The 288358-nt window shown below is 37.0% G+C and overlaps 1 protein-coding gene across 1 annotated transcript; it reads left to right on the top strand.

The window, feature by feature from the left end:
• Window positions 1-68179: 68179 nt before the first annotated feature.
• Window positions 68180-190903, top strand: MDFIC2 (MyoD family inhibitor domain containing 2). The gene is made up of 4 exons (XM_019711724.2): window positions 68180-68316; window positions 68890-68977; window positions 179629-179850; window positions 188258-190903. The coding sequence occupies exons 2-4, from the start codon at window positions 68890-68892 to the stop codon at window positions 188515-188517; spliced, it is 570 nt and encodes a 189-aa protein (XP_019567283.2). The 5' UTR covers window positions 68180-68316; the 3' UTR covers window positions 188518-190903.
• Window positions 190904-288358: the final 97455 nt, after the last annotated feature.

The following is a 288358-nucleotide window of genomic DNA, read 5'->3' as shown; positions in this document are numbered from 1 at the left end:
AAAATCCCAATGTGTTTTATTAAAATTTTTCATCATGCATATTACACTCCAATTTCTATTTTTTAACTGAAAAAGATTGATTAAATCAGCAGGTAGCAACTGAATCGTGTTTAAGACTCAGTGTGACTGGAGCAGATTATTTTTTCCTAATTTTTAAAAAATATCCCTTGGTAAGGCTTGCTTTCTGCTCCTTTCTTTAGTGGTACTCAAATGGTGTAGCTTTAACCACGGGTTTTGTTTGTCATTTCACTCCACACCAAGGACATCTAGGGTAAAAAAAAATTCAGCATGCCTCAAATTACTTTGCTTAATACAAATCGACAGGTAGTGTTGGTGCAGGAGAAACACCTTGTTGGAGGGAGAGAAGTGACTGCACAGGACGTGCCTCCCTGCAATATCGTTGGGCAGATTTTACAGGCTCGCTGAGCCTTGCAGCAAAGTGAAAATAGTAATGCTATAGTAGGAATCATACCTTACACACCTAGAGTGCTTTTCATCTACAGTTAGCCTCAGGTGTTTCACATTCTCTATATAGATACTGCTTCAACCTCCATTGAAATCCAGCTACCTTTGGGGTGGGACCAAACATCCTTTCTTTGCCAGCAACATTACACAACAGTTTTCAGGAGGGAAAGTGAAGACTAATTTCTCCTTTGGAACTCCAGGAGAAATTCCTAAGTGGGAAGAATGTAATTTCTAAGTTAGAGTTGGCACTGACCCTTGGATTTAACACCCTAATTCATAAGGAAAGGGGGTGTGGAAACTTCAAAGAACATGTGGGATCACCACCATAGTTTTATTTCTCAAATGATGAATTATAGCATTTATGAAAATGAAAGCTATTTCCCAGTATGACTTCTTGCTTAAGAGGACCATAAGGGCTTTTTGTTTTTGTTGTTATTGTTTGCTTTTTAAGGGAAATCAATGATAAAAATACCCCTATGCTTTTAACCATGCAGAATGGTCAACAAATGTAAGAAATGTATATTAGGTCCTGCTAGCACTGGGAGAGATGTATTGTTTTACGTATAATTAATTATTTTGTAAATTTATGATTTTTCAGAGGAGTATAAAAACTAAATGTAGAAAAGGCAAATAAAAACTATTTAAAAACATAGCAGAGACAAATGCTTTGGGATTTCCCAAGTCTAATCTCCTGTAGAAAAATTTATCAAGGGAAGTTGCCTCTTAGAGAATAAGCATTGAAAACAGGGCAAGGGTTCAATTGAATATGAAAAGGCAGGAAGAAAAATTTTCATCTTTCTCAGAAGTAAAAAACAAACAACAAAAACAACCCTCATCTTCTAAACTGGAGAATGACTGGAATACTCTTTTCTCTCAAATTAATTTTCTCCCAAATTAATTCTTTTCAAGGCTTGCAAAGGAAAGAACTCCAAAATCTATATAATTTAAATGAAGAACTGTGTATTTGAACTGTACTTGAATACCTATTAACCAATCGCTAAAAAAAAACTTACCGGAAATTTCACCTTAATACAGATATTTCTTCTCTCTTTCCTTTTACTTTGGTATATTATCTTTTAATTGTTAGTTTTCTCACTTGCAATACGCTTTTATAATTCTGATCAAACATCTATCTTCTTCCGAACTCAAAGAAATTGATCTCTTAAACATTCTTGGTTTATATCAGTGGCTCTCAACTGGGACTATTTTTGCCTCTCAGGGGATGTATGGCAATATCTGGAGATAGTTGTGGTTGTCACAACTGACGAGTGCAGTTGGCTCAACTACAAATTAAGAATAAAAACTAAATAAAACTTTAAAGCTAAAAATCCCAGCATTTCAATTTTGACCTGTGGTATATTCTTTACGCACAAAATCTTCAGACTCTTAAACTCTCATTTTAAGATAAATTTCTGTACAAATATACATGTACTAACACACAAAATTGCCACCTTGAAAAAGACGTTCTGATAAAATTTTGTAGTCATCAAATAATAGCCACGATCTATTAAAAATTTCCAGGTTCACTGTACCAGATTATTCTGGCTTTCATTTATTCAGCAATTTATTAATTAATTCAATAAATACTCACTAAATGCCAATAGCACCCTCCAGTTGTGACAACCACAACTCTCTCCAGATATTGCCAAATGTGCCCTGAGAGGCAAAAATGGTCCCAGTTGACAACCACTGATATAAACCAAGCGTGTTCAAGAGATCAATTTCTTTGAGTTAGGAAGAAGATATATGTTTGACTAGAATTATAAAGCATCACAAGTAAAAAAACTAACAATTAAGAGATGATATACCAAAGTAAAAGGAAAGAGAGAAGAAATATCTGTATTGAAATAAAATTTCAGTTTTCTTTTTTACATTTTATTGTTTAAGTTCTCAGACACATACAAAAATTGAGAAAATAAGAAAATGAACTTTTATATACCCATCATTGAAACTGACAATTATTTACATCTTCTATGTTTCATCCATCATTTAAAAAAAACAAAAAAACAAATCCTAAGCATCATGATATTTTATATTATATATATTAATTGTATATATTCAACATATACATATATATACATATATGTGTATATATATATTCATTGTATATATTCACAGTGTAAGTATGTGCCCTGCAATATTTGGGATATACTTATACTTATCCTAAAGAATATAACATTCACTTAACAAGATAGTCTACAGATTACTCTGTATTTGTATATATACTCTTCATTTCTTTTTGCTGCTTACTATGAGAGTCTACTGGTTATTTGGGTAATTTAAAATTTTTGTCATTACATACAATGTCACAATGAATAACCATATGCATGTATCATTTCATAATTGTACCAATGCATTTTGGGGCACATTCTTAGAAATGGGATTGCCAGATTAAAAGTAAATGCACATGTAATTTTGTTAGATATTGGCAATTCCCCTTGATCAGGATTGTACCAGTATGGTATGATGGGAAACATACAAACCAAAATATTAGTAATGCTTTTTCTGGAAAGAAAGTTATTGATTAGTCTTACTATAGCTTGTCTTATTTTAATTTTTTCAATATGTTGCATATTTAAAATTACTACAGTTGTTTTTAAGTGTGTATGCACTATAGCTTGGATTTTAAAAGTGAGAAACTTTCAAAAAAATAATAAAAGAAATAGCATGATCAAGTCAGAAACTAATAGAGTAGAAGCAGACAAAAGTTGGAAGTATTATTCTTTTAAAATTTCAATAGTATGGCAGGAATAATTTCTAAAAAGCATTTGGCAACAGATATTAGGAACTTTCAAGATATTTGTATATTTTTGTCGTATACCTATACTTTTGAAAGCTTTTCTAAGAAAATATTCTGAAATGTGGATGATGTATATACAAAGTTGTTCATAGCCCAAATTTTTGGCACTTGAGCAAAATACTGTGCGGTTTTAAGAATGAATGTTGTTTTTAAATAATTTAATTCAAGCCTGCTATCAAAGTAACAATGACAACTCAAAAGAAAATGTCTCAAAGGAATTTCATCACCAATTCATGTTTTCATTTATCCTCAGAACTCTTCAGTACTTCTGCATGTATATGCAAGTTGTGCAAAAATATAATAAAATAGAACTTGATAGTCTACATTTTATAGAACATACCATCAATATGTTTCCATTTTACTACTGCCTTGGTATTTCTTACCTCATTATCACCCCGCTAAGATTAGCCTATTTACAGGTGCTTTGTGTCCTTCCTCACCTTTCTCCATGCCCATGTAAGTTATGTGCATATAAATTTGAGGACATTGTGGTCATTGCTTATTTTTATATAAATACAATCATTCTATAGACATTTCACAATTAGCTGCCTTTTCTCACTCAACAACATGCACATCACTGTGGGTCACCAGATATAGTTCTAAATTATTCTTTTTTATTAACTTGATATCTCCTAATATGGGTAAAATATACTCTATTTTAACTATTCTATTTATTGGCATTCAGGATAGTCACAGTTTTGGGGGGTTTGTTTTGCCACTCTATGCTAAATCATCCCTGTACATCTTACTACATATGAGTGCTTTTATTTTGATAGGAAATATTCCCAGTAGTGGGGTTGCTAGGTCAAAGGGGATGTACTTTTTAATTTGAAATGCATATTTCCATGTTACTTTGTTAAAGTCTATACCAATAAACATCCCCACCAGCAATGTATGAGAGTGCCGTCCCACCATGTGCTCACAGCACTTTATTAATTTGTCCATCTCATGGGTGAAAAGTAGTATCTCACTGTTACTAATGAAATAAAGTATGTTTATTAGTCTTTGAATTTCTTCTTCTGTCAATTGCTATTCATATTCTATAAACGTTTTACTGTTGGGCACTTGCCTTTTGCTCATGTTAATTTATGTGTTTTATAATATTATGGCTAATATTCTTTTTCTGTACGTAGTGCAACATTTTCTCCACCTTACCATTTATCTTTGGTTTTTGGTATACTTTAACATACAAAACTATCTTTATGAATTTAAATGCCTTTTTGCTTTTATGGCTCTAACGTTTCTCTCTTATTTAAATTGCTTTTATTCACCCTAAAGTTATAAAAATATTCTCCTAAATTTTCTTATCAGGTTTTTTGTTGTGTAAGAAAAACATTTAGCCTTTTTATCCTTCTGGAATTTATTTTGTTTATTATGTGATATAGTAGTTCAGGATTGCTGCTTATTCACATTGATAGCCAGTTGTGAAAGCACATTTATTAATAGTAAATTAACCTTTTTTTTTCTACTGAATCCAAGTACCATCTTCATTATATTTTAATTTGCTAAGTATATACAGATATATTTCTTGCACAGATATATTTGTCTGTTCCTATGCTCATACCTTAATATTTTGATTATCAAATTATCTACTATTAAAATTAATCTAGAATTTTATTTAATCTAGAATTTATTTTAATCTAGAAATTAATCACCTCATGCAATTTTTTAAATATAATTTTTAGATATTTTGAACATTTATTCTTCTGCCTGGATACTCAGATCATTTCACTTTTTTCCTTCTACTGTTTGCAAAAATTGTTTAAAAGAACTTTTGGACTTCTAATCAAGAGTGTGTTTTACTTATATATTAATATATTATTTTTTGGATGATTGGCATTTTTATGATACATCTTGGTATCCAAGAATGGTATGCCTGTGCTTTCTTGTGGTTTACTTTCATGTACTTTAACAAGATTGAATAAGGAAATTCAATGATGAGAATGATATTTGTGAAGATTTTTAATGACATTGAATAACATTTAATATTAAAACGAATAAAAGCAAATAAATAAAATTAGACAGCATGATGCCAATTAAGTTAAAATGTACAGAAAAAGATGGACAGGAAATATTTAAAAACATTAATAATGTGACATGTCTGAGTGGAAAATTTGTAGATGATCTGTGCCATGTATATCTTTTCTATAATTTTCCAATTTTTAATAGTGGGCTGGACCCAGAGCATGGCTGTGGATGAGGAAAGCATATAAACTCTCCTATTTTGCCTACTGGAAGAGGTAGTGAAGTCGGAATCCTAGAATCAATATTGAAAAATAAGTGGCACCTATTGCTGTGTGCCAAAGTCCCATTTTGTTACAGCAAGACCTATAAAAAACCTCCTATGACAAGTTATCTGATGGATTCAGTCAAATTACATAGCACTACTATATGTGTGGAATGTTTCTTTCCTTATAAAACAGAACCTCTAAAATAAGCATACAAGTTCAGCCTTCCAACATAGGCATTATGTTGTAGTTCATGTGAAGTAATAGCAATTAGTCTATAGGGCATTTATAACTTCATTCTAACATATAATAAATGCTTCACACAGAAATTTTGAAAGCACTTTACCTGAAATCACCAACTAGTCAAAGAATGAACTGGAAACAATGCTTAGTTAACTCAAAGGAAATTTCTGTGACTTCTCTAGAAACTATTTTGATGAAGGCTAAATTGCCAATTGAAAATTGCTACCCCTGAACAAAACCCTATAAACATGTCCTTTGTTGTCTCATCTTCCAATATATGTTTTCTTTTGATTCTTTTGAAATACGAAAATAAAAGATTGAAACATTAGGCACTCAATAAATGCAGGTTAAAAATATCCACTATAAAAATGTCTTCTTAAGTCAGCATTTTTTCACCTTTTCCTCTTTGAAATCATACAACAGCAACAAGAAGATAGGGGGGAAAAGTCTGCAAACTCCATTTACAATGAATATAAGGTATAGATATAACCCAGGGAAATGTATATGATCTGCCAAAACCAGCTTAGATTGGGAAAAAGGGAGGTTGGCTTCAGAAAACAGCAAAGCACCACCCAACTAGACTCACAAGTGGCACACACAAAGGGCATTCTTAACAGGCACCAGAGCCCAGTGGAGCAAATCCCACTCAGTGGGATAAGCCTTCCACACAACAGTCTATAAGTTGTGGATGTGGCCAAACCCCACAGCCAATAAGCATGAGGGTTAATACCACCCACTGATGTGATAATATCAACCAAGGCTCAACTATAATAGAGGGTACATACAACCCGAATAAAGGACACTCCTGGAGCACCCAGTGTAGGTGACCAGGGAGACTGTGCTAGGCACCTACTGCATAAGGACATAACAGACCTACCTAATACATAGCAAATAGCAAAAGAAAAGAGAGAGAGAGAGAGAGAGAGAGAGAGAGAGAGAGAGAGCCAGCCAAAATAAGGAAACAAAGATATATTCCAAATGAAAAAAAACAGGAGAAAATTCCAGAAAAAGAACTAAACAAAATGGAGGCAAGCAACCTACCAGATATAGTGTTCAAAAGAATGGTTATAAGGATGCTCATCGAATGTAGTGAGAACTTCAACAAAGAGATAGCAAGCATACAAAAGGACATAGAAACCATAAAAAGAACCAGTCAGAAGTGAAGAATACAATAACTGAAATGAAGAATGAACTAGAAGGAATCACCAACAGACTAGATGAAGCAGAGGATCAAATCAATGATTTGGAAGAAAAGATAACAGAAACACCCAATTGGAATAGCAAAAAGAAAAAAGAATCCAAAGAATGAGGATAGTTTAACAGACCTCTGAGACAACATCAAGTATACCAGCATTCACATCATAGGGATACCAGAAGGAGAAGAGAGAAACAATGGGATTGAGAACCTATTTGAAGAAATAATGACTGAAAACTTTTCTAATCTGGTGAAGGAAATAGACATACAAGTCCAGGAAGCACAAAGAGTCCCAAACAAGATGAACCCAAACAGGCCTACACCAAAACACATTATAATTAGAATGGCAAAGTTTAAACACAAAGAGAGAATCTTAAAGGCAGCAAGAGAAGGGCAACTATTTACTTATAAGGGAGCTCCCATAAGGTTGTCAGCTGATTTCTCAACAGAAACTTTACAGGCCAGAGGGATTAGCACAAAATATTCAATTTGATAAAAAACAAGGATCTACAACCAAGATTACACTACGCAGCAAGGCTATCATTTAGAATAATCAAAAAACAGATAAAGAGCTTCCCAGACAAGAAAAAGCTAAAGGAGTTCATCACCACCAAACCAATTTTACAAGGAAGGTTAGAGGAACATCTTAAGATGGGGGGAAAAAAAAAAGCTATATCAAAATTATGAATAATTAAAGGGCAATAGCTACATATCTATCAACAGTTACTTTCAATGTAATGGATAAGAAAACAACACCCTTACATATCCTGCCTACATATTGAACGATACACAGAGACAGAAAGTAAAGGGATGGAAAAAGATATGAAAGTGGACATAAGAAAATAAGAAAGCTGGGGTAGCATCTTATACCAGACAAACAGACTTTAAAACAAAGGCTATAAAAAATACAAAGAAAAATACCCAGTAAGCCTATTTCAGGGTATTTATCAGAAGAAACCCAAATGCTACTTGGAGGAGACGTGTGCATCCATATGTTCGTTGCAGCATTGCTTACAATGGCCAAGATGTGGAGGCAGCCTGGGTGCCCATCGATGAATGAATGGATAAAGAGGAGGTGGTACATATATACAATGGAATATTGCTCGGCCATGGAAGGGAATGGGTTCTTGCCCTCTGTGGTGGCATGGATAGATCTGGAGGGTATTGTGTTGAGTGGAGCATGTCAGACAGAGAAAGACAGATCAATGTGATTTTGCTTATATGTGGAATCTAAAGAACAAAGAAACAAGCAAAACAGAAACTCATAGGTACAGAAAACATTTTGATGGTTGCCAGATGGGATGGGTGTTGGGGATGAGTGATAAAGGGGAAGGGATGAAGAAGTACAAATTTGTTGTTACACAGTAATCGTGTAGATGTAGGATGTAGCATAAGGAATATAGTCAATAATATTGAAATAACTATGTATGGTGTCGTATTAGTACTAGATTTGTTGGGGTGATAGATGGGACAGGGTTGGGCGCAGGGTGTAAAAAGTGAAGGGAATAAGAAGTACAAGCTGTTACAAAATAGTAATGGGGATGTAAAGTAAACATAGGGAATATAGTTTATAATATAATAATAACTGTGTGTAGTGTCAGGTGATTACTAGACTCATCGGGGGAATCATTTCTTAAATTATACAAATGTCTAATCACTATGCTGTACACCTGATATTAATATAACATAATATTGAATGTCAACTGTAATTGAAAAATTTAAAAGTGGGGGAGAAGGTGAAGGGGAATAAGAGGTTCAAATCTCCAGGTATAAAACAAATAAGTCATGGGGACATAATGTACAGCATAGGGGACTATAGTCAATAATATTGTGATAGCATCGTGTGGTGTGAGATGGTTGCTGGACTTACTATGGTGATCACTTCTTTAGGTATATAAATGTTTAATAACTGTGGTGTACACCTGAAATTAATATAACCTTGTATGTTAGCTATGTTTTAATAAAAATCCTTAAAAATAGAAATAAATAATAGATAACAGGAAAATCTCAAAACACTTTGAAATTAAAAACACACCCATTGACAAAATCCAACACCAACGCATGACAAAAACTCTCAGCAAACTAGCAATAAGGGTGAACTTCCTCAACTTAATAAAGAACATCTACAAAAACCCTACAGCTAATCTAATACGTAATGATGAGAGCCTGGACTCTTTCTCTCTAAATAGAGAAGAGGGCAAAAATAACTTCTCTCCACACCTCTACTCAACATTATATTGTAAATCCCAGATAGTGTAATGTGACAAGAAAAAGAAATATAGAGTATACAGATTGGGAAGGAAGAAATAAAAAAGTTTGCTGGCAGGTGAAATGATTATCTGTAAAATCCCAATGAATCATTATATCAATAAAAATCCCCTCTTGGAACTAATAAACATGAATAGTAAGTTTGCAGGATACAAATTTAATATGCAAAAGACAATGGTTTTTCTATACACTACAAATGAATAACTGGAATGCATATTTTACAACAACACAAAGGCACAAAATATTAAAAGACTTAGGTATAAATCAAACAAAACTCATACAAGATCTTTATGTGGAAAATCACAAAACTGTGATGAAAGAAATACAAGAAGTTAAATAAAAGTAGAGACATTTTGTGTTCATGGATTGTAAGACTCAAAATTGTTAAGATGTCATTCTTCCCAACTTGATTTACAGATTCAACACAACTACAGTCAAAATTCCAGTAATACGTTTTGTGGATATTGACAAACAGATTCTAAAATTTATATGAAAAGACAAAACAACAACAACAACAACAAGGCCCTAGAATCTGGTCATCAAAATGGCGGCGTGAGGTGAGCCTCTGGAAATCTCCCCTGGAATTTACAACAAATTAAAAAGCTATCACTCCACAAAGGACTCCCTGCACAGCAGACAGGCAAGACGAAGAGGCCCACTCCTGCATTCACCTAAAGGTGGGCAAATTGCGTGAGCAGAGGAGGAGGGAAGGGAGACATGTGGAGATGGCGCCGAGGGGGCGCCGGACGCAGACCTAGCTCAGTGCTCTGAGCTCGCTGCATCCCGGAACTACCGCAGCTGTGGGAAAGGGAAGAACTTGGACTGCTAGGGCTCTGTTTATGGCCCACAGGGCTGAAAGAACAGCATATAACACAGCAGAACCCAATGCTCATGGCAGAGACCTCGGAGCAAAGACTGAGGGAAGAAGGCTGAAAACGGAGGTTTAAGCCCTCACTGCCACAGAGAACGGATGCCTTAGGCACTGAGACTAGCCACCCCTCCCTACCCTCCCAGAGCTTGCCCCGCCCCCACCTGCCCAGTGCAAGAAGCGGAACAGTAATAGTGTTAGATCAAAAGAACTGAATATTTGCAGTTCTGAGAACTGTGGTCCGCAGGCAGATTCACCTCCCAACTAGTTCCAGCAAAGGGGAGGGAGCCATGGAAGCAGGACTGGCTGCAGTGATGGTCGATGCCATTGCTCTGGGCCACCTCTCACAACTCACCGCGCCCCTGTCCCCACCTATCTGGGCAGATCCCTGCAGGAGTAAACAGAACTGCTGAAACACATGGGCTCTGAATCTGGTGCAGGAAGAGCTTTGGAACTTCAAACGCTCTCCGCATCCCCACAGGGATGCGGCACCCTATAACCCAGGCGAACTGTTAACAGAGAAGTCCGCCTTCCAGGAAATCCCCCCATTGTGTGAGAAGCTGGAATAATGCAGAGAAAACATAACACTACAGTGTGAGAGAGAAAAGAGCTGCAGTCAGAGAGAAACTAAAACATTCTACCAACACATAATGGAAAACAAAAGAAAGACATCTTCCTATCAACCTGTTGCAGAAGCCACTCCTGTAGATGTCGAGGAAGAGGAATAATAAATCATTAATTGCCATGAATAACCAAGGCAACAAGACAGCTCAGAAAGAAAGTGAAAAGTCTCCAAAAAAGGAACTTAAAGATATGGAAATATGTGACTTAAATGACAGAGAATTCAAGATTGCAGTTCTGAAAAAAACTCAACAAGATGCAAGAAAATACAGAAAGGCAGTTTAGTGAACTCAGAAACACAATCAAAGAACAACATGAGCATTTTACCAAAGAGATTCAAATTTAATAAAAAACCAAATAGAATTTGTGGAGATTAAGAACTCAATAGAAGAAATTAAGAATGAAATAGCCAGCTTAGGAAGTAGAGTTGACCAGATGGAGGAAAGAATCAGTGACATCGAAGACAGAAACCTGGAAATGACATGGATGTAAGAAGAAAGAGACTTGAGACTTAAAAGAAATGAAAGAACTCTACAAGAACTTTCTGACTCCATCAGAAAGAGCAATATAAGAATAATGGGCATACCAGAAGGAGAAGAAAGAGAGAAGGGAACAGAGAGTATATTCAATCAAATAGTTGATGAGAACTTTCCAAACTTGTGGAAAGAACTGGATCCTCGAATCCAAGAAGCAAATAGAACACCTAATTACCTCAACCCCAACAGGCCTTCTCCAAGGCACATTGTATTGAAGCTGTCTAAAATCAACAACAAAGAAAGAATCCTCAAGGCAGCCAGGGAAAAGAAAACGGTAACCTACAAAGGAAAGCCCATTAGATTATCATCAGATTTCTCAGCAGAAACTCTACAAACCAGGAAGGAGTGGAACCAAATATTCAAACTATTGAAAGAGAGAAATCATGAGCCAAGAATAACATACCCAGCAAAGATATCCTTTAGATATGAAGGAGAAATAAAGACCTTTCCAGATATACAAAAGCTGAGGGAATTTTCTAATGTACAACCTGCACTACAAGAAAAACTAAAGGAGGCTATTCAACCATCTTCAACAGGGACAATTTGTGGCAACCAAAACATAAAAAGGGGGAGAGTAAAAGCCTGAATTAGAATATGGGAATGGAGAAAGTAAGCATGCTGAAGAAAATGGAATACTCTAAATATCAAAATTTCTTTTACATAAACTTAAGGATAACCACTCAAAAAAAATCCAGAACTGAAATACATACTGTAATAAAAGAAGAAACAGAGGGAAACATCATAGAATACCACCACAGAGAAATAATAGACAACAACATAAAGGCAAAAAACCATGGAGACACAATCTTACCAGAAAACTAAAGATAGAATGATAGGAAATCCTCACATATCAATAATCACCCTAAATGTAAAAGGACTGAACTCACCAAGAAAAAGGCACAGAGTAACAGATTGCATCAAAAAACTAAACCCAACCACATGCTGTCTCCAAGAGACACATCTCAGCTACAAGGACAAACATAGACTCAAAGTGAAAGGGTGGAAATTGACACTCCAAGGAAATGGCATCCAGAGAAAATCAGGTGTAGCCATAATGATATCAGGTGAAACAGACTTCAGGATGAAAAAGATAACAAGAGACAAAGATGGACATTTCATAATGGTAAAGGGGACTGTACAACAAGAAGACATAACAGTCCTCAATATTTATGGCCCCAATCAGGGAGCACCAAAATATACCAAGCAACTACTAACAGAACTAAAGGGAGAAATTGACCAAAATACAATTATACTATGGGACCTAAATACATCAATGACAGCTATGGATAGATCATCCAAACAGAAAATAAATAAAGAAATAGCAGCCCTAAATGACCCATTAGATGAAATGGATATAATTGACATTTATAGAGCACTTCATCCTAGAACATCAGACTATACATTTTTTTCTAGTGTACATGGAACATTCTCAAGGATAGACCATATATTGGGACATGAAACTAGCCTCAGCAAATTTAAGAAGATTGAAATCATACCAAGCATATGCTCTGATTACAAGGCTTTGAAATTGGATATCAATTGAAAAAAAAAAATGCAGGAAAAAACACAAATATGTGAAGATTAAACAACATACTTTTAAAGAACGACCAGGTCAAAGAAGAAATTAGAGGAGAGATCAAAAGATACATAGAAACAAGTGAGAATGAAAATACATCCTACCAAAATTTTTGGGATGCAGCGAAAGCAGTTTTAAGAGGGAAATTTATATCATTACAGGCCTATCTCGAGAAACAAGAAAAATCTCAAATAAATAACCTCACATTACACCTTAAAGAACTAGAAAAAGAAGACAAATGAAACCCAACCAAGGTCAGCAGCAGAAAGGAGATAATAAAAATCAGAGCAGAATAACTGAAATAGAGAACATAGCCTCTTCAATAAATGGTGCTGGGAGAATTGGAGAGCCACATGCAAAGGAATGAAACTGGACTGCTATCTGTCACCATGTACCAAAATTAATTCAAAATGGATCAAAGACCTAAACATAAGACCTGAAACAATAAATTACATAGAAGAAAACATAGATACTAAACTTATGGACCTTGGGTTCAAAGAGCATTTCATGAATTTGACTCCAAAGGCAAGGGAAGTAAAAGCAAAAATAAATGAATGGGACTATATAAAATTTAAAAGCTTCTGCACAGCAAAAGAAACCATCGACAAAATAAAGAGGCAACCAACTGAAAGGGTGAACATTTTTGCAAAGAGCACCCCCTATAAGGGGCTAATATCCAAAATATTCAAGGAACTCATACAGCTAAACAACAAAAAAAAACCAAACAACCCAAGTGAAAAATGGGCAGAGGACCTAAAGAGACATTTCTCCAAAGAGGATATACAAATGGCAAATAGATATATGAAAAAATGCTCAACATCACTAATCATCAGAGAAATGCAAATAAAAACCGCAATGAGACATCACCTCACCCCAGTTAGAATGGCTATCATCAACAAGACCAATAGTAACAAGTGTTGGAGAGGTTGTGGAGAAAAAAGAACCCTCATATGTTGTTGATGGGAATGCAGACTGGTGCAGCTGCTATGGAAGGCAGTGTGGAGCTTCCTCAAAAAATTACGAATAGAATTATCATATGACCCAGCAATCCCTCTCCTGGGTAGCCACCCAAAAAATCTGAAAACATTTATCCATAAAGACACGTGTGCTCCAATGTTCACTGCAGCTTTGTTTACAGTGGCCAAGACATAGAAACAACTAAAATGTCCTTCAATAGATGAATGGATAAAGATTTGTGGTATATATACACAATGGAATACTATTCGGTGGTAAGAAAAGATGAAATAGTACCATTCGTGACAACATGGCTGGATCTTGAGATTATAACGCTAAGTGAAATAAATCAGACAGAAAAAGTAGAGAACTGTATGATTTCACTGATATGTGGTATATAAAACTGAAACAACAAATGAACAAGACAAACAAATGAGAAACAAAAACTCATAGACATAGACAATAGTTTAGTGGTTATGAGAGGGTAAAGGGGGAGTGGGGCTCTAGAAGAGGGTAAACGGGGTATAATACATGGTGACGGGAAGAGAACTGACTCTGTGTGGTGAACCCACAATGTGAGATATAGATAATGTATTAGAGAATTGTACAACTGAAATCTATGTAATTTTACTAACAATTGTCACCCCAATAAACTTTAATTTAAAAAAATGCTATGATTTATTGAATACTACCTGTGTGCCATTCACTCCACTGAGTTTTACTAAATGTTTTCATCCTCATACCTGTATGGTACTATAGGAAGTAGTGTAAAAAAAGGTACATAATACAGAAATGCTTATGAAATAATGTAAGAGACAAAGCAGGAATATATCAACATATACAGATATATCTCTGATTGTTAGATGAAAACACCTAACAAAGGACCATGTAGTAATAAAACTCTGGAATATTTACCAAAAACTTTGCAGTTTTGTTTATAAAACTTCAGTAATGTCATTTAAAGATAGGGAAGTAAGAACAGGGTGGGGAGGGGGAGGGAAGAGAGAGAGAGAGCGAGAGAGAGAGGAACACAGCTTGACTAAATTTTTGTAATTTGGATAAACATACCTAAGGACCTTTATAGGTTTCTTCTAAGTATTGTTCTACATTTCACTACGTGGCATTCTTTTGTTGGTTCTGCAGATAACATACGCTCTCCATTTCTCTTTTTTTACTTTTTTTCCTTTTAATTTATTATCTTATTCTTTCAATTCCCTTTGTCTCCACTGTGGTCTATCCTTTAGTCCATATATCTGGTAGCCCACTTCATGAGAATTTCCTGGAGTGCAGAGGCATCCACAGAGACACCTGGGCTCTACCCCAGACCGATTGGTATTAATATCATTGGAGATGGTCCAGGAATAACATCTATATATTTCCTAGATAATTATTGGTCACATTATACTGTGAGAACTACTATTGAAACCAAACCATAACACTTGCTACTGAAGTAGTCACTGGAAGAAAGAGATTAAGGACAGAAAAAACAGATCTTTCCTGAGTCTCCAAATTTCTTCCACAGAACAAGGTAAGCATATTGAGTTAGAGTCCTTTAGATACCATGGGTGAGTGAAAAATAATTAAAGCAATTTAGGGACTCAGAGAAATCACACACACACACACACACACACACACACACACACACACACACTTTACCAAGTCTAGGGATTTTCCAAACAGTACCAAGTAAGTGATCTTCTTTCCTCATCCCTCACTGCAACCAGACTAGCTTCTGCCTTTTTCTGTTTCACAGTTAGTATTCCATGAAATATTTCATTTAATAAAATGTTATGCTTCTCAAGAAAAAGGTTTACAAACTATTGGTACATTTCTACCATGAACCTCCTAAACGGATTTGCCATATCCACAGTACACAGAAATGTGAAGTCAAAGAAAGACGTGTTAAGGGTTCTGAAGGCACAGCATCTGTCTACTTTCAGTTTTCTGAAATGTAAGATTGATCCTTCCTGAGAAATCCAAAATCTTGGACTTTGTGTGTTAGATTAATTAATTTCTTATATCTGATCTTGGACTTGATCTCTTAGGTCAACTGATTTCTACTTTTCTAATGTTTGATACAAAAGAAAATCCAAACTTCTACTTCTCCTCCAAGAGTCAATCCATATATTATATTCCCAAATGAAGATCCTCTGACTTCTTTAAAGAACCTTTCCCTTTTTGTTACCATACATAACATATTCACAGGCATTTAACACAGAATCAAAAATAATGGTTTACAATATCTTCATCTGCTCTAGGCAACCGCCAAGGTGTAAACATTCATCTTGGGAAATCTTGGCATAACAGGGACATTAAAATGATTGCATGAACTAATTATAGAGCGAAATATTCACTCCTCAGCTTTAGACAATTGTATAGTCTCCTCAGAACATATTAGGAAAGTGTTACCCATTCTAAATTTGTCTTCTATTTTTGGACTTATTTTCTTGCTTTGATCTTCATTTGTGGTGAAAATGTTAGAAGAATGATATTGCCTGCTGCTGAGTTCGTGGTGAAAAAGATGCTATATTGAGGTGCAGTTTGAAACCGCATAGGCAAATACATTGGTGATGCTAAAAATACATGGATAAATACTGCATGACATCCACAGAGTATGCACAACTTTGTGTTTATGTAGTACCTACATGCAGACATTAGGATTCTATTTAGGCATTTGCCAAAAAAGGGAAAAGTGTCTACATGAGTCCGGTAAATACGGATCTGGGCTCATGTCCAGTGCAGATGCTGCAGAGCCACCAGAGGACGATGGGGTGCACTGCCCTGGGAGCAGGCTGTCTGTCAGATCATCTCCCAGAACAGGTTTTTGGAAACATGGACAAAGATAATGGCCCGTAGGCAACGGAAACTTATCCAAAGGGAATGGAAATTCTTTTCCATAGTGTTTCAGTCTGATGTATTATTTCTTATGATTCTTTGAAAACTGATAATCTAGAAATGTCATAAATAGTTGCTTTGAGTTAAAAGAACCCAAGCGCCCTCATTTCCCAAGTATGTGAAGACCTGGGAATTCTGCTTCTTCCTTGTCTGTAATCAGTATAGTGACTCTTGAGGAAATTGGCAAAATCCGCTGCAAATTAGGGCTGTTGGGCCACCAGGGTTTTCAAAGAAGAACGATGATATTGCTGATGCATTATGTGTTTAAGCTTTGTCCTTAAAGTCAGAAAAACCAGAATTAGAGCCCTATTTCTGCACTTAGTGTCTGCGACCTTGGGCCTATGAGCCCGAGTTTTCTTATCTGTAATATGGGAGTGATTAAATACTCCCCTCAGTGGAGTTTTTGTAAACTAAATGATATAATGCTGATAAAATGTTCAGCGTAGCGACACAACGTTTTACAATGCAATGCATTGTACCCAGTCACTATGTGTATGCTCTACTAATATTTCTCATTTGAATAAAATAGGGTTTATTTCTTCATTTAGAGTACAATTAGACTAAATAATATTTTCATACTCACTCTGAAATATGAATGTATATTCCAAAAAGCTTAGCACATATAAACTTTCCCCAAAACCTGGATTTTCCCCCCATTTATATTATGAAGTTTTATCATATCTTGCTCTAAGAAGTCCCAAATTGTTTTAGCCCATTCAAAGCTTCAATGATTAAGAGTTCATCTGACGACACTCAAAAGCTAAATTCCATGGCTGCCATCCTACTCTGCCTTCATATTTTCCTTTCAAATTAGTATCGGAAATGTGCTCGATGTGTGATTGCTGGTGTGGGGCGGTGGAATCGACTCCATACAGTCTGGTGAAATAAAGAAGTTTCTATCATCTCCTTACTTCCCTCTGCTACCTCAGTTTAAAGCACATAACTGTCGTTTTCTTACATTAGGAAAAAGGACTCTCTTGTATAGTTATCAGCTTTTACTACAAAAGAATTCGCCTCCATGTCCACCTGATTAGCATTGTTTCCAAGAAAGATCCTGTCCTTGTGATATGTCTAAGTCGTAACGGTCAATGATGCAGATTCCATCTGTTGAATTTGAAAAACTTGGCTTTTTACAAGCTTAACTTTACAGAATCTAATCCAGATGAGGGACAAGAATGACCCAAAAATGGGGTGGGGAGACAAAAGATATTTTGCTCTTCTCCTTTCTATTAATCCTTTGACTTTTCATCATCCTCTGTTCTCTCTCCGTTTATCTCTAGTCTCCTTGTTCATTTCCTATATTGATGACAAAAAAGGAATATGATGAAGGAAATAAAGGCTGAGACTGAACAGCAAATGCACCCATAGAAGTCTATTCTGTTTACTAGCTCATGTTCCTCAGATGAAGGAGATGATCTTTACAGTAAAAATATTCCATAGTAATAACCTCCAAATGTGAGTTCCACAGTGGTAGTTCACCACCAACTCATTTGACAGTTGATCTCTATTCTTCTAACCTTGGAGAGCCTTACAATATAGAGATAAGTGTATGCTAAACTAGTACATTATAAAGTCTGATATGCACAATCATTATTTTCTCTAAATATCCTAAGAAATATATTCTTATTAAGTACACAAAAGCAATATATTTGTATACAAATTAATAATAAATGAGAAACCTAAATATCTTAAATAAGTAAATGAATATTCTTAAATGTGGTGATTTCATTTACAGAACTGAAAAAGGGCTCGCTATAGTTTTAAATAATAGCAATATAATTTTAATAAGGTTGCATTTTTTTATTAGGTACATTTAAACACTCCTGGTATCTCATATCATACTCAGCAGTTAAGCAGCTTTATTTGTGGAGCTTTTGTAACCACCTCATTTAACATTAGGTATATCTTTTAGTTTAATTAAAGCCATGCTCTCTTTCAGTAATAGTCAATTGTTTTCAGTACACCCATTATGTATAATTGTTTTCCTTGATCCATTCAAAACTTGGCTATTTTTCATGGCTAATTAAATCAACAATTGACCACTGAATTTAATGCTTAACTCAAGTTTTATTTCTAATCTTGCATACCTGGGCTTCAGCACAAAATATGCCTTGAAAAGATTGCACACATTATTAAGTTACATACCGCCTACAACTTGTAGTAGAGGAAAGTGTATATTTTAGGAATTCCAGCAGAGGGCAGTCAAGCAAGAATAATCACTTCGGCAAGAGGAGAAATTGATGATGATGTTTCCTGATATTTTTTCAAATCAAATTAACATCAGAGTATGTGTGTGTGAGTGTATATGTGTGTTGGGGGCTGAGGGTGGGTGGAACAAATGTATCCTTGGCGAGCCAACTCATTTCTCACTTAACCTCTTTCTCAGCTGAATAAGAGCCACTGTGTGCACAAGATAAGAGACAAGATATTTTCAAAACACTCCTAGTATTAAAACCAAAGCCATAAATTCTGTTACGACAACTGACATTTTTATCACTCTACTTTGGCTTCTTTTACATTTTATGGATTTTAAGAATAAGTTCACATCATTGAAAAAAGTAATCAAACTTTTGAAGAATACTATTCCTTCCAAAGAAATTGCTGAAATAAACACATTTTAATTAAAAAAATGATAGAGAGCAAAGTAAGTTGGCTTCAGTTTTAACAAGAAAAAAAAATTAGAAGATGTGTTCTCTATTCCTATTTAGAAGCCAGGAGATGGAATTTCTCATCCACAAAATGCTCAGTTATAACATGATTAACAAACAACTCTTACCTGTCATCCCTGGCCAATGCTATCTCAGTCACTTCCCGTCTATACCGTTTCAAGAAGGCCTTCCACTGCCAACTACAAGCGTTACCCAGGAATCAGTTGGCCAGACATATGGAAGTTCAGTTGCTTTTACTCATACCCAGTGGTGTGCTGGTAAATGTTTAACAGCCACTTCTCCACGAGGAAAAAGTCCTAATTTTCAGCAGCTTTTGCCAATTTCCATGGTATAAATATTCCCACCTGGTTGATTTTGAACTACCAACATGGAGTCATTGGATGTGGAGCTGGGATGAGATCCATAGTAGCACACAATTAGATCATATTTCCAAACCAGAGGAACAGTAGATGTAAATAACCTCAAGAGCAAAGAAAATAATAAAATGTAGTGAAATAATTGAGAAGTAATGAGTTTTGCATGTATGTATTACCTTTGTTTTTAATATGATTTATTTAATTGTAAGTTTGTATAATGTAATTTTTACTTATGGCTATGTTTAACAACTAGCTCAAAAAATTACTGAAAATGTAACAACCAGCTCTTGGGAGATGGTATGAACCGACTCCAGCATACCATAAATACCCCAGACCTTCTGGTTCTTAAAGAAGAATGACAAGGAATCAAGAGTGAGAATCAGTGTCCTTCTCATTTAGATTATTTCATCATCCCTTACACATTCATTCTCTAGGCATGGAAAATTCCTATCCCCTTGTGGATTATACCCTAATTTTAAAAATTAGTTTTTCTCATACTAGACACATATTCTCATATTTAATAATTTATATATACCAACTCCAGGTTTTTTCTACCATATCTGTGAACATCAGTTATTATTTAACTCTCAAATAATCAACTCAACTTTTAAAATTTAAATAATTTTATTTAAAAAAACACACATCATATCCATAAAGGGACAGTTATGATCATTTTTATAAATAAACATTAACCCTACAAATAAAGGGTGAAAGCAAATTGTTAGCAAAGTCTAGCTAGACTCTACTACTTACTGAAAGCCTTTTACCTGATGCTTGCTCTCTTTTTTGTCAAAAAGATACTCTAGCAAGTTTTAATAAGGTGTTAAAATCATATTAGAAATCATTGAGACTTTCTCCTTGACATAATCAAAAACATTAAAGCTGAATTAAGCTCACTACATGATTCAATGTTGTTTATTTTCATGTTCATGTCCTTGTACATAATATCCTTTAGAGTGTACCCTAAAATCACCTCACCTTCCACTAGGAGTGCATAGTGCTAGTTTTCAACAGCACAATCATTCTACCCATTCAGTTAGTTATTATAAAGATTAAAAGCACTTGTCACAGTAATTGCCTAGGATGAAGTTAAGTGATCAAAAAGTGATAGCTATACTTACTACTCTGGCTGGAGCTGTGATTATTAATAAGCTTAGCTTATTAATTAATGTGGTTTCCCAGGCCACAGCAAATTAAATGCATTAAATTAAAAACAGACACACACTACTCAGTATTAACTTTTAGCGAAAAAATAAATATCAGTTAATTGGTGGTCATTCATAAAGAAACAGCCCATAAAAAACAGAATCATGAAAAGGTGTTTTAAAAGTAAGCGGAGTGAGGAACTATGGAGTGCAAGAGCAAGGAGCTGCCATCTCTCAATAGACCTTGAGAATGTCATTAAACAACAATCAGGATTCGGAGTTACTAAGGAGAGCTTACAATATGTTCAATTATTTGTTTATTTATTTGTAATAAATTTTTATTGACATGTAGCAAAAGTGCCGAAAAGTACACAGATCACAAGTATTCAACTCAATGGGTTATCAAAAGATAAACGCCCCCTGTTACGAACCCACATGGCAAGAAACGGAATCTAATCATCGCTCCAGGGACCAGGTTTCTCATTTTATTTGCTATTTTTTTCCCTTCGACCCAAAGGTTACTACTAGTCTGACACCATAGATTACTTTAGCTTGTTTATAAGCTGCGTATGAATGGAATAATACAATAACTGTTTTGGCTTCTTCCATCCAAATTTTAAATTGTGTGCAGCAACAGTTTGGTCTTTTTCATATCTGTGTAATGACAGATTACATATGACAGCATAATTAAGCATTCTACTGTAAAAGGACTAGTGTGTTGTGTCTAATTCTTGACTATCACAAGTAATACGTACTATCACGAACATTCTCAAACGCCTTTTGCATCTCAAAAGCAGATATCTGAATTTCTGATGAAGAGGTTTTCTGGGTCAAGAGGATCCCCGTGTTGAAATTTAGTAGATAAATAGTTCATATTTTATACAAATTTGCATTAATTACAGCAATGTTGATAGGTTTCTTTGCTCTATATCCTTTTTTACACTTGATATGGTCACATTTCATACTTTTATCCATTCTTTTAAGTACATAGTAGTAACTAAATGTGAAAATAATTTAGAAATCCTACATTACTAAATGAAGGTGGAAACTTTCCCATATTTTGTGAACGATGTTGGTGTTCTCTTTTGTAAAGTTTTTTTAACTGAAATATCTGTCTTTTATTTATTGATTTGTAGGAATCTATGTCTGTCATCTATTAAATGTAAACCCTTTGTCAGTTTAATTATCTGTTTATTTAGCAGGTTAGCATACAGCATATTTTGGAAATCTTGGTAACATGTTTAAATTTCTTAAAGTTCATATATATAAAATTTGATGATTTTGTTTTGTAGGCACAGAAAAAAGATTGGAAAGATATATATAAAAATTTTAATATTTGTTATTTCTGGATTTGGGATTACAGGTGCTGTTTATGTTGTTTTGTGTGATAATTTCTAAATTTTCTAAAAAGAACGTGGTATTTTGTGTTCCATAAAAAATGTGTATTGTAAAAAATTTTTTTTTAAAGAGAACAACTTCACTTCAGAAACTTTTGTTTGAATTATATATGCTTCCATTAATGTTACTGATAAAGTTGTCATTGTTATATCTTCAATCAAGAGTTAGTAATTCAGATTCATATCAAAATAAAGAACACATCATTTCAGAACTATTCCCATCAATGAATGTTGAATTAAACTTTTTTTTAATGATCATGACAAATTTCTATCTTTTTTTGGTCATTCTTGGTTTGCTGAATACTTTTCTGTTGGTTTTCTTAGAACATGTGAAGAACTGTAAATCAAATGTAATAAGAAAAACTGGGTTATGTAACTCAAAAGATTGTTGAAGGATTAGATGAAATCATGGCTGTGGACTAAGAAACACCAGCTAGTATTAGTATTATCATATATTTGGCTTAGTTCCTAAAATCTCCAGTTTTAATTTTTGGTTTTGTGTGTTCTGAATAGAAGATATTGTCAGATAAATCTCCTTAAATAAGTGAAGTCTTAATAGTGTTTTCTAGAGCTTTTGTAATGTCCAAAAAAACCCCAAATTATATAATTGAACTAAAAAGTTAAAGTAAATACCGTGTTTCCCCGAAAATAAAACCTAGCTGGACAATCAGCTCTAATGTGTCTTTTTTGAGCAAAAATTAATATAAAACCTGGTATTATATTATATTATGATTAGATTAGATTAGATTAGATTAGATTAGATTAGATTAGATCCAGTCTTATAGTAAAAAAAGACCGGGTCATATTAATTTTTGCTCCAAAAGAAGCATTAGAGCTGATTGTCCAGCTAGGTCTTATTTTTGAGGAAACACAGTGATGTAAACTGTAGATGTATATAATTTGAGGAGTATTTAAGTTTCCTCTCTGTGGTTCTTCACTTTATCTATTTGTCTATGTTTATCTATCTATCTATCTATCTATCTATCTATCTATCTATCTATCAATCATCTATCTGCTTATCTATTATCTATTCATCCATGCATCTATCCATGAATCCATTCATCCTTCTATCTATTCCTTTATATCATGGACCCATCAGGGAAGCTTATGAGATTTCTGATTCTCACTAATATAAGGCACATTTAAACAAAACCGTATGAAACATGTCAAATGGTTCACAATCTATGCATCCAAAGAATTCCTGTTCTATGTCCTATAGTTTTCCATTTTTATCATTATCTCCTGCTGAGATATTTTAAGCATTAATAAAATCATATTGATTCTACTATTTCATATGAAATATTTTAAGATAGTCTGTTACTGGTTTACTGGAATTTCACAACAAAATGGGTGGTGTTTATCCCTCCTTTCCCCCACTTTTCCATATGTTGAGCACTCAGTGGACAATTTTAATTTCTAGAGTGTCTACAAGTTCTGGAAAATTATATTGTATTATTTATTTAATCATTTCTCATTCTCTTTTTTCTCTCTTCTCTCTTTTAAAGATAGTTTTAGATCAAGCCTAATTTTTTTTTCTCTCATTTTTCTATTTCCTTCCTTCTTTTGTTCTACTTTTTGGAAAACATCCCTGACTTCATCTTCCAATTTTAAAATTGATTTCTTTGCAATAACATTTCTTTTATTTCCCAAGAGCTCTCTTTTAATCTCTGGTTTTTATTTAAAAAAAAAAATAGCATCCTGTTTTATGGAAATAATGTCGTGTACATCTTTGAGGATTCTAATTTTCTTCTTTATTTTTTTCTCCTGTTCCTACTTTATTCATATGCGCTCCAGTTGGATCTTTTCATTTATTCATTTCAACATCTTTCTTCCTTGTTGGAGATTTTCCCCAACAGCTGGTGATCCTTGGCCCATTTGTATGTAAGAATGAGATATGAGAAAACGTAGTAGGGCTTGTTGACAGGTTGGCATGGAATTCCACATTCCCAACCAGGCTTCCAATGTCAGTATGCAGAGAGCTTTTCTTCACAGATGTTCAGGTGATCAAGAAAATAACCTAAAGTCTTCTGCCTAAAGAATTATCATCTGGTTTCTGGCCTGCCTTCCTTCCTTCCTTCCTTCCTCCCTCCCTCCCTCCCTCCCTCCCTCCCTCCCTCCCCCCTCTCTCTCTTAGTTTCAGGTGTACAAAACAACATGGTAATTAGACATTTACACATGCCACAAAGTGATAACCCCAACAAGTCTACTACCCCATGACAGTGTACATAGCTATTACACCACCATTGATTATCTTACCTATGCTGTACTTTACATCCCATGACTACATATTTTTAAAATTATAGTTAACAATTCAACATTATTTTATATTAGTTTCAGGTGTACAGCATAGTGTTTAGGCATTTATACAATTTTTGAAGTGATCCCCCTGACTAGTCTAGTACCCATCTGAGACTATACATTGTTTTTACAACATTATTGATTATATTCCCCACACTGTATTTCACATTCCGTGACTATTTTTAACTATCAATTTGTACTTTCTAATCCCTTTACCTTTCTGACCAAACCCCCCAACACCCCTCTGTTCTTGGTTGCTGGCATAATTTACATTAGCCAGGGGTGGGTGACTGATTTCTAACTATAAAAATTTAATTTATCAATTGATTTTAGTCTCTGTCTTTAATGTACCTTTACTGAGCTTTTTACTGTGCCTCAGCCCTTTACTACCTAGGCCCTCAAGTCTTGGTAGATCATTGTGTTAGCTCAGGTCCTCCAAGTAGAAGCCAAGATGTGGTTAAAAGTCCAAGGATTTTATAAAGGAAAACACCCATGTGAGAGAAAATGGAGAGGGAGCCAGAGCGCAAGGCAAGGCTGACCCCTAGTGAAGGGGAAGGAAAAGAGGTTGGTGGTCCACTCAGCAGCTGAGGCTCTTGGCCAATTATGCTTCCTGCAGCTGGACAGGTGCATTCCCATGGCCACCAGCATTTTCATCATGATTCTCCACATTCCTGGTCACCTAATGAAGTGGTGTTTCTGTTGATAATTTTAGTAATTCTATGAGTACCTTTCATTGTCTTTAAACTAATTCCAATCTTTCTGACATTCTTCACACAGTTTCCAATTTTATTTTCATTTGATCTCATCTTTAATCATTTTTCCCCTAAAAGGTCTGTTCCCCCCACTCAATTTTTAGTATAAAGCCAATACCCTAAATTTTTCTTCTGTGAATTTTTAAATCAAACTTTTTCTTTCGACATAATTGTAGAGTAACTAGCGGTTGTAAGATGTAATACAGAAAGGTGCGCCCTTGACTCTGGTCCCTCTAGTGTTAGCATCTTGCAAAACTATAGTATAGTATCCCAGTCAGGAAAGTGTATTGATACAGTCCAGATACAGAACGTTTCCATCACCATGAGGACCCTTCATCTTGCTCATTTATGGCCACATTTACCTATCTCCTACTCCCAGTCTCTCCCTAAACCTAGCAATCACGAGTCTGTCCTCCATTTCTCCAATTTTGTCATTTGCAGAATGTCATGTAAATGGAGTCATATAGTATATAACATTGGTATATTGGCTTTATCTCTTTGATGATATCTCTGAAGTTTCGTTCAGATTATTCCTTTAAGTTTATTCCACGGTATAGATGTACCACAGTTTGTTTAACCATTCACCCATTGAAGGACCTGTGGGTTGCATTCATTTTTTTATTATAATGAATAAAGCTGCTATAAATATTTGTGTACAGGTATTTGTGTGAACATGTTTCATTTCTCTTTGATAAATGCCCAAGAATGTAATTCCTGGAACATACTGCCATCGCATATTTAGGTTTTTAACAAACTACTAAACTGTTATTGAGAGTGACTGTACCATTTTACATTCCATCAGCAATGTGTGGCTGATCCAGTTTTCTAGATCTTCTACAACAATTAGTGTTGCCACTACTTTTTATTTTACTCATTCTGACAGATGTGTAGTATAGACTGGTCTTATTGTGGACTGGTATTTTCATAATGACATATGGACACTTTTATATGTGATTATTTGCCATTTGTATATCCTCTGCAGTGAAATGTCTGTTCATATCTTTTGCATGTTTTCAACTGGATTGTTTATTTAATGCTGAATTTTGTGAGATTTTTATATATTCTAGATATTAGTGCTTTGTCAGATATGTGATTTGCAAATACTTTCTCCCTGTGTCTAGCTTGATATTTCTCTTTTTTTTCAGTGCCTTTCACAGAGAAAAGTTTTCTGTTTCGATGAAGTCCAATGTATCAATTTTTGCTTTTATGGATCATACTTTTTTTCTTATCTAAGAACTCTTTGTCTAGTCTTAAATGTATGTCATACATTTAAGTTCATGATCCATTTTTAGATACTTTTAGTGTAATGTGTGAAACTTAAGTAGTGGTTCTTTTTATTTTTTTAGCCTATGGACATTCAATAGCTCTAGTACCATTTGTTGAAAAGACTATCTTTCCTCCATTGAATTGCTTTTGTATCTTTGTCAAAAATCAGTTGAGTATTTTTGTGGGGGTCTATTTCTATGTTGTCTATTCTGTTTCATTGCTCTGTGTATCTATTCCTCCACAAATATCACACTTTTTTTTAATGTCTATTCCTATTAAATAGGTCTTAAAATGAGGTAGAGTCATTCTTTTTCAAAATTGTTTCAGCTCTATTCCTTTTTTAAATTTTGAAAAGAATTTAAAAATACTATTTTCTATATCTACAAAATAGTGTTTATAACTTTTATAATGTAATATAATAAATATTTCTTCCACATACATTTATAATCATACCAGCTAGTTAGATTTTTGCTCAATGACAAGGCATACTTTTAAAAATTTAAGAAGCAATTTTTACCCATCCTTTTGTTTGCTGTATTCTTCCTTCTTGTGTTCCAAGGTTGCTTTGTTCATTGCTTAGAGACTGCCCCCCACCCTTAGCCATTTTATAGTTAGTCTGCTTGGGACAAAATCTTTTAGTTTTCCTTTATCTGAGGATGCCTTGATTTCTCATTCATTCCTGTAGGATATTTTTGCTGGATATAGAATTCTAGGTTGACAGGTCTTTTCTTTCAGCTACTCTTTCTCTTTGTCATGGTTTCTCCAGAGAAATGTGCAGTCATTTGATTTACATCCCCCAGTAGGTAAAGTGTCATTTCTCTCAATGCTTTCAGAATTGTTTTCTTTAATCTTCAGAAGTTTGGCTATGATGGTTTTTGGCCTGCATTTATTTTGGTTTCTTGTTCGAGATTTCTCAGTTTCTTGAATCTGTAGGTTCTTGAATCTGTAGGTTCATGTATTTGCAAATTGGGAAGCTGGGTCATTATTTCTTTGACTACTTTTTAATCTCCACCATCTTTCCCCTCTCCTTCCAGGACTCCAAAGACATAAATATTAGACATTTTGTTATAGTCACAAGGATCCTTGAGACTCTGTTAAATTTGTTTAGTCTATTTTCTGTCTGTTGTTCAGATGAGATAATGTCTGTTGTTCTATAATCCAGCTAGGGAGTCTTGTTACAGCTTGGTGAGTGAGGAAGTCTAGACTCCTTGCTGGGCCTTTGTTGGCATGTTGGGGAGATGGAGTCACAGTGTGTCTGTAGTGTCCGTCTGGGTAGAGTGGCTATTATCTAATTTTTTGTCTCTTCCTATTATTCCCCTTTCTTGGCCATTTGGTTAGAGAAAGGAGGCTTTAGTTGGGGTATGTGTGTGTCTGTGTGTATGTGTCTATTAGCATTTCTCAGTGGCCAACTTCTTCAGCTTCAAGTCTATGTTATATAAGGTAGAAAAAAACCCTGAAACTCACCACCATGTTGTTCCTCAGCTCCCAGGATCTCTAGCTAATCTTCCTGCTTTCCCCCCACCTTTTTTCTTAAGATTTTGAAAATATATAATATCCGGGGTGTTAGTTGCACTTAGCAGAACAAATAGAGAAAAATACACCTACTCTATTTTCCTGGAAATGGAAGAAGTATTTCTGTTAATTTAAAAACTTTTTTGAAACATATTTTCATTTTCTGCCTAACACCACATTCTGTATCTTGTCTGCTACATAACCTTGAAAAAAATCCATATATTATTTTTCTTGATTATTTATCATTAAAGAAGGCAAGCTCTAGCCAGGTATTTTTTCATAAAAGTTTTGGTGGTTTCTCTTTCACCCTCTCAGTGTGAACTTACTTTTTCTTAAAAGCCTACTTTTTGTTTTTGAATTAAGAAGTGGTTGATATAAACTATACCTACCAATTTTTCCATGTTTTCCAGTTTTATGTAGGGAATATTTATTTATCTATGAAATTCAAAGCTGTCCCCAGGGTATGACTTTATAATCACAAATTATTTACAATACCTGAAATAGGATATATTTTAGGTATACATTATTATTACATTGACATTGTTACTCAAGTCTTCTTTCTGACCCTTCAGCACACCAAACTCTTTCCAACTTTAGGGGCTGTCTTGACTGTTCCCTTTGTCTGAAGTGCTCTTTACCTACATTTTTTCAAGACTGTCTCTGTCTCATCATTTAGGTTTCAAATCAATGTAACCTTGGAAACACTATTCCTGACCACTCAGCCTGAATTAGATCATTCATGGCATAGTAGTCTTGATTTTATTATGCTACATTATCTTCTTCATAGCATGTCTCAATATTTGAAATTATCTTCTTAATTTATTTACATATTTTACATTTATTTTGTCTTGTCTCCATGAAACATAAGTTTCATGAAAAAGGAACTTTTAATTTGAATGAATGAATGAATGAATAACTAGCATGAGATATATTACAAAATAGTTTTATATTTATAATTACTTTTGAAATTTTGAATTCAGATGAGAAAATAATATGTATGGGGCGGTCTTTCATAAATAGTTCTTAGCTCACTGCACCATAATGAGTTCATGATATTTCCAATATGATAATCTAGCTAAACACACATTAAGAAAAAATTAGATCCTAGAAACCAATATAATTCTTTAAAAAGGAGAAAAAGAGGGAAATCCTTGTACAATTTTGGCAGCAAATCCTGAGATAGAAACTTTTGTTCAAAATAGAAGGGCCAAAAGGATAATTATTGTTTAGAATTTCAATGTACCTACATGAAAGATTTGTTTTTTGTTTTTGTTTTTGTTTTTTTAGAAAAAGAAAGAAAAGAAGGAAGAAAGAGAAAAAAGAAGCATTTGTACAGAATCTTTGGGAGGTCAAAAAAAGTTAGAACAAGTAAACAGAACTATATTTTGTAATAATAACTTTGGGAAAAAATTTTAACATTCTGGAAATTTTAATTACCCAGAGGATTCCCCTTTGTCTTAAAATAGGTAATTTTGTTTTAATTGCCTCTGGTGTTTTTGTTTGTTTGTCTGTTTTGGAATTTGGACCATAGTTCATTACCAGTACTAGTGCTCAAGTTTAAATATCCAACGGGAAGAAGTTTAAATGGAAATTTTTCCATTTCTTTAATCAATGAGTCTCTAGACTTTCTAATAGAAGAGTGCTGTGTAACAGCTCAATGTAACAATTATGTTCATAAAAATAATGTGTTTCACATTGACATTTGTTCTTAATACCATTTCCTTTTAGTGTTTGTTGGGGTGCATAAGTGAAAGGAGGATGCGTTTGCTAAGGCAATTACCCATTGTTATTGAGCAGCTTAGCAGTCTCCTGAGTAAACTCACGCATAATTTGTTTGTGCATAATACACTGTCTACGGTACTTTACCTACCTCTGTTTGGGGAAGAAAACATATGGGGCTTCTTGCTTATATTGTTTCTTCTGTTTTAAATGACCTCTTCTCCCACCCCTACCTCTACCACCTTCTCCATATGGTCAGATCTAAGTTGTCTTTCAAGCTCAAGTGACTTAATGACCCAACATGCCCTCAGACGTTACCAATACCCTTCCTATTACAGTTAGCTATAACATGGGCAAGAAAATATTTGTGAACACATTATATTATTTTAGATTGTAACTGTCAAGAGGTGAACAAATAATGGACTTCCAGTCTCCTTATACTCTTTCTCCAACTGCATCCTACTTTCTGAAAACTTCTCTGCCATTGCATTCCCCCATCTCTCAGGCACACGATTCCTGAGGGAACAAATATGCTCCAGCCATTAGTCACACCTATGAAGCCACAGCTCCTGGGGAAGGGGTGACGGGCCTGGAGTGGGCATGGGGCCGCTCCCCTCCATAACACAGACTCACAAAAAGGAGTGTGTATGAGGGGGGAAGGGCAGGCATGGGGGAGATTGCTTTCACTAATCTGTCTCCACATTGCTCAGACAGTAAGACCTAACCTTAAAAGTGGATCATATTACTTATCTCCTCCGAACCTTCTGACTCTCATTTTCTACAGGGGAGGGGAACAGTCTTTATAAACAGCCCGTGAAGTTCTATGTAATCTAGCCCTGGTACCTCCCTGCTTTCATCTCTTCATCCTAGTGTTCTCCCTGGCACACTGGCTGCCATGCTGGGCCATGACACCCTTGGCACGCTCTCTCTTAGGACCTTTGCCTGATCATTCCCTCTGCCCATGACTCTTCCCCCAGACACTTGCACTGTCCAATCTCATACTTCTTCCAGCCATTCCGCAAATGCCCTCCTATCAATAAGGCCTTTTGTGTCTAAAATTGCAACCTCCCTCCTCTATTCCCAGCACACTCAGTCCCCCTCTGTCTTTTCTAATTAGTTTTGCCTTTAGCACTTTCCACTTTCTAACATTTCCATTTTATCTCATTTTTAATGTTTGTTGTTTACTGTCTGTCTGGTGTATACTTGGGTATAAGCTGGATGGGGCAGGTGTTTTTGTGACTTCTCATTGCTGTCTGTATTCTAGAGCGATGCTTGAAATGATGAGCACTCAATATATATTTGGTGGATGAGTAAATGGGCAACTAGTTTCTAGTATATGGGCAGGGGAACAGAAAAGGCAGATCTGAAGCTAAAGAGAAGCATAAAATACACATACAAGAAGAGAGTCATTGATAATCAGCAGAGGAAGGCAATGTGCAGTGTCCTTATTGTCTAGTTCATGACTCCACAGTCTTCCTGAGGGTCTTCTCCATGTTGTATAATAAACTTATTTCTCTATTTATGTCAGTTCCAAAAAAAATCACTATGGCCTGACCTAAGAGTCTAATTAATACATTTAAGAAGGCAAAAGCCTAGTGCATTTATTTCTATCTTTTAACCACTCTCCCTTGTTTTGTCACAATGCCTTGCATATAATGCACATGTTTATGTTAAATGAATAAAGGTAATTTTGCTTAAATGAAATCTAACTTGCTCAGCTATTTGTGCCACAGTAAGAAATTATTGTATTGCCATGGCTTACAGTCAGAAGTTCAGACTGATGATGCATTTACTTGCCTGTGTTATCTTATTCTGGTTTACTACCAAATTAATTTCTGTACATTGCAGGTCATTGTTTGTGGATCGTATTTTAGCCTGCTGCAAACCACGTAGGGGCCCAATTCATGTTTTAGGTGGTGATCTCCATTTCTCTTCTGCTTAGATCTGTAATCAATATATCATCAGTGTGTAATCAGCACATGTTCTTGTGTAATGGTTATGAATCAATTTCATTGCAAGATCTACTTGTACATTCCTGAAAGAAGTTGGCAACTCAATGCTAAAGCATGACATATCAGAGGTTATAACTTTGCACTTGAAAAAGGGATGTTATACAAAATACTAGCAGTACATTTATAAAATCCAATTTGCGGGAAACAAAGACTATAGTACATATTTTGTAAGAATTTTAGAATTAAAAATTCTATCATAAAAAGACAGTTGTTACTTAGTCTATCAAAGAAAAGAACTTGAAATATTGAACCTAACTGGAGAGTTATGATATCTCCCCTAAACTTTCATTTTCTCCCTAGAAATTCCTGCTTGAGAAATTTTCCTCCTTAAATAAATATATAAGGCAATCTTTACTCTTTTTGCAGTGTATCTAGTGCAGAGGAAAACTTGAATGTAGCTGTGCTGATGCTTTTTGAACGAAAAGACTCCAGAGGAAACATAAGAGAGAATTTATAAAAGATCTTTTGTGTTTTCCAGTTATATTCCAGGACTTCTTGATTTTTCTGATATTAAAAAAGTCATAAAGGAAAGAAATAAAACCCTTTATTCATACATGACATGATTGTCTATCTAGAATACCCCAAAAATTCTACCAAAACTTCTGGAATGAGTAAGTGAGTATAGCAAGGTTGTAGGATACATGATTAATATACAAAAATCAATTGCCTTCTTACATATAAGCAATGGCTTTCAAAAATAGGAATTAGAAATTATTAAAACAATATAATTTATATTTATATTAGCACCAAAAATTAAAATACTGATGTATAAATGAAGCAATATGTACAAGACTTCTATATGTGGAAAATTACAATGAAAGAAATCAAAGAGCTAAATAAATTAAAATACTGAGGTTCCGTGTATTCCATGTCATTGATTAGAAGATGCAGCGTCAATTCTTCCCAACTTGATGTGTAGATTCAACATAATACCAATCAAAATCACAGCAAGATATTTTGTAGTTATTGACCCTAATTCTCAATTTTATATGGAAAGGAGAAAGAGCTAAAAGAGCCAGTACAATATTGAAAAAAAAGAACAAAATTGGAGGACTCACACTCTACAATTTTCAGGATTTAGTGTAAAACTGCAATAATCAAGACATGGTTGTCTTGGTGAGAGAACAGACACATAGACCAATGGGCAGAATAGAGAACCCAGAAATAGACTCACACAATTATAGTCAATTGACACTGACAAAGGAGCAAAGGCAAGTCAATGGAGAAAAAACAGTCTTCTCAGCAAATGGTGTTGGAACAACTGGACATCCATATGCAATAAATAAATCTAGACACAGACCTCAATCATAATTAGCTCAAAATGTATCAGGCACATTAATGTAAAATGCAAAACTATAAAACTTCTAGAAGAGAACATAAGAGAAAATCTATGTGACCCTGGGTTTGATGATGAGTTTTTAAATATAATTCCAAAAGCAAAAAAACCCTATTTAAAAAATGGACAAATTATTTGAAGAGATACCTTACAACAGAAGATATACATATTGAAAATAAGCACATGAAAATATGCACATCATTTTTATTATGGGTATACAAATCAAAACAACGGTAAGAAACCTCACACCTATTAGAATGGTAAAATCTAAAAATCTAAAAAACTAATCTCAATGGGTAAGGATGCCGAGCAACAGGAATTCACTTCATTATTGGGAGGAATGCAAAAATGATACAACCACTCTGTCTCAATGACAGTTAGGCAGTTTATTAAAAAGCTAAACAAAGTTTTATCACATGAACCAGTAATTATGCTCCTTGGTGTTTATCTGATTTGAAACTTATGTCCACATAAACTTTCAAAACAAAACATGAAATATTTATGGCAGCTTTATTCATAATCACCAAAACCAAGATGCCCCTCAATTGGTGAATGGATAATCAAACTGTGGTCCATCCAAATAACAGAAAACCAGTTGTTATAAAAAGCAATGAGCTATCAAGCCATGCAAAGATGTGGTTCAATAGTAAACGCTATTGCTAAGTGAAAGAAGCCAGTCTGAAAAGGCTACATCCTGCATGATTCCAACTATATGACATTGTGAAATAACAAAAACAATTGATGTTTTAGGATGAAGTGCTCTATAAATGTCAATTATGTCCATTTCATCTAATGTGTCATTTAGGGCTACTATTTCGTTATTTATTTTCTGTTTGGATGATCTATCCATAGCTGTCAATGATGTATTTAAGTCCCCTAGTATAATTGTGTTTTGGTCAATTTCTCCCTTTAGTTCTGTTAGTAGTTGCTTGGTGTATTTCGGTGCTCCCTGATTGGGGGCATAAATATTGATGACTGTTATGTCTTCTTGTTGTACAGTCCCCTTCACCATTATGAAATGTCCATCTTTGTCTCTTGTTATCTTTTTCACCTTGAAGTCTGTTTCATCTGATATCATTATGGCTACACCTGATTTTCTCTGGGTACCATTTGCTTGGAGTGTCAATTTCCACCCTTTCACTTTGAGTCTATGCTTGTCCTTGTAGCTGAGATGTGTCTCTTGGAGACAGCATATGGTTGGGTTTAGTTTTTTGATCCAATCTGCTACTCTGTGCCTTTTTATTGGTGAGTTCAGTCCATTTACATTTAGGGTGATTATTGATATGTGAGGATTTCCTGTCATTCTATCCTTAGTTTTCTGGTAAGGTTGTGTCTCCATTGTTTCTTTGCCTTTTTGTTGTTGTCTATTATTTCTGTGTGGTGGTATTCTATGATGTTCTCCTCTGTTTCTTTTTTTATTTCAGTATATATTTCAATTCTGGATTTATTTTGAGTGGTTACCCTTAAGTTTATGTAAAAGAAAGTTTGATATTTAGAGTATTCCATTTTCTTCAGCACGCTTACTTTCTCCATTCCCATATTCCGGTTCAGGCCTTTACTCTCCCCCTTTTTGAGTTTTGGTTGCCACAAATTGTCCCTGTTGATGGTGGTCGAATAGCCTCCTTTAGTATTTCTTGTAGTGCAGGTCGTGTATTAGAAAATTCCCTCAGCTTCTGTATGTCTGGAAAGGTCTTTATTCCTCCTTCATATCTAAAGGATATCTTTGCTGGATATATTATTCTTGGCTCATGGTTTCTCTCTTTCAATAGTTTGAATATTTGGTTCCACTCCTCCTGGCTTGTAGAGTTTCTGCTGAAAAATCTGATGATAATCTAATGGGCTTTCCTTTGTAAGTTACCGTCTTCTTTTCCCTGGCTGCCTTGAGGATTCTTTCTTTGTCGTTGATTTTAGACAGCTTCAATACAATGTGCCTTGGAGAAGGTCTGTTGGGATTGAGGTAACTAGGTGTTCTATTTGCTTCTTGGATTCGAGGGTCCAGTTCTGTCCACAAATTTGGGAAGTTCTCATCGACAATTTGTTTGAATATATTCTCTGTTCCCTCTCTCTTTCTTCTCCTTCTGGTATGCCCATTATTCTTATATTGCTCTTTCTGATGGAGTCAGAAAGTTCTTGTAGAGTTCTTTCATTTCTTTTAAGTCTCAAGTCTCTTTCTTCTTCAATTTGTGTCATTTCCAGGTTTCTATCTTCGATGTCACTGATTCTTTGCTCCATCTGGTCAACTCTACTACCTAAGCTGGTTATTTCATTCTTAATTTCTTCTATTGAGTTCTTAATCTCCAGAAATTCTATTTGGTACTTTTTTAAGATTTCAATCTCTTTCGTAAAATGTTCATGCTGTTCTTTGATTGAGTTTCTGAGTTCCTTTAACTGCCTATCTGTGTTTTCTTGTATCTCGTTGAGTGTTTTCAGAACTGCAATCTTGAATTCTCTGTCATTTAAGTCACATATTTCTGTATCTTTAAGTGCCTTCTCTGGAGATTTTTCACTTTCTTTCTGAGCTATCTTGTTGCCTTGGTTATTCATGGCGATTACTGGTTTACTATTTCTCTTCCTAGACATCTACAGGAGTGACTTCTGCAACAGGTTGATAGGAAGCGGTCTTTCTTTTGTTTGCCAGTATTTGTTGGTAGAATGTTTTATTATTTCTCCAACTGCAACTTATTTTTCTTCTCCCACACAGTAGTGCTATGTTTTCTCTGCACTATTCCAACTTCTCACGCAATGGGGGAATTCCCTGGGAGACGGGCTTCTCCTCTGTTAATAGTTCGTCTAGGTCACAGGGCGCAGTGTCCCGGTGGGTATGCGGAGAGCTTTTGATGTTCCAAAGCTCTTCCAGCTGCTGATTCAGAGCCCGTATATTTCAGCAGTTCTGTTTACTCCTGCAGGGATCCGCCCAGATAGGTGGAGTCAGGGGCAGGGTGAGTTGTGAGAGGTGGCCCAGAGCAATGGCGGCGACCACCACCACAGCCGGTCCTGCTTCCACAGCTCTCCCCTTTGCTGGAACTAGTTAGGCTGTGAATTTGTGTTTGCGGTCCACAGATCTCAAAACAGCAAATTTTCTGTTGTTTTGATCTGACACTGCTACTGTTTCGCTTCTAGCACCGGGCAGGTGGGGGCGGGGCGAGCTCTGGGAGGGGAGGGAGGGGGCAGCTAGTCTCAGTGCCTACGGCTCCGTTCTCTGCTCGGCAGTGCGGGCTTAAACCACTGTTTTCAGCCTTTTTCCCTCAGTCTTTTCTCCGAGGTCTCTGCCGTGAGCGTTGGGTTCAGCCGTGTTATATGCTGTCCCCTCAGCCCTGTGGAGCCCTGGCGGAGCCCTAGCAGTCCGAGTTCTTCCCTCTCCCGCAGCTGCGGTAGTTCCGGGAAGCAGCGAGCTCGGCGCACTGAGCGAGGTCTGCGTCCTGCGCCCGCATGGCTCTGTCTCCGCACTTCTCCCTTCCCTCCTCCCCCACTCGCGCGAATCTCCCACCTGTAGGTGATTTCAGTCGGTAGTGGGCCTCTTCGTCTTGCCTGTCTGCTGTGCAGGGAGTCCTTTGTGGAGTTTTTGTTGTTCGATTCTTTGTAAATTCCAGGGGAGCTTTACAGAGGCTCACCTCACTCCGCCATTTTTTCTCTTCATTTCAACAAAAACAATTGAAATGGTGAACTGACCAGTGGTTGCTAGCGGTTCTGAAAGGATGGGAGGGAGGTTTAAATAGGTAAAGCGCAGAGGATTTTTAAAGCAGTGAAACTATTCTGTATGATACTCTAATGGTGGATACATGACACAAAGCATTTGTCAAAAATCCATAGAAATTTATAGTACAAAGAGTAAACTTGAAGGTATGCAAATTAAAAAATAATTTAGGAGGCTGAGGAATCAAAGGATGAAATGCAAAATGTAACAAAACTATCTGACTGTACTACAGATGTATGAGACAACTTCACTGACAGGGGACTACGAGAAAGTTAGCGACCTAAGTAACAGCAGAAATAACTGGAGTCAGTAAGACTGCACACAATAATAAGTGTGCATCAGCACCAAACGACACTTGCTAAAGTTGTTTCCTTTGGGAATATGGGTTATCACTTCTGAAACTACTATACATGTACAGTACTCTGCAAATAAACAACTAAGTAAAAATGCTGGGAGCCAGATTCCTCATAGTTGGAATGGAAGTTTACAGATAGGTAAGGGGGGGAGGAAGTTAATATGACCCATGTGATAATGGATTAGAGTTGGAGACAACAGTAGGAACTCAAGTTTAATTTAATAGAGATATAGGTGGTTATATGTAGAAATATTTATAGATATAGGTAGATATAAGAGTTAGTATACACACATATATTTGCTTGCTCTGTCAGCAGAGAAGGCCTAGAAGCAAAGACACCACAGTAACAAGCATACCTAGCCCCCAGATCTTGGTTTCTGATATAATTCTCTAATAAAAGGAACCAGAGATCCTTGAAAAAATGGCTCATTCTAGGACTGGGGCAGCAAATATTACAGAAGAGTCCATAGCACTTTGTGCCAGGAAGTAAGGAAGTGCTCAAAACACCCACAGCCATGGAGGTCTGTCCAGGGAACACAGGAGCCAGCTGAAAATGCTCCTCATGGTCACCGATGGGACAATTTGAGCAACAAAATAAATAAAGTAGTACTGGTTTATAATTATAGTACTAAATAAATATCCATAGGTGAAAAAAAGAGAGGAAGGAAGGAAGGAAGGAAGGAAGGAAGGAAGGAAAGAAGGAAGGAAGGAGGAGACAGACAAATTACATGTGAAGGAGCATTTCAAATAATTTATGTAGATGCTCCACCCTCCTGGAGGTGGAGTATAACTCTGCACTCTTTACATGTGTAGTACAGTAAGTACAATAAGAAAAGGGATAGGAAAAGAGTAATTTTATAGTGGAAACTTGACAAACTTTACTTCATTCAGGTATTCAAGGTTAACAAACCATGATAAGCCTATTGGGGAGTGTATACCCTTGATGTGATGTATGAGAATCATACTTTTCCTTTGTGGTCTTCTTCCCCAAAACCTATAACCTCAGTCTACTTGTGAGAAAATCCACTTGAGAGAAATCCCCATTGAGGGATATTCTACAGTATATCAAAGTGCTCCTTAAACTTCTCACGGTCATCAAAAGCAAAGAAAGTGACAGATAGTCCCAGCCAAGAGGAGCCTAAGGAGACATGACTACTAAATGGAATGTGGTGTTCTGGATGAGATTCTAGGACATAAAAATGATAAAAACTAAGAAATCTGAATAATGTAGGAATTTTAGTTAATAATAAATAATGTACCAATATTGGTCCATTAATTGTGACAATAATGAATGCCACCAATACAAGATAGTATGAGTAGAGGAAACTAGTATGGGATATTTGGGAACTCTGTGCTATCTTCCCATTTTTCAATTTTTTTTTTTTTTTTTTTTTTTTGTAAACCTAACACTATTCTAAAATAAAAAAAATAAAAAAAGCTTATTTTTTTAAATGAAAGTTTATTGGGGTGACAACTGCTAGTAAAGTTACATAGATTTCAGGTGTACAATTCTGTAACACGTCATCTATATATCACATTGTGTGTTCACCACCCAGAGTCAGTTCTCCTTCCATCACCATATATTTGATCCCTTTTACCCTCATCTACCACCCCCTCCCCCTTTACCCTCTGGTAACCACTAAACTATTACCTGTGTCTATGAGTTTTTGTTTCTTTATTTGTTTTTGTTCCTTTGTTTTTTTTCAGTTTTATATCCCACATGTCAGTGAAATCATATGGTTCTCGATTTTTTTCTGACTTATTTCGCTTAGCATAATAATCTCAAGATTCATCCATGTTGTCACAAAAAGCTTATTTTTAAAAAAGTAATGAGGAATTGGCTTAAAGTACAAAATTATTTTGTTTAAAACAATATCATCTCTGCTTGACCACTGCACTGTATACCTGAAGTTGAAGCTGAATAATAATGAATATCAACTATAATTTTATATCTATCTATCTATATCTATAGATAGATAGATAGATAGATAGATAGATAGATAGATAGATAGATAGTCACAGGATATGGAGTACAGCATAGGGAATAAAGTCAATGGAATTGTAATAGATATATATGATGTCAGCGGGGAAATAGATTGGGGGAGGGAGGTTATCACTCTGTGAGTGGTGAAATGTGTAATTATTACATTGTTTTGTACACCTGAAACTGATACCTAATAATAATAATAATAATAATAAAAGAATATCATCTCCAGTTCCGTCTTGCTTGGTACTTGTAGCTTTTCATTTTATACACACTGCTAACTTTCAGTATCTACTACTCATGTTTGCCAAATGTTGAATAGCTTGAACTACAATTAACAGGAATTAGCCACTTCTTTACTCCAAACTGCCACGATACACAAACATTGGCCAAAGAAAAAGGGAAAGAGAGAAGAATTTGAAGAGGAAAGAGACATAGAGAAATAGAAACCCAAGCACATTTATGTTGGAAGTGCAAGAGTCACCATTAGTGACCTCGTGTAATGCTAACTGGCCCTCAGCCATTGGTCGTATACCTCTGCCTAAAGATGACATTTCTGGAAAGGCTGTACCTCTCATAAACTCCCTGTTATATTCTTCATCAGAGTTCATAAAAGACCAGAGGACACTTGGGATTCCTGTGGAAAATGTAGCTTACACATATCCATTAATCAATCAGCTTAGTGAAAGTCAAGTGGCATCTGGTTTTTTTGAGGCTAATCAGACACAAGATGAATGCTCTGGAAAGAGGATAAAACAAAGCCAACTACGCCTAGTGTGTACCACAGATACATCTCAACTCAAAATTGTCATCAATTATTCACGATCTAAGCTAGCTAAGCAGTTATGCTAAGATATAGATATTTAAATTTTTTTCCACTTATTAACAAGCAATGCTTTAATACGACAGCAAGTGTTTACTGTAGCTACTGAAGATGTGAGATTGAAGTGAGGCACCTAAAGTTTTTATTATAGACCCAAAGTGATATTCTCCCCAGTTTTTGTAAAGAAAAAAAAGTACTTTCTGTCATATCTATTTCTGCTTCAAACAAACTGAACTGACCCCAAGCACCTAATGGTAATAGTATTTTATAAACAGAATAAAGCATTTCTATTAAAGGCTGTATTTCAGAATATATGTTGTTACCTTTATTACTATTGCTCTAAAAGTGTTTGTTTTCCTTGTAGTAATCCAACAAGACATCTGTTTTGAGATTTAGAACAAGGTCAGTTTCACAGTAAGGTTCCAATCACCATATATGCAAATGTTTTCTTTAGATTTGACACTTTTATTGATTTACAGGGATATCTACTATTAACAAGCTTTATACATTACTGATATAAATATTGTATGTATCCTATGTCAGTAAAGCTATATTTAAAAAGTTTCTTTTGTTGGAGTGCCTATCACGTGTTGGGCACTGAGTCGCAGTAAGGAGCCATTCTGGTGCTGAAAGCAGAAGGACTTCTGTGTGGACACCCTTGCTTCATTGGCTTACATCCTCATGGACACAAAACGGCACTGTTCTGCCAGTTGTCACATTCATGCTCTTGGCAGGAAAGAGTCAAGTGAAAAAAGGCTTTTGTCTCATGAGGCTTTCTGTTCTTCTGTAGACGGGGAAATACCTCCTAGCAGTCTTACTCTTCCATCTCATATATAAAAACATAGTCACCTGCTTATTCTTAGACCAATCAGTGGTCAGGGGGAATGAGACTATTTCATCATGATCTGTTTTGACTAACCAGGATTCATGTTCTGGGCTGGGGTAGGAACCTACCTTCACTGAGACTAAACAGTCTTTCTCTCCCCATTAAAAAAAAAAAAAAAATCAGGGTTCTGGTAAGTGGAAATGAGGATGGTGTTGACTGCCTGTTAAGCAGGCAAAAAGCCAGTTCTACCACACTGTTCTAGATGCTTCTGAAAGAGAGCTGGTCGCAGTATGTGGAAGCCCTTTTACCTCTATGTGATCTCTTATGGATTCATTATAGAACCATATCAGAGCCAAGCTGAGAAAGGGGAGGGACTTGGATGCCTTTCCCCTTGTCTCATACGGCATCAAGAAAGTGTATCCCAAAGCATCAGAAAGAGATCTAACATAAAGGGCATGATGACGACGACGACGATGACAATAGGAATGGCAACAACTCACATATGTATGACACTTTGCAGAAATATACAATCACATTCTAACTTCACAGCCATCCCGAAAGTGACATATCAGCATCGTATACATTTGACAGAAGATGGAACAGACTCAGAGAACTTTGTTAGCTTGTTCAAGATCACTGTCAGGGTCCCCAGGTAACCATAGGTTCAACGCTTTGGTAGGAGGACTCACAGGACTCCGCATATAGTCATACCCCCAGCTATGACTTTTACAGTGAAGTGCTACAAAGCAAAATCAGCAAAAGAAAATGCACATAAGTGAGACATGGAGGAAACCAGGTGCAAGCTTCTCAGCCTCATCTCCCAGTGAAATCACACAGTATGTGTCTAATTCCTCCAACGAGTTATAACAACACATATGAGCTGTTGTCTTCTGGAAGTTCATTAGAGACAGTGCTCAGGGTTTTCGCTGGGGCCTGGGTACACAGGCACCGCCCGCCTGGCACACACCAAAAACTCCAGATCCCCTGAAGGAAGGCAGGTGTTCCACAGAAGTGACATTGTTGATGCAAGCAGTCTAGGCACAGCCAGATATTCTCATCAGTAAGGGTGGTGGGAAGTCTCCCAAAATCCAAGTTGAGGCCAACATTTCAGGCAGGACTTTCTAAGGGCAGCAGCCTCAGGCCAGCAGTGAGCCCTTTTCTGCACAATCACACAGCTGGAATGACTGGACTCAAACTTGGACTCAAACCTGATTCCATGTCTTCTGGTTCCATGTCCTATCACCCTAACTTTTGCTTTTTTAATATAATGAAGGGAATTTATAACATTAAAAAGAAAAGGAGTAGATTTGGGATTCCTGTATCTAATTACGACTATGAGAAAGTAGGGGATAAAAGACTTCATATATCTTGCCCAAGAACAAAAGCAGCCTTTGGAGGGAGCTACAGACCCAGAACTCTAACACAGGCTGGTCCAAATGCTAAAGTCGAATTTTCCCCCATTAAAACACACTGCTTTATAAAATTGACCATATGATAAATCATATGATAAATATATTTGAAATAAATTATAAATTTTGATCATATGATAAATATATTTGAAATATATTATAAATTTTGATCAATAAGTAATAAAAATACATGACGATAGTCTTTGCATATTGGGAAGAATACAGTCAAAAGAGTTCATATTTGTAATTTTTGGTATCTACAAATTAATGCATTTCAAAGGACCTAGAGAAATAAGATGAAATTAAATTTTAAATAAAAACAAGTCAAAGAGATTCATTTAAAGCTATAGTACGAATGTGATCTATGGAGAAAAAACATAAACACAAATGTGATCACCAAATAAAAAATAATGTGGTAAATGTTACTGTTTTGAATTTTTTAAAGTAAATTTACATTGAGTATATGACTAGTGGAATTCCATTTAGAGAATCATATTTTTAAGATCAGTTTATGAACTGCACAATCATTATTTAAGTTAGCATGCAAACCCATATCCTAGCAGGGATAGAGGTACCTTCCATATCAGTTACAGCTTATGGTGATGCCAAGTCTTCCTCAATAAAGCTTGCAAAATGTCCATCATCATTGCAAGAAATTATAATAAACTTTGGACATGCGAGATGTTGAGCACTTATTTATTCATATTCTTTGCTTGCTGCTTTTTCCTTGGGGAGAACTAACAGCTGAGATGTGGCCAGAGTGCAGAATATACAACAGGGAAAACAAGCACTTTACAGGGTAGCTGCCTTCCAACTCTGCGGGCCATGCTTAGAGCAGGAAGCTGACTCAAAGAGGAGGCAGTGCTCTCTACGGATCTAAAGCCTGGAACACCAGTGCAATTATTTTTAAATTAAATACCTAAGAACATGAGACATAACACTCCCTATTAAGTTTAGATATTATTATTAAGTCATTATAATTTTCTGTAACATGAGGAAGAATATCACCAGTGGTAGTCAGGGAATAGTTAGCAATAGATGAACTATTATCTCTTGGTAAGGACTTTATTCTTCAGTGAATTCTCTCTCTCTCCACACAACAACAACAACAACAACATGAACAACAAAACTGTCCATCATGTTTAACTCCTGCAAGGAAACATTCCAAAGGAGAGATGTTGATTCTCTCGAAGGAAAGGATTTGTTAGGTATAGACATGGAAGAAAATGAAATGTTGCTAGTAAACTCAGCTCCTGAATTCATCTACCAAGTCCCATATCAGGCTGTGGTTTGTTTATGTGTTACAACACTAATGAAGAGCAAAAGCTGTTCATACGTAAGAGATGCCTGTACCAGTCAAAAGAATCTGACAATGTTAGTTTTCTGAAGCTTAACTTTTTCTGACTCCCTCAAGTTTGTCCCACAGACATGCCTGTGAATGAGAAAGCTCTGTACAACATGGAAAAACTCCAAAAAGGAAGTAAATTCTTGCTTAACTTTAGACATACCCACCACTACCCTGATTACTTCTGTCTTACAATTGCCGGGACAAAAGAGTACTTGTGAAGCACCCATGTTCCAAAGAAACTACAACAAAACTGTAGAAAGTCATCAAATTGGTCTTTGCTTTCAAAAACTCAGGCTCTACTTACTTTTTTCTTTCATATAACTTACCATGCATTTCTTAAATATTCAAAGTTGATCACAATTTTCAAGTTAAAGGCACAGTATACATCTACATATATAACTGAATCAAATTGCAAAATTGGAAGATGTCCAACCTCCCAGGTTTTGGGGTGCTATTTTGTACAGTGATTCTTTTATATATAAAATAAGTTGATTGGGGTTCTATTATTTTCAAATCTGTGACTCCCTTCTTAGGATGAGTTTTCGCTCTTACTGGTGATGTCAGTTCCTAACTTCAGCCTGAATCTGCTATTATTCTAGAAAATGCCTAGACTGCAGTACCCTCCAGCCATTGAATTATCTTTTGTTTTCCAAGAGGGAGTTCCCTGTTTTGATACAACTAAAATAACATAGCAGGAAAGATCAATTTGAGACATACCGCATTTTTAAAATCTATTATTTGAGGAGTTTGAAGACTGAGATCCCTATTTTTAAGAAATCAGAATAAGCCCCTTTACTCTTTGTTGATGCTGTAATAAAATAGTTTTCTTGTTGGCAAAGTGAACTTAACCTCTGTATTTCACAAGTATGGCAGAAGCGTAGCTTATTCACTAAAAGTTAGCCAGGTGAGAGTGGGCACAAGTTCAATATACCTACAGTATGTGGAAGTCACTCCCTGTTATAGCCCAGGACAGTCCCACAAGGCTAAGTAAATAGACTGTCCTTATGTCAAAGCAGCTACTTCAGTTACTCAACCTCAAAATGGTCCATTCTAATTGAGCTCTGTCTCTCAGAAGTACTGTGTGGCATCAAGAAAAAAATACTTCGATAAAAGTTTGATGAAAACCTTAACAAATACAGTCATCGGCTGGTCAAAGGGACAAAAGCTGAGCGTACATATTTTGTTCTGTTTCACAACCAACTCCAAATAAAACAAGACAATGTTTGGAGACGTGAGGAATCCAAGAGCCAGTAACAGTCTTTCACTAAGTATATGCTTAGTTTTATTTAGTTAGTTGTGTTGGTTTAGTTGTTGTCACTCTCAGTGGGACATAGGATTTGGGATAAGATAAAGAGATGGCTTAAAGTATTAGACAGTTTAAAGAAAGTATTTTGGACTTACATGAAACCTGGATCCCAGTTCTTTAACTTATTAGCAGGGTAGCTCTGCAAAACTTTTTCAAATCTCAGTTTCTTCATCTGTAAAAATGAGAGAGCAATATTTAGTTTACAAGGTTGTTTACAAGGATTACGAAATCAAATAAATGCTGTCATGCATAGGGCTTAGCGCAGTGCTAGGCATACAATTAAGCATTCAATGAATGGGAGCACTTATTTATAATCATTTTGTAATATTGAAGAAGGAAGCAAGATTTAACTAAGTAGCAAAAGGAAAACACTGTCCTGTAGTTTACAGGGGTCAAATTTATTTTGATTGAAATCTGTACTATTAAAACACAATCTTGACCTTCTATTCCCAATGTACATATTTTTATGTATTGTATCCATATACTTCTATCATGGGCTAAGATCTCAAGGCATCAGTCCCGAAGAGGTAGTGCCATCATTAATAATAGTGAACATTAATCCATATTTTCAATTGTATTCTTGATAATTCTGAATTTGTTGTGCTGACTCACATTGAATATAATTATTAGATGATTGGTGTGTGCGTCCAGTGAGGCTGACAGCACTTATGTCCTGAACAGCAGAAGAATGCTGGCATAACTAAACAATCTTCAAGTACTGTGGCTTAACGGAAATCTCTGTAAGTCAACTTTTAGAGTTAGTTTAAAAAAATTAATTCTTATAATCTGTAAGTCTGCTTAACCAAACTTGGGTAACCTTCAATATATCCAAATATTCTGAAAGCAATTGAACCACTGAGGGTGCCTTGCCATAGGTCCCCAGTATAGAATTGCCACATGTGTGATATGTGACCATCCGATAAATGAGCCTTGTCCTTGTCAATGAACATCCGATAAATGAGAAAGTCCTTGTCAATGAACATGGGAAATACCAGAGAAGTTTAATTTCTCTCATTTATATGTAATTTCTAACAGGTTCTTCATGTGCTACCCTGGATTATCCTGCCAACCCCACACCATTTGGAGATGATTACTGTGGAAACCAAAAGCTATTAAAGGTATTTAATCAGAACTGAGACATAATAAAAAGGGGGTCGGAAGAGTACTGTTTAGCAGCAATGTGTAGGGTAGTTTGGAGAAATGGAAGAATAAACAAGCAAACCAGTTATAAGACCAACTTAGGCTCTAGGTTCTACATAAGTTTGAAAGGAATAAAATAAAATCAAGACCCAGGTGGCTTCCCTCTATCTCCTCCAGTCATTCTATATAAAGGTGATGTTTTCTTGCATAGTAACAGCATGCCTGTAGCAGTTTCAGGGTGACATGTGATGCTGATGTGACAACTTCCAGTGAAGAAAACAATGGAAATTTCCATGCATGTCTTTTAAAGATAGGTTTCTACCTACATCTTGTTTATATAGTTTTTCATTAGATAAGTATTTTATATTGTTTTATTATTATTATTATTTTACATTTATTTTTGAAAGAAAACGATAGCTTTCCTAGAAGTCTCCCTCACGTCTGATTGGAGGATTGGGTCACATGACTCTGTTAGGTGCAAAGGAGGATAGGAATATGAATATATGGCATTTCAGTCTCCAAAGTGGGAAACAGGCTCTATTAGCAAGGAAGAAGGAATGGAGACTGGCGATTGGTTAGGCAGAATTTGAACAAGAGGCAATAGTGTGATAGTCACAGTGACACGAGAAACAAAAATCCCCAAAGATAAAACATAGAGGAATTTGTAACCAGGTAGGACAGCCTGAGTGAGGATGACAAAGGAATGACAAGGACTTTATTTTTCATGCTGAGTGGTCACGGAAAGATAATCACATGGGTACAGCAGAGAATGCAGGAGGACCACTAGGTCTAAGAATATCATTACTCATAATGGCACCACTAACAGATATTAAGAAATTTTCAGTGCCAGTCACTGTGCTAAGACCCTCATTCTTGCTCTAATCCTTTTGACAATATATTTTAAGTAACTTCTTCCCAGATAAGGTAATGAGCCTATTTTGGGGGGACATGAGGTCTTAGATGACACCTGGACATCCACGAGGATAGAGAAGACAGGAACAGTGGCTGTAGCCAGGGCGAGGATGAGAGGGAGGTGCCTAGGGGTCATTCAGAAGGGGTGTGACCCAGTTATTGCCTAGTAGCCTGAGGGCCAAGGAGGGAAACAGTCATTTCAACATAATGGATAAATTCTACAAGAGTCAGCCTGTTTATGGGAAGGTTTCAGTGAAGAGAAAACAACACGTGAATCTGACAGGAGCTTCTGGTGATAGTACTTGTATCCCCAAACACCTCTTTTTTCTTTTGGACTCTGTATTTTGAATTACAGAAAGCCACCCAAAACGTCTGCTTCGTTGACTTACATTGCCATTGCTGTGCCCTTCCCTGAGGATTTGTGCAGTGGAAGAGAAAGCAACACTCGGAAAAGACTCACATTTATCTAAACAATGGTGCTTTTCATTTCTAGATCATTCATAAGATCTATCAGTATTGAATTCACCACACTTGCCTTTGTCTGCACATACAGTAGTGACATAGTAATTTAAGTTACTGTACCAAATCTCACGAGGCTTTCCCCAAATCTTACACTAATACCATTTTGTTCCATTAACTTTTATAATCTCCTGGCACTTGATAATTCTGAATTGTGCCATTATCTGAATATGACAGTCTTCAGTGAATAGAAGCAAATAGAACTTTATTCCTCTAATACTTCAATAATAGTACAGATAAAGGGCAGGGATACAAATTACCTGACAATTTTTAGAAATAAAAACAACTATGCTTTATTCTATTATTTATATAAACAAGATGCTTAGAAAAGTTTACTAAGTGAATTCTCTATTTTAAAATGATTAAATGTACTTCTCTGGCAGGATTTGTGTGTGCAGACTTTGTTGTTTTATTTTCACCAACAGCGCCTTCAATTTTCCACCTTATCTATCATAAAGTACAGTGAGGTGTGGAGGGCTTTATAGGATGCTTAAGTCTCAAATAGATTGGATAAATTGGATTTTGGGGGGAGGTAACATCTAGGGTCTGATATCAGGTGGCTCCAAGTCTTATTCTGATAAGAAAACAGAAAACACACATTTCTCGCCCTGGAGTCCCACAATGTGATAAGCTGTGCATAAGCTTTAGTCATCTACAATATTAGATCATTCAACAGTGCCAATTACTTCATGGGACAAAGTTTCGATTGCGCCAAGTAGAAGGGTTGACAGTAGCTGGAAATCATGCATTGGCGAAAAAAAAATTCTCAAGAGCAATGGAAATAAGCATAATGCTATAGAAGTTATTCCTGACAAGTAGGATGAGGTTCGCTGGACACATTTAAACAATCTTAAGAGCTCGTGCTTTGAAGTATCTGTGCTTTGTTTAAGAGGAGAAACTTCAATTTCTGAATCTTAATTTTCCCGTTTCGTATCACCATACAAGAGTCATGCATATTTTTATCAACAGAAATAAAGATATAAATTAAGATACATAAAATTGTAACTCATCCTAACTTAAAAGTAATTGTGCTTTGTTTTTACTCATAAGTGTATAAGTCATTAATAATGAATTGCCTGTAATTCATTTTCAATCACTCCAATAATACAAATTCTGTACAAGTGTATTTTTTTAGTATTTTCTATACAAATTTAAACACTTTGTTTTGATTCTATTTAGAATGGTTTATTGAGATGCAAGGAAGTTATAGGATTAAATAACTACTCACTATAACTTACTATTATTTCTATGTTTAATTAAAAACCCAAAACATTTTCCTTCTCACAATTGACCTAGTTTTAAACAAGCATCACTGATTCAAATAGTATAATGTTATAGGACATAATTACCAGGTACAGCACATAAACAGCTATTTTAACTGGTATAAAAACATATATAAATAAAAGAATAATTGATTGGATAAATAAGCAAATGCTGTAATACAGAAAAACAATGGATATTGGTTTTTTTTCCCTCCTTTGATTATTTTCAGGTACTCTTTCTTACCTACAGAAGACCTCAGGAAACCTAAATGCTGTATTTAATGGTATTACATAAAGACATACAGATATATCACAAAGATAGAGATAGCTTGTCTGAATACATCATTTAATGTTAATTGTTCTTTCCTCTTTTCATTTATATCAGATTACTAATATGTTCTCAAAGTTCAATAACTAATTACCGAGAAAGGTATGTCAGTTTTGAATGATTTAGATCAACTGTCAGTTCATCATTGAGATTTTAAAATGATCTGATTTTTTTAAATGTAAAAACACATTAATACATATTAAAATTATTAATTATTCCTTTTATCAATTTGGAAGTTTCTCTTAAACTTTTTATATTCTTTCTCAATTATGATCAGTTAATATTGATGAGGGGATTTATATACTTATTTATAGATTATTCATTCTCTTTTTCAAGACAGAGTTAGCAGTCCTTTTTCTCTTTGGAATCAAGTGTTATAGCTGTCTTTTTGTGTAGACTTAGATTATGTTCCTTCTTGAATTTTAAAAATGTAAATATTTATTTACTTTTTATTGTATGTAAAATTATTTCAGGTTCAACGAATACCTGACTGGTGTATGGAATTATATAGGTGTTGTTGATAATCTGCAAAATATAAAGATGAAAGTCTATACTCAAAATATTTGTTATTATTCAATTAAATATTTTATTTCAATGAAGTTTTGAGAAAATTCAAGTAAGTAAACCATGAGACAAAATGGGCTTATTTGTTCTTTCAAAATTCCAAATGTAGTAAAATCTTTAAAATCCTTTAATCATATGATTTGCCTTTAATCCCAGATAATGTGTCTACAAATGAGTGTTATAAGACATGCTTAATTTCCTATCATCATTTTCCTTTCATAGGCAATGTTCTATAGTTCCTCTAGAATATCAGAATCACTTAAATGTTTTTTATTAAAACAAAAAACGTTTTGTGTGGAAGTTACAATTTCAATGATATAAGCCCATGGATTTTTCTCTATGATGCAATACTTTAACAATAATTTTGTACAAATTTTTACTGAAGTTCAGTATGTAGGATCAAATTACTACTAATTGATTAATGCAACTGGACATAAATTGAGTTACAAACTTCTCTTACAGTACTCCCAATTCAATAGTGTTTAGAAAAATTGAGTAAAATAACAAACAGCTTAACCATACCTTGTTCATGGATAGCATTTTTAGAGATTTTTTTAATGAAAAAATAAAGGCAAACGTAAATAGAGCTTTTAAAATCTAATAATTTATCTAAGATATAAGTTTAATCCTTTACTTTCATTCAGTTTCTAGATTCACTTAAGGAGTTTTATGAGTTTTTTTTCTTTAATTCTAAATGCTTCAGAAAGTTTACTTCTGTTATTATTTTAATAAGATGAATGACCATGAAGAATCAATTACATGAAGTAATTGATTGTCTAAAATTTTGTAGTGTATGACCTAAAATTTTCACTGTATTTTTACTATCTAAAATACAACTAAGAAAGTCATTAAATATGATTTTGTAACAAAGGTCATTACTCTTTAAAATAATGATAACATTAATAGCTTAATGTCAAAACATTTGTTGGACACTTGATTTCAATTGTCATGGCCCACCGTGCCAAACGCCAAAACACTATTCCTTGCTTATAAGTTAGGTTTTAGACTAGTGAAACAAATATAAAGATACTAGGCTTTAAAAAGAAATTTAAGGTAATGTTTTAGAACAGTTTTAGTACAGAAAAATTGAGGAGAAGGTACAGAGATTTCCCATGTACCCCCTGCCCCACACATGCACAGCCTCCATTACCAACATCCCAATATCAGCCTGGTACTTTTGTTACAACTGATGAACCTACATCAACACATCATAATCATCCAAAGTCCAGAATTAGCGTAGGGTTCACTCTTGAGGCTGTACATCCGTGGGTTTGGGCAAATGTATCAGAGCACATATCTATCATTATGGTATCATGCAGGGTATTTTCACTGCCCTGAAAATTCTCAATTCTTTTCTCACTTATTGATCTTCCCACCATAGCTGCTGGTAATCACTGATCTTTCTACTGTCTCTATAGTTTTTCCTTTTCCAGAATGTTGTGTAGTTGAAATCATAGAATATGCCGCCTTTCAAATTGGCTTGACATCTACAAGTGTAAGCTCTGTAGTCTGGCTACACCATGCTGTGTTTCTTTGAGATCTCACAACCTTAATTCCCTATGCCATAAAGTAAGGATGCCAACAGAATGTACCTATAAGGTTTGGGAAAGAATTAGATGAAGAAAAGCACATAAAATGCTTAGCGTACTGCTGTATTGATGTTTGTAATATTGGTCTGCTGGAGATAAATTCTCTTAGCTTTTGTATGTCTGAAAAAGTCTTTATTTCACCTTCATTTTTGAGAAAAAGTTTTGCTAGGTATAGAATTTGAAGTTGATTTTCCCCCCTCAATATTTAAAATAGTTGCACCACTGTCTTTGAGCTTCCGTTATTTCTGAGGGGATGTCTGCTGTGTTCTGTCGTTTATCTATTTTACTCTGTTTGTAATGTGTCCTTTTCTCCTAGATACTGTTAAGTTTGTGTCTTAACACTAGTTTTAAGTAATTTGATTAGCTTTGGTGTAGTTTTCTGTTTCTTGTGCTTGAGATTCATTGAGCTTCTTCAACCTGAGTTTATAATCTTCATCAAATTTGGAAATTTGATCTCCAAAAAATTGGATTTCTAGCCATGTTTCTTTGAAATATATTTTTTTAAATAATTCTTTTCTTTTCTTTTTTTTAAAAATTTTATTGGAGAATATTGGGGGACAGTGTGTTTCTCCAGGGCCCATCAGCTCCAAGTTGTTGTCCTTCAATCTAGTTGTGGAGGGCACAGCTCAGCTCCGAGTCCAGTGCTGTTTTCAAAACAGGGGGCACAGCCCACCATCCCATGTGGGAATTGAACCAGCAACCTTATTGTTAAGAGCTCATGCTCTAAGCAACGGAGCCATGCGGCAGCCCCTCTGGAAGCTCAGTGGCATCTAGTTGTCTTCAACATAGTTGTGGAGAATGCAGCTCACTGGCCCATGTGGAAATCGAACCAGTAACCCTGCTGTTCAGAGCTTGCGCTCCAATCAGCTGAGCCATCTCACTTCTCCATCCTTTATTGAGACTCAATAATGTATATATTATGCTCATTAAGTTTTTCAAGGGCTCATTGATGCCATGTTCTTTTTTTCCTAGTCAATTTTTTCTCTTTGTGTTTTATTTTGGATAATTTCTATTGCTATATTTTCAGGGTCACTAGTCTTTACTTTTTTTTCAATCTTAATGTGTTTTTAATCCCATTCAGTGTAATTTTTTTCATCTCTAGAAGTTCAAATGGTTCTTTTTTAGGTCTTCCATGTCTCTCTTCAAGCATATGCTTTCCTCTGTTTTTTTGGAACACATGAAGTATATAGTTCTAATACCTGTGTTGGAGTTATTGTCTACTAATTCTATCATCTGTGGCATTTCTGGGTCTATTTTTAATAATTGATTTTTTCCTATTTATTACAAATTGTGTTTTCTTGCTTATTTGTGTGCCCATTAACTTTTGATTAGATCCCACACATTGTCTTTTACATCGTTGAGAGATGGAGGATTCTTTATTCCTTTAAATATTTTTCATCTTTGTTCTGGAACATAACTAATTTATTTGGAAATCATTTGAGTCTTTTGTGGCTTGCTTCTATACTTTGTTAGGCTGAAGACTTATGTGATGACCAGTGTGTTAAGTCTTTTCACTCTGGCTGGTAGGAACATAAACTCTTCCTGTCCCTGTGTGAGCTCCAGGTATTGATCGTTCTACTTGTTCCTTTTTTATAGTCTTTCCTAAACTCTGGTAGTTTTCTCACATGTAGGCACTGAGGCATATTTAACTGAAGACTTGAGATAAGTAATTTTTCTGTGTGTAGCTCTCTCCTACCCAGTACTCTGCCATGTGAATTCTATCTGTTTTGGCTTCCTTGATACTTAAACTCTGTCTCCTCGACTCTAGAAGACCCCCAAGATCTGTATAGGTTTCTCCACCCTGCACTGAACCTGTAAAATTCTTCTAGGAAGCAAGTGGGGACAACCATAGCAATCATGTTGTTTGTTATTTCATCTCTCAAGGATCACTGTCCTACACTGCCCATAGTCGAGTGTCTGATTATTGGTGTTTATGTTCATCTAGGGTTGCTTTTTTTTCCCCCAGTTGTTTAAGTTGGGAGGATGAGTATGTTTTTTCTTATTCCATTATGTCTGGCAGCAGAATTTCTTTATAATACACTTGATAGATGTTAATACTAGTAGTATTTTTAATTATCATCAAAAATGTATGATGTCTAAAAATAATAAAACAATTTTCATCCATGATTGTCCTGTCATCATTACATAAATTATATGTCCGCAAAATATACATTTATGGGATAATTGAATAATGAGAATAAAGGAAAGCCATTTTTATGAGACAAGGGGAAAATGTTCAGAATTTGATGAAATGGAGAGAAAAAAAGCATGAAAGGATAAAAATCTTTAGTATAACTCTTTAGCTGTCCTAAGTGTCTCCTCAGAACATAAGAGAACCAGTGCTCTGAACTTCACATCCAACCACCATGGTTTTCTGTACTGTCAAGTCAAAAGGAAAGTTTGTTGTCCCAAAGAGAGGAAGAAAAGATTGCATAACAATAATCACTATGTTCTAGTGATGGTGGCATGCCCTTAACATTTACTAATTGTTTAATCCTACAATGAAACTCTGAGATGAGTACTATTATTAATCTCCATTTGATAGATGAGGAAAGTGCAGCACAGAGTGGCTGAGAAGTTGCCTAAAGTCAGATAACAAATAAGTGGCATCACTGGGATAGCAAACTCATTCATTTGGGTGCTATATTAAGAACCTCCACTAATTTGAAAATGTTACACTCTGAGGGTAAACAATAAAAACAAATAATGACAGGAAGAACAACAAAAAAGAACAGAAGGAAGGAAGGACAGAACAAAGATTTAAAAAAAAAAAAAAGATGGAAAAGAAGGTAGAAGGGAGGTAGAGAGGAAAAAAGGAGAGATTAATAATGAGATTAGAAATTCATAGAATTCAGAAATGTTCTGCAATTGTGCTGATCCCAAGGAGACCAGGGTGTGGCTGAAATCAACTCAGTTTTGTAGAATTTGTAGAATGGTACTAGGAAAGCAAGAATGAAGAGGTGATATACAAAAAATAAAAATAAAAAGTTGTACCAATCAACTGGATTGTAAATATGTGAGAGAAAACAGTTCTATGAAAGGAAAGATGGCTATTTAGGTCTAGAAGAAAGTAAATCAAAGTGATTTATCCAATATTTTAGGTCTATCTAGGCCATGCAATGTGGCAATGGTAGCCTGGTCTGTTTCTGGATACAGGAGCTGAAGGCTAGCATAGATGGCTATATGCCCTGAATGGACCTTCCGTTATTTTTGCTAATGTTATGTGCCCACCATTCATCTCTTTATTCACCCTCTCCTCTCCACCCTCTCCTCTACAGTCTTGTTACTTAAAGTATTAGCTGTGGAGCAGCAGCACGGTCATTACCTGGGAGCGGGTTAGAAGTTCAGAGTATCCCAGAACTCCCGAATCAGACATTGCATTTTAACAAGATGATTGAGTAGGCATATACATGTTAGAGCCTAGGGAGGAAGGGGTCACAAGACAGATAAGGTCCTTTTCCACCCTCTTTGCCATTGTATTCCCAGGGCCTAGGCCAGGGCTACACATAATCAATGCTCAACACACTTTTTCTTTTAATGAATATATTGTGGCTATTATTAGTCAAATCCGAAAAGCAGCCTTGGTTTCTTTCTTGACTACCTCAACTCATAGCTCTTCCCTGATAGAATTCCATGTTTCATTGGCTATCTTCCATGTGCATGTGCCATTGTATGTATGACATCTCTCCAACTAGAACAAAACACCCCTGATGGTAGGATTATTTATACTACCCTTAAAGTAGCCCATGAAATAGCTGGTTATATTCACAGCGATCTAGAACATGCACACTCATTCCAAACAGCCTATAAGCAAACTAAAAAGACTGCAGGATATAGTAATAAAGTATGAGCTTAGAAGCTAAGTTGGCCTGGGGTCAATTCTGACTTCCACCATTTTTTAGTGTTAAATGCATTAGATATTGAAGCCTTCTGAGCCTCCGGTTTCTATCTTTAGGATGAAGAGAATAGTACATTTTAGAGTGTATATCTTCCATATGTATATACATAAAGCAGCTAGTGTTACAACTCAGCAGCAACTCCTATTATTCTACCTTTGGAGCTTTTAGTCCAAGATATGAAATAATAATGCAGAAGGGGATTATTATACCATAAACCAGAAAAAAACATTAAACAGTTTTGTTTTGGTCATGTGGAGACAAGAAAGAAAGACAGGGGGCTGCCGTTTTGTCTGATCACCTATTTTCCATAGAGCTTAAGTTTAAGGTCAGACAATTAAGTTCGTGAACTTTCCATTGCATAAGTGTACAGTGGGAAGTTCGCAAACTTAATTATCTGACTAGTATTTCAGACAAGACTACTTTAACAGAGACATGATTTACAATCCGATGTACCTACCGGTTCTGTTCAAGTGCTGGCCCTTTATTTTTATAAACATGCATTTTCAAAGGTTAAACGTTGATGCTGTGCAGGTACACATATTTGATTCCTTGGAAAGGTGTTATTGTGAGTAGAGGGGTAGAGAAGGAGATAGAATTTGAAATGAGCAAATTGCATAGGAAGGACATGTCTCAAAATTTCTCTCCAAACAAGAGAACTACATTACTATTCTAATAAAATATTTTAATATATTTTTCCCTCTCAGAGCATAAATTAGTTAGAGGCTCTTTGGAGTTTATTATTTCCTCTTTTGAAATGTAAATGAACACTTGAAAGTTGAACCTATTCAATCTTTCTGCAATAACTTTTATAAGCTAATCAGGTCCACACTTAGTTGAGATATACACAGCCCACATTGTGAGATGATAGGAATTGAAAAGGAAATATGTGGAACCAGATGAAGTACTTTCAGTGTGTCTCAGCAGCAAGGCAACTCATTTTGGGTAGGTCATTTCTTGATTGTTCAGGATCGTCCTTGCATAACAGGATATTTAGTTCCTAGGCTCCTGTCCTCCATATGCCACTGATGTTTCCTGGTCATTATGGCAACCCAAAGGCCTCCTTTGGAGAACCACTGCTTGCTTCACCAAGAGAAAACTAGTGCATCAAAAATTAATCTTGTTTATTATTATTATGACAATTTTGTCTGGTCAGTCCTGCAGCAACTAGTGTGCCTCTGAAATACATACATGTGAACACCTGAGTTAAGATACAGATGAAGTGTGTGGACTGCTCTGAGCCTGATTTCTTCCATTTCACTCAAGGCTGACCTGCTTCCAGCCTTCCAACATCCAATGCTTTTTCTTCCTGATTGCATTCCCTTTTTTGCTACTCACATGTTCACCTTCTAACTTCTAACTAAGAGGAAACAAGAATAGGAGACAGGAGCAGAACATTTCCTCTCCCACCTCTTGTATTGTCATGCTGCTGTACACTGTTCTTTCCTATGCCATGATGCATTTTCTGCTACCAGCCTTTCTCTTGCAGTTCAAGATCTTCTGAAAAATGCTGGAAGGATTTACTCTGCACGTCAGCAAGCATTTTTCTTCTTTATAATCTTATTATGACACCCCTGGTTGCATATAACTTACAGTGCCTAAATGGGTTTTTAAGTTACATTAACTTTGGACTTAGATAGCACTTAGAGATGATGAGTCAAATATTAAATGACGAGTTTATCAGAATATATTCCAGTGTTTCTCCAAGTGTGTTTTGTAAACCACTAGTTCCAGGGCTATGTTAACAGGCACTACCTAGAAAATGATTCCATAGTCAAACAAGTTTGGAGATGGCTGGACTGAACAAATTATTATTTTTCAGTGCATAGCTTTACGGGGCCTTTACTGTATGAATGCAATAGGATCTCAATGCAGGGATAAGGAATGAATTCAGCATTTCCTAAATGTATTTGACCATGGAGTCATTGTTCCCACCAATTACTGCAATAATCAAGAAACAAATGATTCTAGCCTTCATGCCACTTATGTGTTATGAGTCATCAAGTTGGCCCTGGCTCCTGGTGACCCTATGAATGAGTGATGTCCACACTGTCCTGTCCTCAACAGCCCTGCTCAGCTCCTGGAGACTCAGCCTATGGCTTCTTTCACGGAATTCGTTTGTCTCATATTTGGTCTTCCTCTTTTCCTGCTGCCTTCTATTTCCCCATCATTATTTTCTTCTCCAAAGAACCCTCTCTTTCTTGTGATGTACCCAAAGTAGGACAGATGCAGTTTTGTCATTTTTCCCTCCTGTGAGGCTTCAGATTTAATTTGCTCTAGAACCCACTTGTTCATCTTCCTCGTGGTCCAGCATCTCCGTTGAGCTCTCGTCCAATACCATATTTCAAACGAACCAATGTTTTTCCTCTCAGCCTTCTTCACTGTCCAACTGTCACATCCATACATAGTAATTGGGAAGACGAGGGTGTGGATGAATTTAGTCTTGGTCTCAAATGACATATTTTTGCTCTTGGTGATCTTTTGTAATTCTTCCATTGCTGCCCTTCAGAGTGTCAACCTTCTCTTGATTTCTTGATCTTATACCACTAAAGCTCTGGGAATACAGCCTTTCAGGTCTGCTATTTGGCCCCCAGGCGCTGCACTGTACGATTATAGAGGGTGGTGCCATTTATGTGGTACTAGATGAATGGTGCACTTTGTGAATCAAAAGTCAGTCAGAGAAGCAGAACCACTAGGAGGTTTAAATATTAAGGGATGTGTTAAAGGGATTTAACCTTGCACAATTTTAGTAGATGGTTAGTATCTGTAAAGCTGTTGTTTTTGCTTCTCATACTGGAGTTACAAGTTGGCAGAGCAGGTCATCAGGGAGGCAAGATGCATATAAACTGGAAGATGACAAGGATAAGCTGAAATCCACAAGCTTGATCTGGAACCCATGAGTTTGGATTGGAACCTGCAGTTCTCACTCTTGCCAACCCTGATACAGTGGGTGTCCTGTAGGAGAAGCTGGCGCCATTCATCATGGAGCTAAACCCAAAACCAGACCAGGAGATAGAGAAGATGAAGAAGGTGGCAGGAGAAGATGGACAGTTGTGGACTGGCTTCTGCCCACACCAAGAAAGTAAGCCAGCTGATAAAGAACATTGTGCAGGCATTAAGCAAGTGGCCACCCCAACCTGCCTAGTGTAGAAAACAAGAGAGCTGCTGCTATCCTTACATCTGTCAAGTCTCCCACAAAAATATTTTGTGTGGCCTGCCCTAATTGGAAATGTACAAGACAAGGAATTCTGGAGAATGTAGTTTATGAGCCACCTCATGACCCCTGGATCTCTGAGGCATCCAGCTTCGACAGCCACCTGTGCCAGCTGAGCACAGGAACCAAGCAACTATGGTGACATTTTACTGTGATGAGAGCTGTGAAGAAGAAGACATAGTGATGTCAGAGACTGTTACAGTGACAGCTTGCATGGAAATTCCACTCCTGCCACATATTAGTATGAAACACACATTCATAATAATTTTGCTTCTTTCCAGCGTTCTCGATAACAGTCTTGGGGTTATCTTACTTTTCCCTTAACTTCAAACAAGATTTCCGAGAGAAAGGACAGCTTTTCTTTTCCTTCTTCTCATTTCTTGTGCATCTTAGAGGAGATTTACAATTCAAGAAAAAGAATCTGGTACTTATAATTTATCAAAATGACAAAGAAAATGACATTTTCAGTCTTAATTTGTGGAAGGGGAATTTCACATTTTTTCACCTTCGTCGTATCCCTTTTCCATATTCAAGAATTGTTTTCTAATCTCTGCACTAGAACATTCTCATCTCTTTCCCCAGAAACCCCATTTTCCCCTTAGAATTTGTACAACATTAACAATTCTGTGCTCTTATATCACTGTGGCATTACCTGTGTGGAAACTGTGTGATTTTAACTTTATTAATTTCATAATTTAGGGATATACTGATATTCTTTTCCAATTAGTCTCTATGGCTATTCAAAGAATAATTTTTCTCAGATAACATCAAATAAAACAGCTTACAATTTTTTATTTGCTTTATAGTTCTTTAAAGAATACAAAGACATCATTTGTAAATAGCTGATCAAATGTTAGAATTTCTCTTTGTACCTAAAAAGCCTATTGAACTGAAATTGTATTTGAAGTTCAATCTATTTAAATGTTCTGCTTTAGACTGACCTATGAGAGATGGTCTAGAGAAAAAACTGATCAAGATAAAGTTGTTGTTTTTTTTTTGTTTCTCTCCTGGGTTAAAAACAAAACACTATTCTTCATTGATGTCAGTGGAAGACCAAGCACTGTATGAAAGAAATTAAGATCATCTGTCCTACATGGCAGAAGAGATCTTGGACCTCAAAAAGAAAAGGCCCAGCCAAAAAGATGACGAAGAACTTGACAATTAGGAGACAAAAACAGGAGGAAAATAACTACGTATAGTCAAGAAATGCCTCCCCTCCAAAAAGAGAGACATTTCCAGATGTTAATATTTAGGGTAAATTTTACTGACATATTGTATTGATTAAAGAGGACTTTGTTTTAAGCATGATGATATCTCCATCAATAATATCTATTAGTTTACATGATTATTTTAAATAATGATTAAGAATTTAGAAAAAGGTAAGAATTCAATAAATCAATACCTTCTTCTTAATAAATAATTTAAAGTGATTTCTAATACAAACTCAGTCAACAACATTCTATATTGCTATAGTCAATATCATCCAAATATTTCACAATATCTAGGCTTTGAGTGAGAAAACAAGGCTACTATTTCTATAATTTATTTTTAAAATAAAATAAAATGTACTTGCAAATGCACTAAAAGTTTAATATCCTTTTAAAATATAGTCCAGATTTACAGCAGACAGTATACCTCTTCATCTTTATAATCCAGATTTGAGACGTTAAGGGGTAGTATTTGGTCCTATTGTTTTCAATTTTATCGGCCATCTTTTTCCTCTTCATGGGGCAGGTTTTAGTTAAGCAAAGACTTCATAGTAGTCAAATATAAAAACGAAACTATTGTAAACTCTCCTTGGATGTCAACTAGTCCTTTAAAGGTAAAGTTATAAATTCTAGGATAAAATGAACTTTGCAAGCAAATGACACTATTTTTAAAACTGTGTTTCCTAATCACAGTTTTGTTTATTTTAAGGTTTTGCTCTTTTTTCCCTTAATTTAAAAAAAATTTGATAAATATTGAAACCACAAAAAAGTAAAACCACAGACCTTGTACACAAGTGTTCATAACAGCTTTATTTGTGATAGCCATAATGGGAAACTGCTCAAATATCTATCAACAGGTGAATGGATAAACAAATTGTGGTATTGTTAACCTAAAAACAAATGCCTTTTAAAGTGAGAGGTAACAGGCCTTGGTTTTAGATCAAAGAATAGCTATTGCGGAAACTGATCCTTGCAGAAATCCAAATAATGTTCTGATTAGGAGACAAAGGCAAGGGGTGCTTATGAGAAGGGAAGGGGAACAATTGCATCAATAGAAGGAAGGCATTTCTATTGGTGCAGATAACATGACATAGTGACGATAATTTTAAACAATGTTTATAATTTTCAGTCCAGTAGTCACCAGTCCAATAGTCATAATATCTGTTTTGTTGTTATCTTTGTAAACAGTTCTTAGGGACACAGTGTTGCTTTAGGCCCAGTCCAAAGGTTATTTTGCCCTATTTTAATATTCCAAAGGTTTGAGCCTAAGGCATGCAAGGCAGTTCCTCTGGGATGGCAGCTCTGGCTCCATTTTAAAATGACTCAGTTCATACATTATTTTATAGTATGCACACACAGTGGCATGCAAAAACACAGCTATGTGAACTATTGACACAACAATATGGATGAATCTCAACATCATTGTGCTAAATACAAGAATCTGGCAAAAAGAATACATACCGTATGATTCCATTTATATGTAATTGCAGAAAATGCAAACTAATCTATAGGGAAAGACAAAAAGAAGATCAGTGTTTGTCTGGGAATGTGGTGGAGGGAGGTTTGGATTATGAAGGGATGAGGAGTCTTTTGGGGTTATGGAGGTGTTTGGTATCTTGATTATAGTGTTAGTTTTATGGATGTACACATACGACAAACTGATCAAATCTCATGCTTTAAATATGTGTCATTTGTTGTACTTCAACTATACCCCAATAAAGTTGAAGATAAATCATTCATAAAACAAAAACAAAAACATAATTGTTAAGTCTTTACTGAGTATTTACTATATGCTCAGGCTCTTTACAATAATTAACATTTAACATCCCCCCCAACCCCGACTCCACAGTAGACATCATTACTATTATCTTTACTTTGCAGATGTGGAAACTAGAACAAATAAGCTGCCCACTTTGCTCTCCTCTATCTTCCCAAATTCTCTACTTTCCCACAACCCAAACAGGCCACCCTAGTTGACTTAGACAACCCTAGCTGACTTAAGCTGTTGAATCCTAATGGTTGGATCCCAATTCAAAAGTTTTGGAGAGAGGGCATTGAATTGACCAGCTTAAATAATCGATTTTTGTTACAATCTGTATGGCCAAGGAACAGGGTCACCTGGTGGTGCTAGACCCATCCCTGTGAGTTATGACGGTCGTTATCTAAGAAAGAAGCAATTCTAAACAGAACTCCTGAAGGGTTGACTACATTGTGAATTCATTTTATAGGCCCCAGGAGAGGAGAGGGAATGGAAGTATAGAGCAAGGCCACGTGTTGAGATCAACAGAACATAAAATTTTCATAACTGACATTAACTTAGTATTTGAGCCCACCCATCTGTTATGATGGAAAACAAATTTACGAATTCAAGTTAATCTCTTCTAGTTTAATCTCTTCTACCTCTATTTCCCCAGGGTAGAAAATCTAGCACATGATAATCTTCTGTCAATGCTGGTCTTCAGTTAGGGAGAACACTTTCTGCTATCCTTTGAAGATCATCTCTCTTCCCACTGTTTCTTCTCCCAAAGTCAATAATCCCTCCATGCGTCTAGCTTGTATTGTCTATGCAGCTTCCACTAACGACACCTCTTTTTGTGACCAAGAATGTCGTTCTTGTTTGCTGGCCCTCAGTACTTCTATCAAACTTAAAGAAAGTTTGTGATTCTCCCCAGGTATCCTCCTAGTACGTTGTATTATGAAAATACTCAAGTCTTTCCACTTAGTCTTTCCATTTGCTATTGATACTTAGATGTTATGTTGGATGCAGAGATTATCTCTAAGTCTTGAAAAACCAGTAATGTACTTATAGGAAACTGGGTAAAAGTCTGTTATTCTCTAGTATTCCCCAGATTACCTGGGCATACTATTCTCCCAATCTTTCTATGATTATAAAACAATAATGCACCAAGTTTTTTTTTAAATGAACATCCAGCATCTAAACCATTGTCAAATATCCCCTTCAAATTCCCTTCTTACTCACTTGTCAAAATTTAATTTGGTTGGGTAATTAGTTCAAATACGACTTTCAAACAATGTTGTATTCTTAACTAATATAAGATTTATGGTTTAAATGTGATCTCAACTCTTTGGTACTTGTTAAAAAGTACCAAAACTAGTGATTCTTCTGTGAACTTAAAGCGAAATTTGAATCTCAGTGATGAGCCACCCTTTGTTCTAGGCTCATTTGCCCTGCTCTCTCTGATGTCTGATTGATTGGAAGGATGGAGGTAAAGGAGTTTTTTAAATTCTTTCTGCTTTTGGTCACAATGGAATATGTGGTACTGGACTTGTGTCTCTTTATACATAGTTATAAAATCAGGCAAAACAAATTAAGAAACTATTTTCCAGCGTTGCACAGCAGGCAGAACAGTACTGTAATTCTTGAGAGTAGGGAAACACAAAAGATGAGCTACATATTCGCTCCAGCTCTTGCCATGTCCGCCCTTTCCCTACCACAGTGCTGGCAGGTGGAACCCAAACAGAGTAGCAAACTGTTGAGTGGAAGAGACAGAGATGAGTTTGGGTTGTTAGAGTGGCTAGAATTTTCAGTGCAGGGTTCTGGAAAAGAGGGAGCTGCACAAAGTAGGGAAGGGCAGCATCCACCCCAAGTATTCTGTGCATGCATAGGATGAGACTTGAAATACCTTGCAAAAATGTAGTTTCTGTGGGCCTGAGCACTGAATGCAGGTACCCCAGTTAACATAGCTCTAGAAGACACTCTGGTCTAACCACAGTGGAGATATCTCACTGAGCACCTTGGGCATGTTGTTGAGACCTAAGAAAGGATATATGCCTTGGCCATAATAACCAGATCCTTTAGCACAAGGTACATTGAAAGACTAAGAGAAAAAACTAAAATTGACCCACCCCAACAAAACATAAACCAAGAATGACAGGATCCAAAGGATGTACCAGTAATTAAACTGTTTGCTAGAAAGAAGAAGAAAAAAAAAAAACAACCCTGTAAAAGAATACAGCATAGTCCAGACTCTCTACAATGTATCATCCAAAATGTCCAATAGACAATGAAATTTATTAAATATTTGAAGAACAAAGAAAATGTAACCCAACCAAGAAAGCAAGCAGTCAATAGAAGATCCAGATGTTGGATAATAATTTTAAACTAGTTATAATAAATATGATCAAGAAATTAAAGCAAAAGATGGTGACGTTAAATGAGAGATGGGTATTGCCGTGTTTCCCTGAAAATAAGACCTAGCCAGGCAACAGCTCTACTGCGTCTTTTGGAGCAAAAATTAATGTAAGACCTGGTATTATATTATATTATATTATATTATATTATATTATATTATATTACACCTGGTCTTATATTATAGTAAAATAAGACCGGGTCTTATATTGACTTTTGCTCCAAAAGATGCATTAGAGGTGATTGTCTGGCTAGGTCTTATTTTCAGGGAAACACAATATAAGCAAAGAAGTAAGGAAGTATTAGGAAGAACCAAATGTAATGTAAAAACCTGGAACTGTAATGTAAAATTAAAAAATACACAAAATTGCCTTAATAATAGATTGGAGATTATAGAAGAAAGAATTAGTGACCTTGAAAGCAAATCTACAGAAATTATTCAATCTGAAGAATAGAAAGAAGAGGCTGGGAAAAAATAGGCAGAGCCTCTGTGACCTATGTGATAATATTAAGTGGTCTCACATATGTGTAATTGGAATGTTAAAGTGAGAGAAGAGAGAAAAGGAGCAGAACAAATATTTGAAGAATTAATGGCCCCAAATGTCCTGAATTTGGTGAAAAACATCAACTTGCAGAGCCTATAATCTCATCAAAACCAAAGCAGAAAAAAGTACAAAGAAAACTACACCTAAACACAATATAGTTAAGCTGTTGAAAACAGAAGGGGGAAAAAATTAAAGTGACTGGAGAGGGGAAAAAAATCATGTTAGATATAGTGGGAAAATTACAGGAATTATGTCAAAATAAAAAGGAAGAAAGGAAGGCAGGAAGGCAGGAAGGCAGGAAGGCAGGAAGGCAGGAAGGCAGGAAGGAAGGAAGGAAGGAAGGAAGGAAGGAAGGAAGGAAGGAAGGAAGGAAACTGGCAATCAATAATTCTATATACAGCATATGAGTGTGAAGTAAAGACATTTTCAGATAAACAAAAGATGAAAGAGTTTGTAACCAGCAGAAATTAACTTCAAGAAATCGTAAAGAAAGTTTTTTAGGTTAAAAAAGAATGAAATCAAATGAAAATCCAGACCTACTCAAAGGAATTGAAAAGAACCAGAAATGGCAACTATGGGAATAAACATTTTAAAAATATAGTTTTTTTTCCCCTCCTAATTTCTTTAGAAGCCAACTGACTGCTTAAACACACACACACAGCCTGTCAGATTATAACATTTGTATGTGTACAATATATGAAAATAATAGTACAAAGGAGAGAGCATAGAAATAGAATTATACAGTTATAAAGTATTTACATTTTGCATGAAGTGTAACAATATGTACACTAAGTAGACTATTAATTTAAGGATCTATACTGTAATCCTGAGGAACCAAAAATCTTCATAATAAACTTATCAGCAAGTGTCATTTACATATTTATTCTTACATATTTTTTAAATGCCAGCCAAGGTCTAAGTCAATAAAAGCAGCTTTATAAGGTGTGAAAATAATTTGGTCAAAGTACACAGCTTTTTTTAATGATCTGGCATGGAACAATGATAAAAACTTAATACATTTTATATCCCTGAGTGTTATTTCTAAAAACTAAACTTCTGATGAGCTCGAACGTCTAGTAAATCCTCTAATTGGTATGGCTTGTGGGGTTAGCTGTAACCTTCTTCTGGGAAAGCCTGTGTTGGAAATACGAAATTTTCTTCATGCTTTATTTATGTTTTCCTTTGATTCTTTGGGCCAATGTTTATTTACTCCATGTATATTTTTATGTGAAGACTACAAAATTACCAAAATAATTATTTAAATGTAAAATATTTGATGGCATATATTATTCATTAGAAGAATCAATTAGAATAATTAATTAACTATATTAAATAATATAGAGATTTGGTCCTGTAGCAAAAAACATATTTTCAGAGAGGTAGTATACCTTTCTATACCATTTCCATCTAGATTCAATCCACTAGTCCTTCAGAAAGCTCTACACTACAAATTATGGTCCTCAAGTCCAGTAATCTGATTGGTGACTTCTCTACATATTGACTGATCATAATGTTACATTATACATGTAATTTTAGTGTCTTATAAACATTGGCAAGTGACAATGTGATGATTTTGAAGATAATCAAAAGACTAATAGCACATGATTATTTGTTTCTTAAAGAAGTCTCTAGCTTCACACATTCAATTTTATTTTAACAGAAATGAGAACATGAAACGTATGATTATCGTGCAGGTTTTCTCTTGGCAAAGATTGTTTTCTGCTGAATAGTTTGACCTTAAAGATTCTGTCTCTGGATCAGATTTTGACTAGGAACTAGAAATATTGATGCATGAGTCAAAATAAAAGGAATAGGGTTATAAAATAAGAGTACATGCAAATTCTCCACTTAGAAAAGAAAATAGAAACATAATTTATAAAGAAAACTTGAGCCCTGAGACCACATCCCAGGGTCGGAATTGTTTTGCTCATTTTAAATGGGTACAATGGATACAAAAAATTGGGTACCAGAGAGGGGATTCTTTTAAAAATGTTTTTATTCTCCTTGGTTTCTAATTAGACCCGCCTGACTTCTGAGGCTGGCCTGTCACTTTTGAACTTCATTTTGGACCATCTATTGTGTCTCAGTCTGTTCTGCCTGGGGTTCATCAGACTCGGTTTCTCTTTATTGCCTGCCATCAATTGTGATTTACCTCATTCATCCCAATCCCCAGTCCAGCTCAAGAGACTAAAACCCCAGTTTCAAGAAGACTCCATTACCCAGATGGAGAATGTTGTGGCTCAAGTGCATCTCTAGGTTCATGCATAAGTGGTTTAAAGCTTCACATTAGTGTGAAGCACACTTAATGCAATGTCCAATAAAGGCACCAGTGATATACAGTTAATTCAGGAAAAAGTACTTGGTGCCTATTCTTATCATCTTTATTGGTGAAGTAGATGGGAAAAAAATGAATACAATGCTTGTTAACGTCTACAGGTCTCATAAAGAATGGCTGCTAATGCTCACAAAGATAGGAATAGAATTCAGAATGAGTTGTCTAATTTCAAAAAAATAGTGCTCTTCAAAATGAAAGAAAATTCCATACAGAAAATTCAAGTACTGTCACACACTCTGTTAAAATAAAGAAAACAGGCTCAAAATGGAATCACTGGTGCTAAGCTCACATCACCAAACCAAGACTTAAAATCTAACTTAATTACAGTTTTAACCTTTCCCAGGCCTGGAATTTAAACCCATCAATCTGGAATTCCCTGGTCAACACTGGTGAGGTAATATGCCTAATAGACACACCATTGGTCTTTGATACTCTGGTTTTGTTTATACATCCATTATTAATCTGTACATGATATTGTCACACACTGAGCAAAATGCACAATATGCTGAGATATAGGCTGAGCCCTCAGAGGTTTTATAGTCTTTTTAGGAAAATAAGATAGGCTTACATACGTAAGACCAAATGGAAAGGGTTATGCCTGGAGTCCCAAATAGGATCAGATGAAAGCAATCCAGAAGGTGTCAATGTAGGGGTGGAGATGGGATTTTGAGGAAACATTTCTGGAATGTTATTGTAATAGTAGAAGCAAGTAAGTTTAAGGAACAGCAGCATTACAATTAGGTTGGAGTAAAAGGTTAGGCACCTCAGAGAAATCTTAGGACCTTAAGCCACAATTTGAAAATTATGTTACAGAATCCATCCATTCAAGGTCTCCGTTAGCTGGCTGAGGAATCTGAAATTTATCTTACTGATAATAGGAGGAACTGAAAGTTATCTTAGCATGAAATTTGGCTTATCAAAGTAGTTTTTAAAGACAATGAAACTGGAAGCAAAGTACAAGAAATGAAATTGGAAAAGTAGGTGAAATGGATACAAGGAGATTAGATAACCACTTTGGGCCAAAAAATAAAAATTATATTCCATGATGAAAAAAACAACAACATTTAGAAATGTTGAATTATTTATCATCAGGCATACTTAAGGGTTATGCTTTTTGTTGTTAACCTTCTGTTGAAAATAGTATTCTCTTTGACTAACAATCTAATGACAAATCCTCTTTTAAATGTCATTTCAAATCCTTTTTGGAATATCTGCAGACTCTCAAAGGAACTTGGGATGTTTTCATGTTTCCTATAAAATGTTAGAAAACCTTGCTTTTCAAAATGTCAGCTGCAGAATGAACTTCTAGAAAATAAAGCTTTAGAGGTTTCCCTTCTTTTATTTTAACACAAATAGTCTATGTATATTTTTCAATATCCTTTAATATTACCCCTAAGTGATGAATGGCCAGTGTGGAAGGAAGGGGACTGAAAAAACTCTGTCATTTTGCAAAGAGTTCATTATTTTTACCCGATTTTGCAGAGTGTCATTTTAAATAAGTGCTAGCCTGGAAGAGGTTTTTATTGTTTTGAACCACAGGCTTTATATTACCTTAAACACACACACACACACACACACACACACACACATACACACACAAAACCTCTCAGCCGCAAGTTGGATGCTTTTGGCAGCACTGCAAATCTAGCACCACCCAGGGAGGGAGTGTGTTCGTTTGTGCTCATTTCTGGCAGGGCAGAGGAATGCTGGACATCCAGACAACCAGGAAGGCTGCCCGGTGCATCGGCACGCTGCTCCCCTGTCCCACGCCAGGGCCTCCTCCTTCTGCAACACACAGGTAAATATACTGAGGTGCTGATTCACGTGGAGCGTCCTAGCCTTAGAGCAAGCCGTGCAAGTCAAGTGCAATGCAGTGAAGGTGCATAAGTCTCCTCGATAACTTCAGGGAGCTCAACTGGGCCTATCTTAGGCCAAAAGGTTCTCATTAGACCCAATCAATTGCTGAAAAAGTCCTTTTGGGTTTTATTATTATTTATATGTTTGTATGTCACTTTGCTGCACGCTTTTCTATAAACTATTAAAAAATATTAAAACAGCAACTGAATGTTTTTTACAAATCTGTGAGTAGATGTTGATCTGTTATTCTTTCATATTCATAAATTATAAAATTATAAAATCTTATTGCAACGCTGAAAAATGAACTATTATATAAAGTTTAGTTTTCAATGTTAATGCTTGAAAATACTACAAATGGATAAAATGTAAAATTTAACATTAGAGAGTGAACTGAAAATCTATTACTGAGAAAACATTTCCCTATAAGATGGCAGTAGTCTCTAAATATAAAGCTCAATGTTATAACTTTGGGTTTAATGAATTTTTTTATACCACAAATTCTGTTTCCACTTAGATGTCAGAAACTGAGCTGGAAAAGATAAAAGTAAGAACAACGGAGCATTTTGAAAATGATAAAAATAACATTTCTTGGTTGAAGGAAGGTAAGTCCTCTTGCTGTCCGTTTTCTGTCAATGTGAACATTCTGTTTTTAGTGTAAGCAAGAGATCGTGTAGGAAGAGGAAAAATGTCCCAGCAATTCAAAGAATATTAATACTTCTGATTTTTTTTCCTTTTTCTTCTCTTGGCCTAAGTAGTAGTTTGAGGATCTTTAGTATTGAAATGCTTTTTGTATTTCCTATGTTGCAGTAAACACAGATTATTTTGTTGGTAAGAGAATATACATTTTCAGCTCAGATACATCGTGTCTGTGAAGTTCTTGTTGTGCTGTAGAAACTTCTCCTTTAACCAAGGAGACTAAATAATGTGAGGACAAGTATTTTTTAAATAATAATCACAGTGGGGAACGCACGCTGTAGGAAGTAATGTCTACAAATAGAATCGCCATTCACTGCAGTTAGAGAAGCCACCTTCCCAGGGGAGAATGCTGTCAGCCAGAGGAACGGCGTGCGTAAGGCAGTTGCTTGAAATATACAAATCGATATGGTCTCCTATGATGAGTACAAATTGGTGCAATTTTGAAAATACGAATCAACTCATGATGATTTACTAGAAGATTTGGTTTTATAATCTTTTCATTTTTTAAACATCTTTAATGTTTCTTAAAGGAAACTGATTTAATATTTTATCTAAATAGGTGTCTGTGTCTTTTACACCATTTCATGTATTTATTCAATTATAAAGAAACAGCTCTTACGTAGTTGCTATTCCTCAAAATTGTTTTATAAGGTCACAGGAGACTTTAATGTTTATGTCAAGTAAGTCCCAGAACCCCAGAACAATATTACCAATGACATTCACAATGCGTGTTGTGATTATGCTGAGTCATCACAAGAACCCTATGAACAGTAGTTACTCCGACTTTTCAGATGAGAAGGCAAAGTCACAAAGTTAAGTAAACGGCCTAAAATTACAAGATTAGGAAGTGTGACAGAGTGGGTGTGACCTCCAAGTGTGTGACTCCACAGCATATAAATTCAACCAAACCTTACACAATGCTTCAAAGGAAAGATGTGTAAGTTCCTTGTCAGGGCATGACCTGTGCTCAGTAGTTTTCCTCAGGTACTTAAACCAGCACCTCCACATTCATACACACCCTCCTGGCCACTCTTCTCCTTTATCCAGTCCTGTCTCCTCCCTCATTGTAAAAATGTTCACTTTTCTAAAAAAGATCCTTCCTCCTGCCCCACGCCCCAGTAATCAAATTAATAGCTGGAGCTCGTCTCCACTAGAGGCTCTATTGCAGGATAAAAGTTGGTGCAGGCATGAAGTATTCTTAGAATCATTTCCTTCAAAAAGCCACAGGGTGAGAGAAAATTATCTGACTTCTCTTTATTAAAAACAACTTAAATAGAACATTTTAAAAACAATGTGCAAGTAAAAAATTGAACTTCGGTCAAAGGTTTCCCTGTGTTTTTCTTACAAACCCCAAATCCATGAAAACAGAGGTGTTCTTCTTTACTAAAGTGAAGTTTAAATTATTTATTGTTGCTTTCGTTACTCCATGCTGTTGATGTCTCACATAGAAACAATGATGACTTTGATAGGCCAATCAATGGTTTCTGAAGAATTTTCTTTTGAAAAAATTGTTTCCGTTAAGTACAGTTCAGGCACTGAATTCTGGTAATCTATAGAATCTAATTTCCCAGGTAACTTGTTTTATCCCATTTGGATACTTCATTTAAGCTACATTCAAATTACATTTACTATATTTCATAAAAGAAAATCGAGCCAGGTTCTAGATGACAACATCTTAATTGGGAATTATCAGAATGAGTTAGTTTTCAAACATAAATCTATTTTTTAATGTTAAGACAAATTATATGTGTTGGGTTTTGTTTTCTTTTTTTTAAAGGTGTGCTGTCCATTAGAAAGACCTGAGCATTTGCAGTCAGGCAGGTGTGGTTTTCAAATCTCAGCTCAACTGTTTAACTAGTGTGTTGTGACTATGGAATGTGACATAACCTCCCTGAGCATGAGTGTCCTTAGCTGGGGATGATAATGTCTGCTTTGTGTGATTATGGAGATGAGATTTCATCATTTCTGTGTTTTTCCCCTCTTTAAACCATGATTCAAAATAATATAGTTATGTTTTTTGAGATCCTGGCTCATATTTGAGCAATCATTAATAGTAATAACACTCTGTATTTTTATAGCATTTCACATAGATTTCTTCATTTGGTCCCTATAACAACTTGATATGCAGTAGTATTGTCCCCCTTCTATAGATTGAGCGACTGAGGTTCAGAGAGACTTTGGATCTTGCTTAAATTTGCGGAGCTGTTAAGTGGCAAATTGAATCTCGAACCCAGGTCTTCCAGTTCCAAATTCTGTTCTTTGCCTTAAACCAACCAACTTATCACAGTGATTTCTCCAATGGTTATTAGTCAGTATTTTAAATCTATCTCCCCTTTCCATAAATGACAAAAATGATCTCTTCTCATGTCACAATGTTTCTTGCCTCCCTCTGCCACTCTAGCTGAATCCTCCCCATTGTTAAAATGGGGAATCATAGCCATGCCTTACTAGGGTTGGAGTGAGCACTCAGGGGGGTGATCTACGAAAAGCACTGAACGTAGCACCTGACCCCAGACTGAGCAGGCGACCAATAAGAGTGTTCACTATCCTTGTCAACCTGGGACTGAGGTGCTTTCTAATTTTCACTTACAAACATTCATTCATTCAATTTATCCAGTGCTATTCAACATGTATTAATCACGACATTGCTGGAGACAAGGCATGAGAGGGCAGAGAACAAGTAAAAAGAAAAAACAGACAGGTCCTGCACTCGGGAAGCTTATGATCTAATTGTCTTGCTTTTGCCTGGAAGGTGAGGCCCTTATTTACCTCCCACTTTCCTTCCGATGGGTCATGGGCTTGATGGCCTCTGCAGTGGTGTCAAGAAACCAGTTAAAGCCACACCCAGAGCTCTTATCAACAATTAGGGTAAACAGTGTTTGAGAAACACACTAGCAGACCTGCAAATGTACTTGTATATTTAATTACATGCTATTGCACCTTGTATCAAAGCATCAGGCAACCTTGTACCACTATGAGTCATGTTGCCTTTAAATTCTAGACTTCTCATATTTTAGATTTATCAGATTCCTAGAACCCAACTTAAGGAATTCAGGAGGACATAAGGTGGAGCCCAGGAATCAATGCATAAGGGCAAGACAAAGTGATTCTGAAGTAAGACATCCAGGGACCATACTTGGAAAAACCGCGTTTTAAGACAGAGAAACAAAATATGATTTTGATATATGCACCAGGCAAGATGAGCTGTCTTGTGCAATTGTGGACCAAAGTGGTCTAGAAAGGCCAGTCTTGAAGGTGGTCATGATCTGTTTGCCCAGGTGGAGAGGAGGAGAGAATGCCGGAGGAAAGTCATCAGAGACTGGAAGGGGTTTGCGTAGGTGCTATGGACATGGCATAATGACTAGTTACGTGCATCTGGATTGACACAAAATGGGAGGAACAAACTGAGTTCTGGCTCGAGGTTAGGTAGTTGGACACGGGTTCTGGGTTGTCACTGCAGGTCTAAGGGCAGGAGGAATATATTGAAGCATTATTTGGGCATATAAATGTATAACTAGTTTGCAGAATGGGATGGGACAGGCAGAGGAATGGTTAAGGCAAGAGGGAAGGTGACGGCTAAGACAGCCCTGCATTCAGCAGCCCTGAAGTGAGAAACACAGGACCTGGATAAAAGTCATAACAAGGAGAGGAAGAAAATAGGCCAAATGTGAAAAACCTCATGAAGGAAAATGGATATAACATAGAAATTGGGGGAAATTACAGGTGGAATAAGATGGCATGTAATACCCCATTAAGCCAGGGAGCATACTGGGTAAGCATCTCAGTGCTTGCACTGCACACATTTGATACGGAAGAGAAACATCAAAATGAAAGGATGGAAGCCTTTAAATTGTTGCCATTTGCAGTTTAAAATCACAGCGTCACCAGGGTGTGAACTACACACAATTTCTCACAGTGTCTCCTGATGTTCAGGAGAAGCGGGAAATCTGGATTTCCATGTGGAATCTCTTGATGTTTAAAGGTTAATAATATAAACAACAATAATAAAGCACCATGCCGGACAAATAAAACCAGGTTCTGGGAGTCTATTTCAGCCCATAGGCTACCAGTTTGTAACTTCTCGGAGCTTATATCCCTACACAAAATCGATTACAATTTCCCAAAAGCCAGTTTTCCATAAACACTGCTTCATTAGCGCGCGCGCGCGCACACACACACACACACACACACACACACACACACACACACATTTATATGTAGGTACAAAGTCAAGACAGTTTTCTAATTTTTTAAAAATGTGAAATTAAGACCACTGAAATAAGACTGCTTGTCCTGTAATTATCTGTAATTGTTTCAGTGATGAAGCATTCTGTTTATGATTGTAATAAATAGAGGGAAGAACAAAATAACCCCAAGTTATAAGTGTGCCCTCAGTGTAGCACAGCAAATTTACATTCTTCTAATCCAGTGTTGACTCTGTCCAACTCTGTTCCACTGGGTAGGTCTAAATGGGAAAATTCATACTTAGGGAAAAGGTTTGATTTCCTAAAAAGGAGAGGACGACAATGAACAAGTTCTTCTCTCACCTTCCAAAAATGCCAGGAAGAAAAAATCTCGGATGATGAGAACTGTGTTGTCATTTTGAAGTAAGCACAGCTCCTTTTCTGTAAGTGGTCACATGGTGACTACAGCCTTCCGTTATTTCAAAATCGTTATTTAGATACATTTTGGAGGAAACTCCCCTATATTTATTTAGTATTGATGTAGAGGAGTAAGATCTTGATTTGGCATCAAGAATACATGGATCACAATTTAATCAGAATTAATTAATGTAAGGAACTAATAAATCAAGATACTGGAAAACAGAGGTCTCAAAAGCCATGTTCCAAAAATTCTCTTTTCAGTAAAATGCAAAACTTCAAATCCATAATACAAGAATTTTTTTCTCATTCCTGATCATCATTTAAACAAATGATGATGGATCACAAATCAGATGGAGAAAGTGAAAATCTTACTTATTTTTATTGACTTTCATAAATTCACTGGACTTCCCTTAATTTTAAGTGAATTTACTTCATTTGCTTAAAAAATAATTTCAGGTTATAAGCATTAAAACAGTTCCAAAATATGTATTTTACTCAATTCAGCAACCATTGCATGAGGCTCCTCTTGAACCCACAAACAAGATGTTAGGCAAAGGTACAAAGTTGTCAAACAATGAAAATGCCACCGTTCCTGCCCTCAAGGAACTCATGTATTTAAGTGCTTTATTATAATGACTAAATATAAATCCATGCTAATTCTTTCACTCAGATAATTCTCATTTTTAAAAGGGCATCTTTTTCTGACTAGCTTAAAAATTAAGCCACACTAATGCCTATTTTAAATTGTTAATTTCCAAAAATAGCATACCTTGAGATTTCTTTTATTATGTATATACAGGAAACAGGCTCATTAGCTCTTATTTCATTAATCTTCATTAACTTGTGACAATGTGTTACCTAATAACCAAAATACAGGTGAAGAAAAAGTAACAGCCAAATAGTATGATGTTTTGTTTTTAAACGTATTGGAAAGGAAAAATTAGATGTGGAAATATGCCCTTGCAAGCCACATAAGTAAGTAACAAGAACAAGATACTTTTACAGGATTAGTTGTTCTGAAGACTTGAAACAAGATGATGTGACAGAGGTTGGCATGGGGAACTCTCCTTTAGAATCAGTGGTTAAGGACATTCTGAGAGAGAGATTTGAGTTGAGAATTAAATGACAAGAAGAAGTCAGCTGTGCAAAAATCTGGGAAGAGTATTCCAACAAGGAGAAGAGCTTGTGCAACGATAGTATGGCTCAGAATTCAGAATGCCTGGATGTGAGCGAGAGAAAGAAGGAAGGGCGGAAGGGAGGGAGGGAAGGAGAGAGGGAGGGAGGACGGAAGGAAAGAAGGGAGGAAGGAAGGAAGGAAGGAAGGGAGGGAGGGAAGAGGAAGGGAAAAAAGAAAATGATGGAGAAAGGGAGTGAGTGATGGAGAGACAGGAAAGTGCTTAAGTTGGAAATAATGTTGGATCACATTGCTGGCCCCAGTCAGGAATTTGGATCTATTTTCCTAATTGGAGTTGGAAGCCACTGGACAGTCTAAGCAAGGGAATGTAAGGAATCACTTATGTTGTTTGAGGTAAAGAGTGCCACACAGGAATAAAATAGAAGACATTGCAGTTGAGTAAGCAAAAGGTAGTAACTGGAAAAAAAAAAAAAAAAAAAAAAAAGGTAGTAACTGAGACAGGATAAAATTGTGATGGTGAAAGAGGGAGAATAGGATTTGGGGCCCATTTTGGAGGTAGCGCCAACTGAACTGGCTGGTGCATTGGTTTGGGGCAACAGAAAGAAATGTGTCAGGGCGGACTCCTGCCTGGAGACACTGCATGAGGGTGATGCTGAATGGAGAAGAGTGAGAGGAAAACTGGCTGGGGAGGAGAGAATCAGAAGATCTGGGTGGTCAGGTTAAATGTGAAATGCCTATGAGGGATCCCAAACAGAGATTATCAACTAAGCAATAGGATATATGAGATCAGCTGCTGACAGGGAAAGTCTGCCAGAGATTTTACTTAGACCTGAAGGCTGAAAAGACATTTGTTAATGGAGAAAATAAAGGAAATGAAATAAAATTTCAGGTAGAGAAACAGGGCAGGAAAAACATGTCCTGCTCCAAAAAGTGAATGAAAACAAGAGTGGCTGGAGCGTCTTGACCCAAAGGAAGGCTGGCATTTGATGAGTGTGGGGAGTTGGCCCAGGAACAGAGCCAACCTTTCATAGATTTCAGTCAGCATTTTGGATTCCAATAAACTCTGTTCCCTGGAAATGTCTACTAAAGATATATTTTACATTGTAGTAAAATTTATCCTACTGCATTTTATTTTCAAAAGAACATAAGGTAAAAGATTACCAAAGATAGCACAGTACTATAAAAATTTAACAATTATTTAATGAAGCTATAATAGTTTGTATTAGTCAGGTTCCGAAAAACAGAATCAGTAGGATGGATGGATAGATAGATAGATAGATAGATAGATAGATAGATAGATAGATAGATAGATAGATAGATAGAGTTATTATGAGGGACTGGTTCACATAATTACGGGGGCTGAGAAGTTGTACAATCTGCTGCCTGCAATCTGGAAACCCAGGAAAGTCAGTCCGAGCCCCAAGTTCTAAGACCCAGTGGAATAACTCCTGGTCCAGTAAGATGTTCCAAGAACCAGGAATGCTGACGTCCAAGGGCAGGAGAAGATATATACCCCAGCTCAAGCAGAGAGAGAAATTTGCCCTTTGTGGGGACAGAGCCCCAGAAAGCAGTTCCCAGGCTCTCGGCCTCACATAGAAAGGTGCTGGCTCAGGTAGTAAAATGGCCATCAACTGTGATTGGATGGCCATCAGCTGTGGCTAGTTGGCCGTCAGCTGTAACCAGTGAGCCATTGGCCACTAATATAACTGCTGTGGCTATGCTAGCAGCAAAATGGGGGCTAGCAAGAAAATGGTGGCTGAGCTAACAAGAGCAGATTGCAGAGAGGCGGATGCTGCCAGAGAGTATATAGTGATATGACTCCCCTACTTATGGCTCCATGGGTGTTCCTTTTTGGCCTCACCATATCCTGCATTCTCTTGCGGGGAGTGGGAGCAGAGACCCCGCCGGACACCCTGCATGACACATGGCGTAGTTGGCAGGATATGGTGCCGGCCAAGGCTCTCCAAAGGGCGGTGGAGCAGTTTGTGTGTATGAACACTCAGTCTCTGGAAGACCAGGAGGAGCAGCTGCCGGAGAGCTGGACCCCCGTGGAGGAGTGGAAAGACGTGGATGGTTCCCCAACCAGCAAAGGTGGCAGAGAAAGCAAAGGACATTGCGGCCCTGTGGGCTGGGAAGTGCTTGCTGAGGCAGCCTGGATGCAGGACTTGTCCCAGGAGGAAAGGCTTGCTGAGTCCTCCGTGGGAGATGAGGGTGAGGTCAAGGTTGTCCCTCACTCCCAGGACAGCCATGGCGAATAACTATGGACTATGGGGAATTGCCTTCCATCCCTAATTTAATGGACCACTTGACTGTTTGTTTGGGAACATACCACCATGCAGTGGAACTGGGGGATATTTGCTTTTGTGTCCCAACTGGCCACCATTGAGAATATGTAAGCACCTTGATTGTGAGTCACTGTTGTTCCAGCAGGACACCCTGAGAGGCCCAGAGAGAGTGGTGGTACCGAGAGCCCTGGCTGAGTCCAGGAAGTCTGGCTGAGCCCAGAGAGAGACTGGCAGTGCCCTGAGAAACCCTGGCTGTGCCCAGGGAAACTAGTGGTACCCTAAGAAGCCCAGGAAGTCTGGCTGTGCCCAGAAGCATTGGTGGTGTCCTGAGAAACCCTGGGTGTGCCCAGAGAGCCTGGCTGTGTCCAGGATATTGCATTCACCTCCAGGCTCCTCGCACAGGCCCCCTCACGGAAGACACTTGTCACATAGATTGTGAGGTGAGAGCCTATAGGGGTGGAGAGTGGGGACAGAGCCCCAAAGAGCAGTTTCCAGGCTCTTGGCCTCATATGGAGGGGTGCTGGCTGGGTGGTAGATGGCCATCAGCTGTGGCTGGGTGGCCATCAGCTGTAACCATTGAGCCATTGGCCACTAATATAACTGCTGCGGCTACGGGGGAGAGTTGAAGATAGTAGAGGAGCAGAGTCGAGGAGAGTGGAGGAGAGTCGTCAGTCGGTTGGCAGAAAAGTGGACAGCAGGTCGCACGTCCTGTGAACCCATCCTCCAGTGAGACCATCGTGATATGACTCCCCTATTTACGGCTCTGTGGGTGTTCCTTTTTGGCCTCACCATATCCTGCGTTCTCTTGTGGGAAGCGGGAGCAGAGACCCCGCCAGCCGCCCCGCACGACACCCTTCTTTAGCCTTCTTGTTCTGTTTCACCCCTTACAGATTGGATGGTGCCCATGTCATTGGTGAAAGTGATTTTTCTTTAATCAGATTACCAATTCAAATGCTAATCTATTCCTGAAAGACCCTAACAGACACAGTCAGAAATAATGTTTTACCAGCTACCTGGTAGTCCCTTAGGCTACTGAAGTTGACACATAAAATTAATCATCACATAGTTCTTGAGAGTAAAGTAACAGACATCTGACTCTAGCTAAATTAATGAAAAGAGACATTTATTGGAAGACTTGGAGGTGGCTCAGAGTTAAGAAGGAAAATCCAGGACCAGAAGGGGTAGAAACTGAGGTAGCTGTGGTGATCCGAACAGCAAGACTAAACAAATATACTCAGGTCACCACTCCTGGAGCAATTTAGCTCCACATACTTTTTCTGTCCTCTCATCCCCTGTACTCAAGACTCCAAATCCCAAAGAAAAAGTACAACTGCCTTGGCCATTTGTTCCCATCCTGGCGAGGCAGGGCAGGGAACACTACCTGACAGCATCACAAGGCTAGGGTAGTAGATGATTCTTCAGAGGTAACGCAGGGTTCTAGCCCCAGAACACAGGGAAAACAGATATTGTGTGGCCTTCAAATAATGTCTACTCTAAGAGCCAGTATCCATGACCCAATTTCCAGTGCTTTCCTCCACAAGGGATAATATTTTCTTCAGAACCCTATCTGTGTTGATGGAGAGCTGAACATTTCAGGAAGGAGGGTACTTACTTTAAATGCATTGGCCTTCTACTAAAGTTCAAATGTCAGCGTCATTATGATTCTGTGATCACCTTATTTTATGTTTAGAAAGTTCAGTAAAATATGAGATTTTCTGTGTTCTCATAGGTCAACAAATTAAATTCCAGTGGCACATCCTACAGCTGACGGTAGAAATTTCTTTCCAACTAAGCCTATAAAATAGTCAGTTCATTTCTTACAAAGTGATGATGTTGATCCCAATGGAATCAAGGCCTAGAAGATGCCATGTCAGCCTTAAGACTATGACCAGATGAATTAATCAGTGCAAAGTCTCTACAGGTTGTTAAATTGCAGATTTAAAGACTCTCTTTCAATGATGATAGGGCAGTTCATCAAATCCAGAATGGTCTTAGCTCACCATTATTAATTGCAATTTTATGAACTAGGAGTGAAGCAATCTGTAGGGACTGGAAACCCATCTCCCATGTCTCAACAGGAAGAAGAAAATTGTAGAGAATGAGAAACTTCCAGAGATTTACTTCTTTCAGTTGAGATTTTCAGTAGACTCATTCATTTTCCTACACATCACAACAGCTGTTGATATGATACACTTAATCACCATTAGTACAAAGAGCAATCTGATAGTGAGAGAAAATTCCCTTATGTTCCATGCCTCAGGAATAAGGACATTCCATTACCTGTAAATTCTACAAAGAGATACTTTATTTTTATATGATTATGGCCCATTTCTTTCAGCTTAGGAACAGCATTTAGAGGGAATATACTCTCTAATAAAATGTACCTACACTAGGTATTCACCAGACCATTAGTAAAAAAAGGAATGTGAATAGAGCAAAGGAAGACATCACTTGCAGGCATAAATCATTTCAACCATTTTAGCCATTATTTAAGCCTGTCGAAAAGTAAATGTGCACCAAAGACAAAAAGCAAGGGCAATGACAGTAGTTTTGCCATGTACACCTTCACGAAAAAATAGAGAGGGCAACTCACAGAAGCATAGTACTAAATAAGTCGTCAGGCAATTCTTCCTCTTGAGCTGAATTTCCACACCAACATGGATTTGAAAAGGAAAAGTTACACTACAGAAGTTAAGGAAGGTACTTTGTGATGTCTAATCTCAAACACCAGGCAACAGAAGAGGAAAATCTGTATTTCACCTCTTCTTTTTACCAATTTTATTTTCTTTTTTATATTTAGGATATTCAGCACTATAGATAACAAACCAAATTTCTACTAGAGTTACCAAAAGGTATTATGTGAATACTAAAACATTTTGAACACAATTTTCATAAAAGTATAAAAAGTTTACATAGATATACTCTTCTGGAGAATGAAAAGTATATCAAAAGGTATATTCAGACCACAATTAATAAAAAAGATTCCATTCTAAACATGTGTCTTAAAACTAATTTCTTAGACTAATATATGAAAATTCAGATTAAGACAAACCATTTATACCAGAGGAAGCATTTTTTTCTACAAAATAATATAAAATTAAATAATCCAAACCAAAAAATGTTTTGGTTTCCCGCAAGGCACAGACTTACACATATAACATAACATGACTCTCATGCCCAAAGAACTTATAATTCAGTTGGGGAAACAAAATAACAGCAGCAGATCCTTTTCGTCATACAATTCAGACAAAGAGAAAACTCTTTAGCTATAACGGAAATATAGTAGAATGTGCACAACCGATTTGGATGGAATTTTTTTCAGCATCAAAACTCACACACCAAACCATATGAGTATAGCCAATTCCTTAGATAGATGGTGATTTCGCTTAAGATTAAAACAAAGCTTGTTGGTTTGTTTTCTTAATGGCTTTAGCAGATTTGGGCTAAACCAACTGAAGAGTTACTACTTGAAAACAGAATTCATTTAAAAATATTAACTTAGATTTCTTACAGATCTTAAAAGAAAAGACCTTTTGTGTAAATACTCTTTAATTTATTACCCAGCTTTTTTTCTTAAAATGAAAAAAGGAAAACGACTAATACCCTCATCTTAAAATGAGGAAAAGCTATACTATAAAGAGATAGAGATACTGAATAGATAGTAAGGGAGTTCACTTTTCCAAGAGAAATTTTTAATTGAATAATTTAGTGAAGAGGGAAAATTTCACTAAAAACTTTAAAAAGTTACACAACTTAGAGGCAACTTAGAGGTGTATTTATAGGCAATGAAAACATTGGCTAAATACAGTAAATTGTTAAATCCCTAAATTCTGTAGGCCATTCTCAGGCCTCTGAATTCTAGCTCAAATGATCAAATGTGAGTTCTGTCACATAACTTGTTCTCAAAGAGAAGAATGTACTCTTTGCTTCCATTTTACTAAAGGAAATCAATCTCATCTTGGACTCAGCAGAAGCAACTTGTTCCCATCGTTTTGGAGACCAAATTAATGATACTAATTAGGAATCAATTTTAATTTTCAAAAACACTGAACAGAAATAAGTACATACTTAAAAATACATATATAGAATACATACATGTATTTTATATATATATGTATATGTATATATATAGAGATATATAGATAGATAGATAGATAGATAGATAGATAGATAGATAGATAGATAGATGTATAACTATGTTGCTGGGACAAAATATTTTATTCCATCCTTCACTCTGACCTTCCAACAATACATTTATTGACTATCTCCTGTTTGTAAGCTAACACAGTGGTTTCTATGAGATAATGAAACATACATGACACCCAAGCTGCCCACAATCAGCGTGTGTGATGTTGCAGCTGGAGGTTCACCATGAGTCAGTAGGTTTAAACAAAGGAGAAATGTTAAGTATTCGGTAGTTAATTGCTTAAGGGCAAGCATGTATCTAGCTTGTTTACCTCTTTGTTTCTGAGTATCTAAATAGCCCCTGGAGCATAGCAGATGCTCAAAAATGATATGAATAGATAAACAAATAAATAAATATTGAGGAAAATCTGGGATTCAGAGATAGGAAAGAGCACACCTAGAATTCAGAAAAATTGGGACTTTAGCCAGTTTTTCTGGAAAAATTGGTACAACCAGGCTGTACATCATGAGTAGAGTTTCAATAGGCAGTAGCATTACAAACCGATGGCCTGTGATGGTCTAAAGTAGAGACCGAAAGGCCTGGGGTGTTCTGAGAACCGGTGATGATGTTTGGCTAGGTGAAGGCTATATAAGGGATATTAAGAAACACACCTGTGCTATATTATGAAGGGCTTTTAGTACCAGGCTGAAGAGCACAAACCAAATGTTTCTGGACAAAGGGAGGCCATCAGATATATCTAGGGTTTAGGTCAAGAGATAGATAACAGAATGAGCTTCATGCTTTAGCAAATATTTGTGATTTGAGAATCTTTATGAGGATGGATAGGAAGGGTAGAAACAGAGGTGAAGGGTGGAAATAGAGTGATGAGTTAGAAGCTTTCAGCATCCACAAATGAGAAAGAATGATTTCTGAATTGGGATAATGGTTGCCAGGGCAATGGAAACAAGAAGGCTGGCACCCAAGAGATTTCTGACCCCGAGGCCTTGACCATGGACTGGATATTAAGAGGTAAGGGAGAGAAAGAGTTGTCAGAGATTAAAGAAAGCCCCTGGACTGAAAAGGAAATTTCTTGTGTGTGTGTGTGTGTGTGTGTGTGTGTGTGTGTGTCTCCTTATGTAAACAATCTGTTTAGTTTAGAAAAACTAGAAAATGCAAATGGAAAAAAAAATTACTCCAAGTCCCCACACCTGGAAATAACTACTGTACATCTTTTCTTGTATGTTTTATATTTGTGTATCAATGTGTGTACACACACACAAATTAGTAATTTTAACAAAGTCTGATTATGCAATATATTTAATAATGTGTTTTCCTTACTCAGAAATGAATGTAAATACCTTTCTAGGTTAATAAATACAGAGTTACAGCATCATTTCAAAAGCTATACATATAATATTCCACTATTAAAGTAATAACGTATATGTAACCAATTTCCTATTTTTGGATATTCAGGTTGTTACAAATTTTTTGCTTTTAAATCTCAGAGGAATGCACTACAGTATCCATTGGAATTTCCTTATAAGCAGAATGACCAAGGCACCATGTGGAGTCCTCACACCTTACCTACAGCTTTCAGGCAACAGGTTCCCATACATTGGGCATAGGTGTTTCAGTTTAGTTTCGTAAAAGTCATGTGCAGAAATCCTTATTGTGCTTTTCCTATAGATGAAGAAAGTAAAGTTCAGGGAAGTTTAAATAATTTGGTCCAAGTTTACATGGGTAATAGACAATAGGACCAGGTCGCAAGCCAGGTATTCTGATCCAAAATTCTGTCCTTTTCTTTATCGTAGACTCCGCTTTGAATTATGATTGAAGGTAGGTGACCAATAACCCGTAATCTATACTCATTTTGACAATTGAAATTCAAAGAGATAATGTTTGGAGAAGTCATGCAGATGATGCCTCTTTAAACCTATTATTCATTTAGCTGGATTCTCTAAACAGGATCTTTAGTGCAGTCATGGTGATTTGAAAGCAGGAAAAAGGTGTAACATCAGGTGAAGACTCAGAGCCAATTTATCTACAAATTGTAGTGATCAGATAGTTCAGACTGAGTTACAACTTCGTAAGATTACTACATTCATATTAAGAGATAAAAGTTGGAGTTCAGCTCCTAGAATATCCAGTCATTGAAGGTACGACGAGTTATAACAGTGAATCATTTTAATATCTTCCCTTTAAGTTAGTTAACTAAACAAAAAACAAGGCTGATGGATGGGGAAAGTGGGAATCTTATTTTGTTTTTTGTTTACTAATCTTTGGGAAACAAGCACTTGAAAATAAAACATATCACATCAAAGTGTATGTGTGTGGGGAAATAATTCCAGTGGCAGAATCAACTATGACCAGATTAAGAAACAATATATTTTTGCCTGGCTAAAAGAGATCAAAACCCTGCAAACCTAAGGATATTTGGATGCCAAATCTAACTTTAATTTTCAAATATCCCTATCTGGTAATACCACCTGTGAGGACAGAGCCAGAGTGCAGTTTCCAGGCTCTCGGCCTCCCATGGAAATATGCTGGCTCAGATAGTAAATGGCCATCGACTGTGATTGGATGGCCATCAGCTGTGGCTGGTTGGCCGTCAGCTGTAACCAGTGAGCCATTGGCCACTAATATAACTGCTGTGGCTACGCTAGCCGAAAAATGGGGGCTAGCAAGAAGATGGTGGCTGGCAAGCACAGACGGCAGTTAGCACGGCGGAGTGCGCGTTTCAGATTGCAGAGAAGTGGACAGCAGGTTTCAGACAGTGTGGCTCCTGCTTCTTGTGTCTCCAACCCAGCCGCCAGCGAGAGTATAGTGGTATGACTCCACTATCTATGGCTCCATGGGTGTTCCTTTCTGGCCTCACCGTGTCCTGCATTCTTATGTGGGGAGCGGGAGCAGAGACCCCACAGGCTGCCTCGAACGACACATGGCGCAGTGAGCAGGGTCTCCCGCATGACACCACCTCTCCAGCAAGAAAATTATATTAAACACAGCCCTGCTTTCTCGCATTCTGCAAGTAACACCCCACCATCAACATTAGATGTGACCTTGATTGTCCTTGTGTGGGGACAGAACCCCAAAAAGCAGTTTCCAGGCTCTCGGCCTCACATAGACAGGTGCTGGCTCAGGTAGTAAATGGCCGTCAACTGTGATTGCATGGCCATCAGCTGTGGCTAGTTGGCCGTCAGCTGTAACCAGTGAGCCATTGGCCACTAATATAACTGCTGTGGCTATGCTAGAAGAGAAAAAGAGAAGCGAGAAAGAATGGGGGCTAGCAAGAGGATGGCGGCTGGGCTGGGAAGCGTGGATGGCGGTTTGCGGACAGTGTGGATCCAGCCTCCAGTGAGAGTATAGTGCCGCCAGAGAGAATATAGTGGTATGACTCCCCTACCTATGGCTCCGTGGGTGTTCCTTTTTGGCCTCACCATAGCCTGCGTTCTTGTATGGGGAGTGGGAGCAGAGACCCCGCAGGCTGCCCCGCATGACAAATGGCGCAGCGAGCAGGGTCTCCCGCATGACACCTTGCTATATTTAGAATTTTAAAAAATGTGTTCCCTTAAATCTTTAAATAGTAGGATTTAGCAAACAAAAGACATTCTGTAAAGCTTCAAGCTAGAAACAAACAATGTATTTCAGATAGCTATTATGAATGCTGACTGCATCCACTGTATTTTTCAATCATGAATTAAGTTCAATTATACTTTGGTGATCAGAAGCCTGTGAGTTTACAATAATATTTTCATTAAAATTATAAATCTACTTTTTTGGGTAATCAAATGATGATTTACAAATTTCCTGATTTCTTAACACTTATCCCACAAAAGGAAAACAACATGTTTTAAAAAATGCTTGGAAGGAGTTTAATTCTTTATTTTACATAAGAGAAGAAACTAAGTCAAATATTATTTCACCCTCCAATAAGAAATTCAATGCAACTCAGAAAATTCTGATTACACAAATATACCCGTTGCTCCACAAGGCATCCAGACAAATGGAGTAAGCATTCATATTTCTATCTAACCAACTGAAATTATAAAGATTATATGAATTTGGCATTAGAAATAAGAGAAATTAAATAAATAACTTGGGGGTTAAACAGAAATATAATCTAATTACAGCCTTATAGTGGCTCAAATATCTAAACTGTTAATTTTCACCAAGACATCCAGTCTTTTTGTGGTCTGAGGCAATTATCTTATAATCTCTCTCTCAACTTTCCCTAGCATATTTATGTAAACAGGTAGGCTCTTTGGTTCTTTTTCTTTCTTTTTGTAAGGACTCATTTTACAATACCTACTTACCCAGAACCAGGCAAAATAATTTGCACAATTATGAAAATTGTCCAACATTAAATTCAACAAGCAGAGAATTGTGCTTAAATATAAATATAAATTTAGTTTGTTCTCTTTTTTAAAGTAAATAGGGTTCAGAGAGAAATAGTTTTCTATCATTTCAGAAGAATCTTTTGATTAGAAATAATATATACCCTATTAGTCAATCAACAAACACGAGTAAAGCCATGATACATGGGGGGAGGGGGAGAAGCAAGGGGGTTACTGGACCAGAGCCTGGAAATAGACTAGACCAGAGAGACAGATGACAGATCTTGATTAGTCATGGGAAAAAAGTTAGTCTAAGGTCAATGGGAAAATATTAAATGGCATTATGCTCAGAGAGCCCATTATTAGATTTGCTTTTTAAAAAGAACAGTCTGGCAGTAGTGTGAATTGGAGAGGAGAAAAAGTGGATTGGTTGAAAGCAGGTAGAGGGGGTCCAGTTGCTGAAGTAGGAATTATAAGAATGACAATGTGAATGAGAAGAGACATTTTGAGCATTCGTTGAAAATTAGAATTGTCAGGACTTCCTGGTACCTTGCTTATGGGATGAAGGAGATTGAGACATCAAAGACAGCATCCAACATGCTGGGTAAATGATCAAACTCTTTGCTCAGTTGGAAACACATGGATTGTACTGTGTATTCCACTAGTGTGTGCTCCTGGTGTTAGTTCAATAACTAAATGATTTTTTAAAAATTATCTAATTTGCAAAAGTGTATTAACCAATGTCAAGGTGTTAGAAGTAATAGGTTCTAGAAATTGTTGCTGAGTATTTCTTGAACTCTGGTTAACTAAAATGAGGTCCATCATGTGTTTCTGGTAAGCTCTGAAAGCAGAAGTTAACAGGGAGAAAGTATCATGTTTAGAGTTTGTGTCAGTATCTTAGTCAGAGAGACAATAAGGTGAAGATTTGGGGAGGAAAATTAAGCACAGCATTTAAGTTTCACAGCATTTCATGTTTTAAACAACAATGTATTTGGATGCTCATGGGAAAAAGAAATCTATGGTTAGTAACAGGTGTAAACACCTCAATCATTTTATCTTTGCCTTATTTCAAAGTGAAGAAAATCTTTCACCCTTTCCCCATCAGTAGAAATACTGCTGCTTTGAATGAATTATAAGATGTAAGACAGATTTAGAATTCTGTCTTCAACACATTGATACGCACTAGACACAATCTTAAATGGTGTACCAAGAGGCTGTGAGGTTTGAAGTCAGATTTTTTCTATTTTGACACATAGGTTAAGCTTTGTCATTTCCATGAAGATGAAGGAATATAATGAACAAGTATGTGAAACAAGGAGAAAATAAAGCAGGGGGCACATGTTTTTATTAAACCATATTCAGTTTCATAAAATAACGCCTTATGCCGATAACAAAATGCAACATATTTTATATGTTTCCTTTTTACATTTTTAAATTTATGTTTCAATTACAGTTGACATCCAAATATTATATTAGTACAACATAGTGATTAGACATTTATATACCTTACGGAATGACCAACCCGATAGTCTAGTACCCACTTGACACCACACATAGTTATTGCAATATTACTAACTATATTACTTATGCTGTGCTTTACATCCCTATGACTTTTATAACTGGCAATTTGCACTTCTTAATCCCTTTCACCTTTTTATCCATTTCCCCAACCTCCCTCCTATCTAGCAATTATCAATATGTTTTCTGTATTTGTGAGTTTGTTTCTGTTTTATTATCTTTTTTAGCTTCCAGATGTAAATGAAATCATATGGTATTTGTCTTTCTCTGTCTGACTTATTTCGCTTAGCATAATATCCTTTAGATTCATCCATGTTGTTGCAAATGACAAATTTCATTCTTTTTTATGGCCAAGTAATAGTCCACCATATATATGTGTTCTACTGTATATATGTACTATAATTTCTTTATCCAGTCGTCTATCGATGGACATAGGTTGCTTCCATATCTTGGCTATTATAATCACCGCTGCAGTGAACATAGGGGTGCTTATGTATTTTAGAACCAGTGTTTCAGATTTCTTACAATAAACACTCAGAAGTGGGATTGCTGAGTCATATGGTAGTTCTACTTTTTTATTTTTTGAGGAACCTCCATACTGTTCAATCTTACCAACATTGCATGAGGCTTCCCTGTCTCCACATCCTCGCCAGAACTTATTTCTTGATTTATTGATGATTGCCATTCTGACAGGGTGAGGTGATATCTCATTGTGGTTTTGATTTGCATTTCCCTGATTAGTGATATTAAGCATCTTTTCATATGTCTGTTGGCAATCTGCATGTCCTCTTTGAAGAAATATCTATTCAGATCCTCTGCCTATTTTTTAATTGACTTGTTTGTTTTTCTTGGTGTTAAGTTGTATGAGTTCTTTATATTTTTTGGATATTAACCTCTTATCAGATATACCATTGGGAAATAGCTTCTCCCATTCAGTAGGTTGTCTTTTCATTTTCTTCATGTTTCCTTTGCCGTGCAAAACCTTTTCAGTTTGATGTAGTCACATTTGTTTATATTTTCATTTGTTTCCCTTGTGTGAGGAGACATATCCAAAATAAAATATTCGAGCAATGTCAGAGAGTTTACCGCCTGTTTCCTTCTAGGAGTTTTATGGTTTCAGGCTATACATTTAAGTCTTTTATCCATTTGAGTTTATTCTTGTATATGCTGGAAAAAAAAAAGTGGTCTATTTTCATTGTTTTTTATGTCTCTGTCCAGTTTTCCCAGCCCCATTTATTGAAGAGATTCTTTACCCCATTGTATATTCTTGCCTCCTTTGTCATAGACTAATTGATGATATAGGTGTGGGTTTATTTCTGGGCTCTCTATTCTGTTTGATTGATCTATTTGTCTGTTTTTATGCTAGTACCATGCTGTTTTGATTATTATAGCCTTGTAGTAGAGCTTGATATGAGGTAGTGTGATACCTTCAAATTTGTTCTTCTTTTTCAAGATTGTTTGGGCAATTTGAGGTCTTTTGTGGTTCCATATAATTTTTTAGGATCATTTGTTCTAGTTTGGTGAAAAATGTCATTGGTATTTTGAAAGAGATTGCATTGAATTTATAGGTTGCTTTGGGTTGCATGGACATTTTAACAATGCTAATTTTTTCTATCCATGAGCATAGTATATGCTTCCATTTATTAGTATTTTCTTCATTTTCTTTCTTCAATGTCTTATAATTTCCTGTATACAGGTGGTTTTTTTTTTTTTACCTTAGTTAAATTCATTCTTAGGTATTTTCTTTGAGGCAATTGTAAATGGGATTGTTTTCTCTCATAGTTCATTACTGGTGTATAAAAATGCAACCAATTTCTGAATATTAATTTTGTACCCTGCTACTTTACTAAATTCGTCAGTTCTAATATTTTTTTTGAATCTGTAGGGTTCTCTATGTACAGTATCATATCATCTGCAAATAATGACAATTTTACTTGTTCATTTCCAATTTGGAGGTGTTTTATTCCTTTTCCCTGTCTCGTTGCTGTGGCGAGGATGCCCAACACTATGTTGAATGCAAGTGGTGAAAATGGGCATCCGTGTCTTGTTCCCGATGTTAAGGAAAACACTTTTAGCCTTTTACCATTGAGTATGATGTCAGCTGTGGGTTTGTCTCCTATAGCCTTTATTATATTGAATTATGTTTATTCCCACCATGCTGAGAGTTTTTATCATAAATAGATGCTGGATTTTGTCAAATGCTTTTATATTTCCATCTATTTAAATGATCATATGACTCTTATCCTTCATTTTGTTTATGTGGTGTATCACATTAATTGATTTGCAGATATTGAACCAATCTTGCATCCTAGGAATAAATTCCACTTGATCATGGTGTATGATCTTTTTAATTTATTGCTAAATTTAGTTTGCTAATATTTTGTTGAGGATTTTTCCATTGATGTTCATCAGGGATATCAAAATGGAACATCATTGTCTATGATATTCAACATGAATCAAAAGATATCATGGATAAAAAGATATAGCACTTTAAATATTGTGGTATTTATGTCATTGGGAATGATGCAGTCAAGAGCCAAGTCTTTGGAACCACACTGACCTGTATTTAAATCTGGATCTACTACCAGTTAAATGTTGGTCTTAGTCAAATCACTTAACATCATTGAGCTTCAGTTTCCAAAGCTACAAATGAAAAATAATAAAGTCTGCTGAAACAGACATGGTTGATTGCCTACCCATCACCCATTCTCCCCTTCTTCTTAAGGAACCTCAATTTTAATCAGAAAACCACATATTTAAGTGCATCCATGCATTTCCAGAAAGCTGGTTCCATCATCAGTCCCAGGAGTGGGAAGAATTCTCATTGACTTAACCTAATTATGGTGGCCCCACTGCCCTTGCCAGTGATCAGTTTAGACAGCAGTTTGTGAAATAATTCAGGACAATGAGACATGAGGAGTTGTTTACTTGGGGATTCTGGTAAAGGATTTTGTTTTGTTTTATTTTGTTTGGGGGAAGGTGGGTTGGTTGGTTGTTTTTTGTTTTGTTTTGTATGGCTCCTAAGAGGGTTCACAACAAAATATTCTTTCCTCTTTTGGATGTTGCCAAGTCTTTATGTGATACCTGAAAGTGGGGAGACCATTTTATTATCGTAAAGGGAAGCAGACTGATGATAAAGCCACACGCCTAACCTAGAACAACACAGGAGAAAAGGTAGAATAATCTGTGTTCCTGTAAATGCTGTGAGCTATGACCTTGATGGATTCTGTAGCCAGCCTGTCTCTGAAATTGACATGTAAGAAATAAATTACCTTATTTTTTAAGCCAGTTTGAGTATGGAATTTTCTGTTATTTGCAGCTGAAAGCTACTTTGCCGAATGAGCAATACTCAGAGTAGAAAGTACTGAACACCCAATAATAATTACTATTATTATTAATTTACCTTTTTTTCTTACAGTCACTTCTTAGTTCTCTTACTCTCTTTATCTGAAACCATCTGGAAATACGTGGTTTCTTATTTCTTTCTATATTTCCCCACACACCTACAGAGATATCTGTCAACAGTAAGTACTCATAAACATTGTCAAATTGAAATAAAATTGAATCTAAGCATCATCATATTGTATTATAAGGTCGATTAATGAGCTGGAGTAAACATATTTCATTAGCAAAAAGTGTGTCTTATCAAGAATATTATGAGAAAATCAATGCAATTTTTATTCTAAAGAATATTTTTTCATTCTAAAGAAAAATATGTTTCCATGAACTGAGTTTTAAATGTTAGGGAGATATTATTTTGAACGACCGACATTTTTAAAGCACTGAAAAAATATTTTATATCTCCATGACTATTTTGTAATTACAAATATGTACTTCTTAACTTTTTCCCCTTTTTTACCATCCTCCCTCCCCCAAACACCCTCCCAGATGGCAACCATCAAAATGTTCTCTGTGTCTGTGTTTGTTTTGTTTAGTTCTTTTTCTGGAGCTCTGTTCTGTTCTTTCATTTGGGACATGCTTCTTTGTTTTGTTCTTTAGATTCCACATATAAGTGAAGTCATATTGTATTTGTCTTTTTCTGTCTGACTTACTTCACTCAGCACAATACCCTCTAGGTCCATACATCTTGTTGCAGATGGCAAGAGTTCATTTCTTTATGGCTGAGTAATATTCAGTTGTATATATGTACCACCTCTTCTTTATCCACTCATCCATTAATGGACACCCAGGTTGCCTCCATATCTTGGCCATTGTAAACAATGCTTCGATGAACATATGGATGCACATGTCCCCTTGAAGTAGTGTTTTAGGTTTCTTAAGATAAATTCCCAGAAGTGGGATAACTAGGTCTTTCTTTGTCTCTTGTTATAGCCTTTGTTTGAAAGTGTATTGTGTCTGGTATAAGTATTACTACCCCAGATGGTTTGTTTTTGTTTTTGGTTTTGTTTTTTTGGTTTCCATTTTTATGAAATATCTTTTTCCATCCCTTTATTGTCAGTCTGTGTGTGCCTTTGGTTCTGAAGTGACTCTCTTGTAAGCAGCATATATAAGGGCCTTGTTTTCTTATCTATTCAACCACCTTATCTTTTGATTGGAGCATTTAGTTCACTTGCATTTAAAGTAATTGTTGATCGATATATAGTTATTGCCATTTTATTATTCATATTTTTATCTTTTTTTCTTCTCCTTCTTAAAGAAGTCCCTTCAACATTTCTTGTAATACTGGTCTGGTATTGATGAACCCCTTTAGCTTTTTCTTGCCTGGGATACTCTTTATCTGTCCTTTGATTCTAAATGATAGCTTTGCTGGGTAGAGTAATCTTGGTAGTAGGCCCTTACTTTTCATCACTTTGAATATTTTGTGTCAATCCTTTCTGGCCTGCAAAATTTCTGTTGAGAAATTAGCAGTATTATGGGAACTCCCTTGTAAACAACTAACTGCTTTCCTCTTTTTGCTTGTAAGATTCTCTTAGTCTTTCATCTTTGGCATTTTAATTATGATGTGTCTTGGTGTGGGCTTGTTTAAGCTCATCTTGTTTGGGATTCTCTGTGCTTCCTGGACTCGTATGCCTTATTCCTTCAGCAGGTTAGGGAACTTTTCAATCATTATTTCTTCAAATAGGTTTTCAATTCCTTGCTCTCTCTTCTCCTTCTGGTACCCCTATGATGTGAATGTTGGTACACTTGATGTTGTCCTAAAGCCCCTTAAACTGTCCTAATTTTTTTTTTTTTGGTGTTCTGATTAGTTGTTTTCTGCTACCTTAACATCTAAATTGCTGATTCAATCCTCTGCTTCATCTAATCTACTGTTGATACCCTATAATATCTTCTTTATTTCAGATATTGTATTCTATATTTCTGACTGGTTCTTTTTTATGTTTTCTATCTGTTTTTATGTTTCCTATCTCTTTGTCAAAGTTCTCACTGAGTTAATCTATTCTTCCCCTAAGTTCATTGAGCATCTTTATAACCAGTGTTTTGAATTCTGCATCTGGTAGATTGCTTCTTTCCACTTTGTTTGGCTCTTTTTCTAGAGCTTTGTTCTGTACTTTCATTTGAGGCGTGTTTCTTTGTCTCCTCATTTTGACTGCTTCCCTGTGTTTGTTTCTATGTATTGCTGTATTGCATAGATCTGCTATGTCTCCCAGTCTTAGTAGAGCACCCTTATGTTGTAGGTGCCCTGTGGGGCCCAAGGGTGCATTTTCCTTTGTCACTTGAGCCAGGTGCATCCTCTGTGTGGGTTGTGTGTGTCCTCCTGTTGTAGTTGAGCTTTGGTTGCTGTTTGCATGTCAATAAGATGACTGACCCTTGGGCTGATTGGTTGTAAGGACTGGCTGTGACTCCAGTTGAGGAGCTATTGTGCAGCGGCTGACCCTATGGAGCAGGATTCACTTTAGCTTGGCTCTGGTGCCTGCCAAGTCCGCCCTTTGGGTGTGCCATCTGTAGAGGCAGCTGTATGGTGCTCTGGCTTGGTTTGATGTCTGGCATAGGGCAGTAAGTTATAGTAATTGAGTTTACTATGTAACTGGCACAATGTTTGAAGCTGTAACTATCAAGAAGAACACCATTAGCAGAGTAACAACACTTAGAAGCTCTAGTCTAGTGAGGTAGATATACTTATTAGAAATAATTGGTTAAATACAATTGTTATCAATATTCTGAAAGAAAATCATAGGGTGTACTATCTCACTTAATTCTTACAACAACTCTATGATATAGGTATTATTATCTTCATTTCTTAGAAAAAAGCTTGAATTCAGAGACAGCTGTGAAGGAGTCACTTCCTTCATGTTACAAGGGGATCACAGAGAGCTATCAGCATAAAAGTGGAGGTTAAAATATGCAAAATTAATTATAAAGTAATAGCTTTTTATTACATTAATGTTTACCTTCTTGAGGGAAGAGGTAAACATTAAATAAATGTTTATTAATCTTTAAAATATCATGTCTTATATGTAATAGATAAAAGTTAGCCAATAAAAATAAAACATCAGATAAAATTTAAGAGGTAAAAGATGGGACAACAGAAAGTATTATATTTCTGTATTCTGCCAGGAAGCCAAAGGCAAGATCTTCAAACTATGCATCTTGGAAGAAGGTTAAGAGTCATTCTTGATAAAAAGAAACACACACACACATATATACATATGAAATAATTCTGGAGAGTGATGTTTATAGTGGAAGAGGCTATGCATGTGTAGGGGCAGGGGTATATGTGAAATCTCTGTAACTCCTTCTCAATATTGTAGTAAACCCAAAACTGCTCTAAAAATTGTCTGTAAAATTTATTAAACAATAAGTAATGAAGACAGGGGAAATTGCGTATATTATTCAATATTTGATGATCATCTACTGCATGGGTAACAAATACATTACGTGTTTTTAAATATAATGGCTTTAGTGAGATATACGATGAGATATAATAGCTTCAGTAATTCACATATTATACAATTAACCCATGTAAAGTGTACAACTTTACTTTTATCGACATAAAATTGACATACAATATCCTATTAGTTCCAGATATGCATCATAGTGATATTCATATATATTTTGAAATAATCCCCATGGTCAGTCTAGTTAACATCTGTCACCATACAGTTATTATGATATTATTGACTGTATTCCTTGTGCTGTACATTTCATCCCCATGACTTATTTATTTTATAACTGGAAGCACACACTGCATCTTGAACTATTTGGTTCTAATCTGTTCTCAGTGACTTCTAGGAGTATTGTGTTAAAGAGGATTCTGAATGGGAGAAGAGTAGCAATGCTGCTGTGAGTACCAGAGGGGACAATGATAGCACATTTGCCTAATATTTGCTATACTTGGTCCTTAATGTTCCCAACACTGTGCTAAGGGTCTTGTCCCTTCTTAGGAGAATCTCAGAGTGTAGTAAGAGATGAGGTCAAAGAAACAGAAAAAGTATAATACACTGTGACGTGACAGGAGAAAAGCTGTTCTCAAGATTCTGGATCAGTCCAGGGAAGGGAGATAGGAGTGCTCCTGGGAGAAATTAGTCATTCGATTTATTAGTTATAATAATAACAATATCAATGTACATATATTGATTGTTTACAATTTGCTCATCACTGTCCTAAGCACTTACATGTTTTAATTCACTGAATTCTCTCAAAATTCATATGAGATGACTGCTATTATTATTGACACTTTACAGATGAGAAAAGTGAGCTCTAGATAATGTAAGTAACTTGTCCAAAATAAATATGTGGTAGGTGGGGAAGCTGGGTGCAAACCCCACATGGTCCAGACTCCTGGATGTTAACTATTAAAATATGTGAAAAAATACTTTTATTGCACTAGGTGTGTTTCCTACAGAGATAAGTAAAATTACTCCCAGAATACTCTTTTCCTTAGTAAGAAACAAGTAATTTAGAACCACAGAGATTTAAGTTTTACCCACATAACACTGTCAACAAAACTTCAAAAACATGGATCACCTATGCCATTCTGTTTACTCTTGATGTTTGCCATGCTTCAAAGAACTCTTTTTTTTTTTTTTTTTTTTTTTCAGAAAGATGAATAGAGTTTGGCAGGATGTATATGAAGAATCAAAGACAAGTTTTCATAGTTTCCAATTTGGAATCGAGTTCACTTCACTGTAAATAATTGGAGGGCAGGATTACAGAAATAAATCATAATGATTAACAAGTACAAATATCCAGTCCTTGTCACTTATCCTGCTAGTTAATGTTCATTAAGTCTGTCTAATGAGATAAAAACTATAAATGACGCATAACATGACCCTTGCTTTCATGGAACTTTAACTAGAATGTAGTAACAGTTCTGAGAGTTGTACTCATGAAAACCAGTCTAATTGGGCTTTAAAACCAAGTTTTATTCAGGATTTTAAAATGCCATTAGCCAGTATCTCTGCCATCCAAAAACATGTAAAACCTTTTGTATGAGGGTAGACTAGGGATCAGGGATCAGAAGCAGAGTTAATAATCTTATAAGATTATTAATAGCACGTATATTAACTACTTGATTTTTGACATTTTACGCATTCTTTTAAAAACATATTATTTACTCACCACTCAGATTTAACAGATGTTAACATTTGCCCATATTTGTCTCAGAGCCTTCTTTTTTCCCCTTTTTTAAAGAAATAAGCATCGCATACTCTTTATTCTCTCTTTCTCTGTATGAAATCAAGATTCTAACTTCAGGGGTGATGTCATAGGAATGGCGGCAGGGGGGCTCACTTTTTGAGTACTCCTCTGGATCTTATCAGAAACGGAACATTTATAACCCATCAAGGGACTCTCTGCTCATCACGCAGAACAGCTAAGAGACTCGTGCAAGGATTACTTGCTGGTGGGAAAATTGGGCGAGCATGGGAAGAGGGAAGGGAGCGGAGTGGAGACGGGGCCAGCATCTGCGGCTGTGGGGACACGGTCCGCACCTGTGGCTGTGGAGACACGGTCCGTATCTGCGGCTGTGGAAATCCGGCCCACATCCGCAGCTACAGAGACGCAGGCGATCCCAGGATGGAACAAAGAACACAGAAGCCAGGAGGTGGGCTCTTTCCCTGCGTCCCACAGCTGATCTTTCCAGCCGAGGGGACAGCATGTCTAGCATTTGAGGCAATGGCCTCAGCTGATACCTCCAGTTAAGCCCTAGGCTGGACAAAGGACACAAACTCCATACCTGGGTCCCTCCCCCCTCTCTTCCAATCTTACCCCCACCAGTTGAGAGACTTGAACTGGCCCCTGAACTGAGGAGTGGTGTCAGATTACAGAGGAGCCTTGGTGCTGGGGCTCTGGGAAGACTGGCTGGTGGCTCTGGCCCAGGGAGGAGGCTGGGAGGAGTGTGGTTTTTGCTGGTCTAGGAGAGAGGGGATTCCTCCGCCCCTAGCCACCATCTTTTCTGGCCTATGGGAAGAGTGTGACACAGGTGGGCTGGGAAAGAGAAGACCCCTCCATCCCCAGCCCCCATCCTTTCTGGCCTGCCTAGGGCAGGGCAATTACATCTGCTGAGGAACTCCCAGAGATCAGCAGCAAGCCGCAGAGGCAGCTCCCAGGTTTCAGCAGCTCAGAAATCTCCCGCCCGCTACACACACACACACACACACACACACACACACACACACACGGAAGAAGTGCCCTAAGACTCAGGAGAACTGGACACAGGGCTGGTGGTGTTATTTCAGTGTGCATATGTGCACCCAAGGGCAGAAACTGCACTGGCTTTGTAAAAACTACCGTCCAGACACCTCAGCCCCACGCATCTAAATCTGCAGTCCCAACGTCACTCTAGGCACCAGGTGACCAGCTCTGCCTGCACGATATGCAGGGGACTCGTTGCTACAGCAGAGGACAACCTGGAGATTACTTGGTGGGCTTAAGCCAAGACTGGCGCTGCTTTCTGTTTTGTTTTGTTTTGTTTTGTCTTTATATCTTTGATATCTTTGCCTGTGTTGAGTGGGGGTTGTTGGTTGTTTTCACATGTGAATGTATTTGATTTTTTCTTTGTTGTTGTTGTTGTTGTGCTTGGTGATTTGCTTTGTTCTGAAATTGCCCTACCAGGGCCCAGCTTAAGAGGCACAAGATTCAACATACCCAGTGGCCAACTCCAGACCAAACCAGAGTACTACTGGGCTTGACCTACAAGTGACACACCCAGAGGGAATTCTTTACAGGCACAAGAGCCCATAGAGGCCAAACCACATTTAAGCGGTCAACCCTCACGCAGCAGAACACCTGCAGTGGGCAGAGCCAAGTCTCACAACTAGTCAGCCTAGGAGTTAACCCCACCTACTCACAAGCGAAAAGCAATAGAAGATCTTCTTTAACAGGACAATATACACAACACAAGAGTCACCTTTGGAGCACTACGCAGAGGAGAAGAATGAAGTAGTGCAAGTCAAATATAAAGGACACATACTAAATAAGATAACACAGCAAGAACTAAGAGCTCTAGAACTAATACATCGAAGCAAAATGGGGAAACAAAGAAACATGTCCCAAATAAAAGAACAGAAGAAACCTCCAGAAATGGAACCAAATGAAACAGAAGTAACCAACCTATCAGAGACAGAGTTCAGAACACTGATGATAAGAATGTTTAAGGAGCTTAGAGACGACATCAAGAAGGATGTAGAAATCATAATGAACAACCAGTTAGAACTAAAGAATACAATTACCGAAATAAAGAACTCACTTGAAGGAATTAACAGCAGGCTAGATGAAGCAGAGGACCGAATCAGCGATTTAGAAGACAAGTTAGCAGAGATCACCCAAACGGAACAACAGAAAGAAAAAAGAATAAAAAACAATGAAGATGGTTTAAGAGACCTCTGGGATAACATCAAGTGCAACAACATGCACATCATAGGAATACAAGAAGGTGAAGAGAGGAAGCAAGGGATTGAGAACATATTTGAAGTAATAATGTCCGAAAACTTCCCTAACCTGATGAAGGAAACCAACATACAAGCCCAGGAAGTGCAGAGAGTTCCAACCAGGATAAACCCAAACAGGTCCACACCAAGACACATTATAGTTAAAATGGCAAAGGTTAAAGACAAAGAGAGAATCCTAAAAGCAGAAAGACAGAGGGTTACATACAAGGGAACTCCCATAAGACTATCAAATGACTTTTCTGCAGAAACATTGAAGGCCAGGAGGGAGTGGCAGGAGATACTCAAAGTGATGGAAAACAAAGGCCTACAACCTAGATTGCTTTTATCCAGTAAGGCTATCATTTAAAGTTGATGGAGAGATAAAGAGCTTCCCAGAAAAGAATAAGCTAAAAGAATTTATTACCACCAAGCCAGCATTGCAAGAAATACTAAAAGGACTTCTGTAAATAGAAGAAAGATGAAAACAATATAACTACAAATTTAAAAATGGCAATAACTATGTACCTATCAATAATCACTTTAAATGTAAATGGATTACATGCTCCAATCAAGAGACATAGGGTGGCTGAGTGGATAAGAAAGCAAGACCCTTGTATATGCTGTATGCAAGAGACTCACCTCAGATCAAAAGACACACACAGGCTGAAAGTGAAGGGTTGGAGTAAGATATTTCACGCAAATGGAAATGAGAATAAAGCTGGAGTTGCAGTACTTATTTCTGACAAAATAGACGTTAAAATGAAGAAAATATTAAAAGACAAAGATGGGCACTATATAATAATAAAGGGATCAATCCAACAAGAGGACATGACCCTAGTAAACATCTATGCACCCAACATAGGAGCACCTAAATATATAAAACAGATATTGACTGACATAAAGACAGAGATCAACAGTAACACTATCATAGTAGGGGACTTCAACACACCTCTGACTACAAGGGACAGGTCTTCTAGACAGAAAATCAATATGGAAACACCAGCCTTAAATGACACATTGGACCACTTAGATTTAATCGATATTTTCAGAGCATTTCACCCCAATGCGGCAGAATACACGTTCTTCTCAAGCGCACATGGAACATTCTCCAAGATAAACCATATGTTAGGCCACAAAACAAGTATTGATAAATTTAAGAAAATTGAAATCATACCAATTGTCTTCTCTGACCACAGTGCTATGAAATTAGAAATTAACTACAGGAAAAAAACTGGAAGGCACACAAATTCATGGAGGCTGAATAACATGTTACTAAATAATGAATGGGTCAAGCAGGAGATCAAGGAAGAAATCAAAAGATATCTCGAGACAAACGAAAATGAAAATACGACGACCCAAAATCTATGGGATGCCACGAAAGCAGTCCTAAGAGGGAAGTTCATAGCATTGCAGGCCTACCTAAAGAAACAAGAAACATCACTAATCAACAGTTTATCTTCACACTTAAGTGATCTGGAAAAGAACAACAAAATAAGCCCAAAGGGAGTACAAGGAAGGCGATAATAAAGATCAGAGCGGAAATAAATGAAATAGAAACCAGAAAAACCATACAAAAGATCAATGAATCCAAGAGTTTGTTCTTAGAGAAGATAAACAAAATTGACAAACCTTTAGCCAGACTCATTTAAAAAAAAGACCCACATTAATAAAATCAGAAATGAAAGAGGAGAATTGACAACAGACACCGCAGAAATACAAAAAATTTTAAGAAATTACTATGAGCAACTGTATGCCAACAAACTTGACAATCTGGAAGAAATGGACAATTTTCTAGAGGCGTACAACCTTCCAAGGATAACTCAAGAAGAAACAGGAAACCTGAATAGACTGATTATCACCAGGGAAATTGAATCAGTAATCAACAATCTCCCAACAAACAAAAGCCCTGGACCACATGGCTTTACAGGTGAATTTTACAAAGCGTTCAAAAAAGAATTATCACCTATTCTCCTCAAGCTCTTCCAAAAAATCCAGAAGGAGGGAAGACTCCCAGACACTTTTCACGAAGCCACTATCACCCTGATCCCAAAATCAGACAAAGACACCACGAAAAAGAAAACTACAGGCCGATATCGCTAATGAACATAGATGCAAAAATCCTTAACAAAATATTAGGGAACAGAATTCAGCAATACATTAAAAAGATCATACACCATGATCAAGTGGGATTCATCCCTGGTATGCAGGGGTGGTTCAACATCCGCAAATCAATTAATGTGATACACCACATTAATAAAACGAAAAATAAAAATCACATGATCATATCAATAGATGCAGAAAAAGCATTTGATAAAATCCAGCAGTCATTTATGATAAAAACCCTTAAGAAAGTGGGAATAAAGGGATCATACCTCAACATAATAAAGGCCATCTATGATAAACCCACAGCTAACATCATACTCAATGGGGAAAAGCTAAAACCATTCCCCTTAAGATCAGGAACAAGGTAAGGTTACCCACTTTCTCCACTTCTATTCAACATAGTGCTGGAAGTTCTAGCCACAGCAATCAGACAAGAAAAAGAAATAAAAGGCATCCAAATCGGTAAGGAGGAAGTAAAATTGTCATTATATGCAGATGATATGATACTATATATCATAAACCTAAAGACTCCACCAAGAAACTATTAGAGCTGATAGATGAATGAATTTAATAAAGTAGCAGGATACAAAATTAATATTCAGAAATCAGTTGCATTTGTATATACCAATAATAAAACATCAGAAGGAGAAATTAAAAAAGCAATCCCATTTACAATTGTTCCAAAGACTATAAGATACCTGGGAATAAATTTAACCAAAGAAGTAAAAGATCTGTACTCAGAAAATTATAAGACACTGAAGAAAGAAATGAAAGAAGATACAAATAGATGGAAACACATACCATGTTCATGGGTAGGAAGAATTAATATAGTTAAAATGTCCATACTGCCTAAGGCAATATACATATTCAACGCAATTCCTATCAAACTACCAACGACGTTTTTCACAGAAATAGAACATATAATCCTAAAATTTATATGTGACCATAAAAGACCCCGGATAGCCTCAGCAATCTTGAGAAATAAGAACAAAGTGGGAGGTATAACAATACCTGACATCAAATTATACTACAAGGCTACAGTAATCAAAACAGCATGGTACTGGCATAAAAACAGACAGATCAATGGAACAGAATAGAGAGTACAGAAATAAATTCATGCCTATATGGCCATTTAATCTACGATAGTGGAAGCAAGAATGTACAGTGGGGTAAAGACAGTCTTTTCAATAAATGGTGCTGGGAAACCTGGACAGACACATGCAAAAGAATGAAGCTGGACCACCTCCTTACACCATATACAAAAATAAATTCAAAATGGCTTAAAGACTTAAATGTAAGATCTGAAACCATAAAATTCCTAGAAGAAAACATAGGAAGAAACTTCACAGACATTACCCGGAATAAGATTTTTACTGATATATCCCCTTGCGCGAGGGAAGTAAGAGAAAAAATAAACATGTGGGATTACATCAAACTAAAAAGTTTTTTCACAGCAAAGGAAATCATCAATAAAACAAAAAGGAATCCTACTGAATGGGAAAAGATATTTGCCAATGATATATCGGATAAGGGGTTAATATCACATATTTATAAAAAACTCACTCAACTCAACTCCAAAAATACAAACAACCCAATTAAAAAATGGGCAGAGGAGATGAAAAGACATTTTTCTAAAAAGGACATACAGATGGCAAACAGACATATGAAGAAATGCTCAACCTCACTAACCATCAGAGAAATGCAAATAAAAACCACAATGAGATACCACCTCACCCCAGTCAAAATGGCTGTCATCAATAAATCAACAAACAACAAGTGCTGGCGAGGATGTGGAGAAAAGGGAACGCTTGTGCATTGTTGGTGGGAATGCAGATTGGTGCAGCCACTATGAAAAACAGTATGGAGGTATCTCAAAAATCTGAAAATGGAACTACCTTATGATCCAGCAATCCCACTCCTAGGTATCTATCCGGAGAAATCCAAAACTCTAATTCAAAACTCTTTATGCACTCCTATGTTTATTGCAGCACTATACACAATAGCCAAGACATGGAAACAACCGAAATGCCCATCAGTAGATGACTGGATTAAGAAACTGTGGTACATTTATACAATAGAGTATTACGCAGCCATAAAGAAGAAAGAAATCTTACCATTTGCAACAACATGGATGGACCTAGAGAACATTATATTAAGTGACATAAGTCAGACAGAGAAAGACAAATACCATATGATCTCACTTATATGCAGAATCTAAAGAAAAGAATAAGTGAATGAACTAATCAGAAACAGTTTTGGAGACATAGAGGAAAAACTGAGGGTTGCTAGATGGGCGGGGGGGGGGTGATGGAGATAAGGGGGAAGGTGAGGGGTTTAGAAAATAGTCAGTAACCACAAGATGGCCACTGGGTTTTGAAAATTAATTTGGGAAATGTAATCAATAATGTAAAGATTTTGTAGGGTATCTGATGGACACGTGCCCCATTTGGGAGACCACTTCAGGGGTGATGTAGATGCCTGATCTCTGCACTGTACACCTGAAGCTGAACAATAATGAATGCCAACTGTAATTTTATATATATGTGTGTGTGTGTGTGTGTGTGTGTGTGTGTGTGTGTGTGTATATATATGTGTGTGTGTATATATATATGGTTACAGGAAGCAGAGTACAGCATTAGGAATAGAGACAGTAGAAATGTAATGGCTCTGTGTGATGTCAGAGGGATAGTGGATGGGGGGAGAGGGGATCACACAATGTGCGGGATATGAATGATAAACGTCTAAGTATTGCTTTGTTTTGTGCACCTGAAACTAATAAAATTAAAAAAAAAGAATAAATACATAAATTTAAAAAGTGTAAATTAAAGAAAAAAAAGATTCTAACTTGAAATCCCCTCATAATTCAGACATCCAAACCCCCACTCTTGTTGTCATAATAGCTGCAAAGAGCCTGACCCAAACATCAATCCCTTTGATCTGTGTAACCACCACAGAGGTGGTGACACAATTATGCCCATTGTATTGATGACATACCTGGGATTAGGAGAGGCTGAAACTCTCTAAGCTAGTAAGTGACATGTGGAATTTGAACTTGGCTCTGCCTGTCTTCGGGGTCTTTGTTCTTTATACATGTCTGTAGTGCCCAGGAAGAATAATGATATCCATCATCCTCAACAATAAACACCCTGGGTCAGTGTCTGCCAAATCCAGACCCTATTCACTCCGCCATTATTGAGCATTTATTACTCACCAGGCACAGTGCACTGAAAATACAGACTAACCAAAAAGCAATCAATCAGTACCACATGGTTTTACAAGCTTCCACAAATCTACTCCTGTGTCCTCCTTTCTAATAAAAGTGACTTCACGGGCATCTCCTGCCATAGCACAGCCTGTACTCCCAGCCTTGTAGTGCTGCTGTCAGTGCCAAGATAAGTGGATTTTACTGTTTGATTATTAGTCACCCAAAGCCATGGTGGAGAGAATCCTACTGAGGTTCCCAAACCACTAGTCTCAAAATCCTTAATGATGGTGCTATATTCATCTGCTTGTTCAGTCATCTGGTAATTTTGTCTAATTACCAGAGTTAGTCTTGGCAACAGGCCTACCTTGGACAACTAATGGTTATATAAGACTCATCTTTCGTTCACCTTTTTTATTTCATATTGGTGAGACCATTTTGTCAGTTTCACTTATTCTACAAATATTTACTGAACACCAGTCTTTTCCAGGTACTGTTCTAGGCAGTGTGGAAGGAATAAACAAAATAGTCACGAGATTTGTATTTTAGCAGAGAATGGCAGGCAATAAGCAAACTAATAAGTATATAGTATGTCTGGTGATGAAAGTGCTAAGGAGTGGAAGGAGGAGGTCATACAACGGCCCCCAAGGAAGGCTTCTCTGAGTAGGTAACACCCCAGCAGGGACCAGCAGGAAATGGGTGTAAGAGCCATGTTTATAGCTAGAGGGAGAGAGTTTCTAGCAGGGTAAATAGCAAGAACAAAATCTGAGTCACAGAATGCTTGCCATGTTCACGGCCAGTGAGCCAGGCTGAGTGCTAAGAGCTGAGGCCAGACAGGATCGGAGGCCAGATCATAGAGGTTTTAAATTTTAGTTAGGAATGGGAAATCATTAGTATGTGTAAGTAACATAATCTGTATTACAAAATTTAGGTTGTAAGGATAAGAGATGTGGCCATTTGGGAATTTGATGGGAGAACAACTTTCACATCTTCTTGAGTGTCTATCCAGGAGGGCTTCCATTCCAAGCCAGGACTTGCCATGTGCAGTGCACAGGGTGTTAAAGTAGATTAGGGGCCACCCACACTGGAATCACCCAAAGAGCTTTTCTTTTTTTTTTTTTCTTTTTTTTTTTTTTTAATTAAATTTATTGGGGTGACAATTGTTAGTAAAATTACATAGATTTCAGGTGTACAATTCTGTATTACATCATCTATAAATCCCATTGTATGTTCATCACCCAGAGTCAGTTCTTCCATCACCATATATTCGATCCCCCTTACCCTCACCTCCCCCCCCCCCTTACCCTCTGGCAACCACTAAACTATTGTCCGTGTCTATGAGTTTCTGTTTCTCATTTGTTTGTCTTGTTCTTTTGTTGTTTTTGGTTTATATACCACATATCAGTGAAATCACATGGTTCTCTGCTTTTTCTGTCTGACTTATTTCGCTTAGCATCATACTCTCAAGATCCATCCATGTTGTCACAAATGTTCCTATATCATCTTTTCTCACTGCCGAATAGTATTCCATTGTGTATATGTACCACAACTTCTTTATCCATTCATCTATCGAAGGACATTTTGGTTGTTTCCATGTCTTGGCCACCGTAAACAAAGCTGCAATGAACATTGGAGCACACGTGTCTTTATCTCTAAATGTTTTCAGATTTTTTGGGTAGATACCCAGGAGAGGGATTGCTGGGTCATACGGCAATTCTATTCGTAATTCTTTGAGGAACCTCCACACTGCCTTCCATAACGGCTGCACCAGTCTGCATTCCCACCAACAGTGTATGAGGGTTCCTTTTTCTCCACAACCTCTCCAACATTTGTTACTATTTGTCTTGTTGATGATAGCCATTCTGACTGGGGTGAGGTGATATCTCATTGTGGTTTTGATTTGCATTTCTCTGATGATTAGTGATGTTGAGCATTTTTCATATGTTTATTTGCCATTTGTATGTCCTCTTTGGAGAAATGTCTCTTCAAGTCCTCTGCCCATTTTTCAATTGGGTTGTTTGTTTTTTGTTGTTGAGTTGCATGAGTTCCTTGTATATTCTGGATACTAGCCCTTATCGGAGGCACTGTTAGCAAAAATCTTCTCCCATTCAGTTGGTGGCCTCTTTATTTTGTCAATGGTTTCTTTTGCTGTGCAGAAGCTTTTAAGTTTCATATAGTCCCATTCGTTTATTTTAGCTTTTACTTCCATTGCCTTTGGAGTCAAGTTCATAAAATGCTCTTTGAACCCAAGGTCCATAAGTTTAGTACCTATGTTTTCTTCTATGCAGTTTATTGTGTCAGGTCTTATGCTTAAGTCTTTGATCCATTTTGAATTAACTTTGGTACAAGGTGACAAATAGCAGTCCAGTTTCATTCTTTTGCACGTGGCTATCCAATTCTCCCAGCACCATTTATTGAAGAGGCTGTCTTTGCTCCATTGTATGTTTTTAGCTTCTTTGTCAAAAATTATCTGTCCATATTTATGTGGTTTTATTTCTGGGTTCTCAATTCTATTCCATTGGTCTATGTGTCTGTTTTTCTGCCAATACCATGCTGTTTTGATTATTGTAGCCCTGTAGTACAAGCCAAAGTCAGGAAGTGTGATACCTCCATTATAGTTCTGTTTTCTTAAGATTGCTTTGGCTATTCGGGGTCTTTTGTGGTTCCAAACAAATCTGATGATTTCTTGTTCTATTTCTTTAAAATATGCCATTGGGATTTTGATGGGGATTGCATTGAATCTGTATATTGCTTTGGGTAATATGGCCATTTTAACTATGTTGATTCTTCCAATCCATGAGCACGGAATGTCTTTCCATTTCTTTGTGTCTTCTTCAATTTCTTTCAAAAATGTCTTATAGTTTTCAGCATATAGGTCTTTCACATCCTTGGTTAAGTTTATTCCTAGGTATTTTATTCTTTTTCCTGCAATTACAAAAGGAATTGTTTTTTGTAATTCATTTTCTGATATTTCATTGTTAGTATATAGGAAGGCAATGGACTTTTGTGCGTTGATTTTGTAGCCAACAACTTTACTGTATTCGTTGATTGTTTCTAATAGCTTTTTGGTGGAGTCTTTAGGGTTTTCTATATATAGCATCATGTCATCTGCAAAGAGTGATAATTTAACTTCTTCATTCCCAATTTGGATGCCTTTTATTTCTTTCTCTTGCCTGATTGCTCTGGCAAGGACTTCCAACACTATGTTGAAAAGCAGAGGTGATAGGGGACATCCCTGTCGTGTTCCTGAACGTAGAGCAAAGGGCTTCAGCTTTTCTCCATTAATTATGAGATTAGCAGAGGGCTTGTCATATATGGCCTTTATTATGTTAAGGTATTTTCCTTCTATACCCATTTTATTAAGTGTTTTAATCATAAATGGATGTTGTATCTTGTCAAATGCTTTTTCTGCATCAATTGATATAATCATATGATTTTTGTCCTTTATTTTGTTTATGTGATGTATCACATTGATGGATTTACGGATGTTGAACCATCCTTGTGCCCCGGGGATGAACCCCACTTGGTCGTGATGAATAATCTTTTTAATGCATTGTTGTATTCGATTTGCTAGAATTTTATTTAGGATTTTTGCATCGGTATTCATTAGAGATATTGGTCTGTAGTTTTCTTTTTTTGTGCTGTCCTTACCAGGTTTTGGTATCAGGGTAATGTTGGCCTCATAAAATGAGTTAGGGAGTACTGTCTCTTCTTCAATTTTTTGGAAGAGTTTGTGCAGAATTGGTATTAGATCCTCTTTGAAGGTTTGGTAGAATTCACTAGTGAAGCCATCTGGTCCCGGACTTTTGCTTTTGGGAAGGTTTTGGATGACTGATTCAATTTCGTTACTGTTGATCGGTCTGTTTAGATTTTCCAGTTCTTCATGGTTCATATAGACCATATATTGGGACATAAAATCAGTCTCAACAAATTTAAGAAGATTGAAATCATACCATGCATATTCTCTGATCACAAGGCTTTGAAATTGGATATCAACTGTAAAAAGAAAGTGGGAAAAAACACAAATACATGGAGATTAAACAACATACTTTTAAAGAAGGACTGGGTCAAAGAAGAAATTAGAGGAGAGATCAAAAGATACATAGAAACAAATGACAATGAAAATACATCCTACCAAAATTTCTGGGATGCAGCGAAAGCAGTTTTAAGAGGGAAATTTATCTCATTACAGGCCTATCTCAAGAAACAAGAAAACTCCCAAATAAATAACCTCATGTTACACCTTAAAGAACTAGAAAAAGAAGAACAAGTAAAACCCAAGGTCAGCAGAAGAAAGGAAATAATAAAAATTAAAGCAGAAATAAATGAAATAGAGAACAAAAAGACAATAGAAAAAATTAATGTGACAAAGAGCTGGTTCTTTGAAAAGATTAACAAACTTGACAAACCCTTGGCTAGACTTACTAAGATAAAAAGAGAGAAGACACTGATTAACAAAATCAGAAACGTAAAAGGGGAAGTTATCACGGACACCACAGAAATACAAAGGATCATCCAAGAATACTATGAAGGACTATATGCCACCAAATTCAACAACCTAGAAGAAATGGACAAGTTCTTAGAAACATATAGCCTTCCAAGGCTGAACCAAAGAGCTTTTCATAATTAAATATTTCATGAGACCCACCCCCCAAGATATGATGAACCAGAATTTCTGTGATCAGGGCTAAAGAATTTGCACTTCAAAGAAGGTGCCCTGATGACTTATATATGCCAGAATTTTAAACAACTACTGGAATCAGGGAAAGCTTTGCAGAGAAGAGAATTCTTGAACTGAGTTCAAAGACAAGAAAGAGTTAAGTTGGGGGTGTGGGGAGCAGAGAGCATTGACGATGAGGACCCCTCAGGGAGAGGGACCATCGTGGATAAACAGCCAGAGACATAAAATATCAGCCGGCATTTAGATTCCTGCATTCGATCTGACAGAACTGGAGCACCTTCTTCTGTGAACTTTGACCCTGTGCCAGGCATATATGCGGTCTCATTTTATCACCCCAGTGACTGTGAAAGAGACTCTAAGGGAAGTAAGGGTGAGAGAAACTAAGTGGTTTATCCAGGATCCCTCAGTTAGTAAATAGTAAAGGCAGAATTCAAGCAAATGTGGTTTAACTCTGAATTATGTAATCATAACCATTAGACGATGGAGAGTCCAATAATGAAATCTGAGAGATAATACATGAGGAGATCCCTGAATGCTTTCCTATAAGCCAAAGACTTTGAATGTTGAAACAAAATTCATAAGGGGGTTTCCTTGAAGAAATTTATATAAGGAAGTGACATGATCAGATGGGAGTTTTGGCATGTGACTTGTGCCAGCAAGAATATAGGCAAGAGTAATAATGGCTGGAAGTAAGTTAATGGCAGAAATGATGCCTTCACTCAACTCCTCTAGAAAGCAGAAGTTGAGGCAAGGGTAAATATGATGACATATTTGAGAGGTGTATACCTAGGATGGTGAAGGTGAAGAAATAAGGTAAGTATAGCAGGCTGAATAATGACCACCCAAAGATATCAGGTCCTAATCCCTGGAATCTATAAATGTTACCTTGTAAGGAAAAAGGAATCTTTGCAGAAGTGATTAAGTTAAAGATATTGACCTGGAAAGATTAACTTGGATTACCTAGTTGGGTCCTAAACAATCAGAAGTCTCCTTATAAGAGAGAGGTAGAGGGAGATGTGACACACAGAACAGGAGAAGATGATGTGACCATGGAGACAAAGCTAGGAGTGTGGCAATCACAGTTTAAAAAATGCTGGTAGCCACCAGGGGCTAGAAGAAGCAAGGAATGGATGCTCCTCTAGAGCCCACAAAGGGAGTACAGCCCTGCTGAGACCTTGACTTTGTTCCAATGAAACTGATTTCAGACTTCCAGTTTCAAAAACTGTGAGAGAATACATTTATGTTCTTTTAAAGCACCAAGGTTGTAATTTTTTTATAGCAGCCCTAAGGAGCTAATGCACTAAGCCGTATGCAAAGCAATGTGATGTAATATATTATGATGCCTTACTATACTGGCCACCACTTTACAGAGAACCACATCATGACACAGCAGGTGGGTTGGCAGGTGGAGCTGTGCAGCCCTGGGGACTTCTGGAGAAGGGCCACATGAAGAAACAGTGCTCCAGACCAGCTCATAAAAAGAAAAGCAGTGAGGAATTTATCTGCCAATTTTATCATCCAGCCCCTTGGAAACCACTCAGGAAACTCCATTCCACACTCCATGGTGTCCATTTCTTGTAAATGCAGAAATGGAGGAGCTACTTACTGCAAATAGGACTCAGCATGTGATGCAAGAGACCCATGCAAATCTGTACCTTTAACTCTGATTCTACCTGGATTGGGAGCTCACCAAGTGTGCCAGTAAGGTGATGGTAGGGTGACATATTTGGCAAGAACATTGTCAAGGGCAACTCAGAAGGTGCATGAGATTCACATGCAAAATAGGGAATAAAAATGAAATTATATATTTAGAAATGTGTAAGAGAGAAAGTCCAGAGGACTTTTCTGCCTAGTTTGCTATATACAACTAGCTAATCAAATGAGCATTGGAGTCAAACAGATTTGGTTTCAAATCTTAGTTCTGCTACTCAGAACTGCTACCCACTCTGAATGTAATCAAGAAACTTTCATGTCTTAGAGTCTCAGTTTCTTCCTAACTGTAAATTGGAAAGAATAATATGCACTTTTCAGGGTTCTTAGGAAACATTATGTGTAAAGCATTTATCACAGTGTTCAGCACATAGTACTTTCTAAATAAAAATTTAATAGAACAAAATATTGGAATGATACTCATTGTTGTCATTATTGCCAAGAGTTAAGAAGCAAAGGAAAGAATGTAGGAGGACATTCAGGATTCTGGCCTGGGCACCCAAGAGGACATTAGGGCAGGGAGAAACCTCAACAAGGTATAAAACAAGAGTTTGTAGGCATCTATAGGTAGATGAATCTTCTCAGAGCAGCTTCATTGTTTTGCTTGAACACCCAGACCACTAGGCAGAGGAGAAAGGAATTATGTATTTAGCCCCAGCTGTGTGCCAGACACTAGCTTGTTGCATTATATGTGTTACTTCATTTGCCTTCATAACAACCCTTTGGCTTGGATATTTTGCTATCCTTTACAGAAGCAGAATATGAAGAATAGGGAGCATAAGTAACGACCAAGGCCACTCATTTATAAATTGGTAGAGATCAAGATGTCAATCTAAATCCCTCTGATTCTAACACTTGTATTCTCATTACCTTTCCATGGCCCGTCATTATTCTCCACACATGCTCAAGTGTACATTGAGAACATATCCCAAATCTGTGTATACTTTTCTTGAATTTTCTGTACATGAAGCATATAAAGGCATTCATCGATTAAAACAATATTGCAGCTGACAGTATCAAGTACTATCGACAACACAGAGCAACCTGAATTCTCATACACTGCCAAGGATGTACAAATTGGAGTCATTTCAGAAAACTGCTAAGCATTATCTACCTAAAACTAAAAGATGCCCATTCTACAACCCAGGAATTCTACTCCTAGGTTTATACCCAACAGAAATGAGTGTTTGTGTCTCTTGTACAAAAACATGTGTGTACGATTGTTCAAAGGAGCTTTATTCAAATCAGCTAGTCACTGGAAAGTCTCAATGTCCCCCAGTACTAAAATGGATAAATAAATTGTGTCCTGCAATGGAATACTACACAGCAATAAAAAGAATGAGCTACTTGTACACGTAAAAACATGAATAAATCTTAGACAGGATGTTAAGTAAATAATGTTAGATATAATAGAATATACATAGTGCGATCCCATTTGTATGAAGAACAGCCAAAAGGAATCAATAATAATAGAAGTCAGAGCAGTAGTCACTCTTGGGACAAAGGTGCTGACTGAGAGCTGGGGCACGAGGGAGCTGTCCAGGGTGCTGAAACTGTTCTGTCTCTTGATGGGTAGAGGTTACATGGCTGTACACACAAAAATTAAATCAATCTCTACACTTAAGATTTGTATATGTTATTCTATGTAAGTTATATCTCAATAAAAATTTAAAACATCGAGGGGGCGAATAAAATCTGGCCAGCAGGGCCTCAATCCTTAACCTCTGATTAAACTGAGTTTCATCTTAATCAAATCTGTCTCATCTTTTCGTCCCCTGCACCTGGCACATAGTAGGACTGAAGAAGCATTTATGTAACAAATGAGCACATGCCTAAGCAAGTTCCCAGCCATCTTTAAGTACATCCCATCCTGTTCCTCATGTGAACCGTAGACTGTGGTGGTATCAGGTTTGGCTGCTTGAGAAAGTGGTGGAATCATCCCCATACCTGGCCATATTTTCATTAGAAGAAATAAACCATAAAACTAAGTAGCAGTTTTGTAGTATGACACAGCAGTATTGCTTGTATTAGGCCAATTTTCCATTTATGACAGCAGTAATAGCACTAAAAGCCAATAAAAGCAGTCCTTTCATTCAGAGATCGGCTTTTATGGCTTATTCTAAATATTATCAAGTGAATCAAGAGCCATCATTCTAGTGTGTAAAAAGCCTTCATACCTTGTAAGCAAACAGTGTGACTTTGACAAATAATCATTAATATGCCTGTGTGAGGTCAGTACTGGAGAAATAAAGTCAAATAACTGATATTTCTGTTTATGTAAGTTACTAAGGTGATATCGATTAGTTTCAGAATAAACAAAACGGATTTCATATGAAGGATGATATACTATTGCTTTCACCAATTCCAGCAGTTTTTACAGTCTTATTTCTATATAGCTGAAGACATGAGAGACTTTAGTTATTAAAGGCTTCTCAGTCCTTATGAGTATATAAGGCAAGTTCAATAAAACTGCTGAGGGCTCAGTCAATCACACAGGCTCAACTAATACTTCTCATGTCTCATTTAAAGTGAACTTCAATAAGTCTGATTCCACTAATTTCAGACTTGGTAACTACTCATGCATGCCATGCTCAAAATGACTTGTTTCGTATGGAGTTTGTTAAGAAAAAAAATAAATAAATCCAATGAAAACCAAGATATGTTTGCCCTGTTAATGTGAATACTTCTGGATTACAGTTGAGAACAGAAAGCATTTGGTGGTAATTTGACAAAACTACAACCTACTAGATCAGTGACTGGCAAACCTATTTCTGTAATGGGCCAGACAGTAAATATTTTCAGGTTTGCTTGCCATCCAGTCTCTGTCACAATTATCTAACTCTGCTATTGTAGTGTGAGAGCAGAGATGACACATAAACTAGTAAGTGTGGCTGTGTTCTAATAAAATTCTATTTAATAAAAAAACGTGAGAGGTTTTGGGAACGTACAGAGGGATAGTGGATGGGGGGAGGGGGGTTCACACAGTGTGAGGGATATAAATGATAAATGCCTAAGTTTTGCTTTGTCTTGTGCACCTGAAACTAATTAATAAAAAAAAATAAATAAAATAAAATAAAATAAAATAAAATAAATAAAAAAAAAACAAAAAAAAAAAAAACAAAAACAAATAGGCTGTACTTGACCCATGGCCCATAGTTTAGCAACCTCTGCAGCAGACTGACCATAAGATGAATTTGACAGGACTGTACCTGCTTTATTCCTCATGGTATCCCCAAGCAGCTGTCTAGCACAGATGCAGGTTAGACATTTGGTAGATACCTACTAAATAAATACTGAAGGAATCATATGCTTTAAAGTTCTATATAATTAATTGGCAAAACACCTCTAGGCTTTACCCTAAGAAAATAATCAGACGTGAATGCAAATATTTTGTTATGAGTACTTGTCACAATATTTGTTTATAATAGCAAGACAATACAAGTAACATACATGTCCAATAATAAGGAAATGGATGGAGAAATGTGTATATTAATAAGATGGAATGTTAATCACTCACTAAAACAATACTATGTAATATTGGAATACTTAACAACTTTAAAATATCTTCAAATGTATAAAAATCTTTATTAGAAACAAGTATTTTCCATTGAATAAGTATTTATTGGACACCTACTATATACTAAGCACTATTCTACACACTAAAATAATGCTGTATTTTAGGGTGTAGAATAGTGCTTAGTATATAGCAGGAACAAAACTGCCAAAAATCCTGTCCACATAGAATTTATATCATACTATCTTAAATAACTATTATTTTTATTTTTGTAAAAAGAGTAATATATTTACATATATACATATATATGTGTGCATGTGTATATATATATATACATATATATATATATATATATATATAGTTTGAAATGTTCTTCATCAAAATATTTTTTAAAGTTTACTGTGGGGGAATAAAATCATGGGTAATTTTATCACGTCATTTGGTTAAGAATATTAATCAAAGCTGATTAATTAACATGAATCAAATCCATAACGAATAATCTGATTTTTTGTAATTATTGCCTTATTAAGTACTCATAGGGTGAAACATGGGCTTTAGAATCTTTTAACAGAAAAGTTTTTATTTCAAATAAAATTTATTTTATTTAGTAGGTCCTCATATAGCACTTATATCATATTTTTATGATGCATATATATTTATATGACATGATGTATATATCACATATATGTCATATATGATATATATATATATATATATTCATATATACTAGACACTGCTCTAAGTATTTCACAAATATTAACTTATTTAATCACTGCCACAATCCTATGAGGTATTATTATCATGAGGTATTATTATCATCCCTGATCTACAGATGAGGAAATGGGCATTGGCGGGGATGGGTGACTTGCCTGAGGTCACAAAGCTAACCAATGGCAAAGCCAGGCAAATACAGGCAGTACAGTTCCTGGGCCTGTATTTTCAAAAATCATGAAGACTATTTGGAAACACAACATATGAAACAGATAATAATTTGCTACTATCAACTTTTTTGTAAGTTAAAATTTTTAACATTTATATAGTTGTAAAATGAGTGAGAAAGATGAGAAGGTGTTTCTGATAACCAGGAATTTTTGTCGAAAGCAATGAATGACAGTTGTAGATGTATATCGCCTGAAGAGGCAGCTTGTTTCTACAGTTTGCTTTGGAAGACAAAGTACTGAGAATCTTCATTCTGCCAGAGAAATAGTTTCAAGTGGTAATAGATTTTATTCTCTTTTTTCTTATATAACTAATTTTGCAAAACTGGTAAAAATCTTTAATGGAAATACTCCAGATCTATCTTATAGGAGGAGTAGTAAAAAATTTGGATTTTAAAGTTAAATAACTAGCAATATCTAATAATTTATATAACACTCCTCAGTGCCTATTCAATTTGGAGGCTCCTAAGTTCTTCAGTCAGTTTAACATTAATTATTTGTAGAAAATACTTTTCAAATGGATCTCATAACACTAAGTTGATAAAAAATACTTAAAATTATATATAGTACTCATTTCTGTCAGATACTTATATTTCAAAAGAGTTAAGTTTATTTTGTTGAAATGATAATTCCGAATCTTTATTTTCATCAATCATAATTTATCTGCAATAAAAAGCACCAAAATATTCTAATCTAATTGCCTAATTAAATTCCCTGAGATTAACCCCCTTCCCCAAGGCCAATAAATTTTGGTATCAAAAGCAAATTTTGGCCCTCATTGTACACTTAACTACTAAAGAACTCTGAAAAAGTTACCCTTTAAAAACTATGATCAATTGTGCCTGCCATTTGCACAACATACAGAGAATGGCAACATACGTATGCCAAGTATTTCTATGCCTTGCCTTTTTCCCCCTCTAACACTATTACAGTGTTCTTACAAACCAAAAACAAGACTTTGCACTTCTTTTTCTTTTTAAATATCCTCATGAGAACAATCCAAGATGGTGGAGTAAATAAATGCAGTGCCTGTCTCATCCTGTGAACACATCAAAATTACAACTAAATTATAGAACAATCAACCTGGAGAACCATCTGAAGTCTGGCTGAACAGAAGTTTTATAACTGAGGACATAAAGAAGAAGCTCCATTGAGACTGGTAGGAGGGGCGGAGATGCAAAGCGGCTGACCCCAAACATCCGTGTGACAGATGGAAATTTGGAAGGATATCTCCACTACGGAGGTTCCCCATGGAGGAGCAAGAAACTCCAACCTCACATAAGACACCCCAGCCCAGAGTACTGGTGCTGGGAAGAGAAAGCACCACAACATCTGACTATGAAAAACAGTGGGGATTCCGACTATCTGAGGGGGATGGAAGGCAGCAGGAAACCCAAATGTCCTCTTAAAAGGCCGTTGCACAGATTCACTAGCTCACAGTACTCATCCTGGACTCCAATGGAGGGACAGTGACTCAAGGGGCATCAGAGACAAATGGGGGCCATACTGAGGTGTGTGGCTTTGAGGAGAGGCCTGGAGTGCAGTCGGCATTTTCCCTGTGGATTCCTCCTCCCATGCAGCCATCAGGCTGGCACCATCTTTCCTGTGTTGAGCCCGCCCCCTTAGTCTTAGGCCAAACCTGAATCTGACTGTCTTGGTAAGCTCTGCCCTGTTGACTCACTGGGACCCTGCCACACCCAACTCCATACCACAGGAGGCTTTATTGGTGGCTGAATTTTACCAGAGCTGAAAACCGGCAGCAGGCAGCCCCAGGCCTCAGTGTGTCCTGGATTTTTGGGGAGCTAACCCAGGCCTGGTACTAGTGGCAGCTATCCTCAGTTCACAATGTGGCATCTCCCACATACCTCGAGTTCTAGCACAGGCAGTGAACAAGCATGGATCACTCTGTAGCTCCTACCAGGTAGTCCCTGGCCAGTCATAGACAGTGGCTGACCTGGGCCTGCAATGGAGCCCCTCCCAAGAGGCCCCAGAACCAATAAAATTAGAGGTTGGCTTCAGATCATAGCAGAGCACCACCCAATTAGCCCCACAAGTGGCACAACCAAAGAGTGGTCTGAACAGGCAGTAGAGCCTGCTGGGGCAAATCCTGCTCTGAGTTAGTTGTGTGCCACTCAGTACCGCAGCCCATAAGCTGTGGACATGGCCAAATCCCACAGCCAGTCACCCTGAGGGTCAGTCCCATCCACTGATATGTCAATAGCAATCAAGTCTCAACTATAACAGGAGGGCACACACAATACACACAAGGGACACTCCTGGAGCACCTGGAACAGTTGACCAGGGAGACTGTGCCAGAGCCCCACAGGGCACATACTACCTAAGGCCACCTGACCAAGACTGGGGGACATAGCAGATCTACCTATTACATAGAAACAAACAGAGATGCAACCAAAATGAGAAAACCAATAAATATCCCAAATGAAAGAATAGGAGGAAACTCTAGAAAAAGAACTAAACAAAATAGAGGCAAGCAACCTATCAGATACAGAGTTCAAAACAATAGTTATAAGGATGCTCATGGAACTTAATGAAAACTTCAACAAAGAGATAGCAAGAATAAAAGGACATAGAAACCATAAAAAAAGAATCGGTCAGAAGTGAAAAATACAATAATAAAATGAAGAATGCACTAAAAGAAATAACAAGCAGAGGATCGAATCAATGATTTGAAAGACAAAGTAGGATAAAACACACAACTGGAACAGCAAAAAGAAAAAAATAATCCAAAAAAATGAGGCTAGTCTAAGAGACCTCTGGGACAAAACCAAGCATAACAACATTCACATCATAGGGGTACCAGAAGGAGAAGAGAGAAAGCAAGGAATTGGAAACATATTTGAAGAAATGGTGACTGAAAACTTTCCTAACCTGGCAAAGGAACTAGACATGCAAGCCCAGGAAGTGCAGAGAATCTCAAACAGATGAACCCAAACAGGACCACATAAAGACACACAATAATCAGAATGGAAAAGTATAAAGACAAAGAGAGAATCCTAAAAGCAGCTAGAGAAAGGCAACTAGTAACTTATAAGGGAGCTTCCATAAAACTGTCAGCTGATTTCTCAACATAAACTTTGCAGGCAGGAATTGGCAGGAATGAGTCCAAGTGATGAAAAGCAAGGATCTACAACCAAGGTTACTCTATACAGCAAAGACATCATTTAGAATCAAAGGACAGATAAAGAGTTTCCCAGAGAAGAAAAAGCTAAAGGAGTTCATCACCACTAAACCAATTTTACAAGGAATGTTAGAGGGACTTCTTTAAGAAGGAAACAAACAAACAAAAAAAGATAAAAAATATGAATAATAAAATGGCAATAGTTACATATCTATCAAGAATTACTTTCAATGTAAAGGGATTAAATGCTTCAATGAAAAACACAGGGTGGCTGAATAGATAAGAAAATAAGACTCTTACGTATGCTGCATACAAGAGACTTACTTCAGATTGAAAGACACACACACACACACACTGAAAGTAAAGAGACGGGAAAAGATATTTCATGAAAATGGAAATAAGAAGAAAAAAAAAGAAACTGGGGTAGCAATAATTATACCAGATAAAATTGACTTTGAAACAAGGCTATAACAAGAGTCCTAGAAGGACCTAGTAATCCCACTTCTGGGTATTTATCTGAAGAAACACAAAATGCTACTCTGAGGGGATGTGTTTATCTCTATGTTTACTGCAACATTATTTACCATAGCCAAGATGCGGAGGCAGCCTGGGTGTCTGTCCATGGATAGATGAATGGATAAAGACTAGGTGGTACATACATACATACAATGGAATATTGCTTGGCTAGGGAAGGGAATGGGTTCTTGCCATTTCCAGCAGCATGGATGGACATGAAGGGTATTGTGCTGAGTGGAGTGTCAGACAGAGAACAACGGATGCGATATGATTTCACAAGAACATTTTGATGGCTGCCAGATGGGAGGAGGTTGAGGAAGTGGGTGAAAAAAGGGAAGGGATTAAGAAGTACCAATTGGTTGTTACAAAGTACTCATGGGGAAGTAGCGTATAGCATAAGGAACATAGTCAGTAATATTGTAATAATATGTAAAGTGCAAAATGGGTATTAGATTTTGGGGGGTGATAGATGGGAGGGAGTTTGGGGAACAGGGTGAAATAGGTGAAGGGATTAAGAAGTACAAATTGGTAGTTACAAAATAGTTATGAGGATGTAAAGTAAAGCATAGAGAATATGGTCAATAATATGGTAATAGCTATGTACAGTGCCAGGTGGGTACTAGACTGATCAGGGGGATCACTTCTTAAATTATACAAATGTCTAACCACTATGCTGTACACCTGAAATTGATACAAAATAATATCTAATGTTAACTGTAATTGAAAAATTAAAAAGGGGAAAAAGGTGAAGGGGAATAAGAGGGTCTATTTTCTAGGTATGGAAAAAGTGATTCTTGGGAATGTAATGTACAGCATAGGGAATACAGTCAATAATATTGTGATAGCGTGGTACAGTGTCAGATGGTTGCTGGGCTTACCATGGTGATCACTTCTTCAGGTACATAAATGTTGATCGACTGTGGTGTACACCTGAAACCGGTGTAATGTTGTACGTTAGCTATATTTTCTAATAAAAGTCTTTTTAAAAATCCTCATAATTCAGACTTTACAAAAGGTTGACTTTTTCCCAATTAGATGATATTATTGTATTATCTGGAGTTTACTGTTTTAGGGAGGATTATTCTGGAGCATCTCACAGGTGATGGCAATCATTCTAAAATACTCCTTGAGAGAAACACTTTTGTGATCTCATCCTGAAGCTTTTAAGACTTCCCTTTGGATTAAAGTTGTCAGCATCTCATTTTTAAGAAGGAAAAAGAGGTGATAAGTACCACATAAACATATGTTTTCTTTAGAGTAATCTTCAGAGAAATTGTTGAGTAGAACAAGTTTTAATGAACTAGCTGGGCTTAGCACACTTGTGATTCACTCTGGGACAAGCACGCACATCTGCAGGAGACCTAATGCATACCTGTCATTGATCACTGGGGTACATCTTAGACTTGGCCGTCCTTTTAGGATCTTATTCATCTTCCTTGTACAGAGCCTTCCTCAGACAAAACTTAGGTCTCCAGTTGGACCTCCTCTGACAACAGTTAGGCAGGAGTGTGAGAAAAATATTTGGAGGAAGAATGAGGAGAAGAGATACTGTTTGACCTGGACTGAAGCTTTAATGGCACCATCTGAAAAGTATTTTCTGCAAACAGTGTTAAACTGACTGAAGAGCTTGAATATGCATTGAAGAATGTTAATATAAATTATTAGATATTACTAGTTATTTAACATTAAACCCAAATTTCTTACTAGTCCTTCTCTTAGAAAGTACATAGCCATAAAAAGCTCTTCAGAGAGTTTTGCAGATGGTTACTTGCTAGCTGTCTCTTTATTTATCCTGTGACCTCTTTCATTTTTTTTCTCTGACCTCTTTTATTTTTCTTCCATCTCCAAATCTTGGCAAAAAAAAAAAAAATTCTAACTCAGTGATGCAGGAAATCCTCATTCATTCTTTTCAAGGAGAACTTGGAAGAATTTAGAGGAAGGATAAGAGGGTTTCTGCCTTCCGACAATGGGACATATTCTACATAAACTCAGAGTTCAAAATGTGCTGAGCAGAATTTTTTTCATGGAGTTAAGCATACACTTACCAGATCTGACTCAGAAATTCTACCCCTAGGTATTCACCCAAGAGAAATGAAGACATATGTCCAGAGAAAGACCTGCATGTGAATATTCATAGTACCTTTCTTCATATTAGCCCCAAACAGATAACATCCAAATGTCCATCAGAGGAGAATTAGATAAACAAATTGTGTTCTGTTCATACAATGGATTGTGTCACAGCATCACAAATGAATGAACTCAATGATGTGGATGAAACTCAGGCACATTATGCTGAGCAAAAGGAAACAGACACAGAAGGGTACACACTGCATAGCTCCATTTATATGAAATTCGAGAAAGTGCAAATATAATCTATCATGACAAAGCAGATTAGTAGTTCTTTGGGCTGGCTGGTAGAAGGCATAACTGTAAAAGGGCAGGAGGGAGCTTTGGGGGAGATGGAGATGTTTCACATCCTGACCAGGGGGTGTTTTCATTTGCCACTGCACTGCCCATGTAGAACAGGTACATTATATCGTATGTAAATTATACTTAAAAAAACTTGACCAAAATAAATGTGCTGAGTAACCCTTGTCTTTCTTGGCCTATGATGGGGATTGTCATTATTCTTTCTTTAAATTTATTTATTTTCAATTACAGTTGACATTCAATAGTATATTAGTTTCAGGTGTGCAGCACAGTGGTAAGACATTTATATAGCTTATGAACTGATCACTCTGATAAGTCTACTACCCACCTAGCACTAGACATAGTTATAAAAGTATTGTTGACTATATTCCCTACACTGTACTTTACATCCCCATGACTATTTTGCAACTGCCAATTTGTACTTCTTAATCCCTTCACCTTTCTCAGCTGTAAAATGAAGGTAATAACCATGCCAAAATTTGCAAACTGGTGGCCCGTGGATCACATTTGGTTAACATTTGCAAGTCTGGTGCAATATAATTCATGTAGTGTAATACTTGTTAAATATTTAAATTAATGCCAAATTTAAAAATCAGAAAACTTTCATAGAAATGCCAAACTTCTGACCTCTCTTGAAAAGCAAATATCTAATGATATTTAATCTGCATCCCAAATGGCACCAATTAGCTGGAAGTGATGAGTCACAAGTCCATTTATCTATGTATAATACTCTCCAGTTCCCTTTGCCTCCTACCATACCCTTTCAGTATTTACGTACCTGCCCAGTCCCTGGTCATTTTGAGCTTGGAAACCTAAGCTAGATCAATGGTGAACAACTGGGATCCTCAAGATGTAAACAATTTCCCAGCTTTGACAAATGGCCTATGCTGTCATTGGGAATGACATTTTGATATACTAAAAATCAGTCCTGCGAAGTCACTCACTCACGTATATACATAAAGAAAGCGCTCGCAAGCAGTGAAATTCCAGCCAGCGTTTTGTATACATGGAGGTAGGACTTTAAAAACATACTCACCTTTAGCAGAGAAAGTTTCAGTAAAGTAGCCCAGGACTTAGCCTATGATAGTCAGCCATTGATGACCAAGTAAATGAAACACAAACCAGCTCTGAAACAGATCCTGTATTATATGATTGCGCTGTTTTTCTTTTTGTTTGTTCAGTTTATCATTTTGGGTTTAGGATTATATATTGTTTATAAAATTGTTTTGAAAGCTGTTCTAATTTATTTTGTTGAGAATGAATTTTTTTATTTTTCAACTATAGCTGACATTCAATATTATTTGGTATCAGTTCAGGTGCACAGTGTAGTGATTTATGTATATAATTGAAGAAGTGATCCCCCTGACTAGTCTAGTACCCACCAAGCACTATACATAGTTATTGCCACATTATTGACTATATTCCCTATGCTTTACTTTACACCCCCATGACTATTTTCTAACTACCAAATTGTGTTTCTTAATCCCTTCACTTTTCTCACCCAGCCACAAACCCGCTTCCCATCTGGTAACCATCAGTTTGTTCTCGGTATCTATGAATCTAGGTTTCTGGATTTTTTGTTAGTTTTTTTTAGATTCCACATGTGAGATCATATGTTATTTATCTTCCTCAGTCTGACCCATTTCACTTAGCATAATACCGTCTGGGTCAATCCATGTTGCCGCGAATGGTTAAATTTCATGTTTTATGGCTGAGTAATATTTCACTGTATATATGTACCACCTCTTCTTTATCCAATCGTCTCCTGATGGGCACTTAGGTTACTTCCATATCTTGGGTATTGTAAATAGCACTGCGGTGAACATAGGGGTGCACATATATTTTCAAATTAGTGTTTTGGATTTCTTCGGATAGATACTCAGAAGTGGAATTGCTAGGTCATAAGTAGTTCTATTTTCAATTTTTTGAGGGAACTCCATACTGTTTCCCATTGTGGCTGTACCAGTTTACATTCCCACCAGCAGTGCACAAGAGTTCCCTTTTCTCCACATCCTCACCAACACTTGCTGTTTGTTGATTTATTGATGATAGCCACCCTGACAGGAGTGAGGTGGTATCTCATTGTAGATTTTATTTTCATTTTTCTGATGATTAGTGTATTGAGCATCTCTTCATATGTCTATTGGCTATCTTTATGTCCTCTCTGGAGAAATGTCGATTCAGGTCCTCTGCTCATTTTTTAATTGGGTGGTTTCAAGGTTTTTTTGGTGTTAAGCTGTATGAGTTTTTTATAAATTTTGAATATTAACCCCTCATCAGATGTATCATTGGCGAATATCTTCTCCCATTCAGTAGGTTGTCTTTTAATTTTGTTGATAGTTTCCTTTGCTGTACAAAAACTTTTTAGTTTGATGTAGACACATTTGTTTATTTTTTTCTTCTGTTTCCCTTGCCTGAAGAAATGTATCAGAAAAAATAATACTAAGAGCAATGTCAGGATTTACTGGCTATTTTCTTCTAGGAGTTTTATGGTTTCGGGTCTTACATTTAACTCTTTAATCCATTTTGAGTTTATTCTTGTATATGGAGTAAGAAGGAGGATCCGGCTTCATTTCGTATTTATTTTCCATGCTTTGAAATATTTTATAAAATATTGATATTAGCCATACCTTAGAAGTTTGAAATGACTCATCTGTAAATTCAAGTGTAATTGAGACCTCAACTGCTTTTTCCAAAGCTGTCAGTTTATTCTGCTTGCTTTGGTAGTTCAAATTTAAAAATAATCTAAAATTTCTAACTTATTCGCAAAATTCTGTGGTTTGCATTAATTTATTTCTCAGAACTTTGTCTATAGTCTCAGTGTCTTTCCTTCGCTGGAGAAAAAAATAAACTCTTGGATTTATTTATCTTTGTATTCTTGTCCAATTCTTGTTTCTGCTTCAACCTGTTTTCCCTTTCTTCTCTTTTTCTTAAGATCATTTTCTTTTCCAATTTTCTTGGTTTGAATACCTATTTCAGTTACTGTCACTTAAGAATAGTAATTTCCCTAAGTTTATATTTGATTCATGATTTAAGTTTAGATATTTTAGTTTTACTGTCTTTGTTTTCAAACTACAATATAATTTTGGCTTGATTTCTTCTTTGCTTAATAGCAATTTAGAGAACAATATTTAAACTTTCAATTGGCTAGGCATTCTTTTTTAAACTATTATCATTAATTTCTAATTTTATGTTACTATTGTAAAATATGGCCTGTATATTTTCTGCTTTTTGGAATTTATTGGTATTTTCTTATGACCTAGCATGTTATGGCTGAGTAACTTTTAAGTTTTATAAATATTGAACGTGTGTATTTCAAATAAATGTCCCACAGATGTTTAAAAAGAATAAGTATTTTCTGATATAATTCTGCCTTGTAGGTTTTGTTAGTCCAGTCCTTATTTATTTATTTGTATATAAATGTATGCATTTTTAAACATCGGACAGATTGATAAAGGGATACTAATATCTTCCACCACAACAGTAGCTTTCTCAATTTCTCTTTATATTCAACCTTTTTAATAAACAGGGAACGGAAGCCTCATCCCAGTTCAAAGGAGAACAATATGTTTGCGTCACTTCCATTGTTAGTTACAACCCTGGGCATACACAGTATGTGACTCAGAAAAATAATTCTCATAAATTGAGAGTTTATAAATCTACTGATGCTAAATACTTGGTAATAATAGTTTAAGTCCTTTTGTAAATGAAAGAAAAATATTTATGAAGCAAAGTCTCCCATTAAATTGGATACACCATTGAGGTACTTCTCAAAAGGAATTGCCAGAATCAATACCTTGTTTTTTTGTTTTTGTTCTTGTTTTTTGATCAATTGTAATAAAGGGTATACTGAGAATTTAATGATTTGAAAAAGAATGCTCAAGAATTAGAGCCAATACACAAAATCCCAAGTCTACTTTTCAGAAGGTGAACTAATCCTTTGAATAGATTAGTACTCATGTCAAATTCCCATTTTTACTTAACAGAACTTGTTTCCTAAAACACAACTTAGCTTTCACCTGGTGAGGTCCTTTATCTTAAATTGTCTGCTGTGAAGCTGCCATTAAAATATTATTTTTAAAAAGTTGTATTAGAGTGTAGGGTCCGTAATCTTATAAAGTTATACTACATTATTTTAGAACATGATAGAAATACCTACACAATACTAAGAAGTATCCGTCAATTCTCAGTTTTCCTTCTGCCCTTGATAAAAATGAAGCTTCCTTTACTATCTGAGAAAAAAGGGGAAATTAGGTGTAAAATCATTGTATAATTTATCTGAAAAAAAACACACACATGTACATAAATAGAAACTTGATACTCCCTTCTCTACTCCCCACCCCACCTTCCTGAGCCAGCAAATTTGCGGAGTGACCCAACTTAATTCATTGACACAGCATTGCTCAGAAGGAAGCTAGCATTGCTCATTCAGGAGAGCTTGAATAGGAAAACTATGAGAAGCCAAAATTGGCAGTGTCCATCCAGGCATGTCCATATGTGAATTTTCCTCAGCCAACAAAGCTCCAATAATCTTATCCCATTGCCAGACCATGCCTCTTGTGAAGATGGATGCATGGCTTCAATGTTCCCAAACTTCTACCTTAATGATTTTCGACATATTCATGTACCATCTGGATGGGTATTTACTAATTTGCTCGAAAAATGATTCATATGTAAAATATTAACTAAATATATTTTAAAAGAAAACTATATATCTCCAATATCAGTAAAATAGCAAAGCAGTTAAAGTTGCTAGAAAATGTTTAGATTTAAAAACAATTATGGTTTAAACAGAATGTCACTCTACTTTATAAATTAAAATTTTGATAGTAGTTATAAACAATTAAATATAAGCAATAAAAGATTGAATCAATTTATAAAAATGTATAGCTAAAAATAACTTCCTCAAGGAAAATAACAGAAATGTTTATAAATACTTTGTAATAAAGGGACATTCCATTTAAAGTTACTTAATAGAAAATATAAAAAACAAAATAATGTAAGAGACTTTGTTTCAATAAACTTTTGTTTCAAAAGACCAAGATCTCACATTCTCTTTTTATTCCAAAAATACCTACTCATTTAGAAGGTCCGAAGGACATTATGGAAAATGTTTCTTATCCACTTAATGTTGCCATTCAGTTTGGGTAAAAATATTAATGAAACATCTTGATCATATCTTTCCAGCATCTCTGCATAATGTGCCAAATATCTCCATGGAGCTCTTCAGATGGAATTAAAATAAGGTTGTTCATAGAAAGGAAAAAGCTTTTGATATTTGTCGATTGGTTAATGGACGAATGAGTTCAATAGACTCTCTTTCAGGCCTCTTGGGGTACTGTCTCTGATGTAGCATGAAAAAATAATAATGCTATCATTTATTAGACACTCAGGAGACATAAGGCACTGTGTTTAAACATATCTCATTTCAATCTCATGTACATCAACTCATTTAAGTCTCACAATAACTGTAGGAGATAGGTATCATTATTATCCCCACTATATTCCTCAGTAAACTGAGTCCAAGATTTGTCTAAGAACATGCAACACTGAAGATTATTTCAACTCCAGAGTTATGCTTTTAACTACTGCCCTCAGCTGAGTCACATTTCAAGGCTACAGTTCCTCCCGAGTCTTCCCAATCCCTCTGAACCAAGGAATGGATGTGTGTACTTAGGGTCCCTCTGAGGTACAGGGATCCAGGAACTGTTTCCAACTATGTCCACTCTTGATAGCCCAACCCCACCTCAAAAGTCTCAAGATTGGGAAGGTTTAATCATGAGCTGTGTACTAGTGTGTCTATGGCAAAGTGTTGAGGTAAGATGGCATTAGGAAGAGTTGGGGTGAGGTAGGGGTGGTGCTCATCAAAGTCTCAAAATCAAAAGTGATGCCCTCCATTTTTCCCTTCACATCTGCTCCAAGACCTACACATTATCTTCATCTTCCCTACTATCACTGAGAAGAAGATCACACTTGGGGGACAACTTTACTAGGTTAGCTTTCCTGCCTTCTTCATTTGGATAGTTCTTATTAATCCTCTATATCTCAACTTAAATATGAGAGCTTTGCCCGAATCTTAGCCTGCTTTGGCTCACCCCTCAATATACATCCCCCAAGAGCTCCCACAGGTCCTTGTACTTCCTCTGTCATAAGATTCATCACACTGCTATTACTTCTGATTTAATGTTTGCCCAAGAACTCTAATGGCATTAGACTGCATTTGCCTTGTTCACTGCATTTAACAAAATGAGTCTTTAGCAAATGTCATATTGTAGGTGCTCAGTAAATATTTCTTGCACAAATGAGTGATAGAATGTATGACCTGATACCAACAACTATTTGATTCACCTAGCTCACTTTGTTCAAATCCCATGCTCACCAATGCTTCAGGTTGTGTCTCCTACACAGAGATAAAGCATTGCTCATGTGGATTTAGGCATGTTGATCCTTGTGGTTCACAAAGATAATTTCTATAAATTAGCAAAATGATACTCAGTTCTTAGATATTCACTTGATGAGTTTGATTGCTGTGAGTTGGTCCTTGAAAAATAAATCCACTCTTAGAAGATTAAACCAAAGCAGATTTCTAAGAATGTAAAGATGATAAAGTTCTACACTGTGGAAAACTACCCAAATAAACTCAACTAAGGAGACAACTAGCATTCCCCTAATAATACCAAGGCCTTTTAGAGGTCAAGGGAAGTCGAGAGAGGCTCAAGCCATTTTCCCTGAGGCAATCTGTGTGTGTGTGTGTGTGTGTGTGTGTGTGTGTATTAAATGAAGAAATGCCAAGACCTTGTTGTAAAATATATGCTATATTTTCAATATTTATATTTTCAGTCATTTCCAAAGTAATGCTTTTTGCAAAACAAGATAAAATGCAAAATGGTTGTGCTACAGACAAGATAATTATAGGATATAAAAACTAATAATGTTTCATAGTAAACTTACTGCTTCCAGTCATGAGGGCCTAGGAGGATCTGAATCGTCCTTCTACCTGATATTAAAAATTAGAACACTGGACAAAATATAGAAAGTAGCTATTCTAGATACTGGATGACAGGACTTGCAGGGCTGTGATTCCTGAGAGAAAAGAAACAAACAAGGTAAATTCTACCACCATGTAGGCCTTCTGCCTAGAAGTAATTTCTGGACTACGATAGAAAATAGAGGAACCCAAATGAAATCAGACAATGCCACTGAGTTGAGGAAACAGAAGTTGAAGACTGAGAGGCCAAGGAGAAATAGAACTTTCAGGACAGAGAGCCCAAGCAGAAGGAAGCTTACGTAGTGAAGTATTTGAAAAATTTGCCTAGGAACCCCTTGAGGCTTTGGCTGAATATTATCTATATATGTAGGATGAAACCCATGAGGCTAGGCATGACAAACTCTCTTGAAAATAACAATTACTAGAGATCTGTAAGGCAAATACTTTCCAGACAGTACTTGGGGCTGATAATTGAATTCCCATCAGTCAGAGTGGAGAAAACTGTGTGACTACATGGACATTCAGGATAGAACCCTGAAGGGTCACAACTGAGAAGAGCTAAATTAGCCCTAGAGTAAATATTACTATAGGCCCACAATAACAGGGCTTAAAAAATTATGGTGATCACAATTAATATAATTGGCACTAGAACAAGTGTAGCACACTTAAAGGAATATAAAAATATCTGGCACTCAAAAACATAAAATTACAATGTCTAGCATAAAATAAAAATTACTGACATATGAAGATGTAGGAAAATGTGATCCATTAGCAGAAAGAAAAATCAGTTGATTGATAAATGACATTAATAAATGACAACCATAAATGACAACTATGATGCAATTGGCAGTCAAGGGTGCTAAAACAATTATTATAAATATGCTTCATATGCCCGAAGATGTAAAGGAAAACATATGTAATAAGGAGAGACATGAATTACATAGAAATAAAGGAAATACAATTTTTAGAGGTGAAAAATACTTAAATTAAAAATTTCATGATGGGAATAGCAGCAGATTAGACACTGGAGATACAAATAGCAGTGAACTTGAAGATACAGCAATAGAAACTATCTAAAGTCAAGTTAGAGGAAAAAAAAACTGAAAAAGAGAACAGTCTCATTGACCTGTATGACAATATCACGCAGTTTAACACAGTGTAATTGGAGTTACGAAGGAGAAGAAAGAGATGGGAGATAGAAATGACTAAAGATTTTCCAAATTTAATAAAGATATAAAGTCACAGATCCGAGAATCTCAAATAACCCCAAGAAGAATAAACAGTGGATGCACAAATCCTAAATTCATTTATGTGACACAAGTGTAAAAGTACAGGGTGAATGACTACTTGTTTTGAACCTAGCAGTATAATCTGTATTATGTTACATATAATTTTATTCAGAAATAATTTTTAAATTATTTTTTGACAGTAAGTAAAGCTCACAAGAAATGACCTTCCAGTCCCCCTAAGTTATTCTTCATGGTTAACTCCTCTGCATTTACTGAAGGTGGTCTTTTTTCATTTCTACAGAGAGAAAGTTGCTAAGAATATTTCTACATACGTTCAAGAGCTTTTATTGAAGTAGTTGTCCATTATGCTTTTTAGCAACCTAAATATAAAGCTACTTAACTTCCATTTAGATTATTTTTCCTCATCACAATTTATTTTATCAAATTGTAAACCTTAACAATGCATCATTTTCCATTTTGCTTTGGCTTCCAGGAATCTCAGAGTTAAATTTTGTTCTAATCCCTAGCACTTATTTTCACTCTCAAGTTACTGGTACAACTATTATCCATTCCCATTCTTCCTTGATATGGCTTTTGTTTTTTCATCTTCATTTGATGACTGTATGGAAAGTAGAAATTGTTGTAAGTAAAGAAAGCTCATTCAATATCACTTTATATAAACAGCTCCCATGTATTGAATTCTATGTACCAAAGACTATGTAATGCCTTCCTTTACATGCAGTGCGTCATTCATGCTACAGCAACACTGTAAGTGGCATTGTCTCTGTCATCCCGATGAAGAAAAATAGGCCTTTGAGAGGTTACTTTCCAAGGCCACAGGGCTCAAACTTATGTTTGTCTTATTCCAATGACCATGTTTTTAATCACTGTCTTAGCCAGACTCTGTACATTCCAGGTGCTTGAGTGTAACAATTGCAAAACATTAAGGGTGATGATGGGATCACTACCAAAAGAAGAGGATTCAAATCTACATTAACAATTGGGAGGTAGAGAATGAAGCAATAGAAAATACAGTCACAACCATTAAGGGAAGTTGCATCTGAGATGAAAGGCCACAGCTGATGGAGAGCGTGAATTTGCTGAAGTTTCCAGGTGTAGCATTTGTTCCACATGTACTGTTTTTGAAGCATAGCTGTTACAGTCTGATGAAGAAGGGACAAGCCAGCAGAACAGTCAGGAGAAAGCCACACTGTGCTGATTTCCTTGATTTAAAAGCAATAGTCACAGCCAGATCCTGCCTCTAAACTTCAGAGTTACACTCAAAATATGATCCATACTCATTTCTACTAGGATATGATCTCACTGCATTCATTAATTGATTCATTCAACAAAATTTTGTGAATTTGTTTTATGGAGCAGACAATATCTTTGGTATTGGTGGAATAGCCAACAGAATCAATCCTGTTACTTATTCATGCAGCTTACAGTTGTAGTTGGGGAAAAACAGCTACTACAGGATGATATGAAAAGTGAAGGTGAGAGCCTATTTATGACCTACAAGGCTTATACCACCTGCCGCTCCTTCCCAGCTTCCCGATTGCAGTTCTTTTCCTCCTATCACTGCTCACTCTGGTCCACGTATATTTGTCTTCTTACTGTTCCTTTAACAAGCCAGCGAGAATCTTGTCTCGGGGTCTTTGTATTTGCTGTAGCATTGATGGAATGCTCTTTCAGTCATGATACTATCCCTATTTAGGCATTGCTCAAATGTTATTCCCACAGAGAGCTCTTCTCTGACTCCCCACCCCCTACTCTATTGCCTGCTTTATTTGTCTTCAAAGAACCACTCATATCCATGTCAAACACACACACACACACACACACACACACACACACACACACAGCTATGCACACATGCATGCACATTTGGTATTGACAATAAAGTCTTACTCACATGAATATAAGTTTCATGAGATCAGGAATTTTGTTTTCTTACCTGCTATATCTCCAGTACATGCTACATGCTATTTTTTCCATTAATAGATTTTTAAACATCTTTATTGATGTATGCATATGTTCAAATTTATCAAATTGCATGTATTAAATATGTGCAGTTTTTTGTATATCAGCAAATAGTTTTTGAATGGATTGTGAGTAAATAAAAGTATAAAGGGTGAAAAAAATAAAAGCAAAAGTCATGGTTTTGATTTTCAGAATTAGGATTGACTCTTGTGAATGACTCAAAGTTTTGACCACCTAAGGTCGTTGAATAAATTTCATACAGTGCAAAAGAGAAATAAATTAAAATGTATTTTCCACTCATGAACATCTGAGTTTTGTGCTTTTATCCAAAATTAATGGAATTAAACTTTAAATATAAGTCTAAAATGCTTATGTTTTTACTGTTTGAATAACTCCTTCTGTAAGATTTATTTGGTACCAAAGGGAATTTTTCAAGAGACCCACAAGTTCTGCAAATTTTATGACCATGGGAAAATCAGTGATCTTCTCTGGTTTTGGTTTATCTATCAAATGGGAGTATATGAGTCAAGGATCCAGCAGGAAAAAGAAGGCATATTCTCTAACTGGAGAAAAGTTTCATAAATGTACTATTTTCAAAAGTGTGGGCAGATGTCAGGGAAACAAATAAGTGAGTGTAGCACCTTGGAGCTAGCAACAGTGGGGAAATGAGTCATTACCACCTCTCTATCTGTAAATGAAAGGAGAGGAAGCAGCTATAAGCACCCAGGTGCCACATCTGGAGAGAGAAGCTGTACAGAGGGGGTGGTCTGACAGAAGCTGTAACCTTTCCTGGAGAGATACGGCCCCAAGTGAACCTGAAAAGAAGATTGAGGAATAAACAAAATACCTATGCTCTCCTCCCACACTTTATTATCATGAACAGGACTCCTTTCCACGGCCTTAACATAATCCAAAGGCAAAGGGCAAGGAAACTGTTAGGAATTCACTTGTGTACCCTCAAGGATGTGTTAAGGTCTTAGTCCCCAGTATTTCAGAATGTGACCTCCTTTGGAAGCAGGAACATGCAGATGTAATTAGTTAAAAGGAGGTCATCGTGGACTAGGGTGGGCCCCTAAACCCAATGTGACTGGCATCCTTATAAGAAGGGGGTCATGTGAAAACACAGAGACATGTGGGAAGAATGCCATACGATCAGGAGGACACATATCAGGGTTATGCAGCCACAAGCCAGGGAATGCCAAAGATTGCAAATCACTACAAGGTAGGAAGAGGCAAGGAATGGTTCCCCTACAGATTTCAGAGGGAGTGTGGCTTTGCTGACACCTTTCTTTTGGACTTCCAGCCTCCAGAACCATAAGACAATCAATTTATGTTATTTTATGCCATCTAGCTTGTGGCACTTGTCTATGGCAGCCACAGGAAAGTAACGCGGGAGCCCACTGATGCAGTCCATACACATCAGACTTTCAGGGTGCGGATAATTAGAAAAGAATAGAAAGCGAATCTGGAAAATCAAATAAAAATTAACCAGCAGAGGCATAATCTGAAAGCCTTGCCCAGCTGTAATTTCTGAGACAGCCATTCTACCCAGACAGGCCCGAGCCCTTCAAGTGCTTCCATACTACTTCCAACACAACCCGGACCTGAGTGAGCGTCTTGATTGATTCTTTTCTTTAGACTGATAAATAAAGGTCAGTTTTCTTGAAGGATAATGTGAAATTCCAACTCTTATTCTTTCTTGTGGGTTTCCCAGCATTGACTGAAATGGAGTGTATTCTGGGAAATGGTGATAGCTGAGGCTGTAGACCTGGACAAAGGGCCACATGATAAAGGGCCTTATCTGCCACCCTAAGACATTTGGAATATGAACAGCACTGTTGGGAGTGACTGGATCATTTTAAGTAGGGACTGACCCGTAAGTACATTATCTTAATCTAGTTAGCACTAACTTCCAGATCTTTATTATATCATTTGCAGTTTTCTTAAACTTTTTAGTTATTTCTCAATTTTACATTTAAATTTTAATTCTAAAATAACAAGTTCACTGTTAGAATAAGCCTAACATTTTTTAAAAGAAAAAAAGTCAACTATTACCATCACCCACTCTCAGCATTTTTATATGCTTCCTTCCAGTCTTATTTTGTTGGACAAATACCATTTTATTATAAGGTTCCAATTTCCTATTGATAGCTATTTATATAATTCCAAAGTTTCCATTATTTAAAACATGCTTCAATGTACACTTTCACACATAAATCTTTGACTACATAGTTTTATTTCACTTTCTATCAATTTCCAGTAGTATGAGAATTGGGTTAGAGTACATGCGTACTTTAAAAGATTGTGCCAATCAGTACTCTCCACCTGCAACTGATAGAAATTCATATTGTGCTAATTTAAAAAACGAGTGTCTATTGGCTGTTATGACTACTAGGTAGTCTAGGGTTTGATCTACCTTCAGTTGTGGCTGCATCCAGAGTTTGTAAGTATTTGTGTGTGTGTGTGTGTGTGTGTGTGTGTGTGTGTATTTTCTCAATTTAAGTGCTTTGTCAAGTAAATATACTGTAAATATTTTCTCCATATATGACTAACTTTTTTATTCTCTTAATGGTGTCTTCCAAAGAGCAGATATTTTTAATTTCAATAAGCTTAATTTATTAAGTTGTTTTATGATTTGTACTTTTGATGTCCTAAGAAATCTTTGCCTGTCCTAAGATTCAAACTGCAAAGACTTTCTCCTATGATTTATTCTAGAAAATTATACTTTTTGCATTTATATTACATCTATGATCCATCTCAAGTTAATTTTATGTGCATGATGTGAGATGAAAGTTGGGATTTATTTAATTTGTCCGTATGAATATCGAAATATCCTAGTATCAATTGTATAAGAGACTAACCATTTAATTACCCTAGCACCCTTTTCAAGAATCAACTGACCATATATATGTACGTTTATTACTGAAGCCTTTGTTGTGTTTCATTGATCGATATGTCTATCCTTACACCAGTACCACATTGTCATGATTACTGAAGATTTATTGTAAATCTTGAAATCAGATAGTAAAAGTTTTCCCATTGTGTTCTCTTTCAAAATGGTTTAGGCTGTTCTAGGCCCATTGCATTTCTACCAATGCCTGTTGCTGGGATTTTGATTGGGATTGCATTGAATCCATAGGTCAGTTTGCAGAATATTGACATCTCAACAATGTCTTCTATTGGAGTCTTCCAATTCATCCATGAACATGGTATATGTCTCTATTTATTTGTGTAGTCTTCAATTGATCTCAGCAGTGTCTTGTAGGTTTTAGTGTACAGGTTTTACACATATTTCCTTAAATTTATTTCTCAGTTTTTATGGGTTTTGATGCTATTGTAAATGATATTTTCTTCAAATTTATTTTCCAATTCTCTCTCTCTCTCTCTCTCTCTCTCTCTCTCTCTCTCTCCACCTTAAAGTTCTGCTTATCTATGATTCTTTTTTTTTGTCTCTAGGCCACATTCTCTCCTGCCATAGTTTCTCTCCGAGAGGAAATATGTCCACCGACATTCCTAAACCGAATTCTTTAAAGCTCATGATCAAAAAGGAAAAGATTCTTTCCTGTTAGCTCCATTAAGAAATTCCCAAAGAAGTCTATCCTTGCACTGCCTTGAGTGACTAGATGTATAAGGTTTTAAGGAATTGGGAAGAGTCCGCCAAAGAAATCCCTTCCAAATACTAAGAAAGCATACTGGGAAGACAAAAGCACAGTTAACTAAGTCTTGTACAATAACCATGACATCTATTATCAAATTACTTTCTAGAAAAGTTGTGCTATTTACCATTCTATACACTGTGCAAATATTCTCTTTTCTTTTACATAAACTGTGCTCTTGTGTTGATTTTCACCATCAAATCTCTGAATTATTATAATACCTACTAGATAATCTCCCCATCACTGGTCTTGCCCTTCTCTCATTTGCTTAGTCCACAAAATCTCCCTTTTCTTTAGGCCTCACAGTGGGGACAAATTTTAATCCTTTTCTCAGGGAACTGACATTATCTCCTAAAATCCTAAGTCTAAATAAATTTGTTTAAGCTTCTTGTTGCCAGTGTAGGGGGAAACAGCCCATCTACTTTGAATTACAGTATTGGTATGTTAAGCATAGAAAGCTTTTAACTTAGAAGTAAATGATTAATAGTGGAATTTCTTATAGTCAGAATAAACTAGAAGACTGATTATTATTATTATTTAACTCTTTCCAATGCTTCCTCATACTTCTAGAAAAGGAGGGGCCTGTCTCCTAATTAGACTTTCTTGTATAATGCATTAGTTATTTTACTAAGGGAACAGAAAGTGTCAAAGGTTTACCAATATTATATTCATATCTGTAAAGTCTCTAGGGTTTCAATATACAAAACTTAGAAGAACTAATTAAACAAGTGGATTCTGAGATCCTCAAAGAATTAATATGCCTCTTTAAAGTAGAATTGGGATATAAGTTTTATTAGTTACAGTTTACAGTCAGCATTCTTTCTTAAAGAAAGCGTAGAGATTAATTTATACAATGGATCATCACAGAGAAGGTCGATAACAAGGCCAAACCATGTCTCTCAAGTAATGGGTATATTTCTCTCTGTGTGAATGATTCACAGAACCTGTAACATAGATACATGTTATCTCAATTCCCAGAAAGTCGCTTTATTTTTACTAGCAGCAGACAGCTTAGATTATAAGCATTTCTATCTTAATTAAAAGGACCCATCTTAAGGAGTTATTCCTTACCTTGAGGAAACTAATAGATATTAAGAAAATCACTTGACTTTGTTGGTTCTTGCTCCATTACCTAGAACCCTGAATTCTCAGTATGTTATCACTTTATACTAAAAAAAAGTTGGGTGGTATTATTACACCTGTGAATTGGTTCAGTTCTAATGGGGAGAGAGGAAGGGATAATCCTGATTTTAAATTTAAAAATTTATTAATTCTCCATGTAATTAAGATTTGATTTGATAAAATTTTCAGGATCCACAATTTATGTATAACCGAGGAGTTAAAGCAGTTTCCAAAGTGATAGAGGCTCCTCTCACTTACTTGGTGTGCTTGGCTACCCAATCCTCAGCGTTCGCACAGTACTTAAGGCATTGTTGAGGAACAGGCCTAGATGACAGAACCTAATTTTTATATACTCCTGAATGACAGAACCAACATGCTCATTCCATATCTGCTTTTTATGAACCAAATGTCAAGAATGGCCCAGACTCATCTTTGGCCCTTTTATTCGTATAATTGTGATGCCTATAAAATTACAAAATATTTTTCACAGTTTTATTTTGCAAAAATTTATCAGTCATTAGTACAATTTACTTTTTATCCTGTAGTTTACTAAATATTTTAAATTTATTTTACTTTTCTTTTAATAACATACCGCAAAAATAACTTCTTTGATACCAAAGAATTGGCCTGGCTTAACCATTGTCACCCCTACAAATTTTAATTGGAAAAAAAAAAGAACTTCACTTATTAACTGCTTTCATTAAGTGAACCATGCACTTTTAATTGGCACATAATTTCAACTGCACTTCTCTCTTCCTCAGGCTGATTCTCTACTCGCTCCAAAAATTATTATAAACTTAAAGGAAACAATCTTAATATCCATCATATTATTGCTGGTCAAATTCACAGGAATATTACAAAAGCATTAAAGAGAAATGTTAAAGTGGAAAAAAATAAAGACCATTGCATATAATAAGCTCTCACTGTTTAAATAAAAATGGGGATGTTATATATGCATAAATCAGGTGTAGAAGAATACACACAAAGTACCCACAATTTACTATGGGAGGTGATTGGATACATCTATTGAGATGGAGTGGCTGAGTGATGATAGAACTTCTAATTTTCATTTTATAATCTCAAAGAAAAGACTGCCTTTTTGTATTACTGGGATAAACTTAAGTTATGAACTTTTTCATAAAAGAAAACTGCTTTCCATTTTTTGGTTTCTAAGTGCAACTACTTTGTTACCTCACCATTAGGGAAAATGGATTTCTATTTACTGTTCCAAAGCCTTCTAAGTAAAAATTAATTTTCCCTAATGTTTAGTGAAAGCAAAGCTCCCAAAAAGTCTACATTTGCTTTTATATCCTTTGTATCCAAGATGGCTTACAGTATTTCAGTTTGTACTCATATCTGTTTATAATAATGGAAAACTTATATAAAACAAAATAATTGACAATAATTGCATAGTTGAATAAAAATAAACAATTTTTTAATGTTTCGGGCTGAGTTTTTTTTTAAAAAAATTCTTTTAAGTAGTCTTAAAATGATTTTAATATAGCCATTAAATTCAACAGAATTCAAATACAAACTACAGCTGTTAAAATTGTGAAACTGACACTAATATTTTATCATTACTATTTAGCATACAATTTCTTTTCTAATCGGAACTAGGTTTTGTTACATACAATTACCAAAAAAAATTATGTTCTGAACAGAATATTAAAAATATAAATATACCTACTAAATACTTATTATTTGAATGAAATTATACAGTCATAACTGATCTTATGTCTGCATTTGTTAATCCCCCCTGCTTTTTTTTTTGTCTGCTGAACTAGCTATATTATAACAATGACCGTAATAGAAAAGCTTCTGGATTTTGTTTTGCTTTTTTTTTTAGACGTGATTGTACAGTTTTAATACATTTAAATCTTTATATTTCTTGGAACATAATTTTTTCTTTTAGATTTATTTGATGCAAGAGTTTCAAGCTTCTCTAAATGGTTTATGGCTTAGTCTTGTTGGATGTTTTATGTTATCTTGCTTTTCTTTTGTATTTTCTCCTTAGCACTAACTACACTCTAAAATACTTTTCATGGTACTTATTTGTTTTTCATGGTCTGCTTCATGAACTAGAATGTTAATTTGATGAAGATTTCTGTTTGTTTTGTTTACTATTGTATCTACAGAAACTAGAACAGTTCCTGGTGTATAGTACATGCTCAAAAAAATTTGTTTTAATACATAAAAGGCAATAGAGTGCTTAAATGAGAAAACCAATCGGAGCCAAATAGCTACCTCCTATAGCTGGGCGCATGTTGTCCAGTTCCCCGTGGATTCCCCATTCCTATTACCTGGCCCGCTTCACTAATTTATGTTCTTTTTGGCTGACTTTGCTGAACTTTTGAGATTGTAAGCCTTGAATCGTGCTCCTGATCTATTACTCTTGAACTTATTTTAAGAGAACTACTTAAGTCAACAATCCACTTGACAGATATCACTACAATATCTCACATCCTCAGTTGACACCAGTCCCCCACTCCTCCACCACATATTAAAAAAAAAGGTCATACATTGATGCAAATGAAGTAACAGCTGTGAAAGGTTTATGGGACATGGTGTGCCCCACCATATCCTAGTGGGAAATCACAGCATATAATACATAAACTTTAAGCTTAAGCAATATATAGGATAAGAATTTCACCCAGACTATGTGTATCTCCATTTGAAATTTTTTTAAATTTGCAAAAACCTTCTATTTTGTTCTATTTCACCATTTAACAGGTTCGGGCACTGATCAGTTGCATAAGAGTCATACGTATTGAAACTTTGCAAATTCATATGAACTGAAGTCACAATGCAGCTTCAAAGATTTAATTAATAAAACCAAAAGACTCAATTAAGAACAGAGGAGCTGCTTTCCTTTAGATTAGTGCCTCCTCACCTGTGCAGAATGTTGTTTTCAAAATACTGGTTAAGGAACTAGAATTGAGCACATGGTGTTAGTCAGATATTGCCATAAAAATATTGCATAACAGACCACCCTAAATTTCAATGGCAAGGGACATTTATTTCTTACTTGCATATTGTCGGGGCTCTGTCCCTACACATATCTACGAGTCAGCTGCAGTTTGGCTAATCTAGGCTGGGTAGAGTAGGACTTAGTTTAGAGTTGCAGGTTAGGTCCAGGTCTGCCCTACATGTCTCCCATCTTTCCTGGAAAAGCAACTATTTAGGCATATTACTCTCAGTGCAAAAGGCAGGCGCCCATATTTGCAAGTACACTGTTCTCATATTTTTTATCTTGGTCAAATCACAACACTAAACTCTCCAAAAAGAAACAGGGATGAGCCAGAGCAAGGGTAGACAGGCAAAATAGTATTCAGGGAAGTGAAAATCTAGACCAATAAATCAATCTAATACACACCCACTATTATATGCAACTGGACAGAGATCTGGTATATCTATAATCCCAGACCTCAGTATGCATGGTCAGATAAAATAAAATTCAGATGGCTCCCCTTTTTTGGCAAAGGTGAACTACCAAAACAGAGTACGAAGACTGAAGACTGTGCTAAAACACTCTACCTTCTGGACATGAAGTTCTAAGAACTTGGATGTTAGAACTGAAACTACAAAGCACTGGCATCTCAAAATCTTGAGACAGCAATAACCACAGAACCTGAGGAGTCACTTTGTCTCCAAAGATGTGGGCAGAAACCACCTTTTTGCAATTTCTCTAATGGAATTACAATTAACCACAGGCTTGTTGTGGAATAAGGCTCCACTGGGTATTACAAGTTTGGCTTAATGAAAACAATTCAATAATCTTAGAGAATAGCATATTTTCTAAGTCTCTCTGGAAAGTTATTTAAATGGTGATTTCACAAAATATTACTTTTAATCAAATCACACTGGGACATGTCATTATTTTATAGTTCATTTTCCTCTAAATAGATTAAATTTTTATCTAAGATCACTTTTTCAGCCAAACGTGCTATACAGTTTAGATGAAGCTTTCTTATTATTTGACAAACTGCCCATTAAACCTGGCTTCCCCTAAAAAGCACTGTGTGCTGAAGAAGAAATACATATGTTTATGTCTATAAATCCAAAGGGAACACAATATTTTCTTGGTCCCAAATTGCAAGATTTTTCCAGGACAAACAAAGGATTGCCAGTGGAAACTCTGGATATTAGTATTTTAAGTGTGCTGGGGAAGCTGGAAATTTTTGTGAAATAAAAACATACAGTAATTTGAAATTACACACATTCACAGAACAACCCTTTGCCAAACTGGCTGCTCAGAGACTATTTTTCTGCCCAAATAGTTTAATGGCTTTTCTTTCAAGTATTAGTTGAAAATATTTACCTACAAGCTCAAAGGAATGTCCTGGAGTCGATTGAAATTTGGTTGGAAAATATTCTGAGTTTTAAAAAATGACTCATTATGAAGAAAAATACAGAATGTTTTCTTGTCAATAACAATAAGATCTGAAACACAGGATGTGGCCTCTTCTCAATTACCTAAAAATTGTCATTGACAACAATCAAATTACAGGTAATTTACAGATTACGTCCCAAGAAAGTAGAATTAATAAATACAATGAGAGAGATTTATGGCTTTCACAACACAGGATGACAAGAATTAAAAGGCCCAACTCAAGAGGTTGCATGAAATTGTTAAAACTCCTAATTCCTCAAAATATTTATTGAACAGACAGAAATAACTAGCAACAGATTGAAAAAGAAATCCCTTGGCTTAAACCGCTAAATAGAAGAGGGGACATAAAATTTGCACAACCTGACCGCTTCCTTTGTTTAAAAACAATCATTTAATAAACAACTCGAAGCCAGAAGTTCTCTCTTGATTTTTAATCAAAATAGCTCAACATCAGCTGGACTAGTGGATCTAATTATGTGCTGCAACATAGGCCAATTGGCGTATTGTTCATGTTTTTGCCAGAAAACTCCCTCGCCCCCTCAAGAATGTTTTTTATTAGAGTTAGCAAATAAAGGAATTTTAGTTCTTTATTTTATGACCACTGGCATCAGTGGTTACAATTTGAAATAACTACTGTATCTTAGCAACTCTAATCTTAACAAAATAAATACAGCAAGGAGCAAACGCGCTTTACTCTACACTAGTGTCTCATCAACATCCAAAAAAGGGAAAGTGGGAAATAAGCAGATGATGACTCTCATCGTGCTGGTACTCTGGATTTGGCAGCTCTCCCATAGCCAAAAACATTCCATTACTTTCCATTCTCACAGCCGGGGCACCTGCAATGATATACTTTAGGAAAAAATTCACTTAGACCAACAGGGCCAGACATTAAGGAGGGAGGAAAAGGGATGGTATTTTAAAAAAAGAAAGATGTAAGGGGAAAAAGTGAAATTTAATTATTTTTGCTCTCTTTACTCCTGAGACACGGTGGTCACAATAATGGGGTATCTGTTAGTTTTCTCCTGAACTGCACTGAAACCAATGCTCACACTTGCACAGCATAAGCCCCTTTCTTTAAACACTAACGCCTGAGATAGCTCCAAATTATGACTAGAATAAGAAAGAAGGCACTAAATAAATCTTTAGTGAATGAAAGAACGAATCTACTTCTGTCCTCTTAAACTGGTTAGGAAATATTAAAGACACAAAGTTCTTAAAACCGACTTCACACCCCTGGATAGATTGCTTAAAGTGTCCCTAATGGAGAATTAAATTCTTGTTCGATATGGTCCAAACACCCACATCCGTCTGAGTGTATGTCGACCTGAGGCTACGCAATTTAAAAGCAAGACCAGGGACTTTGTGGTTAGATGGACGTCAGTAGAAACTGTTTTGTCATATTTCCTGCTCTGTGAACTTACAATATTACGTTTAACATCTCTGAGCTTCAGTTTCTCTTTCAGCCAAATGGGATAAAACTCCCTAAGGAAAAGGATGGCGGTAAAGTTGTCAACTGGAATAATGCATAGAAAGCTCTCTAGACCATTTCCTTGTGAGTAGATTTAGGATCAACAAAGTTAATTCACTTCCCTTCTCTTGATTTTCTTTCATCTGAGTCATAAAGGCCACTATCAGCAAACATGTCACATATGGCAGTCTACTCAATACTATCCAATCTTGTTGTGCGTTAACCAGGATTATCACCACTCCCCAGGATATTTAGCTGTTGAGTTCTTTGGTTCATTAATTCTTGAATCGGTTTCATTCTGTCCATCTCCAATTACAAATTGATATCTTGTTTAAGGCTTCATTAACTCTTGCCTGATTGCAAGAGCCCAAACATTGCTTGTCTAACTTGATCCTATCCCTTCCAATCTGCTGCCAGCATTCTCTTTCTAAATTTGACCATGTGTTTTCCTGTTTTACATTTTCCTTTCTATAATATATGAGGTCTCCTATTTCTGAGCTCTCCCTATTTCTCAAGTTCCATGTCCTAGAATTTTTTCTATCCTGCACCCTACACTCCAGTCAAATCAATCTACTTCTAATGCTGCTTCATGACTCAACACTTTGGCAACTGTTATACCATCTACATAAAATGCTTTTATGCCTCGTTGATAAACTCCTCCAGAACACAACTCTAGTATTATCTCCCCACTGAAGACATTCCTGCAATCTCTTTAGAAGGTTAATAAAGATCTACACAGGACCATGTCAGTATAACATAGTGTTTAATTACTATGCATTGTGATCATTGATTTCCTTGTGTGTCTCTTTTGTGAGCCCATGAGTCAGAGACATGAGGTCAGAGATTATGTTTTAGTATTCCCACTGCCTGTCACAGTGCATGGATGTAGTAGGTGCTCAATAAATGTTAACTCATCTCCTTTACCTCTCTCCTTCTTACCCTCCAAATAATAAAAGATGGATTAAATTAATTTGTTTGGACTTTTAGTTCAATCATCTTAACTGAAACTTATACTTCATTTGTTAATGTAATGTCTAATATAATCTCTAAAAGTAGAGTAAATCTCTTTACCACAGAAAACAGAAACCTACACTTAAGAAGAAAAATAATTTGATTTTTTTGTGTGCTTGATGAATACTTCTGGTTTCTGTTTTCTTGATTACCATAATCCTATTTTGTGGCTTGTAACCTTGAGTCTTCCTTAAGTTTCTACATCACTTTGCTTCTTGCTACTTTACTTCCATATTTATATTCTTCTTGCTTTATATTTTATTGGCAAATGCCCATCGTATGCATACAACAGGAACAAAAAAACTAAGATAATGATGGAGATAAAAAGAATTACAATTTGCTATTAAAGACTCACAAAATTCTGAGTTTTAAAAGAAAAATAATGTTATATACTAAAATTCTAACACAATAGAGTTGCAGTTTGGGTCTCTAATTCAAAAGTTAGTACCTAAGATAAAAATTCTATATATTTAAAGCCACCTAAGAAAATTCTTGACTCATTCATATAATAGATAATATACATTATGTAATAAAGAATACGTGTGAAGTGCCCAAGAGTACAGTTAAATATCTTATGGAAAATGTCTCTTTAATTTTCCTCGTGGCCTTAAAAAAATACTTCACTAATTTTCCCCATCTTCAGGAGAGTCACCCTCAACCATCCAGACTTAATCTAATCACATCCTTATTAGAAATACTGCCTATACTTTATTGCTAAGATGGTATGAAATTTCACACTGTACATGCTGAAGAATATCTTGAAATAGAAATGAAACTATAGAGGGATTATTATCATTGTGTCTGAAAAAGAAATGAAATGACAAAAAGTTAGAAATAGGGAGAGAGAATAAATTCTACGGTCAGAGAACAAATTCATTCAAGCAACGTGGATTGAGCTCCTACCATCTGCTTGGCACCATTTCTGGGACTCAGGAAAATAAATTTCAAAAATTATCTGTCCTTCATGGGCAGTCAGGGAGAAACAGACAGACACCCAACAATTATTATGACATGACCCAAACTTTGTATTGTTCAAGAATATTCTGTCCAGGACCTTATTAATGAATTATTGAGCAAAGAGTCATGTCAAAATATAACATTATAAATTACCATTTTGTGAGGAGAAAAAAGACTTACAAATTTTTAAGATGGTAAGTTTGTTTTAAGGATAACAACAAAAAAAATAAAGTTCTACTTTTTCTCTAAAACTTTCTACACCCCAATTATGATCTACTTTCTAAACAGTACACAAAGCCTTGCTTTTATAGTTAGGATTGCCAGATTAAATACACGATGCTCAGTTAAATTTATATTTCAGATAAATGTTGTATAATTTTTTAGTATTAAGTATTCCCACATATTGCATGGGACATACTCGTACTAAAACCAATGCATTTTTTATCTGAAACTCAAATTTAACTGAGCATCCTGTATTTTTATTTACTAAATCTGGTAATCCTATTTATAGTGGTACTCGCCTATCATCAGATTCCCCACTTGAGCTTACTGTATGTAGTTTTAGTGGATGCCGTGGAGGGTACAATGGCTGAGGCACAGAGCGGCCAGCTTGCTTTGCGTTTACACCTGCCTTGTTTTTCAAGTTAGACCAGGCAACTCTGTTCCCAGATCTCCTTCCCAAACTGTTTCTGGTTTATCACAGAAGTAACTAAGTCTGACTTTTATCCTTTCCTCTTCCTGAAGAAAACAGTTTTTCTAAGGGGTGAAAATATCAGAAATGAAAAATGACTGAACTGTTCCAGAATCTTGAGGCTGTCAATACTTTATGCTTTTAAATAGTTGCCATGGTTCATCCCAGAAGCATCTGCATATTTCTGTGGTTTTTTTCATGGTGTGTAGTGAACTTTGATATCTTTGGGGAATGAAAGCGCTATCTGTGTGTGTGTGTGTGTGTGTGTGTGTGTGTGTGTGTGTGTGTGTATATATATATATATATATATATATATATTTAACAATGCAAGTTATTGTTATAAAATGTAGGCTGTTGTCAATTTCAGTTCCCTGCAATATGAAAAGAACAAAGCAGGCAGGAAGAGCAAGAGGATGATCTAATATGCCTACGCTAATAACGAAGCCAGCGTCCTAAATTAGCAATGGCAGCCCTCTTCTGCGGAGATTGTTTTTAACACCATAAGTAGACATTTAAAAAAACTGGATGGTGACAGGAAGACTACATTTTAAATTGTCAACCTTCATGATGTCCTTTTGAAGAATAGCAATTACATAACCAGGGAGCTTTATTTTGCATTTGAAAAAAATATGTATATAAAGCACTTTGCAGTGTTATGCAAGACTCAATATTCTGAATTCTTTGTAGAAATCACTGATTTTTTACTGTAATCTTTTTTCTCTTTATTACCCAATTATTAGTTAAGGTTGGCATCAATATTCAGTAACAAATACAGAATTACAACTATTCCATTATTGACAAATTTATTTTAAGAGGCTATTATCGACCATATGTCATTTCTCAATCATATTGAAAGTCCAGTTTGTAATATTCCAAGGGTCACACATTTTTTTCATCTTTATGGCATTGAAATAATTTGTTAATATTCTAACACTTTGTTAAACTTTTAAGTCACCTCCTCTTAGGCAAAGAGAGAGGGAAACGCTATCCAAAGTAATTTTATATCACCAAAATGTCATTTGGTCTTTTATTCTAATTCTCATCTCCTTTTGAAATAATTTTATATATAAAAAAAACAGTTTTTTAAAAATGCAGACTTAATTCCAAGAGAAACGCATTGTAAGTACCCTAAATAGTTAACGTATTTTCTAAATGAATGATTTAAAATAGCTATTATAGGAGAGGAAATGAGCTTAGGTTTCTAGTAATGACTTCTCTTCAAAATGAAATCTGTAAATCCCTGATCGCAATTCCAAATCCCTAAAGAACGGGCAGTTCTGGGACCAGGGCTCACTGACTTCACATCTAATAGTACCCAATGAGTAGTATGTTTTTTTATATATGTAATTTGGGACAATTTTCAGAATTTATAGTCCTGGAGACAATTTATGAATGAATTTCCTTTTTAAAGTACATTATTCTAGAAATCAACTTTTCCACCAAAATTGTAAGCAGAGCACATAGGAATCTGCAAGGCATGGATATATACACACAGAGGCATATGTATATGCACTTATATATGCATGCACACACATGCACAAAATATAAGTACCATTTTATTCATAAAAGCATAATGACTCAGCCTGTGATTGTTAATAAAAATGCATTTCTAACCATCAAATTTGAGTCTATTATTCTAAGTTAATTGCATTTGCCCTAAAGAGACTTACAGCTGGCTGTCAGCCTGTTTGTGTCAGTTTCATTTTATTCATCAGTCAATCTTGTCTCCTCTTCTTTTTACATCCATATATTGATCAAATAGATTTGTGAGCATACCTCCACAGCTTTCACAGCATTTAAAAAAATAAAAAACAATCTTGATATTATCATCAGATGCATTTGATTACTTCATTCATTTGTATGTTATCTTAATTGCTATTTCAGTAGCAAATAGATGCCCTTTTGACAGGCCCATAAGATTGCCATTAAATATAATAGATGCAGCTCACTCAAAAAGGCACTGAGCAAAAGTTAAACATGAAAAAGCCTACACTGCAGTGGTTGGTGGCATCTCTGCTTTTGAGTTGAGACAGAGGATACTCATCAGGGTAAAGTTATTTCTTTACTGGAGTGCATTACAGAGGAGAAAGCATATTGTTAAAATTCATCCTCAGAAGAGAATGTACTATTAGGTGGTGAATGGATTAAAGAAATAAATGGGCATCATGTTTCCATTTGAGCCAAAGAAAACCAGTGGGGGAAATAGAAGAACAGGGAGGTTAGGGTAGAAAAGTAGTTAAGGTGGAAAGTCGGAGAAGAATTAGAATCTTCCTTATGTGAGTCAAGTTGCATAGAGGGCAGATAAAAGGCATCACAGGGTGAGAAGATAATTAGCAAATCAGAAGCAAAGCAGTTAAAAGGTGACCCTTACCTCCTCTGTTACTCAGTCTAAGAAACTATAGACAATTATCACAGCATTTTCTCCAGGGATGTGTGATACAGTTCCTCCACATATCCTCCAAGACACAAAGCTTTCTCAGCACTGTCACTTGCAGTGCTTGAGTTCAGTGCTTTTTATGGAAATTCCTGTACATCATGGCAGCCTTGCCTTTCAACCTTGCTTTTGATCGCAGATTCTCAAATGGGGTGATTTTACACACTCCCCCAGGGAACATTAGGAACACCAAGAAACATTGTGGGAAGGTGCTGCTGGCATCTGGTGAGTAGAGGACAGGGAAACTGCCATATATCTGACCACGCAAAGGACAGCCCTCTCCCAAGATAAAGATTTACCCAGCCCCAAATGACAATTGTGCCGCAGTTAAGAAATCCTGCTTTAGATGGATGACTGAAATGTATTTAAAGCTAAAAAACAAAACCTACATCACAGTTCGGTGGCAGTGCAGTGAGTAAAATTTAAGCAACTCTGAGAGAGAGAGCTGTACAGCTGCTGCACACAGAATTTCACTCTCACCTATTAAATAGTACCATTCATTACCTGGACCCCAGGAACAGCTGAGCAAAAAACAACCCCAATTTTGAGGAGAACAAAGAAAAATGAAAAATCATTGCTTGATAGAAGACGTTTCAAAGACCTCCAAGACAAACCAACTGAAAAATCCCCAATAAAAAGACTCAGCAAGAAAATTGTGTTACGGCCCCTAATCCTCAACAGACCTTAACAAGATGTTCATGAGCCAACGACTCACGTCTGCAGAAGACAAAAGACATAGGAAACAACATAGTCCAGAGAAGAATTATCCATACGAGGCAGGAGAAAGATAAAACAGATTCCTCAACCTTACTATTAGAACTCCTGAAAAGAATAACCAGGAATGTGCTAAAAAACCATGTCACAATAACTGTTACATCTTTCTGCTCTTGGGAAATTAAGATTTAGTTTAGGCCGGGGGCAATATTTGTAAAACCTATTTTTTTTTTTTTTGATGGATGCTTTTCACCCCACCTGACTAGACACCCCCGCCACAAAACCACTCCCTGGCACAGATGGCTAAGACATTTGCTTTTTCAAATACTCCATATTTCCACAGCCACCCACCAGACAAAAATTAGATTACCAATGCTTGTGTAAACTTTCCAATCTCTGACACAATAAGATTCCAGAAAATGTACATGCACAGCTATAAGCAGCATTATACATAATGCACTGTAATTCCAACAGACAAGTTGCTATCTTTGATAGATATACACATTTTCCATGCCAAACACATGAACGTCAATACATTTTTCTCAAGTTAAAATGGAAACCATTTAACAGATATAATGGGCACAATGACTTTCATTTTGCATTACTAATGCAGCAGAGAAGGAGGGAAGCTTTGGCAAGGATTGCAGTGAGACCAAAAAAAAAAACAAAACCAGGAAACAACTTAGAAGCTATCACTGTTGCCCAGGCTATTACCTTCAAGCATGTTCATGGAACCCAAGGGCCACAAAAACTTCATGTTCTGCAAAGTCCAATTCCACATAATCAAATTTGATTATGAGAAGAAAGTAAAAAATGGACACAATCATGTTCACACTTTTGCAAAAAGATCAAGAGCATTACTGTGTGTTTTCCCCCGTTCCTGAAGAGATGTTATTTATCGTCGCCAACTTAATCTCACGGGAGATTAATTTGAGGTAAATGAATTAAATGATGTATCATGTAAAAGAGAGTCAGGAAAATAATCCAGGAACCCAAATCCACACTCTCCGCTTTCACCACTGGAACTATATATTCGCCAAGACTCCTTTTCATCACTCATATAAAAATGTCAAAAACAGCAATACACATCAATGGTCCTTACCCTTACCTCAGCTCTTTCCAGCACCTAAGATAGTTACTTCAGTAATTGCATACTGAAGATTTTTTTTCTTTTGGTGCTATTTACTAGATTTAGGCAATACATTTTAAAGCCCTAAACAAATGTTATTTTTTGTTTTGTTTCTAGGGTTTTGTGCACAGGATTATTGGAACCAGGCAGGACTCACTTCAAAGCCGCTCTGCACTCCTTACGAACTGAGTGAGCTTGGGCAAATTATTTTATCAGAGTTTCAGTTTCTCCATCTATAATTTGGGTATAACAAAAATAAAGATCTTAACAATTCCTAACATAAAGCTCATTACATGTTAGCCATAATCATTCTTTCCATTATATTTACAAAGGGGATATAAACATCTTTAGTATAAGACTCCAAAATAGTTGGTGAAACTATCTCAATATGTAAATGCACTTTTAGAGACAGACTTAAGGAGCCAACTGGAGGAAGAGCATGAGAACTCCTTCATTATTTTTTGTCAGGAGTTCCAGCCATGATTTGCCTTTCTCTGATTGTATTTTTGCCCTTAGAAAATAAAAACACATCTCTACTTAGTGAACTTTTCTAAGTGGAAATATGACAATATTCAGGAAGATCAGACCTAGCGATTCTTCCAAAATATGTCTACTCACAGCAACTGTTGACTGTTCTGGCTAATGTGCCATAGGTGGTACCTCATCTAAGTACAGAAGTCATATCATCACAGTCCAAGGGCTAAAAACGCCATGACAGCAAATGGGTTACAAAGTGCAAAAAATGGTTGATACAAAAAAATGAAGAATATCTTTGACTGTGAAAGGTTAGGATGAATTAGTAAACTATTAACTTGGCTCATTTTTCAAATGAGGAGTCAACTTTTATGAGAAATGTTCAGTGTTATCCAACTGCTTATCAAGATCCTTACTCTGTCACCTTACAGAATTATTACTAAAATTTTTTGAACAAGACATATTTTTTGAAGTATCTTAATTGTTAAATTACAGTGATGTGCCCTGGAGTATGAAAATAATTCAAAATTTTAGCTTGTTTTGGTCTTCCCATGCAGAAAACACTTTTCAAAATGAGAGGCTTCTAAGATGCGCCATGCTTACCCAATGAAAAATAAACCAGATAGGCTTGATAGTCAGCAGTAGAAAGAGAAACAAATTAAGTACTTACAATTAAAGCTTGAGGAATGAAAGAATTCACACTTTCTTAGAGCTATTATTTCAGACAGTCTGGTGTCAGAATGAAAAGCCAACCAGTGCATCTGTTTATATTGCCAAGGATTTTCACAGTAAGAAGGGCTAGGAAACACATATTTTTTAATTGGGGTCCAAATTCCAAAGAACACCAAAAAATAGTATGTCAAAAATATATGTTCTTGTGATTTGTATTGTCCAATGTCTAAACAAAGACAAAAAATTATGTTTCTTCTCCTTCACAAACACAAGTGAAAGGATGAAAAAAAAAAAAGTAATTCTGTTGCTTTGGCCACAGACTCCTTTTTTTGTTATCCTGCTTGCTTCTGGCTTAGCTACTGCTTTTCTTTCCCAGGATGAAATAATATAGGAAAGCCGATTAAGGAAGGCTTCATTCATACAGAAGGTTCACCAGGCTTCTCAGTCATGAAGCCTTAAAAGCTGAATTACAATGGCCACCTAAAATGACTGTTTTACACGTTAAAATACATCATCCATTTTTCAAATCTGCTTATCTTAACTCTGCTTATCTTAAGCTTTGAATTAAAAGAAAGTCTTCTTCAAAGTCCACGCTGATACATAGAAGTTTGTAGTACTCAAATCTGCTAACCTACTTTTACTTCTCACCTGCAAACTGAGAGGTATTTTCTGCAATTTCAAAGATAACTCTTGTTCAGTTGGATGGGGCGGGGGGGAGGGGGATAAATAAAAAAAAAATAGTAGTCTGCACATAAAAGTGAATAAACTTCATTCCTTCATTTATTTATTCAACAAATATTAATTCAACATCTACTATTTCCCAGACATTGGGCTTGTTGTTGGGGGTTACTGAGTTGAACAAGACATCTCTGCATCTAACACACAATCATAACACAGGCGATGGGATCTCTAATAGGGGAAGTACAAGGTTCTAGTGAAGTACCTACCAAGAGGAGAGTGCTGAAACAGACTGGAGAGATGATCAAGTTTCACATCTTTTATTTGACCAAGCAGGAAAATAAGATGTAAAAACGCTGAGCTCCATGATCAGAGCTCTTTAGTAAAAAAAACAAAAAACAAACAAACAAACAAACAAAAAAACAATCAAACAAACAAAAGAATTTGGAGTTCTTGTCACCAAATTCAAGTCTCATATTCTCTAAATAGCAATATACTTCTTCCCAGAAAGTGGTTGTTTTTCCTCCCGAAACAATAATTACCAAGCCATGAATGTCAAGACAGTTGACTAAATGTTGAGAACAGAACATAAAGCTAATATTCATTCCAGTTACATGGCATCATGGATGGTGGAGAGGGAGGTTTTAGAAGTCACAGTCAACTGAATTCTAATTTCAAATCTACTATACCTAACCAGCAAGAATGGAACTCTGAAAATCATTTGGATTACTAAAAATATTTCAAATTAGGATCACAATATGACAGGTGTAAATTTCATGAAATAGTTTAATTGAGTAGGTACTCAATATATGTAAATTCCTGCCCCCTCTTTCCCCTGACATAAATAGAACTGATGAAAGACCAGGTCAGCAGAAATCACATCTCAGCTTTTACTTCGTACGTCATTTTATTATGAGATCCAGCCTTCAACTTTAAGCCATTTTTATATAATCAGTTTTGGCATACCTTCACAAAATAAAACATTTCTACTCTGTGAACATTTCAGGAGTTAGAAAGCAGAGACTAAACAATTAAATTTAGAGAATTTCTTTCTTTCTTTCTTTCCTTCCTTCCTTCCTTCCTTCCTTCCTTCCTTCCTTCCTTCCTTCTTTCCTTCCTTCCTTCCTTCCTTCCTTTCAGGGAGTTTCATCAGTATGTGTCCTCTCAGAAAAGATGGGAAGGATACAGAATCAGAAGAAATATTTAAAATTAATTAAACCTCTCTCTATGTAATTCTGCAAGTCTCTTTCCATAGATCATAGAAACCCAACTAGCTTAGGTAAAGGGAATGTGTAGGTTCTCATACCTAGGATATCCTGGAGTAGACAAGCTTCAGCAATGAGTAAATCCAGAGATCTAAAGGGTAAATTCAGTGCCCTGCCTTTACCTCCTCTACTTGGCTGTTTGAACCCCCTTTGTGGCTTTAGACTTTTTACACATGGCAGGAAAGATGGCTTCCGTCAGTCACAAGACTACGTTATCTTTCTATCTCACAAAAGAGGAAAGGACCCTCATCTCAGCATGCTAATCTCAAGCATCAGGAAACGCCCTGATTGGTACTACCTGATTCTCATAACCATTAACAAAAAAGCACGGCTGGAAATAGAGGACTCAGGGTACCCTGTCTGTACGCATTGAGCAGGGGTGCAAGGTCATTCCACTCGAGCTGTATAGAACAGATCATCCACTGGAAAGTATGGTTCTCTTTCCTGAAAAAGAGATCCTAGAAAGGAAAAACCAACAAATAGTGAATATTTGTGCAAATAATTCTTTTTAATTTCCCTTATTTTAGGATTTTCCAGTTCAATTCAAAATCCTCTTGGAGATCCTGGTAGGTACATCCCTATTTCTTTGTAATAGCTTCCTATATTGACTGATGGGCACTTTGAGTGCAATATGATAAGGGAAGAACTCCACCTTTGTCCACATTCACAATACAGGTCCATAGCGCTGGCATACAGTCATAAAACACCTACATTATTCAAGGTATGTTGAGATTCATTTTTGCCTTGAAGGTGCTTATTACTTATCTTTGCATACATATTAGATATTTTTAAGGTTAAAATGATGTACTCCTTTATGCAGTACCTGGTTCATAGTCTGTCCTACGTAGGACCGACCCTGTGCTTAACGCTGTGGGGTACAAAAACCTCGGTCTCTGTCCTCAAAGGATTGGAGAGGAAGAGTAAGATCACTTTAAGCTGGAGTTGACATAGAAGACTCCAAGTGCAAGTTCCCATCAGCTGCGTTTTGGAGATAAGTAGAAGTTTCACTGTAAGGAATAGATGAACAGCCTGCACAACAGAATGGGAGAAAAACCAGAATTCTACACCAAAGAAGTCAGGGACGAAGTTGTGGGCCTGACTAGCCATGTATCAAGGAGGCGGGAAACTGATTGCAGATCATTGATTTGATGATTAGAAAGTCACGTGCTCATTTGTGTATTTACTCAACAAATATTTATTAAGCATGCCTACAGAGGGAGGATAGAGTGAAGAAAATTAGACTGAAAATACAGGGAAAGGGGATGACGGTGAATAAAGACACATCTTGTGGCTGGTGAAAGAGATAGAGATGTAAACTCCTGATGCAGAAGTTTATCTTTAAAAGGAGGAAGGCCCCTTCTCTTCCGATGGCGAATAGAAGAAAATGTACAGAAACAGATATTTTGCAGTAAAATGCAATCAGAGGAAACTGGACCAAGAAGATTTTATTTGTACCCTGTGGACAGTGGCTCACATCCCTGGTTACACATTAGAATCATCTTGGCAGTTGTTGCAAATTATGCACAGACTGCACTCCAGACCAATTAAATCAGAAAAAATTTCAGATTTCTTCAGGCTGAGGATGTCCAAGGCAGGCTTTAAAGAGAAGATGACAAGATTTGACTAGGTGAGGAAAAGGAGAGGCATTACATGTGAGAACAACTTGAGCAAAATCTGAAAACTTAGGAGCCAATGAGGAAGTTAATTTAAATAAAACAAAAGAAACAAGGAAGAAGTGTGGAAGAAAACAGAAAGGCTGGTCTGTAGGAAGACCACAAGGGATGTTTATAAATTTCCAAAATGCTGCAGAATAGATATATGTATTTCCCATTTTTTATGACCATAAACTGTACCAAATTTAGGTACCTTACCAGTACTGTATTTCCAGTCCCAACAAAATCCCTTGTACGGTTAGTAGATGTTCAATAAACATCCGTTGAACAAATAGCTTAATAAATAAACAAATGTATAACTCAGATATCAGCCCAGCACTCTCTTCAAGTGTCTAGGACCCCTGAGAAAAGTGGAATTGTCTCAGGCCCGATCCTAAGTCACTCATTGCAAATACTTTTCCACGGCTCACTCAGCTCTACCTGGACCTCAGCTGGCTTCATTGGCTATGACTCCAATAAATCTCTTCCTTCTTACTACCATCAATAATAGATTTTTACTAAAGTATGAAAAAAGTCAGAAAACAATGGGAAGAAGGGCTTTGTCATCAAAGCACCAGCTAGCAAATGATTTAAAATTAGATATTAGATAACCACACTGTTAGTTGTGTCACTTGGCCGTTCTAATTGGCCATGATTCCATGCTGAGACCTTTCTTCCTGCCATTTTGCTGCATGCCTATTTCCTTCAAGCTTTGCCAGTATTACCCAAACCACACATTTCAGCTTTTTCTTAGCTAGAGCAATTTAACAATGATTATCTCCTATACCAGGGCTTAGGGAAAACTCACTTTTAGTACCAGAAATGATTTTTGCCAAACAAAAGGTCAGATATTAACCCCATCCCTTTCAGGGCCACAAACTTTTATAGCCAATTATGGTTTCAAATGTCAATTTTTTTTTCTTCTCTCTACACAAAAGAATGAATCACCCAGGGAAGACAAGTGGAAAACCTCCAATCCAATAACCAGTGAGGCCCCATGAGGGAACATTCGCATGGGACGTCCACAAAACAATATGTATTCATATTATTGTTGTGTCTAACCCATATCCCCCCATTAGGGACTCTCAGAATCACTGTCTTTGTCTTAGAATGTCATCACTGTATCGTCACATGAGTGGTGGTGTGAATACAGTGGACGCTCGACACACGTGTACTAATCATGAGGATAAAGGGTAAAGATGAGATGCTCTCTGAGATTTTATACCTTATAATAATAGTGGTAATAATAGCTACTTTGTATGTCCCAAGCTGTTGAAAAGCATTAACATTTCACATGGTGCCCATCCTGAGAAAGCAGATCAATATTTATTCTTTCAAGTGTGTCGACTATACAGCTGGGACACCTCTAGGTGAAAGCATCACCCTGCCAGTGTCAGCCTCAGAACTTGGAAATCGCATCTCCCAGTTCATTATGTCAGAATAATCAAGTGACCCTGGCCAGTTGAACATATTCATTAATGGTTAGAGGGGAACGGGGTGGAAGGAGCAGACAAGAAGGCTCTGGGAGCTTAGAGTGCTAAAGAGCCGACAAGAGAACAGGACTATTATTTAGTTCTGGAAGGGAAAAAGACACACACACACACACACACACACACACACACACACACACACCCCATAGCAGGCCTGTTTAGTCCTTCCAGAGGAGAATTTATTTTGTGACTTCTGGTCCAAGTAATTTCATTGCCACTGAGGGAAAGTAGTGAGGACCCCCCTCTTTTCTCTCTCACTAATTAAGCAAATGAACCTTAATTAATAACTAACTAGAAAAAGACTGCAAGATTTAGTTAAGCAGCATCAAAATGACCATCGCCAGAGATAATCATCCAGAGCAACTAACGAGTCACTCAGACCATACTTCCGGAATTTGGCTCTTTTATTCCGTCAGTTGGAAGAGTGTGACACGGTGATACAATTTAGAAGGGTTATCTTTAGGAGCTTTCACTCAGAAGGCGGTGGGAGCTCTGGGGTAGGGCTGAGCTCAGGGAAAGCGAAAGAAGGTAAGTTTGCCGTGACAGCTGGATCCCAGAGAGAGGCGGCTGGCTGCTCCTGTAGCAGGCCCGCCAGGGTGGGTGAGGCGAGCAGGAGCCCTCGCTTGCGCAAACGAGGGAACTAAAGTGAGCAGCAATGTTAAAAGAACAATTACCGTCCTGTGCACCGCTGGCTGTTGGTACTGCTGTTTCCTTCAATAAAACCCCTTCCACTTGCCAATTGGAGCCTGCCAGGCAATAACATTTTTCATGCACGATACACATACTAAAATGTCCCTGTGTGTTTTTAATACATTTACAGTTGATAACAATGGGGCTGTTTTGTCAGGAAAGGTAAAAAAGTATTTATTCCAAATGCAGAGCAATGGCAAGACAGGACATCCCAGTGCAGCAGTGCTTCCTGGCTGCTGTCCCCTTGTAAGCGTCACACCAGCTCCTACGAGCCGGGAAAAGGGGCAAAAGGTGACCAGGCTGTGGTACTTTTATTCAAATTGAAGTTTACTTTTTTAATTAAGACCTTTGTTCAGACAAGCAAGGTACAGTGGGCATGCAGCATCCTCATATTTAAGTGTATCTTCGACCATTGCATCTAAGTTATTATTTTTTTTTTTTTCATCATGGAGCATTGTCTTCAAACTTCAAGTAGGAGGAAGGAATGGGATAAATTGTTCCATAGATAAACCACTACTTAGAAGAGGTATCCACCAAAAAACTAGAATCTTTGACTCATAAATTACAGCTGGCTGTTATCATAGGTCAATTTCTACCACCCAATTTCAAGAGAGATTTCTGTTGTTATTCAAATATCCATTTGGCTAGTTTTAAAAGGTGTGGATAGATGAGTCATCTATTATTTACCTAATGGTAACAATAAGTTGGTAGAGGTTTTGAGAACCAACTAATAGTTCTAGTGATCAAAAATAAGGGTTTGCTACCAACTCACAAATAAACACATATTTTTATGACAGCACATACTGCTAAAAGAATTTCTGTTGTTATACTGGAGGTAAAATGGATCTCCTATATTATTCTACAGATTAAAGGGAACTTTACTAAATATAGTTCTTAAATTATATTTACCTTCTTGAAAGAAATAATATGAGATATTAGTTGTTCAACATATACTATGGTACCTACCAGTGGGAGACGATATAGAGTTAAGTAGACGGCTCTCTCGTCTAAAATGGAATCAAACCCTATTGTTAATTCTATGATCTTAAGTAAATGTCTACAATTTTCTGAGCCCCAATTACTTAAACACTATAGTGGAGATACTAGTAATAGTGCCTACCTCATGGCATTTCTTATAGGGTAAAATTAGATAATAAATATATTGTACTTTGCATAAATCCTGAAATTCAATAAATAGTAAATATTCTTATTATTTTTCTATAATAAAACTGAGAACTATTTATTGCTTAATTCACATTTGAGTGGTATTCCATATTATGATATTATTAGCCAGATTTATTAACAGTAGCTGCTGTGAAAAATAACCCCCAAGTTTCCATGGCAAATTAATAAAAGTTCATTCCTGGCTACCCAAAGCTCAATGCACATAAGTATTTTGGGGGTTGCTCTCAACCACATGGTGACTCAGGGATCCAGCTTTTTTCCATCTTGTGCTTCTGCTATCCCCAAGGGGCTCCCAAGGGTTTTTCTACTGCATTCTTTGCTTAAAGCTGTCCACTATATACAGAACAAAATGTGGAGAATCATGTGGTACATTTTAGGTGACAAACCTGGAAGTGAGGCACATCATTTCTGTCCACATCCCTTTGGCCAGAACTATTTACATGACCCCACCTAGATGAAAGTTGGTGGAGAAATGTAGTTCAACTGTGTGTCCAGAAAGAAGCAGATTTGGCTCAGTATGCAACCAACCAGTCTCTGTCATCAACATAAATTTTATGAGCTAAAGATAATGTAATTGAGAGTAATTTCCTTAGCCATTATTTGAAACAGAGGATCCACCAATATGTGCAAATAAGGAGCTTTCTGAATGTAGAATGTTCCTATTACATGCACTGGCACTGCTGACCACTAAATTCTTTTACACACTCATCTTCCTTGACTTTCTCCAGGTTTTTCTTCTACGTCCTGACTGTTCCTCCTCAGTTTCCTTCATCGGTTCACCTTCTAATGGGAATACCAGGATGCTGATGATTGAAAAAAAATCTTTTCACAAAAAGTGTTACACTTTTTACAAAAGAAAACGTGCATCTTTCCTACTCTTCCTCAGATTCAGCTCTTGATCTATCTTCTCTGGGGAGACCTTTTCTGCTATGGAGCTTGAGCTGGGTGTTCCTCACTGGTATCTCCATAACTTCAAGTGTCATAGCATTTGTTACATGGAATTCTCAGTGTCTCCTAATTGAACTTTGCTACTGTACTAAAAGCTATTTGAAAACTCACTTACATCTCTTTATCTCAGTTTCTCCTCATCTAGTTCAGTGTCTGTCTCATAGTAGACACTCAATACCATTAACTGAATGAATTAAGGAATTTCGAGGTATAACCCAGCTATACATCTTAGTAAGTAAATAAAGCCAGAATACAAGTGAGACTTGAGTACTGCCCATCAAAGAATAAATCATTCATGAAAAAAATTAATGGGAGAAATATACATTTTCCATTATAAAAGTATAAAACTTTTGTATTTTTTTTTTGTTTTTAGTTTTCAACATTTAGCACCATACTTACAAAAAGTAAACAACCTCGAGTGTTGCACCAGTAAATTGACTTTGGAAACATTTTCATTTTCTACATGTATTCATTTACTGTAACTAGGAGAGAAATAGGACAAACTACTTAGAACAGGCACACCACAGGTCCTTGTCCCAAAACTTTTGTGCTATATTAAAAAATAATAATAATAACAGAGACTATCTCTGAATCTCTATTAGTGAAACATTTAAATTTTTTGGCAGCCTAACATCAGTTACAAGCCAAACAATTTCTTTTGAGAGGTAGTAAAGAATACTTATGCTGAAGATAGATTACTTTTCAAATTAAATTTTTACTAAAGAAAAGATGTTTTCGTCAAGATTTTTCCATTCACAGTGAAACACAAAATAATATAGTGTTATATTTTATTGTGTTTTTACATTATTGTAATAGTTTAGATGTTATTGTAGCTACTGACTTCCAAAAAATGTCTTTCTGCATATCAGAACTTGTACAACTTACAAGTACTAAAGACTACTGTTAGTACCTTATCCATTTCAAAATATTGAACTATTTATCACATGTTATTATAATACCAGTGGTGACTAATTAAAACTGATATCATTAAAGTTTCTCCTTTGTGCATAATTTATATTGCTTACTATGTTACTGTTATAATACTGTTATCAAATTATTTTATTACATGTACTAGGAATGTTATTATTTACCGATTATGTCTACTTCATCAGAGACAATGCATAATAGTAGTTAAAAGTTCATCTTCTTTTCTGGAACTAGATTTCATGGGTTTCAATCCCAGCTCTGCCACTCATTGTCTGTAATTATAATTCACAATTTACATGATTTTTTTTGTGCCTCAGCCTCCTCACATGTAATGTGGATAATGATAGCCTTTAGCCCAGAGGGTAAAGGTGAGGATTTATATAAGCTTATACATTAAAAACTTTATAAAGCATCTGGCACATCAAAAGCCTCTAGAAATATTTAGCTATTACTTATTGAGGCAGTAATATATTCAGCTTTTCTACTTTCTTCTGCTTTCTCCCATTCACCTTATGTTAATCTGTCTTCTAGCCTTACCAATCCATTGAAATTGTTCTAACAGATGTCACCAAATTGCCAAATTCAGTGGTTTTTGTTTTGTTTTGATTTGGGTTTTTTTTCCTGTCCTGAAGTATTCTTACTTTTCTTGTAGCATTTGGTCATTTTAATCACAACCCCCACCCTTTTTTTTTGAAATGTTCTCATCTCTAGGACAAGGAAAAGAAGTACAGACAAATTCAGAGACTGATAACACAGTAGCGCAGGGAAAAACAATGTAAGAAGGCTGTAATTGGTTTACAGGTTAATTTGAAGGAGAGTAGGAGAATAAGAATAATTAGAATCCTGCACTTCAGTCTACTTTCCCTATAATTCATGCTCCATATTGAAATTTCTAACACAGAAATTGATCTTGTTTTATTCCTCCTTAAAACCTTTATTTCAGGCTCTTAAGCAGGAGTTAAGGGAACTTGAATATAGTTTGCATGTTTGGGGGCAAGGGGTGAGGAATCCGTAATGTATGGCTGCATATGGTTCATTTTCCTAAGGTCAGAACCCATATATTTCCTTGGGTCCATCCCCCAACCCCAAATCAAGAACTAGTACTCCAGTAGCTAAAGTTTAAAATCCATAGGTAAAGAGAAAAGTTTCACCTTAACTCCCACCAGTCCCTGTTCTCTCCTCTCTCTGTCCCCACCATGTTCTTACCATGTTCTGCTAAACACTGTTTTTCATACTTCCATATTTTACGAACTTCTTTCTTCTTCCTGGAATAGCCTTGCTCCTCACTGCTACCTGGCAATTGAATACTAATTATTTGATATCCTGTGAAAATTGCGTCTCTTTTTCCGCATTACACCAAGCATAACTGCAAATTCCAGAATTTTGCACTCATCTAACTGTGTACATAATCACTATTATTCATTTCTTGTACGCTATTGAAGTTATCTGAGTGGCTGTCACCCCACTGAAGCGTCAGCTCTGAAGGCAGGGCCAGGTCTTATCTTACTCAGTATTGGGTATCTACCAGTAGTTAGCACACTGCTGGGTACCAATGTAAAGAGTTCATAAATGTTTTCTGAATGAGTGAGTGAATTACTGATTATAGTCTTGCTTTGAATACATCTGTTAGGTAGAGTCATGGATGGATGGTATTTTTGGAGGGATCTTTCTATAGTTATGTTATTTTTTGTAAATGTTGGTGAATTCACATGACTACCATACTCTTCCATACAGAGATGAATTCAGGAATAAGGTGTGTGTTTTACACTTTTTCTAAATTCTTTTAGATCATGTATGCATCAAATCAAGAAACAACTTGGTAGTTGGTGATGAAATGAAGATTTGATTTGCTACCATGGCTTTAAGTCCTAGGAGGCCACCACTCTTTCGAATAGAACGTTGGTCTAAATGGAACTCACTGTAAAGTTAATTCAAGAATAGGATCACCATATATCTTGAACTGAAATATAGCATTACTGCAGTAAAAATCACATAAAGAGGGATAAACTGAGGAGAAACAAATGATATTTTTTTGAAAGACGTAAATCTAAAATTATTTTGTTGTTATCACTAAAATGTATTTTCATTTTATTGTTTCATGTTTGTGGATTTAAGAAACACCAAACCTTTTCTGATACAGAAGAGAAACAAAATTTTCTTACGACTGTGTATACGCTTCACTTTTTATGGAGAAGATGACTTTGAAGCAGGGGGAACATATAAACAGTACACACTGACTCTTGACATGCCATCGCTTTCTTAAACTAGAATAATAAAAATTTGCAAATGAACAAAAGAGTGGGAGGCAGATATCTGATTTACAATGTTTTTGAGATAAAGAACACTATAAAAAAAGATCAATGTGAATAATAAAGCATTGTTAACTGAGTCATGACATCTCTATTCTAGTGATGACTGCAACAGCAGAACTGCAAATGAGCACCTTGTGCCACTTTCAAAGTGGGAGGAAGACATGTAATTATAATTCTAACACTGACGAGGATTCAAGAAAATCTGGGGAGAAATTTATTGAAAAACATATTGACATATCAGTATTGTAAATTACTTTCTCTTATTAAATGAAAAAAATTATTTTGTTGGCTATCTCATCGTGGCACAGAAGGTATTTCATGAAAAGACATACCTGCCTTGAAAAGCCTTTTCTTACATTGGAAAAATATCTGCCATATATGTATTCCGTATCTTTCTCGACACACAAGATACATTTGAGAAATATATTTTCAAAATAGTTTTAACCCCCATTGTCTTGAGCACGCGTATCAACATTGTCATGTCATTTATCGAAAATTCCCATTGGAAACCTTGTATTTAGTCAAAACGAATGAATCTGTTTTAACACGCTTTGTGAAAGAAGATATAATATTACATTTTCACTTAACATACCTTTTTACCCATCTCCTTTCTTTGTTGGATGGTTGAGGGGAAAACTAACAGCAAAAATTACAGTGATGTTACGTATCAATGTTTTAATAGAGAACAGAACTGGAAATGGCATTTGCTGAGTGAACTTCTAAATGAATGAAAAAAAATACAACAACAGAGAGGTGAAGTGTCAGAGGACAGACTTTTAAGTGTTGCAGGAAGCTCTCTGACTGACCCCATCACCGTCTCTGGCACTCACGAAGGCAGAGGGACCATTGTAAAGTCAGGCACTGAGTGAGCGCTGTGAAAATTATAGTTTTGTGTGAACGTGTCCTCTGCAGGGTGCCTTCCTATCTTCAGAGAACACACTCATTAAATGCTGCCAACAAGAAACCTAAGTGTTTTTCTTTATAAAAAGTGCCACCTTTTATGGAACATCTGGAGCCCATCCAAAGGGCTTCCAGAATAGCTGATAGAACATAATAAAGCAAAACGGCCCAGCCACTGAGGTTTCAAATTCAGCTGAAGCATAGAGTCATTTCTACACATGCACCGAGGTTATATATCCGCCATTATGATGTGCTTGGGAGCTGGAAGAAGAACGTACTGTGTCTGGTCTGGTAGGGTTCGTAGCTGGGACTTAGAAACGCAAAGTACGCAAAATGCTTACTTACAAATTTCGAAGAAAATATATCTTGGCCGTTTCTTGCAGTTTACTAATCCCGTTTCATGCACAATCAATTATTTTCTCTCTACCTGTTCGTGATAAAGATACACAGAGGGATTTGGTTTTTACACTAACCTGGTGTTTCCTACAATGTCTGTTGTGATAAAGAACAAAGATTAAGCTACATGGGGAACTATATAAAGACTACAGCTAACGAGCTCTTGTATGTATCCCATGCAGATAGCATATCAGGTTATAGTCAAGAAAGAAAGAAAACTACAAGGTAGGGGGTGGAAAGGATGATACGAAAGTCAGATTGACTAAGTGGTGTCAGAGAAAGAGCACAATAAAAGAAGACCAAAGATAAGGTCTACAAAAATAATAAATTCACCACTGAGAAAAAAAAACACTAACAGAGCCCTAAAACAGCCTAACGTTCATTTGTATGTGAATTAAATTGATTGCATAGGACCTTGTTGTTGACCTGGTTCTGTTCTAGAATGCTCTTAAAATTGGGTAGCATGTTGGGGAAAGAAATTTCTCAGACTTAAATTCTGGAGATGAACCTGAGATGGGGCACCAGGAAACAACCTTTATGATTCATTGTGAGAGCTCAGAATACAAGAAATTGTCAACAGATTTCTCATTTTCTAGAAGAAACCTTCAGTTTTTCTGAACTGAGACACTCAACCAGTTTGCTTGAAATCTAGCAAAGTAACTTTTGCTTGGAAAGCAAAAGACGGAATCATTTTTAATTCTAACTCATTACTTTAAGCGTATGTGGGCCCAAAGTACTGGACACAGTGTTTTACAGTGCTCTGCACCTATTTCAGTTGATTTTGCAGAATCTGTGCGGAAATAGATGGTAGCAAGAGACAGGACTTTGGAGTTAGACCAAACTGGGTTGGAGTTTTGCTGTGTAACCTTGGGAAAGTTGCTTCCTCTCTCAGTTTTATTTGCCTTATGGCTTATAATAGGTGCGCAACAAATAAAATGTTTGAACAAAGTGTTGTTTTCACATATTAACATCCTGCTGTAAGTAGACTAAAAGGATAGTACAGAATAATGAGAATCATTTGAAGCAGGTGGGAGAAGTTTGGCCATGAGACATGCTAGGTTTCCTATCACTCTCTGCTTCACGTACATATTTTCAGTTCCCGGTTGGGAATCCGTGGACCCAGAGGGTCAGCTTACACTGTATGGGGATTTTTAACTGTGCGGGAGGGGCTGTTGGTGCTCCTAAGCCCCTCACTGTTCAAAGGTCCATGGTAAGGCATTTGAAATTAGAAATCTGCCCATAGCTCAGACTTACAGAATCAGAAACTGAGATCGTAACACAGCAATCCATGTTTTAACAAGCACTCCCCGTGACTCTGATGAATGCTAAAGTTTGAGAATCAATGTTCTAGGTTATATTATATTATATTATATTATATTATATTATATTATATTATATTATATTACATTATATTATATTATATTACAAAAGAAGGTTTAGGTGGGCTTGTGCCAACATGACATATAAATTACGCACATATACCAGTTGGACTCAACAAGCTGATCATCTGTAAAGGTATACCTCTCAGAGGCCCTGACAATAGCAAGTGCACTTCCTTTAAAACATCAGAAGAATCTTCTTATGACTTATATAAAGAGAAAAAAGACTCTTTCTAGTCTGCCATAATTATTGAATTGGAATCACCTGGTATGTTTATAGTTGTTTGTATCACCAAGGGACAACTTCAAACAAAGTGTGGCTGGCTCATTTCAGGTTTAAATATTCCATTAGCTAAGTGGTAAGGAAGTTCATATAACCCAGGAGGCCCTCTGGTTCCATCTTAAGTATTATTCCTTTGGAGTTTCTGTCACCATTTTCAACCTTTTGAGCTTCTGCAAATGTATTTGGCATTCAATTAAAGTGAGATTAATCCAAAGCAGATGTACCTATAGTAAAGAAGTGCTTTGTTGAAACGCTACCCATCCAAAGTACTAAATTACAAGTACATGGACCAACAAATCCATAAATATCAATTATTTAAAATGATTTAAAATGCATAGTTTTATATAACTCATTTGAAAAAATACAAATGCCAATAAGCTCTTAACAGCGAGCTAAAATTACAAGTTTTGTCTTACGACAACATAAAAACGTTTCTAGAAGTCAAGGACCTAGAATTTGAAAGAGTCTTCACGTCCAGTTGCCAAGAACAACTCAAAATTTTACCCAAATCTCCGACTCTCCATTTCATTGACTGTTCTCCTGCCTTAGATCTTAGGTGTCCAGAGAAAGAAACCAGCAGAACTTATTTGTCCTGTAAGCTTGGAGGAGAGTGTGTGGGACATAAAAGCACCTTGAAAAATCTAGCGCATAAAGAGTGGATGTGGTAATGGTTAATATTGTTGTGATTTTCTAAGAAGGATAGAACCAGAGCCCTCACCTACCAGACGCACAGGAGTTCAGCCAGGTCAGTTGTTTTTATGCTGTGACAACTGAATGGATAGAAGCTCTTAAAAGGGAACCAGGTGACTAATTGACCCAGCTGCTGGGACATTGACCAGCACTCACCACCTACCTTAGCAACACCCTGTGAATATGGAAGAACACCTTCACAGTGTCAGCTTGATATCACCATGTGCATCAGAGTCCCAGGGAATGGGACAAGGTAGCCAGATTGTCTTACCTCCCGTCGTGTAAGATCTGTCTCATTGTCCTTCATTTGAACCTGGGCCTCTGAGGAATTCTAACCAGCCATTAGGGTTAGTCGTTAAGGAGAAATACACTGTTACAAAAATCAGGTTACCAATGGCACAGAAGGGAGGCCTGTGAGAAACCTATGAGCTGACATGTTTGTCTCCTTTAAATAGACCACACAGTTCCCAAAGGCATAATTATACCCCACTTATCTTTGTATTTCTTACACATACCAAAGTGGTTAAGAGAAAGAACTATAGCCTTCAAATGCCTAAATTCAAATTCTTACTCCAATCTTTACTAGCTTAGGGATACAACAAAGAATAAAGCACAGCCCCCTTCCACTCTAAGTTTCATTTCCTCACTAGGAAAACTGAACTTGTAATAACTTCCTCCTTGGGTTATTGTGAGGATTAAATGAGAATTCATTTAAAGCACTTAGCCAAAGCTTGTCATAGTGTGAAGCAAATGTTAGCTATCATTATTTTTATTATTATAGTAGGTGTGAAACAAATGAATGGATGGATGGATGAATTGGTGTGTGGGAGATGAAGCTGACATCTGTGGTTTATTCCACGTCTAAAATTCTGTAATTCTGTTCAGTTTCCACAGAAGTTCATATCTGAAAACTTCTTATCTGAAAACATTTCACCAGTGCTGGCTATTTGTGTTCTGGATGCAATATAATATAGGAGAAAATACATAGGACTATCGCCAGAGAACCAGAATTTAGACATTTCTTTATCTACCACTGAGTTGCTACTTCTCTACATTCATTCAACCCTTATGCCAAGCATTGTGCTAAGCTCAGGAACACCAAAGCACAGGCCCCTTCCTTTGGAGTGGAAAATACATGCTTAGTATGTCATGGAAGAACAGAAATGACCTTTTTCACAAGTCCAGGAAGATTTCAGAAAAACTGAAATGCCCGTGCAGGTGGGAAATGGGTTTCATTCATCCCATGTTTCCAGAACCTTGCAGGGTTTCCTAGTACAGTGGCTGTTGACAAATACTTGTTGACTAAGTAAACTATCATTTCTGCCAAGTCTTGGGTGATGGTTAGGACTCCAGTGAAGGGAGACAAGAAGAAGGGAGTTCTAAGCAGGAAGGGTGGCACTTGTGAAAGCATTCACACAATTGGGAGCTGCAAATGTGTGTGTGTGGGAGGGAAGGAGCGCAGATGGAATGAGGTGGTGGCCATGAAAACCAGTGTGGATGGAAAGCTCTGTTCACAGCTGGATTATTATGGCACTAATCACCCTCGCCCTGACTCTTTGTCGTCCCACATAGTTCAGAGATGGGCTCCTGACTCAAATATTCACCAGCTCCAGGGCCTTCTTCATTCTCTCTTACTCCTTTCCTTCTGAGAATATTTTAGAGAATCATCAAAGAATAAAGACATATAATGCTTGCCTTAATCATTCCTTTTATTATATAAAGGGAATAAAATACTTTCCAAAGAAAAAAATTATCAATGTAAGCATACTGACCACTTTAGCCACCAATGTTTCCATTTGTCTTGGTTTCTAACCCATATCATTACATTAGTACTTTACAGCACTCATTTTAAAGATTCTTATTTTTAATTTGTCATTTTGAAAAGGAATATTTCTTCAATGAGGGAATATATTTAATTTTATGAAGGACTTTTGCATTGAAATGCTCATTTATAAAAACCTGAAAGATTCAGAAAATTTGGAAAACTCATGCTTATTACAAACATGTGGAAAATTCAGAGAATGCTTTTGTGAATGAAGGTTTTCTCAGAGAATCTTTATTATGTATACTTTCCAGGCTACTTCCATAATAAAGAATAAAAATTAATAATGAAAAGGTCTCCTTGCACATTACACCTGGATACCATCCTAAAAGGAGATCCAGCACTTCCGAGCATTCCTGGATTCTGGCTATGGGCATCTCCAGTCAGAGTTAGTTTTGAATGCAAAATTCACCTCAATGCTTTGATTGTAATTTTGATTTTTGTACCAGTTGGTGATTCCTCAGGACATTTATCATTCTTTCCTGTCACAGCTTTTCAAAACTTAATTTTGTTTTGTTCTTTCAGTGAGTGAAAATATGGCTTTAAATATTTTTTCAAGAAAGCGTTTTTTGATTTTTTTTAAGCGTGGTATATTTTCTTCTGACAGTGTATCATGAGACTATCTTATTCTACCTTCACACAGAAGACAAGCTGATGGAGGAAAAAATTATTAAGGAATATTCTTATTCCTTCAAAATCTCTAAAATGTTGCACCACTATTTTCTGGAACTTAGTTTTGTGCAAGAACAATTTGGGGACAACCTCAGGACATTTCTTTCTTACATGACCAAGATTTGCTTGTCTGGGTGCTTGAAAAAGATCTTTATTCTTGTAATTCAAAACACTTCGTAGGACTGTGGGTCTCTTCTTACTAAATTTAAGGAGTGCAGTCCACAATCAAAAATTGTTTCTACTCAGGATGATCTTTCAACAAAGCTAATGTTTAAGTTGTCTTAGTTTCTCTTTGTGAAACTATATCTCTTGAGTGAGATCTATGTGCTCTGATCTCTATATCTAGCATTATTTTTATCATTATAACTTTAAATCTTTTTCCCTTACTTTTCAACTACGGGAGAGTTTTTATATATGCTCCCCACATTATGCTTGATGTTTTCTGCAGCGCCAATGCTGTGTTTCACTGCCTCTAATGCAGATTTTAATTCTGTAATCACAACTTTGACTTCTTCAGAATCTCCCTTATTTCACAATGTCCCTTTGAATCTATTCTGTAAGCTTTTCATCTCTGTTTGTTTGATCCTTACGATTATCTTCTCTTTCCTTCACAGAGTTCTTCATGCAACATAATTATAATAAAACCTCAAAAAAATTTTGAAAATTTTCCTTTGTTTTTGTGACAAATCATATCTAGATTGGTTAGAGTGACAAAAAACTATAGCTCTCTGATCAGATCAAAAAGCACTCATCTTCAAAAGAGATGGAAGCCTAGTTTTCTGGTTGACACAAAGTACTGATGCCTGAACCAGGAACAGGAGAAACCAAGGTTGCTCATTCTACTCTCAGCAGAGCTAGAGTAAGTGCCAGACTGACTGGATTCTTCAGTTCAATTCTAATATGTTGATATGTAGAGAAAATTTTTTCCAGGACTATCAAATTTACAGTTTTCAGATTGTGAGCATTTTTCTTTTTCTGTATTGTCAAAGGTGTTTTAGAAGGAAGCCAGAAGAAAGTGTGTCAAGGATTGCTATAAAGACTATTTTAAATTTGGAAACCTTGTGCACAATGACTGTTGGGCTTTGGAAATAATTTTATAAAACTTATCATTATTAATGGATAGAAAAAATGAACACCCTTTTTTAAAGGAGACATTTTTTCTTGAAATGGCCCCAACAATTCATAGAATTGTCCTGTTATTTTTAAGACCTGACATTTTAACCTAATTTTGTACTCTAAACTATATTCAGACTAGTCCACCTTGAAATGCTTGAGTGCTGAATATTTTATCCTTGGACAAAGAGCAAATTGTAGGTCTTTGGCCAAGTACAGTCACTGCGCTGGAGTATGGGTTACCAAAAACGCCGGAGAATTCTTTTTTTCTATTTATTGTTATAGCTCAAATCCTTGTCTCTGGTAGGCTTTAAGTGACATAAATATGCATTTCCATCTGCACATCCTTGTCAGGAATAGTTCTGCTGGGAGGTGTTATGCCACCCAAGTACTTCCAGAATAGAGTCTGTTAATCCTGTTACCACTATAGAAATTCAGAGAAAAAGTCTACTCAGGCCACTACTGCAGCTGCTGTGGCTGGAAGTGTTCCAGCAGCCACACCCAACAAGAAGCATAAGCAAATTCAATCTCCTTCAGGTGGAGACGGATGTGGAGAGTTGATCTCAGTCCATTACTTTGACCAGTGGTCCCCAAAGTTTTTATTGTAAACTTTCATTAGTAAAAAAGGGGGAAATAGCAAGCCTACCGTGTGTATGTGTGTGTGTGTGTGTGTGTGTGTGTATACATGTATAAATACATGTATACATATGCATATATATATGCATACACACACAGTGGATACATATGCTGCCATATTAACTGCTATTTACATTATAAAATATGTAAAAATAGCTATATTACCATGTAAAAAGAATCAGTGTAAATAGATGCTCTAACTCCATTAAATACGCTTGTACCTCCCCTAGGTATATATACTATATATATGCCACTTTGGAGGTCACTGGGCTAAACTCCCATCAGGTGGGCCGCCAGAAAAATATATCTTAAACCACCAATTAGGCCTTTGATAGATGCCATGATACATTGGGCACACACAATGGGCAAAAAGTGGTAGTGAAAAAGCATGTGATTTGCTTCTCCAATCCTCTTGTCCTTCCTTATAGCGTCACTTGATTCCTGGCCTTTCCAGGACCTTGGTATAGATTGCATCCCATCCTATGTTTGTATACGTGTATCATGGATGGATACTAAGCTGTCAAGTCCTAGAAGCTGGCAGAGAGCCTCCAGAATCTGTCAGAGCGCTCATGACACAAAGGCAAGAACCAGCTAAACAAACCCAATACAATCATCAATCATTCAATAAATATTTTCTATAAGATCTATATGATCTATAAACACAGAATGAGTGTTGTTAACTGCCTAATTCCATATAATGCAGGAGATAACAGAATTACCCATGAATCAAGCTGTGGAACAAAAATTCCCCAGAAAGGCAGAAAATCTGAATAAAACATCTACCTCTCGTGACAGTGAAAGACTATCTTTTCAGATGTTGAAAATTTGAGATTTGAATCAAAGTTCTTTTCAAGTTGATAAAAAAAATAAATTACTTTATTGATAAAACATAAAATTGGTCAGAGAACAGCAGGCAAATCCAGTCACTGTTGGCATGTGTACAAATTGACATTGTCTTTCTGGAAAGCAATTAGTAAATTATATTAGAAATTAGAGCTTTAGAAATTTGGCCATTAATTCAATAAGTCCTTTCCTATGAATTCAACCTGTAAAAACAAATAGATATATGAAAATAATGTTTGAAAATATTTATTATAGCAAAAATTGGAAACAATCTACATTTTAACTGAATGGAGGAATTGTTAAATAGTTTATGACATACCATCCAAGAAATGCTATTGATTCTTTGATTCCTTATTTGTTAAGAACATACTATGTCCCAGGCACTCTTCTATGATATAGCAATTAATTAATAATAAAAACTTTTCATAAAGTTGGTATTTTAGTCAAGGGTAGAAGAGACATATAGTTCATATACAAGTAAACTAATACATAAACAAAACATTTTCAGAATACTGAAAAGCACTATGAAGACCACGAAACAGTAATGTCATAGAAGTGGCCAGTGGTAAGAGCTCGGAACCACTGCTGAACATCACTATGGTCACCTTTGAAGTCCTCCCCTTGGGAAGCTATGCACCAACGCCAGCGCCTAGTCCGTCCTTCAAAGTAATTTTGGAACTCTCTTTCTGGAATGGCCATCAGAGCTGTCGTCGTTCTATACTTGATGTCCTGAATGTCATCAAAATGTCTTTCTTTCAATATTTCCTTTATGTTCAGGTAAAGAAAGAAGTCACTGAGGGCCAGATCAGGTGAGTAGGGAGGGTGTTCCAATACAGTCATTTGTTTACAGGCTAAAAACTCCCTCACAGACAGTGCCATGTGAGCTGGTGCATTGTCGTGATGCAAGAGCCATGAATTGTTGGCGAAAAGTTCAGATTGTCTAACTTTTTCACGCAGCCTTTTCAGCACTTCCAAATAGTAAACTAGGTTAACTCTCCAGTTGGTATAAATTCATAATGAATAATCCCTCTGATATCAATAAAGGTTAGTCACATCGGTGCAGCAAGTTCACGAACTTAATTGTCAGACCTTGTAGACAATTTCTGAACCTTGCCACTATGACATTTGAAAGCATATTCTTTATGGGTTTGTTTGTGGTGATGGGGAGGGGTTCCTGTACATTATAGGATACTTAGCAGCGTCCCTGGCCTCTACTCACTAACTGCACCTACCCCAGTCAACACCATAAAAAATGTCTCCAGCCATTGCCAGATGTCCTGCGGAGGACAAAATCTGCCGATTGAGAACCCCTGCTTTAAATTTATTGTAAGGGAGAGTATCTCTGAGGAGGTAACATTTGAGCTGAGGCTTGAGCATGTTTTTAATAATCTTTAGGATGCAGGGAAAGGCTCGTGATATAATGGTAACATAAACTACAGTATATTCAATGAAATCCCAATATTGCTTTTCTTTTTAAATCCCTATCTAGATAGAAATTATAGCACAATGGTTAGGAACATGAACCTGGAGCCAGGCTGCCTTAGTTAAGATCCCAGCTCCATCATTTCCCAGTTGTGTGACTTTGGGTAAGTTATTCTACATCACTGTGCTCTTGTCCCCATACAAAAAATGGGATGACACTGGAAGTACCTACCACATAAGGTTACTGGGAGTACTAAATGAGTTAATATATGCAAAAGGACCTAAAAGAGTTAGTGGCATATCTTGGCAGCACTATATATATCATATACACATAATGCATAGTTTATATGTATATTATATATAATTAGAGTGAGTGACACCTTGGAAGCATTTTGTGTGTGTGTATATATATATATATATATACATACATATATATATATATATGTATATATATATATATATATACACACACATATATAATATATACCATATATATCATATATAGTATGTGTATATAACATGATATATACATATAATACGTATTAAAATATATATTCCAATCTAATTCATAATATATATAGTCCAGATTTCATATATACAAGGTCTGACAATTAAGTTCGCGAACTTGTTGCAACAATGTTGCTAACCTTTTTTGAAATCAGAGGGATTATTCATTATGAATTTGTGCAAACTGGACAAACAGTTAACCAAATTTACTATTTGGAAGTGCTGAAAAGGCTGCATGAATAAATTAGATGACCTGAACTTTTTTCACCAACCATTCATGGCTCTTGCATCATGACATGCACCAGCTCACAGGGCACTGTCTGTGGGGCAAATTTTTGCCAGTAAACAAATAACTGTATTGAAACACCTTCTCTACTCACCTGATCTGGCCCCCAATGACTTCTTTATTTACCCAAAGATAGAGGAAATATTGAAAGGGGGACATTCAGGACATCAAGGGTACTATGACAACAGCTCTGATGGCTATTCCAGAAAAAGAGTTCCAAAATTGCTTTGAAAGGTGGACTAGGCACTGGCGTCGGTGCATAGCTTCCCAAGGGGAATACTTCGAAGGTGACCATAGTGATATTCAGCATTGAGGTATGTAGTGCTTTTGCCAGATGAGTTCGTGAACTTAATTATATATATAATATATATATACATGTATATGTATATTTATATATCCCCGATATTTCCATTGAATTTTTGTGAAACAAATACAATAATGTGTTAATAATGGTAGAATTATAGGGGGTTTTATTTTCTTTGTCTTTAATATTTTTCACAGTTTTATAGGCACAAATGCAAATGTTGCTTTAAAATCAATATGTATTTTAGCACAAAAGAGAATTTTTAGACTTTCACCAGGATCAACTGGCATATCAAGAACGGGGGAGGAAGACCTATGGAAGATGTGCTCAGAAAATCTGTCCCAGGAAAAATGAGTCAATTATCAACTAACAGCCAAAATACCCCACATTCAATCTGTCAGTCAGTTGCAGTCTTCTAAATTTATTTAACACTTGCTTTCTGCCAGACACTGTGGTAGGTGCTGGGAAATCAAAGATGAGTGGAGATGCATTTCCTCAAGGAGTTCAAAACAGAAAGGGAAGAGGAATACATCCACAATTAACCTTAGTACACAATAAACTAAAGTAGGGGCTATCCTGTGTTTAGCAGCCCAGGTCCCTGGGAGCTCCCAAAGGGAACAATTCACTTCAATTGGAGTGAAGGGCATTGCAGGAAGCTCCACATAGGAGATGACACTTGCATTGGGCTTTGAGGGGTAAATTTGGAAAATGCAATCAGTAGGAGTTCTGGTTTTGAGCATACACATAAAGTGCCTTCTAATCTAATACCGGCAAGATCAATTACCCTGGAGAGAAGAAAGTCAAAAGGGACAAAAGAGTTATACTTCAGAAAAGTAGCTGGCTCTCATATTGGCGTGCCTTGTTTCATAAACCAATTTGTGAACATAAAGTTTAACAACTGTGGGAATTAGGAGACATAAGTTCAAGTACTAGCTCTGCCCCTTGCCAACTGGGTAATCTTGGGCAAACCACTAAAATCTCTGACCCTCCAATCACTTTCTCATTCATGTAATAGTGATAATAATACTTTGCAAAACTGTTATGAGCCTCAAATGAGATAATGCAAGTAAGAGACTTTAAGTGACATTCAAATAGTTGGGATGAATAAATTGTCATGGTTTTAACATAATAGAGAATATTTTGTATAATTATAGTTTCATTTTTAACATTTATATTTAGACACAGTTAAAAAATCAACTGTATATGTAACACCAATTATGCATGAGTTTATAGCCTATTGGCTTCATTTATTTTTTCAGAGCCCTAAACCTATTACTAATCCAAGTGCATCAAGCTATAAAAACTGCTAACCAATTTTTTTCGGAGATAACATAATCTTTATTTATTGAGACATTTTATACAAATATTAAAGTGAAGGTAACTGCATAAAAATGAAATGGAGACTCATAATTGCAAACTGTTTTCATGTCTGAAGAAGATTTAACCACCTTCTAGGACTGAATTGGTCCTTGTTACAGCTTTGGAGCTAGCTATAAAAGTATATCACTTAGCCTATGTCTGTCTACAGGTGTAACATATAGTGGAGAGCAAAAGACAGGTAATTATCTAGAAGAGTTAGGCCAAAAAACCCACTTCAGCCCCAAAAGACTGAACTTCCTTTGTGGGAATCAAGGAAGCTTGGGGAGGGGGCTGTGTTCAACCTTCTCTTAGTTCTTTCCACCGTTTAATCCTTTTCACCTTGCACACTCACTGCTGTTATTTCTGGAGAAATAATGTTCTTCTGCTTTTTCTCTTTTTTGAAAAAAGAGATTTACCAGGACTGATTGAAAAGGCTTAAAATATATCATCACAGCTTTTAATAAACATTTCACCTCAGGTTTTTAAGGCACAGTTTTACTCGAAGTGCTGCAGAAGACAACACAGAGCAAGGACACGAGTGCTGTTTTACTGTGAAAGTCCTCAAAGGCCATCTCCCAACCAGAGCTGGCCTTTCAAAATTAAAGAAAAAAATGTCCAACATATTTGTCTTATTTATTCCTCTCCCCGCTCCCCCCTCCCAAATAAAACATTTAATGAATCCAAGATTTTATTTTGTTCAATTGAACTAATGGGATATAAAAACGGAACACTCACTAATTAGTTACTTCCATTCATTCCGAAAAGGTGAGAATATTTTAGGAAGCCTTCATCTCTCAGCTTGAGAAAAATTAGCACACTCGGCTTTGAAAAAAGAAAACGTGTTTCTTTGAGTATGCTTTTGTCACTACCGAGGATTCCTTACGTCCCAATTTTTGTTCTGTCTTTAGCCATATATCAGTTCTCAAATTTTACTCCACACAATAATAGTGCTCTATATATCTAGAAAATGTGTTTCTAACTCTTTCTAATAATTTTCAGCATGTTCAATCATGTTGAATGCTTTACTGTACTTTGTGTTTTGTATTATTACCTACCAAGCTGGTGAGAATATAGTCCATATATTCTAACAATAACAACAAAAATTCATTTCTGACATTTGTGTGAACTTCACAAACTTTACATACAAAGGAAAACATATTTTTTCCTATACAGTGTCACTTCAACTAACTACTTTTGCTAACCTTACTTATTCGTTAAAGGTTTGGTAATATATACCTTAAAATTTCACTTGTCTGCTTTGATCTGATTTCAACCACAGATAATTACAATATGAAATTCGAAATTATAGCTTAAATTCAAGGGAAAATATAATTCACCATTGTAACTTTAAAAATGATCCACACATTTGAAATAGTAAATCACCTTAAATGTTTTGGTCTAGAATTAACATTAAAATCATCATTTCTTAAAGTTTATCTAATAATTTTCATTTGGGCTTCTGGAGTTTACCATTCAGAAGAAAAATCTTAACAAAAAGCTACCTTTTTCAGTGGGCGATTTGGCAATAGATTAGATAGGTTAACTGAGAACAAGAGAATGTGAAAATATCCAGGTACTAATGAGCTATTAACACTTTTTGTCTGTGTGTTTTGTTTAGCTTTTTAAAATGAGTAATATAATCAGAAGAATATTGTTGAAAACATCATTTTGATTACAGTGTAGGAGATGTTTTGGGGAGGGTTGTCACTACAGTTGACACTAATGACTCCTGAAACAGTCCAGATTTCAGAACACATGATTATATCTGAGGTGTAGTTTGGGGAATGAAAAAGCAGAGTTGGACTTGGGAGATATTTAGAAGGAAGGATAAATAAGAACTTGTAAATAAACGGTTGGAGGGATGGGACAAATCAAAGAGTATTTTTAAGCTTAGGAAATGGAAAAATGAAAAGAAATTGAATTGTGAACTCTTCAGTGATATACAGAGTTGTCCAGTTTGGGGAAAAGAAGGAGGGGTTTAGTAGGAAGGGACATAATAATTGAAAGGATTTGGCTGGTACATCAAATAAAATATCCCGCAGTCAGTTACAAGTGTGTGACTGAAATCTGTGATGACTGCAGGCCTCGTGACCAGGACTATTCGGTTTTCTTACTCAGTTTCCCCAGCACTTAGCACAGGGCCAGGTGTACAGCTTCTGCTCAGTAAAGTGGCCGGCTGGCTGGCTGGCACTCTGCGTAGAGATTTGGGGGCCAACTTCACAAAGAAAATAATGAAGTTGTAAATACGGACAATACAATCTTGAAGGTTAGGGTACAAAGAAAGAAACTAAGAGGACAAAGTCTTGAAGGATAAATATAGTGGAGAGCTGGAGGGAAGAAAAGGGAACCAATAATAGAGACAGGGAAGGTTAGTAAAGGATTAAACCAAAAGAGAAGGGGAGGGAGGGAGGGAGGGAGGGAGGGAGGGAGGGAGGGAGGGAGGGAGGAGGGAGGGAGGGAGGGAGGGAGGGAGGGAGGGAGGGAGGGAGGAGGAATAAACAAGAATAGAATTAGAGGAGCCAGGGAAAAGTGATGCTATTTATTCTTAATTTGAATGTGTGTGTGTGTGTGTGTGTGTGTGTGTGTGTGTGTGCGCGCATAGATTTCAGGCTCACACTTGTAACTGACTATTGGATAATTTATTTGACCTACTGGCCAAATCCTTACAATTACTTCTCTTTCTACTGAGCCCCTCATTCTTTTCCCCAAACTGGGTATCTCTCTCTCTCTCTCTCTCTCTCTCTCTCTCTCTCTCTCTCTCTCTCTCTCTCTGTATATATGTATATATATGTATATATATATACATATATATGTATATATGTATATAAATATAGATATAGAGAGAGAGATATCTATATAGATAGAAAGATAGATATTCAGAGAATACATGGATGCAAATATTATAAAGTCACCTTTACTGAACAAAAATGAAAATCATTAAAATGTTCCCTTAATAACTTGAAGTAAATAAATTAGTAGTTTCTGTCACACTGATTCACCTATTGCATGTGGATATTCAATAAATTGTAATTGAATTAAATTAATAACATTTGCTAAATGGTAATAAATAATTAACTGTATTTTTTGTTATTTATGTTTATACCCATTGGTTCTGCAATTACTTCTAGCCCAAAAATGAATTTTGTATTTAATTGACTTTTGAGATACACCTTATTTCTTTTCCTAAGAAATGCAGTTGAGCTTCTAATTGTTGTCCTAATTTTAGAGAAAAAAATTATTTTCTCTGTTAATATCAAGACCTATCTATAACATCCCTTATACAGTTTCACGTGTTCCCTGTTTAATTCCAAAAGTTTTCTCTGAAGAAGATGTGATACCACTTTTTATGTGTTTCTCCTTTTAGCTTATGCTACTTTATAATACTTTGGGTACAGTGTCAAATAACATCACAAAATAAGGAATCTGGGAAAATTATTGTTAGCATGCCATCTATAAAAGATGGAAGATGTCAGTAACATTCACTGAAGAATTGTGACTCACTTCAGATGTCAGAATTCTGGATTTAACAGCCTGGGCTCTGAAATGTGTATATGTCAGATGATTTTCTAATGAACAACAGCTAGTTCCCACTAAAGAGTGAAAAAATAAAAATATAAACAGAGATATAGAATTAAAATAACTTTATGAATGGCAGTTTAACTTCTCCATAAAATTCTCTCAGTACAAGCCCAGTGTCTCCAAATGGTTGCTTAATGTAGCACACCACTAAGATTCAAATGATATACAAGTACTTAAAATTGCCACAAAATTAAAAAGAATCATACACCACTTGGCTGTATACCGTATTCCGTGCATGTTCTTACATACCAGTAACCTCCATCCAACTTTTTTTTTGTTGCTGAATTATTTTGTGCAAAAGCAATTTGAATTCCATGCAGCCTGACTACGTGTGATAATTTGAACTGATTGTTAATGAATTCTGTGAGTAAATAGTTGCTGCAATCTCCATACTCATCAAGCTTCCGTTATCTATCAGCTCTTTCTGAGCTGCTCTGTGATGTACAATAGTAACCCGCTGTAAGTGAAGGGTATGCTTCCCTGAGTGTACGAGAAGGTAGTCTTGCTTTGCTAAGATGGCTCAGACGGCTCAGAGAGGGGCATGTTTGTCAAGGTGATTTTGAGGCTTGGTTTTGGGTAGGTGACACATCATGGGATTTAGGGTGAAGAGGGTTTTGCTTATGTGCCATCTTAGCAACTAGAGAGCAGAGATAAAAGCTAAGAACAAATTAGAGGGAATGCTGTATAAGGTAAAAAACAGGATAAGAGAAAACTTTTGGAATCCACCAGTCTTGGGTTCAAATCCCAGTTCTACCCTTTGCTAAAGAGGAATCCTTGGGCAACTCATCTAAATAAACTCTCTAAGCCTTGGTTACACTCATTCAACTGTTAACTAGGGATATGAATTCATATAGTTCCCATCTGCTCAGGGAGGCTGACAACACCTAGAGTGTTTGTTATGCTTAAGTTAAACAAGATATGTAAGTGGTAACACAGAGCTGGACATAAATGCATGCAACTGTGTGTGTGTATAAGTCGTGGTTTGCCTTTCAACCTGGGCGATTTTGCCCCGTAGGGGAAATTTGACACTATCTACAGACCTTTTTGTTTGTCACAGTCTAGGGTGATAGGTGCTGCTGGCATTTAGGAGGTAGACGAGGACAGGGGTGCTGCTAAACATCCTACAGTCTCCCCAGGACAAAGACTGAACCGGCCCCAAATGTCAGTGCTGCTCTCCGGGCTCTGAGGCACGATTTAAATGGTATCTGTTTGTGACATTAGCCGGTTATTGGACAGTTTGTAACCAAGTAAGAAAAATAAACTATTGTTATCATCATTTTATCATTAATTTGGGGAATCTCTTTTGGGAAGCCCAGAGCTTCCTAATCTGTTGAGCTAATTCTATCCATTTAATACTATGTTAATTGCTATCAACAATAGTTGTTTTCCTAAACCCCTATTTTTGCCAATCCTTTTTAGGGTGAATCAAATTGCAAGCACGAGATTTAAAGCCAGCAGCATAAGGGGTACAGAAAAAAAATTAAACACTGTTGAAAGCCAAGGCTGTTTGGAGGCTCAGAAAGAAATGAAAGTGGTCTGAAATGATGTGTGCACCATACTGGTGGCTCCTGTACCGGTTAGGCGCCATTGGAGAGCAGCTATCTAAAGATTGTTTTCTGAAAACCACTGATGCACAGATCAGTGTGCTGTTCTCTCCCTTTCTCCTCTCCCAAAGCAGAAGGCCCCTGTGGCAGTGGCTCCAAATTTGTCTGCATATTGGAGTCACCTGAAGTGCTTCAAAAATCCCCCAGGGACGGTGGGGGGCAGGGGTTGTCTGAACTTTAAAAAATTCCAAACTTTTAAAAGTTTTCCTGGGTCATTTTACTCTTTAGCCAGGTCTGGGAACCACTGTCTTGGGAGGTAGGACCTAGTAGAGATTTCCATCTGCCCCAAACTGAGAAGCAACTTTGGAAAGGATGATGAAAAGGGACTTGGCAAGAACCTATTTCTTGCACTGAGGTGCGTGAGCACAGTAAAATCAACTCAGGCTGCCAGCTGTATTATTTCTTCCAGTCACTCAATGAGCATTATTGAGTCAAGCAGGCATTGGGCCAGCAATGGAAACACGATGCTGCGGCGTTCACCTCATCACCTCCCAAAAGCCACCAAGTTACCAGGACTGTTGCTTGTTGAAGTCTTAAGATGTCCCCAGGAGTCTGCCTAGCTGCATGTTTGAGAATACTCTGTTAAGTCTTTTATCTGTCTTCGGATTCTTGTTTAATGTATGTAGATAAGTAATAATGTAACTGCCCCACACCCAGTCTGCTTCTGTCTCTGACAGGCTTCATGGGATGCTTCTTTCTAATACCCTCTTCAATATTGTGACTTAAGCAGTTATTTTTTGCTAACTTGTTTGATGCTTGTGAAAGCCAGGAACCGTGCCGGTATCATCACCACTGTATCCTCACTGCCCAGCCCAGTACCTGTCACATAACAGACTCTCAATTATTATGTGGAAACGAATGACTAAATATGGGAGTTCTAAAATACCTGACGGCCCAAAGTCTTCTCAGCCTTCTCTATGCCTCTCCAAACCAGAATCTCAACCAAGCACTTTGCTAGAGGTTCCCTGAACATCTCCTGTAATTGTGCCTGGTGATTATATGGAAATATAGCATGTTTCCAAAAAGCACACTATAGACTGTCACCAGAATAGGGAACCTAGGAAACACCAAAGCAGAGAAAAGGGTAGCAACTTGGAGTCTTTGAGGGCAGGAGTAGAGATAAGCGTGTCAACTATGTAGTTATAACCACTTTTCTTGCACAGAGAGAAAACTGAGGTTTGTAGAAAAAAAGAACTAAAACAACTTGATTGAGGTCACACACCATTACTGAGAAGTGCTGCTCAGCATGACGACCCCTTGACTGCATCTCCAATCCACAAAACACGATGACAGGAAGCTGACAACTTACTATCAGGTTTTATTGAGCCAAGTGGACAAATTCCTTGATTCTCTCCACCTATCATTAGAAAACCCACAGTCAAAATAAGTGTCACAAATTACTATGATAGGTAAAACTCGGAATGTGTGTAAAATTTTGTAATTACTGCATTCTTTTATTCTTGTGTTTTCATTCACAATTTCCTGCTTAATAATGCTTCATTCTTTTTTTAAAAAGACTTTATTCTTATGAAAGTCTAGAATGTAAAATTTTCTACAAATGTCCATTCTTAGATTACTAGATTGTGTCAACTCTAGAGGTTTTGTATATGTGTTTTCTTTTTTCATCTAGATACCCAACTTACAAATGAAAAACATGCAGAAGAGAAACCCATGAATGCTATCGTTATAAATTCAGTATCCGAATTCAATATCACAGATGGACCAGGCAAGGAAACTCCCAGTGAGAAAAAGCTGTCCGAACGCAGCACATCACTCTCCTCCCTTGAAGAATGCCAGACGGGGTTCTCTTACCTTCAGACTGATGCTTCGGTTCATCAGAGAGAGACTGATGGTATGTTTCTCAGAATCAACCCATCTCTAAATAAAGCTCCCCAACCCCCAACCCCTGTAAAATCATCACATATGCTGTTAGGGAAAAAAAGGCTTTATTAATATTAAAGAGGAAGACTTGGATTTGAAAACCCTGGTGAATGACACATGTCAAGGTCACTTTGCAATTATGAGGTACTTGGCAGATTGTTTGCTCTCAAAGCTGGAAATCAGAGGCAATGTGTTTTAAATAGCTGGGGTGAGGTGTAATCATTCTTGCTATGGGGCTACGAAATGGATAAAGAAAAATGCAAACTTTCTTTTCTCAGATCTGGGACTATTAGCACGAGACTCTAGGCAGAGAGGAGAAGGAGGCAGAGTGGAATGCTATTGAAATGCTGGAAAGGTATAAATACAGACTATGTAAAATATCAATATGCTTAACCAGCAACCTGTGACAAAGGGTTGGTTCCTCTTGGTGGTAGTATCACTTCCTAAGCACTCTGATCAGTGCAAACCTACACCCAACCATCCCTGCATGTGACAGAAAAGCCAAGTTCCATTGTAACGCCAATTTGAAATTGGTTTGGCACTAAACAATCAGCATAGTCAAGTTCAAAGTCATGGACTCCATATAAATTTTACTCAGGTTAACTTCGCAGTGACCTTTATAGGAGACATAAACCATTCAAGAATTTTGAAGTGTTCAATATCTACATTTGCATTTAAATAAAACTAAGGGGTGTTTCTCAAAGGAAAATGTACTAGGGTATAGTTTCTGGTCTATGTTTAAATTCATATTTACTTTTTCAAAACAAGGAAAAAAATTAAATAAACTCTGTATAAGAGAAACTTTGGAATCACATCAGTTTTAGTCCTGGCTCTGAAATGTATTAACTGTATAAAACTGGGTACATTTTTCTATCTCTGCCTCTTAGCCTCTGAGTTATATGATGGAGCTAGTAACACACCAGAGGGTGTTTTCAAGATCACATGAAATAACTAGTGTAAAGCAGCCAGTACAGAACATGTCACATAATATATGTTCAATTTTTGCTTTTATTATGATCGCAGTTTTAGAAAGTGAGGGAAGAGAAGATTTCTAGCACATGTTACATACATGCTGTCTTGTACAAGGGTTGTCATGGACCAGAAGCTGCAGACACAGTTGCCTGCGGTTGCCAGGAGACAATGTGAATGAGGAAGTAAACGGGAAGTAACAATAGGGATTGGCGAGGGCTGTGGCCAGGTGAAGAGCCCTGCCTCTGCTCAGCCGGAAGGAAATGTAGGCCCAAAGCTGCCAGATGCAGAGTGCTTTGTGAAATCTCTAAAACTTTAACTGCTGCCAATAGTTCTATTTCTTTTATGAAGCCACAGACACCCCCAACTACACACAGCTTTGGGCCAACTCTGGCCTGCAGACTGCCAGGTTACAACCCTGAATCCAACGAATCCAAGATGCTCGTGTTTCTGGCTTTGTTAGTTTCACGCCAATTAAGAAAATAGGCAAAACAAGACACACAAAAAAATAAAAAAATAGGCAATACAGGAGAGTTCTCTGAAAAACATTTTGATGCCAGAACATTTTATCAGAAAGTATTATGCATGCTTGGATCTTACTGGTAATGGATATTGGTTGTTTGATCCCAGAATTAGAAACCGCCATTGCACAGACTCACACCGTAAAACAGAGTGCAGCTCCAGAACAACTCTGATCTATCCTGGGAGGGACCAGTGAGGCCAGCATGATACCTGAACCCTTATATTCTCAGGAAAGGGCCAAAGTGACTACTTTGTTAAAATAGCAACTGATACGCAGGACCCTCATTCAGAAAAAACAACCAATTTTTCTTTCTTCAAAAGAGTAAAGGAAAATCATGAGGACAGTTGAATTAGATTATTTTCTAAAGGCCTGGCCTAAGGCCAGTACAACACAGGAAATTCTGGTTTTAAGCTAACAGGATAGATAATAACCCACCCTTCCTTTACCACATTGTAAAAAATCCTCCCATCGAGGTAAGAGCTTTTGGTACCTGGATAAAAAAGAGAATAAAAAACCCAGACTAAGGCCGCAAATAAGGATGAGAAACTCTCATTCTCCTAAAGAATAAACATCAAGGAACTCGTGAGTTAAGTCAGACTCACTTGATTTCAGAGAATTTTTTATAGTAATTAATTTAAGGATGTAGAAATTGAGAGCTGGGGTCATTGTTCGTACTGAGATAAATACAGAAATATCTTTCAGGAACAGCAGGAGAAACAGAAGGGAAAAGAGAAGATTGCATCCACTTTCATGTAGTTTGTGGTTAATTTATTTTCAAATGTATAAATGAGTGCATAGGAATGGATGCTTAATTGCTAATATCTATTATTTATATACATTGCCCCACTTAAAGCAGGATGGAAAAGCCTCACACATGCAGATTTTGTAAAATGTGTTACATCCATTAGCACAGTTCATGGCGTGTGCTCTGATGGGAATTTAAAAGGATCTTTACTGCACATCACGCACTATATGCTGCAATATTACTTTATTATTAAATCGTGGCTCGTCCTGTGTGGTCCCTTTCCCAAATAAAATGGAAAAAGTCCAGAGCACTGTTTGTGTCTCTGCTTCTGTTTCTGTGTTCTAATTGCAAAAGCGTCCCCGTGGATAATAAAACCAGGGATAGACATGATATGAGAAAACAGGCTCCTTAAGAAGGATCCTGAGACTATACCTAATTGATGTATAATTTTGAATTTGAGACATCTCATCCAGGTGGAAGAGGAAAATCATAAATACAAGATACCTCAAAAGAATAGTCTTAATTACACCATGGACTACTGAATAAAATGATTACATTTTCTACACAGTAAATTTCATACAATTAAATGCAGTAGTGTCACCTTATAAAATGTTTCAATTTTATAATTATTTCAGTTCATTTGCTCAGAAAAAAACATAAGCACAAATTTACTAAGCATCACCCAAATCTAGTCATTCTAGATCTAAAGAACTGACTTGAATGTTAGTTGTGCTTGTCTGAATTTAAATACATCTTGACATATTTAAGTAGCTATTAAAATTGATAACATCAGGGGTGATACTCCAGCTAGAAAATGACATTCAGTCATACTTCATTTATTCGCATTCTACATTACAGACAAAAAACAAAACAAAACAAAAAAAACCTTAATGTTAGGGGAGTGGGAACCAATTTTCATACTTTTTAACCAAAAATTTTTTGTAGTCAGAGACATTGTATCATGAATCTATTATTATGCCAAATTCTCTGTGATAGCACATTAACTGTTAATTAGAATACTAGATTTGGACCAGGCTCATTTTGCCTTTTTTTCTTACTTTGTCTTGGGAGGAGGAGAAGATGGGTGGTTGTTGTCTGTCTGGTGTCATTCTGAAAGAACTATATTCTTGCTTCTTTGGATAATGATTCTCAAAGTAGCAGGTAGTTTGTTTCTGGAGATGAGGAAAGCCACAAGAACTACAGTTCGCACTAAAGCTGCCTCTTTTTGCTCCTTCCCCAAATCCTGGGCACCCTGGTGGTAAGACAAAAGCGGGGAGGGCAGACTCAGGAAGTACAGGGCCAGGACCATGAGGCTGATATTTGCGGAAACTACTTGTCTTGTGGACTTTTCCACTATAATTAAACATGATTCTTTCTCATGAGGCAGGTTCTCCCTCTTACTTACCTAATCCCCAGTTGTACATTTAGCACCTGTGGAGCCTGCATTAGTCCTTCAGCATCGTTAGGGTATCACTTAGCACATTACTTCTTTGATGTCCTAAAAGTACCCTAGGGGTGTGGAAAGGAAATGACACAACCCTGAGAGGGCTTTTGTCATGGCTTCTAGTTCACAGCTAAATACCTGCGTGGCTGTAAGAAGGTAAGACGTGGAGCAGTGCAATGGGCACTCTGAGAGCAGTGATCCGAGACCTACGCCAGGACACGAGGTAGCTCAATAACGGAAATGTAATATACATGGACTGTGGTATAAAGGTTCTAGGAGAGCTGAAGAGCCAAGTGAGGGGACAGTGAGGCCACCCAGAACTTAGCCAAAACATGAAGGCTCTGCCACCTCTTCCCTTGGTCCCTCCCGGCTACCAGGAGGCCACCAGCACCAGCATAAGCTCATAGGCCCCTACTCACTAGTTACCACACAGACCACGAGTAAGTGGCGTTAGCAGGAACCACAGAGAGATGGGCATTCAGAAAGAGAGAAAACCAGGAGAAGATATGAACACTGCTTGACACCACTCAAAGCCGAGCACGAGAAGGAGCAATACCCCAGTCTTTTCCTTTTTCCACCCTCCATTTCCCATCACTGTGCCCTATTGGCTGAAACTAGCCAGCAGCCTCTTAACAGAACCTGGACAAAGGAACTTACGGGTCTTGGAAATACAGAGCAGAGCAGGGTAAGAGCAAGAGAGCAGGCCATCAGCAAGCCTGCAGTGCTCAGTAAGCGCATGCTCAAACATGACAGAAGGAAGGTTAGAGTATTTTGAAGGGCAGGCCAGGCTTCCGAATTAAGAGCTCTGAAGGAGACAGTCTGGATGCAAATGACAGCCCCACCATTTCCCATGTTTCTCAAACTCTCTGAGCCACAGTTTCCTCATCTATAAAACAAGAATAATAGTACTCAACTCAGGGTTACTTCAAGACCTATGTGAGATGTGCATAAAGTGTAGAGGACTGCAACTTTGCTTTATGCTAAACAGTTGACACATACAACACTGGGGAAGAGAGAGCATGGACTTTGGGTCCAAAGAGACTTAGATTTGAATCTCTGCTCCACAGCCTTCAGTTGAGAGATTTAGGAGTCAGTGACGACTTCTGAGCCTTAGTCCTTCCATCTAAAAAATGGGGACTACTTTATTTATCCCTTATTGTTCACTTATTCATTCATTCAACAGAAATAAGCTTTCTTGTAACTTAGGTTCTAGTAGGGGAGAAACTAATTAACAGAATAATTAGTTTCATATTATGTTGTGGTTAGTGCTATGAAGAAAAAAAATGAAGTAGGGTGCTATGAGAGTTTCAGCAAGGATGTGATTTAAGATGCTTTAAGCTAAAGATGCAAGGGTTTAGTAGGAGTTAGGTAGAGTTGTGAGGGGAGAGTATGCAACATAGGCCAACGGGCGAGCATGTGCAAAGGCCCTGAGTTGGGAGCATCCCAGGAACTAAAGTTTTGCCAGTGTGGCTGGAGTGCAGTGAGTAAGAAGGAGAGTAGGACTGGCAGTCAGAGAAATAGGCAGGGACCTGATCACGCAGGGGCTTGTAGGCCATCGCAAGGATTTGGCACTTTAAAGAGAGAGTTGTTCTCATTTATGACTAAAAAGATCAGTCACTGATGAATTTGAGGTGGGCTCATGAAAGTAGTTTCCTCCAAAGGAGACTGTCACTGTTGATGTGGTGGTGGCTGCTGGTGTCTCAAACTAAGATGACGACACTAGATGTGCACAAGGCTGATGGACTTCAAGTATGAGTTTGAGATCGAATCAGCAGGGCTCAGTGAAGAATCAGTCGGGAGAGTCCGATCAGGAAGAAGAAAATGACACGAATGTGTCCCAGGTTTCCTCTGAAGTCATCGGAGTGTCCAGCAGCCATTCACAAGAGAAAGCTGGAGGAGGAACAGGCTTTGGAATGGGGGCAAGAGGGAGGTCCATGACACAGCTTGGCCTTGGTACGCGTGAGACGTCGTGAAGACGCTGCAGAAGAGATGCGAAGCAGGCGGTCGGTGCGTGGCACACTCCTTAGAATGGGCTGAGGGGACGGGCTATGGTCATGGGCTATGGCTTTGACTATCATGTTTATTAAACATTTATGCCCCAATAAATAGTAGAGGGAAAGAAAATACACCCATTCAGGAGAAGGGGAAGTCCCACTGTCTTTTCAAAGAGTTGTACATTTTCCTCTGAATTGCTTATGGTACTTTTGTGCAAGCAAAAAGTGGCCATATGCAAAACAGTTTAGCCTGCTCATGTAGAATTATTTAATATGCCTTTTAGGAAAAGTGTGGAACACACTTGAAAGTTGGGAAAAATCTGTTTTCAATTCATTAATGTTGCCGTGTTTTTTTGGGCAAGAGTCACTGCCTTTTATAACCAAATAAAAAGGACTGACTTAGAAAAAATGGACTCTATTCTCAAGTGCAAAATAGAAGGGTGGAAGGAAACAAATGCCAATTTGGCCAATGGATTAGGCCAAAACATTTTTTTTATAAATAAAATTTACGGTAGACATCAGAAGCAGAGAACTCCAAAGTTTGCCAACTTGCAAAGACATTGGCAAGAGGAATTGAACCAAAGGTTATGTGCCCTCAGGAAATTATAAGGTCCTTTTACAAACAAGTTCTTCACACTCTGATAGGAAACACCAGCTCCTATCTTCACAAGTCACCCTGCACCCAACCCGACTTACCTCCACGCCAAACTTGCAACATTGCATCTACAAATGACAGGATCTAGTGGGATCCTTTTTCTATGGTCATGGCTGAGTAAGTCTCTTGAGCCTCCAGCCTAAGGGATCATGGAGCATTTGCCTAGAATATTTTCCACCGAGAGGCTCTTCTTTGCCAGGGGTTGCGGTAGCAGCAGTCTTGGCATTGGTAAAACCTGATGAAGTTTTATGCCCCAGATTTCTGACCGCCAACACACCCTGCTCAGAAATGCATACGCAAAATAGAGTCTATGTACTGTGCTAACTTACTCCCGACTTTTTGTGGGTGGTTTGTGGTGACTTACAAGATATGGGTGAGCTGGCCACATGCTAGAAGCTGGCTCGAAGTGAATTAAAATATACCCAGTCTGGCAAAGAGAGGAGAACGGACACCATAGAGGTATTATGGAATCTGCTGCCTGAACTATAAATATTGAGTAATGGCCACAGCACCTGCAACAATATATGGCAATTAAAGTAGTCGTAAAAGTCATGATGTGGTTCTTTACCACCGGCTTATTGAGAAGAAAGGAAAGGAAGGCGGGAAGGAGGGGCCGGGAGGCAGGGAGGGAGGGACAGAGGGAGGAGGAAGACTTCCGTATGCAGGACTCACTTTAGACATTTATATAGTGTTTTTAAAAAGAAATTAAAATGGCTTTCTTTAAAATATTTGTTCCCTTTCAGAGCAAGTTTCCATGTGCTTTCTTCTCTCTTAAAGATTAACAAGTATATGAACAATAGAAGAAAGAAGTTTTCTGAAAACTATTGTTAAAATTAAATGAATGAGGACTCTAAGAACTTAGAACCCTCTAGCAGATGACTCAGACAGCAAAATCTCTCCTGTAGGCTTGTACAGGCTCAGTCGACTGAAGTCCGAAAACCAAAAGTTATTATATTCTTATTGGGAAAAAAATAAATCCTTAAGAAAGTCTAACTTTAATGGATTGATAAGCCCATCAGGAGTGGGACATTTTTCTCCAATTTATGCTAGAACGCTGCTTTCAACCATCAACAATTTTCAGGACACTGGTTTTTAAATAATTGGATATGTCATGTGAACACTTATGTAGGTTTTACAAAACCCTCACATGTTTTTGACTTAAAAAAAAAAAAAGGAAAGAAAAGTTATAATTTTAACAAGAGAACTGCTACATCTTCTAACTAATTCCCTTTATGGAAACAAAAAATATAATAATCTATAACCCATCACAGCTGTTTGGCAAGAATTACCAATTACCTTCAATTCCTTAGAGATATTTTTTCAGATTTTTACAAGTCTGAGTAGTAAATTTTTAAACCGATTTTCTTAAAGAGGATTGATAAGATTTATACCCTTTTAGGAATATAATGACGTATTTCATCTAACCTGGATATAAAACCAAGGCTTTATATAACTGGAGGAAAAAGGAGACAGGGATTAAAACTAAACTACAACCAAGAAAAAACTGTGAATATTTAAAAAATTATTTATATTAGGTTTTGAAATGTGTTTTTCACTTGAATTTGAATATGGGTGTGGCAAATTTATGGGAATCCACACCAAAGCTACAAGAAAGCCTTGTAACAAGAAGTTAGAAATCTGTAGTCTCTTCTTGTCTCCTTGCTCCTGAATGCTCCCTGCACGTGGGGAGGACCTGCTGTTTTTCTGACAGTTGAGAAGTTTCCAGATGCATAGCTAATTGTGGGGCTTCCCAGCACCTCTGCAGACAAAGTAAATAAAGGAGTTTAGAAAAGTGACAGCCCTTTAAATAACCGTATTATGTGGAATCAATAGGAAATGCTCAAGAAGTTATAAAGCAATTACTTAAATAGAATGAGTACTGCATGGGGGTTGGGGAACGGGAGAGACTATGGCGCACATTACTGCTAACGTGGATGAATAATTAAGAGCTGGCGCTAAAGCTATCACGCACACCACTGCACATGCCTACCTTTCATAGCTGAGCCCATATGCGCCACTAGTAATTGTCTTTCTTCTTCTTTAAACAGAGGAGTGTGCCTCCCTTATCCTCACCTGTCTGTTTTGCCAGTTTTGGGATTGTCTCCTGATGCTCCCTGACACCTGTGAAACGGTGTGCACCAACCTGTGCTGCCCCTCTCACAGGTACCACCACACCTCGGACGAAAGCCACTCTCGGAATGATTGCAACTGCAACTGTGACATGGATTGCAGCCTTTTTGAATCTTGCCACGAGACCAGTGAGTGTCTGGAGCTGGCCATGGAAATTTCAGAAATCTGTTATCGCTAATGCAGTGAAGTAATCATGTTCCAACAGACCCTTTGGCCTCACAGGGAGATTCCATTACAGTAAGACTGATTTCCCTGTGCTGAAACGTAAGGGTTGTGCACATTTCTTGAATGCTATAGACCATTTTATTCTACACCTGTCTGGGAAAGCCAGTATTGTCAATTCAATGGTCTCATTCCAAATTTCACAACTGCATGGCTCGCTGAAAAATAAGATCTTGACCACATGTGATGAACAAATCTTAAATACCTCTTGAATGCCATAGGTACAAGACGTTTCATGACTATACAACAGCATGCTAAATCACTCTGTGTCACTGCACTCATTGGCTTGCATCATGGATTCCATTTCATTCACAAATTCAGTACAAATTAGTGCATTCGTTTAGAATTGACGTACATTAGCTTGTCTTTCTAATGGACTCATGCATAAACATTATGCATTGTTGGTTATTATTAATAATGTATTGTATAACATCATTTTGTAATTAAAAATTTATTTATACAGTCTCTTAAAATTCACTTATATGTACAGTTTAGGTAGGAAAGAGAATTAAATGAATTAGAAACCATGTTCCTGTAATTACAACAGATGTCTTTAAGACATCTCCAGTGAATTTTGAATATGATGTACTTTGAGAGAGTACTATAATTCTAGGCCATATTATTATATGTCTATGACTATGTCATAACAGGTTATGCATTTTCTTAATTTGTTATAGAAAGGCTCTTCTTCATCTAATGAGCATAAATGGGAATTATGTGCTAGTTTCAAGAAAATGACCCCAGATAATCAATTCTTCATTTTCCTCATTTCTATTTGTCAGGTACAATAAGCAAGAAGACATTAAAACAGGATCAGTTCATCTTACTAAACTATCACTTGTATTGGCAGCCCACAGAAATACATGTGCACATATTTACTCAGCACTGGAGTGTGCTAATACAGCATGTGCTTTTTTCTTTTTCTGATAATTAAAGTATTAAATGATTATATTGAACACTTCCTCATACTTACAATTTTTTTAAAAATATGTGCTATAAATTAGGAAGTAATTTCCAACTCAACCAAATTCAAACAAAATATTTGGGGAAAACACATGTAGGTCGAAGTTACTTTGGAATCTTCTTTACTGCCTGTAGACATGACATTACTCATTAATGTGTGCTTATATATTCCCATGGTAGTATTGCAACATATTCATTAAACACACAAAAAAAGGATAATATATCAATAACCAAACAAAGAAAACAAAAGTGAAGTGGAGAGTTGAGGGAACGTTTTTGCAATCTAGGCAAACAACAAAAAACTTCCAAGTACCTGTTTTGCGTGACTTAAGTAATTTCAGAAGAAAGCAACATTTGTTTTGTGTCTGTAGTAAACGAACACGTTTTTCTATTCTGCAGTAAATTCCTCCAAACACTGAAAACTATTAATGTTTAGAAAAGATTTTTAGGTTGCCTCTAAGAAGACACTTGCCAGCTCTTGTCTTGCTCCTGAGAGCGCAGTGTATCCGTGGTTAATGCCACTTCCTTCCTCTTGACAATCATGTTATTCACAGACCAGTCATGTGAGTGCCCCACATTCCTCATGAAACACTTCAGTCTCCCTGCTTTTCAGAAGCTAAGAGACAACTCTATACTCTATGCATTGAACCTGCAGATCATTGTGGAGGAGTAGGTTCTTAGAACACGAAGGGACCTTCAGGCTGTTCTTAGCCAATATTCTCATTTTTCATAAGAGAAAATATACGCCCCAAGAACTGATCTACCAGAGACCACGCAGTGAGTGAATGGCAGTATCAGGAACTCGAACTGGTAGTCTAATTCTTGAAGTACCCTGCACCACTTCATAACTCTCCACTTCTTAGTCCAGCTGGTACACAGTGGTACAGCTGTTCCCATTGTTCAAATTTTAAAATACCAGCAGACTGGCTCATAAATCATTGTACCTTGAACCTCCTTAGTGCCTGCCCCATGCCTACAGCCATCCTTGCCCCTCTCCAAGCACCCACCCACCTCCCCGTTGTCCAGTCACTAAAAGAAGCCCACCTGAACCTGCAGAAGGTCTCTGGGATCCTATCCCAATACTATGGTACTTGGCATCATTGATCAGGTCATGCGATGTTGGTGTTAAATATTTTGACCATCATCCCTTATTCTTTCTCGTCTACATACCCTCAAATTGTACAAAGATTATGCATTTTCGATGTGAATTGGATGCTTGTCAATTAGAGACATAAATATCACCAGGTCTTATTTTATAACGTGATCAGAATACTACACGATCTTTTTGTGGCCTCTCTCCCAGGTTTGTTAACTTGTTCCCTACTTTCAGAAGTCACCATGCGAAAGGGTTGGTTATACAAAGTGTGAAATTTCTTTTCTTTATAACCAATAATAAAATACCATCCTTTTTGCAAACATGAATGGCTCTTTCAATTGAATTCTTATACAATAAAACATGCGTGGCTGGGAAAATGCAATTGCAGAGATAAGATAGATGAAAAGGGAATGTGGTTATTGATTAAACACAAATATCAGAATCTGAGAAGGATCAGAGTTTTTCTGCAATGATGAAGGCCTGTGATTACAAATAAAGATAATGTTATTCTTTAAGGTAGGCTTCTTAGGGAAAGAGTGTTCCTATTTAAGGAAGCACATAAATAAGAGAAATTTGAGAAGATACAACCTTTATACAGAATTGAGAACAGAGATTTTTCCCACAGTAATATAACCCGACAGGTACATTGTCTTTGCTCTGCTCAATGGATTTTTATAAAACCATTGCTTCTCTAAAAGCCTAAAAAGTATGGAAAGCAATGAAGAAACAAGTTACATGTAACTTGCTAATGAAATTTTCCCACCATGTAAGCAGATAGGCCTACAAAATTAATTATCAGTGCTGGACAATCAAAGCTAAGAAAGTGAAAGCCACTTCAGTTTTATTCAGCCACCTGAGTATGAAAACATATTCAAACAGAGAAACTTTACAAATACGAAATATCACATGAAGGCGTATGAGCATTTTTTCAGGGATAAATGTGTAGGTGGAAATATTTGAAGGACAGAATTCATTATCTAATGCCTCCAAGTTTCTACTTCTACAATGCAGAGAAAAGAGTAATATGTACTCTTTAGTGAGGTAGTTTGACTATAAGAGTTTTGCCCATTAAATGCTAAATTCACTGAGGCTACACAAACTGACGACCTCTGAGGAAATGTAAGTACTTGGTTTAACAGTGTGTTGCGTGTTCTTTGAAGAAGATATCTGAGTTAAACCTAAACAATTGTCATGTAGAGCCTCATGGGAGCCATGTAGAAAGGCAAAGTAAACAGAGAATGATTTTCCAGTGATTATAATCCACATGGGATTACAACTGTGTTGGTGGGCTCCTCTATATAGGTCTACACAGCCCCTAACATTCTGGGGAAGGAGCCCAGGCTGTGCAGAGGAGGTGAGGAGGCAGGTAGGGGCAGTAGCTGCATCATTGTTTGGATAAAAGGCCTTCTGGTCTACCCTGGGACAGGCTTCACAATCCTGCTTTTACCATCTCTAAAGCAGTGGTTCTCAATTAGGGTGACTCTGCCTCTCCCCAAAGGACATTGGGCAATGCCTGGAGACACATTTTCTTGTCACAATGGAGATGGGGCAGGTGCGACTAGCATCCAGTGAGTAGAAGCCAGGAATGCAAATAAGCATTCTTCAACAGTACAACTCCCCAACAAAGATGCGTCCAGCCCCAAATGTCCATAGTGCCAGGGTTTCAAAACCAGCTCTGAAGCCTTTCTCTCAGTCTCAATGAACCATCACAAAACCGACCTTAAAAAACTATTGGAAATAGGGCTGCCAGATAAAATATGGGATGCCCAGTTAACTTTGAATTTCAGATAAACAGCAAATAGTATTTTAGCATAATCATGTCCAAAATATTATATTTAACATTCTTATACTACAAAAATGATTGTTCACTTATCTGAAATTCAAATTTAGCTGGGTGTCCTATATTTCTATTTGTTAACGCTAGAAGCTCTAGTTCAAAAAACTCCCTGTTTTGAGAAGGGATCTACAGCAGTAATGCTTTTTCAGCTCCCTCCCTGCCTCCAAGAGAGGAAGAGTTGTTTACCTCTTTGGTCAGAGGTCAGTACACTCATTGGGCCACAGTCTACAATGCGGTACAGGGAAGCCGCATTGAAGATCAGCTCCAGAGCAGAGAACTCTGATTTTGTCTTCTGCCCCACCCCTACTACTGCTTTGCACTGAGCTGGCCATGGCTCGTGTGCTTTGCTTCACATCTCTACTGGTTACTGAGGAGGCAGGCACCTTAGCCAAAGGCTGCCTTGATTCAAGGGGTAGGTGGGAAGCAGAAGTCCCACTTAAGCTTTGAGATCTGAATCACCTTTTCTGAATCAGTCTTGGCCAGAAAGACCTATCTTGAGAGGTGCATACGGAGTATTTTCCCGCTCTAGCTATTTTTCTTTCCAAATAGCTCCCTCTGTCAAAATTCTGTGGGGAAAAGGGATAAGTGGGAGGGTGAGATTGAGGCATTTCTTGGACCTGGAATGCAATACCATCTACTAAGACCCGAAGTCCACAATGCACCCTTAGTATATGGTTAGGGGTTGACCAGAGAGCCTGAATGCGTTCCCTTTACTATATTATTCTTATTTATTTTATACATGGGAAAAACATTGAATAGATTAAGTGACTTATATACATTATTGCAATTCTCTAAACAGCCCTATAAAATAAGATTCTATTACTGTCTATTTCCATTTTTCTAGGGGAAATAGAGACTTAAAGAAATTAAGTACCTTACCCAATGTCATACACCAAATAAGCAATTGCCACAAGGTTGGAACCCTGGTTTGTTCATTCTAAAGCCCATACCTTTAATCACTAAGCCTAAAAATTGTATATATGAAAAATGATGAAATCACGATAAAGTTCAAGTATTCACTTCTGAAGCAAAAGCAATCAGAAAAATATGATTACATTCAAAGAAAACCATTCACTGATAGTAAATGTTTTAAAAGTTGTGCTCTTGTGCAATGATTAAAATTTGGAACATCTTCAAAATGCTTTTAAGATATGTACTCAATAAGCAATAAATGCAAGTCAATGTATTGCAATTTCATCTTCATGTCAGTAGCTTTGCCCCATTCAGCTACGGTTATGGAGGCTTACATTTCATTGTCCATTTCAGCAAAGCAAGTCTGATCTCTGCCTCAAGACTTTGTCCTGCACATGGCACCTGGGCCAGTTCCTCATCAGCATTCCATGAGAGGTTCTAGGACATGACTTGTTTTTAATCAGTCGACAACACTACAGTCAACCAAATGCATTCTGGTACTTAGACCTTTTATCTCAAAAGTTATGCAGAAGCCAAGGTCACAGTAAGCTCTTTTATGGTTTATTGTTCTTCAAATGTCCTTAGAGTGAATTTACAAAACCACAACTTATTTTGTGAATCCAGAGCTTTCACAAAGTTCAGCCTGCTCTGACATCCTCTTTGTTTCCTCTTTCAGCACTTTCTGCCTACGTCCTCATTTAATATCAAGTTCACGTAAATTAAAAATAAATAAATAAGAATATTGAACAAGATTCTCACAGTAACTAAGCTGCTCATCATTTGTAATCGAGGCTCTTCAGAAAGGTGCATTAATGTTTCAAATCCCTGCTGCACAGCTATGCAATACTAGGTGCAGGCCTGTGCAATGGGAAAGGCAAGAAGGTAGGATGGTGCCAGTGCCATCACTCTGCCATTGCCACTTTCAAACAGTTGCCAGTGTAGGCGTGGCAGTAACCACCTACCTCAAGAGGTGAGGTTCTGGAGCTCCCCCAGGAGGAGGGTGCAGATGGGGTCTAATGGGAAAGGGCCTCACATCCACAGTCTTCATGAAGACCGTTAGCTCATTTTCAAATATTTTTTAAGTTTTCGATCACAACTGACATACAATATTATATTAGTTTCAGGTGTACAACATAGTGGTTAAGCATTTATAGAATTTATGAAGTGATCACCCCAATAAATCTAGTACCCACCTGGCACTATACAGTTATTACATTATTATTGACTATATTCACTAAGCTGCACTTTACATACCTGTGACTGTTTTGTAAAAACCAATTTGTACTTAACACTTTTACCTTATTCATTCATCCCCCACAAGCCCTTCCCATCTGGCAATCATCAAAATGTTCTCTGTATCTATGAGTTTGTTTCTGTTTTGTTTGTTCCTTTGTTTTTTAGATTCCACATATATAAGTGAAATCATACAGTATTTCTCTTTCTCTGTCTGACTTATTTCACTTAGCATAATATCCTCTAGGTCCATCCATGTTGTTGAAGATGGCAAAATTTCATTCTTAATTAAGGCCAAGTAATATCCCATTGGATATATATAACTCGTATACCACTTCTTCTTTATCCAATCGTTCCATATCATGGCTATTGTAAATAATGCAGCAATGAACACAGTGATGCATATGTCTTTTTGAGTTACTGTTTTGGGTTTCTTCGGATAAATACCCAGTATTGAAATTACTGGGTCCTTCTTTGTCTCTTGTATAGCCTTTGTTTTAAAGTCTGTTTAGTCTGGCATAATTATTGCTACCCAGCCTTTTTTTTTTACTTCAATTTTCATAAAATGTCTTTTTCCATCTTTTACTTCCAGTCTGTGTGTCTTTTGATCTGAAGTGAGTCTCTTGTAGGCAGCATATGTAAGGGTCTGTTTTTTTTGGTCATTCATTCAGCTATCCTATGTCTTTTGATTGGAATGTTTAATCCATTAACATTAAAAGTAATTGTTGATAAATATGTAGTAAGTGCCATTGTTTAGTCATATTTTAAAATTATTTATCTTCTACTTTTAAAAAGTCCATTTAACATTTCTTGTAATACCGATTTAGTGGTGATGAACTCCTTTAGCTTTTTCTTGTCTGGGAAGCTCTTTATCTGTCCTTCAATTCTAAATGACAGCTTTGCTGGGTGGAGCAATCTTGGTGTAGGTCCTTGCTTTCCATAATATTGAATATTTTGTGCCAGTCCCTCCTGGCCTGCAAAGTTTCTGTTGAGAAATCAGCTGATAGTCTTATTGGAGCTCACTTGTCTATAATCACTGCTTTTCTCTTGCTCCTTTTAAGATTCTTTGACCTTTGGCATTTTAAATATGATGTGTCTTGGTGTGGGCCTGTTTGGGTTCATCTTGTTTGGGACTCTCTGTGTTTCCTGGGCTTGTCTGTCCATTTCCTTCACTAGGTTAGGGAAGTTTTCTGTCATTATTTCTTCAATAAGTGTTCAATTCCTTGCTCTCTCTCTTCTCCTTCTGGTACCCCTATGATGTGAATATTGGTTATGCTTGATGTTGTCCCAAAGACCCCTTAAACTCTCCTCGTTGTTTTTTTAATTATTTTTTTCTTTTTGCTGTTCTGATTGTTTTCTGCGACTTTATCTTCAAAATCACTGATTTGATCCTCTTCATCTAATCTACTATTAATTCTCTCTAATGTATTCTTCGTTTCAGTTATTGTATTTATTTATTTTTGCCTGGTTCTTTTTTATGTTTTCTACCTCCATTTTTATGTTTCCTATCTCTCTGTTGAAGTTCTCACCGAGACCATTGAGCATCCATATAACCAGTGTTTGAACTCTGCATCTAATAGATTGCTTGTCTCCATTATGTTTAGATTTTTTTCTGAAGCTTTGCCCTGTTCTTTCATTTGGGACATGTTCTTTGTCTCCCCATTTTGGCCACCTCCCCATGTTTGCTTCTATGTACTAGACAGAGCTGCTTTGTCTCCCAGTCTTGGTAGAGGTGCCTTCTGTGGAAGGCGCTTTGTGGGGCCCAGTGGCACAGTCTCCTGGTCACCTGAGCCAGGTGCTCCAGGTGTGTCCCTTGTGTGAGTTGTGTGTGCCCTCCTTTTGCAGTTGAGCCTTGGTTTTTGTTTGCATGTCAGTAGGAGAGATTGACCCTCAGGCTGATTTGTTGTGAGGACTGGCGTGATTACAGTGGAGGAGCTGTTGTGCAGGGGCTGACCCTACAAAACAGGATTTGCTGTCGCAGGGCTCTGGTGCCTGATCAGTCTGTTCTTTGGGTGTGTTGCTTGTGGAGGCAGCTGGGTGGTCCTCTGGTGTGGCCTGTAGCTGGCCACCAGGTATGTTCACTCTGTAGCTTCTTGGAGGGGATCTGTTGCAGGCCAAGGGCATTAATTAGTCCCTGTGCCTGCTCAGGGCCACATGATATAGGCTAAAAAGTGATCTGAGATGGTTGCCACTTTTGCTGGGTTTGGAGGTACCTGGGAGAGACTAAGCTGCAAACTGAGGCCAGTTGCCTCTAGTGCTGGTCTTGGAGCTGCTTAGCAAGAGGTATGGGGCATGTTGCTGCCAGATGCTGCTTGTTTGGGGATGGAGAAACTTTGAGTGATTTTAGGAAAGTCTGCAGCATGAGCCAAGACAGGCCATTAGTAAGGAAGAGTCACTAGAAGCAACTTGGGTGGGTCTGCAAGTTGGGATGGGCAGGGTCTCAGAGAATCACCAGGGTGGAGCAAATGGTGTTAGCCAGGTAGATGGAAACTCAGATATGGCACCCATCTGTCAGTGCAGGCTGGGTGGGGAAAGGGCTCAACAAAGGAATAATGCTTTCTGTCAGCACTTCTGTGTGGGAGAAAGCAGCTCCTTCAGCCCTCACCCTGCAGCCAGACAATTCAGTTCCTCCTGTATGTTCCTGGTGCCTTTCAACCTGCTGGAGCTCAGAGTGAGTAATTCCTTCAGTGAGTAAGTCAGTCTGTGGACACTTTAGAAGAAATGCCTGGTTTCTGTCTCACCCAGCCACAATCTCTGCTTGGTTTTCACAGCCAGAAATTATGGGGACTTCTCTCCCAGCACTGGAAACCTGGGTTTGGGAGCTTGGTGTGGGACTGGGATCCCTCACTCCTTAGGGGGACCTCCACAGCTGAGATATCCCTTCCAATTTTTAACTGCCCCTTATGCATGTGGGACCAGCCCGTTTCACATCTCCACCTTTCTAACAGTCTCAATGTGGCTTCTTCTGCATATTTTTAGTCACAAGACTTCTGTTTAGATTCTCAATGGTGATAGTTCTATAGTTTAGTTGTAATTTTGATGTGGTCATGACAGGAGGTGAGCACAGTATTTTCCTGCTCTGCCATCTTGACAAGAAGCTTAGCTCACTTTTTTAATGACTCTCATTCTAAGCATAAATTCATAGTTTTGATCTACTAATAAAATGTTTACAATAATGTACAAGTATTAGCAATATGTTAGAAATAATTTTGGAAATAAAACTTTCTGTGTAGCACACAAAATCATCCTGCCTGCTACCAGTAGTACTTGTATAACATACTGGGAAACACTAGGTTAAATGAAAGTAAGAATGAGACCAATTAGGTGACCATTGCCCAATTCCAGGTAAGACCTAGTAGAAGCTTGGACAAAGGTGGTGGTTGTAAAATGAGTGGTTGTGGGAAATAAGAAGAGGAAAGAGTCATGTCTAGAAAGGGCCTTGAGTCCTAGTTAATAATTTATTTAGGGGCAGATGAAAAGCCACTGAAGAATGGCAGGGGGTTACATGATTAAAGCGGTGCGGGAGGAAGACGGACCATGCAGCAGTGTGCAGGACAAATTAAAGCAAGGAGAGACTGGAGACTGACAAAGGAGCAATTGCAAAAAGGCATGGGGTGACAAAGGCCTGAAAGAGGATGGTGACAGGGACACCAAGAGGGGAGAGACGGATGGGAAAGAAATTAGAAAAGGACCATTAGTTCTTTTTCAAACTCTTCTTATTTTAAGATTCAAATATTCCCTACTGTCTATCACATACATGAGTCATGAAGCCATTATTTTCATTAGGAAAGAAATGGGTTGGGGAGAGGAGAGTTCTGTTCCAAATGGAAAGTCAAGGTATATTTTTAGCTACATTAAGCCAGCCTTCTGCTGCTCAGCACACTGATGTAATTCCAACATAAAACATAATCTATAATATTCCAGGGGAACAAATCCAATTCTTGGCCATATAAATTTTCATATAAGTCCATCACAATTCATTCCCAAAACATCTCATTCTCTTTGAAAGGTGGAGCTGCAGCAAGTGATCAAAAAGAGTAGTTTAAAATTGCTCAGGAAATTCCAGAGATGCTAAATCTAACCTGCCTACAGAGCAGGACCAATCCCTCAAACTTTAAATCAGAGGTAAAGAATTTTATGTTTTAAAAGATATATTCCTCAAAGTTTATCACAGTGTATTAAAGTCAAATGTGAGTTATTACTTACAAAATCTGGAGCTGATGTCTATCCTTGATTACCCTAGGTAGGCAAGAATAGTATCTTCCAACCAACATATTTTTTACCTTTTCATCTGCTTCTTGCTATTTACAATAGAGTGAAAAATAATAGCCATGGAGTGACTTTGCAAGGTTGGATGAAGTGCAAATCCCATCTGACTATAGCCTAAATTGTATTCCAGACCCCTGGCAAGTTCAGCTACTTGGAGAAGAATAATGGAAACTGGCTTCTCAGTAGCTGGAATGGTCCTGTCGGAATAGTCAGTGAAAACGAACTCATCTGACATCTGATGAACTTGCAGCACATTTGCATTGGCTTAGAACCCAGTGTATCTATTATTGGTCATGGCTGAAATGTGCTTCTCTCTGCCCCTGCTGGGGCTTTCTGCAGGAGGGAGACAGCTATGCCATAAACAGGGTGCTCTGAGAAAACCTAGGATGAGCAGACATTTTATAACTAGTACCATTTATACAGAAATATATCCCTGTCAATCCTGGTTTTATCTGTTGTACACACTGCAATGATTCAAGATTCTTCCTAGGGGCTGAGAAAAGTAGGAGAATGGAGGCTATTCTTTGGTTTAAATCTATCTCAGAAGGCCTACACTCTCTGTGGGTGGGAACAGAATATTTCAAGGCACTCTGAATTAGAGGAATGTCCCAAAGGTTCACAGTCCCAAGCACCCTCCCTTCTGGTTTTTGGAGATTTGGGCTATTAGGAGACTCCAGGTCCAGAATGCCCTGCTGTTATAATACAAGCATATTCTATGAAAAGACTATATTAACCAATATACTAGTAGATAAGAAGGTTGAGGTCTAAAGACAGACATGAGTTCAAATCCTACCTCCACTATTTATTAGCTAAATGCACTGAGTTAGTAATTTAATTTCTCTTAGCCTTGGGCTCCTCTTCAATACAATGTAGTTAATAACACCTGCCCTATTGTGAGGAATAGAAGAAATAATTCAGCAAAGCCTTAGTGTAGGTTTAGTACATACAGTACACTCATTAAATTGCAGCTATAATAATGATTAGTACCACTACCCAGTTCACTTGTTTCCCTAACACATGAGAGATAGCTATGCTTTACTTCTGCAATATCACACATATCAATTTTTGAGGCATCCATGTAACTCCATTTTTATTATTCTCTGGCTACTCTTCCAGAAAATGAGCACCTCTGATTCCCATATCTCTTTATTTTTCCTTCTCTTATGACCCTGTAGCCTTTTCTCCAAGATTAGTGTAATACTTATCACAGTAAGTAATTTTAATAAGCACTTACTACATGCCAAGCACACTATGAACAGCCTTACATACATTATCTCATTGAACCTTCTCAACAAACTCTGAGGAAGATATGATGATTCCTCCATTTTACGGATGAGAAAAGTGAGGCTTGCAGAGTTTAAATAACTTTCTAATGACAGAATGGAGATTTGAACTTAGAAGTTATCTGATTCCAAAGCCCATGCTATTAACCACATAAGCTATAAGAGGACCACGACTGAAGGTCAAGTTGGCCAATTCACTCCTTTGAGGATTTAGAAAGTTAAGGCAATGAAAGTACCTGCTTCCTCCTTCATCTGGTGAGAGGGACTTTAACGCAACCACTCAGAGAGCTTAACATGCACCCCTGTTTTGTGGGGAACAAGTGGACTACGCTGACTCCATCCAGAAATCAGACAGGTAAGCTGGCCACTGAGTGAGGGAGAGTGCCTTTCACCTGGAGAAAGCACTCCAGAGTGAGTCTGAGCAAAGAGTTGTGCGGGTGCTTCTGATGGACTGCCTGTGGCTAGGGAGCCTGGGGGAGAGCTGGGGAGCCTGGGGGAGAGCTGGGGAGCCTGGGGGAGAGCTGGGGAGCCTGGGGGAGAGCTGGGGAGCCTGGGGGAGAGCTGGGGAGCCTGGGGGAGAGCTGGGGAGCCTGGGGAAGAGCTGGGGAGCCTGGGGGAGAGTTGGGGAGCCTGGGGAGAGTTGGGGAGCCTGGGGGACTGCTGGGGAGCCTGGGGGAGAGCTGGGGAGCCTGGGGGAGAGCTGGGGAGCCTGGGGGAGAGCTGGGGAGCCTGGGGGAGAGCTGGGGAGCCTGGGAGCGAGTGGCCCAAGAGCTACCTCAGGTCTTGTCTCATAGGGCCATCCAATGTGTTTGAGATTTCAGCAGAAAGGAAATTAGGTATACAGCATCAAGTCCGGGGGCAATAGTGTTCATTTTCCCAGGTCAAAGAAACTGCACGTGGGAGAACATTCTCCCAAAAGGCACCATTAATGTAACTGTCATCTTAAACATATGCTATTTTCAGGGAAGATGATACCATCTTGTGAGGGTATCAATCAAATTAGGCACTTTCTATCATCCTTACCCCTTTCCTCCACTCAACCCCTTCAGCCTTGGTGAAGTCAAACCACAGTGAGCACTCAAATTGAGGAGGAAAAGCAGAAGCTGGAGAAAGAGAAAGGCCCACATCCATCCCCTCCAGCAGGCAATGCACATGGCAGTCACTCACTAGCGTGGGAGACGGTGACTGAATAAAAATCACCTATGGTTGTTATTGCTCAAACAAAGTTCTGAACTGAGATTGTGTTTATGACTTCAGGGTTGTCTATTGCTGAAGAGTAAACAGAATGTTGTGAGGCCTCCCTGAGTTTACACTCAAGGACCAGGGAAGGGCTTTTTCTGCTGAATAAATATAAAGGATGGTGAGAGATAAACATAAAGTTGCTTTATGATTACACTCAATGAGTACTACTTATTTGACATACTGGTGACATTTGTTTCTTATAACCCCGTGGAGGCTTCTTAGGGGCCCCTCCGCATTGATAATGCCCTAATTCAGCCAAGAAATGTCCAAGAGGTTTGGTTTCTGATTCTCTTCCTAACAACCCTTCAACTCAATTCTGCCAGTTAAATATCTTCCAACTATTAGGAAACTATTAGTATTTTGTTTTCTTTTTCAAAATAAACTATTATTTTTTGAAATAAAAATTCTATTATTAAATATGAGGAGAACGTTGTCGGGAGTTTTCTTTCCCAGTGGATGTATATGTGGTTATACAAAGTAAGGAAAAAATAGTTTTAAAAATCTTCTGGTTATTAGGGTCTACAAAGCTTTGGGTAACATACACTGCGGTGAGGAAATCGTCTGTGCTTCAGGTGGGAATACTGAGGTGATGATGGAATGAAGAGGTCTCTACAGGTCACACAGCAAGCTCCTGGCAGCTGGGGATCAGGACCCGGAGTTTCCTACTTGGATGCCTCATGGAAGAGTTAAAAGAGCAGTGAGAAGGCGACCTAAGGTGGTATGTTCTGGATCTGCCAAGCCCAACAACTCTTTTACTCACCATGAAAAGGAAGTCTTCAAACAGCAAGTGCCAGAGACACCCAGGGGTTAGTCATGCTCTCTGCTGTCCTGCAAAGCTCACATGGTATGTAGGTATTCTCTGCAAAGTTTTCAACCCTCTGCCTAGAGCTAGGTGGGAAACTTCAATGGCTGGAGAGTTCCAGGCCCCCAAATCTGGTATGGCCCTATAATTACAGGGGAGAAAAGACAGAATGGACACTCACAGCTACAGCTGAGCACCTGTACGAAACTTTCAGGTGAACATTCCAGGACATGGAAGGGGAGTTCTGAGCCTTTTTATTATGTCGCCTACAGTTGATGAAATTTTAATATGGCCCAACCTTTTGTGGCAAAATCCAATTAAGGCTTTCTTTGGGATGGGGGCATATTTCCATTTCGTGGGGCTTGATGCTTAAAACTTAGGAGAATCCTTTTAAGAACAAGAATGCAAAAGTATCTTAATACTGCAATTTTATTAAAACATATTAACATGTTGAAAGGGACTGGGCACAAGAGAGGGCCCCAGAGGCTTAAGTTTCATTAGCTTCCAGGTAAACCACTTCTGTCTGGGATACAATGGAACAAGTTTTTCTGCAATCTATTGATGCAGATCTAGACATCAAAAGACAAGCATGTTTCCACTTAATCAGAAAGGACCTCAGCAGGGAATTTGCATATACTAGCCTCCTCCTTTGATGTAGACAGCCCTGTCTCACAGGAAAAGGGCAGAGTGAACTTGGCCCATCCTGCCTCAGAACAGTACACAATATATTCCTGGCATCTGACAACTTGACAAGTAAAATGTAGTGTGCCAAGAGGTATCTCAGGCTCCATTTCAAGATTCTTCCCAAGGATTCCCCATAAAGGTGACATAATTACACGTAGTTATTCCAGCAAGTGCTTATAACTAAATTATTCAGTGGGAGCTGAGATTCCAAATTTCAGTTTTGACTTACCCTACTGTTTTCATTTCTTCTTTTACATCTTTAATTTATGGTTGTCTAAAAACCTAATTAGTTATTAATCCTTAGGAATTATGTGCCAAGAGCATGATAAGAAACCAAAGAGGACTAAAGAGAGGAAAAAAGAAAAAAGTTAACTGAAAAATTCCTTCACAATAAACTTCTCTATAAGTGGGGGCTTAGCCATAATTACCCTAAATACAATTAAAAAGTAAGACCCTTCTTTAGCTAAGTGATAGTATTCCAGCATCTCCCTAAGGCTGTTTGTCAGCACAGTAGTTTTTAGCAGGAACTTTGAGGAAGAAGCATTCTAAAGTCAAGTAGTACAATACTCCTTGGAAACTCATAGGGCATATTAAAGGCCCTGAGAAGTCCTGCAGTAAAAATGACCTGCACATATGTGTTTAACTCAGCATTTCCCAAACATATATTAAGTAAAAAAAAACCTGTCTCTCAATAAGGGCAAATTTATTTGAATCATTGGTTTAAGCATTTATTTAATATTTCAAAAGCATCATAGATAATGCACTTCATTGGGCATTATAATTCTTTTATATATAATTCTATATATATAGATGTACAAGACAATTTTTCAGAGATAATCAAATGACCCACCCCATCTTTGCAACCACACTGCTTCAAATAGGAATGTGCACCAACATGGAGCATCCATCTGCTTTAGCTCACAGATCTAAGATTTGGGAATCTTTTCAACATGACATCCAAAAGAAGATTTCAATTCTGCCACAGGGAAATAGTGACACATTCCCTTCTTATCTTTCTCTTTGTTTCATGGCATGCAACTTGCTCTCACTGTCTCTCCATCACTCTAAATATACATCTTTGTTCTTTTTTTTTTTTTCTTTAACTGCTCTCATTTTAAAAACTGGAAAACACTCATTTATTAATTGGTCTAGTTCTTAATAGAATACAGTCATAACTTTGGGGGGGCGTCATTCACATTATGTCACTTATGTGATGACTAGCTTGTTGTTTATTTCAAGGTGGTTCTACCTTTCTGTCACAATTCTGGCACCCTAGGAGACACTGAATATCTCCTGGATTGCAGAGACAGCTCCCAAAATAATAAAGAATCTGTAACATCCATATTAACTAATTAGTTAAGTCTCCTATTCAATTGCATATTTAATAATCCCTCTGTTTGAGGGGAAAAAAAATGTCTTGATCTCTGAGAAACTTTCTGCTCCTGGGGTATCGGGATTATCTTTAACTCCATTCCAGGGTAAGTCATTTTACACAAGTCACTGAGAATAGAGAAGTGGCTGTATGTAACACTTACTCTGGGAATTGTGGAATATTTTGACTTTCATGGTTCCTGAAAACATTTTTTAAAAAGACCAGACAAATAAATCCATAATGCACATTCATAATCATCTCTTTGAGCAAGTCACTTAAATTTTGTAAACCTCAGTTTTCTCACCTGGAACGTGGAGATCATACTCAGCCCACATAGTCACAATGAAGAGAAAATGAAAAAGTGTATGGGAAGCCTTCAGGAGAGGCTGACATTTACCAGGTATTCAATGAAGAATAGTTATTATTTAAATCCAAAGGCCTGAGGAGGACTCAAATACCTACTTTTCCTTAAACTAGTCAGAGTAAGAGGGAGGGACTTTTTACATTCAAATTTCAGTTTTGTTTAATTCTTTTGTTGGTCCTTTTTCTTTTGCATCATTAATATACAGTTACCAAAAATCTAATTAGTCATCAGTCCTTTGAAATTATGAGCCATAAGCATGTTGAAGAACAAAAATTGCTACAGGGAGGTTAACAAATAGCTAAATGTTAAATAGTTAAATGTTCATAATGAACTTGCACGTAGGTGGGAGCTAAGCCAGTTGCCCAAAATTAGCGAGAAATTTACATCTCTAAGAACGATTCTGCCATCTCCATTACTTGTAACTGTTAGATTTACGTCTGAGTAAAATTGAGCTAAATTGGGCTAAATTCACATTTGGGGGGCTCGCTATAAATTAGCCTGTGAAATAATTGAGATTGAGGTGAAATTTCCAGAAGCTTAGACTTCACTGGGAAAACGAACAGACCAACAATTTCTTAGCGGTTGCTCCACCCCACTCCAATCTGTTACTTTTACGTCCAACGTCAAAGGCAAGCTTTCCTCATTCCAATTGTACCCTGAGCACTCTCCCCCATAAAATACGGTTTAAAGGCCAGCTGCAGTGCGGAGCCTTTTCTCGGAGCCTACAGTTTCAAACAAACGACTGGGCAGAAGCCAGGATCTATATGGGCTCACGAAGACTGTAAAACATTTGGTGCCGAGTGGAAAAAGACGCCTGTGAGCTCTGCCAGACGTTTTCAGCTTTCTTGCACCTGTGCCAAGTGTTTTTCAGCTCCCCTACCCCTTTCTTTTGAAGGGGGTGGGGATTGTGGGGGTAGGGGATGGAGGGGGGGTGGATAAGCCAGCTTTCTGAGGGCATATGCCTGTAAGAATTAAAAAACTTGTTACCGCCATTACACACTCGTTTCCTGCCCAGTTCCCTTCTGAAGGCAAAATGAGAACCTCCAGCCAACCAGGGTACCAGAATTCTGAGCACTTAAGCCTCTTTGACATTCATTTCATTCTCTCCAACATCACCCAGTTCTGAAGACCATCTCCTCCCTAGCCAGTCCCCGTAGTCTGTCTGAAATCTCTCTCTTGAACTCTCAGTTGAATCACCGCTGCCCATCATGGGCACCAAATTGCCAATTATTTCAAGGAAATAATTTACACATTGAGACAGTTTGTAACATGCAAAAATATGTGTGGAAGAAAGTATATGTTTCTTAAAGGAAGAACACCCAAAATGTTTTCAGATGAAAGTGTGAAAATGTCTAAACATAGATGACATGATACAGATCATGAGAAAGTCAATTTGAAATTATCCTGGAATCTTGTGATAATGTTTTCCAAAGGAGAATTTAGGGGAAGGGAGGTCCTTCTCGGATGCCACACAATAGCAGTGAATATGAAGAGTTCCTCAATGTCTGTGTTCATTTCCATGCATTATCTAAGTTAATTCAACAACCCTATGCGATGAGGACCCGTCTGTTCCCCATTTACAGATAAGAAAACTGAGAGTTAAGAAGATTAGATAAAATCAAGTCACACTCCTAGGAAGCAGAGCTTAGACTTGATCCTGGCCTCTGTCTCTGAGCCCACAAATGCTGTTAGGCTGGCCATAACCCTCTCCAAGGGAAGTCCCTTCAGCTCTTAGGGTTTGGATGAAAGAGAAGTCACACTTAGAGATTCATTCCTTTGGCTTAAAAGTTGGATCTCTGTCAACATATAAGTCCTCCCTCAAGATAAAATGTACAATTTCATCAGCCACTTGACCTTAGCAGGCACGAGAAAATTGAATCCTTTTCCCTGGGCATGTTTCACTAGAAAGGACAGACGCATCACTAGATAGAGCAGATGCATCGCAGATGGGAATGGAACAAGAGGGCAACAGCTTCTGGTGGGAAGATGATGCCGAAGACGTCTCTTAAAAATGTAAACTGAAACTTGTCACTTCCTTGCTGAATACCTCCAATGTTCACCCAGGGCTCCCGTGACAAATTCTAAGCACCTCACCAGGAGCCTTGCGCAAAGCTTCCAGCCTTAGCATTAACCACAGTCTGTTCCCCCAACCTAAGGAGCTCTTTTCTACCTCAGGCCATTTGCTTTTGCTATCCCTTCAATTCATCTTCAGGTCATAGCTTTTGGTCTCTTTCCCCCTGAAACCTCAATTTAAATTAGGAGGCCTTTGTTTCTCGGTGTCTTTTTTTCCCTTCACCGCACTTAACTAAGTATGGAACGCCACAGCAGATAAGGAACATTATGTCCTCTCTACACCTCTGTATGCCCCGTAACTATCACAGGTCCTGGTACACAGGAGGCATGGCTTTACTCTTTGGTGGAAGAATGAATGAATCCAGGGCAGCATAGTCTACCTCGGTACTCCCCAGTTATTCAGTGAGGAGTAGCACATCTGAAAGATCAGCTCAAAACTTGAATATTTACTTGATTGAACACCAATGCGATTAAAAGTGATTTTTGCCTATGTCAGTATGTAAATGTATATAACAGAGACTCTGGCCTATAAAAAATTTCAGGTCTTTTGTATCTATTTTCTAAGGCCTAGTTATTGTATATATGTATATGTATATATATAACATATATGTATAACACCTATATACATGTGTATTTGTAGGTGTTATATGTACTACCTCTCGATATATTATATATAATATATATTAGTAATTATCAGCATGATTATTTTTTCTTATTATAAATTTTTATTGTTGTTATTAAAATAGCCCCATTGACCTGAAAACTTGCTGTGTGCTAGGGATTGGCCTAAGCAATTTATATATTTTTAGTTCAAGCTTCATAAAAAAACATAAAAAGTATTACTACTCCCATTTTACATATGGAGAATTAGGGCTTAGAACAATTAAGATATCTGACTGAGATTTCTTAGATCCATGATTAAAATCTAAGTTTATTCTTTTAAAGTCATTTATCTTCAAAGACAACTGACATTTAGTTTGTTATTCCATCACTCAAGAACCCAAAATATATAAAAAAATCAAAACTGTCTCCTCTTTATGCATCTTTTCTCTTCTTACCCACACACAGACAAACACACACACACACACACACACACACACACACACACATCAAGCTTAAGTGTAACAATTCAAATCTATCCCATGATGAGAGAAAAAAGAAAAATGGCAGGGAAGTGAAGCCACAGACTGCGAAGCCTGTCTGTGAGCATCAGCGTTCACACACATCCATCCATTCAAAAAGCACACCTGCCTTAGGAATCGAGCTTTTTCCTACAAACTTCTGAACATAGCAAACCTATCATTTATAATCCAAGAGTTCAAGCAAAAATGCATTTCCCATGCATTTCCCCGTTCCGATATAACAAACACATGGTATTCCATCACCCAAGAGGCAGTTCAGTGATCTCTCAATTCTCTTCCAGCTCTAATACACAGCCATTCTCATGTGTAAGTGGAGAACTGCTTAAAAACAAACCCTGGGCTTGCAGAGGAAGCTCCTAGTGATACTGGCCTCCAGGAAATTAGTAGGCCTCAGTGAAATGAGATAATGGTCTCCGTGAGGGGGTACTTTATGGTGTGTTGGGGGGCCAGTGGAGATAGGGCGGGGGCCAGCGGGGATTCCGCAGCTGAGATGCTGGGCTGTTCTGCCCCCGCAGCCACTGTCGCTCTGCTTCTGTGTCCTGGGTACCGCGGTGCTGTAGGTGACCTCATTTACACAGGTGTAACATTCATTCGGCACACACCAAAAATGTTTATTGAGCACTATGTTCCAGGAAATGTTTAAGTGCCTGAAAATTTTACTTCCTAGAAGAGGAGCAGAGGTTTCAGGAGGGAGAAGGAGGAGAGGAAAAAGACAACGAACTCCTACAAGAGAAAGCAGCAGGCTTCACAAGAATTCTGACCCTTCCAGCTTTGAGTCTAAGTTGCAAATACACTTAAACTCTTGGGTCTCAATTTCCCCATCTTTAAAATGGGGATAATTACACTGCCTCCTCATGAGGGCCTTATGATGTATGATGTCAGAGGAAAAAAATGTAAGAGGAGACTGCTCTAGCCATTGTAATGTTCTTATTGCTTCTTCGTGACCAATTCAAAAATCATTTTTCCTACAGAAGCATCTAGTCATTTCTCACACTCCAATCAAGGACAAATTTTAAGTGCCTCTGCAGTGGTATGTGCGGAGCTGGAAACCCTCGGAATGCTTCCTTCACAGTGCCATGCCCCAGCTGTGAAACAGGAGTCCCTTCTCAGCTGAAGGTATTTTCCTGGGTTGCAGCGACTGTTCCACTAAAAGGCAGAGGTGCATTAGTGGGAGATTTATGCTAATATCTCTGCAGTGGAAGTCAGGAGGCTCACTATATTCTCATTCGGTCTGAGACAAGTAGCCGGGTATGTCTTTTAACGGGATTTCCAGGAAGGATATTGCAGCTTAAGACATGCTGATTTGCTGGCATTTATACATTCCAGGAAAGGGGTTGTCTTAAGTGTATCAGAGCCTGGAGCAGAAAATTATTCTAATGCCCCCTCCTCCCTCTACCTCTCCCCAGCACAGGAGCAGAAAATATTCATTGGCTACGGAAATGCTGGCATTGGAGAAGAGCCTGGAACTGTTTCTGAAGAGCCCGCATGAGACAATAGGACAACCCTGGGGGATGGGCTGCGCTACATCCCCAGCAACTGCTCCTAGGATGGCCCTGCCAGCGCGTGTAACGGCCAACTGGTTCATCTTGCTAACTATAACGTTCGGCGTATGCGGAGGGAGTGTTTATAGACATATACACACACCATACATTTGTCACAGCAAGCACATATAGAGACCATCCAACTGTATATTTTGCAGACATACGAACACCCACATATATTGTCCATATGTTCAAACAATTTTTAAGCTATAGCATGAACAAATAAGGATATCTTTACACTAAAAGTTGCTAAAGGCACCATAGTGGACACTCCAGAGCATGTATTTTAAAGACCAACAGAAGTGAATTTGAATTGCAGCCTTATCTTTTCTAGCTATGTGACTTCTTCTATAAAATGGGACTAACACTGGGATAGTCCTCATCGGGTAGCCATGAGGACTCAATGGGATCAGGCATATGAATCACTTAGGACGTGTCTAGTACAAGGTAAATTCTCCATAAATGTTAGTATTGTTAATACCAGATGCCACACCACGTTGTGACGACCAAAAGTCCTTCAGAACCAGGAGAGGTCAAAGCAAATGGCAAGATACCATACAGTGCCCCCTGAGAGCGGTCCACAACCTCACATCCGTCCGCTGCTTCTTCCCACCATACTCTGGCACACAGCTAGCTAGCATTGTATTTACCCTGTTGTAGCTCTCTCCCTTCTTTAGACTGTGACCTTCTTGAGTCAGGAACAGTGTATGTTTTCATCTTTGTTTTCCCAGCTTCTGAACCAGAGACCAGTTCAAAGTAGGTGTTCATTAAATACTGATGGAGAGAACTATTATGAATAGAAGACACACCTATGCAAAAAGATCTGCAAGAGGGGAGTGTCAGATTAGGAAGATGTACAAATGTAAATCATCACAGTAAATGCTGATCTTTCAAACAAAGCAGTCCAGATAAGGCAAAGGAGTGTAAAAAAACCTCATACTTTCTTTAGACTTTTTCTTTCACTGAAAATAGATAGAGATACATATTTTCACTAATCTTTTAGGGTAACATAGATGTTTGTTAAAGTACTGTATCATTTTTCTTGCATATACTACTTTCTTAACGCATAACCTAAAGTTCTCAGCCTGAGCTCTTAAAGCAAAGATCTCACAGACCCTTTAAAAGAAACCTGTGTGAAGAATTCTTCTAGATATTTAGGACACTCAAACTTCTAGCCTTTTATAGTCTTCTTGTCCACCTAATTGGAAAGAAATTTTAAATTTAAGCCCTTATCAAGACTTTACATAATATGTAACTTAGTGTTCAGAAAAAAATTATCTTTTCATGCTCTGATTTTATCAGTTTATATAACATTTAATTAGTGATGCATATAATAAGTACCTTAGGCATTAATAGATTTGGGAATGTAGTCAATTGACTCTAGACTCTTGTTAATATACAAATCAAATGATAGGTGTATTGGAGTAGTTTTGTCATTATAAGTGATCAGAGTATGTTTTCCAGGAGAAATAGAGAATTACTAGTCTGAAAGGTTTTTTAACTGGGGGTCAGATATGAAAGCTTTTATTGAATTATCTTTAGAACAACTCATAAAACATTTTTTGAGGGATTGGATGAAGAAGAAAATTTCACATTACAAACATATTTTTTAAATCATTTCAGGGCAAGACATTTATGAAAAATTGTTAAGGCTAACCTCTCAAGTGGTGATATCATCATATACACTGGATCCATGTTACCTACACACGGTACTTCTGCTTTTCTTTTTCCTCTAATTACTTGGGAATAACCAAGAATTACAGGGTGAAAATTAATAAAAGAAACATCAACTAAAATTAGAGTCAGGAAGGCCTGTAGAGTGTCATCTCGTACCCTACCACTCCATGTCAATTACTCCAAACAGGAAGACATCTACTACAGACACCAAGAGGATGAGATGTCAGTTACTGACACCAACAGAAAGAGTTGTACCTTGTACTCCCAAACAGGAAGTGCAGCTATTTTACTACTCCAGCAAAGGGAGGAAGATTTTCATCATGCCCAGCAACAAGCTTAGCCAACGGAAACACCACACCTCAGCCAATGAGCAACCATCATCACCTGAACTCTACTTTCCTGCGGTGAACTTTCATTTTTCTCTGATAATTTCTTTGCCCCACCCTCTTTTCTATAATAGCCTTCCATCTTGTATAACACCTCAGAGTATCTCTCTGTTTGCTAGATGAGATGCTGCCTGAATTCATGAATCATTTATTAAAGCCAATTAGATCTTCAAATTTACACAGTTAAATTTTGCTTATTAATACAGCATGTCTCTGTTGGCCATCTGTATGTCTTCCTCGGATAAAGTGTCTTGGCAGAGTGTCTGTAGGATATTGCAGAGGGAGTGCAGTAAGAGAAAGGATAAATCCAATTCCTCGGATAATAACTATGAAGTCTAAGCCATGTTTGTTTGTTTGCTTGTTTGCTTGCTTGCTTGCTTGTTTGTTTTAGCACAGATTTGTGGACCTGGGTCAGTTCCCAAATGTCTACTTCCTTAAGGTGGACACTATGAGTTGTCTATCCAGATATATTTCTTCTGCCTCCCTCCTTGAACCCTAATCCCAATCATGTATGTCTTATCTCTCATACAGTTTGTGTGATTCATGGGACTCAGATGAATCTCCAAGGGTAGAGCCTGATGAAAACACACCAATCAGTGTGAGGCATTTCTCTGGTAACTCTAACTGGTCCAAGGGTGGTCAAGTGACCTAAATTGATTCAATCAGACAGAAAGAAAGGACTTACATATAGGCGAAGGGGAGAAGTACTCTTTCTCATTTTCATTTGACATGAATAAGGAAGTCAGGTGTCTTGTCTTGGTTTGTATTGATAGTCAACGTATTGTCATGATTAAATCAATGTCATGTCTATATTCATATCATTGGTAGAAAAAGATGAAAAGAATCTAAGTCCCTAATACTATTAAACCACTGGGTGAATCAAAAAGAAAGTCTGTTCATCTCTAGACTTTCTGTTAAGTGCAATAACAAATGCTTTACACTTAAGTCAATTAAATACCAGCTTTTGTAACATAAAAGAAAAACTGCACTAAGTGTTCATATTGATTTTAAAATGTATTTCAATTTGAAAAAATTAAAATGTATATGGGGAGGTGGAGAGGGTAGTACTTATTAGAATTTGGGAAATAAGCTATAATACAAAAATATGTTAGAATTGGCTTGGTTCATGATTTTGAAATTAAAATGTCCACTTTGGATTTATGATCTACAATTAGAGGTAGTTCCAGTTCAGTGGCTACTCCTTCAGAGACAGCAGCCTAAAAAAAAAATCTGAGACCTCATTGATACTAATTGAGTAGATAATTGAAAGGATAGAAGATTAACCTCTTCTAGATTTTTCATTTGTAGGCATATGCATACAATAAAACTAGATTCTATAAGATAAATAGGTATACTACTGAGAAGAGTTGGAAAGAAAATTCTGTTTAGATACTGTGAAAAACCTCTAACTCACATAATTGCTTCTCTTATAATTAATAGCTACATACTTAAATCTAGAGTTGTTACATAGCTGTATCCACTTCCAGGATTTTTTTATCTCCACAGTGTATCTTGCTTTGCTCCTCTCCTCTGCATGTCGTGCTGTACATTCGATTTTGGCTTGACTCTGAGCCTGGGGTTCAGATACAACTGCTTCATTAAGCAACTAACACTTTTCTTTCTCTATTCAGTCACTTAAGCTCTTCAAAACATACTTACAAAGATATGAAAATATGATTAAATTTACCATTTAGACTTTTTCCAAAAAGTGAAATAATATAGTTTCCTAGCATAAACCATTTATTTTCTCACAATGCTCCATACCATCTTAATAAACACTCAGGTGTAGGGGTGCTTGGTTTAAGCCTGAGAATAAATACAAAGCAATACAATCATCCAAAAATATGAAATTCAGTTAAAAAAAAAAAAGCACCTATTTATTACCTAGGAAATATGTCAGAGATTAGACTGGGTGGGATACTCATAAAAAGAATACCCAAATAGTCAAAGGGAGGATGTTATTTAGGGGCTCTCCTCTTGAGTAACTTTCCTGGGGGGGGGGGGGGGAGGGTTGGTTTTGTTTTGTTTTGTTTTTTCCTGTTGTTTTAACCAGCCATTCTGCATTCCCCAGATCCAGAAATGTGGAATTTGGTAACATGTTATGATATAGCTAGATTATTTCCCTGTAAGTTCAAATTATTTCTTATCTTCACTTTCAACTGGGACATGTCTTACTTTCCCACCTGTAAGTTTTTTTAAATCATGTCTCAAAATAAAGGCTTTAAGAAACAAACAAACAATAGTAAGAAAATATCACCTCAAAGAGAAAACTTTATGAGTATTAGGGATAATAACCTTAATTACCTTTTCTATTACCTTCAGAGAACAAAATTAAACAGATATAGCTTTTACCTGGCCAATGTGATTAACAAGACAGTGAAAACACATTAGGCAGAATTTTAAATTTTGTCATATTCATTATAGTCACATGATCATTGTAAGGAATCAACAATTCAGAGAAAATGTCTTGAAATTTTTTTGCAAGAATCATCCAGTTTTAGCATAAATAAATTCTACCATTTATTAAAGCATTTATTAAAAGCACACACGACAGTAGTGGCTGGGGAAGAGGTATGAAGGATAATACAATACCTAAACAGGTGATACCAGTTATGACATATATTTGCTTTTTTTTTTTTAAAGTGGATTTTGTTTTTCACTGCTGTGAAAATTTGGGCAAATTTTACACCATTCCTTGAACTATTCTAAAGCCATTTTTAAAAGCCACATCAAATAGTAGGCATTCTATAAATGTTTTTAAGAATTAAACTGAATTGATTAATGCAGCACCTCACAGGCCATGGGACACAGAGAACAGAGACTATTTTAAAGGTAATTCATGCTGAAAATAAATGGTTGAAGAAACAGTAGCTTGTATTACAATCTATTAAATTCTCAATGCGTTAATACCATAGGGTAATAATATCTCTACCAGTATAAATTTAGACCACTTATATTTATCCAAGAAGAAAAATGCAGTAGGCTGTTAGTGGTTAAGTATGCGAGTAATAATTTATAGATCCTTCTAATTCCTGCGTAGCCCTGGATCATCTTATGTGGATGGCTTCAACATCCTCAGTAGGAGAGAACCAATATACAACTAATGCATGAGGACGTGATGAGGCAAAATTAACTAAGAGTAAAAAATTCCAAGAAATCAAAAATTCCAATAAAGGAAAAATAACTTAGGTGTAAAACTAAGATGAATAGATAAACAACCTGTATGGAAAATACATCTCCCTAATGTGCCCATCCTTAAATGAAGAACTCAGATTTTGTGCCCAGCAAAAATCCCAGATTTTCCAGGCTCCCTTTTAGCTATCATAAGCCATGAGAAAACTTCTGTTCACTGAGCTTTCAGGGAAAATGTGGTTGTCTTCATAAGGGACGAGCCCACAGGCATGGACTTTGCTCTTCACCCTTCCTCCTGTTTAAGTCACTATTATTTGAGTTTCCTTACTTCCAGCCAAAACCATCCCTACCCTAACCATGGGTCTGACATCTTATAAGCAATTTATTGTTATTAAATAGACTGTCTCTTCAAATCACATGGAAATAAACCAGCACGTGTAAGCAAACTAGCGTAATGAACTTTTTACCCCTTTAAATAATGTGAGAAAACTGGCAGTAGCAGTTTCTTAATGGCACGGAATTTCCAAAAACTTAAAAATGAAGCTTTGTTTTCTCTTTCTCATGGATGCAGGTGGGACCATAAACTCTAGCATGAGGCAGAGAACTCCCCCTGGCCAACATGAGACTGTCACAAAAAAACCAAAAAGACCACTAATGAAACAAAGTAACAACTCGTGGAGGAAAGTCTGTTTGGGTTCCAATAACTAACTAGCCTACAAGGAATTTAAAAATATTTTACCTGGCCTGTGGTTACCTATTGAATAAAGGAAAAAATATATATAAAATAAAACTTAATTGAACAAAGAGTAATAGAAAGTTCTCTGTAATAGGAAGCATATTTCTAATGGATCAGATCAGCTGTCTAGATTAAATCATTGTTATTTAGATAGCATCTCCTTGTGAGGTTACTTCCAGGGATAAAATGACTGAGTCACTGCTTACTATTCAAATCACTTGTCAGCACAAACCAAATCACTTCCAATGTAGCCTTAAAATAACGAGGCTGCAACTTGAAGTTTTCTCAACTTAGTTCTGTATCTCTGTCTAATAGGCCAAGTGTCTTCCTGAAATCCCTGGCGGCGGTGGGGGATTCATTCATTTTGAGTATCCACTAATTCTTATTTTAATTTTCTGGGATACACTTATGTCCTATGAAAAGAGTAGAGAAGGTTTAAGGCACAGCAGAACAAATTCTAAGTACACTGCATGAAGTTACGGAATATAAACATCGCTCATTTTTTAAAAATGAAACTAATTCATATTTGAGTAAAAAACTGGAAGTAAAACTCCCCCAAGGGATTGTGCCTTTTAAGTTACACCAATGTCCAATATTTTGGTGCTTTTTCAAAATTATTTCAGCCAAAACTAATACTCAGATTTTCCATTTTCTACAGTGCACAGTTTGAAAATGTATTTTTATTTATAGCATTATACATAAGACCTATAAATGCTCTGAACAATATGGGTTTGAAATGTCTGAAGAATTTTTTAAACTTATATTAACAATATCTTCTAGGAGAAATATGTGACAACAAAATTAAGCTTCAGCTAACCTTCTAGACATAACTCTTAGGTACTCCCAGATTCACCAGTGATCAATTCTCCACACTTGTGAAAAACATTAGTCTACCTTTGACAATTTGATATACAAATTTCAATTTTAAAATTATGATGTTCATAGAGTATCCTGAGCGAATAGACTTATTAATTTGTGAGAAGTAGAGTATAGATAAAAAAAAAAATAACATTGGGAAATTTTCTTTTAACGTGTGTTTTCCGGACAGCAGGAAAGCAGGCAGTTATTTCTGGAACACTTTCATTGCATTGAAATATCACAGAGCCAAATTCTGCCCTCCAATAATTTTTCTTAAAGTTACTTGAGTCCATATGTTTCTAGAAGCTGAATTTGTTTCATTGCATTTCAAGGTCTAATCTTGCAGTTATTACAGAGACAGACTCTCCATGAAATTGCATTTTTGTTTGTGTAAGAACAGTGTATTTGAATATTTCCTGAAGCAAAATGCAGTCAAAGACTGTGGAAAATTAGGGTTAGTGAAAAATAAATTGTAGATCACCAAAACATTTATCTACTTGCTAATTTTTCTTACAAGTTTTCTCCTTCCACTTGAAAAATGCCAAAAAGATTTCTGAGAACACAGAAAGTAATATTTAGACAATTTTATTTATAGCTAGCTCTTTAAAAATTAACAATGTCCTTTATAATTTCCTTATTTAAAAAAATGTTATCTCTATTTAGCTAGTGAATAAAATGTAAATGTGTATGTAAAGTACCATAAATACAAAATAAGAAAAAGAAAAATTTAGACTGCAAGTGATTCTGCTTAAAATTGTTATTTTTGAAAATCTGGTTGCCAATTTAATGCCATATGGCTATTAATTGTGCAGCATAAAGTAAAATACTATGTGCTTTTCTGTATAATTAATGAATCTTAAATTCAAGAATTTAAAAGAGACAAAAAATTATTCCACCAGATTCCAGACATTCACGAACCTCTATATACTACCACAATCTTCTGTTAAAGTTTCTGAACATTTGTCATTTTTCCTGTAAAGCTATATTCATCTCCATACCAAAAGTACCTGTTTCATTTTTCAGATAATAAAGGGAAAAAACTCTCCTACATCTGCACAAAATATGTCTATCCTCATTAGATCCATTTGCTCAATTAAATTCAAGTTTCTCTGTCCAAAAGGCATAAATCTGGGTATTGATTTAACTATAAAATCATGAAACTCCCGGTAGCCTTCTAAAACCATTTTACTTGGATGAGCATATAAGCTTTTAAAATATCAAGTTATTCCAGTATTTAATACACATAACTGCTTCCAGAGGGCTAAAGCAATAAGGCACAGCTGTCCATTCCATTTGAAGAACTCCATCTAGCCTGCTAGTCAGTATCTGGCTACTTTCTGGGTTGTTGGGTTTTTGGGTTTTTTTTCCAAGTGTTCGCTTCTATTTTATTCAGCATGAGTTTGATACCTTCTGAACATGAACCATATCACCAGCAGCCAAAATCAATAACCTATCTAATCAAGGCCCTATAAACTAACAACAGACTTCAGTGCTCTGTTCCTATAAAATATAGTTCATTCTAAGTCTTTTCTTCCAAACCAGTCTAACTGTAAATTTATTATCCTCTCTGACAAGGTTAGAGGATTGTCTACCAAGAGTTCTAGAAAGATCCTTTTGGGGAACAAATCAATTATCTCTTGAAAAGGAAAAAAGGAAAAGAAAAGACCGCTCTAAACTCTTCTTGAAATCTTTTTATTTAGCTCCAGTTTTCTTTTGAGAGCAATGAAGCTTTCATGTAGCAACCAGCTACTTCTTTTCAAATAAAAATTATGTGTAAATATTTCATAGACATGTCTTTAGTGTGAATTGCACAATATGAAAAGGCGATGTTAAAGAAATATTTCCCTAAATCATACCAAACAAGAAATATAAACAGTTTCCTAAATCCATGAAATTTTGAAATGTAAGCCACAAATTCTCGTTGCATAAAACATCATATGCTTTTTTGATATCCTGTAAGCTGTGGCTAAATAGCCTTCACTCAATGACTTCATAGTGTATTTGATACTTATGTTTATGTTAAGCTTCTTCAAATGATATTTTCCATCTTAAAAGCTGAGAAGTTTTTTTTGCCTTGAAAGATTATTCCTAGGTATCAATATAAACAAAACAAAAAGTTTATCCAAAAAATTTTCTCCCCCAGATCTATGACATTAAACACATGTGTGTAAAACCACTTTTCATGATAGCAATTTTCCTTTGATATTTCAGTTGTTTAATGAGTCTAACTCTCCAGCTAGATGCTAAGTTCTTTCTGGACAGGGACCTTGACGTCTTCCTGTGTGGCTGTAAGGTTTCTATTACTAGACCAGTTTTAGCACAGCTATGGAACTGGATGGAAACTAGCAACGACAGAAGACAGCTAGAAAACTTGAATCAAGTGTCAGCAGACACACTGGTGTGAATTCCACATGTAGCCCACTGTTGCTTGGTGAAATATGATCGACGACCCCCTTTAGAATAGCTCAAGATATTAAAATTCACTACAAACATAATAAATAAGAAATGTGCTAATAAATTGATGGACAAGCAGAAATAATACTATCTATTAAGAACACTCCTAAGTAAGCCTGATGTTAGAAAAGGGGCCATAAATAAGTATTGATATGGAAACATTAGTGCTGATGTTGGCTACCAGTGAGAAGCCTAACAGCATTCTTATCTGCACTCATTGATCTCACCAGCTTGTGTTCTACTGATGGCCCCATATTTCAAAGAGCTAATCTATTCTGCTGTTTTGTTTACTGGCTTTGGCTTTGCCTCCATTCTCAGCTTTCCCGCCAAGGCATGCTTTCATTGAAAGTTCAACACGATCCAGTTCATAAGCACATGACTCTTCCTTATGGTGTAAGCTTCATATGCTGTTTTTCTTTAAAAGGTGCCACCTTGGACCCATGCTCCATAGGTTATGAACTGTTTTGCCAATATGGGTGTTGGATAATCTTTATCTATCATCCCTTTTCTCCCTTAATTCCCTTCAGTCCAACTACACAGCAGCTAGGGGAAGGAGGGACTCTGCATCTGGGAAATAACTGAGATTTACTAGTCTGTATGACAATTGAACCTGTGCTCTTGAATGCTTCAAGCCTGCTCTCTAATGCTCTAACCAACACACCCAAAGACGAACCAGGTCAGCATGAGGAAAACACTCTTGGTTCTTGATTCAGAATACACGTATGAGTTTTTCATGGCATATGTCTTTAAGGACAGAAACAATGCTGTCTTTTTCACTCCTTAAAACTGCTTGAGAGTGGTATTGTTCCAGCTGAGGGCAGCAATCTGAGATTGAAAACCATCATATTTTTCACATTCAGACGGAGTCCAAAATCAATAGCTTTAGTCCTTCTCATTAGCAGCTCTTCAAGTGATCCTTCAAATCCAGTGATAAGATGACATCAGCACCACCTGCAGTGACCACAGGCTTCTTCCAGTATGAAGTCTATCACTGCAGCCATCTCCAGCATGGCCCATTACCATGAAAGATTTAGCAGCTAGAGTGTCATAATGCAGTCGGTGCTGATGTTCATCTAGTTCCGTGATGCCCATTTGTTCCCCTAACGCTCTTTGTGTTGGCAAGAAAGCTGACGCATTTCATTGACCAAATATCCAAGAGATATAGATCTCCCACTAGGAGAAAATTCAGACTTTCCTAAGAAGAACTTGAAAGGAGTCGTCTGGCCATGTTTTTCTCAGCTCAACCCCTCAGTCACCTTGTCATAGGCGTCCTACTAGATTTGTTTAAAATACAGGGTATTTTCATCACATCCAAAGGCTGTGAAAACACAGGTTAAATTGCATTTGAAAAATGCTACATTAAAGCATGACTTTTTTTCATTTATAGCATTTTCACAAGATCATCTTTAGAAGATGTTAGAATTCTGCTCAAGTATTATTTAAATGCAAAAATCACTGACTATATTTTTTGTACCAATTACCATGTAGCAAATAACAAGCCATTTATGTTTCCATCAATTTATTCATTTAATATTTGGTAGCAGCTACAGTTTAATATGCAAGTATGTAGTACTGCACTGGCTAGTGTAGTAGCCACTAGCCACACGTAACCCCTGAGCACTTGAAATGTGGTTATTCCAAATGGAGATATGATATAAGTGTAAAATACACACAGGATTTCAGACTAAGTACAAAAAAAAGAATATTTATATTGGTGATATGTGAACATGATAACACTTTGGATATGTTGGGTTAAATAAAATATAGTATTAAAATTCCTTTTCCTGGATTTTTTATTTTTTTTTTCACCTTTTAAATGCAACAACTAGAAAATTTTAGATTACACATATAGTTCACATTTGAGGCTTGCCTTACATTTCTGTTGGACAGCTCTGATATAGAGGTAAGGCTACTTCAGAAGTCAACAAAAGAGCAAATAATATCAATAAAATATAATAATTTCTAGCCATACCTATCTCTAATATTCTCTTTCCCTAGAGGGGAAGAAAAAGAAGCTATGCTAAGATAGTTATTGTACAAACTATGAACCTCAATGATTTAGAATTTACTAAATTTATGTTGTAGGCTGGTATTCAGTGTTAAGGATTCTAAAAGGAAATTGCCACTTCTTAAATTGCCGCAGCCGATTGACAAACAGAAGGAAACTTCCTTAACCTGTTATCAGGGCGTCTGTGGAAAACCTACAATGAACATCCTACTTGATGGTGAAAGACTGAAGGAAGTCCCCTAAGATAGAGAACAAGGCATAAATGCCTTCTTACCACTTATTTTACGTGTTGTACTATTAGGTAATTGCAGTTTAAAAGGTTAAAAACAATTGCCAAAACCGCAATTATTTTTGCACCAACCCAATAGAAGTTCTAGCCAGTGCAATTAGTCAAGAAAAAAGAAATAAAAGGCATCCAGATTGGAAAGAATTAAAACTGTCTGTATTTACAAATGGCATGTCCTATATGTAGAAAATCTTAAGGAAACACACACACACACACACACACACACACACACACACTAGAACTAACAAACAAGTATAGCAGTGTGACAGGATATAGGATCAATATACAACAGTCAATTGTATTTCTATATGCAAACAATGAACAATCCAAATATATAGTTAAGAATACCTTTCATCATAGCATCAGAAAGGATAAACCACTTAGGAATAAACTTCTAAAAAAAGTTCCAGAGTTGAACATTGAAAATTATAAAACATTGCTTAGAGAAATTGAAGCTCTAAATAAATAAAAAGACAGTTCACGTCCATGGAGTAGAACACCCAATATTGTTAAGACGGCAGTAATCCTCAAAGTGAATTATGGATTCAATGCAATCTCTTTTAAATTTCCATGAGGTTTTTCTTTTCTTTTCTTTTTCCAGAAATCAACAAGCTGTTCCCAAAATCTGTATGAAAATGAAAATGGAAAAGATCTAGAATAGCCACAGCAATATTGAGAAAGAAGAACAAAGCTGGAGTACTTTCACTTTCCAATTCTGAAATTTACTATAAAACTAGTTATCAAGACACCAGTGTTGCCAAAATGATAAAAACATAGATCAAAGGAACAGAGCTGAGTCCAGAAATGAATTCTTATATTTATGATGAATTGATAGTCAACAAATATACCAAGGAAATTCATTGGAAAAATGATAGCCCTTTTAAAAAATTATGCTGGTACAATAAGCTCCCCATATGCAAAGAAGAAGAAGAAGAAGAAGAAGAAAGAGAAAGAAAAGGAGAAGGAGAAGGAGGAGAAAGGAAAGAAGAAGAAGAAAAAGAAAAAGGAGGAGGAGGAGGAAGAAGAAGAAGAAGAACAACAACAACAAGGAAATAATATAGACCCTTAACTTACAATATATACAAAAATTAACTCAAAATGTATCATAAACTTAAATGTAGCAGCTGAAAAAAAAGCAACTTTTAGAGGAAAACAGAAAATCTTCAAGATTTTGGATTGTCAAAGATTTGTTACATATGACATCAAAAAACATGATCTATAAAAGAAAATAATCAATAAATTTGATTTCATCAAAATTCAAAATGTTTGCACTTCAAGACATATCATCAAGAAAATGAAAAGACAAGCAACAAACTGGGATAAAATATTTGTAAGACATACCTGACAAATAACTTATATCCAGAACATACAAGGAATTCTTACACTCAACAATAAGACATAAAATCCAATCAAAAATAGGCAAAATAGACATTTCATTTTACCAAAGATACCCAGATGGCTAAGCAGCATATGAAAAGATGTTCAACATTTTTAGATTTTAGGAAAAAACAAATAGAAACCACAATGAGATATGATTTTACACTCATTAGAATAGCTATAATAAAAAATGAGAGACAATAATAAATACTGGCAAGAGTGTGGAAAAATTAGAATCCTCATACATTGCTGGTATAAAAGTAAAAGAGTTCAGTCACTTTGGAAAACAGTTTAGAAGTTTCTCAAAATTTGAACCCCTAAATACATACTCAAGAGAAATGTATGTCCACACAAAGACTTGGAAATGAATGTTCTCAGCAATATTATTCATAATAGCCAAACATTGGAAACAGCTTAAATGTCCATCAACTGGTAAAGGAATAAGCAAAATGTGGTTGATCCTTATTATGGAATATTATTCAACAATAAGAAGGAATGAACTATGGATACATATCACAACATTGATGAACCTCAAAAACATTATGATCAGTGAAAGAAGTCTTATACAAAAGACCACATAGTATATAATTGATTATACACATAATGTGATTCCATTTATATGAAATGTCTAGAAAAAGCAAAGCTATAAAAATGGAAAGTAGATTAGTGGTTGCTGGGGATGGGAGTGGGGCTGGGGAGGGGGATTAACAGTTAAAAACAGCACATGAAGTATCATACTGGGATGACAAAATGTTCTCAAACTGGGTTATAGCAATGGTTTAATGACTTGGTAAATTTATTTAAAAATTTTGGAATTATACACTGGAAAAGGGTGAATTATCTGGTCTGCCAAATACAGTTTTTTAAAAAAAACTTAACAATCTGGCATTTAAGACCCTACAAAATATGGTTTCATCCTACCTAGGACATAAAAACATAAAGGTATAAAATTGTAGACTCTGGAGTCAAACAGATCCAGCTTCAAATATGACTTTATCATTTACCAACTGTATGACTAGGGTGAGTGATTCCACCTCTCTGAGATTTACAATCCTCCTCTGTAAAATAGGGTGAATAACAGTGTCTCTGTGAGACCATCTTGAGAAGTAAAGGTCGCAGCTAGCTGAGCAAAGTTAGGCATAGAGTAAGTGCTCACTGACTGGTAGCTAGAATTATTAGCTACATTTCCCATTTACTTCCCAGTTTTTCCAAAATTAGTTTGGCTTCAGATGTTTTAGTTAAGTTACTGCCCCTAGACCTTCCTAGTTTGGCATATTGGGTTAGCATGATCTTCTCTGATGGGATCTACCCTCTCCTGCGCACCCAACTATATTCCCTTCAGAGCATCCCATTTCCCTTGGGATGTTTCTCTTCTAAACTCTTCTGTGAATTACTATAGACATTTGTGTCATGTGATTCATAAGCCCACAATCACATTATTGCCGTCTACCTTTTATTGAGTGTATACATTGACTTATGTGCTACCATACTCCTTACTGCCTGGTGCTATGAAAGGTATGAAAACCATGCAACTCTTGCCTAGAAAGTTCACATGTACCATACGAGCCGGACAATTAAGTTCAGGAATTTGTTGCTATGAAGTTGCTAAACCATTTTTGATATCAAAGGGATTATTCTTTATGAATTTGTACCAACTGGACAAATGTAGACAAAGTTTACTATTTGGAAGTGCTGAAAAGGCTGCATGAAAAAGTTATACGATCTGAAGTTTTTGCCAACAATTCATGGCTCTTGCATCACAACAATGCACCAACTCACACGGCACTGTCTGTGAGGGAGTTTTTAGCCAGTAAACAAATAACTGTATTGGAACACCCTCCCTACTCACCTGATCTGGCCCCCAATGACTTCTTTATTTACCCAAAGATAAAGGAAATATTGAAAGGAAGACATTTTGATGACATTCAGGACATCAAGGGTAATATGACGACAGCTCTGATGGGCATTCCAGAAAAAGAGCTCCAAAATTGCTTTGAAGGGTGGACTAGGTGCTGGCATCAGTGCATAGCTTCCCAAGGGGAGTCCTTTGGGAGCGACCATAGTGATATTCAGCAGTGAGGTATGGAGCACTTTTTCCAGGATGAGTTTGCAAACTTAATTGTCCAACTTTGTATTTTGCCGTGTATAATACGCACTGTTTTGCCCAAATTTGTGAGGATGTGCATTATACATGGGTAGTACTAATTCCGTATCTATAAAAATGTTTTCAATTCTTTTATATGCTTATGAGTTAAAAGTGTAACTCTAGAAATCAATAACAATATCCATATGCAAAATGATACCCTGGAATACGATTATCGGTTTTGTTGAGCTTCGACGAACTTGCAACATCGAAGAGTTCTTGGCCTTCTGTGATGGGTAAATATTGTAAATTTGTTACTGGTACATAAAATTTCTTATACCATAATATATTAAAAAAAATAAATGCTAAAATCCCTTAATAATACAAAAAAGAAGTACCCAAATGTAAACAAATTAAAATTTGAATTAAAAAATTAAAACGAAAGATTTTTTCCCTGAAAGTTTGGGCCAAAAACTCAGGTGCACATCATACATGGCAAAATACGGTAACTTCTAAACCCTGCTTTACCACCATTCCAGGTAGCCAGAGCAGTAGGTGGCTTGATGGTTATTTATTATCCCTGTATCTCAATCAATCTTTATGGGAATACATTTACATCAAGAAATGCTCAATGTTTGTGGAATAAATAAATCAAAACGTTAAGGAAAAGGTAAAAATCTTATAAAATACATTTTTAAAATTACCCAAGTTATTGTTGTATCTTCTTTAGCTGGTAGACAAAGAAACCTAAACCCATTTCTTCTTACCCTGCTTTCTAAAGGGTTAAGCACACAAGAAATGAACTCAGTAGAAATAAGCAAGAAAATAAGTTTAGGTGTGTCAAATACCTAACTTGTAAAGAAATCCTGAATCCTCTGTTCTTGGATTCACTCAATTTACTGCAAACTTTGGCAGCACTTTTGTGAATGAAGCAATGTATTACTGTAGTTACAAATTACTGTAGTCAGAAAATGCTGTAGTCACAATTAGTCCTCATTAACAACTGAAGAACTCTATTTCTTAAAAGAGGAACATACATAGGAATACATTTCCCCTTTATTTTACCTCCTATAATTCCTTCAAATGAAACAAGTCGGATATTTTTGAGGCATTTAGACATCAAAATTTCAACCAAAAGACCTTTCTTTATCAAAGGAAGTAACTGCTCTTGCTAAGATTTTTATTCTTCAGATGATCTGTAAATTGCCCCCTTCCTTTATTTTTAAATATGTTACAACAGATAATGACCTATATCATTCCATTTTTTTGTCACTTTGATAAGATCTTCACTTTTCTGCTTCATTCATTAGTCTTGTCTCTATCAAAATATCAGTTATTGAAACTTTTGATCAAACTTCACTTGTTGCCCTGGTTGGAGGCTGGGAGCAGCATTTTTCTGACCTTGTATCAGTACTAATCACATGTGACCTTAGATGAGGGTTTCGTAAAAAATACAGTGAGATGAAAATGACCAATCCTCCTTCATCAAAGTCATCTTGAGAAAATAACTGAGACTACAAATATGAAAATACTTCAATGATTTGGAATAAAATTCAAATAATCATTATTCTCATTACCTTTCTTCCTTAGCTCTAAATGAGTGGATCCACCCGACACAAATTAATCCCCATTTGTCCCTTAAAGTTCAAAAGTACAGCTGGGTTAGACTTTTTTTTTTTTTTTTTTTTTCAATTAATTAAGTAGGGAAATGGCCTTCATAAGTTAAACTTGGATCTTTCTGTTTGGAAGGATGCAGAGATTTGCCACAGAAAGTTTAAGTCTTGGCTTCAATACTTAAAGCTCTGGGCAATTCACTCAAACTCTGGTCAGTGTCCTCATCTGCAAAATGGGAATGAGTATCAAAGTTTATAAAACCCTTAAGTGCTGCTCAGATGTAAATGCTTATTAAATATTTAGTAACTGTGTTTCAAAAGGACACATGTTCAATATCTGAGGAGCCCTAACACCTATCAGCTCGATGATTTATTTCATTGTGTACTTTTAAAAGAGCGTTTCCCTGCCGCCATCCTTAGCAAGAACCGAATGTTTAAAGCAGTTTGCAGAACACAGAGAGAGGGAGACTGATTTACAAATAGACCAAAACTGGAAGGAGATTTCTTGAATGTCTTGCCTGTTATTTCAGCAGAATATGGGAGAAAGGGGTAAAAAGAAAGCTTCATTACTTCCCAAGCCAATTTGATTCTTGCAAAGCTAATTAAACATGTCTTGAGTATATAAAATATATCATCCCCAGATAACAGCATACTGTTAAGTTCTTCATCTTATTAAGAGCTTGCATTAATGCTTCTTCAACATAAATTTTAAACCCAGACAGGTACTATTTGAGAAGCCTCACAATTGGAATGACCTAAATTAGGGTGACAGAGGCAAAGATGGATCACCAGTGCCTGTGTTAACAGGAAGAGGAATGAGAATTCCATCTTCCATTATTGTCCAATTCTAATGTGCTAACATTATCTTCTAAAAAAGCTTCCTTCCTCAGGCCTTAGGACCATGTGAAATCTACATCAAAGTAAGGGACTTCACAATCCAGAGTCACAAAGTTGATGCATACAGGCCTTAGAGACCTTCAAAACTTCCCACCTTACAAACAAGGAAAATGAAGCCCATCTGGGTGACATGTCTGAGGTTACAGACACTGATATGTAGTATAGCATTTCGAGAGAAAATAAACCTCATATAAGTCAACTATTCACCAGAAGTTATTATTTGAACACTAAAAATAAATAAAATTTTAAAAATTAATCAAGGAATTTTATCAAATGACCTGACTGGCCCATGCCTCTCATACTTTCTATTACCAACTTGACTGTTCCAAAACATTATTCTAGGTCATGCCTTTATCCCCTACCCCTTGGATACAGTCTTTCCAATGCATTTTTCCCTCCGGCCTATATTTAAACCCCCCTTTTTGGTGTGAACTTTCCACCTTTGGGGTGTCCCCTCTGCATAGGGTCAAAGGTGAAGCCAAGGTCAACAAGCATTACACAACTCACCACAAGATCCCACCAGACAACTGGCGACCTAGGACTTGACCAGATCGACTTTCTTAAAATACACTCTGCTTATACAATTCCCCTGAACAACCATGACTTCTCCCACAGCTAACTAAATCAAAGCAAACTTTCATGAGGAGACTAAAGTTCAAGGCCATTCACTCAGGTACCAAGGCTCATTGTCATTTTCCTATGCTCTACTCCAGGAGTTCTCACTTCACTATATATTGGAATTATCTGAGGATGTTTAAAACACTGCAAGCATTCAGACCAACTGAAGCATAGTCTCTTGTTGCTGGGAGGTGTACATGACAAGAAACATCTATTACAGTGATGGAAAGCGCAGCCTCTGGAACCAGACAGCCTGAGCTTAAAACTTGGCTCTCCTGCTTGTATGATTGTAGGCAAATTACTTAACCTCGCTGTGCCTCAGTTTACTCTCTATAAAAGGAGGAAAATACAGATGACTTTGAATGGATGTTATAAGAATTAAATAAATGAACACATGCAGAGTATATAGAATTATGCCTAGCACATAGGAAGTGCTACACAGTGTTGCTATTATTATCATACTTGAAAATGTAGGACAGTGTTTCATCTGTAATGATTAAAACTTTTTAAATTTAAATTTAATTGAATGTTGCCTTTAAAAGCCCCCAAAACTGCATTAAAAAAATTAGTTTCAAGGAGTTTTGGTATCACAAAAGCTTCACCATTTAATACTGAGAACAAACATCTTGATAAAAATTGCAAGGTTGATGAAACATCAAGACATTATGCTAAGTAAAGTAAGACACAAAGGGAAAACTTCTGTACGATTCATATGAGGTACCTAGAATAACGAAGTTCATAGAGACACAAAGTAGAAATGTGGTTGCAAGGGGCTGGGGGAGTGAGGAATGGGGACTTGTTTATGGGGACAGAGTTTCAGTTTGGGAAGATGGAAGAGCTCTGGAGAAGGATGGTGGTGATGGCTGCACAACAATGTGAATGTACTTAGTGCCACTGAGCTGTACACTTAAATGGCACCATTTTATGATATTTAGCCACAATAGAAAATGTTAAGAGTGTAAAAAAAGTCACAAGAATATAGAATGTACATTGTTTTCCTTGATTATAAGATTCCCCCAATCTATTAAAAACCGACTTGCAGTCTTTCTTCTCTTTCATATTCCTCAGATAAAGGTCCATTTCAATAACTTTTTTTTAAATTTATGACATCACTTTTAATAGATACGATGGGAAATTGACCCAATCACAAAAATATCCCTCAGTGATATCTTTTGCATTGAATTAAAGCTATAGAGAATGCCCTGTGACTTGTAGGGTTTCCCCAAACAGAAAATCCTGAGCATTAATGGATACATTTTCACTGACATTGTAAAGTATCTGTAGAGTTGACATTTGATTGATACTGTGACAGCTTTTTCAAACCTTATACACTGTCAGTGCAACCATATTAGAGACTGCTCTTCACGTTGTAAAGTCATTTAAAAACAAAAATCGGGGGTTAGAGTGAGGATTAAAAAATACTTCATTGACATCCCAAGGGCACTTATATTGACAGAATAATGGTCCTTACTTTGGGATCATTTCCTTGGGAGGAAAAAAAATATACATATACATATACATATACATATACATATACATACAGACACACACACACACACACACCTCTCTCTTTTAGGGACAACGTGTCGCCTCTGCAGCTCCTTCAGATTCATTAAAGTGCCAACGGGATGACGACTGCATACACTTATGCACTGTGTGAGACACTTCTACTGAATTCAATTGTGACTGTGAATGCTTCAGACCAGACAGAATTTTCACATTTTCTGCTCCTGGAATGGGAAGACCAAATAGCTATTTCAAATTCGCATTTCCCTTTTCCAATTGATTGTGGCACTCCCCCTGGAATGCCCCATGCTACAGCAGCTCTGACTTTCCAATTCATTTCCGCTGGAAAAGTCTAAACTTGAAGCAATACCTTCTACTCTACCAGTCACTATGTTTCCCCTCAGGGTATTTTTGTGTTGAAGTAAGTCACTGAGTAGCAGACCGATAGCTTTTTGTCTTCCTAAGCTCACTGACGAAGAAAATAATACACATAATGAGAACCTATTCCAACAATACCCCAAGGGGAAAACAGTCTATTGCCACCCACTTTTAGTAATGGGGATAGAGAGAGTTAGAGAATAAAACACCTTGGGGGTCTACAGAAGATAACATACCAATACTCTATGTTTTGATGGAAAAGTAAAAAAATATATATATATATCATGAAAATTGTGTATCTCTAGGAAATAATAAGAGAAAGTACCCACTGTCACTTCTGATTAGAAAAGAGTTAGAAAAAAGATCCATTGGCAATAAATACTTCCCTGAATTTGTACATTGCTTTATTAAGTGAAAATCTGAAAATGAAAAGGGCATCAGAATGGCACTTAGTTATTCAGAGAACACAACCTATCCATACTTTGAAGTACTGTCAATGCTCAAAACCCCTCCTCAAAGGGGAGGATTGAAATGGCAACTTTAAATCCTCCCCTTAAATGTTTGATGACATTTGTTTCTTCATGGTATTGCAAACTAAACGTTCAATTTCAATACAGAAATATTATAAAATTGGAAGGATAAACACATTTCTGCAACTGGTGCCATAGCCATATTTTATTTTATAAATATTTTCGCTTTTACCTGCGTAAAAGCAGTATAATTAGGGAAAAGGCTCAAAGCATGGAATTATATTTCTGTTTACAATTTTATAAACACAGCTATGCTTTAGTTTCAGTGCTATGACCCACAGCTGTAAAATATCCTTAACACTACTTGTTAATAATATGATTTTATTTAAAATTGCTACCTTCCTTCTGTACATCTAGTAAAAAAGAAAAAACTTATTGTATCTATTTTAGAGAAACTGAGAAATAGTTCACTCATGTCCTCAAACACAGAACTTCTAGGGTTCCACGTTTAAAATGACAATAATATCAAGAAGTAAATAAAACAAGGAGTAAGGGGGGAAAAGGAAACCGTTTACGTCATTGGGTGGGATGATAAGCAATTTTTGTCTTAGATTTCTTTTAACATTACATTTTGAAGTAAAGCTTAAAATAACAATAACAATATCCTCAATTTATGTGGTGTTTTATCATTTATCAAGTATTTTGTATTTTTAAAGATTTTTTATTAAAATATAGCTAACACAATATTGTATTTATTTCAAGTGTACACTGTAGTTATTCAACATTTATACACCTAAAGAAGTGATCACCATGATAAGTTCAGCAACCAGCTGACACCGTACCATGTTATCACAATATAATTGACTATATTCCCTATGCTGTACATTACATCCCATGACTTATTTGTTTATACCTGGAAATTTGAACCTCTTATTTCCCTTCTCCTTTGTACCCCCTTTTTTAAATTTTTCAATTACAGTTGACATTCCATATTATTTTATATTAATTCTGTGTTTCCCTGAAAATAAGACCTAGCCAGACCATTAGCTCTAATGCATTTTTGGAGCAAAAATTAATATAAGACCCTGTATTATATTATATTATATCATATCATATCATATTATATCATATTAAAGGCTTATATTAAAATAAGACTGGGTCTTATATTGATTTTTGTTCCCAAAGATGCATTAGAACTGATGGTTCGGCTAGGTCTTATTTTCAGGGAAACACAGTTTCAGCCATACACATTCTGGTTAGACTTTTATATAATTGAAGAAGTGATCCCCCGGCTAGTTTAGTATCCACCTCGCACTATGCATAATTATTACTATATGATTGACTATATTCCCTGTCTTCTCCTTTATGTCCTCATAACTATTTTGCTACTACCAATTTGTACTTCTTTATTCCTTCATTTTTACCCTGACACCCCAACTCCCTCCCATCTATCACCCTGGTAAACCTAGTACCCATATGACACCTACATAGTTATTACAATATTATTGACTATATTCCTTATGCTATATCCTACATGCTTTGTAACAACCAATTCACATTTCTTAATCCCTTTCCCTTTTTTACCCACCCCAACAAACTGACTACCATCTGGCAACCATCAAAATGTTCTCTGTATCTATGAGTTTGTTTCTGTTTTGTTTGTTTGTTTATTTTGTTCTTTAGACTCCACATATAAACGAAATCACATTGCATCTGGCTTTCTCTGTTTTACATACTCCATTCAGCATAGTACCCTCCAGGTCCATCCATGCTGCCACAGATGATGAGAACATTTTCCCTTCCATGGCCGAGCAATATTCCATTTTATGTATGGAATAGCCATTCATATATATCCTCTTTTTCCATTCATCCATCGATGGACACTCAGGCTATCTCCACATCTTGTCCATTGTAAACAACGCTGCAATGAACATATTTACACGCATGTCCCCTCAAAGCAGCATTTTGGGTTTCTTCAGACAAATTCCGCGAAGTGGGATTACTGGGTCCCTCTTAATCTTTTGTTATAGCCTTTGTTTTAAAGTCTATTTTGGCTGATATAAGTATTGCAATCACAGCTTTTATCTTTTAGTTTCCATTTCCATGAAATATCTTTCCTACCCCTTTACTTTCTGTTTGTGTGCGCTTTCCATCTGAAGTGAGTCTTTTGTAGGCAGCATATGTGAGGATCTTGTTTTCTTACCTATTCAGTTACCCTATGTCTTTTGATTGGAGCTTTTAATCCATTTACATGTAAACTAACTGTTGACAGATATATAGTTATTAACATTTTACTATTCATATTTTTTATTTTATTTTTTTGTCTTAAAATTGTCCCTCTAACATTTCCTTGTAATACTGGTTTGGTGGTGATGAATTCCTTTAGCTTTTTCTTGTCTGGGAAGCTTTTTATCTGTCCTTCAATTCTAAATGATAGCTTTGCTGGGTAGAGTAATATTGGTTGTAGGTCCTTGCTTTTCATCACTTAGAATATTTTGTACCAATCCCTTCTGGCCTGCAAAGTTTCAGTTGAGAAATCAGCTGGCAGTCTTATGTGAACTGCCTTGTAAGTAATTAACTGCTTTTCTTTTGCTGCTATTACAATTCTTCGTCTTTAACCTTTGGGATTTTAATTCTGCTGTGTCTTGTGGTGGACCTGTTTGTGTTCATATTGTTTGGAATTCTCTGTACTTCTTGGGCTTGTATGTTCATTTCCTTCACCAGGTTAGGGAAGTCATTATTTCTTCATATAGGTTTTCAATTCCTTGCAGTCTCTCTTCTTCTTCTTGTACCCCTATAGTGTGAATGTTGGTATGCTTGATGTTGTCCCTTAAAGTGTCCTAATTCTTTTGGATTGTTTTTGCTGTTCTGATTGGGTGTTTTCTGCTACCTTATCTTCTAAATCACTGATTTGATCCTCTTCATCTAATCTACTGTTGATTCCCTCTAATGTAGTCTTCATTTCAGTGGTTGCATTCTTCATTTCTGCCTGGCCCTTTTTTGTTTTCTATCTCTGTTTTTAAGTTTTCTACCTCTTTGTTCAAGTTCTCCTTGAGGTCATTGAATATCCTTATATCCAATGATTTGAACTGGGTCTGGTAGATTGCTTTTCTCCATTTTGTTTAGTTCTTTTTCAGGAGCTTTATCCTGTTCTTTCATTTGGGACATGTTTCTTTGTCTCCCCATTTGGGCTGCCTCCCTGTGTTTGTTTCTATGTATTAGGTAAGGCTGCTATGTCTCCCAGTCTTAGTAGAGTGGCCTTATGTACTGTGTATAGACCAGGTCTTATGTTAATTTTTGCTCCAAAAGACACATTAGAGCTGGTTGTCCAGCTACGTCTTATTTTCAGGGAAACAGGGTAGTAGGTGTCCTGTAGGGCCCAGTTGCACAGTCTCCCTGGTCACCTAAGTTGCGTGCTCCAGGTGTGTCCCTTGTGTGTGTTGTTTGTGCCCTTATGTTGTAGTTGAGCCTTGATTGCTGTTAGCACATCAGAGGGAGGGAGTGATCCTCAGGATGACTGGTTGTGACAACAGGCTGTGACTACAGTGGAGTAGCTGTTCTGCAGAGACTGACCCTATGGAGCAGGATTCACTTTAGCATGGCTCTGGTGCCTGCCCAGTTTGACCTTTGAGTGTCATCCTTGGAAGTGGCCAGGTGATGCTCCAACTCAGTCTGAGGCTGGCCACCAGGTGTCCCAGACCTGCGGCCTCTTGGGAGGGGCCTTTCCCATGCTGCAGCCTGCAAGTTCAGCTGCAGCCTGTGCTCTACCCAGGGCCACCTGACATGAGCCACAAAGCAATCCACAGATGACCACCATCCATGCTAGGTTTGGAAGTGCCTTAAGAGGCCAAACCACTAATAGAGGCCGGCTGCCACTCATGCAGAGCTTAGAGCTGCTCAGCAAGAGGCATGAGATACGCTGAAGCTAGATGCTTCTTGTTTGGGTTTTGTGAACCTTTGAGAGACTTTAGGAAAGTCCACAGCATGACTCTAGACAGACCATTTGTATGGAAAAACCACTGGAAGTGGCCTGGGTGTGCCCAAAAGTTGGGTGGGGTGGGAATTACCAGTGAGGGGCAGAAGAACAGGGTTAGCAAGGGTGATGGAGACTCAGATATGGTGGCGACCTGTGCCTGCACTCAGGGAAGGGCTCAACAAAAAAATAATGGATTCTGCCAGCTCTTCTGTCTAGGAGAAGGCTGCTTTTTAATAATTTTTTATTTTCCGAAGACACCATCAAGATGGGCAGAGCAGATTATTGATTGTATTTACAAATGAGAACAATAAAGTTCTTAGAGATGGAGACAAAGAAGGAGGTAAACACATCCACACAGCATTTCAATTCAAAGGACAAATATCCATAAAAGGTTTCAACAGGAATCCTGACGGAACCATAATGCAGAATAACAGGACTCTTTGCCCGGGCAGCATTGGTTAACCCTAGCATCCAGCTTCTTCCCACACTCCCAGAACCAGCCTCAGGGAACAATGCTCAGATATACCAGCACCTCAAACATCCCCTGCTCCTCAGTGGTCTGGGCTCCAGCTCAATGATTTCCCTCCTCCCAGGTTCTGGGTTTGGGAACTTTAACTTCCTCCTTGGTTCCTCCAGCCTTAGGCATGGCAGCTGCTTCCTGTGTGAGTCCTGTGTGGCCACAGTTTCCCCATTCTGATTTTTAAGTCATCTCACACCTGCTTAACCAGTTCTCTTTATGAAATTCTCTCCGTTGAAATACTGAAAATGAGTCTGTTTTCCTGGCTGGACTGTAATACAGATATGTCAACCATGAATAAGAAGCACTCATTTATACATTTCTGCTGATTCAATTACACTGAAGGTTACATGTTCAAGTCTAGCCAGACTCAAGAAATTAAATATTCATTCACATGATTCCATGTTCTTGGAGATTTGCTATGTGCAGTCTTCAGGGGGACAGCAGCTAGCCACCTGATTTCTTTCCATGTTTCCCAAGTTCCAGTGTTAAGTGGACATATGGCTGCTCTTTTCATAGATGTTTCAAGAAGGAGGTCTATCCAACACTTGAAACTAAAACATTGCTTCTACATGCAGTTTACTTGTACTCATGTTCTTTATAATTACCTCCAATACTGCGTATGTGATGCTATCCAGGGGTACAAGGCAAAAAGTCATCTTTTCTGGAATAGTAAAAAGAATCCTGCTAATCTAATATACTTTTAAACAAAAGACATTTGGGGCCAAGTTCAGAAACAAAGCAAATATAGAATAACTTTTCTAAGCTTCAGCTTGGTTTATATTTTGCAGTGTTTTAACTAAAATCCTATTTCTAAAGATTTCAAGAGGTACGTAGTACTTGGACAAGAACTCATTCTAGCAAAATAATATTCTGATGAGTTAAGTGTAAATGATTCAGAAACATTCGAACTATATTTCCCTTGAAACACATAGGGATTTAAAAGTTAATGGAAAAAGTGCTGGCAACTCACATTTAGAGTTTTTATTGAAACCAGGATGTTTGAATAAACATTAGACATTTAACAAACTCAAACTGAAATGGGGTTCACCGATCCTTAATTATAACAGTGCTTTAAATGATGAGGAAACATGTCACATTCAAGTTTCAGACAGAAAGCTTTACTTGGCAGACATACTGCTGTTTCGAGAAACCTCTACAGTCATATTATGGCAACCAATTGAGATATTAAAACAGACAGTGAAGTCTTAAACTCAGTCTGGCAAGCACCATGAGAAAATAACTACCAATTGGAAATTTTAAAAAAAGGAGTGTCAGGAGTGTAATGATTAAGTTTTAAAAGGAAGTTAAGAGTGGGACACATAATTTAAACAGAATATGCCTTCCTTAAATGGGCTAATAGTGAGCTGATCACATAAGAAACTGAAGAGTGGTATATGTCAGGTTCCTCTTGTATATTCTGGGGATTGTAATTTGGAGCTGCAAACAAAATGCCTTGCAAGTAGGAAATGGACAGACTTGTGATGAAATTGTAATTTCTCTGATGCCTAATGTTTGAATTAAGCTAGTTAGTGGGCCAAGTGGAACTTCTGTTAAGCTAACCAGGCAGTTAGCTTAAGACAACAAAACGTGAATTCCCAAGAGCTTGAAAAGTCACCTCTGGGGTTGTCCAGACCTGCTTACAATAAGTTAGGACAAAGCTAATTGTACTATGGTTGCTAAACCTTGGCATGAATCAGCCAACCTTAGCTAACATTGGAATTACTTGGAAGGATTGTTAAAATACAGATTACTGGGCATCTTCCCAGAATTTCTGATTCAATACATCTGGGTTGGGGCTATAGAACCTGCAGTTCTAACAAGCCCCCAGGTGTAGCTACTGCTGCTGATGTGGGCTATCCTCAGAGAGCCACTGAATCATACACGGTGGCTAAGGACGGTCCTAACCACTACTAACCATAGAAGCAAGTTTGTAAGTACATCCCAGAAAAGGGCTTCGGGCCTTCTATCTCCACTTGGCCCCTAATAGACTAGACCTGCTTAAGGAATTTTTTGGAATATAAATAAACAATTTTACAACAAAATCATCATGAATACTTTAAAAATTAAATATGGCACACCTACGAAAAAAAGATTTTAAAAATAAACTGAGAGAAATTCTTCCCACTTGACCTTCTGTTGAGGGATAATTTTCAGAAATTCAGATTAGTCTGATATCTCAGGGTCCAAAATTGATTAATCTCTAAAATGACTGTGACTGCATCTGTTCCTTGTGAGAAGCAAATTGATGTACCATTGAGCCAAGCCACATTGTTTCTCACCATGCAACAATAGATGCTTGTCACCCCTCTCGCACTTGGTTATTTCACAGTGTCTCAAATGGATTGACCTCGGAAATCTAACTGAACATCACACTTTCTTCAGGAATCACTTCTACAAACTCTTGGGCAAGAGTTCCCATCCTTTGCTTGAAGGTCTCCAAAAATAGAAAACCAACTACTTTTCATGGCAAAACACCCTTCTTTTTTAGGATGAAAGAATATGGTAGAGGCCCAACACCAAAATCAAGATGAAATGCATAACATCTACACCCAGCAAAGTCTTCTTTCCCATCCCTTGCATCATGTGGGTTTTTTAGGTCTTCCTGTTGGTTCTACAGGTACCTTTGTCCATTACCTTTGTCCATATCTTGGATGTTGCTCCCATCGCCACTCCGATTTTCTTTAAATTAATCTGCTGTAAAATTGACCTTTTTGATGTACATTGCTATGAATTTTAGCACAAGTATAGATTTGTGTAAACACCACCACAATCAAGATACAGGACAGTAACAAAACCACAAAAAAACTCCTACATGCCATTTTTTTGTAATCACATCGTTTCCCCACTGGTAACCTCTGGCAACCACTGATCTATTCTCCATCACTACAGTTTTGTCTGGTGAACAATATTATAAGAGGAATAATACAGTACGTGACCTTTTGAGACTGACCTCCTGCATTGGGCTTCGAGATTCATGCAAGTTGTCTTATGTATCAATAGTCAGTACTGTTTATTGCTGAGGAGAATTCCATTGTATGGATTTATGACAGTTTGTTTATCTGTTCTCCTTTGGAAGGACATTTGAAGGGTTTCCGGTTTGGGGTGATTATGAATAGAACTGCTATAAAAACTCATTAATATGGAGTGATGTCATAGGAATGGCGGCAGCGTGGCACACTTTTTGAGTTCTCCGTCGGATCTTATCAGAAACGGGACGCTTATAACCCATCAAAGGACTCTGCTCATCACGCAGAACAGCGAAGAGACTCGCACAGGGATTACTTGCAGGTAGGGAAAATTGGACGAGCAGAGGAAGAAGGAAGGGAGCAGAGTGGAGATGCGCCGCACCTGCGGTGGTGGGGACGCGGGGTGGAATCCCGGTCCACACCTGTGCTGTGGGGACTTCGCGGCTGTAGAAATTCTGTAGAAATTCAGTCCACACCCTCGGGCTGTGGAAATCTGCCCCGCACCTGTGCCTGTGAAAATCCAGCCCACATCCACGGCTGCGGATACGCAGGAGATCCCAGGACGGAGGAAAGCGTGGAAGCCAGGAGGTGGGCTCTTTCCCTGCGTCCCACAGCGGACCTCTCCCGCCGCGGGGACAGCATATCCAGCATTTGAGGCAATAACCTCAGCTGATACCTCCAGTTAAGCCTTAGTCCGGACAAAGGACACAAAATCCATACCCGGGCCCCTCTCCCCACTCTTCCAATCCTACCCCAGCCCTTCCAGAGACTTGAACTGGCCCCTGAACTGAGGAGCAGTGTCAGATTACAGAGGAGCCTTGGCGCTCGGGCTCTGGGAAGACTGGTGGGCGGCTCTGGCCCAGGGAGAAGGCTGAGAGGAGTGTGGTTTTTGCTGGTCTAGGAGAGAGGGGACTCCTCTGTCCCCAGCCACCACCTTTTTTGGCCTGCGGGAAGAGTGTGACACGGCTGGGCTGGGAAAGAGAGGACCCCTCCTTTCGTCCCCAGCCCCCACCCTTTCTGGTCTGCCTAGGGCGGGACAATTACATCGGCGGATGCACTCCCAGGGATCAGCAGTAAGCGGCAGAGGCAGCCCTCAGCTTTCAGCAGCTGAGAAATCTCCCGCCTGCCACACACACTCAGGGAAGAACTGCCCTAAGACTCAGGAGAACTGGACACAGGGCTGGTGGTGTTACTCTCAGTGTGCATATGTGCACCCAAGGGCAGAAACTGCAATGGCTTTGTAAAAACTACCGTCCAGACCCCTCAGCCCCACGCATCTAAATCTGCAGTCCCAACGTCACTCTGGGCACCAGGTGACCGGCTCTACCTGCACACTACGCAGGGGACTCTTTGGTACAGCAGAGGACAACCTGGAGATTACTTGGTGGGCTTAAGCCACGATGGCACTGCTTTTTGTTCTGTTTTTATTTGTCTTTATATCTTTGATATCTTTGCCTGTGTTGAGTGGGGGTTGTTGATTGTTTTTTACATGTGAATGTATTTGATTTTTTTCTTTGTTGTTGTTGTTGTTGTTGTTGTGCTTGGTGACTTGCTTTGTTCTGAAATTGCCCTACCAGGGCCCAGCTTAAGAGGCACAAGATTCAACATACCCAGAGGCCAACTCCAGACCAAACCAGAGTACTACCGGGTTTGACCTACAAGTGACACAACCAGAGGGGATTCTTTACAGGCACAAGAGCCCATAGAGGCCAAACCACATTTAAGCGGTCAACCCTCACGCAGCAGAACACCCTGTGGTGGGCAGAGCCAAGTCTCACAACTAGTCAGCCTAGGAGTTAACCCTACCTACTCACAAGCGAAAAGCAATTAAAGATCTTCCTTAACAGGACAATATACACAACACAAGAGTCACTTTTGGAGCACACGCAGAGGAGAAGAACGAAGTAGTGCAAGTCAAATATAAAGGACACATACTACATAAGATAACCCAGCGAGAACTAAGAACTCCAGGGGATCTACCTAATACATCGAAGCAAACACAGAGAGTCAGCCAGAATGGGGAAACAAAGAAACATGTCCCAAATAAAAGAACAGAAGAAACCTCCAGAAATGGAACCAAATGAAGCAGAGGTAACCAACCTATCAGAGACAGAGTTCAGAACACTGATGATAAGAATGTTTAAGGAGCTTAGAGAGGACATCAAGAAGGATGTAGAAATCATAACGAACAACCAGTTAGAACTAAAGAACACAATTACCGAAATAAAGAACTCACTTGAAGGAATTAACAGCAGGTTAGATGAAGCAGAGGATCGAATCAGCGACTTAGAAGACAAGTTAGCAGAGATCACCCAAACAGAACAACAGAAAGAAAAAAGAATAAAAAACAATGAAGATGGTTTAAGAGACCTATGGGATAACATCAAGCGCAACAACATGCACATCATAGGAATACCAGAAGGTGAAGAGAGGAAGCAAGGGATTGAGAACATATTTGAAGTAATAATGTCCAAAAATTTCCCTAACCTGATGAAGGAAACCAACATACAAGCCCAGGAAGTGCAGAGAGTTCCAACCAGGATAAACCCAAACAGGTCCACACCAAGACACATTATAGTTAAAATGGCAAAGGTTAAAGACAAAGAGAGAATCCTAAAAGCAGCAAGAGAAAGACAGAGGGTTACATACAAGGGAACTCCCATAAGACTATCAAATGACTTTTCTGCAGAAACATTGAAGGCCAGGAGGGAGTGGCAGGAGATACTCAAAGTGATGGAAAACAAAGGCCTACAACCTAGATTGCTTTATCCAGCAAGGCTATCATTTAAAGTTGATGGAGAGATAAAGAGCTTCCCAGAAAAGAATAAGCTAAAGGAATTTATTACCACCAAGCCAGCATTGCAAGAAATACTAAAAGGACTTCTGTAAATAGAAGAAAGATGAAAACAATCTAACTACAAATTTAAAAATGGCAATAACTATGTACCTATCAATAATCACTTTAAATGTAAATGGATTAAATGCTCCAATCAAGAGACATAGGGTGGCTGAGTGGATAAGAAAGCAAGACCCTTGTATATGCTGTATACAAGAGACTCACCTCAGATCAAAAGACACACACAGGCTGAAAGTGAAGGGTTGGAGTAAGATATTTCATGCAAATGGAAATGAGAAAAAAGCTGGAGTTGCAATACTTATTTCTGACAAAATAGACTTTAAAATGAAGAAAATATTAAAAGACAAAGATGGGCACTATATAATAATAAAGGGATCGATTCGACAAGAGGACATAACCCTAGTAAACATTTATGTACCCAATATAGGAACACCTAAGTATATAAAACAGATATTGGCTGACATAAAGACAGAGATCAACAGTAACACTATCATAGTAGGGGACTTCAACACATCTCTGACTACACGGGACAGGTCTTCCAGACAGAAAATCAATACGGAAACAACAGCCTTAAATGATACATTGGACCACTTGGATTTAATCGATATTTTCAGAGCATTTCACCCCAATGCTGCAGAATACACGTTCTTCTCAAGCGCAAATGGAATATTTTCCAAGACAGATCATATGTTAGGCCACAAAGCAAGTCTTGATAAATTTAAGAAAATTGAAATCATACCAATTGTCTTCTCTGACCACAATGCTATGAAATTAGAAATGAACTACAGGAAAAAAACTGGAAGGCACACAAATTCATGGAGGCTGAATAATATGTTACTAAATAATGAATGGGTCAAGCAGGAGATCAAGGAAGAAATCAAAAGATATCTCGAGACAAACGAAAATGAAAATACGACGACCCAAAATCTATGGGATGCCACGAAAGCAGTCCTAAGAGGGAAGTTCATAGCATTGCAGGCCTACCTAAAGAAACAAGAAACATCACTAATCAACAGTTTATCTTCACACTTAAGGGATCTGGAAAAAGAACAACAAAACAAGCCCAAAGGGAGTACAAGGAAGGAGATAATAAAGATCAGAGTGGAAATAAATGAAATAGAAACCAGAAAAACAATACAAAAGATCAATGAATCCAAGAGTTGGTTCTTAGAGAAGATAAACAAAATTGACAAACCTTTAGCCAGACTCATTAAAAAAGAGAGAGAGGACCCAAATTAATAAAATCAGTAATGAAAGAGGAGAAGTGACAACAGACACCACAGAAATACAAAAAATTTTAAGAAATTACTATGAGCAACTGTATGCCAACAAATTTGACAACCTGGAAGACATGGACAATTTTCTAGAGGCGTACAACCTTCCAAAGCTAACTCAAGAAGAAACAGGAAACCTGAATAGACTGATTACCACCAAGGAAATTGAATCAGTAATCAACAATCTCCCAACAAACAAAAGCCCTGGACCAGACGGCTTTACAGGTGAATTTTACAAAGCGTTCAAAAAAGAATTATCACCTATTCTCCTCAAACTCTTCCAAAAAATCCAGAGGGAGGGAAGACTCCCAAACACTTTTTACGAAGCCACTATCACCCTGATCCCAAAATCAGACAAAGACACCACAAAAAAAGAAAACTACAGGCCGATATCGCTAATGAACATAGATGCAAAAATCCTTAACAAAATATTAGGGAACAGAATTCAGCAATACATTAAAAAGATCATACACCATGATCAAGTGGGATTCATCCCTGGTATGCAAGGGTGGTTCAACATCCGCAAATCAATTAATGTGATACACCACATTAACAAAATGAAAAATAAAAATCACATGATCATATTAATAGACGCAGAAAAGGCATTTGATAAAATCCAGCAGCCATTCATGATAAAAACCCTTAAGAAAGTGGGCATAGAGGCATCATACCTCAACATAATAAAGGCCATCTATGATAAACCCACAGCTAACATCATACTCAATGGGGAAAAGCTAAAACCATTCCCCTTAAGATCAGGAACAAGGCAAGGTTGCCCACTTTCTCCACTTCTATTCAACATAGTGCTGGAAGTTCTAGCCACAGCAATCAGACAAGAAAAAGAAATAAAAGGCATCCAAATCAGAAAGGAGGAAATAAAACTGTCATTATATGCAGATGATATGATACTATATTTATAGAACCCTAAAGACTCCACCAAGAAACTATTAGAGCTGATAGATGAATTTAGTAAAGTAGCAGGATACAATATTAATATTCAGAAATCAGTTGCATTTGTATATACCAATAATAAAACATCAGAAGGAGAAATTAAAAAAGCAAACCCATTTACAATTGCTCCAAACTATAAAATACCTGGGAATAAATTTAACCAAAGAAGTGAAAGATCTGTACTCAGAAAATTATAAGACGCTGAAGAAAGAAATGAAAGGAGATACAAATAGATGGAAACACATACCATGTTCATGGATAGGAAGAATTAATATAGTTAAAATGTCCATACCGCCTAAGGCAATATACATATTCAAGGCAATTCCTATCAAACTACCAAAGATATTTTTCACAGAAATAGAACATATAATCCTAAATTTATATGGGACCATAAAAGACCCCGGATATCCTCAGCAATCTTGAGAAATAAGAACAAAGTGGGAGGTATAACCATACCTGACATCAAATTATACTACAAGGCTACAGTAATCAAAACAGCATGGTACTGGCATAAAAACAGACCCATAGATCAATGGAACAGAATAGAGAGTCCAGAAATAAATCCATGCCTATATGGCCATTTAATCTATGACAATGGAAGCAAGAATGTACAGTGGGGTAAAGACAGTCTATTCAATAAATGGTGCTGGGAAACATGGACAGACACGTGCAAAAAGATGAAGATGGATCACCTCCTTACACCACATACAAAAATAAATTCAAAATGGCTTAAAGACTTAACACTTTGTAAGCGGGCATTTTCCCGCCAAATCGCGTCCTAACGCAGGGCTTTTTTGACATTTCCTCGCCAAAATTAGACTTTCCGTAAAATATTCATATCTTTCTATCTATTTGATATTTTTCTATGAAACTTTCAGTGTTTTAGTTTAAAAAGAGGTCTCTATTTATTTACTTTGCAAAATATGTGTTATTCTATTTTTTATGTACACAAAATTACTACATTCTAGGTAAACATAGAAAAAAACACTCTTTCACAATCAAAATAATTTTATGTATACAAAATTACAATATTTTTTTGAAATTTTCAACAGATCTTATAAAAAAAAAACTATAACCTAATAGTGCTTCACTGTGTGGTAGCGTTCGAAACACTTTCCTTTGTGCAGGGGTACATTACAAAACTTGCACATGTACCGCGTTTCACTGCGGTACGCTTTCGCTTTGGCAGGAATAATTAGATAAATTGTCAACAAATAATTCATCGTCACTCTCATATGTATCTTGATTCATGTCCAGGGATAATAAAATTATCACTTTCAAAAATAATATTTATCAGAAAAGAAACTAGAGGCAGTTCAAAAAAAACTATGATTTTGCACCAATCACAACAGTAGTTAGGTATTTTGTACGAAAAATTAAAACAAAAAATATTTTATAAAAGCAGAATGAACTCAGAAACACGAAAGTAAGATGTCGAACGAAAGCAGTATAATGGAGTCACTGGAGAAACGAACAAAAATGCAAAACCTAAATCCTTTGTTGGAATCATTGTGTCTTTTTTTTTGTATATATTACCGCTATTTATTTTTATGGCTACTGTTTTTGTTCGGTCCCAAATTTATTGTATCAGCAGGTAGACGCATAGGGTACCACTGACAATAGATAATGCGTAGTCCGTCACCCGTTTGGCGCCCTTGTTTACAAGTTCCCCCCACCCCACCCCACCGCTTAACGGAACAAAACGAGTTAACTCGTCTCCCGCGCTTTGGTATAAAAAGCAATGTGACGAGTTTACTCGTTTCCCGTAAAAAATGTGTTAAATGTAAGATCTGAAACCATAAAATTCCTAGAAGAAAATATAGGAAGAAACTTCACAGACATTACCCGGAGTAAGATTTTTACTGATATATCCCCTCGCGGGAGGGAAGAGAAAAAATAAACATGTGGGATTACATCAAACTAAAAAGGTTTTTCACAGCAAAGGAAACCATCAATAAAACAAAAAGGAATCCTACTGAATGGGAAAAGATATTTGCCAATGATATATCTGATAAGGGGTTAATGTCACATATTTATAAAAAACTCACTCAACTCAACTCCAAAAAAACAAACAAGACAATTAAAAAATGGGCAGAGGACATGAAGAGACATTTTTCTAAAAAGGACATACAGATGGCAAACAGACATATGAAGAAATGCTCAACCTCACTAACCGTCAGAGAAATGCAAATAAAAACCACAATGAAATACCACCTCACCCCAGTCAAAATGGCTATCATCAATAAATCAACAAACAACAAGTGCTGGAGCGGATGTGGGGAAAAGGAAACGCTTGTGCACTGTTGGTGGGAATGCAGATTGGTGCAGCCACTATGGAAAACAGCATGGAGGTATCTCAAAAATCTGAAAATGGAACTACCTTATGATCCAGCAATCCCACTCCTAGGTATCTATCCGGAGAAATCCAAAACTCCAATTCAAAAATCTTTATGCACTCCTATGTTTATTGTAGCAGTATACACAATAGCTAAGACATGGAAACAACTGAAATGCCCATCGGTAGATGACTGGATTAAGAAACTGTGGTGAATTTATACAATGGAGTATTACGCAGCCATAAAGAAGAAAGAAATTTTACCATTTGCAACAACATGGATGGACCTAGAGTACATTATGTTAAGTGAAATAAGTCAGACAGAGAAAGACAAATACCATATGATCTCACTTATATGCGGAATCTAAAGAAAAGAATAAGTGAATGAACTAATCAGAAACAGTTTTGGAGACATAGAGGAAAAACTGAGGGTTGCTAGATGGGGGGGGGGATAAGGGGAAGGTGAGGGGTTTAGAAAATAGTTGGTAACCACAAGATGGCCACGGGGTTTTGAAAATTAATTTGGGGAACGTAATCAATAATGTAAAGATGTTGTAGGGTATTAGATGGACATGTGTCCCATTTGGGAGACAACCTCAGGGATGATGTAGATGCCTGATCTCTGCACAGTACACCTGAAGCTGAACAATACTGAATGACAACTATAATTTTACATATATATATATATATATATATATATATATATATATATATATATGTGTGTGTGTGTGTTTATATATTTGTATGTATATGGTTACAGGAAGCGGAGTACAGCATTAGGAATAGAGACAGTGGAAATGTATTGGCTCTGTGCGAGGTCAGAAGGATAGTAGATAGGGGGAGGGGGTTTCACACAGTGTGAGGGATATAAATGATAAACGTCTAAGTTTTGCTTTGTCTTGTGCACCTGAAACTAATAGAATTTAAAAAAAAAACACCTAAAAACAAACAAACTCATTAATAGTTTTTTGTGTAAACATAGTTTTCATTTCTCTAAGGGAAATACCTACTAGGAGATTAAGAGGTTATATAGCATGTGTATATTTAACTTCATAAGGAACCACTGAACTGTTTCCCAACGTGGCTCTCACTTTGCATTCCCATCAGCAGTGCTGGAGATTTCCAGTTGCTCCACATTCTCATCAGCACTTACAGTTTTTCATGTGCTTATTTGCCTTCTTCACATGCTCTTTGGTGCATTGTCTGTTCAAGATTTTGCCCATTTAAAAATATTTTCACTCTTGAGTTTTGAGAGTTCTTTATATATTCAGGCTACCAGTTCTTTGATGAATATGTGATTTATAACTATTATATCCCAAGCTGTAGCTTGAATTTTCATTCTTAACAATGTCTTTTACAGAGCAAAATATTTTAATTTTGATGATATCCAAAATATCATTTTTCCCTTTTTTGGACTATCTTTCAGTATCTACCTGAAAACTGTTTGCCTAACCCCAGATCAAAACATTTTCTCCTATGTTTTCTTCTAAAAGTTTTATAATTTTACATTTAGACCTATGATCCATTTTGAGTTAATATTTGCATAAGATGTGAGATTCAGGTCAAGTCTTCTGTTTTTACATATGGATGTCCCATTGGTCCAATACCCTATGTTGAAAAGATAGCCTTTCCAGGAAATAATTGCTTTTACACTTTAAAAACAAAAAACAACTGGCATACATGTGCAGATCTATTACTGGCCTCTATTCCATTCATCTCTGTGTGATCCATTAGCAAATAATACAGTCTTGATTATTACAGGTATATAGTAAGTCCTAAAATGAGGTAGAGGGACTCTTCCATGTTTATTTTTTTCAATTATTTTTGTCTATTCTAGATCTTTGCCTTTCCATAAAAATTTTAGAATCATCTTTCTATAACTACAAAAAAAAAAATCACACGTGGATTTCAAATGGAATTGTATTAAATCTATAGATCAGTTAGGAAAGACATCATTACTATGGATTAAAAAACCATGTTGATGTGTTTAGTCTTCTGATCCATGAACATGGTATGTATCTCCCTTTATTTAGATCACTGATTTATTACATCAGTTTTGTAACTTCCAGCATACAGATGTTATGGATGTTTTGTCTGATTTTTGCCCAAGTATTTCATTTTGTGGCAGCTATTATAGATAGTAATTTTTAAAATTTGGTTTCCTATTTTTCATTGGTAATATCTAGAAATACTATTGATTTTTGTATTGGCCTTATATGCTGTCTTTGCTAAACCCACTTACTATTTCTGGGAATATTTTGGATATTTTGGGGGATTTTCTGCATAGATAAATCTATATATCATCTGTGAACAGGTGATAGTTTTCTTTTTCCTTTCTGATATGGATGCCTTTTATTTCTTTTCCTTGCCTGATCATACTGGCTAGGATTTCTAGTTCTATAATGTTGAATAAGAGTGAGGAAAGCAGACATCCTTGCTTTTTTCTCTATTTTAAAGGGAAAACATTCCTCTTTAAGATAACGTGTTAGTCATGATGTTAGCTGTAGGTGTTTTGTAGACTGTCTTCATCAGATTCAGGAAATTCCATTCAACTCCTACTTTGCTGAGAGTTTATTATGAATGGGTATTGAATTTTGTCAAATCCTTTTTCTACATCAATTGATATATTCATGGGTTTTTTTTTTCTTATTTAGACTCTTAATATGGTAGAGTGTATGGATACATTTTTAAATACTAAAGTCCCAGAAAAAAATTCACTTGGTCATGTTATATTTTTTAAAATATTGCTGAATTTGATTAGCTCATATTTTTTGAGGACTTTGTATCCATATTCATGAAAAATATTTGTCTACTTTATTTTTTTCATAACATATTTGGTTTTAGTATTGGGGTAGTTCTGGTATCATAAAATGTGTTGGAAGATGTTCCCTCCCCTTTGGTCAAAGAGATTGAGTGTAATTGGCATTATTTCTACTTTAAATGTTTGGTAAAATTAGCCAGTGAAATCATTTGGACCTACAGACTTGTTTTTCAGGAGGTTTTTAAATTATGAATTCAATTTCCTTGATAGTGTTTAACACTATTAAATTTATCAACTTTATATTGAGTAATATTCATAATTTGTATTTTTTTAAATGTTCTATTAAGTTGTTGAATTTATGTGCCTTGAGTTGTTTATAGTATTCCTTTTCAATGTCTGTAGTAACAGTCTTTCATTCTTGATATTAAGAATGTCTTTTGCTTTTTTATTTCGTCAGTCTTGTTAAAAGATTATCAATTTTATTGATCTTTTAAAAGAACCAGCTTTTACTGATGGCTCCATTGTTTTTTATTTTAAATTTCATTTATGTTTACTATCTTTATTATTTCCTTCTTGCATTCTTTAGGGTAATTTTTTTCTAATTTCTAAGGCAGAAGCTTAAATTATGTGAGATATTTCTTCTTTTTAATATAAGCATTTAATGCTATAATTTTTTCATTTAAATACTGATTTAGCTCCAACCCACAAATTTTGTTATGCTTTGTTTTTATTTTTGTTTAGTCCAAAATACATTTTAACTTCCCTTGAGATTTCTCCTTTGAAGCCATGGGCTATTTAGAAGTTCATTGTTTAATTTCCAAGTGTTTAGAGCTTTTTCTGTTATCTTTCTCTTATTGGTTTTTAGTATAATACATTATGGTTACATTATAGTAATACATTTTGTATTAACACCAAGTTATTTTGTATGAGTTCAATTATTTTAAACATGTTAAGATTTGGCTTATAACCCAGGATATAATCTTTCTTGGGTAAGCTCCATGTACTCTTAAAAAGAATGTTATTCTGTGTTTATTTGTTTGTTTGTTTGTTTTAGGAATGATTCTATGAATGACAATTAGATTTCAGTTACTGAATGGTGGTGTGCAGTTCTTCTATATCCTTTTCTGTCTGCTAGTTTTATCAATTACTAAGAGACGAGTATTGAAATCTCCAGCCATAATTGTGGATTTTTCTATTTCTCCTTCCATTTGTCAGTTTTTGCTTTATATATTTTGAAGCTCTGTTGTTTGGTGGATCCAGCATGTGAAAGCATGCAATACAGGGGATTGAACAGGGTCTTCAGTGACATAACAAAATTTGCAGGGCTGCAGCAGTACTGTGTAAGATTAGAGAAGAAGGGTGAAAAGCAAGAAGTAACAGGAGAAAGGTAGGGAATAAATTATAAATACACACATATGCCACTAAGAGTTAGTTGGTGGTCAATGGGCAGTAATTGGAGACATGTCAGCAGAAAATAACACGATCATATAGTTCTTTCCCAAGTATAACTTGGAAAACATTGTAGATAAAGTGCAGGATTCCTTAGAGGGAAATGTGAACTCAAAATAAAGAATCAAACAAATAAATAAATTCCAACTGATAAACCTGAAAACTTAAAGACAGTAAGATTAGAAGGGATATTATTTATTAATTTAGGTCAGAAAAGCATTAAAAAGAAATGGACTTTCGATATGCACAGCAGTCCTGAGGCCCACAATAGGTTTCTGTTACGGGTAGAAAGGGGAGATAATTATTTTCTATATAGCAGTTTGGTGTGTTTGTTACACATTTAACATTAAAAGTCTAATGTAAAGGCCAATTTGCCAATTTGCTGCCTGTCCCTGAAAATGGCCATATTAATAAATAATGCATATTGTTTAATGAGAAAAATGATGGTCAAAGTAAAAATGTAAAACATTTTAATGGGATGCCTTTACAAAAGGCCATTGCCCTTTCTAAATATTTTTTGATGATTTCTTCCTCCCAGGAAAGCTGTTTTTAAATGTACACACTTAGAATACAATTACTCCTGCAGCTTAAAAATACCTAAGTGTACTTTGATAGGAATCCAAAGTTGTTTCCACAAATGCTTCACAAGAGGCATAATGATGGTCTACTTCTTATGTACTTATAAAGGTCTACAAATAAGAACAATCAACAATTATTTCTCATTTAAAAAGGTGTATAAGGCTGTGTTCTGGCAGGACAGCAGAAAACAGTTACTACATCAAAGGAACACTGAAAAGCAATTATTTACAAAGATGTGGTCGATGCCCAGGGAAATCAACAAGGAATGGTGAAGCACACCAGCTATAATACCAACAGCAGAGAGCTCACTCTTTGACCTGAGAGCAAGGGAAAGAAGTGTTTTCCAAAGGGGAACCTAAGAGTAGTATAGTTAAAGCAGAAGATACCCTCTGCGCCCCCCAGCCAGGTGTTACCTCATCCCCTCTCACTCCTTACTCCTGCCATTGGCCAGACCCAACAAAATGTGATGTGATCCATAAATGTCAGTTTCCTGGGGCCAAGAACAGGGTAGAAGAGAGTAGAGAGTAGATTGTGGGATGGGGATTTGGGGGTGGGACTGAAAGCATTAATAGGTACATGACAGAGAAAATCTCTATTGGGCATATTATAATTGAAATAACTCCACTCCCAATCTCTCTCTCTCTCTCTCTCTCTCTCTCTCTCTCTCTCTCTCACAAACACACACACCACATACAAATACTCACTTAGTGGTTCTACTCATTAAAAGAAACTATTTCTAGGTCTCACAGTTATAATTTCTTTCACTAAAATTTAAGCCTTTGATTCACCTCATGGCAGTTGAAAGACTGATGCTGCGTATTAGCATCCAAATGCAGATGTTTCATCACGTGGAGAAATTGTTACTTTCTAATGTAGTACAAGAACTATACTTGCCTTTTGCTCATCATTTTAACTGACTGGGTTTGGAATTGAGACAGCAAATGGTCAAGCAACAAGTCTGAAAATCTGAAGTTCCATAAGTGTATCTGATCGTGCAATTCTGAAAATAGCTAAATGTCTCAATGATTTAAAGTGCTTGAGGCTTTAAGTGCTTCATTCAGTAGGCACACCGAGTGAATTCTGAGTCCTTGTATTTTTTTTATCATCACTTGATCACAATTCCTCTAATGAGATGAAGGGCTTCTTCTCAGTGAAATAGGAACTCAAGCATACTTAAAGCAATTGAATTATGTTTCTTTTGTACAGGTGTTTCACATATCTGCTCCCTTTTAAATCCCCCAGTTTGGCTGGGGCAGGAACCCACTGGTCTCATTCACTACTGAAACTCTAGGATTTTCCATAGTGCTTGGCATATAGTCAGGGTCGAGTGCATATTTTCGAATTAATTAGCAAATGAACTGTACAGACAACATGGTACTAGGTAGAACATTGCACGCTGACCAGGTCCTACTCTAAGTCCTGGCTCAAACTTTTTAGCTGCGTGGTATCTTCAGGGAGATCACTTAACTTCTCTGAGTCTCAGTCTCATCAGCCATCAAACAGGGATAAAACCTGCCCTGTGTGGAATTGCCAAAGCATCATGGAAAATAATGTTTGAAACTGGAGACTGCAAGGTATTCTAAAATATACACTATTTTTACTACTGAAATTGGTTATCACGTCTTAAAAACTATGGGGATTTCATATTAATACATATTTTAAAGCACCAGCAAAAACATTTTCTTCTAGAAAGCACACAGAAAGAAAACATCACAAAGAAAAAAACAAAAAACTTTGTGATGATCTACAACCAACATGTTTTTACTTTTGAACTTTACTCCAAAAGCAAATTCTTATATCTATTAAAATTAATGGTTATTCATGTCTTTGACTCAGCAACTCTACTTTAGGACTCCATATCCTATAGAAAGAAGTACGTATGAGGATAGCAATATTAATAATGACAAAAACAACTGGAAACAACCTGAATATCTATCAGCAAACTATATATGTATATAAGTTAGGGTGTACCTGCACTACAGAATTAGACTGTATAATACAGTATCCACTAGCCACCTGTGGCTGCTGAGCACTTGAAATTTGGCTAATCCAAGTCCAGATGTGCTGTGAGTGAAAAAAAACAAACAAACACTGAATATGAATATCAAAGACAGTATGAAAAATAAGCATGTAAATGTCTCGTTAATAATTTTTATATTAACTAAATGCTAAATGGTCAGGAACAAGACAATGTGATCCTATTAAAACAGCATAGACATTCTTATCAGAATTAGAACAACTAATTCTAACATTTATAGGGAACCATAAGAGAACCCCCAACAGACAAAGAAATCTTGAGAAAGAAGAGAATGGGAGGTACCATGCTACCTGATATTAAACTATACTACAAAGCTACAATAATAAAAAAATAACATGGCACTGGCATAAAAATAGATATACAAATAAATGGAACAGGATAAAGAGCCCAGAAATAAATCCTCATTTATATGGTCAATTAATCTGCAACAAAAGAGAAAGGATATATAATGGGGTAAATGAAGACTGTCTCTTCAATAATTGGTGTTGGCAAAACTGGAAGATAACGTGCAAAAAAAAATGAAATTGGACCACTTTCTCATACCATATACAAAAATAAACTCAAATGGGTTAAAATCTTAAATGTTAGACCTGAAACTATAAAATTTCTAGAAGAAAACATAGGCAGATATTGCTATTAGCAATATCTTTTTGGATATATCTCCTGGAGCAAGAAAAACAAAACAAAAAATAAACAAAGGGGACCACATCAAACTAAAATGTTTTTTCACAGCATAGGAAACCATCAACAAAACAAAAATACCACCTCTGAATGGGAGAAGATATTTGCAAATGCTACATCTGATAAGGGGTTAATATCCAAAATTTATAAAGAACTCATCTCATACAACTTAACACCCAAAACAAACAATCCCATTTAAAAATGGCCTTGGGTTCAAAGAGGATTTTATGAATTTGACTTCAAAGGCAAGGGAAGTAAAAGCTAAAATAAATGAATGGGACTATATCAAACTAAAAAGCTTCTGCATGGCAAAAGAAACCATTGACAAAATAAAGAGGCAATCAACTAAATGGGAGAAGATTTTTGCAAATAACGCTTCCCATAAGGGGTTAATATCCAAAATATACAAGGAACTCATACAACTCAACAACAAAAAACAAACAGCCCAATTGAAAAATGGGCAGAGGACCTGAGTAGACATTTCTTCAAAGAAGACATACAAATGGCCAATAGACATATGAAAAAATGCTCAACATCACTAATCATCAGAGAAATGCAAATAAAAACCACAATGAGATATCACCTCACCCCAGTCAGAATGGCTGTCATCAACAAGACAAATAGTAACAAGTGTTGGAGAGGCTGTGGAGAAAAAGGAACCCTCATACACTATTGGTGGGAATGCAGACTGGTGCAGCCGCTATGGAAGGCAGTGTGGAGGTTCCTCAAAAAATTAAGAATAGGGGCGTCTGGTTGGCTCAATTGGTTAGAATACAGTGCTCATAACACCAAGGTTGCCGTTTGACTCCCACATGGGCCAGTGCACTGCACCCTCTGCAACTAGACTGAAGACAACAACTTGAGCTGAGCTGCTGCTGATCTGCCCAGGGGTGGCCGGATGGCTCAGTTGGTCAGAGCGTGTGCTCTTAACAACAAAGTGGTTGGTTTGCCCCCCCACTAGGGATGGTGGGCTGCGCCCCCTGCAACTAAAGTGAAAATGGAGACTAAACTTGGAGCTGAGCTATGCCCTCCACAACTAAGATTGAAGGACAACAATTTGACTTGGAGCTGATGGGTCCTGTAAAAACACACTGTTCCCCAACATTCCCCAATAAAAATTTTTTTTAAAAAATGGAAAAAAAATTAAGAATAGAATCACCATATGGCCCAGCAATCCCTCTCCTGGGTATCTACCCAAAAAAATCTGAAAATATTTATCTGTAAAGATATATGTGCTCCTATGTTCATTGCAGCTTTATTTACGGTGGTCAACACATAGAAACCACCAAAGTGTCCTTTGATAAATGATTGGATAAAGAAGATGTGGTATATATAAACAATGGACTACTATTCTGGCATAAGAAAAGATGACATAGTGCCATTTGCGACAACATGGATGGATCTTGAGATTATAATGCTAAACGAAATAAATCAGACAGAAAAAGTTGACAACCGTATGATTTCACTGATATGTGGTAGATAAAACTGAAAACAACAAAAGAACAAGACAAACAAGTGAAGAAACAAACACTCATAGACCCAGACAAAAGTGTAGTGGTTACCAGAGGGTAAGAGTGGATGGGGGTGGTAGATGAGGGTAAAAGGGATCAAATATATGGTGATGGAAAGAGAACTGACTCTGGGTGGTGAACTACACTGTGATATATAGATGATGTATTACAGAATTGTACACTTGAAAAGTATGTAACTTTACTAACAATTGTCACCCCAAAACACTTTAATTAAAAAAAAACTGGGCAGAAGACCTGAATAGACATTTCTCCAAAGAGGACATACAGATGGCTAACAAATGTATGAAAAGATGCTCAACATCACTCACTGATCATCAGGGAAATGCAAATTAAAACCATGAAACATCACTTGACATCTGTCAGAATGTCTATCATCAATAAATCAACAAATAACAAGTGCTGGCGAGGATGTGGAAAAGGGAACTATTGGAGCCATAGTTTGTAAAGCTACTGTTGATGGGATTGGTGCAGCCACTATGGGAAACAGTATGAAGATTCCTCAAAATAATTAAAGTAGAGCTGCCATATAGTCCAGCAATTCCATTTCTGGGTATTTATCAAAAAAATCTAAGTATTAATTCAAAAAGATATATGCAGCCCTGTGTTTATTGCAGCATTACTAGTAATAGCCAAGATATGGAAGCAACTTAGATGTCTATCAACAGATGACTAGATAAAGAATACACACACACACACACACACACACACACACACACACACACAGGAATATTATTCAGCAATAAAAAAAAAAGGAAATCTTACAGTTTGCAAAAACAATGATGGACCTAGAGAGTTATACTACAAGGAAGGAAGTCAGACAGAGAAAGACAAATATCAAATGATCTCATATGTGAAATCTAGAAAAACAAAATAAGTGAATAAACAAAACAGAGAGAGAGAGACCCATAGATATAAAGAATAAGCTGATGGTTGCCAAAGGGGAGGAAGTAGGGAGATAGGAATCAAAATAAATAAATAAAACATAAAAAATAAATTCTGAAATGATATCTTAGATGTACTGAGTTAACTAAAACACTATTAAAATTTCCTTTTCCTATTTCTTTTTACTTTTTTTAAAGTGTGGCCACTAGAAAAGTTACAATTACATTTGTGTTGTACATTGTATTTCTATTAGACAGAGCGCTATTGACAAACTTGGCAAACTCTTTCTGTTAAAGGGCCAGATAGTAAATAGTTTAAGTTTTGCTGACCACTACATTGCACGACTACTCAGGTGAGTTGAGATAGTATGTAAACAAAGTGAGCATGACTGTGTCCCAACATGACTATTCATGAACACTGAAAGTTAAATCTCATATAATTTTTACATATCAGGAAACATTCTCTTTTGATTTCTTTCCAACTATTTAAAAATGTTCCAGCCATTCTGAGCTCCCAGACTACACAAAACCAGGTGGCAGGACAAATTCAGCCCACGAGCTGTAGTTTGTAGAGCCCTACTTTAGATTATTAAGCAATGTTGAAAAGAAGGGATTAGATCTATATGTACTATATGTACATTCTCTGAACTAAAGCAGCATATTGTGGAATAACATATAGATGAAGATTTCATGTTTAAGAAAAAGAAAAATGTATTATGTTAATATGTTTACCTAGTTTTATATCATCAGAGGGCTATGGAAGTATATACACCAAACTGTTTGCCCAACCTGTTACCATTACACATAAGATTGGAAGCAAAGAAGGAGACATGTGCCTATGTCACATTTCTCCTCTAATTGCTATAATCATGTATGACTCATATTTAAATTTCTGATAAAATAAAATGTACGTAAATGTCAAAAAATCCAAAGTTCCATTATATGTGTGTGTGGGTGTGTGTATTCTTTATCATTGAAATGTTGATATTCATGCTTATTTACTCTGAACAAGTATTCAGTTTATCATAACTACAAAAAATGGGGAGAAAAATTTAGATCAGAACAAAAACTAATGGTAGAAATATTTTTAAGTGAAAGATATTTTTGCCCTTGTTTGCATTGTCTCCTCACTTGTACATTTAGTTGGCCTCAAATTCTACCCTTTAAATCAGTATTTTGAGTAAATATAAATACTTAAACATTGTCTGGGCTCTGGAGAAAGATAAAACGTTCTCATAAGCACTAGTTAATTAATAGCATACTGAAGAGAGTTGATTTAGTATACACCTTCATTTTCAGTTTGTACTAGTTATCTATTGCTGCATAACAAATTACTCCCCAAGTCTTAAAGGCCTAAAGCAAAAATATAATTTACTCTCTCAAAGTTTCTGTATGTCAAGAATGCAGGAGCAGTTTAACTATTGGAAAAAACAGAACTATTGGTTCTGGCTTATAGTCTGTCAAGAGGCTATAGGCAACCTGTCTGCCAGGGCTACAATCATTTGAAGGCTCAACGGGGGGCCAGAGGATCCATAGCCAGAATGATTCTTAGATGACTATCGGCAGAAGGCCTCGGTTCCCTGACCCATGGAACCCTCCTTGGGTCATGTCCTCATGGCATGGCAGCTGGCTTCCCCCAGAAGGAATGACACAAGAGAGGAACATGGAAGCTGCAATGCCTTTTATGGCCTTGCCTTGGAAGTCACACATGCACAACATCCTATCGGTTTACAGACCAGTTCTGTTCAGTGTAAAAGGGGACAACCCAAGGGCATGAATACCAGGAGGCAGGAATCACTGGGCAGCATCTTGGAGGCTGACTACCACACAATCGCCAAAAATATTTACAGAGAAGATTATGGGCATGGCCTAAATTTAGCTATTAGTCATGTTTTACAAATGGAAATCTGATCAAACATTCTAATTTTGTATGTAGCTGTACTGCAGGAAAAAAAGACTTTATGTTATATTTAAAGCATAGTTACCTATAACTTGTCAAATATATGACAGTCAACAAACCAATGCTTTTAAAACACTTAGAGAACAGAGGGTATTTTATACAAGCAAATTACCTATCTGTATAAGCCACATGCCCAAGCGAATAAATACAAGAATAAGGCATTAGATGGAGAAAACTATATTGTAAAAATTGCCTGCTTTATTACTTTCTTGACAAAGTTGTATAGCATAAAAAGTACAAAAATTCATCTGGTAAAAATCAGGTTATTAATCAGTATATAGAATATATCTTTGGAAAAGAAATATGTACGCATAGAAAAAAGACTAGAAGGATATACACCAATACTAACAGTGGTATATCTGAATGTTTTCCTCTGGCTTATGTGTTTTTATTTATGATATCCACAGGAAACATGCATCAATCACTTTTATAATGAAAAAAAAAAAAAAACCTCTGTGTTTCTGGCTTGCATTGTTTCTATTCCCTAAATTGCCTTTTGAAGAATTTTATTCGAGATCCATAAATCATTCTTACAAACCAAGAAAGGATAGGTTACCTAGTCTTACATGTATCCCTGAGGCTATTATAAGCTAATTGCGAATAGGTGAAATAGAGGCAAACTTCATTCACATTACCTTATTTTTATGCTCAATAAGGTCAGAGGTAAAGGTTTTGTCTCTTTCTGGTCCATAAAATATGGATTGCTATTTTCAAAGTACATCAACAGTGGTAATAGCTATTCCCATTAGTCAGTCATATTATCTTATGAAATATTGACATGATAAAACAATGCAACTGAGGGAAAAAAACCCATAGAGCACACCTTTTATTGACAAATAAATGCACAGGCTTGCACTTGTCTCTTACCGGCTTTATACCTGATTGACATGTTATCAGAAAAATAAAGATTTAAGTTGGCCAAGATCAATCATTTCAGAATGATTCTTTAGTGCTCCATTAGATAAAAATACAAATTCAATCCAATCATAATTCATATTTGTGTTCATGCCACCTTGACAGTTACATTTATGGCAAAATGTACTTTAATTTTATATTCAAACCTTTTCCTAGCTTTTCTTAGAGAATTCACTTTTTAATTTATGATACTTCCTTGCTCAATTCAAGCTTCATTCACTTTTAGATACCTTGGAAAGATAAATAACTGACATACTCTGCCATTCATGAGTAATGTATTGCCTGTAACTTAAGAAAATAAAATAGGTGGCCAAGGAGATATATTTGTTTTAGAAATAAATATGCATTATATGTATAAGTAATAAAATAACAGTAAATTAGAACTATGTCATAAAAATGCTTTCCTATTTTATTGAGCTTAAATTATATACTGTAATATATTGTTAGGTCATATACATTTTAAGAATGAAATACCTTAGTTGTGGCTTATTCTGATTATACCTATATTTTAATGTAAAGCATGCAAGTTAAGTCATATGTTTACATCTTATTACAGATTTTTAGTATATACCCATTGGTAAATATTTTCTTTTATTGGTAAAATAGTATGTAATCACAACTCAAACCACCAAAAAACATGAAAAGCAAGCATATCTCCATGTAGCACTTAAAACTGTTCTCCAACTTATAGGTCACGACACAATGAGTACTCCTTATAAAAACAATAACAATAATCACTACTGAGGGCTTTCTAAGTGCCAGGAACACTACTGGGCTCTTCACATACATTCTTACTTACTTTAATCTTATAACCTTCTATCAAGATAGAAAATATTATCTCTAGTTAAGAAATGAGAAAACTCACATCGCTCTGTTTCCAAAGCCTGATTCTTAACTACTATATCACAGAAAATTAATGTGTGGATTGTCTATTTGTGCCCTATATACTTGTTTTTCACAGTTATTCACAGATGGGATCATTAACAGGAACACCAATCACCTGGTGGCAAGGACTCATACTGACGTCAGAGATTGGAAGCTTAAAGTAGCCTTTGTGGGACCTGCTTTGCAAAGTCAACTTTTAAAGAAATTTCAAACATTGCACATCGTCTCCTATTTATTCTCTAGATCTGATTATAAGCAGAACACTTACAATCATGATCAGGAATTACAATTCTATTACCTTGAGTTAACCAAATGCTGTTTTCCTTTTATTGACTGGAATAAAATAAATAACAGAATAATGAACATAGGTGACTTCCCTGAATCCATCCTGCCCATACAACTGATTAAGCCAATCATGGTAATTCCATCTACCCAATTAGTAAGAATCTTCAACTGGCAATGAGATGTGTGAGGAAATCTCCTGGAGAGTGACTCTAGGCAAAGTTCCTATCCAAGAGAGAAGCACAGGAATAGATAACTGCTTCTTTCTTCCAGATGTTGCTGTAACTGGAGAGAAAACTTAGACTTCCAAAACATCTTGCTTCCAGACCGAGATAAAGCTACACCAGAGGCGGACTCCATGAACACATGAAAAGGGCCTGAGTTCCCTGATTACATCATTAAATCAATGAGAACACCAGACTTAGAACTTATCCAACCTCTACGTTCCCTGTTAAGTGAAATAGTATATCTTCTATAGTTTTAAAACTAGTTTGAGTCAAGTTTCTGTTACTTGCAGCCAAAAGCACCCTACTTTACACCAGTGGTGACAAATAATGGTCATATTTGATGTGGGGACAGAGCCCCAGAGAGCAGTTTCCAGGCTCTCGGCCTCACGTGGAAAGGTGCTGGCTCAGGTAGTAAATAGCCATCAACTGTGATTGGATGGCCATCAGCTATAACCAGTGAGCCATTGGCCACTAATATAACTGCTGTGGCTACGCTAGCAGAAAAATGGGGGCTAGCAAGAAGATGGTGGCTGAGCTAGCAAGTGGTGGAGTGTGGATTGCAGATTGCAGAGAAGCAGATTGCTAGCAAGTGAGATTGTTTGGCTGAGAAAAGTGGATGGCGGGTTGCGGATAGTGTGGCTCCTGCCTCCTGTGTCTCCAACCCAGCAGCCAGCAAGACTATAGTGGTATGACTCCCCTACCTATGGCTCCGTGGGTGTTCCTTTTTGGCCTCACCGTGTCCTGCATTCTTATGTGGGGAGCGGGAGCAGAGACCCTACAGGTCGCCCCTCACGACACTTGAGAATTCAAGATCCTCCTCAATTGACTAGTGTTCTAGTTATTACATCTGAGCAACAAATTATCCCAAAATTTAGTGGCATAAAATAATGATTTACTGTGTTCACCGATCCTGTGGGTCAGGAATCTATTGGCCAGGACACCGAGGGAACAGTGTGTCTGTGCCCCACGATATCTGAGGCCTCAGATGGAGGCTTTAAAGTCCTGAAGTCCTCAGAATCCTTGAGGACTGAGGACTGGAGTCTAAAGGCTCATTCAGCCACAGGCCTTATGGTTTTGCTGGCTCTTGGCTGAGAACTTAGCTGTTGGCTGGAACATGTAAACCTGGCCTCTCCATGTGGCCTGGGCTTCCTCAAAACATGATGACTGGGTTCCAAGGTTAGCATCCCCAAAGAGAATGAGGACCAGAAAGAAGCCACATCACCCTTGATGAGCTAAATTAAGAAGTCACCCAGTGTCACTCACACTGCATTTTGTCACATTGGAAAAATAGCATGTGAGATGTATATTTGTATGGCCAACTTTGGAAATGCGATCTGCCAGTGTGCCTTCTACACACAATAATTCACATCCCTAGCACACATGCAAAATACAGACATTTCTCTCCTAAGACCCTCAAGTCTTATTACAAAATCAGCTCAAAGTCAAGGATCTTGTCATGTGAATCAGGTTCCGGTGTAAATGAGGCTCCTCAGATGCCTTAATTATAGCCCCTTACATACATTCCTCTCCATCTTAAGACCTGTGAAACAAAGAGGCAAGTTATCTACCCCTGATATAGCCAACATTCAATGGAGGAGCAGACAGAATAACTGCTAAAGGTGGTTCCTATTCACAAAGGCAGGACCTGGGAGACACTGTGGTCACTGTTCCACTGCAGTTCAAACGGATGTATGTTACCATCCCTTGATTGGAGCTTAGTCCTGGGAATTCTTCATCAGAGTTCCAGTTTCAGCCTCTGAGTCATATCTTTTTCCCCATAAAATGTAGTCCATATTAGCAGCTGAGTGATTTTCTCAGCCTGTTTCTTTCCCATAGAGTCTAAAAATTTCTTTTTCACTTTATAGTCTCCGTCCTTTTCACTCCAGCCTGATATGATTATTTTTTAAATTGTGTGTATTTTTACTAATTTATAATCCACTCCACTAGGCAGAAGCCATATTCCCAAATTTTTAAGATGAGCCTTTCTCTATATTGGGCCTCCTATAAAGCTAGAATGAGACAACGCCTTGAAGATCCTTAAAAGCCCTATTGTTTATTTGAGGTACCAGCTTAAACTTTTCCGAAGTCTTAATGAATGATGGTTTTACAGTCACGCTATTTGTTTGAGCTTTGTAAAACATTTCCTTAACATTATTCTGAATTTGATCTCCACCTGGAAAAATTTCCTAATTTGAGAATCTTAGAAAGTCTACAATGAGAAACAGTTTTACTTTTAAACTTGGCAAAGCATGGCTCCTTTATGTTTCCTCTAAATTTCACTTGAAAACTGAGCAAGTTTATTAGCTACTTTTCCTATTTTCCACATGACTACAGGTAACAGTACTTGTAAACTTTACACCACTACATAACAATAGTTCTTGATGTTCAGCTTCCGGTATCATTTTTCTCAGTTTCATTTAAGACCCTACCAGTAGCCTCTTTGGAGGCCATAAGGCTTTTGCTACCCGTATGCCTTTCTCAAGGTCCTCTCGAAACCCAGCAAGTCTCCACGAATAGTATCTTCATGGACCTTACAATTCCACCTACTACTTAGTCCCAAAGATACCTCTACACAATTTTTATTTTTATTATAGTATCTCCTTACTTCAGCACAATATATACTCTTGTTATTATGACTACATACCAAATTACCTCAAAACTTACTGCATAAAACAATCAGTTACTGGAGGAGAGATGCAAGATGGCAGAGTAGATAAACACTATGCCTTCTTCCTTCCATGAACATGTTAAAATTACAACTAAATTATAGAACAGTCAACCTGGAGAACCATCTGAAGTCTGGCTGTATAGAAGTTTTATAACTAAGGATACAAAGAAGCCATATTGAGACTGGTAGGAGAGGTGGAGACATGAAACTGACCAGCACCAAACCTCCATGTAGTATTTGAGACTCAGGAAGGATATGTTAGCCATGGAGGTTCCCCCCAAAGGAGTGAGGGACACCAAGCTCCCGAGCCCAGAGAACTGGGTCTGGGAAGAGGAAACCCCACAATATCTGGCTGTGAAAAACAGTGGGGATTCCGACATGGGGGGGGGCAGAATGGAGCCTGTGGGGAAACTGGATGCCCTCTTAAATGGCTCATACACAGACTCACTCGTTAGCAGGCACTCACCTTGGGCTCCAGCGGAGGGACAGTGACTCATGGGGGATGTCAGAGGCATACAGGGAGCAGTTTGAGGTGAGTGGCTTCCAGGCAAAGGCTAGAACACAGTCGGCATTTTCCCTGTGAAGTCCCCCTCCCGTGCAGCCAGCAGTCAGGCGCCATCTTTCCTGTGTTGAACCTGCCCACACATGGTCAAACCTGAATCTGATTGGTCTGGTAAGGTCTACAGCTCTGCCCTGCTGACTCAGCTGGGACCCCACCCCACCCAACTCCCACAACACTATTGGCTCTTTCTCTCTGCAAGCAGCCAGCCCCACTTGCCTGCATGCACTCTTTCTTGGAAAACTCTTGGGGGTCCGGCTGGCCCAGGCAGGCAGCGACTGGCCTTGGTGTGCTCTGAGACTTTTGCTGAGTAGCTCCAGGCATAGCATCAGCACCAAACCAGAGTCTACATTGACCTGATAACCACAATCCTTCCCACTCTAGTGACTCCCTGCGACCCTGTCTAACCCAACCCATGTACCACACAAGGTTTTATCACTGGCTGAACCTTAGGGAGCTGGCAGGTGGCAGCAGGCCTGTGGTGTCCTGGCTTTTTGCAGAATTACCCCAGGGCCGATACTGGTAACAGCTCTCCTCGGTTCACAGCGTATCCTCTCCCACATGCCTCCAGGGATAGCACAGGAAATGAACAATTGGGGATCACTTTGTAGCTCCTACCAGGTAGTGTCCAGCCAGTCACAGGCAGTCCCTGACCTGGGCCTGCACTGCAGCCCCTCTCAAGAGACCTCAGAACCAACATTCTTGGAGGTTGGCTTCAGACCACAGCAGAGCACCTTCCAATTTATCCCACAAGCAGCACACATAAAAGGCAGTCTCCACAGGCCCCAGAGCCTGCTGGGGAAAATTCCACTCAGTGGGGTAAGCCTCCCCACACAGCAGCCCATCAGCTGTGGATGTGGCCAAAATCAAAATCAAAGGACAGATAAAGAGCTTCCCAGACAAGAAAAAGCTAAAGGAGTTCATTACCACCAAACCAGTATTACAAGGAATGCTAGAGGGACTTCAATGGGGGGGGGGGGGGGATCAAAATTATAAATAATAAATGTCAATAACTACATATCTATTAACAATTGCTTTCAATGTAAATGGATTAAATGCCCCAATCAAAAGACATAGGATAGCTGAATGGATAGGAAAACAAGACCATTATATATCATGCCTACAAGAGACTCACTTCAGATTGAAACACACACAGAGATTAAAAGTAGAGATGGAAAAATATATTTCATGCAAATGGAAACGAAAAAAAAACCCAAAAATTCTGTAGTAGCAATACTTATACCAGACAAAATAGACTTTAAAACAAAAGTTATAACAAGAGACAAAGGACTCAGTAATCCCACTTCTGGGTATTTATTCAAAGAAATCCAAAACACTATTTCAAGGGGATGTGTACATCCGTATGTTCACTACAGCACTGTTTACAATGGCCAAGATGTGGAAGCAGCCTGGGTGTCTGTCAAGGGATGAATGGATAAACAAGAGGTGGTACATACATACAGTGGAATATTGCTTGGCCAGGGAAGGGAATGGGTTCTTGCCATCTGGGGCCGCATGGATAGACCTGGAATGTATGGTGCTGAGTGGAGTATGTCAGACAGTGAAAGACAGATGCAATGTGATTCTCTTATATGTGGAATCTAAAGAACAAAACAAACAAACAAAAAGGAAGGAAGGAAGGAAGGAAGGAAGGAAGGAAGGAAGGAAGGAAGGAAGGAAGAAAGAAAGAAAGAAAGAAAGAAAGAAAGAAAGAAAGAAAGAAAGAAAGAAAGAAACTCAGACACAGAAAAGATTTTGATGGTTGTCAGATGGCAGGGGGATTAGAGGTATGAATGAAAAAAGGGGAAGAGATTACGAAGTACAAATTGGTTGTTAAAAAGTAGTTATAGGGATGTAGGGTATAGCATAAGGAATATAGTCAGAAATATTGTAATACTAAGTATGGTGTCAGATCAGTACTACATTTGTTGGGGTGATAGATGGGAAGGAGTTGGCGGATAGGGTGAAGGACTTAAGAAGTACAAATTGGTAGTTACAAAATAGTGAAGGGATGTAAAGTAATGCATAAGGAATGTAGTCAATGATATGGTAATAACTATACATAGTGCCAGGTAGGTACTAGACTACTCAGGGGCATCACTTCTTAAATTATATAAATGTCTAACCACTATGCTGAAATTAATATAAAATAATATTGAATTTCAACTGTAATTGAAAATTTTTAAAAGGGCGGAAAAGGTGAAAGGGACTAGGAGGCCCAAATTTCCAGGTATAAAACGAATAAGTCATGGGGATGTGATATACAACATAACGAATACAGTGTCAATAATATTGTGACAGAGTGGTGTGGTGTCAGACAGTTGCTGGACTTAGCACGGTGTTCACTTCTTTAGGTGTATAAATGTTGAATAACTATGGTGTATACCTGAAACTAATATAATATTGTATGTTAGCTATATTTTTAATAAAAAGTCTTTTAAAAAGCAATCAGTTATTGTGCTCACAGAATTATGATAGGGTATAGCAGAGATGACTTGTCTCTGCTCCAGGATTTCTTGGACATCAGAAGGAAGACTCAAAGGCTGGGGGAACAGAACCACCTGAAGGCTCACAGATCTTAACTGTTGGTTAAGAGTTAATCTTGCGCTATTAGCTGGGACACCAACACGTGGCTTTTCCATGTGTCTTGACCTTCCTCACAACATGTTTCCTGGGTTCCAAAGCAAGAGTCTAGAGAAAGAGCAAGGCCAGGCAGAAGTAACATCATCTATGAACTAGCCTTGGAAATCACCCACTGTCACTTCTGTTACACAAATTCTGTTGATTGAGGTACAGAAGTTCACCCAGTTAAAGGTGAGAGAATAAAGATCTCACCTATTGATGGAACAGTGTCTGCATCATATTGTAAAAACAGCACATGGGACAGAATATATATAGATATGGCTCCTATGGGAAATACAATCTGCTATAGCAAGCTTGGAGATCTGTGTGATCAGGAGTAATTTAATGTCAATAGACTGTAAGCAACAAGCAGTTTCAAAATTATTGAATAAAATATGCTGACTGATGAAAGACCTGAGTCTGAGCTCTAGTTGGGTCATCCAGAGCAAAACTATTCCTGTGCAGGCCCAGTATTGTTATTTAGTTTTTAAAACTATTATTATTTACAAAAGAGATTTTTAATATGTAGACCTCTAAAATTTTTCCATGTCAAATATTCTATAACTTATTTATTTTAAAAGATACACAAATGTTTTCCACCCAGTTGCTGTCTGTGTAATCCTTGTCGCATGACTTTGCTTAAACATCAGTGTCCTCACTTGTGAAATAACAGTGTTTACCTCTTAAGGTCATTATGGGAATGAAATGATATAATATGTATAGAAAAGCTTAGAGCAAAACTTGAAATATAGTAAGTACTTAATAAATATCACCCATATTTAATAGAGTATTCAGTCACATTTTGAGAACCTTACTGGTTTGACCATCTGGGAAGCATATACATTACAAAAAGGGCTATTTTTATTAAAATATTAACCCACATATGTATAATTCCAGTCTCAAATAAATGTGAATATAAATTGTTCCTTTTCTGTTATTTTTAATAGAAAATATTTATTGGTACCAGGCCTGGTGTTAAAGATTTACATGCATTTGATGCTTACATAAACCTTATAAGGTAGTTTTTAGAATTGAAAATTACTACCTCTACCTACCCTGTGACATGTTACTTTTTATACCACTATAAATTCTCTATATTTTTGGTACTTAACACTTGCCTGTATTACCAGATATACCAAACAAAAATGTTTAAAAGATACTCAGAGTTATTAGTAGACACCATTAATAAACCACAATGTCAATGTCATGCCCCAAATGCCTCTTAGGTTGTTCCGGATGGAAAGGAATTCCTTGTCTGGCCCTCTCAGCCTTATGTCATCCCCAGAACATAGCCAGGGATTGGCTCCCTTTCTCAAAAAGCTGGACAATCTAAGGGGGAGTAGGAAAGGGTAACCTTTCAAATAGGGGTTTCTAAAACAAGAGAAAAGATTCCTAAAAGGAGAGGGACACAGAAAAATCTCCTAATCATGTGATATCTTTATTCCAATCCCTGTCTTTTGAATTGCCAAGCTACTTTTAAAAATATGAAATGGTTTAAAAGTTAAACTGGTTTCTTTACCCCAGGAATTTTCGGAGCTAATATTGGAGACTCTCCAAGAAGTGTCTGTGAAGCAGTTCATATATATATTCAGCATTGAAATTTATTTGAATTATCTTTCTGAACTAGAGTTCATTGGAATACAATTCAGGAGCTGTTGGGATGTATTTCACATCATATGGTCAGCTAATCAGATGGAGAAATGGTAGTTTTGATTGGAAAGAGAATAAGGGGAATTGAGGCACTTCCAGAGTGGACAGTCTCAGATGGGATGGCATGAAGCACTCCAGACGCCAGTATCAGCAGGAAGACCAGAATGCCTGAAAACTAGGTGCAAGAAGAGGGAAGCTCCCAAAATAACTTGATCTCTCTTTACAACGTCGTGTTTGATGCTTCAAACTTCTGCATGTTCTTCAGCTCATTCAACATGACAGGCTCTCAAATGCCTGATGCAGGAACTTCCTCCTGCCGGTCCCGAACCCCCCACACACCTCTTCCCTCACCCCACCCCCATCCTGTAGCGTGTGAGCTGTCACCTAGGAAACGTGGGGCGTGGACTAATTCAGGGATGGCACCTAGGCTTCATCCCAACTTGCCAATGTTCATCAATCACATTAGGTTCCATCCGTTTTGTTAATAATAATTTTTAAAACGATTGTGAAACCTTATATCTCATTTGTGGTTTATCAGGAGTCATTGCCAACCATCCAGGTGTGCCTTGGGTTCAGGTGGAGGAAATGACAGCATACCTCTCTTTTCTGCCATCCCGCAGCAGGGGCTCATTAACTTCCTATAGTTTATTATACTGAGCCTCAGAAACCCATGAACCACTCTTCTCTGGATGCTGTCCCACTGCCTTCCCTAGAAGGAGGAACGTAGTGAGAGGAGCCCAAAAGTTAAAGTAACAACAATAATAATAATAATAATGGCCATAAAGCTTTGGCTATAAACGTTTTATTCTTCTTTTTGGAATAAAAATAATTGATATCGTATGTCATTATTTGTAAAATTTCGGATGAGATACCAACTTCGCACAGACAGAGACGCTGACATCCTTCAGTGGGCTCGCCCTTGTCATTATTTAAAGCACCCATTCACATAAGTACACTACATGCTATTCCTCTTTGACATTTCAAAATGTTCTACTTCATTTTACTTGATTAAAATTATAATATTTTTAGCCTTGCTCAGCTTTTCAAAAGTGATCTTGCCATATAAAGCAGTGAGTCCAAATAGAGAGAAAGAAATCTTCAAGTGTTTTTAAATTAAAAAAAAAATTACATGAAGCTTTTTTTTGATAGATAATTGTTATAGTAAAATGCACTTAACAATATGTCTACTATACTTGCTTTTAGGCAAATTTCATAGAGAATTGGACCCTCAAATTTGGCAGGTACAGTGTTTCAACAGTCTCAAATCATGGAGGAACTCTCACATGTCAGATAAAAGTGTTCTCAAATAACACTAGAAGACTTGGACTTCTTTGTATATGGGATTTCCCAGTGCCTACCGGATGAATTTTTTTAAATATACATTTTTTTCCCCAAATGGTGAAGATCTGTGATTAGTCACACCTCTGTCTAACAGGTTTATTAATTATTTGATTTGGCATATATTTATAGAATACCTACTCTGAGCCAAGTACGTGGTTAGAGAATTGAAGAGCAATACATTCATGAACTTCATTCATTCATCCACCAAATCATTGTAAGTCTGTGCTATGTGCTAGCCATACAGTATTGGTAAAGACAAGACACAGTCTGTCTTAAGCAAATAACCAAATAATCATAGTGATAGAGATAACCAAATAATCATAGTGATAAATCCAAGAGATGAGAGAAAGTTCAAGAAATCAAAGCCAAGAGAGAGTTTGTGATTTGACTGGGCATTCCATTACTCGGTGAACCAGCCTCCTAGGCACCCCACCCCCAATCCTGTTCAGTGGCCCCACTTCCTGGCTTCCCACTGAGTACCAGGTGCTATGCTGTGTGCCCATTTCATCCTCACAGAAAATTTCATCCCATTCTGACATCATCTCAAAATTATTTTGGAAAGAAAATCTTCAGAGGCTCTCCAAAGCCTCCAGGTTTCAGTATTTCTGTTCCTCCCTTCCCCACCCTCCTGTGCACACAGTCACATCTCTGAGAAGAGATCTGCTCTTCCTTACAAACTTGGAGGCACCTTAGAGTCTTTCAGCTCCTCAACTCAGATTGACATGTGAGCCCTGATGACATGTTGGCAGTTAATATACTATGGAACTGTCACCAGGACACTGGTTTCCAAGCCTGGCTGAACACGAGAACCACCTGGGGGCCTAAAAACTAGTGTCCCGGAAAAGCATGATCTAGTCCAGTGGTTCCCAAAGTTGGGTCCCCAGTGCAGCAGCGTCAGTATCCTCTGGGTACCTGTTAGAGTCTGAGGCCCCATCCCAGACCAACTGAGTCAGAAAGTCTCGGGGAACTGGGGGGTAGGGGTGCGGGGGGGGGGTACAGCTCAACAGTCTGTGCTCTAAAAAGCCCTCTGGGTAATTCTGAGGCACTAATCACTGACCTCGAAGTTATGTGGTAGATGCTAGGAATTATTTTGAAGCACCCCATGTAATTTTGAAGACTAAGGAGTTTGGAAATAAAAAAGAGAATATTCCTTACAGCTCAAAACATTTTTTGGCATGCCCCAAGGAGGGAGATACATAGTGTACAAAACAAAATATTGGAAAAAATCTTGGGGAGGAATAAAGGTGGAGAAATTTGGTAGAGAATTCACAAACTGAAGAGTGTTGCTATTAATTGCAGTACATTAAAAAGTTATACTGTAAGATCTGTTAACAACATATTTATTTTGCAAAAGAATCTGATTTTGAGACCTAGAAATCTAATCTTTTAAAGTTATCTGTCTAAAACCGTGGTCTTTAAGGGAAAAAATTTAAAGAATACATGCCTGAAATAGATTTAAAAAATGTTCTGTTGCCAGAGCTTTTTATCTTGAACAAAATATATGGCATTTTTTTCTATTAGTTTTTCTATTTATATTTAATGTTAATTTAAATTATTACTGTGATTTCAAGTGTTTGTAATATGATTATATCTTTGTTACTTAAGAATATCTATGTCCTTTACATTCTTTAATAATTGAAAAATAATAGGAAAGAGGTAAGATCTAGAAAGACCATTCTTGATTATAGACTACGTAAGAGTACATGTGAAAATAAAATTCTCAATGGCTAAGACTTTTAACTTCTTATTGATTGCAAAGTAAATACCCGGCAGAAACGCTATACTAGGCTCCACTCTGGAACCTATTAGGTACTTGTTAAATCCCAGGTCTGTGGAGATCCTGGTCAACTACATTGTTCCTCGGAGTCGTTTATGAGACTCATGCCACATGTCTGGACTGTGCCAAGTGTGTTACGTGCGTTACTGCTACCCCCACACCAAAAAACCCCTGCGAGTATGGGATGGTTAGAATCCCCATATGGGGACAGCTGAGAGGACTGAAACTTGAAGAGGGCAAGCTACTTGGCTGAGTCAGCTGATTCCAGGCAGCCTACTGCCTCCAGTCCACGGCCCTTCCCTGTCACTCTTCTGCCCACCGTGATACCAGGAACACAACCTGGTCCTGGCAACACTCAGGAAACGCAGGACTGTTTTCTCTGCTGCACACACAGCTTTTGCCCAGGCAGGCTTAAAATTTCCAGAGGTTGTAAGTACTGAAAAGCTGACATACATCAAATTTAAAAACCATGCTCAACTAGAAAGTAAACCTAAGAAAGACCAACAAAGTTCTTTTTTCCTCATGATGATGACTCTGATACTTTGATAAACAATCAAATGTAACAATTTTTGTTTTTAAATAAATGTTTATTGCTTTGGCTTTACTTGGTACAATAAAAACATGCATATGGCACAATCCAATGCTGGCCTATTTCAACCTGATTTGCTGAAGGGGGCAGGACAATCCTTCGTAGACATTTTCCCTTCCCAGAGTTGATGTGTGGTATGTCTGAGAAGAGAAGAGAGGCTGTCTGTACCTGATCTTTGCTTTGGTATATCCCTGACTCAGCATACCTTCTTCTTTACAAAGCTGCAAGAGGGAGCCAGTTGCTAGTGGCTACTCTCCTGGAGTTTGAATATTCTGTTACCAATCCAGGTTTAGCCACCTCAGTCACAGCGATCACCCCCAGGACATTTGCGTAAGAATGGGGGCGTGGCTGCCTTCCCGTGGGTGCAGGCACTCATGCTGGCAGAGTCACAAAGTCATAAGCAATGGCTCCAGAGTTGTGTACCACAAGCAGGCAGCCACAGTCATCACAATATGCCAAGAAGAAGAAACGAGACTTGGACAACAAATGGAACATAAAACCCTGTGCCCAGCTCTTGGGCGTGGTTGTCTTGGGGAAATGCATATTCCTCATCCACGATTAGCTCTCACTGATCTGGAGTCTCTCAGGGCACTGCCTGACCAACTTGCCTTCTAAAACGCTAATCCTAACTGCCATACATCCCTGGGCTCTGTCATGAACTCCTCACCTTGTTCTGATGCTTCCATGTGAGATGTCTTTTGTGACAAGTGTGGGGAAAATGTAGCAAAGAGTTAAAAGTGAATCTCTTACCTCTTTGAACTGTTTTCTTCGTACTTTTTGTACACAGATACACTTTTGATGTGTTAACTAGAAAATCTGACTAGAAAAGAACAAAGCAGCTGTCACTGGAAGGAAGACACTGACAAAAAAAACCACACAGCCCTTTATTGAAGAACTGTCAAGCCCATTCGACAGTTCTGGGGTTGTCTGTGGTATTTATCACAGACCTAGATCTGATGCCGGAAATTAAAAATAATAATAACAAATCTTTCCACTGGATATTTATTAAAGGAATCTAAAATTGTATTACATTTAAAATAACTAAAATGAATATTTTAACAATTCAATATTTTAACAAGGTTGTTTTTATTAGTTAAATACACATATATTTGTATATCCATGTGCTTTCCTAACCACAAAAATACACATGTATATATAGAGAATAAAGGTATACATGTAGATAACATGTCTACACAAAAATTAAAACATACATTTTTTTCTCACTGAGAGGAATCTTTTAATGCATTTAAGTGTTTTTTCTCAATGTTACTTTCATTTTAATATTACACATAAAATTGAATCTTTTAAATATTTCTCAAATTAGCTTAAACAAGGTCCTTCCAGGCAAATGGATTTCTTCATTTCATGTTGCTTTATTGACTCATAATATTTTACTGAATATCATTCCCAGCTTTAACATAATATACATGCTTTGACTGACTCCATCATATCTTTACAGACTGATTATAAAATTACGTGCTCTATGTGCCATTCGGGCTCAGTCCTAACTATTGTATCGCATGGAATTTAATAATCGTTTTCTAAGCACACATACTATATGTAAGCAGAGTGATTTTTTATTTTTTTTTTACAAAATTCCAATAGCAAGAACATGAGGAAAAAAGAAATCTATTAAAGAGTACACAGAATAAAGAAATGCTACTAAGCATAGCTTGAAATAGTCCATATGTTCAAATGAATACATCTCCTTGTATTTTCAGGTCACAGTGCCAGGTGATAAAATAGAGCTCCAGGTTTGGGACTTCAAGTCGTAGCTCTGTCACTCAAGAGTTGACCTTACAGATTATTTAACTTCCCCGTGCCTCAGTTTCGTCATCTATAAAACAGGGAAGTATCTAGTTTACAAGGGTTGTTTAGATGGTCCCACAATTAAATAAGGTTGGAGAGTGCTGCACTGAATGATTCTCCTACCCTGAAGAATGTAGAATAGATTGCAGGGCTTCTCGGAGCCTTTTTTAATTAAAGACATAATTCAACATTTAGAATTCCACAGAATTATTTGACCTGGAACCCTTTTATGACGAGTACTTCTGGAGATAAGTATTTCTTAGAACACAGTTTGAAGGTAGAGGTAGGTGGAGGACTCTAAGAGGCATCTTAGTTCAACAGAAACCCTTTTATGATACACTTGGACTTGTGCATAAAAGCAATGCAAGCAAAACTGGAAACGATTTGGTAATTCAGGTCACTGTAGCCTCAGTGGCCAAGTGATTTTCATGGCCAGAAATGACAAGTATACTTCTCCTATGTCCAATGAGAATAAATTATTAAGTAAATAAATTGATAAGAAAGTTTTTTTATTAAGAATTTGAGGTTCTCCTCTAAGTGGTGTATATGTATTTATGTATCAAGTTGGACTGTGGGCCAGCAACTACCTGAATTTAGACCAGGAAAAGCACTGGGTAGGAATTTGGTGGCCAGTGAGATGAGTTTGACATTCTTTTCCCCCTAAAGGAATCAAAAGGAAGATTTGCCAGGAGCTGTAACTTAAGGCCATGACCTCTTGTTTACTTTCAATTCTCAAAAGCCAAATTACTATATGGAACGAAGGCTTTCTCAGTCTCTTTGTCTAATTTAGCTTTTTGTTCAATGGAAGGTAGGAAGAATTCATGATTAATTTCTCTCCTTTTTGAAAATTCTGTCCTCTGAAAACTCCAACATTTTCAAAGAATCTGATAAATATACCAAGTTCATTGGCATTTCAAATAGACAAGACACTTATCTATTTTAAACCATTATGAATGTCATATTTCCATTCACATTTGGGAAGATCAGACTTTCAGGTACCAACCAACTATGGAAAAATCCTTCAGACAACAATAACCTCTTAATTGAAGATTTCTCTTAAAATTATTTTTATCGAATAATGTGGGTGTTATCCTCCTGAAAAACAAAATTACTTATAATGAAGCAGTTCAAAATCAGGGCAGGGAAAGAGCAAAGAGTTTCCTTGAGGTTCTGGTGACAGTTTACATAAAAAGATGTTTTATTTTCTCTTTGCAGGGTGTACACCATCATTTTGTCTTATTATTCCTGACATTCAGTTCATCATATTAGCATCTTTGTGGGAAACAAGAAAGCAATTAAAGATTTTGCTCTTTATTCTTGTGAGACAAAGATTTTGCTTTCCTTCAAAATTCGTAAAATGATGAGGTAGACCTGGTCAAACACCAAATGTGTGGATTTTAAAATGTAATAAAGATAGAGCTTTATAATTTTCAATTACAGTTATTCTGCAATAATGTTAGCCAATCTCATCTAAAAAGTAAATTATTCATTGAATAGGAAATGGGAAAGCTTTGGGATTGTGTGACTCTCCCATTTAAAGTTTCACTAAGATTCTCCTTGATAAGGTCTTTTTAAAAAGATTGCATATTTTATACTTTGTTTCTATCCCTTTTCTTCATTCATGATGCTGTTTCTACTTTTTTAATATACTTTTCTAACAAAACATGGTAGTTACAGAGTGGCCATTCAGAGGGATCTATTCAGAGTAAGTATTCATTCACTTGCTGCCAGAAATACTGATAATATGATATTTTTTTATTTAGTTTTAAGAATACATTTTTCATTTTAAGCAAATGAAACTTAAAACCAAATAAGAAAACTGTCTTTGGCTTTCCTTAGAAAATTGGTAGGAAAAAGTCTTCCGTGTTGCCTCTACATTAGCAAACCTTGTCTTTCATGTAAATAAATAGATCACTTATTGGAAAGTGCATAGAATACAGCAAAACTATAGAATTCCAGAAAATATTTTAAGTCAAAATAAAATATAATAAAATGGAAAAAGGGCAAAAGATAATTTTCTTTAAAAAAGGGAAGTGTTGCCCTTCTCATAGAACTTGAAAGCAACTCATTAACTTAGTGATTTTATATATTCCCTTTGCAATAATTTCCAATATTTGTGTTCAGACGAATGTTAGAGTTTTTTAAACCTATCTACTCGCTCTCCTTTCTCTTGCCATGAATTTAGTTACCCTTGTTAATCTTCCTGCCTTAAAATTGAAGAGGGCGTCACAGATTTAACTTGGTGATTAGATTTGTGCAAAACTCTTGCAATGGAATTCGTGACTGGAAAACTTTGCGTTTAGAATTCTAGAACATATTCCAAACTTTCACAAGATTTATGGGACGTGTTCTTGAATTCAATAACACATAAATCTGAACTTTTCTTCCAATAAATATCACCGATTTATCCTACAAAAGCAAGCCAACATGTTCAAGATGGCAATGCTGTGGGAAATTTGAAAGCACATGTCAAATTTAGTGATTTCTGCTGACTATTCTTTTGAGTTAGAGGGTGTTGTTTGTTTGTTTGTTTGTTTGTTTCAAATCTTCTTTAAGAAAAGCATTTGTTTATCCACTTCAGTGGGAAACTAGCTTAGGGCAAGATTAGGTGAGTTAATTTCAATGTCTGTAGACACTGCTCCAGATGGAAGAAGAAATCCCTTATAGCCACCTCCATCTACTAATTTCACTCATTCCACTTTATAAAGTGCTTTGGGTTCATTACAATAGCAAATATTTTAATGACAAAACAGAAGAAACAGAATTCATATTTTTTCCTTAATCAGCATCTCTCAGCACTACCTAGATAAGATATGGATGCTTGTATCTTCACTAGCTCAGTTTAATTTACATAATATATAAATATTTGACAAATTATTTTTTATGAAATTATTCATGAAGAATCTTTGTAACGTTAACTTTTGCTGTAGAGCACTTTTTGAAAAGCTCTTTACTGAGGAAATTAAGGTAGACCTAAGATAGTGATTACATGCATGGTCCTAAGGGTCCAAGAGACATGGGTTCAAATTCTGACTCAACCAATTTCCAGCAAGCTTTAACTTAACATTTCTAGACTTCTGTTTCCTTTTTCTGGAAATGGAGATCGTAATAGTAGCTACCTTTTGTATTACTGAGATGTCTAAAGGAGGCAAACACATCTCAAGTCCTCAGACTAGTAGCTGGAATACAGTAAGTAGCTAATGAATTTGAGCTAATGAATAGTGAATTGTTGTAATGAAGAATCAGAAGTAATAAGTCATCTTTTGCAATCTTGTTAAAGTTTACCTGGGTCACTTCAGTACAAATTATGGTCTGATGTAAAATTGAGTCTCCTTCAAATCCAGCATTATTGTTTATTAGATTCTATAATTTTCTGTATAATTAGCATGGTCCTGTTTTCTCTCTCTCTCTCTCTCTTCCCCCACACCCAGGGAAATTTTGACACAAATTTTGGTATGACAAGATTATTGTTCGTGTCTATAAAAATGCTCAGCAAAAACATAAAAATAAAGCACTACCTGCCAATGCTAAAAGAAAAAGTGTCTAATGGAAGCTATATCTTAAAAAGAACTTGAATATGCATTTAAAATCTCAATTTGGATAATTAATATTTTTATAAACAATGACACTTGAACCCCTTCTTATGCTTTTATCACAGAGATTATTTACCATCTGTACTTCGCCTTTGTTGAAAATATTTTCTTAGAAATCTTTCCCAATGTTTTGATTTCTCAAAAATTCTACTTTTCCCTGACATTAGTTTTTTGGTCTGGAGACATGAATGAGAACAGACTAAACAGAAGCACCAAGGAGCACTAAAATATAAACATTATTTGTGAAATGACCTCTACCCTCTTTAGCTTAAATGACTATCTTGACAAACGCATAAGTAGAAAAGTTACTAAAAATGCCTTTAATTCATGTGTTTTGACTCCTCTTTGCATAAATAACCTACATGTGACTACTTCCCTTTCAATTTTTATTTATATTTTACTCTGTTTACAAAGAGGTTTAGTTGGAGGAAGAATATTACCCAATATTTTCTACCTGAAGCCAAAAGGAGCATCCAGCTGAAAACACAGAATCTTGATGTCCTGTCAATTGCTGGAGAGCCCATTAACACAAGAAATACAGGGAAACATACTCATTGTAATGCTCAACAAAATGTAAAGCAAGATTCGGTTTTAAAAATTTTTATTATGAACACGCACAACTAGACCTGCACACTCCAGAGATTTAGGCTCATATGGTTCACAAGTCACTAAAGGTCCAATCCCCCTTCCCGTAAGCTTCTCTGCTGAGCATAAAATAGAGATATTAATAAATGAAATGGGGGGTGGCCTGTTAGCTCAGTTGGTTAGAGCGTGGTGCTAACAACACCAAGGTTGCCAGTTTGATCCCCACATGGGCCACTGAGAGCTGTGCCCTCCTTATAAATAAATAAATAAATAAATAAATAAATAAAATGGTACCTTCAATTTCGTCAATTCCAATCTCATTAGGGAGTCCTGTTGTCTTAGTCAGCTCAGGCTCCTATAACTGAATACTATAGACTGAGTGGCTTAAAAAACAGACATTTCTCACAGTTCTAGAGGCTAGTAGCCCAAGATTAAGATGCTGGTATATTCAGTTCCTGCTCCCAAGGTAAAGTGAGAGAAAGCTCTGGTCTCTCTTCCTCTTCTTCTAAGGACACTCATCTCATCATGGGGCCCCGACCTCATGACCTCACCTAAACATAATTACCCAAAGACCCCACTTCCAAATGCCATCACATTGGGGGTAGGTCTTCAACATGTGAATTTTGGGGCACATAGGCATTCAGTCCACAATATCTGCTTCAGGGTGTCAGTGAACCAAATCTGACTTCCAAAACTCATAGCAGGAGGTAAACTTCTACACATCACTTTTCATTTATGAGTGTGCTAGATCAAATCCCGTAAGGCCAGCTCTCTCTTTACCATTTGAATTAGTGGGGGGATAAAATATAAATAATGATTTCTTCAGATAAATATGCAGTGAGATTTGATTATTTACATTGCCGACATTTTTCAAAGCCATCTAATTTTGCCTCCATAAATAATTGTTTTATATAATTGTAAATTTGGTTTGTGGGCAGTTACATGAATATAACTTAGCCTATTATTTTCTCTGGCTTTTAAGAACTATGTACATGAACAAAATATCAACAGCCTAATAAAATGGAAAAATTGATTTAAGGAAAACAGGAAAATATATTCATGTCATAGCATTATCATAGCTAATTAAGGCTTTTGTGCCTTTACAAGTTCTATTTTATCATTCATTATGGGTGTGGCAAAACTTCATAATTAAAATAAATATACCTTATACTGTTGTACGTGCCCATTTAATTCTAAAAAAGAGACATGTATGTCCTTCCATGTGCTCTAGTTTTAGCTATCTGTGAAAACTAATTGTGTAGGGAACAGATCAGCAGTTTTTCAATTTGATATTATATCATTAAAATACTTGGAATCCTACATTCAGCCATTGTGAATCAGTATCATTTCTTGTTCACAGAAGGCACTCCAGACTATGTTCATGTGACTTTTGGTATCTATCACGAGAAGCAAGTGTTAATGACTTTAATAGGACTCTCAAGAGATTAAAAAGAAATCAAGGCCACTGGATCAGCAGGTACCTTTATATTTAATGTCTATCTTTTGAAAGAGTACACAACTAGATTTTTTAAAACTAATGTAAATATCAGACTGTCAGCTGGAAAATTTATTAATTTACATTAACTGTGGTTGTTAAAATATTTGGATTTATTTCTGCCATATTATTTTGCAAACAGAAAACAAATTCCTTTGCCTTTCACATGACCTCCCCCCCAACCAAAAAAATAAAAAACCTTAAATTTTTACCATGCCTTCTTAATAAAGTATGGAAATATTTTAGATGTACCCAAGAGCACTTGAACTCTGCTCATTCATGTTACTGTGATGGAATATTGCAGCTCCACTCTGTTTTCTACCATTAGTCTTTTCTCCTATATCAATATCTTTTCATGTTCACTCACATAATTTCTAACATCTTGGCTCACCATTGCTTTGTTTATTCCACTCTTTCCTTCCTGGGCTTCAATTTTCCTCTTCCCAAAGCCTATTCTTTGGTGATTATTTTAGCAAACTTCTATGAGGGAAATGTTCTATGTCTTCACCTTTACTCCTGAATAGTAGATCAGCTGGGTACATAATTGTAGGTTTATAGTTATTTCCCTGGGGTCTTTACAGATATTTAGTTGTCTGCTGACACCTGTTGACTACTGATGAGAAAGCTACTCTTACTGGAATTACTACTTCTTTGCCGGTAAACTATCTCTTCTCCATAGTTGTTTTTAAGATTGTCAGTTTATCATTGGTATTTTATACTTTATTTATGATGTTTTTAGGTGTTGATTTCTTTTTATTTACCTTGTTTGGGATTCTATGAACTCTTCCGTCTGAAGATTCAAGCCTTTAATTAATACTTAAAATTATCAACCATAATATAGTTTTTCTCCCATTTAATATATTGTTTCCTTTTAATTATATAAATTAAATAGATTTTATTAGTAAATTTTTAGGACCTTTTCATTTTTATCTTCCATGTCTTTTAATGTCTCTTTCTAATTTTCCAATTCTTTATCCTTCAGGACAGCAATTATATTTCTTTGGATATCTTTATCTGTCTATCTATCTATCTATCTATCTATCTATCTATCTATCTATATCTCTCTTTGTCTCTTTCTCACTTTCTCCCCCTGTCACCCATCCACCCATATATCTAATCTGCTATTTGACTTATCCACAGAGGTTTAATTTTATGATCATATTTTTTTTTATTTCTGGAACTCCTGATTTTAAAATCAAAATTGCCTATTCTTTTATTCAGACTGATCCTCCTCATTCATGAAGTCTTTAATTACTCTAAAATTACTTGATTAATACCATTTTATAACCTCAAGTTCATTTCAGTTTTGATCTTCTTGTTTGTAGAATCAGGTGATTCTCCCTAATAATGGATCACTTTCTTGTGTGAATTATCATTTTTTATTGTGAACACATATTCAGCTGAGATTGTTTCTGTGGGAGTGGGAGTTCTGTACACTATGAGTTATGAGAACAACTCTGTGGTACAGTTCTTATTTGGTCGTGGTCTACACTACGTCTTAAGTTCCCACATCAGTGTTAAGAATTTAGTCTCTACTCTTGAAAGATTATACATAGATCTGTTATCTCGCTACCCAATCTGGATGATTTGCTCTATTTATAAATTCCTAGCACCTGAGTATTTTCCTCTTTCTTTTTAACTTAGGTATTAATTGTTTTTAAAAATGGTTTTTAGCATTTATTTTATCTAGGGTATCCATATGTTTGCATGAGGAGTCAGAAAACACCTTCATTAACTGCATTCATCATATCACAAGAGCTAGAACTCCTCCCACCATATCGTTATGCAAATATCTAAGATTAATATAGCACACTACTCTTGGTAAAAATCATCATTCATCAATGGGGTTAAACCAAGGGACAGGCCTTTGATTAAATGAGGAACAGAGGCCCCCAGGAAAGCCAGAGACATTGTAAACAAATGATTTCAGAAGGGTCTTAAATTTGATCAGAAAAAAGTTTCTTCCTGGTTACTAATTTCTTGTATCCTGGGAGAGGTATCCTGCACACCCAAGAGCTTTCCTCTCAATTGTCCAAGGAGATGGCACCTTTTCAGGTGTCTGTCCTGTGTACAATAATTCCCCTTTCTCTAGGAACTTCTTTTCACCACCTCTCCTATTCCACAAGAATGGGTCCTCAACAAAAATAAAATATTTTTACTGACCCACGCTGAACCAATCAGATACTCTCTTCAGAGACTTTAGAATTAAGACTGAGCAAAGCTCAGTTATTCTTTTCATGTGGCTGAACCTACAATACCTAAATCTGGGAGGTATAAAGTGGCCATACTCCACATGATGGAGAGAGAGAAGGCTATAGCAGTTCTGCAAGAGAAATAGGAATGAGAAACAGATAATTCTGATATTTTTCCAGTTCTAGATTCCAGTTTTCCTGTGAAGACCAGCTGCATTTTTATGCCCAATTTCCATAATAACTCCTTATATCCTTATAATAAATCACTCTCTTCACCTAAGTTAGATTAAATTGGCTGCCATGTCCTGAAACCAGAAGAATCCTAAGACATTAGTCCTGGGGACACAACTAGAGCCCGTGGCAGATAATGGAGAAACACTCTAAACTCTGAGACAGTAAACATTTGCCAGCACTAACAATGTGCCAAAGAGTAGCTAGTGCTGGAAAAATCAAATATGGAAAAGACAATTCCAGTCCTTAAATATCTTGTAGAGTAAAAGAGTAGAGAGAAAGACGCATGAACACACAACATCAGTGCAAGATGATTCTCCACCTCCAAGCTCTCTAAGTGTTCCACCACTCCCACACTGCTAGCCTCTCCGACATCCCCTGTGGCTGTCACTATCACTCTTGTGTCAGTGACAGTGTTACACAACAAGAGAGTGTTACATAACAGAGATAGCATTATATTCCACCATGTAAGTGCACAGTGGAGAGTTCGCAAACTTAATTGTCTGACCCCATGTTGTAATCGACACACTAGTCCATATCCCTCATAAAGTGCGAGCTCCTTCAAAACATAAATGGTGCTCTTTATCACAATATCCCTAGTAATTTGCAAAGTTCCTATCAGATAATGATTGCTCAGTAAATATTGCTAACTGAATGACTACATGAAAAAGTAAATATAGGTACCTGTACAGAAATAGGACAGAGGAAATAATAAAGTATTACTTCAGTTTATCAAGGGCTTGGCGGACCTCTCAGGAGACAGTATAATGTACAAGACAAGACCACTGGTTTGGAAGCCAGAAATCCCTGAGTTCAAAGGCCTGAGTTCATTAATTAGCTGTGTGGGGGGACATCATCAAAATCACAGCGTGAGGTGACCTCTGGAAATCTCACCGAGAATTTACAACAAATTGAACAACTATAACTCCACAAAGGAATCCCTGCTCAGCAGACAGGCAAGACGAAGAGGCACACTACTGAATTCACCTAAAGGTGGGCAAATTGCGTGAGCAGGGGAGGAGGGAAGGGAGAAGTGCGCAGACAGAGCCACACAGGAGCAGGACGTAGACCTAGCTCAGTGCTCCAAGCTCGCTGCACCCTGGAACTACCGCAGCTGCGGGAGAGGGAAGAACTCGGACTGCTAGAGCTCCGTTTATGGCCCACAAGCCTAAGAGGATACCATATAACACAGCTGAACCCAACGCTCATGGCAGAGACCTCGGAGAAAAGATTGAGGGAAGAAGGCTGAAAACGGATGTTTAAGCCCTCACTGCCACAGAGAACGGAAGCCTTAGGCACTGAGACTAGCCACCTCCTCCCTACCCTCCCAGAGCTTGCCCCGCCCCCACCTTCCCAGTGATAGAAGAGAAACAGTAGCGGTGTCAGATCAAAAGAACAGAATATTTGCAGTTCTGAGAACTGTGGTTCACAGACACAGATTTGCAGTCCAACTAGTTCCGGCAAAGGGGAGGGAGCTGTGGAAGCAGGACTGGGTGTGGTGGTGGTCGCCACCATTGCTCTGAGCCACCTCTCACAACCTACCCTACCCCTGTCCCCACCAATCTGGATAGATCCCTGCAGGAGTAAACAAAGCTGCTGAAACATACAGGCTCTAAATTTGGTGCAAGAAGAGCTTTGGAACTTCAAAAGTGCATCACATACCTACACGGACGTGGTGCCCTATGACCCAGGCGAACTGTTAACAGAGGAGAAGGCTGCCTTCCAGGTAAGTCGCCCATTGTGTGAGAAGCTGGAATAGTGCAGAGAAAACATAACACTACAGTGTGAGAGAGAAAAAAAGGCTGCAGTCAGAGAGAAAATAAAACATTCTACCAACAAGTACTGGAAAACAAAACAAAGACCTCTTCCTATCAACCTGTTGCAGAACCCACTCCTGTAGATGTCTAGGAAGAGAAATAATAAATTATTAATTGCCATGAAAAACCAAGGCAACAAGACAGCTCAGAAAGAAAGTGAAAAGTCTCCAGAAAATGAATTTAAAGATATGGAAATATCTCTGACTTAAATGACAGAGAATTCAAGATTGCAGTTCTGAAAAAACTCAACGAGATGCAAGAAAACACAGAAAGGCAGTTTAATGAACTCAGAAACACAATCAAACAACAACATGAACATTTTACAAAAGAGACTGAAATTTTGAAAAAGAACCAAATAGAATTTCTGGAGATTAAGAACTCAATAGAAGAAATGAAGAATGAAACAGTCAGCTTAGGTAGTAGAGTTGATCAGATGGAGGAAAGCATCAGTGACATCAAAGATAGAAACCTGGAAATGACATGGACGGAAGAAGAAAGAGACTTGAGACTTAAAAGAAATGAAAGAAGAGAGTTCCGGAAAAACGGCGGTGTGAGGTGAGCCTCTGTAAAGCTCCCCTGGAATTTACAAAGAATCGAACAACAAAAACTCCACAAAGGACTCCCTGCACAGCAGACAGGCAAGACAAAGAGGCCCACTACCGACTGAAATCACCTACAGGTGGGAGATTCACGCGAGTGGAGGGAGGAGGAAAGGGAGAAGTGAGCGGAGATGGAGCCGCGCGGGCGCAGGACGCAGACCCAGCTCAGTGCACCGAGCTCGCTGCTTCCTGAAACTACCGCAGCTGCGGGAGAGGGAAGAACTGGAACTGCTAGGGCTCCGCCTGGGCTCCACAGGGCTGACGGGACAACATATACCACAGCTGAACCCAACGCTCACGGCAGAGACCTCGGAGAAAAGACTGAAGGAAAAAGGCTGAAAACGGTGGTTTAAGCCCGCACTGCCAAGCAGAGACCGGAGCCTTAGGCACTGAGACTAGCCGCCCCCTCCCTCCCCTCCCAGAGCTCGCCCCGCCCCCACCTGCCCGGTGCTAGAAGCGAAACAGTAGCAGTGTCAGATCAAAACAACAGAAAATTTGCTGTTTTGAGAATTGTGGACCGCAAACACAAATTCACAGCCCAACTAGTTCCAGCAAAGGGGAGAGGGCTGTGGAAGCAGGACCGGCTGTGGTGGTGGTCGCCGCCATTGCTCTGGGCCACCTCTCACAACTTACCCCGCCCCTGACCTCACCTATCTGGGCGGATCCCTGCAGGAGTAAACAGAACAGCTGAAACATACGGGCTCTGAATCAGGAGCTGGAAGAGCTTTGGAACATCAAAAGCTCTCCGCATACCCACCGGGACACTACGCCCTGTGACCTAGACGAACTATTAACAGAGGAGAATCCCGTCGCCCAGAGAATCCCCCCATTGTGTGAGAAGCAGGAATAGTGCAGAGAAAACAGCACTACCGTGTGGGAGAAGAAAAATAAATTGCAGTTGGAGAAATAATACAACATTCTACCAACAAGTACTGGAAAACAAAAGAAAGACCTCTTCCTATCAACCTGTTGCAGAACCCACTCCTGTAGATGTCTAGGAAGAGAAATAGTAAACCAGTAATCGCCATGAATAACCAAGGCAACAAGATAGCTCAGAAAGAAAGTGAAAAATCTCCAGAGAAGGCACTTAAAGATACAGAAATATGTGACTTAAATGACAGAGAATTCAAGATTGCAGTTCTGAAAAAACTCAACGAGATACAAGAAAACACAGATAGGCAGTTAAATGAACTCAGAAACTCAATCAAAGAACAGCATGAGCATTTTACGAAAGAGATTGAAATCTTAAAAAGAACCAAATAGAATTTCTGGAGATTAAGAACTCAATAGAAGAAATTAAGAATGAAATAACCAGCTTAGGTAGTAGAGTTGACCAGATGGAGGAAAGAATCAGTGACATCGAAGATAGAAACCTGGAAATGACACAGATAGAAGAAGAAAGAGACTTGAGACTTAAAAGAAATGAAAGAACTCTACAAGAACTTTCTGACTCCATCAGAAAGAGCAATATAAGAATAATGGGCATACCAGAAGCTGATATGTTAGAGAAGGGCACAGAGAATATATTCAAACAAATTGTCGATGAGAACTTCCCAAATTTGTGGACAGAACTGGACCCTCGAATCCAAGAAGCAAATAGAACACCTAGTTACCTCAATCCCAACAGGCCTTCTCCAAGGCACATTGTATTGAAGCTGTCTAAAATCAACGACAAAGAAAGAATCCTCAAGGCAGCCAGGGAAAAGAAGACGGTAACTTACAAAGGAAAGCCCATTAGATTATCATCAGATTTTTCAGCAGAAACTCTACAAGCCAGGAGGGAGTGGAACCAAATATTCAAACTATTGAAAGAGAGAAATCATGAGCCAAGAATAATATATCCAGCAAAGATATCCTTTAGATATGAAGGAGGAATAAAGACCTTTCCAGACATACAGAAGCTGAGGGAATTTTCTAACACATGACCTGCACTACAAGAAATACTAAAGGAGGCTATTCGAACACCATCAACAGGGACAATTTATGGCAACCAAAATGTAAAAAGAGGGAGAGTAAAGGTCTGAACCGGTACATGGGAATGGAGAAAGTAAGCGTGCTGAAGAAAATGGAATACTCTAAATATCAAACTTTCTTTTACATAAACTTAATGGCAACCGCTCAAAAAAAAATCGGGAACTGCAATATATACTGCAATAAAAGAAGAAACAGAGGGTAAAATCATAGAATACCACCACACAGAAGTAACAGACAACAACAAAAAGGAAAAAAAACATGGAGACACAGTCTTACCAGAAAACTAAAGATAGAATGACAGGAAATCCTCACATATCAATAATCACCCTAAATGTAAATGGACTGAACTCACCAATAAAAAGGCACAGAGTAGCAGATTGGATCAAAAAACTAAACCCAACCATATGCTGTCTCCAAGAGACACATCTCAGCTACAAGGACAAGCATAGACTCAAAGTGAAAGGGTGGAAATTGACACTCCAAGCAAATGGTACCCAGAGAAAATCAGGTGTAGCCATAATGATATCAGATGAAACAGACTTCAAGGTGAAAAAGATAACAAGAGACAAAGATGGACATTTCATAATGGTGAAGGGACTGTACAACAAGAAGACATAACAGTCATCAATATTTATGCCCCCAATCAGGGAGCACCGAAATATACCAAGCAACTACTAACAGAACTAAAGGGAGAAATTGACCAAAACACAATTATACTAGGGGACTTAAATACATCATTGACAGCTATGGATAGATCATCCAAACAGAAAATAAATAACGAAATAGTAGCCCTAAATGACACATTAGATGAAATGGACATAATTGACATTTATAGAGCACTTCATCCTAAAACATCAGACTATACATTCTTTTCTAGTGTACATGGAACATTCTCAAGGATAGACCATATATTGGGACATAAAATCAGTCTCAACAAATTTAAGAAGATTGAAATCATACCATGCATATTCTCTGATCACAAGGCTTTGAAATTGGATATCAACTGCAAAAAGAAACAGGAAAAAACACAAATACATGGAGATTTAAACAACATACTTTTAAAGAATGACTGGGTTAGAGGAGAGATCAAAAGATACATAGAAAGAGATGACAATGAAAATACATCCTAACAAAATTTTTGGGATGCAGCGAAAGCAGTTTTAAGAGGGAAATTTATCTCATTACAGGCCTATCTCAAGAAACAAGAAAACTCCCAAATAAATAACCTCATGTTACACCTTAAAGAACTAGAAAAAGAACAAGTAAAACCCAAGGTCAGCAGAAGAAAGGAAATAACAAAAATTAGAGCAGAACTAAATGAAATAGAGAACAAAAAGACAATAGAAAAAATTAATGTGACAAAGAGCTGGTTCTTTGAAAAGATTAACAAAATTGACAAACCCTTGGCTAGACTTACTAAGATAAAAAGAGAGAAGACATTAATTAACAAAATCAGAAAGAAAAAGGGGAAGTTATCACGGATGCTACAGAAATACAAAGGATCATCCAAGAATACTATGAAGGACTATATGCCACCAAATTCAACAACCTAGAAGAAATGGACAAGTTCTTAGAAACATATAGCCTTCCAAGGCTGAACCATGAAGAACTGGAAAATCTAAACAGACCGATCACCAGTAACGAAATTGAATGAGTCATCCAAAACCTTCCCAAAAGCAAAAGTCCGGGACCAGATGGCTTCACTAGTGAATTCTACCAAACCTTCAAAGAGGATCTAATAGCAATCCTGCTCAAACTCTTCCAAAAAATTGAAGAAGAGACAGTACTCCCTAACTCATTTTATGAGGCCAACATTACCCTGATACCAAAACCTGGTAAGGACAGCACAAAAAAAGAAAACTACAGACCAATATCTCTGATGAATACCGATGCAAAAATCCTAAATAAAATTCTAGCAAATCGAATACAACAATGCATTAAAAAGATTATTTATCACGACCAAGTGGGGTTCATCCCAGGGGCACAAGGATGGTTCAACATACGCAAATCCATCAATGTGATACATCACATAAACAAAATAAAGGACAAAAATCATATGATTATATCAATTGATGCAGAAAAAGCATTTGACAAGATACAACATCCATTTATGATTAAAACACTTAATAAAATGGGTATAGAAGGAAAATACCTTAACATAATAAAGGCCATATATGACAAACCCTCAGCTAATCTCATAATTAATGGTGAAAAACTGAAGCCCTTTGCTCTACATTCAGGAACATGACAGGGCTATCTCCTATCACCTCTGCTTTTCAACACAATGTTGGAAGTACTCGCCAGAGCAATCAGGCAAGAGAAAGAAATAAAAGGCATCCAAACTGGGAATGAAGAAGTTAAATTGTCACTCTTTGCAGATGACATGATGCTATATATAGAAAACCCTAAAGACTCCACCAAAAAGCTATTAGAAACAATCAACCAATACAGTAAAGTTGCTGGCTACAAAATCAACGTACAAAAGTCCATTGCATTCCTATATACTAACAATGAAATCTCAGAAAAAGAAATTTAAAAAAAATTATTTTGCAATTGCAGCAAAAAGAATAAAATACATAGACAAGAACTTAACCAAAGATGTGAAAGACCTATATGCTGAAAAGTACAAGACATTTTGAAAAGAAATTGAAGAAGACACAAAGAAATGGAAAGACATTCCATGCTCATTGATTGGAAGAATCAACATAGTTAAAATGGGCGTATTACCCAAAGCAATATACAGATTTAATGCAATCCCCATCAAAATCCCAATGGCATTTTTTAAAGAAATAGAACAAAAATCATCAGATTTGTTTGGAACCACAAAACCCCCCGAATAGCCAAAGCAATCTTAAGGAAAAAGAACAATAATGGAGGTATCACACTTCCTGACTTTAGCTTCTACTACAGGGTGGTAATAATCAAAACAGCATGGTATTGGCAGAAAAACAGACACATAGACCAATGGAATAGAATTGAGAACCCAGAAATAAAACCACATAAATATGGACAGATAATTTTTGACAAAGAAGCAAAAAACATACAATGGAGCAAAGACAGCCTCTTCAATAAATGGTGCTGGGAGAAATGGATAGCCACATGCAAAAGAATGAAACTGGACTGCGATCTGTCACCATGTACCAAAATTAATTCAAAATGGATCAAAGATTTAAGCATAAGACCTGACACAATAAATTGCATAGGAGAAAACACAGGTACTAAACTTATGGACCTTGGTTCAAAGAGCATTTTATGAATTTGACTCCAAAGGCAATGGAAGTAAAAGCTAAAATAAATGAATGGGACTATATGAAAGTTAAAAGCTTCTGCATAGCAAAGAAACCATCGACAAAATAAAAAGGCCACCAACTGAATGGGAGAATATTTTTGCAAACAGTACTTCTGATAAAGGACTAATATCCAAAGTATACAAGGAACACATGCAACTCAACAACTGAAAAACAAACAACCCAATTGAAAAATGGGCAGAGGACCTGAAGAGACATTTCTCCAAAGAGGACATACAAATGGCAAATAGACATATGAAAAAATGCTCAACATCACTAATCATCAGAGAAATGCAAATAAAAACCACAATGAGATATCACCTCACCCCAGTCAGAATGGCTATCATCAACAAGACAAATAGTAACAAATGTTGGAGAGGCTGTGGAGAAAAAGGAACCCTCATACACTGTTGGTGGGAATGCAGACTGGTGCAGCTGTTATGGAAGGCAGTGTGGAGGTTCCTCAAAAAATTACAAATAGAATTGCCATATGACCCAGCAATCCCTCTCCTGGGTATCTACCCAAAAAATCTGAAAACATTTATACATAAAGACAAGTGTGCTCCAATGTTCATTGCAGCTTTGTTTACGGTGGCCAAGACATGGAAACAACCAAAATGTCCTTCGATAGATGAATGGATAAAGAAG

The sequence above is a fragment of the Rhinolophus sinicus genome, linkage group LG10 (genome assembly GCF_036562045.2).
Source record: "Rhinolophus sinicus isolate RSC01 linkage group LG10, ASM3656204v1, whole genome shotgun sequence".
In the NCBI taxonomy this organism is placed as follows: domain Eukaryota; kingdom Metazoa; phylum Chordata; class Mammalia; order Chiroptera; family Rhinolophidae; genus Rhinolophus; species Rhinolophus sinicus.
Note: the sequence above shows the minus strand (reverse complement) of the source record. Positions and strands in the feature narration are given on the sequence as shown.

What these genes read in the sequence shown, in the direction of transcription:
- MDFIC2 (XM_019711724.2), top strand. Translation starts at nt 68,890, where the DNA reads ATGTCAGAAACTGAGCTGGAAAAGATAAAAGTAAGAACAACGGAGCAT. An exon ending in CATTTCTTGGTTGAAGGAAG is followed by an intron (nt 68,978 to 179,628) that starts GTAAGTCCTCTT and finishes TTTTTCATCTAG; the next exon opens with ATACCCAACTTACAAATGAA. An exon ending in TCATCAGAGAGAGACTGATG is followed by an intron (nt 179,851 to 188,257) that starts GTATGTTTCTCA and finishes TTCTTTAAACAG; the next exon opens with AGGAGTGTGCCTCCCTTATC.